The sequence below is a fragment of the Balaenoptera acutorostrata genome, chromosome 16 (genome assembly GCF_949987535.1).
Source record: "Balaenoptera acutorostrata chromosome 16, mBalAcu1.1, whole genome shotgun sequence".
Lineage (NCBI taxonomy): Eukaryota > Metazoa > Chordata > Mammalia > Artiodactyla > Balaenopteridae > Balaenoptera > Balaenoptera acutorostrata.
Genome location: NC_080079.1, coordinates 35,096,887 through 35,385,244, shown reverse-complemented (window position 1 = coordinate 35,385,244; position 288,358 = coordinate 35,096,887). Strand labels below are relative to the sequence as shown.

The window sequence follows — 288,358 nt, the reverse complement described above, 5'->3', positions numbered from 1 at the left end:
AACTATAATTCTCACCATAACTTAATAAGTGGGCATTCTAGGATCTGCCTCCTCGTGAAAGATTTTCAGTTAGTTGGTCTTCAAGGACAGAGGAGAGCAAGTGTTTGAGTCTTCAGAGCAGAAGAGGGACAATTTCAACTGGTTTTTATTTAGATGATTCACCTATGAGCCAATTCCTGATATACTTGTTTTCTATTTATCTACACTCTTTATTATACCCATTTAGCAGATGAGAACATGGAGGTTAAGTGCCCTAAATGCTCTCCTCTCCTTTCTCTGCCTATTCTATTTGCTCATTCTCCAAGACTGTGATGTCTCCCACATTTCAATGATTTTAAATGTGAGGTCTTTTTTTGTTGTTTTAATTTTATACAGTAAAATAAACAACTTTTAAAGGTAACAACTCAATGGATCTTTATACACATACATATTTTTATTGAAAAAAATCCACATATAAGTGGACCCACACAGTTCAAACCCGTGTTGTTCAAGGGTCAACTGTATACCCCTGTGTGACAACAATCTACACCATATAGAACATTTATTTCCATCTCCCTAGAAAATGCCCTCTTCCCAGTTAATACATCCCTCCCAAGACACAACTCTATTCTGACATCTATCAACAGTCTTTAATTTTAGCCATGCTGGTGGGTATATAGTAATAGTATCTCATTACCATGATGTAATTCTTAACAAAGATTGTTAAGGTTACAACCAATGTGCTACCTCAGCCCTCAGGCTGCTACAAAAGAGGGTTAGTAACTGGCAAGGGTTTGATGGCTTTGGCTGAATAATCAAGCAACCCCAATTTTTAGTTATTAGAATAGTGATAATTCAAATCATAACTCTATTTCCTCACGTATATATAGAAAGAAATCTATTGCTATGCATATGAATGAGACAAGACGTGAGTCCTGCCCTCGTGGAGCTTACAGTCTACTTTTATAAGAAAGCTCTTACTTCTAGTTCATACAGCCACTAACATAACATAATTTACCGATTTGACACAGATTTCTAAGAGGCTTTGAAGGCTTTGCTGTGCCCTGTTCTTCACTAACACTGCTTGTCCTGATTTGGTTGGTTGTTCACACCAGTGTAATTATATGTCAGTTAATGGTCCTTTCCTTCTTACAGTAATTAACCAAAACCATAAACTTGCTGCAAAATTTTATTTAACCAGTTCGACATCCCTCTTTTTCTGAGGTATTGATGATGATTATATTTCTTTTCAAAGCTTTTTACCAAACTACTCTCTAGAGCTCCAAAAAAAAGTCTTATTTTCTTATGTTCTTATGTTCTCCCTTTGATGATCCAACTGTTTTTCAAGAGTTACTTGACTTTAACTTCCAGCCCTTGTGTTGCAATTTTCATTTTGACTATCCTATTTTGAATTTCCAAGAGCTCTTAATTATTCTCTGAATTTTCCATCTTTTATTTTTCCATATAGCAATAGCACCCTGTCCTGGACCTTGGCTTGTGGATGTAATATCTTCTCTTATCTCCTCAGATTACTATTAGTTTTTAAAAAATGTTTTGTTTTACTCTCTGCATTGCCTGTTTCCTCTGAGCTCTTTTCCTTGAGAGCCTGGTGATCTTTGGTAATCCTTTCATATTTAAAAGTAATACACTAGGGACTTCCCCAGTGGTCCAGTGGCTAAGACTCTGCACTCCCAATGCAGGGGGCCTGGGTTCGATCCCTGGTCAGGGAACTAGATCCCACATGCTGCAACTAAGATCCCACATGCTGCAACTAAGATCCCGCATGCTGCAACAAAAGATCTTGTGTGCCGTGACTGAAGATCCAGCACAGCCAAATAAATAAATAAATGTTTTTTAAAAATAAAATAAAAGTTTTGCACTAAACAGCTGACTGGAAGCTCTGTAGGGATGCAAAATGCCTGTCAATTGGTGCCCTTCACTGTGTAGTGAAAAGGTAGAGAGCCAACTTTTCTTTTGGGGAAAACCTCCGTAAGTCAGCATCTATATTAGTCAGCTCCTTTCCCTTACAAACCAACACAAAATTTCAATGGCATACAGCACAAGCATTTATTTCTTCCTTCTCCCCTCTTCAGGTTGGCTCTGTTGGGCTTGGACCCAAGCCTCAAGTTGGGTTCAAGTCTGCTCCGCATGTCTCTTATCCTCCTATACCAGTGTCTACCCATGGAATATTGTTCTCATGGTGAAAAGCAGGAGAGCAAGACAGCAACCCAACCATGCAAGCTTATTTCAAGTCTCTGTTCATTTCACGTCTGCTAATGGGGCCAAGCAATTCACATGGCCAAAGCCAAAGTCAAGGGATGTGGCACTATACCCTACTTACTATGAGGCCCAGCAAGAATGAGGATGTGAACTTTATTACACTGAACTTTATTCAGTGTAATAGAGTTAGGGAGTTAAGAATTGGGACAGGGACTTCCTTGGTGGGCCAGAGGTTAAGACTTTGCCTTCTAATGCAGGGGGTGCAGGTTCGATCCCTGGTTGGGGAGCTAAGATCCCACATGCCTCATGGCCAAAAAAACAAAACATAAAAACAGAAGCAATATTGTAACACATTCAATAAAGACTTTTTTAAAAAAATGGTCCACATCAAAAAAAAAAAAACTTAAAAAAAAGAATTGGGACAAATAATCCAATCTAATATTCCACTCAGTGTTTTCAAGCCACTCATTGTTTTCCCCAAACAGCCCTCCCATCTACTGTCAGGGGTGAATAAACCAAGCTACAGGTGTTCTTGAGAACAGGTAGGGGGATTAGGGCTCTCCCTGACCAGTGACAGCAGTCTGTCCTTTATTCCTCTCGTTTTCAGTCTAGCCCTCAACTACTATTGACCCCACTTGCTGCTCTCCCTGTGCTTACTCTTCTTTTTTATGCGGGGACTGCACTGTGAAGCTTGTGGGATCTTAGTTCCCTGACCAGGGATTGAACCCGGGCCCTCGGCAGTGAGAGTGCTGAGTCCTAACCACTGGACTGCCAGGGAGTTCCCTGCTTAGTCTTCTTAAGTTCTGAACTTCTCAGGTTCAAGTTCTCCAAAGAATACACCTCTGGTATCCTGTGGGAGTGAAGGAGGTAGACTTGCTCGATTGCTGGAGCTTTGAAAAAACTCAAACTAAACTCCTGCTTTCACCCCTGCCTTCTGAGGTGTTATGATTCCTAGTCTCTCTCATTAGTTTTCCCTTCTTCAGGTGCTTGTATATTTACCTTTACTCGGCTACAGTTCCCACTCCATTATCTGCTTTTTGACAGCAGTATTTGGGATTTACAATTTCATCAAAGATACAGTTTGTGGTTTTTTCCTCGTTGGTTTGGTTTGGTTCTGGAGTGATTTCCAAGATTTGGAGAGGCTAAACGGGTCTTCTATTCTCATCCTTAAAACTAGAAATCTAAAGGAGAAAAATATTTTTTTTTTTTTTTTTTTTTAAGAATTTCACTTTATTTATTTTCTGGCTGTGTTGGGTTTTTCGTTTCTGTGCGAGGGCTTTCTCTAGTTGCGGCAAGCGGGGGCCACTCTTCATCGCGGTGCGCGAGCCTCTCACTATCGCAGCCTCTCGTTGCGGAGCACAGGCTCCAGACGCGCAAGCTCAGTAGTTGTGGCAAACGGGCTTAGTTGCTCCGCGGCATGTGGGATCTTCCCAGACCAGGGCTCGAACCCGTGTCCCCTGCATTGGCAGGCAGATTCTCAACCACTGCGCCACCAGGGAAGCCCGAGAAAAATAATTTTTAAGCTACCATTTGTTGATTGCTTACCATGTGCAAGGCACTTCTCTAAGCAATTTACACACAGTACATCATTAAATCTTTACAAAGTTCTGAGAACTAAGTATAATTATGATTATGCCCATTTTACAGGTGAGGAAATGGGGGCTGAGTGAGGTGAAGTAACTCAGCCAAGGCCAACAAACTGGTAAATGGTGGTATCAAGATTATAACTCACGTCTGTGAGTCTGCACTGTGAGTAGATTTTGTACATGGTGCCCATTTACCCTTCATCCTTTGCTAAGGACAAGCTCCAGGCCAGGCTCCATGCCTGGGGACTGGGGCTACACAGATCAATACAGGGGGCCCTGCTCTCAAAGAACTGACTATTCCTGAGGCTCCAGCTATAAGTGCTTACCCTGTCCTTTATGTGGTTACAATTCTGCCAAAAATGTCATTTAGAGAATGTACTCCTTAACATGTCATGTTTACCAGGCACTAGTATAGATTTCCTAAATTCTGAACATAGAGGTACCAGGAGGAAATTCTTTTGTATCTTACTCTCTCCGCCAGTGTTTGGCTGTCTTTGGATATTGACAAATCTGACACTTCCTGTAGAATGTAACCATTGTCTAAAAATGTGAAGGATTGTAGAAATTGCCAAGTTCCATGTAGTTTTTTTTTTTAATAAATTTATTTATTTGTTTGTTTATTTTTGGCTGCGTTGGGTCTTCATTGCTGCGAGCGGGCTTTCTCTAGTTGCAGCGGGCGGGGGCTACTCTTCATTGCAGTGTGAGGGCTTCTCATTGCAGTGGCTTCTCTTGTGGAGCACAGGCTCTAGGCACACAGGCTTCAGTAGTTGTGGCACACGGGCTCAGTAGTTGTGGCTCGCGGGCTCTAGAGCGCAGGCTCATTAGTTGTGGCGCACGGGCTTAGTTGCTCCGTGGCCTGTGGGATCTTCCTAGGCCAGGGCTCGAACCCATGTCCCCTGCATTGGCAGGCGGACTCTTAACCACTGCACCACGAGGGAAGTCCAAGTTCCATGTAGTTTTTATCAGAAAACACTTCACGTTGTCAGTTTAGAAATGGTCTAAGAAAATCCCCCAAATACTACACATTCAAAAAACACCACATTCACAATATAAATCTATCATCTCTCTTTTATAAAAATAAATTATTATAACAGTATTGTATGCTATAATTTATAGAGTCAAACATAAAAGTACAAAATAAGAAGTTAAAGTCTGCCCCGCCCCATTTCCTTCCTAATTTCCTAAATATCATGTGCTTGTTGTAAAAACTTCAATTGATACAGAATCTGTAAAAAAAAAAAAAAAAAAAAAATTAATAAACAGAAACCTCAAATAAAATAGAGTTGGGAGACCAGAAGGGTGAGCTCTCATGGTCTGGATGACAGCAGAGCCCAACAGGAAGAAGAAAGGCTCCTCTTGTTTCCTGGTAACAACTCAGCCAATAAAAAGCCATTCACTCTTTCTTTACTCTAACCCTCTGGACTTCCTTTCTTCTCTATAAAAGCTTCTGTTTCTCTTGCTGTGAGGGGACTTGCACTTGGCTCACCTTGGTTGCAGACCCCGAAATACAGTTCTGTCCTGATCTTGAATAAACCCATTTTTGCTGGAGAAATAACCTGCAGTCTATTTGTTTTAGGTCAACAAAGCATATCCTCAATCCCATTTCCCACATATAACTAGTGTCTATCCGTTTTTGATATTTCCATCATCTTTTTTTTTTTTTTTAAATATTTATTTATTTATTTATTTATGGCTGTGTTGGATCTTCGTTTCTGCGCGAGGGCCTTCTCCAGCTGCGGCAAGTGGGGGCCACTCTTCATCACGGTGCGCGGGCCTCTCACCATCGCGGCCTCTCTTGTTGCGGAGCACAGGCTCCAGATGCGCAGGCTCAGCAATTGTGGCTCACGGGCCTAGTTGCTCCGCGGCATGTGGGATCTTCCCAGAGCAGGGCTCGAACCCGTGTCCCCTGCACCGGCAGGCAGATTCTCAACCACTGCGCCACCAGGGAAGCCCTCCATCATCTTTTTTTTTTTTTTTTTTTTTTTTAATTAATTAATTTATTTATTTATTTTTGGCTGTGCTGGGTCTTCGGTTCGTGCGAGGGCTTTCTCTAGTTGCGGCAAGTGGGGGCCACTCTTCATCGCGGTGCGGGGACCGCTCTTCATCGCGGTGCGCGGGCCTTTCACTATCGCGGCCCCTCCCGTCGCGGGGCACAGGCTCCAGACGCGTAGGCTCAGCAGCTGTGGCTCACGGGCCCAGCCACTCCGTGGCATGTGGGATCTTCCCAGACCAGGGCTCGAACCCGTGTCTCCTGCATTAGCAGGCAGATTCTCAACCACTGCGCCACCAGGGAAGCCCCCATCATCTTTTTTAAAACTAACTCACAGAAGTCTTTGGGATTGATAACTATATTTTGCTGAGCATTCCTTGGGTACCACTAATTATGTATAAACTGGGAAAAAAACATATTTCAGCCTTAGGGGATTTTGTTTCCTTTTGTTTTGATTGTTGGGTTTTGAAGTCCAGGCCCCAGTGAAAGATTCCCATTGAAGAAGAAGCCAGTCCCCACAAACCCAGCACAATTCATCTCAACTGTAGGGTGGTTTTTAGCAAATGGAATATCACCTTTTAAATAACACTAATACTGGGAATAAGGAATTGTGTTACAGGGAAAAATGCAGTTAAGATTCTCAAGACGGAGGACATGGGGAGGGGAAAGGGTAAGCTGGGACGAAGTGAGAGAGTGGCATGGACTTATATGCACTACGAAATGTAAAATAGATAGCTAGTGGGAAGCAGCTGCATAGCACAGGGAGATCAGCTCCCTGCTTTGTGACCACCTAGAGGGGTGGGATAGGGAGGGTGGGAGGGAGATGCAAGAGGGAGGAGATATGGGGATGCATGTATATGTATAGCTGATTCACTTTGTTATAAAGCAGAAACTAACACACCATTGTAAAGCAATTATACTCCAATAAAGATGTTAAAAAAAAAAAAAGATTCTCAAGACGAGATGCTATGAATTTCTCGTCTCCTTACCAAGGCAAAATACCATTTGTAAAATGTACGTTTATTGTGGTTTTTGCCCTATAAAATTAATACATTCCCTTGTAAAAATGTTAACATTACAGATATACGTAACATAGCAAATAAAAGTAAACCTACTCCCTAGCTCCCAGAAATGAGAACAGTTTGGAATATATTCTTCAAAGGGTTTTTTTTTTTTTCCTATAGAGCAAAACTTTTCTGTTTTCTTAATTTCCTAAATATTATGTACCTGTTGTAAAAACTTCAATTGATAAAGATGCATATCAAAATTTAAAGTGAAAATTTTCTCCCTTCCACATCCTAATTCTTAGAATTAGTCTGGTGTATATCTTCCTTTACAGACTTTTTTCTACATAGATACTAAGACATCTATATGGCTTTTTTTTTTTTAACACAATAAACCTATTCTGTAACATACTATTTTTCACAAAAAATATATCTTGGGCTTTTTTCCATGTCTATTCACGTAGCTCTGTCTTGGCTGTTTAATAGTTGCATAGTGTTCAGTGGTATTGGATATATCAGTCCTATTTACCCAATCCATTTTGGTTGTTTCCTTTTTACACATTTGTACAAGCATTTCTCAAGTCTAGTATAGTGGTCACCAGGATGGACTCTGGAGTTAAACTGCCTGGATTGATACCAATTCCAATTCCACCACTTTGTAACTTGTGCAAGTTACCAGACTCTTTGTGCCTCAATTTCCCCAGCGTAAAATGAGAATTATAACACTCTATAATAGAGTATACTGCAAGAATTAAATGACACAGACTATATACAATGCTTATCTCATTGCTTGGTACACCTAAGTACTCATTAAATATTGGTTCTTAATGTTTACCATTAACAATAAGATTAATAAATGGTCCCTATTATTATAATTATCATCATTCTCAAGAAAGCAAAAAACAGAATTGAGAAAGTAGTAATTAGTAGTTAATTAGTAGTTAAGAAAAATTATATCATTACCACTTAAAGATACTTATTCTACCTGACAAGTCAGTTAATGAAAGTGTATTTTAGGATGTGAAGAATTTTACATTAAGCTAGTTACACGAGAAAATCTGAACGATTTGTATTTTAAATAAGAATGAACAGGCCTCTGAGGCCCAGAAGAGAAGACATTAACTGGTAATTAGAAAAATCAATCTCTTAGCTGAAAGTTTTAATAGCTTCCTTTGTTCTTTCATCCTAACTGCTACCTGGACCTAAGCAGTGGCTGGAGAGAGGGCAGAGCCGTGAGGGTTCCTAGCGGGGCTTCCTCTCAGGACCTCATGGGTACTAGCAGCATCTCAGGGTGTGTCCTACATCTTGGTCACCTTAATATCGTGAATACCTTCCCACTAGGGATTAGTGTCCCTCTTCTATAGCTTAGGAAACTGAGGCTCAGAGACCACGTCATTTAGGGTTTCTGGTTTGCATCTCTCAGAAACCAAGGCTGACCGAAGTGAAGGGGATTTTTAAGCAGGGATGCTGGGAACTCATAGGGTGGGAGGGGTGGCTGGAGAGCCTGAACAAGAAACAGGCAGGATCTCGCAGGTGACATGAGGCAGAGGCAGGAAGCAAGTCCAAGCTTTTCAACACTCAGATTTTGATTCCAGAATCTGGAAGCATCTGATGGCCAAATGCTTGAGAATGGGCGCACAGGCCAGCAGCTTTGGCATCACCCGGGAACTTGTTAGAAATGCAGAATTTCAGGCCCCACCCTGGACTTCCCAAATCCGGATCTACATTTCAAGAGATTCCCCATATCTGTGCATGCTACAATTTGGGAATCAGTGGGCAGAGCCCCTAAAAAACACCTAATCTCTGATCAACTTCCCCATGGGGAAGAGGTGATTCCTCAACAGGAAATCTGGGGAGCTGCTCAGAGAAGGAAGAGGAATGGACTCTAGGAGAGCCATAAAAGGCATCCCTGGGATTCCAGCACAGCCTGGTCTGCATCAGACTGCCTCCTCCTATCCATCCTCAGGACATGTGGACAGACAGTTCCTGTTGGCAGCAGCAGGACAGGGTTTTTCACTCTAGATCAGATTTCTTGGAGCTGATGACATCTGGGAGATCTGAGAGAGGGCTCTGCTGTAACATCACTGATCTTTTTAAGCCAATGAATGTTAAAAACCTTTTCCCTGCTCTTACATAACTTTTTGGACAAAGATGGAATGTTAAGACAGCAGCTGCACTCCTTCTTCTCAGTGGTGCCTCTTTCACAGGAACCCACTATAGATTTACTGCTATATTAAAGGGAATAATAAAGATTAAAGTTTTGTAAGGCCTTGGATCCAGGTGCCAAAGGACAAAGGAAGCATCTGGCTTTGCCAGCACAGAGGCTCTGGTACCAAAAAAGCAAGATGTGAGCACTGGAATGCCAAAGAAGGGCAGCTTCACATTCCTTCATCTGGCGTTGCCTTGACAAGGGGCTTCTATGTGAGAGGCCTCTTTGGAGACTTTCCCACACCCCTCCTGGAGCCCTGCCCCTCTTTCTGCCCAGGCCTGTCTTGCATGAGCATAGCAAGCCCACGAATGTCTGTGGTCAAAGCACGGCACATGGACCGCTATCCTTGGTCCTGAACCATAGCTACAAGTTGCGGCAGTAATTCACAACCTGGCTGCAAATCTGAGTCAATGGGGAAGGTAGATAAATGTACTGATTGCAAAGCCCCACCCCCAGATACTTTGACTCAGTAGGTCTCTGCATTTAACAACAACAACAACAACAATAACAACCAGAGACCAGATGAATCTGATAGTCATTCCACGGATGATAGCTTAGAAATCGCTCTGCTAAGATCTGCTTATTGCTCCTAAGCCTATGTAGTAGGCACCCTGTTGCTTTTTTTCCTGTTAGCCTTTATTCCCCAATCTTCTAGAAATTCACCCTGGTTCTTATAATGGAGCCAACTCAAAGGCAGGTAGAGCTGAGGGATGGAGACCAGGTCCAAATGACCTTGTTTGAGCCTCTGAATCAAGTGGCTCTGAAGTCTGAAATTCCCCTGGACTTTTCAGGGCTAATACATTCCCTTTATTGCTTAAGCCAGTTTGAATTGGGTTTCTGTTACTTGTAAGCAAATCTGACTAACATTTCTTAGGACTCTGGTGACTCCTACACATCTCCTAAGAATTCTCTCCTATGGATTCTGAACCAAACAAGAGAAGAGGCATTATGGAAGAGAAGAGCTGGGGCCAGAGTGAGAACAAGGAAAAGAAGCTGAAAAGTTGCCAGGGAGACATAAGAATGACTCCAATTTGGACAATGTGTCCAAATAATCAGTTACTAGGAATGGACTCTAGGAGAATTAAACTTCAAACAACCATGGCTTGAAAATCACTTGACTGAAGGAGAGTCAAAAGAATGGGTGGGCTCAGGGGACCAGAGGGGACCAATGTTGATACACCTCCAGAAGAGGTATCCTAGGTTGTGTCACCAAAGTGTTCACAGATTTTGTTTTCATTTTCTATCTCAAAAACCTTGTTATTTTTACTCTGTTCCCCATATCTTTGGTTTATGCTACATGGTTTCCATGGTTGATCTCACTCAGCTTTTTTTTTAAAATTTATTTATTTTATTTATTTATTTTTGGCTGTGTTGGGTCTTCGTTGCTGCGCGGGGGCTTTCTCTAGTTGTGGCGAGCGGGGGCTACTCTTCGTTGCGGTGTGCGTGCTTCTCAATGCAGTGGCTTCTCTTGTTGCGGAGCACGGGCTCTAGGCATGGGGGCTTCAGTAGTTGTGGCACGTGGGCTCAGTAGTTGTGGCTCGCAGGCTCTAGAGTGCAGGCTCAGTAGTTGTGGCACACGGGCTTAGTTGCTCCACGGCATGTGGGATCTTCCCGGACCAGGGATCGAACCCGTGTCCCCTGCATTGGCAAGTGGATTCTTAACCACTGCGCCACCAGGGAAGTCCCTCACTTGGCTTTTTGTCTGACATTTACAATGCTTGTCCTCTCTGAGGATCTGGGGCAGTATGAACCACTCCATCAGCACACTGAGCTCAATGTTTGCTCCCTCCAATGTCACTGTGGGGTGGGGGACATGTATGATGTTTACACCCCCAGGAATTTTAAACCCATAATAAAAAATACTGAAAGATCAAAAGGTTTTCAGGACTGAAGGGAATAACCCCCAACGGTATAACTCCAGAGCATCATTTCTCCAAGTAGGTGCTACATATGGGAGTAGGGAAGCATGACAAAAATGCCTGTATCCCTTCCATGTGGTTTTGAGAGTATTCTTGTCTGGCTGGGACAGGAAAAAAGGTCTAATTAGTGGACGTTGAAGTGAGTTAACGTTTGCATTACTGAAGAAGGGAGACTTGCTTGACAGAGATTCCAGGACACAGGTAATTAGACAGGAGGAGAGGATCTGATGAAAGACCACTGGGGAGATCTGAAAAACCAGGGTAAAACATAAAAGAAAACTATTTTTAGGGACAGAGATGCTAGATCAGATTGCAGGACAAGCAGATCTAGGCATCTGGGAATGGTCATTAGAAATGGCTTGAAAGTCAGTAACTCTGAGCAAAAGAATATTAGGGCAAAGCTGTGGTATTTAAATGACTGTCAAGAGATGTGCAATTTTTAACAAATTCTGGAGAGTCTGCTGCCTCTGAGCTATTTGCAAAGCCCAAGAAAAGGATCTGTCCCTTTTGGACAAAGGTTGCTCCTCTAATGTGGTGCAAAGTCATTAGATCATGAACATCATATTACACTGAACTTTTAAAATATTTTAGCTGAAAGTCTGGAGGAGGGAGGAAGCACAGAGTGGGCTCTGGGGACTGGTTTTCGTCTCTTGGTCTGGTAAGTAGTCATAAGGGAGCTCACCTTGGATTATTTGTGAAACTATGCACTGGTGTTATTTGAACTTTTCTATATATTTCACAATAAAACAGTGGAAAAAGTTATCCAAGTGCTAACAGAGAAATACTCTGAGTCATAGAGAAAGGATGTGAATCAAGGAGGAGAGAGCATCCTCTAGGGGGATGTTATGATATGGCCATTAGAAAGAGTGTTTATGAAAAGTTTTGATATGGGAAAATGTTAATGATATGGTGTTAAGTGCATAAGTAGGCTACAATATGTGCATGTACACGAATATCTATAAAAACTATGAAATAAGTATACGTATAGGAAAAAGATTGAAAAGAAAGTGCTATCACCACCCAGCTACCTAAATGAAGGGAGGTTGCTTTGGTAGCACCCTGGCTGCTTCCCATACAATAAATACAGGGTAACAGTTAAGGTCACGTTTAAGACTTTGGAGGTCCAATCCCAGCACCGCCACTTACTAGTTGGGTCCCTTGGACAAACTGCTTAACCTCTCTGGGGACATAACAGTGCCTCTGGGGAAATAGGTCCTGGGCAAAACCTGCCAGCATGGTTTAGGGAGGTCTGATTTATTAGGCCCATTCCAGCCCAAGATCAAGGAGATTTTCATAGTCTGAACTTTTTCCTTAGTATGGATGGAGCTGGTGATGATTGTTAAGGGTTCAGAACACCCTTGGGCCCATGACTTGCTACTGTCATCTCTTTTTTGCCTGTTTTGTTTTGTAATGATGCTCCTTGATCCTATGGGGGAAGTTGGGAAGGGTGAATTGGAGCTATGCCACACCCTGGGACATTTAAGATGTACTTTACTGCAGCCTGCCCCTGTCCCACAAGCATCAGGGCTGGCTGGCGGCGACCAAGTTCCATCGACTTTGATCCTATTTAGGGAGAAAAGCTTTGGAAATAATAAAAATCAAAATATTTCTCTGGCCAGATCACCAGTATAGAATTATTTTGGACCTATCAAATCTTTAAAGCCAACTTTTTCTCTCTGACCCTGGATAATCAACACTATCCTTGGTTGTCCTTTGGAAAAGAAGAACATTTATGATGAGACTTAGTCAAGGAAAATTCCTCAGGTGAGCATGGGCCAACATCCCTTTCATGTTTCCTCATTCCACTCTAGGTTAGAGGAACACAATCAGAACTTTAAAAGGATCCTCTAAAATACCTGCCTTGAGGTTTCGGAGATTTAGTGAGAACAGAGCAGCAGCCAGGGACTCAGTTTCTAGTTCTCTAGCCAACCAGCTACAGAATTAAGGACAAGATGCCTGGATTTCCACTTTAAAATCGGGTTTGTTCTAGTCCATGGTCTTCTGGGTACAAGAAATCAAAGTTGACTCAAGACAACCCAGGTGAAATATGTCTGTGCAGATACTGAGTGGGAAGAGAGAGAGGTGACTCAAAAGCCAAGCACAAGAAGCGAGGTACAGCAGGCAGGGCTTTTTTTTTTTAATAGAAAACTTTTATTATAAAAAACACATGTATATTATTTAACCATTTAGCTCAGGGTGTATCAAAGTATTACTTGCTTTATTCTTGCCTTTTCTTATTAAATCCAGTATGTGGTGAATGGGCTACTTCCTTTTTATTCTTAGGTTTTATGATAATATGTAAAGTTATTATTCCATTTTTCCTTTCTGCTCCATATACTACACAGGTCTGGAAGCAATCATTTCTTTTTAACTTTTAACCGATTTCATTTCTTTTTATGGTAAGGAGAGGTAATTAGGTTCCCTGATTTAAATTGTTCTAATTTATACTTAAATTATAATCCTTATACAAACAAACTCTTATTCATCAGGCAGGACTTTGTGGGAACATTTGCTGTCTGCCTCTCTTGGGGGCAGTGTGGGTGTGTCTCTTGGAGGGGTTCTGCTTCTCACTGCGTTCCCCCATTCTCCTTTCCACTTTGAGTGCCCAACAAATGAATATGACCCCTTCTATCTCTTAAAGTCCACTCCAAGAGACGACATTGGATTGATCATCTCACATCTGCCAGGGCAAGGATAAGTTGTAAACTATTAGCTGGCCTTTCAGTTGGCTCTTTGAGTAAAATATCCATCCCTGGCCCAGGACCATGGTTGGGAGTGGGTGGGTGCAGATCTCTCCTTGATGAGGCTTGGTCGGGCAAGCAATGAATTCCATCTTTTGCAGAAATAATAAAAGCCTCATCTGACAAGGATCATATGACATAATTGTGAAACTGCTTTAGGAAGAATCAAGGGTAAGTTAAAGTTATTCAAATTATTATTCAGAATTATTAGAACAAAGAATGAGAGTCAGGAGGCTACTTGAAGAAGTTCCCAATGGCCAAATCTGATATAGTTTGAGCAACAAAGTAATGATGATGGTGGATTATTGCCCTCAGTAAAATAAATATCTATAAGTCCTGATGATATAAATAGTTGAATAAACTTTAACATGTAGGAAAAGGAGGCTCCTCCTTAGAGGAGAATTCCAATTAAATAAAAATTCAAGGAAGGATTGAAATAGAAAACCACCACTTGGCAAATAACACAGTAATAATTATTGCAAGCGAGGATCATTGATGGATACCAAAATTCATGGGCAAATGTATGATAGAAACAGGGTGTTAACATAGTCTCAAAGCTCTCCCAAGATACTTATTAATTGCAAAGGGGAAAATAGTAACTTTACAGTGGAGAAATATGGCAGACACCTCCTTAACTAACTGTTCGAAGTTAACGTCACTAGTAATGCAACATATCAGCATCGTATGCCTCTTGATATGCTGCAAGGAGAAGGACACACATCACTTCCGCGGTGTTCTGTTAAAAATGCATAACCTGAATTTAACCATAATGAAACATCTTATAAACCCCAATTGAGAGACATTCTATAAATTACTGGACACTCTTCAAAAGTGTCAAGGTCATAAAAGACAAAACCAAAAAACAAAAACGAAACTGAGAAACTCTCCAAGACAGGAGCAAATTAAGGAGACATGAAAACTAAATACAGGGTCCTGGATTTGATCCTGGGCCAGAAAAAGATCATTAGTAAGACAATCGGAGACACTTGAATAAAGTAAGGAGATTACAAGTAGTATTACGTCAGTACTAATTTCCTGGTTTTGATAATTGTCTTGTGGTTATAGATGTTAACATTTGGGGAAGCTGTAGAAAGGTTATACAGGAATTCTTGTATTACTTATACAGTTTTATTTTTAAGCCTGAAATTATTTCAAAATTCAAAATTAACAAGCCTAAAAAATAAAACAGAGCTCATTAGTACTGATATGGAATAATCTCCAAAATATATTATTGAGTGAAAAAGAAGTTACCTTTTGTGTAAAAAGGAGTCTGTCACACATTCTCACATTCTCTCTCTCTCACACACACACAAACACTCTTGAATCTACATAGAATATGTCTTGAGGAAAATACAAACAATTGGTGATAGTGGTTGCCACTGGGTTGGGGAACTGGGAACCTGACAGTTGGGAGAAAGATTTTTGAGGATATAATTGTTTTTTATATTGTTTGAGGTTTAAAAAAAAGATCATGTCTTGCAATGTCTTATCTTTAAGATATCATTAAACTACCAAAATCTGTTTGTCTTGAGAAACCTGGATTCATTTCACCAAAGCTAACTAGGGCCAGATATCCCCTTTTCAAGATCATCAGTCCCGGGACTTGCTTGGTGGCGCAGTGGTTAAGAATCCACCTGCCAATGCAGGGGACACGGGTTCGAGCCCTGGTCCGGGAAGATCCCACAGGCCGCGGAGCAACTAAGCCCATGCGCCACAACTACTGAGCCTGTGCTCTAGAGCCCACGAGCCACAACTACTGAAGCCCGCGCGCCTAGAGCCCGTGCTCCGCAACAAGAGAAGCCACCACGAGAAGCCCGCGCACCGCAACGAAGAGTAGCCCCCGCTCCACGCAACTAGAGAAAGCCCACGCCCAGCAACGAAGACCCAATGCAGACAAAAATAAATAAATTTATTTAAAAAAAAAAAGATCCTCAGTCCTCTACCTAACTTCCCTATCTCTCTAAGCTAAGAACATAAACCGATGTGATTATATTTCTTCCCAAACATATATTCCCATGGAAACTGAAGGGCAACAGTCCAAGAAAGAGAAGCAAAGAAAGAAGCAAAGGATATTCATTTATTTATGATTATTTGAAATTCTTCAGCTCACTTCCCGATTTCCACTTATGTTCCATGAATGCTTTGAAAAACACCAAATGTATAAAAATTCTGCCATTAAGGAGCATGAGTTTTATTACTAAAACCAGGTAAGAAGCCCCCTTTAGTGTTAGGCAAGGTCTGGATAACTAGGACCAATATATAAAATGTACAGGTCTGTCTCCTTGTGCTTTTGAATCTAGCTGGTGCAAGTGAAGCCTTTTTTGAGAGAAGTTTGATCACAGGTATTAAAATTTTTAAAATGTGCAGAAATGAGACTTCCAGCTATGACAATATGAAGAGGTAGGCAAATATTCTCTCACCAAACACAAGGAAGAAATCGAACAAAATTATCAAAATCAAACCATTTCAAGGCTCTGTAGATCAATGAAATGCAAATAACAAATTGAGAGATGTTTATTTCTAACGAATTTGCTGGAACTTTGTGTAAGAATAGGAGTCTGCAGCCTTCTTGGCCAGGACAGCTTCCATCCCACCACCCAGGTTGGTAGGTGCAGCTGATTTACTAGAGCAGGACAAAAATTGAAAACCAGCTTGGCTGCAAGTTGGGGCAAACTTGATTTGGAATGGAGAGTGAAAAGTCCATGCTCAATAGCATTGTCAGGAAAGCAGCAAGCCCAGTAGAAAAGGAACATAGAAAGCCTGCAGCTTGGCTGACCTGGGGCTGTGGTCCCAGGTGGGATGGGTGGTGGATCAGTTCTATAGGAAGGCTCTTGGAGTGATAGGGCGATAGAAGGCCTAAGTAAGCTCTCCACATGTCTCCAGCTGACTGGAAAACTATACACACGTTCAGGGAGACATGAGAGGGCCCAGGGAAAAGTGAAAGCCACAGCAGACTTGGGAATGCCCTCCTCACCCCACACACAGACCCATCAGGGTAGGGTGAGAATGTTATGGGCTCGAGGTGTTTAAATACAACCTCTGCCCGAATCAATGGCTAACTACTAAGCTATGTTGACACATGGGTTCCCTTAGGAAGTCAGGCTAAAAATAAGCATGAAAATACTGAGCAGAGACATCAGCTGCTATACACTGTGGGGAAGACAGATTCTGCAGATTAAGTCCAGGCAAGTTACTAAAACCAAACCAAAACAGAACAAAGAAACAAACTAGAAGAAGCCCGCAGGAAAATAAATCAGAATCTCTAGGTGCTATAGAATATATTATATTGAATTTTCTTCAGCTTTTGACAAAAAACTATGAGACATACAAAGAAACAGGAAAGTGTGGTCCACACAAAGGAAAACTCTATTGAAACAGACTCTGAATGAGCCCAGATGTTGATTTCAGCAGAAAAAGATTTCAAAGCAACTGAGTTTTTTTGTTTGTTTTTGTTTTTGTTTTTTTTGAAGAAAGAAATGGAAAATTTTATTTGAGCCATCCTGAAGATTATAACCTGGGAGACAGTCTTTCAGAAAGCACTGAAGACTGTTCCCTTAAAGCAACTATTTTAAATATGCCCAAATAATTAAAGGAAACCTTTTAAAAAACTAAAGGAAAATATGACAATAATTCAGTAAATCGAGAACCTCAAAAGAAAATATCAACTAGACTAAAACAAAACAAATGGAAACTCCAGAGTTGAAAACAACCAAAATGAAAAATTTCATCCACTGGATAGGCTCAACAGTGGATTTGAGAGGGCAGAAGGAAGAATCAGTGAGCCTGAAGATAGACAGTTCAGTAAAAATTATCCAATCTGATGAACAAAGGGGGAAAAATTAAAAAGAATGAAGAAAAATGAATGGAGCCTCTAAGACCTGTGGAACAACACCAAGCAAACCAGCTTACATGTAATGAGAGTCCTAGAAGGAGATGAGAGAGAGATATAACAAACTGAAGAAATAATAGCCAAAAATGTTTCAAATTTCATGAAAAGCTCAACAAACCCCAAATAACACAAACACAAAGAATCCATACCTAGACACATCATAGTTGAATTGCTAAAAGCCAAAACAAAGAGAAAAGGTTGAAAGCAGCAAGAGAAAAATCTCTCATGTGTACAGAGAATCCACAGTACAATCAATGACTCATCATCAGAAACGAGTCCAAAAGGCAGTGAAGTGGCATAGAGAACTAAAAAAGAAGTCAACAAATAATTATAGAGTCAGCAAAACCATCCTTTAAAAATGAAGACAAAAGAAAGACGTTTCCAAATAGACAAAATCTGAGAGAATTTGTTGCTAGCAGACCTACCTTTTAAGAAATACTAAAGGAAATCCTTCAGGTGGACAGGAAATGACACAGATGGCAACTTGAATTCACAAGAAGAAATGAAGTGCACCCAAGATTTTAAATATATGGGCAAATTAAAAAGAGTACATAAATATAAAGGCTTCTCAGTTCTCTTAATTTCTTATAAAATATGACTGCAGAATAGAAACCACTGATTTGACACTTTGAACATGTGAACTTCATGGGACATAAATTCTATCTCAATAAAACTATTCAAGAAACACAAAAATGCATACAAATTCTAACACTGTATTGTTGGATTCCTAACATACATATATGGCAATAGCACAAAAGAGGGGGAGGAAATGGAGCTTTACTGGAACAAAGTTTCTGTGTTTTACCAGAATCAAGTCAGTATTAATCTGGAGTAGACTGTGACACATTAAGCTGTGTATTGCAGTCCTTGGCACTACTGATGCTTTGGGTCGGGAACTGCTGTGGTGGGCTGCCCTTTGCCTTCTAGGGTGTTCAGCAGCATCCCTGCCTCCTCCTAGTAGCACACCCCTACTTCCAGCTATGGCCAATAGAAAGGTCTCTAAATATACCCTATCCACATGGCTGGAGGCGGGGGGCATCGCCCCTAGCTGAGAACCACTGTCCTACAGCAACCACTGAGAAAGTAATCCGAAGAAGCAGAGTTTAAAATCAGTAGAAAAAAATCAGAAGAATTAGAATAATACAATAACAATGTTTGTTTAACACAAAAGAAGTCAGTAAATGAGCAAGGCATAATAGATACAGAAAATAAATAGTAAAGTGGCTGATTTTAAATCCAATCTTATTAATAATTACATTAAATACTAAATTCTCCAATCAAAAGGCAGAAATTGGGGCTTCCCTGGTGGCGCAGTGGTTAGGAATCCTCCTGCCAATGAAGGGGACACGGGTTCGTGCCCCGGTCCGGGAAGATCCCACATGCCGCGGAGCAACTAGGCCCGTGAGCCACAACTACTGAGCCTGCACGTCTGGAGCCTGTGCTCCGCAACGGGAGAGGCCACGACAGTGAGAGGCCCGCGCACCGCGATGAAGAGCGGCCCCCGCTCGCCGCAACTGGAGAAAGCCCTTGCACAGAAACGAAGACCCAACACAGCCATAAATAAATAAATAAATTTATATTAAAAAAAGGCAGAAATTGTCAGATTGGATAAAAAAAGCAAGTTCCAACTATATGCTGCATATAAGAGACACACTTCAGATTCAAAGACACAATTAATTGAAAGTTAAAGGATGGAAAGAGATACACTATGCAAACAGTATCCAAAAGAGAGCTGGAGTGGCTATATTAATATCAGACAAAATGGACTTTAAGACTAGAAATAATACTAGAAACAAACAGGGACATGTCATAATAATAAAACGGTCATGACATCAAGAAGATATAACGATTATAATTGTATGTGCACCTAATAATAGAGACTCAAACTATGTGAAGAAAAAGCTGACAGAATTGAAATGAGAACTAGAACAACCGGAGAGGAGCTCAGGAAGGATATACAGCACCTTCCAGTTAGATCTGACTGACAATTATAGAACACTCCACCCAGTGACAGCAGAATATACATTCTTTTCAAGCACACTTAGAACATTCTCCAGGATAAAAATAACAGGATGAAAAAGCAAGTCTCAATAAATAGGAAAGGACTGAAATCATATGAAGTACGTTTTCTGACCACAATGGAATTAAATCAGAAATAAAAGACAGTAGGAAATTTAGGAATTCCACAAATATTTGGAAATTAACACAGTTGTAAATAACTCATGGGTCAAAGCAGAAATGGCAAAGGAAAGGTTTTCTAAAGGGTCACTGTATCTGTAACAGGCCCCCTGGCTAATAAGCAGTTAAACCAGAATTTCCACAGAGGTCTGACCCAGCCCAGAAACCAGAGCCTTGAGTGCTTACTTCCCTACTGAGGATCAGGTCTTAATAAGTGAGTGAAAATCCTGAAACAAGATTCTGTTTCTCCTCCTGTTCCCAATAAGACGGGCTTATTAATGACACCAAAATATGCATGCAAGGGGCTCAGGAACCTCTGCTTTCCACAGAAATTCAGGTTTCCCCATCACCACCCCCTCCCCCGAAGGAGAAAGCTGGAGACGACAGAAAAGGATGCAATATCATATTTAATGGAATGTTCCAATTCACTAGTAATCACTAGTAATAATATTATCCCATTAGAGTCTATCAGTCAAAATGTCTCATATCAGAGAATGAATTATTATTTAACTAGGTGTTAAAACCGTACTTCAAAAGGATCCATTCATAATACATCACAATATCCTCAAGCTGAGAATGTGGGTCATCTTGGCACTTCCTGTGTCCTGCTTTCACTGCAGGCGATTCTCAAAACCAGGGCACTGAGTGTCAGCATTGAACGTCCCCAGTCAGACAGGGAAGCCCAGGCTCACATTAGGCACATTTACAGAATCAGGCCCAGCAAGGGGATATAGGTTTCAGGAGGCAGCTTCATGTCTGCTGGGAAGCACGGACTTCGGAGTTAGACACGCTGGGTTTGAGTCCTGGCTTTTCTGCACTGTGCCCCTGGGCAGCAAATCACTTAACCTCTCTGAGCCCATTTCCTGTCATCTGCAAAATAGGAATGATGAACTCTGCTGTGCGTTGGTGTGTATGTGTGTATGCATGTGTGTGTGTGTGTGTATATATATATAGTATCCTGAGCTCTTTACCTGCCCCCACTCATCCCAACCTCTGTTAATCTCTGCAATTCCAGTTGCTCAGCCCCAAAATCTTGAAGCCTTTTTTAAAAAATGAAATATAGTCAACTTACAATATTATATTAGTTTCAGGTGGTACAACATAGTGATTCAATATTTTTATGGATTACACACCATACCAAGTTATTATAAAATACTGACTATATACCCGGTGCTGTACATTACATGCCTGTGACTTATTTATTTTATAACCGGTAGTCTGAACCTCTTAATCCCCTTCACCTGTTTCACTCTTCTCCCCCACCCCCTCCCCTCCGGCAATCATCAGTTTGTTCTCTGTATCTCTGAGCCTGTTTCCGTTCTGTTTGTTCATTTCGGGGTTTTTTTGTTTTGTTTTGTTGTTTTGAATTCCACTCCTGGGTATTTATCTGAAGAAAATGAAAACACTATTTTGAAAAGATATATACACCCCAATGTTTGTTGCAGGATTATTTACAATAGCCAAGATATGGAAGCAACCTTAGTGCCCATCAGTAGATGAATGGATAAAGATGTGGTGTGTATGTTCAACAGAATATTACTCAGCCAAAAAAAAGAATGAAATTTTGCCATTTGTGGCAACATGGATGGATCTAGAGGATGTTATGCTTAGGAAAAGCCTTTTTCTTTCACTCCGCACGTATAATCCATCAACAAATCCTGCTGGCTCTACCCTTTAAATACATCCAGAATCCAACCACGTCTCACACCGCTGGCACCCACCCAGCTCAAGCCACAGTCTAAGTCTCCATCATTTTTTACCTCCTGACTGGTGTCACTGCTTCTGCCTTTTCTCCCTTGCAGACCAGCAACCAGAGAGATGCTATTAAAATGTGAGATACTTTCTGCTCCCGCTCAAAGCCCTCTGAAGAAAAGGGTTTGGCGATTCTTGAGCCTGTGGCCGGGGTGCACCCTGAGGCAATGGTGATTCCTTGACCCAGAAAGGATGGGAGAGACGGAAAGTACAGGGAGGAGCTGGATTTGGGAACTGAGCTTCCAGAAGCCTATGCCACCAGCTACTTTTAGGGCCCTCAGGGCTGCGCTTACCTCCAGCAGGTCTCCAGAAGCAGGATGTAGAAACAGAGCACAGGCTCGAGGGCCAAGAGTGACAGCAGGGCTTATCTTTCTTCCTTAGCTTCTGCTCCCCGAGCTCCAGTACTCTCTCCAGCAGCGCCCTTGTCCTCCGCGCCCCACCCCCACCACGATAAAGAAAAGAAAGCAAAACTGGCTTCACCAGTTTCCTCTGAACCAACAGGCCAATTTAATCAAAGCCCACAGCATACAGCTGTGCTGAAAAGGACTGGCTCCACCTGTACCACGAGCTGCTGATGCTTATTTTAAAAAACAGCTTTACTGAGGTGTATTTGATGTATGTAAAAATTGTGAATATGTAATATATACAATTTGATGAGTTTGAACACATACGTACACCTGCAAAACCATCACCAAAATTAAGGTAACATAGTCATCACCTCTGAAAGCTTCCTTATATTCCTTTGGTTGGGTTTGGTTTGGTTTGGTTTTTGTGGGATTACATGAGATTACCCTCTTAAGAAATGTTTAAGTGCATAATACAGGCTCTGTACCATACAGCAGATCTCCAGAACTAATGCATCTTGTGTAAGTGAAACTATACCGATTGAAAAACTCCCCATTTCCCCTCCCCCCAGCCCCTGGTAACCACTGTTCTAGTCTCTGCTTCTAGGAGCCTGACTATTTTAGGTCCCTTATGTAAGTGGAATCATTCAGTATCTGTCCTTCTGTGACTGGCTTATTTCACTTAGCATAATGTCCACAGGTTCATCTGTGGAATCTTAAAGAGATTTCTGCCCTCCTGTGTTCATTGCAGCACTCTTCACAATAGCCAGGGTATGGAGACATGTCCTAAATGTCAACTGACAGATGAATAAAGAAGGTGTGGTGTATACATACAGTGGAATATTATTCAGCCTTAAAAAGAAGGAAACACCATGAGCTCCTGAGAGGAGCTGCCTGTGGAGCAGGAAGGACATGCAGCTTGAGAAACAGTAGACAGAGGTCTAGAACATAAGGCCAGTGGGGACTGGGTTACTTTGGAGTTGAGGGAGAGATGCTGTAAAGTAATTCGAGGAAGGAGAGTATTAAGGGCCCAGTGAAGAAATCACAGGAACTAAGGACTTTAGAAGTTCTTTCTAATTGCTCTAAGGAACTGATGAACCTTGTGACCAGGTTTTCCTCATGTTTCATTTATTGCAGCATAACAAATCACCCCCAAACTCAAATTTAAACAATGAGAATTTATCACGTCCTACAAGTCTACAGGTGATTTCGGTGGTTCCTTGGGTCTTGACCACGTTCATTTACGCAGCTGCTATCAGCTGTGGGATCCATTGATCATCACTGGGTTATCTATCTCCCATGTTTGGGCAGGTCTGTAGGCTGGTCTAGGGTGGCCCAGAATGAGACACCTGGGCTGCCACCCATGTGCTCTGTTATCCTCTGGTAGGTGGTGGTAGAGGCCCCAGAGAGACAGGACATAAGTATGCAAAGCCTCTGAAGGCCTAGGCTTGGAATGGACATACCTGCCATTTCTGCCACACTCCACTGGCGAGAGCAAGTGGTGAGGTCAAACCCAGAGTCAGGATGGGAGGATATTATCAAATGTGTGGATCCAGGGAGGGGAGAAAAATTAGGACCACAATCAATCTACTGTACCATCCCAGCCCCAATTTCAAATCTGCCAGCCCACTGTCAGAGAGGCCCAGAGAATGACAGAATCATTAAGACTTTGGGATCTGCCAGACTTGGATTCAAACCTACTTGCTTCTCTGAGTGTGTTTGGGCAAGTTACTTAACCACTCTGGCCTTGGGCTCCTCATCTGGAAAAGGACAATAATAATCCCTCTCTCTCAGGGCTGTGAGGATGAAATGACATGCATTGTGAAGAGGCTCAAGTGCTCAAGGATTGATTATAACATGTGGGGCTTGGAGTAGTGGGGGAACCGCAGGGAAACCCTAGGTGCCCCTCTTCCCTCCAGTCTTTAAGTGGGACATGGAGGATGGGAAGGAGATAAGGAGGAAAGGATGAGAAGGATAAGGGGTGGGTGGAGAGGGTTGGTGTGGTGAGAGCCCCTGTGCAGGGCCTCAGGAGGAACTTGAAGAAAGCAGAGCGCCCTTCTGCGCAGTCACGATGGCCCTGCTGTCTGAGCATCTGCAGGCATTCGTCAACCCTGGAAGCAAACACGGCTGACTCTCTCCAGGGAACAGGGAAGAAAGAACAAGTCATGAATTCATCAAGTCAGCTCAACTACTCCAGGAAAGGGGTCTTTTTTTTTTGGCTGCACGGCAGGCAGGATCTTAGTTCCCCAACCAGGGATCAAACCCGTGTCCCCCGCAGTGGAAGCGCAGAGTCTTAACCACTGGACCACCAGGGAAGTCCTGGAAAGGGGTCTTTTGTCACCCTCACCTAACATGATGGGGTTGTGGCCTCTCCCTTGACTGGCTTCTGCACACATCTGTTTGTGTGTTTGCACGTGAGGAACAGGCAGAGACAAATGCTCCCTGAGAAGAAAAGAACTTCATTTTACAAAAAGGCTACAGGAGCCAAGAGACCATTTGGCTTATCCTCCTCGTTTCACAGATGAGCAAACTGAGGCAGTGAGGCCAAGTGCCTCTTGCCAGTTGACACAGCCAGCTACTGAGCCTGGACCAGAACACAGGGGTCCTGCCTCCCTTGCAAGTTCAGGTTTCCAAAACCACCCTTGGGTTGGACAGATTTGCTAAAAGGAATCACAGAACTCACTGAAAGCTGTTATACTCACAGTTACGGTTTATTTCAGGGAAAGGATACAGATCAAAATTAGCCAGAAGAAGAGATACAAAGGGTAGAGAATGGGAGGTTCCCAAATGCAAAGCTTTGATTGTCCTCAGAACGTATGACCCTCCAGATGTTGATATTGATGTATGGCAATAAGCATGGAGTGTGGTCAACCTGGGAAGTTCACCCAAGCTTCAGTGTCTAGAGGTTTTATGGGGGCTTCATTCCATAAGCATGAGTGATTGATTTATTGTCCATAGGATTGAACTTAGACTCCAGCCCCACTCCACCCCCTGGAGGTGAGGCTGATATCACCTGGCCTGAGCAGACCGAGTCACCTCATTAGCATAAACTGTCAGGTGTGAGCTAAGGGGCCCAACATGAATAACAAAGACACTCCCATCACCTGGGAAATTCCAGGGGTTTAAAGGATATCTCCCAGGAACCAGGGACAAAGGTCAGACCAATCTGGGCAGGGCCAAGTTCTTTACTACATACCTTCCATCTGCTTATGCCTTATAAAGGCAGTTACAATGATAAATAAAGATAGCTATACTGAGCATGTGCTAGATGTCAGACATTGTACACGTATTTTGTCTAATTCTCACAACAACCCTGGAAAATTGGTGTTATTTAGTCCTATTTTACTGATAAGAAAATTGAAGCTCAGAAAGTTACCTGAAGTTTTAGAGCTGGAAAATAAACAGATTTGACTATGTTGACATACTCCTTGGGCCATTAGATTCATGTTGCCAACTTCATTCTTTCATTCATTCATTCATTCATTCAACAAACATTTATTCAAGCCTACTACATGCCAGTAACAGTTTTAGGTGATGAAGTTACAGCAAAGAACAGACAAAAAACCCACTTGCACAGAGTTGATACGCAAATGGGAGAGACAGACAACAGGCACTAAATATGCAAAATAAATAATATTTTGAATAATTTAAAGCATTGTATGTACTTTGTATGGACCTCGATCTGCATGCTGGTTAGGTACGTGAATTCAATTTGCAAGCAGCCACCAAGCAGCACACTGATGATCTGTGCCCTTTTCAGTATCTACAGTATAGTTAATGAAACATCTATAAAAAGTCATGCAGGGGTGTCTTGGTTCCCTCCTCTTAACTATCGATGATGACACCCAGCCACCCCTACCCGCATCTCATGGTGAATAAGAAGGGAACAGAACACAGTGGATTGTTGGTTTAAAAAGAGTAGATGTCATGCTTTCTCAACTCACAACAGCAACCTCTACATTTAAAGCTGCTGAAACTGACACAGTGAGTTCTCTGGCTCGTGGAAGGGAGGAATCTACTAAGAACTGGGTGAAACTGTAAATAAAATCTGAGAACTGTCTTCCCGTAATAGATGTTAATAATGTACCTTATTCTGTCTTATGCAACAGAACATTTTCACACAGTATCATGATGCCAGTTAAGCTGTGGCATCATTTTGAGAGCAATCAATTTGAGTTTAAAGAAAAAGGAATTGAATATTTTAAGTGTAGACATTACGAGCTCTTAAAAAGCCAAAATTACAGCTTTTCAAACTAGAAATGAAAAGGCACTGAAGCATCCTACAGGTTTTAATTTCTAACAAGATATTGATAGGCATAACCCATATAAACAAAAAGCCCTTTGGGGTCCTCAATTTTTTTTTTTTTTTTTTTGGTTGCTCCACTCGCAGCATGTGGAACTTCCCTGACCAGGGATCGAACCTGTGTCCCATGCAGTGGAAGTGCAGAGTCTTAACCACTTGACCATCAGGGAAGTCCCTAACTTTTTTTAAAGAGTAATGGGTCTCACTTGAGATCAAAAAGTGAGAAAATCACTGTGGTTATCCCCAACTTTGTTGATAGGTCTGTTTCTTCCTATGACCTCATAAGGAGCTATTGTTTTAGAATTCCAAGAACCAAATAAGCTCCCGGTTAGGACTAGTTTATTAGTCCTTCTGGCTCAGTAAGCTGCTTTTCAGTGACCTGAGGGACTTTGACGAAAGTCAGCTTGTTTCCTCCTTGGCTTTTTGGTCTATTTTAGTTGTTGGGGCTTATTTTTTTCCCCCTATCTTATTTTTTCCTCACTTCTTTTCTTTATTCTTTAATTTTACTTTTATCATTTTTCTTTTCCCTCAATTTTTTCTTTTTAAATTTAGTTTGTTAGTATTTGCTTTTGTTTCTTTTTAGTTTTGTCTGGCATTGTGTTTTGATTCAGTCATAAAGACCAGTTCATGGGGTGAACTTTGAACTGATTTTCTTTTGATTTGGACCAAGCTTCTCACCAGCTCTTCCCAGATGTAAGCCGACCTTAGGACGCCTCGACTCCAAGCGCAGCAGTGAGTCCAGCGTGCTGCGGGGCCTCTGAACCGTCTCTGCTGAGGAGAGACCCAGATTCACATGGCCTCCTCCAGACCCTCGAGACCATCAGCAAGGGAGACTGGGCCACGGTGAAGCTGGCCGGCACATCCCGGCTGGGAAAGCGAGAGCCGTGAAGATCGTTGATGAGCCTCAGCGGAACTCCTCCAGCCTCCGGAGACTGTCCCGCAAAGCAGGAATCATGAAGGCTTGGATCATCCCAACATAGTGAAGTATTTGAAGTGATGGAGGCTGAGGAAACTTTCCGCCTTTGCGGAGAGGAGGACGCTCGTGGAGGAGAGGTGTCTGAGCACCTCGTGGCTCATGGCAGTAGGAACGCAAAGCAGCTGAAAGCAGAGTCCACCAGGAGGGTACTGTCCACAGAGACTTAAAGGCAGAAAACCTGCTCTTGCATGTGAACACGAACATCACACTTGGGCTTCAGCAACAAATGCACCTTTTACAACAAGCTGGACACCTTCTGGGGTGGTTCCCCTCATGCTGCCCGGAACTCTTCCAGGGAAGAACCACAGGAAGTCATCCTGTCTACACTGGCCGATGGATTCCTGCCTTTTGATGGACAAAACTTCAAGGAGCTGCCAGAGGGGTACTAGAACAGAATATATTATATGCTCTTCTGCATGTTTATGGAATGAAAATCTGTTGAAGAAATCTCTGATTCTCAGTAAGCAGTAAGAGCAAACTGTGAAGGGTCCGTGGATTACTGTGGGCCATGGCTATGAGGAACTAAAGCTCTACCTGGAGCCACTCGCTGACTTCCAGGACCCCGGGCAGACTGAATTCATGGCGCCCATGGTTACACGTGGAGACAGAGATCCAGGACTCACTGATAGGCCAGAAAGACAAGGTAATGTTCCAGTATCTGCTCCTGGGTTATAAGAGATCTGAGCCGGGTCACCCTGAAGCCTCAGCCTTCAGCGGATCTAACAGCAGCACTCCTTCCCCCGCCCCCAGGAACGGCACAGGGCCCCCGCCAGTTGCAAGCAGCACATTCCCACCTCTAACTGCTGCTCTGAGAACACTCCGAGGAGGAACGCAGATGTGGAGGAGGATCAGGGCACAGGGCGGAGGGCCACAGCGCAGCCAGCGAGCCGGCAGGGGAAGAAGACCGCCGCTGCCGCCCACCCCCCAGCGCCCTCTCCACCGGCACAAATCAGAGCAGGAATCCTGCGCGTTGGGAGAGAGCCAGCCTTGGCCAGGCCTCCGTGCAAAACGGCCAAGGCAGCCTAACCGTGAGGGTCCGGGGTCCCCTTGGCTGGTGCTTCTGCCACAGTGTAACCCGGCCCCGCCTGCACCAGGAATCCAAGTGCAGCCCACGCCAGCCTCCGGCCCCGCCCCACGGAGAGTACCTGTGAGGAGCCCAAGCCCAGCACAGCCCCCAGCCTGTGCCCGAGTCCACCCGTCTACCTGCAGGGTCAGTAGGGAGTGGAGCCCCGGGTCTGTCCAAAGGGAGCTCCGCCCACAGGGGCAGCCCGACAGGTGCCAGACCCAGACATTCTGCCCTGAGGTGAGACCCCAGCCTCTGCTAGTGGCAGAAGTCACAATCGGCTCCACTGGGAGCTTCTTCAGGGAGTTCAAGTCCAAATCGACAGGAAGAAATCGAGGTTTGCCAGAGGAACCTGAATGAACCTGAAAGCAAAGACAGAGGGAAGACACTCTTCCCTCACGTGGTGAGCAGACGAGGCAGTGATAAAACAGTGAGCCGCGCTCACTACACTTGAGATGGACGATGGAGACCACGAGCTCCCTGGAGCGGGAGGAGATGATGCGGAGACAGGAGAGGGTGCGGGGGCAGGAGAGGGTGCGGGGGCAGGAGAGGATGCAGGGGCAGGAGAGGATGCGGGGGCAGGAGAGGATGCGGGGACAGGAGAGGGTGCGGGGACAGGAGAGGGTGCGGGGGCAGGAGAGGATGCGGGGACAGGAGAGGATGCAGGGGCAGGAGAGGGTGTGGGGGCAGGAGAGGATGCGGGGGGCAGGAGAGGATGCGGGGGACAGGAGAGGATGCGGGGGACAGGAGAGGATGCGGGGGACAGGAGAGGGTACGGGGACAGGAGAGGATGCGGGGACAGGAGAGGATGCAGGGGCAGGAGAGGGTGTGGGGGCAGGAGAGGATGCGGGGGGCAGGAGAGGATGCAGGGGACAGGAGAGGATGCGGGGACAGGAGAGGATGCGGGGGACAGGAGAGGGTACGGGGACGAGAGAGGATGCGGGGGCGGGAGAGGGTGCGGGGGCAGGAGAGGATGCTGGGACAGGAGAAGATGCGGGGGCGGGAGAGGGGGCGGGGGCGGGAGAGGATGCGGTGACAGGAGAGGATGCGGTGACAGGAGAGGATGCGGGGCCAGGTGGTGCTCCACGCGAGCAGCTGCCGGTGCAGCAGAAGCAGGACCAGCCGCTGTGCGGGCAGCCGGGACTCGCGAGCAGGGAGGGCGGCCTTCCGACCCGGGGGATCGAAACGCGGACCCTCGTCCCCACGGCTTCCAGAAGCATCGCCTCTAGAACCACCGCCTGGGGACCAGAGGAGGCGCCGCCCCGAGCTGAGGCCGAGCTCGCCCACCTGGTCCAAATCGCAACCAGGCCGGGCGCCTCCCTGGAACCCTGCTCCCGCCGCGGCCTCCTCCTCTTCTCTTCCACCCACTGGGGAGGCGCGATGCCCTGTAAGATAAACACAGGCGACTCCAGTGAGAACACACAGCTGTTTACTCAGAGTCGGCGGAGTGGCCACCATCACTTGCGTCTGGCGGGGACCCCAGGCAGGCAGGCAGGGCGGTGGGAAGCTTCCAGGTGGAAAGGGAAGGCTTGGGGTGCGTTGATGGAAGCTGCTGGCCAGCAGCCCCCTCTCCTCCCCGCTCCACTGGGACACCGAGACTGGATCTCTGGAGTTCCCCGGGAGGGGCTCAGGCCCCTAGCAGGGCCCACTTCTACTCTACCCGCTCCGCCCCACTTTCCCCTCCAAGCAAACCACCAGCGCAGCCTGCCCTCACCTTGGCCCCTGGGCTGCAGAGGTGAAGGGGGGGGCCTCTGGTCTCCTTCCACCGTGAGCCCTGAGCCCTCCCTCCTTCTCCAGAGCTGGCGTTTCTCCACAGGGCGCTGTGCAAGGGGTGGCTGTCCTCCTTGCCAGCTCTGTGCCATCCCTCCCCCCACGCACTCTGGGGCTGGGAGTGTGGAGGGGCTGCAGGGACATTAGGCTCCCCCTGGGGCCCCTGGGTCGTTAGTCTCCCTGGTGACAGGCACACAGCATTCTCCGTTCTAGGAGAGCCTTTGTCTGAAAGCACCACTACACCACCACCCACCGTCCTCTTCCCCATCGCTACCCTGGATTGCACTGATCTGGGCCACATCTAGTTCCTCTGCAGTGAGCTCCTCCCACCGGACCCTGCTGCCTCATCTTTCTGTCTCCCAGCCGTCCCTTCCTGACAGTGTCGCCTGTCCGTGGGCTGGGGGACAGATTGGGCAGAGCGGCTCCTGCCTGCCAACCCCGCAGCTGGCGTGGAGACTGATGGTTATGGGCGCTGGCCGGCGATGGCGCTGCATCCCTCCCTTAGACCAAGGGCTCCCCTTCCCTCCACTCCCTATTCCTGCCCTGTGGAACAGCCTGGATGCTCTGAGGGGTCCAGGAAAACATGGCTTTGCTCCCAAATGGGGTGGGGGCCAGGGGGACCCCAGCAAGTGGCCCCTCCCCTCCCAGCATCCCCTCCTGCACTTAGTTTCTCCTGGGATCAAATGCAGAGTAATGAGAATGTTTTGAGGGGAAAAACTTTAGTCCTCTATAAAAGACTTTTAATCTGAGAGGAATGGGGAGACATTGGGGAGTTTTCACAGAGAACTGACATTGGCTGATGCTATGTTTTCTCAGGATCCCTGTGTTGGATAAAGCGTTTAGGGGGACAAGCAGATGGATGCCAGGAAACGGTGCCACATTCCAGACGAGTGGTGATGGCAGACTGGACCGGGTCATGGACGCAGAGGTGGGAAGAGGAGTGTGTCCCTGTGGCTGGCGGCTTGCACCTGCTGAATTAGCAATGATGGCCTCCAGCAGGGCTCGCTCCACCTCCCAGACCCAGTATGGCCTCCCATCCTCTTCTCCTGATCTCTTCTCCAAGACCCCCTCTTCCAGCTAATATCAGAAGATTCAAGTAGCATAGGCCAGGGGAGTGCTATAAGATGTAAGTAGAGAGTAAAGGAGTAAAGGAGAGATGACACAGAGAAAGACAAGGCTATCGGTTCATGGGTCTCAGCTGCAAGCAACGGAAACCAACTCAGGTTGAGTTTGACAAGAAAGGAATTTATAATGTTGGGTAGATCACGAAATTGCCAATATGGATGGAGAGCCAGGTTCTATGAAACACAGGATCAATGCCCACTACTACGTGGCACAACTCATCAAGTGTGGACATCCCTACCACCACCAGCAAGCAAAAGAGTCTACATCTTGCACCACCAACCCCTCTAGCACTGCACCCTGCATACCATTTGCTGCCACTGCTGCCCTAGGAACTCAATCCATGTGGAGGCTCCCAGTCCCTACCCCTTTGAGTCACTGGTTCCTACTTCCAAGTCACTGTAAGTCACTGGACCATGCCTTAGCTGCAAGGGAGTCTAGGAAAGCAAGAGTTTGGCATTTTCATCTCCCATTGAGTGAGGCAACCTCTGCATCCCACTATGGCTAATAAGGGTGGGAAAAGACCAAACATCCAAGGGATTGCAGATGCAATACACAAGTGTCCATAAGAGAAAGTATATCAGTTGGGGACCAGTGAATGAACTATGATTATAAAATTACCAGACCGATTTCACTCTGTGGCTCTAATCCACACTACCTGAAGGAAAACCCAAGAGAAAAATTACTCTCCTGAGGGAACCACCTGAAATGAAACACTTGTTTGGATATTTGTTTAAATATTATTGTCAACAGCCTGATAAAATTTTTATGAAACAACGTTTCTGATAGATAGATAAATAGACAGACACACATTACACTCAAATCCAGACAATATCATTTGACACCCCCTCTGATCCAGCTGTAACTAGAGCTGAATAAACCCTTGGAACTCCCAGGTATTCAAACAAATAAATTACCTTTTCAACCAGTTAGCTTGAGATGAGTTTCTGTCACTTGCACCCAAGAGAATCTGAAATATTTGAATAAAATTGGCACTTAACATTTGTTGATGCTATTTGTTTGTACTACAGACATAAATGGACTTATATGAGAGTACTTTTAATTCATATCAGAAGGAAATGGAAAATAAAAACAGAAATGATTGTAGATTTATTTTTATAACCCTTCATCTGTGAGAGCTGTGATAAATTTTATTTTCTTTACAATTTTTTCTTAGTTTTTAATGTTTAGTTTTTTTTAATATTTGTAAGTGGGACAAAAGCATGTTTAACAAAAAGATGAGGTCCTACTGTATTTTGAAAAATTTATACATTCCAGGCAAGGCAGGTTCTACTTGTTCCTGGAAAGGAACAAATATTGACATAGACTTAAGGCCAATTTGTGAAAGAATAGATGTTAAAACTTAAGCTATTTATAAAATATGAGGGGAAAGGAACAAAGAAGATTACATTTGTGATTAAATATAGTAATAGTATAAGATTAGGGTCAATTAAACATTTGAGTCTAGCACTGATGCCCCCTTATCCTCAATACACACACACACACAGAGCAGTTACTTTGCTCTAAGGGTTCTAGGATACTAGATTAAACTTAAATAGTACATAAAATGTGTATAAGAATTTTATGAGATAGTTCCCACTAATCATCAAAAAATGAACAAGGGCATTTACCTCCCCACCCCTCCTATAACTCCTAAAATGATAGTAAAGGGAATAATTTACAAGGTCAAACCACAAGGATAAGCAGAAGTGGCAGGAAGACAATAGCAATAAAAGTTTGGAAGCAAGAATGCGTGTGTACAAGTAGTAACTTTTCTGCAAACATGAGGAAGCCAAACCCTAACCAGCAGCAATAGAGTGTGAGCAAGCTCCTCCCTGCTGCGGCCCCTGGGAAGTTCTGGACCGGAGGCGTCAGGGACCCTGTGGAGGATCAGGTGGGTGAAAACTTGGGGGAGTCAATGCAAGTCTGAACACAGTGGCTGGAAGCCCATATCCACTCCACTGGTTGAAGACTGGAGGTTTACTCCCTGGAGATGCTCATTCAACAAAGTTCTGGACTCTAGGGCCCCAGCCTACCCGTAGGCAGTAAGGCTGTGCTGAAAACACGGGAACAAGTGAGAAGCTACACACCAAAAAGTGAGCCTCTTGTCTGCTAGGGTCCCCGAATATTGGGGGTTAATTTAGGGTGCAGCCTTCAGGCTACCTTTACTCTCTTCTGTTTATATTTATATGTTTTGAATTCTTTACAATAACGTGTATCATTTATGTATGTAAACAAAATTCAGGAGGTAAATTACTTCCAACTTAGACATACCAGGCGCCAAAGAATGTGTGGCTTTGCTCCAACACAGAAATGACATCTTGAAGAGTAGCTAAGTTGGAGTGACCATCCGAGTAAGTTGATAATTCACTGTTATTCACCAAGATCCACCTGCCCTTTGCATAGACATAATTGAGCAATCCTTTAAAGAGAAAGAAATTGGGGTTAAGATTGCACAACTGATAAGTGTCTGACCAGAATTCAAACCCATTTGTTCGGCTCCAAAGTCTAAGCAGACGTCCCACACCGTAAGACCTCAGAGGCTCTGTAATCACATCAAGTTGCCACCCACAAATCTGGACTTGCAGATCCATCACTAGGAATTAGTTAGTCTCACTTTTTGGTGAAGAATACATTTTTAAAAAAATCACCCTCTCCCAAACATTAAATAAATTGCAAGGTGGGTACCAAAGTAAGATCCAATCCTTCCACGGTAATTGAATGATCTCTGATGGAAGTTTAAATCATGGCTGGCTTTCTAGATGGTCGTTTGGTAACGAATCAACATCCTTAACGGCTGCGATGGGCGCGAGTGGAGGGACTGCCGGGAAACCGAGTTGTCCGTCGCCCTCCAGCCTCGCGCCCCTGTCCCCGCTTGGAGCCCCAGCTCCTGGGACTCGGGACGCCGAGTCCGCCAACGCTCCGGGAGGCGCTGAAGCGCGAGGCGAGGCTTTGACAACGACAAAGTCACTTGCAAGTTGCCCACCCAGGGTGAAAAGAGCTTCGACTCTGTGACCAAACTGCAGAACGTGAGGAGCTTGGAGGTAAAGCGAACAGTTTCAGCCCGTAGACCGTGCACCAAGGCGAAAAGCCACTGCGGGAGAGGATGTGGACCCGGCTAAGGCCCAGAATTCTGACAGTGATTCGCGACATTTTGGTTACTATTTTCATGGAATATCTTTTCCATCCTTTTACTTTTAATCTCTTTGTGTCTTTGTATCCAAAATAAGTCTCCTTTAAACCACATGTGGTTGTATTATACATATACAATATATATATATTATCTGCATGAGGAAAACTACAAAATTCTGATGAAAGAAATCAATAAAATCTAAATAAATGGAGAGATATTCCATATTCATGGACAGGAAGACTCATGTTAAGATATCAGTTCTTCCTAACTCGATCTATAGATTCAACACAATCCCAATCAAAATCCTACCAAGTTACTTTTCAAATACCAACAAACTGATTCTAAAGTTTATATCAAAGGCAAAAGACCCAGAATAGCCAAAACAATATTGAAGAACAAAGTTGGAGGACTGACACTACCGACTTCAAGACTTACTATAAAGCTACAGTAATGAAGATGGTGTGTATTAAAGAATAGACAAATAGATCAATGCAACAGAATACAGAGCCCAGAAATAGACCAATACAAATATAGCCAACCAATACTTGACAAAAAGGGAAAGGCAATTCAATGGAGAAAGGATAGTTTTTTCAACAAATGGTGCTGGAACTACTGGACATCCACATGCAAAAAAAAGAATCTAGACACAGACCTTATACTTTTCACAAAAATTAACTGAAAATGGATCTTATACCTAACAGTAAAATATAGAACTGTACTCCTAGATGATAATATAGGAGAAAACTGAGGTGACCTTGGGTTTGGCAATAGTTTTTATTTTTATTTATTTATTTATTTTTGGCTGCACCATGTGGGATGTGGGATCTTAGTTCCCTGACCAGGGATCAAACCCACGTCACCTGCATTGGAAGCACGGAGTCTTAACCACTGGACCGCCAGGGAAGTCCCTTGGCAATAGTTTTTAGATACAACACCAAAAGCACAATCCATGAAAGAAAAAAATTGATAAGCTGGACTTCATTAAAATGAAAAATTTCTGCTCTGTGAAAGACAACTTTAAGAGAATAAAACGACAAGCCACAGACTGGGAGAAAATAGTTGCAAAATACATTTCTAGTGAAGGACTTGTAACCAAAATATACAAAGAACCCTTAAAACTTAATAATAAGAAAACAACCCCATTAAAAAGTGAAACAAACATTTGAACAGACACCTTACCAAAGGTGGCAAATAGCAGATGAAAAGATGCTATTTCAATATCAAATGTCATCAGGGAATTGCAAATTAAACAATGAGGTACCACTATATAGCTACTAGGATGGCTAAAATCCCAAACACTGACAATGCCAAATACTGGCCTGGATATGGAGCCACAGGAACTCTCATTCACTGCTGGTGGGAATGCACAATAGTAGAGCCCTTTTGGAAGATAGTTTGCTAGTTTCTTACAAAGGTAAACATAGTTTCACCATACAACCCAGCAGTCATGCTCCTTGGTATTTACCCAAATGAGTTGAAAACTATGTCCACTCAAAAACCTGCACACAGATGTTTATAGCAGTCTTATTCACAATTCTCCAAATGTAGACGCAATCAAGATGTCCTTCAATAGGTGAATGGATAAACTGTGGTACATCCATACAGTGGAATATTATTCAGCAATAAAAAGAAATGAGCTATCAAAAAAAAGAACTTGGAAGAAACTTAAATGCATATTGTTAAACAAAAGAAGCCATGCTGAAAAGGCTACATACTGTATTATTCCAACTATGAAATTCTGGAAAAGGCAAAACTATAGAGACAGTAAAATGGTTGGTGGAAGTTCTAAGAGGAGAGATAGATGAATAGGTGGAGTACAGGGGATTTTTAGGGCAGAGAAACTATTCTGTCTGTACTGTAATAATGGTTGACATGACATTATGTATTTGTCAAACCCTTTGTACACAGAATGTACAACACAAAGAGTGAACCTTAATGTAAACTATAGACTTTAGTTAACAATAATATATCAGTATTGATTTGTCAATTGTAACAAATGTACCACACTAAAGTAAGAAGTTAATAATAAGGGAAATTGTGTTGGGGTGGTAAAGTGGGGGAGAATGGAGCATTTTGGAATCCGTACTTTCTGCTCAATTTTTCTATAAACCTAAAACTGTTCCCCCCCAAATAAAATTTATTAAGTTTTTAGGGGACTTCCCTGGTGATGCAGTGGTTGGGAATCCACCTGCCAATGCAGGGGACACGGGTTCGAGCCCTGGTCTGGGAAGATCCCACATGTCGCGGAGCAACTAAGCCTGTGCACCACAACTACTGAGCCTGCGCTCTAGAGTCTGCAAGCCACAACTACTAAGCCCACGTGCCACAACTACTGAAGCCCGAGCGCCTAGAGCCCGTGCTCTGCAACAAGAGAAGCCACCGCAATGAGAAGCCCGCGCACCGTAATGAAGAGTAGCTCCCACTCGCTGCAACTAGAGAAAGCCCGAGTGCAGCAGCAGAGACCCAGCGCAGCCAAAAATAAATAAATTAATTAATAAATTTTAAAAAAATCTATTAATTTTTTAAAAGTCAGTTGATTTTTTAAAAAATAAATTTATTTTATTTTATTTATTTATTTTTGGCTGCACTGGGTCTCCGTTGCTGCACGCGGGCTTTCTCTAGTTGCGTGGAGTGGGGGCTACTCTTCGTTGCGGTGCGCAGGATTCTCACTGCGGTGGCTTCTCTTGTTGCAGAGCACTGGCTCTAGGCGCACAGGCTTCAGTAGTTGTGGTACACGGGCTTAGCTGCTCTGCGGCATGTGGGATCTTCCTGGACCAGGGCTTGAACCCGTGTCCCCTGCATTGGTAGGCGGATTCGTAACCATTGCACCACCAGGGAAGACCAGTCAGTTGATTTTTAACATAAAATGGGAAAGCACTAGACTTTAGTCAGGAAAGCGACCTGGTCAGATTAGGTGCGGGGTAAAGCTGTCTCAAGGCAGTGTGGAAAGGAATGGGGGTAGAGTGAAGACAAAGAGGGAAATATACAAAGCCTGGCTTCAAGGAGTCATGCCCGGGGACTTCTTCAAGGCCCAGGTGAGAAAGAGATCCCCCTGAGTACTGGCTGAGAGCCTTCGGAGTTCTTTGAGACTAGAGGAATCCTGAAACCATGGATCACCTATATATGCTTTGAGACATGCTTTAGATGTTTTTTCTGAAAGCCCTGCAACTGCCTAAAAATTGAATGTATCATTGAAAAGACCTATGAATAAAACTGAGAGAAAATGAAGTGAAATTATCCCATCAGTCACCCAAACAGTATGCAACATAACTGCCAAGACTGGAAAAGATAATTAGTGTTGTCAGTGTTATGATCCTGGAATACTTTTAAAATATTTATTCATAGGACTTGATTTTTATCTTATTGTGTTTTTTGATTTAGTAGCTTTATATTTGAAAAAATAGATTATAAAACCTTAATCTTAATGTTTTTAAACTTAAAAATCTTAAATATAGGTGACTAAAGTATTTTTGAAATTATAAGAATAACTGAAATATAATCATCCATTATGCATAATATATTGGTTTACTTGTAGCCTCTGTTTATGTGTAGTACATTTTACTTTTCTCCATATGAGGTCTTTATCTAAAAAAAATAATAAAATATAATAAATTTATGTAGCGATCATTGGTCAAACCTACCTAGCAAATTTGTTATTCTTAATGAATTTTTTTTTAACTGGTTCCAAGCTATTGTATTCCACAATGTGTTTCTTCATTGGTTGTCACATTTAAAATGAATGAATGAGAAAGCTCAATAATATTTCTACTGAACTGCATTATGTTCGTTTATAAAGGACTTCTTTAGCCTTCTGTTTGTATTTTTACTATTTGAAAAGCTGTTTATGTAAAATTCTCTTACACTGAAAAGATCTATTCATGAAATAAGTGGACTAAAAGCTTTTTCTTATCCTCATAATTACTTGTATTTTAAATATACAATATTTGGTTTATGTGTAATTTCAAATTATTTTGTCAGGTAGTGTATTTCTCAGGGTAACTTTCTATGGTAGTTAATAGTATTATATAATTATTTCAAAAAAGTAGCTTTCCTTGCAAAATAAAATTTGAAAAAAAAAAAAACAAGGAGTCATGCCCGGTCCACATCGAAGATGGAGACAGTCTCAGCTAGGGTAATGAGGAAGGGAAAGAGGAGATGGGCTTGAGAAATGTTTAGGAAGTCAAATAGGCAAGATGTGGTGGTTGGTTGTATGTAAATGGTAAGAGAGGGAAAGGAGAGGATGACGCCCTGGTGACCAGGTGGGTAATATTCTACCTGATTAGACAGCAGTCCCCCTGTTGACTCTCAGATACCCTCTGGTGTCCATTCCTTTGTCATCACAGATTGAAATATGTACTCATTTGTGTGCTTATTTGCTTAGTAGCAGTCTGCCCCTCCAGACTGAAAACGCAGTGGGGTAGAATCATGTCTGGTTTTGCTCATCCTTGTACCACCAGCACTAGCAAAGTGAGTGGTACGTAGTCAGCACTGAATAAGAGCTGTCCAAAAAATATACAGAATGGGAAACGGAATATACAGGAAGAAAAGACACTTCAACGAGTTCCTTTTTGGACATGGTGAGTTTGAAATGACTGTGCAAAAATCCAGGTGGCAGTTGGAAATGAGCCTGAAAACTCACGGAGAGGTTAGGTTTGGAGATAAAGACTTGAGTGTTACCAGAGTGTAATAAAAGCCTGAAAGTGAGAAGCGCGTCAGGAGCAGACCTGATGAAGTTCAACAATTAAAGGGATTTACTTCCTCCTACTTCTTAGTCAATTACTTTTGCTTTCCAGAAGTACACCGTCACTATCCCCTGGGCAGCTCACAGAGCCGGCTTATGACAGCTCCAGGGTGCACAATTCTAGGTTGTGCTCCAGGGAGGACCCACCCAAACCTTTAGGACCTTTCCAAGGAGACCTCATATGCCTATAATATCTTCCCCCTATTTTGCCAACTCAATTCTCCCAAGTTCTTTAAACAACCCCTGATTTCCGAGAAATCCTATTCCATGAAATTCTCCTGCACTAGACCATAGAACAGCAATTATCCTGAATATCCTAGCCATCAAATAGCAAATTGCCCACTCTGCTTAATCAAAATGTAGAAATCTTACTCTTTCCCAGTTCATTTTCCAATTAGATACCTTTGTTTTTCGTCTGTCCACCCTAAAGACCAAATTAGGCCTGCGTTGATACAAATACCTGTTTTTTATTACTATTTGGTTTATTATTTCTATCCTGTTGACTGTGTGTTCAGTCACAGCAGGGGTCTGTGTACTTTAACCTGGCGCCGACCCTGAAGAAATCACAGGCTATATCAGGTAGGGTGACAGGACTTCCTGGCTTTTCTTAGTACCATTGTGTTGAAAATGTTCACCCTAACCAAGTGGTATGTCGAACTATGGATTTTGGCTCAGATAACGTTCATCAGGGAAGGATCCAGGCTCCTCTTGCCTGTCCTCTCTGACATCCTTAATTATACTGGCTTTTATCCTCACACTTGCCATCTCATGGACAGTGATGGTTATTCCACCTCCAAGTTTTGTGTCCCCAGGAATATGGGGCAGGAGGAGGGGGGAACAAGGGAGAAAAGGAATTTTTTTTGTACTAAGTCTTATCATTTCATTCTGGAAGGGAAGCCTCCCTAGTGTTTTTTACCTACATCTCATTGACCATCTGCAGCTAAAAGGGGACAGAGATTAAGACTGTAGCTTTTATAGCTTCTATGATAGAGCTTGGCAAGAGATGGGAGAAACTGAGAGTTGAGAATTGCCAATCAAGTATTTCAGATTTAGGAATAAACATAAAGGAGAATTCCCTGGTAGTCTAGTGGTTAGGACTCTGCGCTTTCTTTGCTGAGGGTGAGGGTCTGATTCCTGGTGAGGCAACTAAGATCCCACAAGCCGCATGGCCAAACATAAAAAAAATTTAAAAAAGAAATAAACGTAAGGTTCATTATTATGTCTGCATATTTCCTAAAATCCTGTGAGCATATCTTAAGCTAATCTACTCATGCTGATGTTGATTTCTATTTGCATAATTCTTAATTTTATTTCAAAAATTTCCACTCTATAATATATCAACAACGCTACCCATCCTTTTTTATTTTCAGTTTTTTTTTAAATTTTACTTTATTTATTTATTTATTTATTTATTTATGGCCGTGTTGGGTCTTCGTTTCTGTGCGAGGGCTTTCTCTAGTTGTGGCAAGCGGGGGCCACTCCTCATCGCGGTGTGCGGGCCTCTCACTATCGTGGCCTCTCTTGTTGGGAGCACAGGCTCCAGACGCGCAGCCTCAGTAGTTGTGGCTCACGGGCCTAGTTGCTCCACGGCATGTGGGATCTTCCCAGACCAGGGCTCGAACCCGTGTCCCCTGCATTGCCAGGCAGATTCTCAACCACTGCGCCACCAGGGAAGCCCTATTTTCAGTTTTGATGTCAGTTTATATGGTCTATTTTATCAAAGTGAGCTAGAAAAGGAATTGAAAATATTTCTAGATGCTAGTTCTGGGTGAATAAGATATATTTTTCTCCACATGTTATTCCTTAAGTTAGACCTGGAACTTTTGCCAGTGGTGGCAAGAACAGTACCAAAGATGATTTCACCTATCTTCTCACATTTGTGCTGCCTGGCACATTACATAAATTGGAGTTGACGCAGCAGTGACTTCGGAGAATGGGTTTTATGTGGGGTCTTTTTCATGGAGAAGTGCTTTGTCTCCCTCTGGTGGACACACTCATCTTTGCAACGTCAGTGGTAATTCTCAGGCCCGGGTGCACTTTAGGATCACCAGGGGTGCCACAATCCCAATATGTGCTAAGCAAACACACAGACACACACAAACAGACACACACACACAGACACACACACACACAATTAGACTGGTCCCTGGGCAAAACTGTCAAATAATTTCAACCCAATTTTGATACCCTATGTATTTATCAAAAACTTTCTCACGTATTTTCTCATTTAATCCTCTCAAGAACTTGTTAAAATAAGTTTTCCCTCTTCTCATGAGTACAGACACTCACCTAAGAACACAGAGCCCTTGCATATCTTAGGTGCACATTCAGACCCTGCTTTTCCCTGCATCTTTGTGCATTAAATCTTACAGTGCCAGAACTGGCTTCCTTCTCAGTTTGCTATCTTTTCAAAAAGCTTCTCAAATTAATTCCCACTGACAATGGATCAATTTTAGTTATTAAAAAGGAGATCAAGTTCTGCTTCTGGCAATGGTTGACCAGATGGTTCTGTGCCCTCTCACTGAAAACAACTAGGAAAGTACATACTATTAAAAGAGTGAAAAGGCAAGCCAGAGAGTGAGAAATAGTATTTGCAATGCGTAAAACTGACAAAAGAGCTCAGATCCAGAATACATACAACTCTTATGACTCACTAAGAAAGACTGGCAACACAATAAAAAAAAGGGGGGGGCATGAGACTTCACAAAAGGGAATATTCAAATAGTCAATAAAGACATGAAAAGGCTCTCATCTTCATTAGTATACAAAGAAAAACAAATTAAAACTACAAAGTATTCACCTACCACACCCATTAGAATGGTCAAAATTGAAAAGACTACAATACCAAGTGATGCAGAGCAACTGCAACTCTCATACCCTGCTGGTGAGGGTGTAAGTTGGTACAACCACTTTGGAAAATTGTTTGATGGCATCTCCTAAAGTTGAACATACATGGTTATCTATGACATAGCAATTTCACTCCTAGGTACACCCACAGAAATGCATGTAAGTGTGTACCCAAAGACATGTTTAAGAATGTTTATAGCATTATTTATAAATAACCAAAAACTGGAAACCTAAATGTCCTTTAATAGTATAATGGATAAATCGTGATATATTCATACAATGGAATTCTATAGAACAATAAAAGTGGAAAAAACTATAGCTACACACACAATAAATGGGTAATCTAACATGAAATTTTGTACAAAGTCAGGCACAGGCAATGCATATTTTAAAAATTTCATTTGTATAAAGTTCAAAGCAGGTAAAACTAATCTATGCTGTAAGAAGTCAAGATAGTGGTTACCTTTAGGTAAGAGGGAGAGGTAGAAAGTGTAAAGGGGAAAGGGATAATGATACAATTCTTCCCCTGAGTTGTCAGTACACAGATGTGTTCACTTTGGGATAATTCACTGAGCTGTAAACCATTTTGTGCACTTGAGTTAAAAGCAATTTCTAAAGCAAAACAGAATATTCAAAAACAGTTTTGTAAAACTAACTAAAAGTCTTCCTTGTGTTTTTCACCGTAAGTGAGGAGAGTTTTAATTGATGGGATGTTATCAACAGTGTTCCCCAAACTTTACTGTACATATGACTCATCTGAGAATCTTGTTAAAAGGCAGCTTTGATCCAGTATTCTGGTGTGGGGCTCACAATTCTTGCATTTCTAGTGTTAAAGAAAAATGCACAACATGAGAATTGTGGGTTTAAGTTTGACTCGGGGTCTTACTGAGGACTCCCGCCCGGGAGACAGCCACTCAGTAGCTCTGAGGAACTGCTCTGAAGAGGTGGGCGAGGAGCCAGGATACACATGACTTTTTGGGGCTGGGAAATACGTGTAGTCAGGCACGCATCTTGGTAAAAGATCACTGCTAATCACAAAGAACAGATGTCTCAAGTTAATGATTTTAGGTTTTTCTACATATGGGAAGATGCAAGAATCTGGGGTCATTGAAATTCTTTCTGAGACTTCCCTGGTGGCGCAGTGCCTAAGAATCTGCCTGCCAATGCAGGGGACACGGGTTCAAGCCCTGGTCCTGGAAGATACCATATGCCGCGGAGCAACTAAGCCCGTGTACCACAACTGAGCCTGTGCTCTAGAGCCAGCGAGCCACAACTACTGAGCCCATGTGTCACAACTACTGAAGCCCGCACGTCCTGGAGCCTGCATGCCGCAACAAGAGAAGCCACCGCAATGAGAAGCCCACAAACCGCAATGAAGAGTAGCCCCCGCTCGCCACAACTAGAGAAAGCCCGTGCGCAGCAACGAAGTACCAACGCAGCCAAAAAGAAAAAAAATAAAAATAAAAGAAATTCCTTCTGAGATATGCACCTAATTATCTGTGGGCCAAAGCACAGAATGCCTCATCCTGTTTTTTCATCCTGAATTCCCCTCAGGGTGCACTGTTGGTGGGTTGTGATTTAACCCACTTGTATAACTGGGTGATGAGTGACGCTGTTCATTCTTTTTTGTTCACAGTATCTCCCCTTTTGGTCATAAATTCGATTAAGGTTTGAGAGGCATTTTATGACAAATTTGTCCCATGGTGCTAGGAAGTCTCATTCCTAGGTTTAGTGAGGATTTCATTGAGAGGCCATTCAAGTGCTATATCTGGATTAGGTCCTGTTAATAACCTAAAAATTCTCTGGATCATCTGTTTTACTAGTCTATTATGATCCAGGAAATGTTTCTCCCTTGTTGCTTCTTCCTATATCTATAAAAATTAATTTTATACAGAGCTATATATGTGATCAATTGCCTCAAGATGTTTAGCTGTCATCAATTTTGTCAGAGAGCTGGTTACACAGCAGGTGATGCAAGAAACAACAATCATAAGATAACAGGATATCACTAGTAACATTAATAAGATTATAGTACAGCAGCAAGAGACACAAAGCATAAACAGTTTAAAAACTACAAAGAGAGATCAATTAGAACAATGATTAGTATAACTAGTTGCAACCTGGATCATAATAAACCACCAAGTCCAGAGGGGAGCCAGCCAAAGAAGCCAAATTCTGGATGGATCAGGTAGAGAGAAACAGATGTTAACTAACTATAACTTAAGAAGGCTTATCATCACTTATTTGACAATGCTTCCCATGTAATTTAACACACCAAATAAGTCTAATTAGTTTAATACCTCTCTTTGAGATGTTTCAGGGGCCCTCTGAAACATCCCAAAGTTAGCTAGAGGTTAAAAGAACTCTATTTAGAATCTGATTTGGGGAAGTTTGTCAAAAATATCAAAAGTTTTAAAAACACTTGATCAATTAGGATCCTAGCGTAGATCACTGTGAAACAGTACTTATTCATTTAACCAAAGTGATAACAAAAGATTTCAAAGGCAAATATAGAAAGTTACAACAGATTACTTAAGAGGTAAAGAAACTGTTATCAAAAGCAGATATTCCAAAAAAACTTTGTCCTCTTAACAGAAAGAATCAAATTCTAGTTTTGTACAATCTTACTTTTAAGATTCATTTATTTAATTTGTTCTAATCCTAGCCAGTCCTAACCATACATAAAACTCTTTTCTCAGGGTTCCTTTTCCATAACCTTTCTATAACTTCCTTTTTTTATCTTTAACCTTAGCCTCCATTAGGACCCCATCAACAAGTCTTGGTCTTATAAGGAGTTCCAGAAACTCTTCCTTCTTATCCGCCAGCTGTTTTATCCATTCCTGTATAAAAGGCTTTGGGGTCCCCAGTGAGGGGTCCAGCCAAGGAACCCAGGCCCTTTTGTCAATGTTTAACTTGATTAATTGGCCTAACTGTTGCTCCAAGCAATTGCTGATCGGGTCTCTCAGTGTAAATTTTCCCTTCCAGCCCCTTAATTTTTTCCAAACTGGGGTAAATAGAGCAAACTTGTTTGGGGCCCTTTAATATTGGGTGGACCCACAGAGGGTCCCTTTGGCTCATCCAAACTTAAGTAGTGCTGTTTCAAAGCCTTTGTTTTAATCCCATGAATATCCAAGCCACAGGGCTTTCCCCTTAATAACCCTTTCTATTCCCTTGTTAACCTAATTAACATTAATTAACCTAATGTTTTATTAGCATCTGCAAGACCCAGTGAGGGAAGCTGAGATCACAAATTCAAATAGACTTCCCGAACAGATGCTTTTTTGTTTTTTTTTTTAAACTAAGAGCGTTCTTAAGGTTAGTCATTACATTTCTTTGTGTCCACCTTTTAATTTGGTTTTTCCATAGCTACCAATAAAATAGCTGTTTACAAGGAGAGCTCTCTAAAAATTTACCAGAAGTTTTTCCAATTTAAAGGATCCATCATTTGGCCATTGATGAGTAGGATCTGAATAGGGATTCAAACGAGTAAGACACAAGAGGTGTCCCCATAGGATCGTGCAAAGGATGCAGCCCTCACAAGATCCAGAAAGTTTATTTGCAAAAATAGTCTAAGAAAGTAAGGGCCTTTATTGTACAGGTGGATCCAATGAAAGTTGACATGGTGAAGGCCCCTTATGGATTAGGAACCCTTATGACAAACTCTCCTGAGAGCTGGCAGGGCCAAAGGGATTGCTCGGAATCCTAGTCACTTCAACTGGCTTCCAAATGGACACTGTATGAGTACCTTCCAGATGGCAGAGGCCAGAAAGAGTTTTCTCACTGATCAACAAACCAAGCTCTCAAGACATAGAACAAGATGCCTAAGAAGATCAGGTACATTTACATCTCAAAGGCACAGGGAGATAATGCAAGTTCCTCCTAGAAGGGTGTCTGGGTTTCTCTCTCCAGCCAACCAAAACCACCATGGGTGCTCAAGCACTGGATGGCCAGTTCTAATGTGTACAACCCCAGATGAGCGTATCTTTAATTAACGAGTGGGTTTCTCTACGGGACCGCTGCATGGTATGAGGACTTGCCTCCACCAGTCCTGTAAATTTCTCAGTTGCCTGAGAAAGCTGTAACCAGCTGGGAGGAGCTTCTTTTCTCTTATTTTGGAGCTAAAAGCTCTCATATGGTGTCTTCATTTTTATTCCAACAAACTCTGTTAAAGTAGCCCATTCAAGGAAAGACACCAGCTTAGCCCTTACCTAATCACCCAGTCCAAACCTTTCCAGTGTCTTTCAGCTAGACAATTGTCTCAGTGCATTTGAACTGAGCAACCTTCCCAGTGTCTTTCAACTGAGAATTCAGGTACCTCTTCTTGAACTGCCTTAAGTTCAAGGAAAACCTACTCCTCATAACAAGTTTACCAACCACTGAATAAAACTCAGAATCATCAACCAAGACGGGAGATCCAAGACCAAGAGAGACTTACCCAGTCACTGAGGAGGTGGATGGGCCTTCTCTAAAAGTTTCCTTATGTCCTTTGATCCCATCTGCTGACCTCAGTCTCCAGGCAATCACCGATCTTCCTTCTCACTGTTGTTCTGCTCTCCTGTTGGCTTAAATTTGCATTTCCCCATGACTCATGATGTTATCTTTTCAGGTACATATTGACCATTACTTACATCTCCTTTGGTGAAGCATCTATTGAACTCTTTTCCAACATTTTTGTCTTATGAGTTTCTTGTATATTCTTATATATAAGTCCTTTGTCTGATTTACATATTGTAAATATTTCCTCCCAGTCAGCAGCTTGCCATTTTCTTTTCTTAATGGTGTCTTTTAAAGAGAAGACAATTTTAAACTTGAAAAACTTCAATATGTCCATTTTTTCTGTGATGGTTAGTGACTTTTGCATCCTAAGAAATTTTTGCCTAACAAACTTCAAAGAGATTTTCTCCTATGTTTCCCTGTAGAACTTTTACAGTTCTAGTTTTTATGTTTAAATCTGTAGGCCTTTTTGAGTTAATTCTGTATATACTGTGAGATAAGGGTTAAGGTTCTTTTTTTTTTTTTTTCCCATAAGGATATCCAGTTGTTCTTGAACCATTCATAGAAAAGACTACTTTTCCCCCATCAAATTACCATGACACTTTAGTCAAAAATTAATTGAAAGTAAGGTGGGGCTCCATTTCTGGACTCTATTCCCTTCCATTGATCCATATGTCAATCCTTATGCCAATACTCACTAGCTTGATTATAGTTTCATATAAGCCCTGCTATCAGGAAGGACAAATTTGTTCTTCTTCAGAATTATTTTAGCTGTTCAAGATTCTTTGCATGTTCATGTAAAATTTTAAATCAGCTTGTCTGATTTTAATGTCTGATTTTAATGTCTGCCCAAAAAGCCTGCAAGAATTCTGACAAGCATTGCTTTAGAATCCATAGCTCAGTGGGGAAAAACAGATATCTTAAAAGCACTGTCCTACAATCCATGAATATGGATTTTGTCCTTTTATTTGGGTCTTTAAAAACTTTCCTTCAGTAACGTTTTGAAGTTTTCAGTGTACGGGTTTTTCACATTTAAAAATATTTTGCCCCTAAATACTTAATTTTTTGGTGCTATTATAAATTATTTGAATTTTGTGGACAGTATAATTTTTTGACATAAAATTGATTTGTTAATGTTATTTCCTGCAATCTTGTTAATTCAATTATTATTAGTACTATTTTTGTAGTCCTTAGAGTTTTTTTGGTATGTGCTCATGCCATCTGTGAACAGTTTTACTTCATTCTTCCCAATCTTTATTGTACTGACCAGGACCTCATATACAAGTTTGAAAAAAGTAGTGAGAACATACATCCTCATCTTGGTGCATCTCTTAGCGTCAAAGTATTCAATATTTTATCCTTACTTATGATGTGACCAGTAGGTATTTTTTAAATTCCCTTTATTAGGTTGAGGAAGTTCCCTTCCATTTCTTGTTTGCTGAGAGCTGTTAGTATGAACTTTGTAAAATGCTCTTACTCCACCTATTGAAACGACTATGTGGTTTTTCCTCCTTAATTCTGTCACTATGGTAAACAATACTAATTGATTTTCAAATATTATACCAACCTTGCATTCCTCCCACTCTGTCTTCATGTAAAGTTGGTATAATATTTGAAAATCAACTGTATAAAAAAATTCCTTTTTTTACATCGTTGGATTCAAATTGCCAACATTTTGTTAAAGACTTTCAGGACTTTTAAAAGGGTAATTGATTTAGAGCTTTCTTTACTTGAAATACCTTTGAGTTTGGTATAAGGGTAATGCTGACCTCATAAAAGGGTTCCCTCCTGCTTTCTAAAATGTAAGATTGGTATAATTTCATCCTTAAATGTCTGATAGAATTCACCAATGAAGCCATCTGGGTTTGGGATTTTCTTTGTGGAAAGGGCATTAATTCAATTTCTTAAAACAGATTAAGGGAATATTCATATTTTCCATTTCCTTTCATGTCTGTTTCGGTAATTTGTGTCTTTCAGGAAATGTACCTCTTTCATCTAAGTTGTCAAAATTACTTGTCTATAATGTCTAAACAAAAACAAAGGGGACACAGGCCAGACCTACCTTTGGGTGAGACCCAATTCCTGACTACACATCGACCATGTTATTAGGAGATACTTGATGAAGTATTTAGGGGTGAGGAGCCATGACATCTACGGAGAGAGTGGGAGGGAGGGAGCAATGCGCAGCAAACATTATTAAACTGGTGAATACAGGGTGAAGGCTATATGGGCATTCACTGTACTATTTCTACAACTTCTGTAGGTTTAAAACTTTTCCAAAAAGAAGTTAAATGATATATTCATATTCTACAACCCAGTGATTTAAAGAAATAATCAGAAAACCACACACATACTCTGTCTGCACAAGGAGTTTTATCATGGATCAGAGTTTGAAAACACCCTAAATATCCCACTCTTAAGAGGACTGGATAAACAAACTACAGTATGACACCAAAAACTCAACAACAATGACAACAACAACAAATACCACAAATTTCCCAAGAGTATCCACATGGAAAATTCTCAATATAGATAGACTATGGAAGGAAAAAGTTGTAACACTGAATATATGGCCCCATTTCTACATACACGGGAAAAAGACTGCAAAATAACAATGCAAAAAATGTGGTTGTCTTGGAGTGGTGGGGTTACAGATGAACTTGACTCTTCTTCACACTCTTGTTCAGAATCACTTGAAGGATTCCAGATCATCTCATCACTCCAGGGGGGACAGCAAGGAGAGCTTGCATTGATTTAAGGGCCTAGCAGGCCAGGAGGCATGGCTCTGGATTGACTCCAAGAGGGAGGGAGATCCCAGTGGTGATAACTGTTCACAAGGGAGTCCAGCAGAGGGGAAACAACAGAGGACTGGAGGAGAGGCACATAGACTCTGAGACTTGGTCTCACTCCCTCCAAAATAGGCAAAGGTTGGGAGACTGAGTAAGGTGGTATCTGTGAAAAAAGTTAAGTTTCATACACATGTAAAAGCAACTGCCCTTCTACTTTGTTCCACAAGTACCTTTGTAGACTTGGTACCCATTATTATAGGAAATCCACATGGAACAATGAGAACTAGAGTTTAAAGATCTGAGTGGAGGTTTGAATCCGTGCTTCCTGCATGGTCTGGGGCAAACTGTTTAGCCTTTCTGAGCCTATTTTCACTTCCGAAAACCTGGGATGATGATGATTTTAATCATCGTCCTCCCATGTCAGAAGATTGGGTGAGAAAAGTAGCAATTCAGTACTACCAATAAGCTTTGCCACAAGAAACCATGGAATGGTCAACGTTCAGGTTGATAAGGACAGTGAATGAACTTCATTGTATGGGCAGCACAGAATACTAGGGATCTAGAAGCCTACTGGTCAGAGGCCCTTCCAGGGAAGGGTTAGGAGGGCAGGAACCATCCTTACAAAGGGAGATGAGTATGTGAGAATCCTTGGTTTTCACCATAAACATGCTGCGAATAAGAGAAGGGGACCAGATGATTCCCCTCACACACCATGAGAGAGGGGGAAACTGCACCAAGCCCTAAAACCTGGGGTGGCTGCAGGCCTCCGGATGGGGCAGCTGTGTCCTCCCTGAGCACAGAGCTGACCATGTGCCCTGCACTACTGTCCTAGGTTGGAAGCTGAAGAACAACCAGATTCCCTCTTGAAATGCTTGGTCAAACCAGCTGGTAACCACACGAGTAGAAAGATTATTTTGACAGGGAGTAAGAAGCCAGGGATCGGACAAGATATCTGCCTAACCTGCTGCTGGAGACATGCGAGGAAGATGAGGAGAGAAATATTTTTTCTACCTTCTGAATTCTCCTCCCTGTAACTCACAGGACAAACCTTTCTGGGTTTGGGGTCAGCAAGGAGTTCAGCCTCTCACACTGAGATTCCTGTTTTACAAAAGTGATCTACTCTTAAGACGTGAAATTGACCCATTTATTTGACTAAATCACTGTTACCCAGATTCACTTAAAAAAAAAAATCCACTGCTTTCTACATTAGGAACAATGAAAGCAAGAAAGATCGTCAAATCGGGATGTGGAGAGGTAGGTTGAGGACTGGCCACTGAAACTGTAAAAATAATACAAATGCAAACTCCAGAGGTGAAATTCAGGCAATTTATTGTAAACAGGATTACCCTAGCACTCTACCACATACTGGCTGTGTCACATGCTCTCTCTTCCACATCAAGTAGTGAAAAAGAAGACTTTTCAAAAAGTCACGGGTAACTAACACCTTAGTGTGTTTCACAAATCTCATTACTAAGCGCTGAGTGAAGAGCAGTATCCAGGTTGTCTGTTACTGCTCAGGGACTGCAGTTTGGACCCATGTAGCTGAATCCGTAAGTATGCCTGAGTGACCCCACAGTAGCTCTGGATCCAAAGCGGAAACCAGACAATGCTAGAGCACGCTCAGGAGCAACCACAGATTCCTGTAAGACTACATGAGATGCCTTTCAGATTTCTTCACGTGACTTTCTCATAAAAATGACACTGTTAAATTTCACCCCCTCCCTTTTTTTTAAAGAGCTAAATGTTACCCAGTAGCACATAATTTTCCACAGAAAAGATATAAGTGGATTATTTACTTTTCCAGTGGTGGATTTATGCACTCAGGACTAGTTTTTGATCCCTCTCGTATATATTTGCAGTTTGATGAAAAGCTGCATAGTCTACAAATGCATAAAACCAGAAGGAAGTGATGATGACTCACGTACCTTCTGATGGACAAAGACAGGCTTCATACAAGGAAGCTCTTGAAGGTAGGGATAAAAAGACGGTTACAGCACCACATATATCTGACAGTAGAAAGGGAGCCCTGCTTTCAAAAGCAGCCTCCACAGTTGTAATTATCATTCTTGCCCCAAATTCAGATTATTCAGAAAAATAGCAAATGTGAAAACTTAAGATGTGAAACGACATGACTCTACAGAAAGAAGTCCTGGCAAATCAAGTCATATGGAGGTAAAATGTCATTTCAAAATGCCATTCTTTACTTTGCCTGAGTTAGTGAACTACAGGGCCACTTACTGTTACTAGTGCCTGCAGGTTTCCAATTTCTCTTTAAGTTTTAGTAACAGGAAATATTTCAAAACAGCTGTTAAATCTACAGTAACAATTTCATCCAAAATTGTATCTCATGAAAAAAATATTTTTTAAAAGTTCACTCCAGTCATCATCTGTGTGTTTGTATGTTTGAATTTATATATTCAAAAAATAACTTTACACTTAAGGCAGTATTAGACTGGTAGCAAAACAGGATTTAGAGTCTCTATGGAGGGCACGCTATTTAAGAATCCAAGGTTTTCCTTTTTATACCTCCAAAAAGGTGTCTTTGCACGTGTTGCCTTTTGTATTCATAATGGGGCAAATATTTTGGTTCGTATACTGACTGCAATTTCGTGGTAGTAAAAAGTTACAGGTGTTTAGAATAGATGATGTTGGAAAAGCATGTCACACACTCAGTGGGATCTGAAGTTGACCCTGTTTGTTTTTGCTAAATAAATACAGCAACGTGTTGATGGGAAAAAGTGACACTGATGGAACACTGCAAACCAACTATGAACAACAAGAACGTCAATATAATTCAATCAGAAAAAAACAAATCACAGTAATCCTGAGAAATTCAGTTTGGGACAAAATTGATGTAAGGTAAGTCTGTATTTCTAGCACTGTAAATAAGTAGGGTGTTCTAGAGTTTTCCAGCATTTTACTAGTTTGAATAAAAAACATGTTCAAATTCTATAAAAAGATTAAAACCATGCCTTATATAATCAGCAATTTCACTAATAAAAGAAAACTACATTGCTTTGTTCATTATCTGCCAAATGTAATGTTCTCCATTATTTACATGAAACCATTAAGTAGAAAGCAAAATTGAGGATCCATTTTTAAAAAGGTATTATCTTTCTATATGTTTTGAAGTCTTTTCTGTCAACCTAGGAGGCTTTTAGAAAAAAGCTAACATATTTTTCTTCTGACAAGTGACTATTTTACAGAATAAGGAAGAAAGTTTCTATAGGAATATCATCCATCATTTTAAGTATTGTTATATAAGGGACATTTCTCTTAGTAATGAAAAGAAAACTTTTAAAATATTAAGAGGCATGTATTTTAAAAATATTCTACATCTATAAGATTTTGTAATTTAATTACTTTGGATTTTTAATATTTCTACATAATGACATTTGACAACTTTTTTTTTTCTGTTTGTCTAATAGTGAACCAGAAAATATTAAAGTGGCCAAGATTGTTTTCCTAGCCCTTGGAAGACTCAGGAATGCATCCACTTGCACTTTCCCGCCTGTGAGGAATCTTCAGAGTTTTGCAGCCATGAAGTTAATATGTGGTTTCACAAGGGGAAACAGTGGCAAACCACGCTTGAACTCAGTCATGTTCTGAATCACTTCAGGCTGCAAAGAAAAAAGTTTTAGTGTATTTAGCCTAAAAAGCAGACTGAACAGGACATAAACTTTATTTTTACATATACATACTAGTTTCTACACTATATATTACATATTATATCTACTGACCTCTCTTCCTGGATTAGTAAGGTCAGAGGGTCTATGCAAACCTACGGTGAATGTCCCCAGTGGGACTCTGGGCCAGAGGGAAGAATCTTGGCTTTCCTCCGGGCACTCAAGAGCAGGCCCACTGAGGGCTCAGGACCACCACTTTGGCGGAGTGGTAGAGGCCAGTGTGCCCACCCGGCAAGAGCCTGCTTACACTGCCAGCTTCCTCTTCTTGCAAGTAAATCCCAACCTTTCCAGATGATTAAAATGCACAAGCACCATGGAAAAGGCTGGGACAAATGTGGCTGGAGATGACTCATTGCAGAGTAACACAACTGTTCAAGCTAGAGGACAAGGCGGACAAGGGCAAAGGCTGAGTCTCTGCAGCTGAAAAAGGAAAGAATGGCAACCTGGTCTTCACGGGAGACCTAAAGTAGATGCCCGAATACCTCGTAACCTGAAATCTCTAGGTCTTATGTGTCCTGGTGAACTAGCTCCTTCTAAGTAGAAAGTCCTCTAACAGGGCAAGCTAACAAGAAATCTATATTTCTTACTTGTGGCAAGGCTGGTGCTTGTGACAAATTTATATCATTTTGACATGGGAACTCTCCAACCACAGGACCTATAAAAAACAAAAGGTTTAATGCTTTGCACTTATTGATACTTGTACACAAGAGCAAACAAACAAACAAACACAAACCAGACTCAGCTCACTAAAAATCTGCACCAGGCCCCGTTCATGTACCTTTCAGATCCTTTTAGGGTGTGTGCTCCCAAGGCCTTGTTCGCTTGTCCTACCTCCTATCCAGAGTGTCCCTAATGATGGTTCATGATGTTACTGTGCTTAAATAGCCTTGGCCGCAGCTGCTTTAGTGCCCAGCTCTGACCTCACTGGATCCTGAGGCTCTGGCCACCCGGAAGGACCCATTAAAACAACCTGGAAGGCTGGGGGAGTAAATGGTCATGGGGCAAACCCTGGCCAGTCAGAGACAGGCGATGGGAAGGACAGATAAACTGCTCACCCTTCCCCCGCCACATGCAGTTGTTCCATACAGATTCTTTGGAGATGTCCTACCAGCACCTGGCCTTGTTTTCTTATGGAGCTGTGGTCAGCTCGGCACTGTGTCATCTGCTGTTGGCTCCCTCCTTCACTGCCTCATTTCCTTTTTCCCCTTATTTTTGCTTTGACAGAGCAGACCTTGTCTCCAGTTAGTTCCCCTTCTGTGCCCCTTTACTTCCTGGTGCTCTATAAAGGATGTGGCTATGGCATGGTACAGCTATCGTGTGCCTAAAAACACACTTTTGAAAAAGTCAATACTCAATACTTACAAGAATCCATTTCTCTGGCAAGAACATGGACGGATACCTTATGTCTTCTCGGGGCATCTACCGCCAACATTTCCTGGGTGGAAAGAATAGCAAGGTCACCCTTTTGCCCCCACTAAGGAACTTAAAATGAGGTGCTCTCTTACGACCATGAACATCTCTTACGACCATGAACAATCAGCTCTCACGCAGTCAGAAACAGTAAAGACGCCTCCCTTTCTTTCCCTTTACCTACAGCATTTCATTTGAACTCCACAAAGATTAGGAGGGTAGGCAAGAATTATTCTTTTTTTTTTTTAAATTTATTTATTATTTATTTTTGGCTGCGTTGGGTCTTCATTGCTGTGCGCGGGCCCTCTATGGTTGCTGCGAGCGGGGGCTACTCTTCATTGCGGTGCGCTGGCTTCTCATTGTGGTGGCTTCTTGTTGCGCAGCACGGGCTCTAGGCGCGCGGGCTTCATTAGTTGTGGCATGCGGGCTCAGTAGTTGTAGCTCGTGGGCTCTAGAGCACAGGCTCAGCAGTTGTGGCGAACGGGCCCAGTTGCTCCACGGCATATGGGATCTTCCCGGACCAGGGCTCAAACCCACATCCACTGCATTGGCAGGCGGATTCTTAACCACTGCGCCACTAGGGAAGCCTGGCAAGAATTATTCTTAACCCCATCTTACGATGAGAAAACTGAGTCCAAGGAGATTAAGTGCTCAAGCTCCTACGGCTAGTAAGTACCTGGGCTGGGATTAAAACCTTAGCTTAGTTCTCACTGGGGTGTGACGCAGGGCTGCACCTAGTGATCTGCAGTGTCTGCAGAGACAATGGCCTGAGCTTAGTTAAGGGATGACCACAATGCTTGCCCCCCTAAGAAAAGAAGAAAACTAACATCTCTTGAGTGTCATCTTGTATCAGCCTCTCTCCTATGTTAGCTCACTTGATTCTCTGTAAGCTAAACATCATGATGATTCCTATTTTAGAGACTCTGACTCTAAAACAAAGAGTCACACAGCTGAAGTCACACAGCTTGGAAGGGATGGTGTCAGAAGTGAGGTTTGCTTGTTGTCTCCATTCCACCACGTTGCTTTGAGGGACTCCCCTTAGTTACTACCAAGAAAGCCAGGAGTGGTATGTTGGCAGAAGGATCCTGTGGGGAAGTGTCTCCTCACATTTTCCTTGATGCTGGACCTGTATCTGTCTTTTGCAAAGGGAAAACATGAGTTGCGATGAAGTTTCCCCTGATGCCTCAGCCAGCAGCAATGTTTTGTAACCTCAGAGGAAGAGATCATCAGCAAAGCCAGACTGACTCACGGTTATTTATGTAACAGTTATTGCAAGCCTGGCCCTGTGCAGCTGCAATGGAAGCCCTGCTGAGGTTGCACAGCAAGCTTGCCCACGGCTCTGCCAGCTGGCAGAACAGCCTCTTTCAGGAGCTCAGCCCAGGTCGGCCTCCAGTAACATGCAGTGCCTCATCTGAGAGCATCTTACTTACTGGAGTAAAACGTTTGCTTCCAAAGATCTATTCTTGATCCCTTTTCACCCAAACCTTCACTGCCCTCTTAACCTGTATCGGTTACAGCAGAACATCCTGTTCAATTTCCTGACTAACTTTGGATAATCCCCATTTTTCTAAAAACCAACCAATTGCATTTTCTTGCTAACTCTATTCTAAGGAACACTAGAGTCCTAAGAGATACTTATAGGTATTCTGTGCAAAAAAAAAAAAAAAAAGTGTCCATAGTGATAGCAGCTTAGGAAGTATTTTGTTAATCAAAACTAAACAAATGCTGGGCTAAAGAAATCTTAACTATGGGGTTCTTAGAACTTTTCAAAAGCTAACATGCTCTGTGATTCTCCAAGAATGAGAATAAAGGGTAGTCATTCCCAAACGTACATGGTCACGAAACCCTTCTTTCTAGGTACCCCCTATTAGTATCTTGTATCACGGAACATAGCTAGGGAAAGCCTGTTCTAGATCTAGCATAAGCTTGGTAATAAATACTCTCATTTTTTAAGACAAGAAAGTCAGTCTTATAACTGCTATTTTCACAAATTCAATAATCAGGTACCACCTGTAACTTCAAATAAATAACAGAATTTGTGGAAGGAAAGAGAAATCTTCATTTCTTCTGGAAACATCACAGTAAGTCATAGTAAGTCATCATTCTTTTTGAACACACATAACTAATAACGTCTTAAAATAAATGTCTTAGGAACCAAAAAGAGCTGAACACGAGCACCCTCTTTTGTAGGCAGTTGAGAACAAGTAACTAACCTCACAAAGTGTAACAGTCTTAAGCAGTAAATCAACACAACTAAAACCCACTTTATAACACCAAGGAGGAAAACATATTCCGATCTAAAACATTCTGATTAAAATATTTAAAAATCCTAAGATTGAGTATTACTAATAAAGAGATAACAATGGAGACTGTTTAATAAATGCTACTAAGTGCCAATCACTTTACATACCTCATTTCAATGAATACCCCATAACCTCTATTTTGTAAATAAGGAAGCTTAAGTAATTTGGCCAAGGTCACAGAGCTAGCTAGTTGGTGATACGGCTGAGCCCCGAGTCTGTGCTCAGGGGCCATATGTGCTCCTGCTGCTGCCCCACAGACCACTGAGGGAGGCCAGCAGCTCTGAGCAGGGCTCTGGACGGCTGAACAGCCTGGCAGCGGACACGTGTCCTGGAGCCCTGCTCTCACACCCAACTCTGCCCACCACGGTCCTACTGCAGCTCTCTCTCCACAGACACAAAGACTACCTGGGGTTATATTTCAGAACAGAATCTTATTTTATATATTGTTTTATTTAAAAAATATGTATGTGTTGGGAGTTCCCTGGTGGTCCAGTGGTTAGGACTCTGTGCTTCCACTGCAGGGGATATGGGTTCGATCCCTGGTCGGGGAGTTAAGATCCCACATGCTGCATGGTGCGGCCAAAAAATAAAAGAAAAAATTTTTTAAATTAAAAAAAAAAAAAGTATGTGTTTTCGTTACATACATACACACATTTTTTAAATATTATTTTAAATTTTAATTTTTAATATTTTAATTTTATTTTTTAAAGCAGTTTGGGTTCACAGCAAAATTGAGTGGAAGGTGCACAGATTTTCCATATACCCACTGCCCCTTCACAGGCCTAGCCTCCCCCTTGTGAAAATATATATTTTTTAAAAGACTATCACTGCAAAAAAGCACAATTCCTCTACACAATGCAAGGGAGCCATGAGGTAAAGAAAACGGTAAATTGCCCAGCCAGCCATGTCCATAGCCAAAATGGTTCAAATCCCATTGCTGAGAAAGGAACATTCAAAATACTGTCTTTTACTGTCAAATTTTGAACCTAAAATTGCTACTGTCTCTCTTTTCTTATTGCTAAAGTGTTACTGGCTATATGAATACATGTTTGCACATACAGAGACCAGAAACCTTGTCGTCCTGCAGAGGATCTGGGGGGAAGTGTAAGTAACTGGCAGACAGTGCTAAATCACCCTTTTCTTCTATGAAACTATCAGCACCTCCAACTCAGGGCTATTTCCTTTTCCTCACTCTCCCACACAGCACCAACTGTGGTGAATTAGATCTGATTAGCCTTCACTGTACAACTAATTTTACAAAATCATTCCAATGAGAACTGCAAGCACCACTCCTGTTACGGCAGTTACAACAGATCCCTGAAAAATGACCTTGAAAAGCAGATGACATCCCTCCCAGAGATGTTAGCATGAGGCAGGACCTGAGCTCCCAACGAAAAACCTGGTGTCTGATAAATCAGATATGAACCAGGGGAAGTGGCGAACGATACTAAATAGGGTATAATTCTAAGGTACTATGGTAATTATGGAGTAGAATTTTGTTCCTTCTCCTAAAAAACAGACATAAAAGTATTTTACACAAATTAGAGGTCCCAATACATTACAAAGAATATATATAGCACTTTAGGTACAACTCTATTGCAGCATAAATTTTTAATTTCTGCACTTAGCATGGTTACTACACATTATATGCCCACTTAAAATTTTTGCTACCCTTCTATGAATTCTGTTACAGGTGGGGAAAATTTAGATGGTGTAAACCTCTTCAAGCTGTACTGGGAAAACTTTAATGGTGGTGCCTCTCTTTTCTCTTGATGAATTTTCTCAGTGAGCTTAGGCATTTAAAGCTCACAAACCTGGGACTTCCCTGGTGGCGCAGTGGTTAAGAATCCGCCTGCCGATGCCGGGACACAGGTTCTAGTCCTGGCCTGGGAAGATTCCACAGGCCGCAGAGCAGCTAAGCCCGTACGCCACAACTGCTGAGTCTGCGCTCTAGAGTCCACGAGCCACAACTACTGAGCCCGCGTGCCACAACTACTGGAGTCTGTGCTCCGCAACAAAAGAAGCCACCGCAATGCGAAGCCCGCACACTGCAGCGAAGAGTAGCCCCCGCTCACCGCAACTAGAGAAAGCCTGCGCACAGCAACGAAGACCCAACACAGCCAAAAATAAATAAATAAATAAAAATAATAATTAGTATAAAAATTTAAAAAAAAGAAGTCTTTCATTCTACTTTAAAAAAATAAAAATAAAACTCACAAACCTCTAGTTTGGGATTAGCAGATATAAACTACTATATATAAAATAGACAAACAATAAGATCCTACTGTATAGCACAGGGAACTACATTCAATATCTTATAATAACCTATAATGGAAAAGAATATGAAAAAGAATATATATATATAAAAAACTGAATCACTTTGCTGTACACCTGAAACTAACACAACATCGTAAATCAACTATACTTCAATGAACACAATTTACAAAAAAAAAAACTCAGAAGATCTCTGAACACAGTTCAAAGGTGAGTAATCATTTATTTTTAAAAGGAGCCATAGTGGCACCTAAATTAGTGAAGATGATTTATAGTTGTCAGAGACTGGAAAATAATCTGATTCCCAAGTTCTATTTGTTTTCTTTGCTCTTTCTTCCCACCAAAAGCTCAGCGATGTTCTTTGTGGGCTGGGGCGAGGAACAGAGAGAAGAAACAAAAGGATAACCTAAACAGGTGGATCTGGAAGCCAGGAAGGGCCACCACGGTCTTCGGTCCAGAGGGAGAGAAAAACAGTACTGGGTTCAACAGGGACTATCTCTTCTTCCTAACAGTAATATGTGTCAAAAATACTTAGGTCCATAAAAATGCCTTCATAAATCCTGCCTGAATGGGTTCAAAGCAGCAACACACAACACAGTGCATACAATATTTCCTTATCAGTCAAAATCTAAACATGCAAATTGAACTTACCTTATAGAATTTGATAATATCTTCCTTGGTAAGTGTTTTTAAATAGGCAACTTCTATATTATCTGAAAAAGTAATCAAACAAGAATTTACAATATTTTCATTTTAAGTATCCCAGAATACTACACTAAATGACAATACACTTCACTCCAACACTCTTAAGAATCCATCTTTTTGAGTGATCATCTGCTCCTGCAAGTAGTAAGGGAATAAATTTCAAGTAAAAAGTAAGAGGATATCATATGTCTCTCTAGTCATGAGCTGTTGGGTCTTGGGCTAGTCACTTCAACTTTTCTGAGCCTCAGTTTCCTCATCTAGAAATTGGGGATAACAGCTACTTAACTGACAATAACACAATACCAGGGGCACAGGGCAAATGCTCAATAAGTGGTAGGTACTGGGTTGGCCAAGAAGTTCGCACAGGTTTTTCCGTAACATCTTACGGAAAAACCCGAACGAACTTCTTGGCCAATCCAGTACTATTAACGGTGAATCCAACTGCTAGAAAAATTACAGGTAAGGAAACAGAGGCCCAAAAAATGTGACTTGGCCGAGATCTTTGGCTTGTTGGTGTTACAATGAGAACACAACCCAACTCTTTCTGACTTCTAGTGTAGCTGAGCGCACTCCATTGTTAAGCTCTGTTCTAAGAAAGGCAAAAGGAAGCTGATAAGCAGGACCCTTTGGGGAGCACAGCTCTCCCAAATCTAAAAGCACTGACAAATTTTGGGAGATCCCTAAAGGAAAACATTTGAACCCCTGTGCCTCCAGGGCAGCACCTGTCTCAAGAGAGTTCAATTTGCACATCTTCCATTTAGAGTTATGAGAAATACCTACATATCTGTGCTCAGAGCCTCAGGGGCGTACTGAATGAACACAAAAAGTGAAATCAGATTTATTATTAGTGCATTATTATGAGATACAGATAGACCCAGCTCTAGTTCAGAGAAGGAAAAAAAAAAAGATAAAGTTTCTACTAGGAAATCGTTGTTACATTAAATAAAGGTTCTTTAGAAGTGGTATGCCTCCACCCCCATCCCAAATCGTACTGGAACATCACCTACAAAACAAATACCATTTTGTAGAATGGCATCAATGTCCTCAAATGTTTTACTTACATGCCATGAATGTTGGGGCCCTAATTTTGCCTTACCTCTGTCAAAATTGTATTGCTGGGAGATGATTTCCCCCCAGTATTTAGCACACTCTGCAGACAGTTTCTTTGGTTTGTCTAGTCGACGAATCGCTAACGCTTGGATGTGTTTTTGGAAGGCCTCTTCTGTCATGTCCTCTATGGACTTTTCCATGGTAATTAAGAAAGCTTCCACTCGGCTTTCTAGGTAGTGAGGTGGCTTTTCCGACTGGATGATGAACCGTAAGCCCTGTATGCCATTGGCTCGGCGTGGCCCGCTGAAGACAATATAGCCTGAAACGCAAACACCAGCCAGTGAGGATCTTGGCATTTGAGACATGGGTCACTTTTAATCTTTCAAAAATTATCCTGTCAGAGCAAATAAAATCTACTTTAGGGCTTCATATTATTCACCTCTGAAGAAATGAGCTATTAAAATATCTTCAGTTCCTAAGCACAGGGCAGAAGAGCTCTCTGAAGAATAGTTAGCAATTTGGAGAGAAAACCCTTGTTCATCTTTCAACCTCAATATTCCCAAGCTCCTCCCTGTCTGTTAGTTAATCCCCTTCAATCCATGTTAAAGTTATTCTCATCCCTATGAAATGCGGGACTCATTTTCATCCCCTAACCATTGTCCTAGCTCGGCTTCCTTTCACATCCAAGCTCCTTATGTGAACTTGCCTCCACTATTGCGTTTCTTGCTAGATAACCCATTCCTGGACCAACTCCATTCAGACTGCAAACCTTTAGACCAAGTAACTGAAGGTCATACTTCCATTGTCACCTTGTGAGCTCATACACTACCTACCGTCTACATCTTTCCTAAACAGCGTTCGTGGCTTGCCTTCTCCAGCTGCTCTGCCTCAAAGCACACCTCCCTACCTTCAGCATAGCCTTTAGAGTTTGAACACTCTTAGTAGCATTTGCCAAACTGTACTAAAATTATTCCTTGCAGGTCTGCATTCCTGACTAGATTGTGAGCTCCACGAAGGGAAAGACCATCCATAACTTATCCGTTTTTGCTGTCCAGCATCTACCACTGTGGTTATTTAAAAAAAGATTGTTACTTGGGGACACTCACCCAAATCCTTTTTCATTGGTTATTCAAAGTACATTACTGGGGCTTGTTTCTTTCCTTAATTGATCAAACCTGCCAGGATCTCCAAGGCTTTTAACAGTGCCTAGAACTCTGCTGAAACAATTCCTCAACAGACACTTACTGAGCACCTTTTATGTGCCCCAGGCTTGGGAAACAAAGATGAATAAAAGAAAATACCTGCCCCCTCAATGAACCCAAAATTCAGTAAATCTAAGCTTCTGTGGATGGCTTGCTTCCCACCTTGTCACCCATAACAGACTTCCCTTAGCATCCCACCCAAAATGACCTTTTTATAGACTCGTATGTAATGTAAACACAGTATCATCTCCTTAAGAACTGCTCTCATGTCCATGAGATGTTAACTGCTTATCTTCTAGAAGCGGATTCCCCACAAACAAGGCTTTCACAGTCTTTCTGAGTAGAGCATGCCTGAAGCATCATGCTAGGGGACTGTACATGTGGAGAATGCTCTCGAGGACAATGGCTGTTCCTCAAGGACTGAGGTATCCTGCCATCCCCTGCTCCCCCCTCACCCAGCTGTTCCTTGGTGCGCAGGGTGTTGAAGCACGGCTCGGAGATGATCTGACAGAAGAGCTCCAGAAACATGTTCTCCGAGGTGCTCTGCATGTCTGTTTGGTAGTATATCTCGATGCCACAGTTATTGTGAACTTCATTCCTCTGCTGATAGACAAACCATCCTCCTAGGAAGTTTCAAGAAGACAGCAACACGTTCAAAAATTTATTTAGGGTTTAATAAAGTTACTGTTTTGTTTGGCTGTTATGAAGTTGTTCAGTTTGGTTAGTGTCTTTTGGCAGTTCCAAACTATTACAATTAATTCATTACGAATGTGAAACTCAACTTACCCAAGGGAATCCTAATACAGTGATCTGTACTTGGTAGGCCCTCGATAAACACTCACTGACTTTAAAGGGCAAAACACTTATAAAAAACCCATTTTATGACTAAGTATTAATGCTAAATGAGATCCATAGTTAATGAAATCTACAATGTAGTGTACATACTAGATTAGAACTAGATAATATCTATAAGAACTTCAACAGAAATACTACCTACGTTTTAATAACCACACAAAACAATTTTTAAATTACTAGTTGTGCCATTATCTATTTAGCATTCTATTCCTAATATTGTTTACCAACACCCACAATGAAGGTCAATTCACAAATTTACACAAATGTGCACAATGCTTAGAGATGACTTAGCCTAACACCTTACTTTAGAGATGAGGAAACTAAGACCCTGAGAAGCAGGGTGACTTGTCCAAGGACACAAAGTTGGATGGTGGAGAGCTAAGACAAAAACTCAGATATGCTGATCAAGTATACATCAAAGTTATAAACAGATGGCCATGCTTTATGATCTGATAACTATTTCATGAGCAGTAAATGTGACTAAGCAAATACACAGTGTTTAGTCATTGCCTGATGACCATGTGCTATGGTTTTTGAATGGCAGTTTGTTCATTCATTCAATCATTTGTTCTTTCAGCTGTACCGAGCAGCTTGTGGGATATTAGTTTCCCAACCAGGAATCAAACCAGGGCCCTAGGCAGTGAAAGTGCAGAGTTCTAACCACTGGACCACCAGGGAATTCCCTTGAATGGCAGTTCCTGATTCTCCCTCTCTGCCATGCTGCGGTGACTGAGGAACAAACTAAGTGAAGTTTGAAAGTAACCATTACCAGGTCTGTAATGACTGGCATGCAGAATAGCAGTGCTGTGCTCAAAGTGTCTTTGAGCATTCAACAAAGAGATCCTGAGGTAATGCTTTAGTAGCTACTCAAGTGAGCCAGACACAGACCCCAGCCTTAAGAAATGTATAGCCTAACAGGGGAGATGGAGATGCACTTCAATCCCAATACAAGAGAAGAAGTGCTGAGTAGGTTAAACAAGGAAAGGTTCAGAAAACCTGTGCTGGGGGGTCAGAAGAGGAAGTGATTACTTTTAGAAAAAGGTTAAAGAAAAAAATCAATGCTTCTCATCCCTGGTCTAACATACTTCCCACCATACAATTCTGAACAATATTGAAAATAATGCTTAATGAGTTCTATATCAAAGGAAACCACTGTTAATGTAAAAGTAACCCAACATTGCAAACTCCAATATATTATTATCAATTCTTTATATTAATTCCTTATCAAATATGCATGCAATGAATACATGGTGTTATCTGCACCTGTGAGTCTTCTGCGAAAGACTCCTATGCACTCCTAATTCTGATTTACATTTTTTATAAATAAATTTTATTTCATGCTTTACAGTCAACATTTCTTTAGTTTTGTGATTTTTTTCCTAACTCCTCTACACTCAATTACCAGTCAATTCCAGTATCATTCTCTTCAAAATAATTGCCTACATCCAATTTTACCTCTCTGGCACTCCTACAGATAATTTTCCTGCAGAATTATCTACCTTTAGCTATAAATAGTAGAGGATCCCAGTAGATCTTTACCATAAAACTATATATTATCATCCAAGTGACTTCAACCCATCTGTAATCACACACAATATTATGTCAAAGTAGTCCATTACCAAAGATATAACATTTCCACTTACTGTCAGGGAGCTGAACTTCTCTATACCGAACCAGCTGACTTGGAAGGAGAGGTTTTGTATGAGCATGTTCAATAAGGGTGTCTTCAACCATCTGCATAATTCCTAATGCAGCCTGTGAAAGAAGATAGGTCATAGCACATTACAAATCACAAATGTATCTTGATTAGACAGTAGTCCATGCAATATGAAACAACATGCTTGTGAAACAAACTAACCTAGTTTATCATAAAAGTGGATTTTTAAATCTTAAATACATTTGATCCTGTTCAAGTGGATAAAAACTGAACTCATCAATTTGCAATAGAGTCAGTATGGTAGTAGTGAAGAGAAACAGAGACCCAGACAATCATCAGCACTGATCTCGATTCTGGGGAAAAGGCACTGCCAAAGCTGGAGAGGTTATTGCTGATGGAAAGGTGGTCCCAAGTCAGTGACCCACACCACAGACACCTGGGGTTATAGCAAAGCAAAGGAGGTAAGCATGAGGCTTTATTCTGAATAAAACTGACCTGGGGAAGAATACTGTCTCAGCCACTTATTAGCACCTGACCTTGGCATATTGTTTTGGAGGCAATATAACAGAGTGGTAGAGAGTGTGGGCTCTTAAGACAGACTACCAAGGGAATCTGGAATGCTTTCCACGTGCTAAACACTTGGAATGGACTATTTAATTTAATCCTTATAAGTAATTTTACCGATAAGGAAACTGAGCATAGAGAGATTAAGACGTTTTCAGAAGATTACATAACTTGTAAGCGGAAGAGTCAAGATTTGAATCCAGGCTGATTCTACACCATGTGCTCTTATCCACTACACAGTCCTGCTGTCTTACAGAGTAGGGATAATTATTCCCATTTCCTTCAATGATTGCACGAGGCAGGCAAAAACAGAGGAGACAGCTGTGAAAGTAGGTCCACAGTTAACCATGATCATTCTGCTCCCCCTATACCCTCCCCTACCTTCCTGCATAGGGCAGGGAAGCCTGAATCAACACTAATGTGCTTATACAGCCACACTGTGGTGGTTAGTTAGTAATCTTAGACCAACTAGGGTAAAATTTTCTCTTGCAATGATGCATAAAAGATTATTGCTAAAACCTCAATCCCCCACCTGCTTTGTTATGTTTCCATGGAGAAGGGCTTCAATGTGCAGCCGTGACAGGAGCTGAGGTATGAAGGCCTTAAGGCGAGGAAGGGTAACATCTGTAAACAAGTGTAAGAAATAGTAAGCTCTACCTATAAGGTTTTTTTAAAAAAAACTCTGAGATAATTTGAGACTTACATAAGAGTTGCAAAAATATTACAGGGAGTTCCTATATACCCTTCACCCAGTTTTCTCTTACGTTAACATCTTTAACAACCACAGGATGATGATCAAAACTAAGAAGTTAACACTGGGACAATACTATTAACTAAAATACAGACTTTATTTGGATTTCAGGTTTTCCACTAATATCCCTTTTCTGTTCCAGGATCTAATCCACAATCCCACCTTGCATTTAGTTGTCATGTGTCCTTAGTTTCCTCCAATCTGTAACAGTTCCTTGGTCTTTCCTTGCCTTTCTATGACCTTAAGATTTTTAAGCAGTACTGCTCAGTTATTTTATAGAATGCCCTTTATTTGGGCTTGTCTAGTGTTTTCTCATGCTTAAACTGAGCTTCTGTATTCTTAGAAAGAATACCCCAGAGGTAATATGTCTTTCTCAGGGCATCACATCGGGGGCACATGATGCTGTTACGCTGCAATACTGGTGATGTAAACACTGACCACGTGGTTATAGTGCTGTCTGCCAAGGGACTGTTTTAATCTTTTGGTTATAATTAAGTAACTCATGTATGCTCTACAAGCAATTAGGAAAAGCCACTCCACCAATGCCTTCTTTTCCCATTATAATTTTTAAATATTTACTTTGGAGGAAATACTTTGAGACTACACAAATATCTTGTCCTTACTTAACTTTTACCCACTAATTTAGCATCCAGCGGTGGATACTGCCTGTATCAATTATTATTATGGAATCCTAATAGTGAATTTTCTATTCCTCTCATTACTTTTACATGTACTGATTTAATTCTTCAGTAAAGAAGAGTTGTCCCTTCTCCATTAGGACACCATACTAATAAATGCTACAATGGATGCTAAAATTAGTGAATAAAATTTAAAGAGAGACATAGGAAGGGAATTAACAAGTGCTTACTATGCATCAGGCACTTTATAGATGTTATCTTATAAACTATAAATTATGTGCTATTATCCCCATTTTAAAGGTGAGAAAACTGAAGTTAAGAAAATTTAAGTTTCTTGTCCAAAGTCATCAAGCTAGTAAGTGGCAGAGCTGCATTTGAATCTGAGTCTAATTCCAAAATGCATACCCATCCCACTCCACTGCACTGCCCTAGAAGTCCCCTTCACTAGACCCCCTCAGCTCTCTCTGCAGACTTCTGTAACAATACTCAGTCTCTTTGCCTCTACAAAAAACAATCTGTTTTACATTTATGCTTTGCCACTAGACTGGAGCTCCTTGATCCAAGAAACCCCACCTAATTGATCATTTTTTAATCTCAAGCACCTGCAGTCTGGCGCCTGGTGCATAGCAGGCAGGCAGTAAATGCTGTTGGACCACACTGAAATTCTGAGGTTCTTGCTACCCTGGCACCTGGATAGCTGACAGACGTAGAGTCACGGGGGAGCCAGCCTCTCACATTGAGTTGTCTCCAGATTAAGCCATGTTGGCATTACCCGATTACTGATGAATATATATATCAAAACAGAATGATTATTAGAGCAGAAAATTTCAACCGAAAAAGTGCTAACTTTCTCTTTATAAAACACATTTTAGGAAGGCATCACATGCTTATGTGAAACTTTAGAACTAACCCTGCTTACAATTCATATACCATCTGACCCAGAAGCTAACAAAGGGGGTGGGAATCCCCAAATCTCTGCTCTTGGATCATGCTGAATGCAGGTTCGGTTTCTTGAAAATGTATTTAAAATCAATTTGTGGTATTTTTTTAAAAAGGTAAAATTCCTGCTGTTACAACCAGATGTGACTCATAATCATTTTGCAAAGAAAGGTGTATTAACTGTCCAGATTAAAAACATATCTGTTCTAGTTAATGAATTTTATAATCTATACGCCTACTCAACCAATAAAATAATGACCTTCAATACTTTGCTCTTGATTTGTCACTAAAGTCATCAAAGGCGTAGTGATACATAATAAGTAAGGACTTGTCATAAAAGATCATTAAAAATTCAACACTTCTTTTTTCTTATTGCTGAGCATGTAGGAAGAAAGATTAATTGGTAAAGTAATGCTGAGAAGTGGAAAGATAAAACAATAATAAAGGGTAATATTGGTCTATATTCTTTCCAATGAAACAACCCTGAAAGTAATTTCATTCCACTGAATAGACATTCATTAGACACACACTGAGGGCATAATATACTAGATACTAAATAAAGAGGATAAAAGGAAGGCATAATTCACTGCCCTTGAGGAATTTAGGACTTTAAAGCAAAAGCTCTGAAAACTAGATTTAAGATTTTAGGAAAAAAGCAACAAAAGATGACTCTTTAGGCTTTACATATTTTCCATTTTTTAACCAAACTGAATAGATCTAAAAATGCCTAAGCATTCTTTCTGTGTGATAAGACTTTCAAGCTCAGCCCTTTTTTCCTTTTCTGAAAACTTCAATATTAACAAGGTAAGTGCTTGGGTCAAAACACTGTCATCTGCAGAAATCTATGAACAGTAATAAGTGACTGTTGTGGGTCCAGGATGAAAACAGCAAATGTGGTTAAACTGCCTGAATACAAAAGCCACTTCAAAGGCCACCACTGCTTTTGTAAAACAAAAACAAAAACAAAAACAAAAAAAACCAAAAAACAGTATGCACAGCTGGCTTTAATGGAACTACAAGTTATTAGAAAGCATAAACACTAGGTAATAGGATAAACCAAAATGATTTTAGAAAAAAATGAAGAAAGCATTAGGCTATAAGTAGAAAGAGTCTCACCATCCAGGGCTTCTTTCAATTCATCTTTAGTCCAGGCCACTTCAGTCATCAGCAAGCGGAGGTAGTACATGGCGTGCTGGTGTGGCTGTTCAGCTCGGAAATTGTTAAGAGATCGCATATACTAGTGAAGGGAGACGTGGGTTTGTTAATTTTATCGATCTTTTTAAAATCATTTCAAAAGGTCAGCTATAATCAAACTTCATTTTGCATAAATGATGTGTTAAATGGGACGCAGGGATATCTGCTTCATCCTCCTTTTCGAAGTTATGTAATTTAGAATGGGACTTACTCTTCTATTCCTTCTGATACTTAAACTAAAGAGCATGCTTTTCCTTTTTTATTTCTTTTTTTTTGAAGTCTTATTTTTTTTTAAAGTAATTTTTTTGTTTTTTGGCCCCATAATTAAGAAATGTAAAGTTAAAGTTAAGAAATGTAAAATGTAAAATTCTGAGAACAGAACTTCAATTAAATTCAATTAACATATATGTTCCTTATAACACCAGAAATAGTATCAGGAGTGAGGTGTGTACACTGAGTCTTAAAAATGATTGCGGACTTCCCTGGTGGCGCAGTGGTTAAGAATCCGCCTGCCAATGCAGGGGACACGGGTTCAAGTCCTGGTCTGGGAAGATCCCACATGCTGCGGAGCAACTACGCCCGTGCGCCACAACTACTGAGCCTGCGCTCTAGAGCCCGTGAGCCACAACTACTGAGCCCGTGTGCCACAACTACTGAAGCCCACGTGCCTAGAGCCCATGCTCTGCAACAAGAGAAGCCACCACAATGAGAAGCCCACACACCGCAATGAAGAATAGCCCCCGTTCACCGCAACTAGAGAAAAGCCCGCGTGCAACAACGAAGACCCAACGCAGCCAAAAATAAATGAATTTAAAAAAAAACGATTGCATGCTGTATTTTCAAAAGGTTTTTTTTTTTTTTGCCATACTGCATGGCATGAAGGATCTTACTTCCCCGACCAGGGATCAAACCTGTGCCCTCTGCAGTGGAAGCTTGGAGTCTTAACCACTGGACCACCAGAGAAGTCCTGAGCATACTTTTTCTTTGTCCAGGCTGCTGCTTTACCCCCAGCATCTGACATATACTCTAAGTACCTTCACTACGGGATCTCTTTCATCCCTCAGAAAGTTATCCCCAGTTTTCAAGGCCTCCATCTCTTGGCATCCTTTAATTCTTCACCATAAGGTCATCCCAAAAGTCTCTCTAAGCAAGCAACATGGATATGTATATATATAAAATACTGAATCTTAATTTGAAAACTGTTGATAATTTCTTTGGGTGTACAATGAAGGTCATAGTTTGGCTTTTAAAGTAGGTATCCATCCCATATTTCCATTATTGGGCCAACCATGAGTTGAATTTAAGTGGAAGATACATCAAGCCTAAATAGTCTGCCCTAATGTGACCAAGGCTGTCATGGAAGGCTGAGGTCCCTGCCTGCAGAATAGAGTGTTCTTTTCTTCCCCTCCTTTTAAAAATTAATTAATTAATTAATTAATTAGTTAGTTAGTTAGTTTATGGCTGTGTTGGGTCTTCGTTGCTGCACGTGGGCTTTCTTTAGTTGCAGCGAGCGAGGGCTACTCTTCATCGCAGTTCACGGGCTTCTCACTGCGGTGGCTTCTCTTGTTGCAGAGCACAGGAGCTAGGCACGTGGGCTTCAGTAGTTGTGGCTCACGGGCTCTAGAGTGCAGGCTCAGTAGTTGTGGCGCATGGGCTTAGTTGCTCTGCGGCATGTGGGATCTTCCCAGACCAGGGCTCGAACCTGTGTCCCCTGCACTGGCAGGCGATTCTTAACCACTGAGCCACCAGGGAAGCCCTGGAGTTTTCTTCTTAAATGGAGACTGGATGAAACCTTCAAGGAGTCCCTGAAAGCCGCTAGGTCTACCTCAGGCTCCTCTCTGAAAGTCAGTGCTATCCTAGCTCTTAGGGCCTACAGAGAAGGGGGCCAGGTGTCCACCAGAGTCTCCCAGGCTTTCCTTCTGGACAGCGTATAGGATTTAGCAAAGACAGGATAAAATGACTGCCACAGGGTTATGAATGCTTCCTTTCCTCCTCGCCTCTTTTTCAAAAATGTTCATAATGTGGCAATATCACCTTATGAATAAAAAAAATAAATTATAAAAGTAAGTTGAGAAAACTTACTGCCTCCTTGATAATTTCAAATCTTTTTTCATCAATCTCAAAGGTAGCCATTTTCTCAATGATCTTCTTTAGCAAAATTGGCTGCTTGTCATTATAACCTTTCACCGAGAGCTACGGAAAGAGTTCAGGATATCAAGAGTCTAAAATTAACACGAAACACCTTCAATTTGACTTTAAAACATGTAGAAAATCCCCAAACCAGGTGTATCAAAATAAAAATAAAACAAGAAATTAAATGAATTTCATTTCTCATAAATATAGTTCAACACTTAGGAAGATAACATTGACCATCTTTATTTACTAATATCCTAAAGCATATGCTTTTCCTAAACAAAAACAATAGCAGGAAAACTCACCTGGTGCCAAACTATGGCAGTACACACTATATATCATCAAAATTCAAGTTCTCATTAAATCAAAATTAATTACAGAATGTGTTCTAAATTTAACCTTCAAAAAGAATTTCTAAAGAATGGCAGGCTTAAGATTTTTACAGTTGTGTTAAGAAGGTAAAAATCAGAGGGGAGGGTTACCTAGCCAACTACTGGATACGTCCCCAGATTGTTTATATTTAAATATTTTTAAAAAATCATCTTTTAAGAAATCGGGAAGCCCCAATTTTGTATTATATGGCATTTTGCCACTTTTCTTGTTCAATGTTGCCCAGTAATGGTCCATAGGTCTCACTACTTGCTTGTTTGATGAGTTCTGCTGATGTACCAGAAGCCAGTGGCAAAACAGATGTGAAGTAAGGATACACTCTATGTACTGTCTGGATTTTGCCTTAGGACAATTGACTTTAATAGTTTCTGAAAGCATAACATTTTGAAAAGCAGGGGAAGCCTATTATCACATTTCCTACTATTATGTTGCCACATGGCGGCACCCACAGAAGTAGAGGATACCCTCCAACTAGAATATCTCTGGACGCCTCTACCTTGTGAAAATTGATAGGCAAGAAGCTCAGCAGGAGTGAAGGTCACTGCCCATGGAAAGCACATCATGTACTGTGGGAACTAGACTGACAACCAGCAGAAAGCCCATTTTGTCACAAATTAAAAATTATTTATTTTAATGGTGATATGCTACCTAAAACTCAACAGCAAAAAATAAACCATAGATTATTACTTTTCTATTTGGATTTTATTTTGATCTCTGAGCTTCAAATTTCCCTGGACTCTGAGAATGGTTAGGTTATGTACATTCTTATACGTGAAACAAAAACTACCAGAAAAGTTACTTGTATGAAGAAAAAAAGTCACTGCAAAATCAATAAAATTTAAAAACCCTAAAACCTTTTGTATAGAAAGAGTACACAGTGCATGCTCTCATTTTAGTTGTTATGAAAACATACAATATATTTTTAAGAAAAGTGAAGATGAATTGTGCCAGAAGAGGGATGTTAATTTGGAAATGAGATATAAGTTTGGAAACATAACAGAAACGGTTTCAAGAGAAAGGATCTAGTTATTTCTTGGGATGCATTTAATAATGTTTATCTTAAAACACACTTAAAAGTAGTTAATGATACATGCTACAAAATCAATTAAATGAAAATGTCAGACGTGTTTGAACACAGGAACTTTCTACTACTGTCAGCAGAAATAAAGAAGCTCATAAGTAAAATTCAGCACCACAACAGTAACTATGGGTATCTTTCACTTACAAATGTTAATATATTCAAATACATGGAAAGAACAACATGCTTTCAGGATTAATATATTAAACATTTCATGCAAATGAACATGCAAATAAATGTAGCACAAATACATGTTCACAAGATGCACTAAACTCTACTAAATCATTTGTTAGTGGAACTAATACTAACTTGAGTTCTCCAATCATTAAAAAGGTGCAAGGAAAAAACCATCAATCTTCTTGTTTTAAAATGCAGAAGTTAATAGTTTTCCCAAGCTCAACATAATGCTTAAACGGTGTGACGCCTTTTCTTTCGTGTTCATTTTACTTACAAGTATTGCATTCATTCCTGATGCAATGCCATAGCTCAAACCTGAGAGGCGTGCTGCATATGTATACTCTTTTAAATCATCCTTCAATAACCTGATAAACAGGTATGTCATGTTGCAATGGAGAGGATCAGCATAAATGTAGCGACTAACAAAAAGAAAAACAAAAGAAATGCTTTGATACCTCAAGCAGTGGCATGGTAATGAAGAAACATGACCGAAGAGTATGAATATGCAGCCTCATGATCTGAATTTCTAGGGAAATAGTATAGGCCAACCTTCTGTTTTACAATGGCAGGAAGACTTCATTCTCTGTTGTCAAAGACCAAGACTTCAGATACAGAATGGGAGAGATCTAAACCTAAATCAGGGTCCAATTTTGTTTTGAGGAGAAAAATATGACAGTCTGATGAAAGATGTTTAAAAAAAAAAGAAATCAAGGAAAATTTGCATAATATGAATGGTATATTGCTGAATACTTAAGAGTAAGAGCTAACTTAAAAATTAAATGATGCGAAAATATGATTAGTCACAAAAAAAAGAAATTAAACTCACACCCTCAATCAAAAATGCTTCCAGCAAATCAATATAAAAAATGTTGATGAGTGGAAGGCTCTAAGACGTGGGTACTTACATACATCCCATAGATGGTATTTTGGAGGTCATAGCTCAAGCCTGCTAGCTCTGCTGCATATGCATACTCGTTGAGTGAGTCTTTGAGGAGCTCAAGGTACAAATAGGCCATGTTACAGTGCAAGGGGTCCACATAAGCAAATGGGCTGGAAGAAAATGTTGACAGTAAAATAGCTGATTTATTACTTCCCAATGTGATATGGCCTTTCGAGATGGATCAAGGAACTGAACAGGGGTTAAAATAACTTCCTGAAGATACACTTTTAATTCCTGAATCTGACTCTTCTCATGAGGAAAAAAAACAAGATGTTTAAAAAAGAAGCTTGAAATATGCCATGTGTGCTGGTAGTGGTGAAGAGGGAGAAGGAATTGCTTACCCCAGATGGCGTGGTAGAACTGACAAGTTGGAAACACTGGGTAGGTAAGGAGGAGGAACAGGCCAAAACGCATGCCTACATTTAGGCTAATAGGACAAGGCATGGCTGATAGAGCTGATACAGCACGTGCATGTCCTCTTTCCCCCTCTAAGCAAGCCATACCCTTGGGGGACAGGAGGATGAGATTGAGAAGTTTGTGTGCTATGATTATATAAACTTAAAAGGGAAAAACTGAGACTTGAAAGAGAAAAACTAAGACCTGTGAAAATGTTAGCTTATCTCTGAGTTTCCTCCCAAGCCAAGAGACTGGAACACCGTCAGTAAAGTAATTGATAATATCCATCATACAACTACAGCCAGAACTAGGAAAAAATTTTAAAACAGGAAAATTTTTAAGTGAGAAAGAGCAACAAAAGAGAGGAAATAATTACAGAGTGCAAGAGCTAAAGAGGACCACCGAGATGACCTAACTTAAATCTTCATTTCCCAAATAAGAAGCATCATTTTCCTCATGTCACCTGGGCTAGTAGCAGCAGAGTTAGAATTCAGATTTAAGTCAAATGACCTATTCATCTGACTATGTGACACTGCTTACCTTTATGAGAAGTAAAAGATTCCTTCATTCAACAAATATGTACTACATTCTCACTACAGTGCTAGGCACTTCTCTAGGTACTGGGAATAAAGAAGGAACAAATCAGGCAGAGTCCCTGACTTCACAGAGTTTAGAGCCTAGTTGGAAGAGACAAATAATAAATTTAAATATGATACATCAGGTGGTGATAGTGTTATGGAGAAAAATTATGCAGGGTAAGAGGAATAGGAGTGATGGGTAGTGGTGGTGGGACAGGAAGACTGCTAATTTACATAAAATTATTATTAATAAATTAAATTGTTATTATTAAAATTCTTACTAATTATTAATCAAGGCCACTCTGAAAGGTGACATCTGGGTCCAGACCTGAAGGAAGCAAAGGAGCAAGCCCTGGGGATATCTGGGTGGAGAACTTTCCAGGCTGAGGAAACAGCCAGTACAAAGGACCTGAGGTAGCCTCGTGGCTTGGTTTGTTTGGCAGCAAATTAAAAGTTTCACTCTATCTATAGCACAGTAAATATAACCAATGCACTGACATCAGAGCCAGAAATTTTATCAAAAACTGATAATTAAGTAAAAATAGGGGTAAAATGCTTAGCTACAGAGAATTAAAATCAAAGAGAAAATTCTAAAGCTACACATTCTCCACCTGGCAAATCTAAATAACACTCTGTCATTTAATTTTTTAAGTATTATACATGATGAAGACTTCCTTCTTTAGTCAAATAGAAGGAAGCAGTTCAGAAACTTACTAGCACAACTCACAAAAGCAGCAAAACAAAAGAGAGTCCTTGAAAGGGCTCATCCCCACAGGCACCCTTAGGTGGAAGTGAAAAGCTAGAAAAAAACAAATGCGGGAGTTCAAAGTCATATGGATCAAGCTCAGAACGCAATTCCAAGAAGTGTCCTAAAATGCTGCATCCACAGCAGCTATGCTGGTGAATTGGAGCGGGTCCTAAACCAACTTTTAAAAGAGAGCATGGTTCAAGTGGAATGCTTAAATCCTGGTTCACTTGTTAATTTAAAACATATTATTTTGTAACCAGATGTTATATGCTTAAATATGGATCACAGAGTTTTAAAAACTGTACATATGCATAATATTATCCTACTTCTGAAAAGATTAAAAGGATATACACAAACAGAAAATTTATTTAAGAACGTACAAGAAACCTAATAGTGTTTGCCTCTAGAGACCAGAACACGGAGAGGGATTGGTGGGAAGCAGACCTTTTAAATTCTGAGAACTATGCTAGGCAGTTTAGAGAACGCAAACATGTCAAATGGTCTCTCAAAAGGTATTCTGAAGCCAAATCATAGAAGCCAGATGGGAAAGTGTGACAAGCTGCTTAGAGTGTTAAAAATATCACCCTGAACTATCAAAAAATAAAACCAGCTTTGTAATGCTCTCTACCAACAGTAAGCCATAATCAGAAAGCCCATGTTTGATGTAAACAAACAAGCAAAAAACAACACCAACAATCTCAGTGCAGCTCTAGATAATTTATGAATCTCATGTTATAAATAATGTTTATATCTCTACAATCTCAACATACTTGTTCGTGAACTATTAACTTCCTACTTAAGAGATTCTTTTTCTCTTTTCTAAAACATTTAAAACACATCCAGCTTTAATTTCATGCCAAGCAAATCAAATAAAAATTAATGAAAAAGTTGATCATTATATTGAACATTATTAAAAAATGATAGGTTTATTTTATAAACACAGACCACTGAATTTTAGAAATATAAAATTATAGAGTGCAAACTCACAAAGTAAAATTTGAATTGAGTGATAACATTATCACACAAATAAAATGAGACAGAGATAAACTAAAGATTTATACTGAGAAATCATTGCAACAGTAGCATTATTCATAAATTTTATTAAACATCTTCTACCAAGCCAGGAATAGAGAAAGCAATATCTGAGGGCTCCAGACAATTAAAGGGCTGGAAGGGATTCAAGATCATTTATTAACTACTACCTCTTCTTCTGGGCAAGTTCCAGGAATACAAAACCAAAACCACAACAACAAAAAAAGCACCCCAAATTATTTAATCTTTCTTCAGTGAAACTTCTGGTGAGTCTACAGCCTTCCCTTAACAGGAAGGAGCAGCCTTCCTTTGTCTAGGCTAAAAAACTCTAATTCCTTTTATTTCCAGACATAGGTCCTTAAGGAAGCAAAGAAAACTTTCAGAAATGTAATTGTTGATTTTCATAGGAAGCTTTGTAGCTAGATTCATTTTACGTACCTGAAAAATTCAAAGTTGAGACAGGCCTTGGGCAAGAAAAACTTATCATCTTGTTTGAACCAGAGTTTGCTCATAGCTGTATCCTGTGATGGAGAAACAGTATGTTTAGGGAAATACAGGCACATTCGGCAAAAATCTTCAATCAAATCACTCTTCAAGAGGAGGAGGACAGAGGCAATAGCTGAGCTTTGTTCTGGAGAGACTGCTGACCCATGGCCTTGAAGCATACTCAGAGGGTCAGCTGGTGGGAAGCTGGAGAGGTGACTGGTGATTCCAGTAGTAGAGAGAAATCACCCTCTTAACAGCACCCTGGGTCAAAGAGATGGGGAGACAGTGGAGGAAGAGACAGACAGGTGAAGCCAATACCAACTGTCCTGTCCCTGTCTTTCTGGATGCAGGAGTCCTTGGGGGGTGGGTGTGTGGCAGCCAGCCACCAAAGTGGGCCACATGGATCCCTGCCTGCTGGAATTCACACCCTTGTGTGGTCCTCTCTCCTGCACTGGACCAGGGTTGGTCTCTGTCTGACCAACAGATTATGGCAGACGTGATGATACGACACTTCTGAGATTAGATTATAAAAGACACTGTGACGTCCACCTTGATCACTCATTTTCCCTCTTGGATCACTCACTTTGGGGTAAGCCAGCTGCCATGTCACGCTACTCTATGGAGAGGCCCATGTACCGAAGAACTAAGGTCTGCCCAAAGCCACACAACTGAACTTGGAATAGAATCCTCCAGCCTTAGTTGAGCCTTCAGATGACCAAAGTCCCAGCCCACAGCTTGACCATAACCTGAGAGACCCTGAGCCAGAACTACCCAACTAAGCTACTTCCACATTCCTGTCCCTTGGAAACTGCATGAGATAAAATAAGTGTTTGTGGTTTTAAACTGCTGAATTTTAGAGTAATTTGTTATACCGCAACGGATAACTAACACAGCCAAGGATGAACAAATAAGCCACTCCTTTGCCTCTCCACTCACTCATTCATACTATATTTTAAAAAGTCTTAGGGACTTCCCTGGTGGTCCAGTGGTTAAGAATTCGCCTTCCAATGCAGGGCATGCGGGTTCGATCCCTGGTTGGGGAACTAAGACCCCACATGCCGTGGGGCAATTAAGCCTGTGTGCCGCAACTACTGAGCCTGTGCGTCACAACTAGAGAGCCCGTGTGCCGCAACTACAGAGTCCATGCACTCTGGAGACCGCATGCCACAACTAGAGAGAAGCCCACGCGCTGCAACAAAGAGCCCACACACCGCAACAAAAGATCCCACACACCGCAACAAAAGATCCCGCATGCCGCAAAGAAGATCCCACATACCACAACTAAGACCTGACGCAGCCAAATAAATTAAAAAAAAAAAGTCTTAAAGTTCACTTGAAACTACCTTGAAACTCTGACAAGAGATATAAATGGTTTAATGTTCTCCTTAGTTTATGCTAAGATGGCTTATTTAAAACAAACAAAAAATAAAAATAGGAGAAGTAAATAAGCTTTCTCTTTGAATAACCTAACCTATAACTCATTAAAATGTCATTTTTAAAGAAAAATGATTGTCTCATTAATAATCTAGTTGCTTGAGATAAATTAAATTTCATAGTCCTAAACACTAATTCTCATCTCATTGAGTTAATCTGAATGTTAGGTCATCTGAAGAAAAGGGAAAGAAAGATGTCTGTCTATGGTGGTAAGCTTAGAAAGAGTTAGTTTTAAAGTTTAGAAAAAAGGATGTGCTGTAATAATTTGATCCATTTTTCTACACAATCTACCCAAGGTGTGAAATAATGACATGAAAAGAACATTCTGAAAAAGAAAACCCCCTTCTCAGTCATTCTTCCCACTGGCTTGTAACTCCATTAACTTCATATAGCGCTCTGTCAAAATGAGAAAGAATTGTTTTTAAGGGCAGGAAATCCAACAGCTTCCCCTGGATATGCTCTCTTCCAGGCTTTAGAGATTCTTTCTTATCTCTAACTTTCATGATGCAGCATAAATCTACTTCCTTACTGGGCCTTCAGTGAACATGGAAAAAAGTCCGCTTTCAATAGACTTGTAGTTACATTCCAGACTTACTATTTTATTGTCTGCAAAGAAAACAATTCCCTAGATTCTATGCTGTAGAGTAGTTTTGTTTGTTTTAAAATGTCTAGCCTTTTAATATTTCTTGTAGTTATTCTCTCTGCAACTTTTCTGTTATCTATAGGGTGTGAGCCCCGCAAATCAACATAGTACCAAATGCAAGAAACCATCTCTCTAGTCCCTTCTATGTAATAGGTCTGTCCCCTAAATTTAATATCAATGATTAACATATTACCTTAATAAGAGAAGGGTATGGTGTTGCTTCTTTTTCTAATGATAAAATCTCAAAATCTGTAGGAATAAATTCATTCTTCGTTGGAAGTTTAAATTTCCCATTCAGATCAGCATTTTGCCATTTCTGGATGAATAGTGAAAAAACACACACACACACACAAAAGCAATTAGAATCTGATTTAAGAGTTTAAAACAGTCACACTGCTTAATATCTAGGCAAATAATAAGAGAATAAATGTCACACAGCATTCTCTTCCATCATATATAAAAAGGCTACTCCCAAGATCTATCAATGACTTTTCATGAAACTTGAACTGGAGTCTCTGGAACTAATCAAGGTTTCACACTTATCTATCTTTCCTCTTTACACATGTCTAAAATGACCAGTTGAGGTGAAGGAACACTCTGAGACTGTGGAACTCAGGCTAACTGGTCCATATGAAGATCATGTTTGCTCCAGCTCTTTAAAGAATGGAGAATAATCTGCACAGAGATAAATACCCACAACTGCTAGACAACAGGTCATTTAAAAGAGTTAAACTTTCAGCTACACTAAATTACTTGCATGTATGGCTTGAAAACAAGGTTAAAGGGGGCTTCTTTGACTTCAGCACTTCTAAAGGCCTGGTCTACTTCTCTCCCAGACGACCACATGCATTTTCAAGTGGACCAATATTTCAAGCATAAGGTTAAGGACAAAGTTGAGATTTAAATCTGGATTGTGGAACAGGATTGACACAACCTGCAGGTTGGATCTGTTCCATGGGCTACTTCCAAAAGCTAAGTGAGGCAGATGAGACCACGATTGATGAACTCTGATTTATAAGACTTTTCATTATTTAAAAAAAAAAGCAACCAACTGCCAATGATTCTGGGTTCAGTAATTTGGTCTCTAGCTCATGTGGCACAGCCTTGCAGCTCTTGTAGTTCTATTTTGGTCCCTGCATTTGTGTCTTTTGGCACTGGGATGGTGGGGATGTTGGCCATATTATTTATATATAGCAACTTAAGTCCCCAGTATGGCTGAATTGTAGGGACTGGTAAACACTTAGCAAGTAATTTCACTGCTGAGCTTCCAGATCAATTTGTTTAAATTCCCATTTGGGGCAGGTTTGTCATGCTCAGAATTTGGTGAACAGGGGTTTTCTCTTGTTTGAGGGTTAGTTCACACCCAGCACTAATTCATGGGAGATCAGCTTTCCTCACAGTTTAGTAAGATGGACATTTTCATATACTAAAGGGCTTCAGTCATCTCCTTATGTGCTGTGAGTATGTCAGAAAAGTACCAGTAATAATTTTTCTTTCTTAAACTACTTTTTTCTGTATCGTCATTACCCTGGTACATTTAAGAAATATCCATTACCCAAGTTTAACTAGAATTTAGTCAGAGCAAGGCTTTCTGGTGTCTCCCCATGAATAAAGGACACAGTCTCAAAGCTACACAGCCAATGAGAACCAAAAAAGAAAAAGTACCAGACAAGTAGATAAGACTCACAAACAAAATCCTGACTCCTGATGAATGGGGTAACATACTATCTATACATACCTGTTTTGAAACAAATCATAATGACCCTATGTTGACAATAAGAGCAACGATACAATATGAGGCATAAAATATAGCCCCTCCTAAAGTGAAGATGGTATGAATCCCAGAAATTGCTCCCCACCTGTGTTCACAGCAAGATCGTGAGCTCTCAGCCCTTGCATCTGTCTTTCAGGTTCTCTATTTCCATCTCTTCCTGCCTGTCTTGGTGCCTTTGCAACCCTGTGTGCTTTGGACTTCATTGATCTTTGACAGCATGAGACTTGGAGTCTGCTTTACAGCCCTGCTGGTCTGACAGACAGACGAGAAGGTGGCTACAGTACCATTTCTTCACACAAAACCTAAGCTCCAGCTCTCCACCTCCCTGTTCACTCCTCTTGGGATGGTACAGGCAGTGCTGGGCCATCACTCTCCACACTTTGGGCCGTGAATTGGTTGATCTAGGGAGCTCATATTCTCATGTGTCCCTCACACATCAGCTTATTCACAGATGGGTTAACCCTACCTTAATGACTTCATCTGGTACAGCTTCTTGTTTGTACTGGGTTCCGTACCACTCTTCTGTGCGATCAGTTTTTCCTTCAAAAGATTTGGAAACTATTGCAACCCTAGAGACAGATGGAAAAAAAACCTATAAACTCATGTTGTATACATAAATTTATAGAATCTGACTCACGAAAATATAAATAATATCCAAGAATGTGTTGGGCCTCTACAACCCTGTAAGTCCTATGAGGCCTAGCTGAAATGGCAATGTATCTATAGAAGTCTTTGATCATACTCTCTTTTATCCTTTGGTTATAGCCCATCGTTTTTGGTATGAAAAGCTGCTTGCAAGAAAGATTCTTGTTATGAATGCTATTGACTAAAATCGTAAAAGAAGAGTAGCTAGGGAAAAAAGTGGAACCAGGTCAGTTGAAAAACTGTCCTTAAAAAAGCACAACAAAGTACTCCTTCCCAGGAACAGCTCAGGCCCCAGGGTTACAAGAATGGATAAGAAAATTTGTTGGCTCATTCAGAGATCCAAAAAAAATTAAAAACACACTTTCATTATAACTTGCTAAGTTTGTACTCTGTTATTTTTTTTTCCTGCCAGACACCACCATCAACTGTATGTACTACATGTACACTGGCCTTCCTGCTGCTAGGGGAGACAGGAACAAGACCAAGAAAACATCTCTATCTTTCTCTGCTGGGGTAGTAGAAAGAGCACGGAAGAGAAGTCAGAAGGAAAAAAAGTTCAGGGAGGGAAGGTAGAGGTAAAATAATGTCAAAAGATTACAAGTAGAGGAGTGAAAGGAGCTCTATACCAGTGGAGCTTCTGTTCCTGTGCGGATCGTTACGGACAGTTCTGCCTCTGCTGCCTTTTAAATATCGAAGTTGAAATCATTTCACTCTCACTAGCAGCCTCAACTCCAGGCTGGGACCAATCCTACTTTGAATCCTACAGATAGAGTGCTGGGCCAATAGCTTGGAAGGCTTGCCATGCAGTCAGTCCTGTTATTGGTTTCACTTCTTCTTTATGTCCCAATTCAAATAACTAGGTTCATGTTGTTCCTGCTTGTTCTCACTTGTCCTCCCAGAGGTTAGGTTCTAGCCTCTGAATGTCGGTCTCACGGCTGAAAGCCCACTACTTGCAGTCAAAACTCCCCTCTACTGAACACCCATTAATTTTCAGAATCCTGATCTCTGTGTTCCAAACACCTGCCCATCGTTGGACCTCCTCCATTTCAATGCCTGACTGTCTGAACCACCATCTATTCCTTATTCATTCTAGATAAAATACTCTACCTGGCTAGCTAGACTTGGCTTTCTCACTTGCTTCAGGGTAGATATCATAAGCAATCTGACTCACCTATCTGTTAGAATGACTGACTAATCTTCCAGTTTAAGGTGTTCCTGATCTGGCCTAGCTGCCACTGACCACTAGCAGTTCTAGAAAACATGCTAAATAAGAATATGTTCGACAGAAACATACAGAAGAATCATAGGGTTTAACAGATGAAAGAGTTCTGTTATTGTATCTAGAAGAAGTGATACATGTTGGCTATTTGAAAATCCCTTATGAGGGGTATGTGCAGTGTATACAGAACGCACATGGCCACATGAAGGGTATGTGATGTTTCTTAAGGGCATTCATTCAATACATGACAGAGCCAGCTAAGAGTCAGTCATAGAAATTGCTTCTATTCCTGTTGATTTTTCAAAGAATGAATGGATTGATTCTCAGGGAGACCTCTGAAAAACACGTTAGGAAGTAGAATTCCAGGGTAGAGAGGTGGTATTCCATCTTCTCTTCCATGAGATGCTTGATTTTGGAAGTTTATTACATAGATGGCTCTGGTTTCCCTGAATGACAGCCCATGAATCAGAATAATGAACAAGGGATTGATTACAACTTGTGAAGACTGGAGCATTCATTTGGCAGTGGACTTGCCCTCTGGAACAAGAAAACTTTAAACTCGGTTCTGAGAGAGAAAGTGAAAAAACTCGGGAAAAGCTATCAAATGCTCTGGAGGATGACTATATGACACAAAAGGAAGCAGACCCTGGAGGCTGTCCAGTAATGGTCAGGTTAAAAAAGGAGGAGAAGGGAGATTTATTAGTTACAATCCTAAGGGATCTAGATAGTTAGATACCAAAGTAAAGTCTATGGGGTAACAGTTGACATGTTACCATAAGAAGTAAATATGAAGTAGATAAGCGTAGCTCCTCAAACTAGGGAAATACCAAATATTGGCCTAACAAAAAGAGATACCTTTGCAGACCAAGAGTTAGTGTACCATCGAGGAATTCAAAACTGAAATACAATGGAAGAGTATATATTTTCAAATAAATTACGAAGGGCGAATAACAGAAGAGACAGAGTAGACACATGTCAAATGTATACAGAAATCTATGAACCAGAGTGTGGAACCGCGAGAGCACCTGAATTAGGAGAAAAGGAGAAAAGAGTCACAATAATTGAGGTACACCACAGACAGCTGCAGTATATTTAACTGCAGACAATTGAGAAAAACTGGCACAGACACTGCAGCATCTTAGACTACCTGCTGGAAACCTAATTATACTAAAAAATAGTCTCCATGAGTTTTTTTCTTAAATATGTGTGTGTGTTGTGGGGTGAGGGGGGAATGCTACTCTCCAATTCCACCCACAAAGAATTGGCTACTGACATGGTCCTTAGAAATGTGAGAAGAAATGGCCTCTTATTTTCATACTGAAGCTTACAACAGTAAGAAAAGGAAACAGTGGGCTAGAATGAATGCTGACTGTTGACTTCAAGTCAGCCATTTAGAAGTGTTCAGTGGGAATGAATAGCTGTTGCTGCTGATGGAATCCATTCAGAAATAATCCTGACTACAGACATTAAAAGGCAATATGGTTCCCCAGGAATGAATTCTCATGAGACCTTTGCAAATAATCCCGGAGAGAGAAAAGAGGGAAGACAGCCAAGAATGAGAAGAGGCTTCACAAGTAACCGTGATAAATTAAAAAAGAATTAGTAGAAAGTGCACAGACCTGGCCATGAGAAACTTGGATTCTGGTCAATACCGTGGCTCACTTTCTTTGAGATCTTGCCAAAATCACAGTTAAGATCTAAATTAAGCAAGTCTCTGGGCTTCGGTTTCATTACTTTTTAAACAGGGATTCAAACTAGATGAACTCTGTCCTTCTACTAGTAGATTTCCACAATATCATGATATCAAATCATATTTTTAAAAGATACACAACAGAGGAAGAAAGAAGGCACAAAAAAATCTACTAATGACAGACTCTAAATCAAACTTAAAAAACAGTGACAGGAAGGCTAAAGTGCTAAGAAATTGAAGTTCATGAAAAGTGCTCAAAAATTTTTTTTAAAAAGGGTTTCTTAAAGTAAGAAGGAATCAAGAAAGTTTAGGCTAAAAGTTTAGCGAATTCAATCAGCTTGAATTCTGGGCAAGATGTTTTAAAACATAGTTCCTACCTGGCAGGAACTCATAATCCAATGAGACACATGACCTAAAGCAAAATGTGATATGCTGGGACTTCCCTGGTGGTGCAGTGGTTAAGAACCCGCCTGCCAATGCAGGGGACACAGGAAGATCCCACATGCCTCAGAGCAACTAAGCCCATGTGCCACAACTACTGAAGCCGTGCGCTTAGAGCCAGTGCTCTGCCACAAGAGAAGCCACCGCAATGAGAAGCCTGTGCACTGCAACGAAGAGTCGCCCCTGCTCGCCACAACTAGAGAAAGCCTGCGCGCAGCAACGAAGACGCAACGCAGCCAAAAAATTAATTTATTAATAAAAAAAATGTGATATGCTGATCCCATGTTAGCAGATACAGGACTTCATGGATCTTTAAAGTGCAAAGGTGGACCAAACAACAGAAAAAAAGAGTTGAAGCTCAGGACAGGTGAGTGAGCCAGCCGGGTGACTCAAATGAACTCACACCTGCAACACAGATGAGTCACATTCTCTGATGCTTAGGCAACTAACAAATCCCAGCGGGATCATTGCCTATCACCTTTTATAATTAATGGATGACAGGAGAAGAGGCAGAAGACTGAAGATGGGAAAATGCTCTGATTTTCAGAAAGGAAAAGGAGTGTGGCCTAAAAACCATAAACCAGTGGATTAGGCACTGACCTCCTGACAAAATTCTACAGTCAACTGTCAGACTGTCAAACATCTGGACAAGAAGACAGTTATCACTGGGACCTACATGGATTTACCAAGAATAACTCCCCCCAAACGAATGGATTTATTTATGACCTAAGCAAGGCATGTGGCAAAAACTCTATAGCTGTATTTGTAGGTTTAAAATGGTAAAATGGGCACCAAATGATAGGATCAAAGAAGGTGGGTGATGATGATGATGAAATAGTAACAGGTAAACATCTTTGAAAAGGTAAATCAAGTCTCAACATTGAAAAGAACTCTCTAACAATTAGAACTGGCAAAAATGGAACTGGCTACCTTGGTATTTAATGAGTTCCCCATCCTTGAAGGAATTTAAGCTGAGGCTGGTAATTACTTGTTAGAGATATTGCAGAAGAGATATATACTTGACAGAGGTTGGATTAAATGACCTTTAAGGTTCCTTTCATTCTGAAGGATTTTCCTATTAATTTTCCTACCTGGTTGCAATGTTAAACTTGTCTCAGTGGGTATTAAACAAAATAATCTTACCCTCCAGCAACCCCAATCTGGCTTGGCAGTTGGCATTATTATCCCAGGCTGTTCTGCACTATGTCACTGACTGCAGTTATAATTATAACAGCCACAGAGATCAATCCTATAGAGAAAAAGTGCTTTCTCATTAAAGGTGAAGGTAGAGAGAAAAAGAGGTTCTCAACTCTAACTGTATAAGATATGGAATTTAGAAACAGGCAATTTAACAGAAGTAAAATGTATGCTCCGGCAAATTCACTCCTGTAAAATGTTTCGGGGTCTGGAAATTCCCTGGCAGTCCAGTGGGTAAGACTCCACACTTTCATTGCCGAGGGTGCAGGTTCCATCCCTGGTCAGGGAACTAAGATCCCACAAGCTGCGCAGTGAGGCCAAAACAAAAAAAAGAGAAAGAAAGTGTTGCAGGGTCAAATAACTGGATCTAGGGCTGCAAAAATTATACGAACATAATTAGATCATGATTTTTCTTGCCAAAAAATGCACATCTTTGTTATATGATATAATCTTAAATAGGATTACCTCGTATTTGTACAAGTTTTCAACTTTGCTAAATCATTTTGCATCACATAGAAAGATAAAGCACTACTTCATTTTTCAGGTGGGCAATTTTCCAGGAAATTAAATGAGAGTAAGTGTTCATGACATTATATAACTTTTCACATGTCCCCTTTGCAGAATAATGAACTCTGAGGTTTCACATTAGTTACTCAATAAACACTGGTTGAAGGAAAAAAGTGATCTCTCCAAGATAGCATGACTAGTAGGTGAAGAAACCTTAAAAAGTGTTGAGTTTTATGATTAAGTTTAAAGCTCTTTCTGCTCATTTTGATAGGAGGTTTTTTTTTTTAAACATCTTTATTGAAGTATAATTGCTTTACAATGGTGTGTTAGTTTCTGCTTTATAACAAAGTGAATCAGTTATACATATACATCTATCCCCATATCCCCTCCCTCTTGCGTCTCCCTCCCACCCTCCCTATCCCACCCCTCTAGGTGGTCACAAAGCACCGAGCTGATCTCCCTGTGCTATGTGGCTGCTTCCCACTAGCTATCTATTTTACATTTGGTAGTGTATATATGTCCATGACACTCTCTCACCCTGTCACATCTCACCCTGATAGGAGGTTTTGTTTTTAGAAGGTATATAATAAAATTCAACAGAATTTAGGTTTTTTTTTTTCAGAATGTATAAGCTACTTTGAGGAAAATAGAAATAGGTAAACTGTTTTACTTATTTAAAATGATTTAGCGTGTGTTCTGAGTATTTTTCTTCCTTGTATTTTAATCATCTAAGCAAATGCATAAATCACCTTAAGAACAGAAGTTCTTAATCTTGATGAAGTCCAATTTATCAATGTCTTTTCTTTAATGGTTACTGCTTTTTATGTTCTAAAAAATCTTTGCTTATCGCAAGGTTTTAAAGATATATTCAAACTGTACTTTCTCCTAGAAGATTTCTGGTTTCAGCTTTCATACTGAGGTCTATGATCTATCTCAAATTAATTTTTATGAGTGTTGTGAGGTAAAGGTCACATTTAACCTTTTTTCCATGTGGCTATGCAGCATGTGGAAGAGCACCATTTGTTAAAAAGACTTTCCTTTCCCATTTTAATTATGTCAGTGCTTTTGTCAAAAAAATCAACTGACCAATGACGACTGGATAAAGAAAATGTGGTGTATACATACTATGGAATACTATTTAGCATTAAAAAGGAAGGAAATCCTGTCACATGCTACAACATAGATGAACCTTAAGGATGTTATGCTAAGTGAAATAAAGACATGTTTCACGAGTCCATCTATATTAGGTATCTAAGTAGTCAAATTCACACAAAGAGAAAGTAGAACGGTTGTGAACAGGAGATGGTGGGGTCGGGAAGGGGTAAGAGGAGTTGTTGTTTAATGGGTATAGATTGAGTTTTGCAAGCTAAAAAAGTTCTGGAGACGTTTCACAACAATACAAATATACTTAACACTACTGAATTGTACACTTAAAAATAGTTAAGATGGGGACCTCCCTAGCGCACCAGTGGTTAAGACTCCGGGCTTACACTGCAGGGGGCACGGATTCAATCTCTGGTCTGGGAAGTAAGATCCCACATGCTGCGTGGCGTGGCCAAAAAAAGGTTAAGATGATAAATTTTATGTTATGTGGGGTTTTTTTTACCACAATAAAAAAGAAATCAATTGATCATATATGTGTGGGCTTATTTCTAGACTCTGTTCCGTACTAATGATTTCTTTGCCTATCTTTATGCCTATACTACAATGTCTTAAGTACTGTAGCTTTATAGTAAGATTTCAAATCTGGCAGTTTTAGTCCTCCAACTTTTGTTTTTTTGTGCAAGAGTGTTATGGGTAATCAAGGTCTTTTGTAGATCCTCATGAATTTTGGAATCAGCTTACCAATTTCTAAAAGAAAAAAAGCCTACTAGGATTTTGATTGTGATTATACTGAGTCTGTGAATCAAATGTGAGAGAATGGACATTTTAATAAAATCAAGTCTCCTAATCTACAAACAAGGTCTTTAATATCTCTGGGCACTGTTTTGTAGTTTTTTGTGTAGAGGTCTTGTTTATCTTTGGTTAAATTCATTCCTAAATATTTTGTTTTTGTTGTTATTGTAAATAATTTTTTTAACTTAAAAAGTTTTTGTTTTGATATAATAATAAATTCGTACAGTTAGGAAGTTGCAAAAATAGTACAGGGCGGAAAGTTTAGTTTATTCAACAACTCAGCATATAATCAAGATCATCATGTGATCATGATGTTTTTTGATGGCCAGGGCACTATCGGTCCTGAGGCAATTGTAATAAAATAAAGATTGCACTGGCTTGCAGAAGTTTTGGAAATTTCATTGTTGCTGTGATGTTTGGCTGGAGTCCTTGGAACTAGGGTGTGGCTGTCTCCACTTCCAACTCCAAAGTAGAGTTCTGGATAAGAAAGGAATCCCCTTCCCTTCCCAGTGCAATATTTTGCAATCTCTTCAATAATTCAGCTCCACCCCCACCTCTACCTCTGATACCTACAAATTCACACCAAATGGCTGGGTTTAGGAGTAATCATCCTGGGAGACATAGGAAAAATCAGTCTGCTCTTCCAAAATTTACAAATAGTTGAATATACTGAGAGTTCTTCTTCTACCTCCTCTTTGGAGGAGTTTTAACATTTTTCCCATCTTTGTCTGCAAGGATGAGGATGCTGTCTTCATCCATCATCTTGACTAAAGTGGCATTGCTTGTTTTCTCCACATCATGAATAGATTTTACATTGGTAAAAATGTCATATGTAAGCATATAAACTAGGAGCATAGTGAAGAGAAAACATATGTATGTTGTCATGTGGCTGGTTCTGTATTAGATTAAGAAATGTAAAATAGACAGCTATAATGTTCCTTTATTGTAGAGCAGTTTTTACTTTTGCCACCATTGTTTCAAGCAGGAGTTATACTATTGGTCCCAAGGTTCTAAATGAAGCTTCCCTTAACACATGGAAATAGATAATCTAGACGAGACGAAATTAAAGCACACACACACACACAAAAACCAAGTCAAAATAAAAATAACAAAAATGTGTACACTCTCCAAAGAAGACATACAGATGGCCAAGAGTCACATGAAAAGCTGCTCAACATCACTAATTATTAGAGAAATGCAAATCAAAACTACAGTGAGGTATCACCTCACACTGGTTAGAATGGGCATCATCAGAAAATCTACAAACAACAAATGCTGGAAAGGGTGTGGAGAAAAGGGAACCCTCTTGCGTTGTTGGTGGGAATGTAAATTGATACAGCTACTATGGAGAACAGTATGGAGGTTCCTTAAAAAACTAAAAATAGAATTACCATATGACCCAGCAATCCCACTACTGGGCATATACCCAGAGAAAACCATAATTCAAAAAGACACATGCACTCCAATGTTCACTGCAGCACTATTTACAATAGCCAGGTCATGGAAGCAACCTAAATGCCCATCGACAGATGAATGGATAAAGAAGATGTGGTACATATATACAATGAAATATTACTCAGCCATAAAAAGGAATGAAATTGGGTCATTTGTAGAGACATGGATGGACTTAGAGACTGTCATAAGTCAGTCAGAAAGAGAAAAACGAATATCATATATTAACACATATATGTGGAATCTAGAAAAATGGTACAGATGAACCGGTTTGCAAGGCAGAAATAGAGACACAGATGGATAGAACAAATGTACGAACACCAAGGGGGGAAAGTGGCAGGGGGTGGTGGTGGTGGGATGAACTGGGAGATTGGGATTGACATATATACACTAATATGTATAAAATAGATAACTAATAAGAACCTGATGTATAAAAAAATAAATAAATAAATAATGTGTACACTATGGGAGAAAAAAAAAAAAAGTACAGGGTGGTCCTGCGTACTCTTCACCTAGCTTCCCTCAATGGTTACATTTTACATAATTATAATACAGTACAATATCAAAAGTATTATAAGTTGGATTATAAATTGGTGTTGGTGTTGGTACAATGTTGGTACAATGTGTACAAACAAAATTGGTGCTGGTACAATGTGTGTGTATAGTTCTATGTCATTTTATCACATATACAGATTTGTGTAACCAGCAATAATATTCCTTTTAACTTAATTTTCCTACCGTTTGTTGCTAGGGTATATCTGAAAAAGTTCAAACAATGGTAACTAGGAAAACGACTTTGATAGAACAGTTCTGTCAGAGGATTTTTTTCTTCAAAAAGTTCTACCAGATTGTTGATTTTATTCATAAAATGACTATTCCAAAAAACATATTTACACAGAAACAAAGACCCAACACAGCCAAAATTAAATAAATAAATAAAAAAGCTTCTTTCCTTCTGCCCCATTTAAAAAAAAAAAAATGCTATCCTATTTAAAAAAAAAAAAAAAATTTACTCAATCACTAAGTTCCCAGGAGAATTTTGGAAATATGTGCTCAAAAGAGGAGAAAAAGAAAAAATGCAAAGTCTGTGCCAGCCAAGTGTATTCCTTTTATTCTTGACTTCAGAAAATATAGATGAAATTAAATTTTAAGGCAGAAATATCATGTGGTAGTTCATAAGCTCTTTAGGGCTGACCCTCCTCTAACAGGAATACTTCTGTTACTCTAAGAGCTTCTCCAACTTTTGATCTCCTGGTTAACCACTGGTCAGTCAGAAGCATTCTGAGATTGTAATCCTTACTTCTACTTAAAAAAAAGAGGGTGTCCTCACTTGCTTTTTAAACCAGATAAGTGAGCTGACACTTCCGGTATCTGAGTAAGGATGAAGGCTGGTTAAGACGATCTATTACTATATTTTATTCATAATGAAATTATGATTATGTTAAAAAAAAAAAGAATCTTCATGTGTTCGAGATATTGATTTAAAATAATCTAGAGTGGAGGGAGGGGTCTTCCCTGGTGGCACAGTGGTTAAGAATCCGCCTGCCAACGCAGGGGACACGGGTTTGATCCCTGGTCCAGGAAGATCCCACATGCCGCGGAGCAACTAAGCCCGTGTGCCACAACTACCGAGCCTGTGCTCTAGAGCCTGCAAGCAACAACTACTGAGCCCACGTGCCACAACTACTGAAGCCCGTGCACCTAGAGCCTGTGCTCCACAACAAAAGAAGCCATTGCAATGAGAAGCCCGCGCACCACAACGAAGAGTAGCCCCCATTCACCGCAACTAGAGAAAGCCCGGGCGCAGTAACAAAGACCCAACGCAGCCAAAAATAAATAAATAAATAAATAAATTGAAATACATAGAGTGGAGGGAGGATGAGTGAACAAGTGTGGGTAAAGATAAAAAAGACCGGCCGTGTATTGACTGTTGAAGTTTGGTACTGTTTCATTCTACTTATTCTCTCTACTTTTGTAATCATGCTTGATAAAAACTTTAAAAGCACTTTATTCACAATTTCAAATTTTCAGATTCCAATCATAATTGAAAATTTAGTATGTAACAGTAAAATCTGTAGAGCAACTCACCGGACATTTTCTGGTCTAAGTTTATCGAGAACCATCTCTATTAAATCGGGTCTAAATTCTTCCAGTAAATATTCAGCTGTGAGCACTTCTTCTAGGGGATAATACTTTTTAAAAGGAAAATAAATAAATAAAATTTGCAAGGCTACAATAGAGTCTAACTTATTAAAGCAAACAGATCTCTAACATGTTAAATCCTCTATTTTACACCCCCCTCTTCCCTTCAATTAAATTTTACTCCACTGGAAAAATTTCTGAATCTTTTCTCTTTCTTACCACACTTTAAGCAATTTCATATTGTGGAATGATTCTGCAGTTAATCCCTAAACACATTTACATTATAGAGAACAAAATCACATTTTTTCAGGGAAAAATGTGAGTAATACCTCTAGCTAAAACTGAGTACTTGTTAATAAAGAAAATTTGATGATTAAATGCTGACACCTGTAGGATTCTTAATATAAAGTACATACATTTTAATAAACAGAATTTCTACTCAAATTTCTATGAATGAAATCAGACAAGCATTTAGAAAGGTGTTGTGTAGGAAAAATGGCTTATATTTTCAGTTAGTAAAGAAAAATAATGTAGAAGATGCTTTTTAGTATGAGCAACTTACTGAGATAGACTGATTCATTCACTCAACAAGTATGTAATGAACACCTACTCTGTGCCAGGCACTGTTCTAGGTGCTGCTGTGGATACAATGGTCGATAAGACAGATGATATCCCTGCTCTCTAAGGAGCTTATATTCTAATTGGGAGGGAGGCTGACAACAAACAAACAAATACTGTCATTATAGTGATAGGTGCTATGAGGAAAATTTTAAAAGGGGCAGGGTCATGATGGGGAGGTCAGGGAAGGTCTCTCTGAGGGAGAGACATCTGAGTGGAGACCCAAATGATAAGAAGAACCTAGTCATAGAAAAACCAGAAGTGTTCCAGGCAGAGAAAACAGCAAATGTCAGGGCCCTGAGAGGGAGGAGTAAACTTAATGCTTGAAGATTAGGCACATAGCCAGTGTAGCTGGAGTGGAATGCGAGTGGTATGGAATTCAGTCAGAGAGAGGCTGGGACCAGATGGCCATGTAGGTCAAGGTAAAAATTTAGATCTGTTCCAACTCTGATGGGAAACTTACTTGACACAGAGGAGTGGAACAACCTGATTTGGGTCTTCAAAAGATCACTGAGGCTGGAAAAATAAACTAAGGTGGGGCAGAAGAAGGCAAACAGGGAACCCAGGTAAGAGACTATGATGGTAGTCCAGGCAAGAAATGCTGGTAGCTCATATGAGGGTGGTAGCAATGGAAATGGAGAAAAGTGGATGATTTATAGCTTTCACGTAAGTAGCACCTGACACATTGCAGAATTGAAAAATATTTAAAGCCAACAAGCAAAATGTCTATGAAATGAAAATATTACAGATGATGATTCTTAGGATGATGAAAATTAAGATTTAAAGAATGTCTTCACAACAAATTTTACCTGGTTGCTACGAAGTCTAAAGTTTTAGACTATACCTTCAATTTTTATCATTTGTGTAGTAATGAAAGTAATATTATTTATACAAGATCACTGAAATACTCTACATGCCAATGTATAGAGTAAAATAACAATAAACTTACATGCAATATTCCTGCAATCTTAGAGGTATAACCCCGTGGCCTCTCTTTATCTTTAAACCTAAAAGCAACAGCATTCAAGTCCTAAATGAAAAATTAAATCAATTAGACATAAGTCACCTATTATTTAGAAATACTTTTTTTGGGGGGGGGGATTGGTTTGCACTATAGACTTTCTACTCCATATTTAACTATCACACTTTCTGGAAAAATGGCTATGCTTGATTTAGGAATGTACAGAACATGAATGAAAATAACAAACACAGAATATGATTCTGTTGAAACTATTAGTCAAAGAATTAGGAAAACTGTGGAGGAAGCTTGTGAGATCCAACAGTTGCATACATGATGATTTTGCTGACCCTTTCAGAGAACTGCAGCCTGATTAGAAGTTATTGTCATAAGTTTCACAAGCAGAAATTATACCTTTAAACTTTTATCTATGTAAAGAGGTTATCTCTTATCCTAAAATACATTTCAGAGTCTTGATAGTCCTTAATTATATAGTAGATATTTTAAAAAACTCTTAAAAGAAGGCTTTAAACATTTAAAAGACAAATACCTTCTGTTTTATGCAAAAAAAAAAAAAAAGGCCAGGCTTTTCCATACAAACGACAATAAAATCACTTTTAAGAACACAATCATATATATAACAATTCACTGTTTCTTTGAGAGTATGCTACAAATTTTTACCACGAGATCTGAAAATGACACAGCTCATGCAACTTCAGGCCGGCAGAGAATAGAGTAAGCCCTGATAGATAAAACCTCAAGAAACTGCTGACTTTCTTCTGAGGGAAAGAAAAGCAATCTGATTTCTTTCCTCTTCCTTATATTTAAATTAATTCACATATATTTGTTTCTTGAAAAATTTCCTTAAGAAAAATTTTGGTGAAACTAAAGTACCTTGCACTCTTGGAAAACCCATTCTTGAGGTCCTTCCGCACGTAACTTCTGAATGTATTGAAACATGTGCAAAATTATATCTTCAACATGTACTGGAAAAAAAGGGGCACACTTAAAAACCATTCAGGGCTTCCCTGGTGGCGCAGTGGTTGAGAATCTGCCTGCCAATGCAGGGGACACGGGTTCGAGCCCTGGTCTGGGAGGATCCCACATGCCACGGAGCAGCTGGGCCCGTGAGCCACAATTGCTGAGCCTGCGCGTCTGGAGCCTGTGCTCCGCAACAGGAGGGGCCGTGATGGTGAGAGGCCCGCGCACCGCGATGAAGAGATGGCCCCCACTTGCCACAACTGGAGGGAGCCCTCGCACAGAAACGAAGACCCAACACAGTCATAAATAAATAAATAAATAAATAAATAAAGACTTTATAAAAAAAAACAAAAAAAAAAACCATTCAGTCCTCGAATCCTTCCAAGCAATGAGCTCACTCCTAAGGTAAAGTCAGGTCCCTGACTTCAAGTAGAAGACGGTCCCTCTTAGAGATGGGAGTTCTCACCTCCCTGAGACTGGTTTTAGGGTCCCACATACATGGCCCTCCAGGATTTGGTATATGTGACTGAAGGGGCTTTGGGGTAGTAAATGAGCAAATAAAAAGTCAAGTACACATTTTACAAGTGCAACATAATGATCAGTTGTTAAGGAGGGAAAATCATCCATGAAATGAAGTTACACATGAAAAATACAACGGATAAAATGGTATGAATTAAAGTGTTTATAGCTTTACAGCAAAAAACAGATCCACGGCATAAGTTAATAAAAGTAAATCATAAGAAATCAATTTTCATTCAAAAACAAAAAGGTCAATACTTACATAATCCTTCCTCAGTCAAGTCCACATTAATGATAAAAAACATAAAACCTCGGGCTCCTTCCTTTTGCCCACCAACAAGAGTATTTACCCAGCCTGTAACATTCAAAGGAAATCAACATGATTGCATGTGTGTCTTCTTTTAAGACAAGAATTTTTTAAACAAAATTCATTCTGTATGTGCCCAATGGAACACATAGAATGGCCCTCTTGCAGAAAAGATTGGAAAAAAAATCAGTTCAGAAAAGCACTGAAAAGCAGTTCAGACAATGCAAAAGATTCAAATGATTTTTTTAGTTTGGGAGCTTTCCTTGGGACACTTCAAATCATTTCCCAAATCAAGAGTAGACGACTGTGCTTAAGTGTTATATAAAAAGAGTCTGAGTGGAGAGGAACCTTGGAAATCTATTGACTGATCCTAGTATACCCTTTGGTTTGATGGATAAGAGCAGGCAAATAAATATTTCAGCACATTTCATAGAGATGGTAAAGAATACCCAATGTGAGCTTTTACTTTTTTTAACCTCTATCTTATTTAAAACATGCACTACAATACCTTTTGAAATATGTAAACTTCACAGCTCAATACTGAAGGATAAAACAAACTATGGAAAAAGACAAAAACAAAAATCCCAAAGCAAAAAACAAGTGTACAACAACCAACACCTCACTCTCATCAACCCTAAACGGTATCATCTGAAAATGTTCCTTCACAGGAAAATATTTAGGAGAAATGAGAGTCAGAGTAAAAAAATATGGTGGAGGTGGGGTACTACCCTCAGAAGCTGGTGTCCAAGAGACTCACCCTTTGATTTAAGTTCTGATAACAGACTCCCAGGACCTTCATGCCCAATGAGATGACCAAGATAATGACCAGGATTTGATTTGTAGTATTTCTGAAGGTCAGGTATGGGAAATGTCACGTAAAGATTCCTAATGTCCTTAATGGGTACTATTTTGTAAAGTTGCTGGGGAAAAAATAAAACAAACAAATCACGAAAAGTTAGCTATGTACAACTCCTACTGAATAAAATACTTACAAACTATGAAGAATAGTGATTTTCAAAAAAAACAAAATACCAATTTTCATGGAAAAATCCCAAATTCAGGAGAGAATCAACTGCCAGAGAAAACCATACTGACCACACAGAAATAAACGACCTGGGCTCTTTCTTAGTGGGATTTCATTACAGTTGGTATGCAGTCCATGTTTGGTCCCCTTGACCATGCAGCTCAATATTTTGGATACTTGCCTTCTGGCACTGGATAACAGCTTCTACAGTCTGCCAAGGTTATAGCTACCAAAACTACTTTTAACATGCAAAGATCAGAACATATTGTTATCTTTTTGGTGATACACGTCCCTAATAAATGTGAAATTGATTTGATTTGATTTTAATATAAACCAGACAAATATTAAAAACTATATAAATAATGGAACCTCCAAAAATGTTCATGTACTCTTTGGTAAACCAGGCATATATTATGTCCATAAATTTAAAAAAGAAAAAAATACTAGAAATACATGCACTTACTTTAAGATGTTCTTCTTGGAAAGGATGTTCAGGAAATTCTGGCAATGGGACATTTTTGTTCTCCACTTCAGAAAATAACTTCACCACCAGATCAGTCAAGTCATCTAAAGATTCTACAAGAAAACAGACAATGGAAACAGAACTTAAACTAATCATAACACATGAAGGGTAGTATTTAAAAATCTTAGGATTATATACACATATATAAAATCACTATGTTGCACACCTTAAGTTTTTTTTTTTTAATAAATTTATTTATTTTTGGCTGCGCTGGGTCTTCATTACTGCGCACGGGCTTTCTCTACTTGAGGCGAGCGGGGGCTACTCTTCATTGCGGTGGCTTCTTTTTGTTGCGGAGCATGGGCTCTAGGTGTTCGGGCTTCAGCAGTTGTGGCACACGGGCTCAGTAGTTGTGGCTTGCAGGCTCTAGAGCGCAGGTTCAGTAGTTGTGGTGCATGGGCTTAGCTGCTCCGCGGCATGTGGGATCTTCCCGGAGCAGGGATCGAACCCGTGCCCCCTGCATTGGCAGGCGGATTCTTAACCACTGCGCCACCAGGGAAGTCCCTGTATACCTTAAATTTATACGATGTTATATTTTAATTATATCTCAGTAAAGCTGGGGGGGGAAGAAAACACCTTACGATTGCCTGAAAAATCTCAGGACTATTAAAAGGAAAACCTAGGAATTTTTTAAAAACTCCATCTGATAAAGTTGAAGCGTTCAGTAAAATCCCACCAGTGCCTATATAACTTCTGAAGCTATGCAGTATTGATATTGATTATACCTCACACATATCTGCCTCTTTATAGTTTAAAAAACTGTTTTACAAATATTATCTTGCAATAAGTTTCAAACAAATATTGGAAACAATAATAGAATAATGAGTGGCATTTGGAAACTATTTTATCTACGATTCCCAAAAGGCACATACGAAACCACTGACAGATTATAACATTAACTTTATAAATAGACACAGTCTAAACCCATTGCTAAAAGTCAAATATTAGAGTTTGTAAGTAATTGATTTTGTGGGGGAATAGTATAAAATGGTGAGAAGAATCCTGGGTCTTCAATCCTAACCCCAACTTCACCAACCAATTATGTCAAGAGACTATTTGGACAAACTGTTTAACCACTCCAGGTTCTATAAAACATGAAAGCTGGGTAGGATGATCACAAGTTTCTTCAAGGTCTAACACTATATGATTCTGTACCATACTGTGTCAAACTCATGCAAAGATTTGTAATTGTTGATAAGATTATACAGCCACTTATGTGAAGTTCTTCTATGTTATCATCTATCTATATTTTTAATAGAGAGGTGTATTTGCAAAAGTATGAGATGTTCACTGCAACACCATTTATAACAACAATAAAAACTGGAAATGACCTAAACATCTATCAACGTGTGCATGTTACAAAAAGTCTGTATATTGGAATATTATATAGCCATTAATGAGGGAGAGGTCTGTATGTGCTGATATGAAAATATCTCAAAGCTCTATTAAGTGAAAACCACAGACTTCAGTGCCATGTAGCATAATCTCATTTAATTTCTTAACAGACACACATAAATCCAAGTATATTAACAAAATTCTACTTTTGCAAGTATAACAAAAAATGATATAAAGTGACTATCTTTGAGGAGAGGGCATAGTGGTCATAAGGTGGGATAAGGAAGAAGAACGTGATTTCCATTTTATATCTTTCTGTATGGGATAAATTTTTTTCTGTGCACACATATTACTATTACTCCAAAAAGAAAAAAGTGGAAAAGGTTATCTTTTTATAAAGAAGATAACCACTCACCTTGATTCTGCCTCCTCAGAAATAGGTTATTTATAAATGGTATAAACATTCATTTCTTGTCACTATCAGGAAGCACTTGAATCGAATAAGAAATTTCCCTTGATATTCTGGGACCCATTTTGAACTTTTCCATGAACTCTCTAAAAAGCACTTACTCACTATATGAGAATTGCCTATAGACAGTATGAAGTTCTCTTTTAGGCCTATGAATGTGGGCACGTGCACTTTATTTATAAAACATATGTATTTTTACTTTGATTTTTTTGACATGTATGAAGGACCCTAAAATGTCCAGAGCCAAATAAAAGGCCAACCCGTGGCTGTTTGTTATATGACAAGTGAACTCGGGAATGAATCGGGTGTATTTGGAGCAAGAGATGTCAGAGACACCTGACATAAAGACATAAAGAGACACACAGAAGGGACACGTAACTGGAAACAAGATGGGCAGTCAACAATGATTTGTCACCCTGAAGTGCTGACGACAGCGAGGCCCTTTAGAGCAAGGTTCTACTAGGGAATGCCTTTCCTTTTAGAAGCACAAATTCACCATGTAGCTTTTTAAAGGTAAGGCAGCTGTACAATAATGCACCATCTGTCTTCACTGTGAGCTACCAGAGATCAGGGAACTGAGTCCCATTCATCTTTACATTACCAGGACTTGGCAATCCTAGGGTCTCTACTTGACAGTTACCTATCTGTCAAGTGTCCAGGTAATTGGTGCTGCCACAACTAGAGGGAGGACCCCGTGGGAGAAGAGAGAAAAACTTTTTTGTCCCTTTGTGACAGAGATCCTTCCACATGGTTACTCTTCCTCTCCCCTCCTCCTAGAAGAAGGAGCGGATTATCTATTAATCCTTTAAGAGATCCTGTTTCCTCCACACACCACTGTACTGTAAGGACACTTCTCCCAGACATGTCATCAAATCCACTGAGCTGAGCACAGGAGGTCAGTCACACTGGGAGAGGGAACTGGAACAAAGAAACTCTTTGTCTCTTTCAGATGCTTATTCTGTCATTTCCACTAAACCAAGAACACTGAGGGCAGGGCTTATGTATGCGTCATCTGTTGTCATTATTACTTGCCTAATAAGTGCGTAATGAAATAATGTGTTTTATCTCAAGATGACATGGACAAAAATACAGCTTAGAAACCTACTCCCAGGACTAGGCTCTAAATACCAAGTGATATTTTTTAACACTCTACAGATCTACCTACCTTTAGAAAGCACACAGGATTATAATATACATTTTTTATTAGCCTTACTCCTTGGACCCATTTTATATCCTTGTTCCTATTACCAAGTTAAAATATATATAGTTGTTTATTTTCTACCCACAAAAGTAACATTTGTCAATAGCAGAATACTTTGAAAAACAAAAGCAGAAAAACAAAAGCAAAAATACAAAACCAAAAACAAAAGAAGAAAACAAAAGTCGCCCATAAGCTCAGGATTATGGAATGCTGAAAGTAGCTACCATTTATGGAGCATTTTACTGTGTTGCCAGGCACGATGCACTTTTTCTGCATTATCTCTATTAAACCTCACAACAGGTATGAGGTACCACCTCCATTTTACAAATGCAAAAACTGAAGTGCAGAGAACTGAAGTAACTTTGTTAGCTCATAGCCACTATATACTGAGTAGGTGGTGTATTAGGAATTCAAACCCAAGCTCTCAGACTCTAGAGCATGAGTTCTTAACTACTATACCACATTATTAAATTTCTGGTATGTTTTTCTACTTTGTCTTATGTCTCCCATTTATGTCTATTAGAATTTTTTAGAAATCCCCAAATGGGATCAGATAGCACACAGTGCATTTATAGAGTGCTTTTGTTTTCTACCTAATACAATAAGAATATTTTCCCAAGTTATGAAAACACTGTCATGAAACTATTTATTCATTCAATATTTACTTACTGAGTACTTATGATGTGTCAAGCACTAACCCAGACAAAGCAGTGAACAAACAGCTTCTATTCTCAAGTAACTTACATTCTGGTACAGCAGACAACAATAAAGAATATTTAATATTTCAGGTGATGATAAATGTTTTAAAGAAAAATAAAGCAGGTGAGAGGAGAGGAAGTGGGAGAAGGGATGCTATTTTCTATAAGATGCTCTATTATATACCTATAACATCACTATTTAACCAATCTTCTGTTAATGAACATTTAGCTTGCATCTAACTTTTCACTAATAAATACTATACTGAAACATCCTCGTACATCACCTGTTTGAACAACTCTGATTATTTCCTTAGATTGCACTTCTAGAAGTGAAAATGTACTTTATAGGGTGATGCATCTTGTTAAACTGTCCTCCAGAAAGTGTGGAGGAATTGCATAAATTGTATACACCACAAATACAAAAGAGCACCTCTCCTCATAATGGGTATTAGTTAAAACAAAATCCAAATCAAAATTATGGTAATTTAATAGGGGAAACAATATCAAACTTTGTTGCTTTCTAATAGTTTTCCTAGTTTATAATCATCTGTCTTTTAATTTTTTTAGTTTTTTTTGAATTTTATAAGGTCAAATCTCTCAATCTTGTCCTTTATACTTCCTTTCCTTGCTATTAATTTATAAATTCTTCAGGTCTCCATTTAAAATCACCTAAGCTTCTTTCTAGAACACAGTGAGTTAAAAACAAAATTCCCCTCCACATATTCTCCAGCAAGATCATTTTCAAAAGCCTCTGAACAGATAAAAGGAAGTGTCTTATATCCTTCTTCCAATACTTTGAAAAAGCCAAAGTGGAAAACTAAGATTATCCAACACCATGAAAAAATTTTAACGATTCTTACCTCGACCTAAAACACAAATAGCCATTAAGTTGGATGAATAATAAGTAGAATGGAATTTCAGTAGCTCTTGTCTTACATCAATGCCTTCTTGGTTTGGTCTAGTCTCTAGAGTATATTTGTTACCTGAAAGGAAGGAAAAACATTTCTAAGAAAAAGCAAAATATGCAAATTTTAAGGCCTTATAATTATTACTGACATTGTTATAAGGTAAACTTAAAAAATAGAGTCCAAACAAACACATATAATGATTAGTCAAATATGTTTGACCATAACCTGGATAAACAGGATAGTACAGTACAAACTAGTAACATTTTAATCTATAGAGAGTCTTCCCTCAAGACCTTAAAGTACTTTATAAAAATTATACTTCTTAAAATTCCTAAGAGATAGTAGGTATTATGAGCACTTATAAGACAAAATGAGATCCACATGGCCTCCATTCACACTTACTTTAACTTCCAATTCCCTAGGTGCTCCGTAATTAATTGAACATAGTCACTGAGGGATCTTTTTGGAACTTGCCAAGTTACTTGTGGAAAGAAATGTACTATTCTTGGCTGAAGCATTAAATTTGTGATGTGAATTCTCATGAATTTGACCTACACTGGTAAAAATAGGATGCAACGCTATTTTTGTAAGTCTCAAGCGATGTACACAGCGTACCACTATGAGATCTCTTATGAAATTTAATAACTAATTCAATTAGGATAAAATATGCATGTCAAAAGCAAATAGTCAAACTCTCTAAGTAGTACATGTCTAATAAAGATCTTGCCATTTAAAGGCTGGGAGGCGGAATTTCAATGATTGGTATCTTTCTAAAAATGGCATCTTGACTAGAAATACCCTAAGATCTAGTATAATAACTTTTATTATTGTTCCTGCTTATACTATTAAATGGGCTACTCTTTTTCACCTGCATAGATGAAACTATGGCAGAACATATTCTTGATGTGTTTTTTCCCCTTGGGTTATTATAATGGCTGATGAACTGGCATTGGGAGAGTGCCCTTCACTAAACTGGATATCTAGAGAGAGCCATCAGATGGCGTTCTCAGACCCAGTCTTTAGCCACGTAGAACTGAAGATTCTGAGCCAAGATTCATGCCCCAGAATGCTTCAATCAACAGATCTAGTAGAGTGTGCAAGAAACAGCCCAGCAAGTACTCGTTAACCTTTCTCTAGTCAGAAAGCAATCAAATGTACTCATATTCACTAGCATAGCCTGCTAATCAAGTCTCCAGGTTCTTTATCAGTCTTCTCAGTTTCACTAAAGATCCAGTTCAACTCCAGATCTGCTCTGCTAGGGGTCCTAAAATACCCCCTCATTCTACCTGAGGAATCCAGGTGATCTAAAAAGTATCCAGGGTCCTAACTCCTCAGAAAAAAAAAAAGGAAAAGAAAAAAAAAATGCTTTTTGTTGGGTAATGGTTTGAAGTTCTCTCATATTAAGGTAAAGCTTGAGTATTGATGGTACCTCCCTTTTCTACTAAATGAAGGTTATAAAAGCCTCAGTTCCAGAGAGACTAGTCCTTAGAGCTTCCTTACTCATTTATACTGCCAAGCTCAGAGTCCCACAATATATGCATCAAGATCCACACACTGGGACACCCAAGTTTGGAGAAATTACGTTTTATTTCAACAGACTATAAATGTGATAGTGTTAGATAGAAATCAGATTTTCAGTCTAAGTGTGATATGCCTATTCACAATCTGGTCAATGTTCTGGTTAAAAAAAAATCTCAAATCAGAGTATACAAAAACCAAGATCATGGCCTCCATCTAGAACTTAAAATTCTTTCAGTTTGACTAGTTCTAGCTCATTCTGCTTTGATTTTAATGTACCTGAATATCTTACCATTCTAATCCTTACCCTTTATCTTTAGGTTCATTTAAAAACACAGAGATAAAGCAAGAACATACCCCAAATACACTAAGACATGTATCACTGGCAAAATACTGACAATGCTAGAGTGAAAAGATCCAGAGGACCACAACAGAATAGTATACCACAAAAAAAACGAAGAATCCACTGTTCATATGCAACAGCATGGAGGAATTTCACAACTTTAAGGTTGAACAAGAGAAGCCAGACAGACACAGAGGAGTATACACTGTATCATTTCATTTATATAAAGCATAAAAACAGGCTAAACTAATCTGAGTCATGAAAAGTCAGAACAGAGGTTATCCTGCTGGTAATCTGCTTCTTGACTGGGTGCTGGGTCCATGGTGTACTGAGGTTTTGAAAATTCAGTGAGTTGTACATAAATAATAGCAGTATATTCATTCATCTGATTCTTCAAATAGCAGCAGAGTAAAAACAACAACAACAATTTATCAGAGACACACACTTTTCAGTACATTTATTATATTTCAACAAAAAGTTAAAAGTAAAACGAGCCAAAGGAGCCACTCTGTCAACAGCAACCTGACCTACCTAAGGTACAAAAATCTAGTTGATTCTGTATCTCTGGCCAAACTTCTAAACAGAGGTCCAATCACGTTTGTTCTGAAAAGTGGCTTTTAGCCACAAATAGATGCCATTCTGTGAATCTACATATTAATTTATTTGCTACCTAGATGCTTTTAGGCTTTCTAATATATGATGACACAAGGAAACTGTGGTCTGTTTGGGAACACAGCCCAGAATGGCAGTGCTGTATCCTTAGAAGCTCCTGAATCAGAAAGAGGAAAAAGTTCTCCACTATTACTCTCTTGGGGTCAGGATAGTCAGCTCTTAATACACTGACAGAAAAACATGAATATTAGGTAAAAATGGGCCAAAGAGTCAGGCTTGTTATTAAGTTTATTAGCCCTTTTATAACAATTTTTTAAAAAAAGTTTTTTAAAAACAAGAAGGCTAGCTATAGTGGAAGTTCTCAAGAAAGTTAGTCGAGGAAATGGAAGGAAAAGCAGGACATAATGCACAGAATTCCATAATTAGTCCTTAAATTACTGAGTAGACTCTGCTACTATCAGTGCCATCATCCCCAGGTAGGGAGGTGCAGAGGAACAAGCACTGGCTTTGGTGTTGGCAGAGATATCATCAAATCCAGGGTCAAATGTCTTCTGGCTGCATGACCTTGAACAAGTCACCCTACTTCTCTTAAGCTCAATCTGCTGTCCTGACATTGGTAGACTTATATAACACCAAATTAAAAAAAGAAAAAAGATGTAAAAAAGCATAAGACTAATATTTAACAACCAATAAATAGAATAGAAAGTCTGATGACACCAAGTGTTGTGGTGATGGTGAAATGAGAACTCAGACGCTGCATGAGGGAGTGCAAACTGGATCAACCACTATAGGAAACAACTTGGCAATATCTGTTTAATCTAAAAGATGTACATATCCTAATATACAGTAATTCCACTCCCAGAATTCCACTCCCAGAACCCTAGAGAACTGTGTACAAGGAAACATGTATAAGAATGCTTATAGCATCAATGTTTCATCAACAGGAAAATGGATAAAGAATAGTATATGCATTTTATAAATTTTTCAGATAGCAGCAAAAAATAAAAATAAGAAACTTATCAGAGGGGGCTTCCCTGGTGGTGCAGTGGTTAAGAATCCACCTGCCAATGCAGGGGACACGGGTTCGAGCCCTGGTCCGGGAAGATCCCACATGCCACGGAGCAACTAAGCCCGTGAGCCACCACTACTGAGCCTGCGCTAGAGCCTGCGTGCCACAACTACTGAGCCCGCATGCCACAACTACTGAAGCCCACATGCCTGGAGCCTGTGCTCCGCAACGAGAAGACACCGCAATGAGAAGCCTACACACCACAACGAAGAGTAGCCTCCGCTCGACACAACTAAAGAAAGCCTGCGTGAAGCAACGAAGACCCAACGCAGCCATAAATTAATTAATTAATTAATTAATATATTTTAAAAACTTATCAGAGGCACACTCTCTAATATGGATAATCCTTACAAATATACCACTGAATGAAAAAATACAAGTGGTAGAGATTACTCACAATAAAATACCATTTTTATAAAACTAAAAAAACTATACAACATATTGCTTAGGAATAAATGCATGACAGCAATGTTTTATTAAAAAAAAAGCATGGGAGTGACAATCACTAAACTTAAGATAGTGGTTATCTCTCGGGAGCAGGGAGAAAAATGCAATTGGAGAAGTGTACAACAGATGCTCAAACTGTATTAGTAAGGTTCTGTTTCTTTAAGTAGTGTGTAAAGAATGATCTGGCAAATGCTTTTATACTGATCTCTTTTATGACAAATAATAAATCTGTAAAAATGTTACAGAATTTAATATAATACTTGAAGTACAGCAGAAAATAGGCAATAAACAGTATCTACTTCTGTTACGATTTGAATTGTAGGAGGGATTCCTGGCTTCTGAGTACAGCACAGAAACCGTTCCACCAAAGTAGGGAAGAAAGCTCAGTAAATGGTCCAGATGACTTTCCTCTACCTAAGAATCCATATGTGGAGAACAATGTGAATATGGCTGGGATAACAAATACCAGTTCAGTCTCTAGACATATACTGTCCTAATTTAACACTAATTCAGCTGGGTCATTTATATCAAATTAAAATGCTGCTACAAAAATCCTGAATCCTACCTTTCTGGCTCTCTCACCGTTAAGAGTGAGCTCCAGCAGAGGCTTGAGGATGTCAGGATTGCTGACCCACTGGGACCTTCCGCTCTGGGCCTGCCAGGAGACAGCACTGGCTTGGCAGTTGGGAGATTCAGGGTTTCCCATCCTGACTCCATCCTTGACTAATTAAGCAACCTTGGAAAAGTCTACAAATATCTCCAAGGGGTCATTTATTTTATCTGTAAAATGGGGGTAATATGGGTACATGCCCAACTGTTAAAAGCAAGGGTCAATCCCTGACCCCTTCATTTACTAGCTGTGAGACAAGTTTCTTAACTTCTCTAAGCCCCAGTTTCCTTATTGGTAAATACGAATAGTAAGAGAACCAGCCTCACAGGATTGCCATGAGGATTAAATGAATAATCTGTGTTAAGGCTCAGCATAGCATCTGTCAGACAATAATTACTTAATAGGAACTTGGGCTGCTGTGAAGTTTATGGGAAGTGATAACGGATATGAAGACGGTTTTGTAAACTGTAAGCTCAGCAAATTTTATTTTATATTTTCATTATAAGAACTATAAATTCTATTTTAAAAAAAGCTTACAAACTCAGTACTAATGTATATGAGTGCTGATTTTCAAGTAAATAGAATGTATTTTCCTCGAAAATTCTAAAGCCAGCCAAATATTTCTTATACTCTGTGGGAAGGACTGAGTTTGAAGTTTTAGAAATGTGTTTTAGAAATCAAAGCTGGCTCCAACTGTATGTCTCATAAGGTTCTCAGGGAAAAGTCATTTGATAGTTATAACCATGAAACTCTTAATTGTTCTCTGAAAATCCGAGATTCTGAAGGTTAGGTTAATATATCTACAGTTAGTTACTTGGAATTATTATAACCTCTTTTTTCTTTTTAAGCTCTTTCTTCTTGCTATAGCAATCTTCTAAAAATCCTGGAAGAGACCAAAGCCTTTGGAGATACATAAATTTTCCTAAAAAATTAAGAAGGACAATTCTCCTGCAGCTGGGTAAGTACATGTAAGTACAAGATGTGAGTTACAAAAGAAAAGGGGACTTGAAGTGAAAGCCTCTTAAGTGCCATAATAAAGCACCTGTACACTTGTCTTCAGTTTTCAATTTCTAGTTTTCCATAGACACATTTCCTAGCAAGGAAAAAAAAAAAAAGATACTAACAAAAGCCAGGGGAAAATTTGGAGAATAATACATGACTAAGCGGGTTGAAACATATCAAATATTTTTATATCTATGAGTTTATCATGATACTAAAAAAAACAAATTAGTCATCATTCAAGGATGCTAGGGAACCAACTCAATATTTTGAAAACTGGTAAATAAAGGGAATGAATCAAACATTTGTCTTGCCTTTCCTATAATAATTGTACCACTGGGTAGGCAAAAGTAGAAAAAGAGATCTTCTTTTTATAGTAGTATTCAAGCAAATCAATATGAGAAAAAAACAACAGAATTAGAATTAGAGAGATGACGCATTGAGGATGGTTGCAACATCATAAACAGAAAACTAGACATTATACGCCCCTGATGAAAGAACACATCACCACCTATGAAGCCCTCCCACAAAAAAGACAAAAATGAATCTGACCAAGCCTCTATATCCAACTGCCAATTTGTGGAAATACAGAAGACAGAGGAATATGTTAAACTACACTGTTGGGAATGCAATCAGCAAAAGCTAGGCTATGAAAAGTTCTACACAATAAATATCCTGATTCTTCAATAAATAAATTCCAGGGGGTCAAAGGGAGGGAGCAGAGGAGAGAGATGAAGAATGGACCTATAGACTAAAAATTTAAAAGACACATTAATCACTAACAATTGACACTTAAGTAGATTTTTATTCAGATAAACCTTTAAAAATTATGACTTTTATGAGACAACAAGAAATTTGAACACTACCTGCATAGTTGATGATATTAATGATAATGGTACTTTTACCTTGTTTTTTAAAAGTTATTATCTTTAGAGACATATATTGAAATATATGTGAGTGAAATGATATGATGTCTCGGATCTTTTCAAAATAATACAAGGGGGTGACTGGGAATGCAGATCAGACAGGACTGGCCAGGGGCAAAGTGATGTATACACAGGGTTCGTTACAGTATTTTGTCTACTTTCGTACATTTTAAATTCTTCAGTTAAGAAGAGGAAGGGATGGAGGGAGGAAAGGGAGAAAAAAGTAAATGATTAACTTTTATTGGGGTCTAATTTTTTTGTGTCATTATCATCATCCCAGGGTCAAGAGATGTTCAACTACCTTCTGGTTCATATTTCACAATATTTTTTTTGGTCCTAATCCATTTTCCTACTCCTTCCTACAAAAGCATCCTTTATTATGGCCAATAACAGCCAAGGGCTCACTCCTTGGTCTTTGCTTCTTGTCATGGTTTTGGGGGTCAACCTAACATTATCACAAAGAACACAGGCTTAAGAGTTCAGACTGATTTGATACTGAATCCCATAACCTACACAGACACTTCTGCTACCGCCCTCCCTTTCTCCCTCCTCCCTGTATTCCCCACAAGGCTATGAAACTTTGGTCTAATTATTCTGTCAGTATTAGTTTTGGCATCTGTCAAATGAGATGATGAAAATTTCAGTATTGTGGTTAAAGTTAAGTGAAATCATATTAGGTAAAACACCTACCCAGTGTGTGGCACTTAATACTCATACAATAAATATTGTTCCTTTTCTTCTTGAGTGGCTCTTCCTCTACTTAAGAAAATCCTACCCAACCTTCAGGAAAATTCAATTTGCGTCTCCTCTGAGATCCTGGAGAATTTAATTCTAGGCAAACCTAAAGCAGGTAGAATAGTAGTTAAAAGCACCACACCTGGCTCCAGCATTCAAAAAGCTGAATGACCCTAAGCAATTTAATTACCTTCTCTGAAGTCTTAGTTCACTCATCTATAAGACAGAAATAATAAGAGCACGTACCTACTGGGGATATTGTGAGAACTGAGTTAAATAATCCAGGCAAAGTGCTTAGTACAGCACTCAGTAAAAATTAGCAAGGAGGAAAAAAGAGAGAAGAGATTATGTTCCTGGAAAATCAAATCTGAGATTATACTCCAGTGAAATCCTGGGTTTGACTTGCTCTCCAACTAAACCAGAAACATCTTGAGTGCAAAGACACTGATTATACGTCTTTGCATTTTCTAATACACTTTACATGTAGAGGACCTTTAAAAAATTACTTGTCAACTGAGAGAGAAAGAGAGATAATATGAGCACACTTATAACACCCTATTCAGATTCTTATGATCCTGTGGTACGTGCTACAAAACATAATTGCCACATAACAATTAAGAAAGAAAAACATCACCCATATCTAAATACAGCTCCACCCTCTATTTCCAGGCACTCTCCCACTTTGCCTTTCATTCTATCAAGGAGTGCCTGTTTTGTTTCCCTCACCCACATCCTGACTTCCTTCTTTTATTTCCTTCTCAGCTGACTAAACCCAGTTGCTCCCACAGTGTCTGTGGGGTTATGATTAGAGAAACAGATCACTAAAGAATAACCAGAACTAAGTTTTCCCTTTCCTGTTCCAAACTACTTTTAAAAATTCAAGTGCTTCTGCTTTTATTCCATGGAGACGCAGAGAAAAAACATTTTAAAGGCAACAGGGCAGAGAAAAGACATATAATTTATCAGGAACTATGGAACTAAAACTAAAGGCATATGTGAGTGATAAATGAAGGGGCAAAGGGAATGTGGTCACCAACCACTGGTTCAGCCTAAAAAGAGAACAGGAGAACAACACTTCTCTAATAACACTGCCCAACAGTCAGTTCATCAAACCCACTGACTCTTCAAGCAGCCCTGGCTGCCCCTCACGACTTCATGGCAGAGACCTTTTCAAAGTTTTGCTGTCTTTCACAGCTACTGATCCTCTATGACATTGTTATTATGGAGGCTACTATCATTTACTGAGCACCTTTATGGCCAGACTTTTGGCTAACCACTTCACATGCACAACCTCTTTTTTTAAAATTTATTTTATTTATTTATTTTTGGCTGCATTGGGTCTTCGTTGTTGTGTGTGGGCTTTTCTCTATTTGTGGCGAGCGGGGGTAACTCTTCGTTGTGGTGTGCGGGCTTCTCATTGCAGTGGCTTCTCTTGTTGTGGAGCACGGGCTCTAGGCACGCAGGCTTCAGCTGTTGTGGCACGTGGGCTCAGTAGCTGTGGCTCACGGGCTATAGAGTGCAGGCTCAGTAGTTGTGGCACACGGGCTTAGTTGCTCCACGGCATGTGGGATGCTCCTGGATGAGGGCTCAAACCTGTGTCCCCTGCATTGGCAGGCGGATTCTTAACCACTGCACCACCAGGGAAGCCCTACTCAGGCATTCTTTTATATCCATTATATATTTCTTGCTCTTCTGTTAGAGCTATTTCTAAATACCTTATAGCTATTTTTATATTGTAAATGAAATAATTTTTCCTGTAGCATTTTTCTAATTGATTACTATTGATACAAAAATGCAATGTTAGTGTTTCTCTTCTTTTGGCAATGCTGGTGAATAATCTTATTTTTAATGACTGATCTGAAGAGTTCTTGAATTTTTTATGTAATCACATCATATGGAAATAAGGAAAGTTTTCTTTTGCTTCCTTTCAACCTCTTACTTATCACGTTTTTTTCCCTTAACTTCCTGCAATGACTAGTACCTACGGCACAACTGAACAAAAAAGTGATTAGAGGGTATTCTTGTTTTGTTTTTGCCTTTCAACAGAAATCCCTTTGAAACTTCAGAATTAATCATGATGTCTGGCATAGGTTGTTATCAACTCAAGAGTTTTTTGTTGTTTTGTTCATGAATGAGTGCTTTTTTGTTGTTTTGTTCATGAAGGAGTTTTATCAAATGCTTTTCCTGGGTCTACTGAAATGACTGCCTTTCACTCTGAATTACTTAAACTGTAGGTTGGGACCCACTCGATTGTGATGAAATAAATTTAATGTATTGGCAGACCAGAATTTTTTTTAAAAGAAACAGAATATAACAGAGGGTACCAGACTACATCTGAAAATATAAGAAAGATATTGTTTGGTAAAACTTTTGTTTCAGTTGCTTACACAAACATGCATACATGTGCTCTGAGTAAAATATGCTTCTTACTGTGGGTTGCATAAAGAAAAAGTACCGTTAAGGACAAACATTTTATTGTAAGGTTTTCTTAAAAATATAGAACACAATGCTTGGTTTTTGTTCATTTAAAAATACCCAGCTTTTCCTGATATTAAATAATAATAATATTATTAAAATAATATTTTAATATTTTAAATATTAATGTTAAAACAATAAATCATAATCCCTTGATGGACAAAATGGCCCGCACTCACAGAAACATCTGAAGTTACTAAAAAATAACAGAAGTAAATTAAGTATGAATTTCTGACAAGGATTCTTCTGCAAGAATAACTTTTGCAAAATTTTATACGTGTGTAATTTCTAAGGTAAGGGTATACAGCTTTCATCATCCTTTCAAACTTGTCTGTGACCTTAACAATCGACAGAACCTCTACTCCAAAAAGTTCAATGTTAGTTTATATTTCTAAAATCAGTAGGTAACTTGGTATTTGCATTACTTATATCACATTTTCTGTACTTTTGTACTGAGTCTGGCTAACTCACCTCTTAGCTGTTTATATTACCTCATATTTTGCTAACTGCCCAGCCTTGTCAGTGGTTAAAAAACAAATATGCTCTTAAACTCCACCTCCACGTAACTGACCATTCAATGTTTTTCTTTGCCCATAACTCCTGAAACCTTCTTCTAGGACATTTTAAGATTGTTTCTTGTTTGTGACCAGAGGTAATACTGCTCACCTTACTCACTGGATTTATTTCTGGAAGATTTGTGGCTGCTTCCTGATTATGGTGATTGTGATTTATCACCAGTGAGACTATTTAAAAGAAGGCAACTCCCAAAGAGGAGCTCTAACATGTTCTGCACAATAGCAGCATTGTTGGTGGAGGTATCTAACCTGCCAAAGGGACTATTTAAAGGACAACACTCATTTGAATGTAGTGATTTTGAAATTTGGTTTTCAAAACTCAGTCCCTCTTGATATACCATGTATGTTGATGTCCTCTACGAAAGCCAGTTTTCAGATAATCATTACATAGACATTTTAGAGACCACAATATTCACCTTAGCAATGATGCTGTCACAGGGTGCCAAATATTATAAGTCTAAAGAATACAGTATCACTGCTTCTAATTACAATTTTTAAAAATTCCTATTTCTATAAAGCTATGCTAATTCCCTGGCTGCTGCTAGATATATTAGAATGGTATCCAAACTGAAAGAAAGCTGTCTTTATAGTCTTTTTTTAAAGTCCCCCAAATTAACTTATGTAATAAGCATAAATTTTAAGTACACTAAACAATCTATTATTTTTATGCTATTTCATAATCCCCAAAGCAGTATTTTAAAATCACAGCAACCTTTAACAATGATTACATCTGGTGAAGTGGTAATGGCAAGAGTAGATGAAGAAAAGGGCAACTTTTTGCTTCTGCTTTTTAAAAAAAATATTTTTGTATCATTTAAATATTTAAATTAAATGTACTTTCTAATGAAAAACTGAATAAAGAAAAAGGGTACAATCGTAAAATCAAGAATCTCTACATTTATTTTATTCTACTCCCTGTTATCCCCACCTCTAATCTCCTACCAGCATGTTGTAGCACTTTGAGAGCAGGGACCTTGTGTGTCTTCTATAGTCATGCCCGGAGCAGATGCTATGCATCTACCTGTAGATAGTAGAGGTGGAGGTGATGGGAGCAGGGGGGTTCAACAAGCCTTGAAGTGAGCATTCTATTTATTCAGAATAAAGAGATCTATTATCTCCTCCCTTTGAAATGCTGGTTAATATCTACTCACAGGGACTTCCCTGGTGGTCCAGTGGCTAAGACTCCAAGCTCCCAATGCAGGGGGCCCAGGTTCAATCCCTGGTCAGTGAACTAGATCCCACATGCCGCAACTAAGAGTTTGCATGCTGCAACTAAAAGATCCTGCATGCCACAACTAAAGATCCCACATGCCACAACTAAAAGATCCCACGTGCTACAACTAAGACCCGATGCAGCCAAATAAATAAATAAATATTTTTAAAAAATATTTATTCACAACTCTAACTGCTCTGTTCCTTAAACAGTCAGACCCCTATTTGTATGGGATGGCCAGAGTAACCTCTAGAGGGCTAAATAACTGCTTAGGTTACTGTTACTGCAATTTTGAGAATATCATTCCACGTATTACGTACAAAGTCCAATGCCAGAATCACTCTGTTGTACACCTGAAAATTACACAATATTGTTCATCAACTACACCTCAATTAAAAAAAATATCCAATGCCAAGGGCCCAACTCCTGTTGACATCCTCCTTTTTGAACTACTAGCCAAAATGTTACTCATCTGTTAAAGGGATTATTACCACTTCATTCTTACTATTTCTAAAATCTAAATTCAATTCTATCACCTTGTTATCCAACAAACTTACTTCATATTTGGTCACCCTTCTTCTCAATAAATTATCCCCTTCTCCATGAAGCTCACATACCTAAGCTTTAACCTCTTTTTAGGTCACGAATGACAAATATAGGTGTCTACATAGGGACCTGCCAGATAACATATGTGTAGGGGCATGGTTTAAGAAATACCAAGGAGTAACAATGATATAACAACCATTTATCAGCTCCAGACTCTGAGTTTATGAACAACAGGGTAGGTAGGAACAAGGAGTTCTGCAGTCTTCTATCCTGAACTGTAAAATACAATACTGGGCAAAGGGGCCATGGTTTAAATGAGGTCAAGGAGAACAGATGCATTAGAGCCGCAGCTGACAAACCTGTTCCAAATTTGCTGAAGGGGTGTTTGGGATTCCCTGTAGCTTTTTCCAACTGAAAGAGTCTCCAAGCATCATTCATCACATTCTTCTCATGTTCTGAATCAACTGCATTTACCTCTCTGTCTTTGCAACTCTCATCAAACAAGGGGCACAGGAAAAACTGTGCAAACCTAAGGGTATGAAACATAATTAACAATTTGAAAGCTGTTATTTTAAGTGGCCTTTTAAAAATATGTTTAAAAAAATATGTTTGAAACTTAGATAGGAAATATGAATTCTACAGAATAAGAAAAAACTACCATTGCTACTAAGAAAAAAGGAATATAAGTTCTAAGTAACAGAAGAAAAATATAATATCATACATATGTAAATTCAGAGAACTCTGCCCCAGATATGTTAAATAATTAGTGAAAATATAAAAAGATTAACAACTCTGATTCTGACAATTCCCATGTGTTGTTACCACACCACCAATCAATTCTCCGACACGAGCTGGGTGGCCTAAAATTCAACTCAATACTGATATCATCAGATCTCACAGGTCCTACAAGACTGCCCCCAACTTCAAACACCAATTGCAAGTCCAGGTTGTCACCTGGGCTTCTGACCAACTGGCTGTAGATCAGAGGTTCCCACGACCTCCTCCTCGGGTTCGATTAATTTCCTAGATCAGCTTACAGGACTCAGAGAAATGTTTTACTTACTAAATTATTGGATTTATTATAGGATATGGATATGGATATGATTTATATATTTATATAAATATTATATATTTACATTATAGGATATGGATAAGGATATGATTCAGGAACAGCCAGATGAAAGAGATGCATAAGGCAAGGTATGTGGGAAGGGCATGGAGCTTCCATGCCCTCTAGGCAGGCCACCCTCCCCAAATCTCCATGTGTTCACCAACCTGTAAGTTCTCCACACTTCGTCAGGATTGGGTAAATCACTGACCACTGGTGACTGAAGTCAATCTCCAGCCCCTGGACTGAAAGTTCCAACCCTTAATCACAGGGCTGGCTCCCCAGGCAACCAGCCCCCAAACTCAGATTATCAAGGGACTTCCCCAACGTCACTGCATTAAAATAACAAAAAGCAACCTTTGGCTCTCATCACTTAGGAAATTCCAAGGGTTTTAGGAGCTATGGGCCAGGACCAGGGACAAAGACCAAATATATATTTCTTATTATAAACCACAATACAACAACAACAAAAAGTCAGGGCAGACTTATGAGACAGCAGCAATGTACTTAAGATTTACAATTCGGCATGTCTATGAAAATCCCTGTTGTATATGGCTAATTCTCCAAGAAAGGAAAAGGCAGGTGATGGTTCTTAGGCAATAAATCTTACATTTACAGTTTTAAGTGCAATTTCACTAAGACTCAGGCATTTTAGGACAAACTAAGTGACCTATTTTTAAAAGGCTCTATCTGAATATTTTTCCTTCTTATAAAGAAAAGGAAACAAACTTTAATTAGTGGAAAAAATAATGGAGTGAAAAACCTATGACAAAGTAGTTTGACTAAGACATAATTATGGGCTTTTATGAAATATTAAGAGAATTTTAAAAATTTAATAAGCAGTGGTTCAACAAATAACATGGCATGTAACTTTAATATAAGTAACCAATATGCTTTTCTTGAGGCTATTCTTTAATAGTAGTACCAAAGCTGAACTAAGATTCCTTTAGTTAATAAATTAACTCTCCTATATCAGGTTGCAATTTAAATCATGATTTCATATAGTAATAAGTCTTCTTAAGAAACTTTAGACCCCATCTTATAAAAAACAATGTCCAGAATTCAGATGAAGCCAAGAGAAGAGGCTCTGTCTGAATGCGACTACTATTCAGTGGGCCTAAGAGACTCCTGGGTTTATAAACATCTCAGCAAGTGCACCTCAGTCCAGCTGTCAAAAAGACTGTTATCATTACTTGATATTATTTTAAGCACATAGTGAATACAATCCTGTGCTAAGTACTTTACGCATACCAATCCAAAGGGAAACTCCATCTATCTGGAGCCTATATTCAAAGATATATGGAAACATAATTCTAGACATATAACCACTTTTATCTACCTCAATTCAGGCTGGGAAAAGTGCCTAATAGCTACATACCATAGCTGGACAAGTTCACATAAAGGGTCATGATTCTGACACAGTATAATCAATATTTTTGAAAGATGCTCTATATAAGTGGTTTTTTTACTCTGATCCAAGTAACAGACATCCGCCATCAAACAGAGATCTATTATATGAACATCTGCTGAGGCATTTGTAAAGCAGGAAATTAAATTCAGTGTATGATCCCAGGGAACTCATTAATGGAAGTCTTCTGGGAATACATATAAAAGATGATTACACCTCCAAGCTGCTGCCTGAAGACTGAAACCTAAGCTAGAATAAATAAGAAACAGGCTACTCCGACCCAGTCCTGTATCCTGAACCCATGACCTTGTTCTGTTAATGTTCTTTGTGCTACAGAATAAATTCAAACTATTAGGTTTGAAAAAAAAATGACTATTAATATAAGTAAGCAATTAAAGCTGAGAATTACTAAAACTGTGAAATCAAACTTCATTATAGACCCATCAAAAGGCTGCAGAATTACACCTTCTTGGTAACACAGAAAACTGTAAAAATTCACCACGGGAAAAATTACACTTTGAACAATGAATCAAATCACTGATATGATAAAAAATTATATATTGTTAGCTGTATAGAAAATTGACCAAGAAATTAAAATAGCCTAATGGAGTTTGCTCCAGAAAATACTTTCACAAAATGTCCCCAGGGTTGAAACAGCAGGTCAAAACATTCTGTGTTCACTAAGTATCCTTGAGGATTGAGGAACTAAAGGAGAACAGAATATTTAAGTTCTAGCATTCTGGAACAGGAGTATGGTTGAAAGGAGATCCATGACACTATTACAGTTTATTCTTCATCACATGCTTCATATGTAATACCAGTTACAATGGGAAGGCCTGGTGAGAATTTTATAAGTCAATAAAATATTTTGTAGGCTTAAAGGCTGGTGTAAAGTCATGCCATTATTTTTCCTCTACCACAAAGTAAATATATGACATCATTCATTATTTTCTTTGTTATAAAATCCAGAGTGGGAAAATACTGGTTAAAATATCTTTTGTTAAGCTATAAAGCTGTGAAGACATCTTTGTAAAAATATTAATTATTATTATTAACATGATAAGTGAACAAAGGTGGATAATTCATAGGGTATTTTCAGCATTACCTGTCTAGGGCACCTTCTAGGTGTTCATGAGAAACATCAAAATAGTAATTGGTATGCTCTCCACTAGTAAAGGCATTTGAACTTCCTGCATGCTCACTGAGAAACTGGCTGTATTCATTTTCTTTAGGGTATTTCTTTGTTCCTAAAAATAGCATATGTTCACAAAAATGACTTAAGCCAGCAATATTTGCAGGATCTGACAAGGAACCTGAAAGAGAAGAGAAAATATACATATATAATAAATCATTTTTTTAAATGTTGAAAGCTATGGAGTACAGATGAATCACAGATGATTTGGAACTTCTGTTAGCATGATAACTCCAACCACAGTCAGAGAAAGTTAAGCATAGGCTACTCTAAATGGTGCAGTTTAGATTCAAGCCCCAGCTTTTGACATCAGTTAGTTGGTGGCCTTGGGCAGATACTTATCTCCTCTGGACATTAGTTTCCTCACATATCACACTAAGAGGAAGAGTTGAATTCACTGTTTTATAAGAGCTAGAAACTTTCTAGCTCTTATATTTTATTGCAGGAGACAATATAGCATAGTGCTAAGAGCATAAGTTTGGGGGTTAGCAGCTCTACTAGCTGTAAAACTTTGAGCAAAATATTTTGCTTCAGTCACTTTTTTTTTAAACATTTTATTTATTTATTTATTTTATTTATTTTTGGTTGCACTGGGTCTTCGTTGCTGCGCCCAGGCTTTCTCTAGTTGCGGTGAGTGGGGGCTACTCTTTGTTGTGGTGCATGGGCTTCTCATTGCGGTGGCTTCTCTTGTTGCAGAGCACGGGCTCTAGGCACGTGGGCTTCAGTAGTTGTGGCACACGGGCTCAGTAGTTGGGGCTCGTGGGCTCTACAGTGCAGGCTCAGTAGCTGTGGCGCAAGGGCTTTGCTGCTCCGCGTCATGTGGGATCTTCCTGGACCAGGTCTTAAACCCATGTCCTCTGCACTGGCAGGCATATTCTTAACCACTGCACCAACAGGGAAGCCCTCAGTCACTTTTTGTATACATACCTTACTTAGAGAGTTGTGCAATACAAATTAGATGATAATTTGCAAAGCACACTGAGCTGTGCTTGGCAATAATTATTTGTTCAACTTATGATGGTTATTATCTTATTTTCCCAATTCTAAAATGCCATTGAGTTAAATAAAAGCTTTTCAGAGAGGAAAAAAAAGAAACTAAATGTACATATAAATAAGAAATAACTTGATTAAAGCAGCATTAAATGTGGAAGAAATGTGCACACAAGAATTTAGGAAATATGGTATTCCCTTGTATATCAAAAGTTTATAAAAGTAAAGGCATTAGAACTGTTACTGTCTTAAAGGATGGGAATGAATTTCCTTGTTTCTAGGTCACCTTAGCTGGGAACCTAACAAGATACTTTTGGTAAATGTAAGGTGATTTAACTTAGACAACTGTAGATTACCTATAGCTGTACAGGGCTACTGTACAAAGTAAGGTACATCAAACTGGTAACTACCAGGTCTCCATTTGCACAAATATGGAGAGTTCTAAGAATTGTCAACATTAGGTCAATGAAACTGAACAAAGCTTAACTCATAATTTTAAACTGTACCTATGTGTACATCAAGTGCTGCTGATGATTTATCTGTTGTGGGATCACTGATGAGAAGTACTTTGATCCCATTGGCCAGCTCTAGTCCACGGTATTCTCGCTTGTCTTCAGGAGATTTGATGATATGATTTCCTATTCTCTTGATAGCTGGATTATTCATTTTGCTGTAAGTCTTTTTTTGGAAACTGAAAAGAAAAAAATTATTAATTGTTGGATTGTGCTTTTTTCTTTTAATGAACAAAGAGTAACAAGCAAACCCATATAATATATCATCAGATTAAAAAATGTGTACAATGAAGTACAACTAACATACAATATTAGTTTCAGGTGTACAACATAGTGATTCATCACAAACTGATCACCACAATAAGTCTAGTAACCATCTGTCACCATACAAAGTTCTTAAAATATTATTGACTATATTCCCTACATCCCCATTGACTTATTTATTTTATAACTGGAAATTTATACCTCTTAATCACCTTCACCTATTTTGCCCAAACCCCCCTCCATCCTCCCCTCTAGCAACCAAGAATTTTTCCTCTGTATCTATGAGTCTGTTTCTGTTTTGTTTGTTCACTTATTTTGTTTTTTAGATTCCACATATAAGTGAAATCATACGGTATTTGTCTTTCTCTGTCTGACTTATTTCACTTAGCATAATACCCCTCTAGGTCCATCCGTGCTGTTGCAAATGGCAAGATTTCATTATTTTCATGGCTGAGTAATATTCCTGTGTGTGTATATGTGTGTGTGTGTGTGTGTGTGTGAGGTATGGTACACAGACACACACACAAACACACACAGACTGGAATATTACTCAGCCATGAGAAATAATGAAATTTTGCTATTTGCCATTTATCCATATCTTAGCTACTATAAATAATGCTGCAATGAACATAGGTCTGCCTATATTTTTCAAATTAGTGTTCTCATACTTTCTGGATAAATACCCAGAAGTGGAATTGCTGGATTGTATGGTAGTTCTATTTTTAATTTTTTGAGGAAACTTCATACAATTGGGGCATTGCATGAAGTCCACCAATAGTGCGCAAGGGTTCCTTTTTCTCCATGTCCTTGCCAACACTTAATTTGTTGTCTTTTTTTTTCCTTCACATTTCTTTGTACCTGTCTTGTGATGATTGGCAATTGGCACTTCTTCCTTACATTGATTTGTTAATATTTCTGATTTCACGGCTTCACATCTCAATATTCAATTATAAATTCATATTCCAAAAGTTACACTAAGAAAAGATTCAGAAGGATCCAAATATAAAACAAGTAATTCAAGCTTTCAATACAGAAAAAATCATGTTCAAATTGTTTTGTTTTTTTTTAATTTAAAGTAACAATGGTTCTTAATTGTTGTCTTTTTGATGACAGCCATCCTGACAGGTGTGAGGTGGTTTTGATTTGCATTTCCCTGATGTAGTGATGTTGAGCATCTGTTCATGTGTCTGCTGGCCACGTGTATGTCTTCCATGGATAAATGTATATTCAGTTTTTAAATGCCCATTTTTTAAATCAGATTTTTTTGATATTGAGTTGTGTGAGTTCTCTATATATTTTGGATATTAACCCTTTATCAAATATGTCATTTGCAAATATCTTCTACCATTCAGTAGATTGTCTTTTCATTTTGTTGATGGTTTCCTTAGCTGTGCAACAGCTTTTTAGTTTGATGTAGTCCCATTTGTTTATTTTTGCCTGAGGAGATACATCCAAAAAAATATTGCTAAGAACGATGTCAAAGAGCATACTGCCTATGTTTTCTTCTAGGAGTTTTATGGTTTCAGGCCTTACATTTAAGTCTTTAATCCATTTTGAGTTTATTTTTGTATATGGGATAGGAAAGTGATTCAGTTTTCCCAGCATCACTTGCTGATGAGAATGTCTTTTCCCCAATGTATGGTCTTGGCTCCTGTGTTGTAAATTAACTGACCCACATGTGAGTGGGTTTATTTCTAGGCTGTCTATTCTGTCCAATTGATCTATGCATCTGTTTTTGTGCCATATAATTTTGATTATTATAGCTTTCTAGCATAGTTTGAAATCAGGAAGCATGATAGCTCCAACTTTGTTTTTCTTTCTTAAGACTACTTTGGTTATTAAGGGCCTTTTGCAGTTCCATATGAATTTTAGGATTATCTGTCCCATTCTCTGAAAAATGTCGTTAGTATTTTCATAGGGATTGCACTGAATCTGTAGATTGTTTTGGGTAATGTGTACATTTTACCAATATTAATTCTCCTATCCATGAGCATAATATAATCTTTCCATTTATTTGTGTCATCTTCAATTTCTTTCATCAATGTTTTATAGTTTTCAGAGTTCAGGTCTTTCACCTCCTTGATTAAATTTATTCCTAGGTATTTTATTCTCTTTAATGCAAATGTAAATGGGATTATTTCCTTCATTTCTCCTTCTGAAAGTTTGTTATTACTATACAGAAACACAACAGATTTCTGTATACTGATTTTGAATCCCGCAGATTCACTGAATTCATTTATTAGTTCTAACAGTTATTTTGGTGGAGTCTTTAAGGTTTTCTATATACAGTAGCATGTCATCTGAAAACAGTAATCCATTACTATGTTGAATGAAAGTGGTGAGAGTGGGCATTCCTGTCCTGTTCCTGATCTTAGAGGAATAGTGTTCAGCTTTTCACCATTGAGTATTATGTTAGTTGTGGGTCTGTCATATATGGCCTTTATTATGTTGAGGTTATATTCCCTCTATACTCACTTTGTTGACAGTTTTTCTCATAAATGGATGTTGAATTTTGTCAAATGTTATTTCTGCATCTGTTGGGATGATCATATGATTTTTATTCTTCGTTTTGTTAATATGATGTTTCATGTTGACTGATTTGCAGATGTGGAACCATCCTTGAATTGCTGGAACAAATCCCACTTCATTGTGGTATATGACCCTTTTAATGTATTGTTAAATTTGGTTTCCTAATATTTTGCTGAGGATTTTTGCATCTTTGTTCATCAGGAACACTGTCATGTGATTTTCTTTTTTTTTATAGTGTCTTTATCTGGTTTTGGTATCAGGGTAACACTGCCTTTGTAGAATGATTTTTGAAATGTTCCTTTTCCTCTTTTTTAGAATAGTTTGAGAAAGACAGATTGATATTAAGTCTTTTTTAAATGTTTGGTAGAGTTCACCTGTGAAGCTGTGTGGTTCTGGACTTTTGTTTGGAACTTTTTGATTACTGATTCAACTTCATTTCTAGTGATCTGTCTGTTCAGATTTTCTAGTTCTTCGTGATTCAGTCTCAGAAGATTGTATGTTTCTAGGAATTTATCCATTTCTTCTAGGTTGTCCAATTTGTTGGCAAGTAATTGTTCATCACAGACTCTTATGGTCCTTTGCATTTCTGTGGTATCAGTTATAACTTCTCTTTCATTTGTTTTTATTTATTTGGGTCCTCTCTTTATGAGTTTGGCTAAAGGTTTATCAATTTTGTTTATCTCTTCAAGGAATCAGCTTTTAGTCTCATCGTATTTTCTATTTTTTTTTAGTCTCTATTTCATTTATTTCTGCCCTGATTTTTTTTTTTAATTTTTATTTATTTATTTATTTTTATTTATGACTGTGTTGGGTCTTCGCTTCTCTGCGAGGGCTTTCTCTAGTTGCGGCAAGTGGGGGCCACTCTTCATCGCGGTGAGCGGGCCTCTCACTATCGCGGCCTCTCTTGTTGCGGAGCACAGGCTGCAGACGCGCAGGCTCAGTAATTGTGGCTCACGGGCCTAGTTGCTCTGCGGCATGTGGGATCTTCCCAGACCAGGGCTCAAACCCGTGTCCCCTGCATTGGCAGGCAGATTCTCAACTACTGCACCACCAGGTAAGCCCTGCTCTGATATTTTTTATTTCCTTCCTTCTACTAACTTTGGGCTCTATTTGTTCTTCTTTTTCTAGTTCCTTTAGGTGTAAGGTTAGATTATTTATTTGAGTTTTTTGTTTCCTGAGGTAGGCCTGGATTGCTATAAACTTCTTTCTTAAAACTGCTTTTGGGGCTTCCCTGGTGGCGCAGTGGTTGAGAATCTGCCTGCCAATGCAGGGGACACGGGTTCGAGCCCTGGTCTGGGAAGATCCCACATGCCGCGGAGCAGCTAGGCCCGTGAGCCACAACTACTGAGCCTGCGCGTCTGGAGCCTGTGCTCTGCAACAAGAGAGGCCGCGACAGTGAGAGGCCCGCGCACCGCGATGAAGAGTGGCCCCCGCTCGCCACAACTAGAGAAAGCCCTCGCACAGAAACGAAGACCCAACACAGCCAAAAATAAAAATAAATAAAATAAATAAATAAATTAAAAAAAAAAAAAACTGCTTTTGTTCTGTTTCACTGATTTTGGAACATTGTATTTCCATTTTCATTTGTCTCATGGTATTTTGTGATTTCCTCTTTGCTTTCTTCACTGGCCCACTGGTTGCTTAGCATCATGTTGTTTAGCCTCCATGTGTTTGCGTTTTTTCCATTTTTCTTGTAACTGATTTCTATTTTCATACCATTGTGGTCCAAAAAGACGCTTATTTAATATAATTTCAGTGTTCTTAAATTTTCTGAGACTTGTTTTGTGGCCCAGATGTGATCTATCTGGGAGAATGTTCCATGTGCACTGGAAAAGAAGGTATATTCTGCTAGTTTTGGGTGAAATGTTCTGTAGATATCTATTGAGTCCATTTGATATAATGTGTCATTTAAGGTTAATGTTTCCTTATTGATTTTCTCTCTGAGTGATCTATCCATTGATGTAAGTGAGGCTTTAAAGTCCCCTACTATTATTGTATTACTGTCAATATCTCACTTTACATCTATTAATATTTGGTTTATGTATTTAGGTGCTCCTGAGTTGGATGCACATTTACAAGTGTTATATCTTCTTGTTGGATTGATACCTTTATCATTATGTAATGCCTTTTTTTTTGTCTTCTCTGACAGTCTTTGTTTCAAAGTCTATTTTGTCTGATGTAAATATTGCTAACCCAGCTTTCCTTTCATTTCTATTGCATAAAATATCTTTTTCCATCCCTTCACTTTCAGTCTGTGTGCATCTTTAAATCTGAAGTGAGTCTCTTACAGGCAGCATATAAATGGGTCTTTTTTTAATCCATTCAGCCACCCTATGTCTTTTGATTGGAGCACTTAGTTCATTTACATTTAATTACTTACAGGGATATACTTATTGCTATTTTGTTAATTGTTTTATGGTTGTTTTTACAATTCTTCTCTGTTCCTTTCTTATTCTCTTGTTCCTTCCCCTGTGCTCTGATGACTTTCTTTAGTGTTATGTTTGTATTCCTTTCTCTTTATTTTTTGTGTATCTGTTATAGGTTTTTGTTTGTGGTTACCATGAGGTTCATATACAACAAATCTGAAAATCTGTTTTGCTAGTCCTCAGGTCATTCTCAGAGATAGTTGTCTATAGGTAGTTGTAGATTTGGTGTGTCCAGGGGAGGAGGTGAGCTCAGGATCTTCCTAATCCACCATTTTGATCCAGACTCTAGAGGAAACTTTTTATAGCCTATCTATAGGGTATAATCATTCCTCTCCTCCCTCTTAACCATCATTCTTTCACAGAATGATAACAATATTGTTTCTGAGGAGCCATATTTGTACCTAGGAGAACACATCGATGGGGATTTGCAACAGGACTGGTTGTGCCATGAGTTGGTCAGTGTGCTGACCTAGAAGAGTTTTCAATTACCAATAACTGCTTTCCCACATATTTCAGAGGTATCTACTAGAGTAAGTGAGGTGAGAAGTTGTGAAAGTATTATTATTGGGTTAACCAAAACACTGCTCCAACTTATGATATTCAGAGATAGGGCAGATCTGGAACTGATGGGTTTGATATTCACATGCTCAAAACCTAGGAAACAACACCATTGAGGAAAAATCCTGTGAAGTCCTAATAAAAATAAGAGACCTGGGTTGTCCTATGAAGGCAGCAAAAGCAAACACATAAAAACAAACAAACAAAAAGTTGGAAGGACCCCAAGAAACTTTTGTAATCTGGTGAAGACTTGAATGTCAGAGTAGGAACAGTCCAATGATCTTAACAGAGATGTTTGATAATTTCTCTTACAAAGGACTTCACTTCCTCTGACAATCCTCTCCTTTCTTCTCTAGGAAGGCTGGAGTTACACTGATGGGAAGGGACCTATCCCTTCACTGCGCCCGTAAGTTGGTATGAGTGCAGTGAAGGGATTTTCCAGATCTGCAGCATGTATGTTTTTGAGACTAAGAGTGAACGCTATTTTTGTCTATGTTGGGGACTGCTTAAGAGACAAAAACTGAACCTGGTCAATATACTAATCAGGTAAAGCCAAAAACTTATCCAAAACTACAGAGAAAAAAAATGATCCTGTGCTAACACATATCCTTTTTACCTGGAACACAAAAGAAGTGGATCTAACTGCTCTTTAAAGACTGACAGACATCCAGATTTAATGGTAAATCAGAGGTGACATAAATAGGCACGCAATTAATTTTGGATAAAATTTTTTTCTGTGTTAAAATCACTGGAGATTGGGACTTCCCTGGTGGCGCAGTGGTTAAGAATCGGCCTGCCAAAGCAGAGGACACGAGTTCATGCCCTGGTCTGGGAAGATCCCACATGCCAAGGAGCAACTAAGCCCATGCACCACAACTACTGAGCCTGCACCCTAGAGCCCACGAGCCACAACTACTGAGCCTACACACCTAGAGCCCGCGCTCCACAACAAGAGAAGACACCGCAATGAGAAGCCTGCACACCGCAATGAAGAGTAGCCCCTGCTCGCTGCAACTAAAGAAAGTCCACGCACAGCAACGAAGACCCAACGCAGCCAAAAATTAATTAATTAATTAATTTTAAAAATTGGTACTGGAATGTGCCTGTGTTTAAAAAAAAAAAGTCTCTGGAGATTAAGAGAGGGAAAAATCCAGTTTGCTTCTATCAGAATATCTTTCTCTATGAAATCATCTGTAACTAGTCTTCTGGGTAACAACTGAACAACTGATTAAATAAAGAGGTTCACTCTTATTAAGAATGTCCCCTAAAAAAAAAAAAAAAATGTCCCCTAACCTACTGTATAGCACAGGGACCTATACTCAGTGTTTTGTAATAACCTATATGGGAAAAGAATCTGAAAAAGAATAGATATATGTATATGTATAACTGAATCACTTTGCTGTATACCTGAAACTAACACAACATTGTAAATCAACTATACTCCAATATAAGATAAAAATTATAAAAATAAAAATGTCCCCTAGATCTTCTTTTGAGGAGAGTATTTGGAATTCTGGAGATCAACACTATAGGTCATACTAAATGTGTAATACTGATTTTTTAAAAAAACACATAGTACTTTATAGTATTAATAATCTTGCCCTCTTTATAGTAAAAACTAATTTCTTTAAAAATAAAGCATAAAATATAATACTAACATTTTGGAGCTATAAGGCCACCATGGACAATTCAAAAGCAATCTGAAAGTGAAAAGGCATTATTATTATTAAGAACTCCTTTCTATTTCATTAGCTATAAGCTACTTAAGTTCAATATCGAAGACAAATTAAAATGTCTAAGTGGAAAGTCTTCAAATAGTGTTCTGTTGTTAAAAAAAAATTCTCAGGGTAATAAAAAATGGTCTATCTACGCCTCCAAAGAGGATCACAACAATAATAATCCTGGTTAAGGTATTTCCCAAAAGACAACCTGTTTGGACTGCAGCAAATGCCTTTGATACACAGCTGGCTTCAAAAACTTTAATTTGGGTTCAACATACATTACTATTTTAAAAATGAGTTCCAACCTAGCAGCAAGATTAAGATTAAATAAGCCACTAGGTAGCCTCCATTAAGACCCCCCAGCAAGAAGGACAGCATTAAAAGGCAACATTAGGGACTTCCCTGGTGGCACAGTGGTTAACAATCTGCCTCCCAGTACAGGGGACACGGGTTTGAGCCCTAGTCCAGGAAGACCCCACATGCCTTGGAGCAACTAAGCCCACGCGCCACAACTACTGAGCCTGTGCTCTAGAGCCTGCGAGCCACAACTGCTAAGCCCACAGGACACAGCTACTGAAGCCCGCGTGTCTAGAGCCCATGCTCTGCAACGAGAAGCCACCGCAATGAGAAGCCCATGCACCACAACGAAGAGTAACTCCTGCTCGCCGCAACTAGAGAAAGCCCGCGCGCAGCAACAAAGACCCAACACAGCCAAAAATAAATAAATAAATTTATTAAAAAAAAAAAAAAAAGGCAACAGTAAAAAAAAGCTCCATGTGCACCACAGAGGATGCCTAAGCTCCCTCCTGTAAGGCTCTACCAGGAGGGAGGGAGAAGGTTGGAATTCTAGTGATGGATTCCACTAAGTGGGAGCAAAAACCAAAGGCTATTTATTTTGGTTCCATTGCCATTGCTTATACCCAACTCCCTCTACTGTGTTTGTCCCAGCTAGTTTGATCTAGGGGAACCAAGGGTTACAAATGATTAAAATGCAATGATGATGATGATGATGATGAAGCAAGCTCTAAAACTTCTGTTCAATCCACAACCATAGTCAGGACATGAAATACAGCTCACTTTGGTAGGACAAACTGTCTTATTCTGTGGGAGGTGAAAATTTCATTATAATTAAGATAACCACCCTCAACTATATCCTACATTCTGTACTTTTTTCATGGTTTAATTTCCCTTGTCCAGATTTTCATTTTCTTAGAGGAAAAAAAAATGATCAGAGTCCATCACAGGCATGTATATAACTCATTTGGACATTGAAGCTATGTCCGTTTAATATTCCTGGTGTGGTTAAGAGTAAAGAGATGGATTTTTTTTTTCTATGAATCAAACATAAAAATTAACCCAGGGCTTCCCTGGTGGCGCAGTGGTTGAGAATCTGCCTGCCAATGCAGGGGACACGGGTTCGAGCCCTGGTCTGGGAAGATCCCACATGCCACGGAGCAACTGGGCCCGTGAGCCACAATTACTGAGCCTGCGCGTCTGGAGCCTGTGCTCCGCAGCAAGAGAGGCCGCGATGGTGAGAGGCCCGCGCACCGCGATGAAGAGTGGTCCCCACTTGCTGCAACTAGAGAAAGCCCTCGCACAGAAACGAAGACTCAACACAGTCATAAATAAATAAATAAAAGAACGTGAATTTCTTAAAAAAAATACTTTAAAAAAAAAAAATTAACCCAACTACTTTTAGACATCTGTACACCAGATCAAGGACAACTATAAATTTCTAAGCTGGCAATGCTCCCAAATCAAATATCGTGACTTCTTGAGGAAGTAAAAGCTAAAAGAAACAGTAGCGACGTTTTCTAACAAGACCCATCCCCAGCAATCCATATTCAATAGGTACAGTCTGCCTTTACCTACAGCATATCTATCAATATGTCATATGACAATTTGATTCTCACCTTCTGGAGAACTGAAAGAAATGATCGGGAACTCCTCTGATGATGATGAATTTCTCAACAGCTTGCCTGTTTGTATTTATACTGATGAGATCACATGTCCACCCATCTCAACTCCCTCATTAGCACTTTATTTATTGCAAATGTTCTCTAACATGCACCAAAGAGCAAGCAAGCAAGTACTGACTTTTAGATGACAAGCTAGTGCTAACTCAAATGCTTTTCTGGACATCTATTTGATATTTTTAACCTGTCGAAGTCAAAATCTTGGAAGTAATACAGGGACATTATCATACAACTTCACAATAAGGCACAGAATTGTCAGTGTTTCACATTCTGATAAACTGGAGAGATGTTTAGCAATTACAGCATATCTTGTAATTTTGTTCAGCATTTAAAACAGTGACTAAAATCACAGAGGGTAAAAGCTGGAAAAGCCATTAGATGTTATCTAGTCCTTTGTAGTTCTTGAACCAGCAGCAGTAGCTCTTCTTGTAAGCTTGTTAAAAATGCAAAATATCAGAAACCACTAGAGACCTACTAAGCCAGAATCTGCATTTTTAACAAGATCCCCAGGTGAGCCAGTCCCCTCATCTTACTTTTAAGAAAACTGAAGATCACTTGTCCAAGATGATACAGCAAAAAGTTACAATTAGGACTTAGCTCTTAACTCCCAGTCCTTGTCTACCTCAGCACCCTGATAGCCAAACAGTTAAGGTCCAGACACCACACCATACACGCTGGCTACAAAGATGAATACACCAGAGCCCTTGCTCTGAAGGAACCCAGACTTATGACAGAGATGAAAACAAGACATTATTTTTTAAGTGTGGTGACAAAGTTATCCCCAGGGAACTATGGGAGTAATAAAAGGGGCATCTAACTCAGTCCAGGAGGGGAGACAGGAAAGAGAGCAGGTGAGTAGAAGCATGCCAAATAAAAGGAAGGGGAGACCTGAGCAAATGAATGGTGGTGAAGAAAAAAATGTGAGGCATTCAGCAGAAGACCAAGAGCTTGATGTTAACAGAACTACAACCAGAACTTCCACTGAAAGATCATGGACTTTTATCTAGGCTAGGCCTAAATTGCAGGTCTGCAAAAACAAATTCCCAAACAGATCAATTATAACTTCCTGTACCAAGAGGAAAACTTTTACACAAATAATCTTTTATTCAGATGACCCTTTACAGTCTTTTTTTCTCATGTCTCTAAGTGTTTCACAGCTGATTTAATAGAAGATTGAGCAAGTTTACTCTGCCGTTTGCTCCCTACCCACCCCATAGCCTGAGACATATTTAAAGTTAGACCTGATCCATTTCTAATTTCTAAATGGATGACCTATAAACCTGAACACATAAATGACTGGGCTAATAGTCAAATTATAAATCAAAACCTCCCTTCTGTGGAATCCATCCATCCACTCCCAAAACCATAGGTGGAAGTGAAGCTTACCTATGGCACTCCTGAATGTGGAGGAGGTACCCAGAGAGAAAATGCCTTGAATCAGAACCACTCCACAAACACCCTTTCTTCCCTGTACAAGGCAGAGGTTAGTAAAACAGAATATCAAGGCAGTGGTGATACGAGCCCTCGGATGTCTCACTATAAGACCACATATTCCCCAATACTATCCATGTTACTTGACCTAAAAAATGACATGTCTCAGGCAACCATCTACCCCAGCGGTCCCCAACCTTTTTGGCACCAGGGACCAGTTTCGTGGAAGACAATTTTCTACAGATGGGGGTGGGGGTTGTGGGGGTGGGAATGGTTCAGGTGGTAATTCGAGCGATGGGGAGCGCTGGGGAGCACTGGGGAACGCTGGGAGCAATGCGGAGCGATGGGGAGAGATGGGGAGCAATGGGGAGCAATGCGGAGTGATGGGGAGAGACGGGGAGCGATGGGGAGCGATGCGGAGTGATGGGGAGCGGCAGATGAAGCTTCACTTGCTGGCCCGCTGCTCATCTCCTGCTGTGCGGCCCAGGTCCTAACAGGCCTCGGACTGGTACCAGTCCCCTGATCTACCCCATGGCTCTTCAGTTACAGGACCAGTGTATCTCACTTCATGCGCCAGATAGATCATAAAGGTGGGTATAAACTAAAATCCTGTCAATTAAGTCTTACTTTCCCACAATGTGATGCTCTGCCTTTGTGCCAGGCAGCATGTCAGCTGTTCTAACTCTGTGCCCTCTGGAAAGGAGTTTACAATGAAAAAACAAACCCTTAAATGAACAAGGGTTATTTTAATTTAAAGGAATCCTGCAGCAGTATCATTTTAGAGAAAAGAGCTTTTGCAAATTTTGTTTTAGCTTTGGTACATACATATCAATGGTTGTTCATTCCAAAAGTGACAAGCTTAGCTATGAACAATTTATAGGGACTTTATGAAGGTTTAAACAAATTAACAAAACCTCCATTTTATACCTCTTGCCACAGTTAACTACAGGTTTCTTACAGTCGTAGTTTGCGGGCCGAGGGTGTTTCACAAGCATCCTTCTTCCACAGGTAACTTTCAGGCTGTTAGAAAATGTGAGATAGATGCCACTGTAGAAAACTAATCCTAACAACCACTCGTGGAGGGGATATGGGGATATGTGTGTACAGCAGAAACTAACACAACATTGTAAAGCAATTATATTCCAATAAAGATATTTTTTAAAAAATCGTTCGCATTTTAGAAGCGTCATATGCTTTATAAACTGCTCGTTGAATCTTTCCATTTTCTGTAAGTGGCAGGTCACAGCAGCTGTTCATGGCCATTCTCCTCAATCTCAGATGAGGAAACAAAAGCTCAGTGTTAAGTGACTTGTCCAAGGTCCTTTACACAATTGATTTGTGGCAAAGCTGGAACTATAAAGAGGAAGCGTGGGAAGGGGAGGAGCAGAAGGTGAGGCTTAAGGAAATCACAAATGGCTTTCTTCCCCAGCTCCCCGTCATCACCCCCTCAGCCCTTCCCTGACCCCATTCTCCTCCCTTACAATCCCAAATAACAAAAACAAGGAAATAAAAATTAAAATAGGTCAAAATCATGCTCTAAGGAGATTTTTCAGTTTTTCACTCATTCCTCCCTATATAAAATAGAGAGAGGTAGTGGTAGGAGCCTGGAAGAATGTTTCCAATCTGCCAAAGTAGTCTCTGGGCTGAGAACTATATTATCTACTTTGCTGATAAAAAATAAAAAGGAAAATGTATGGTAGGTTTAAATGTACAGCAGGTTTAAAGAGAGAATTGTCTCTCTGTACAGAATTGTCTCATGGATGAAAGGGAATATGAAAATAATATTACAGCAGACATGGTAAGATTATACGTGATTTTTCAGAAGCATACATTAAGCCATAGGAATAGGGGAAAAAAAGAGAAAGTCATATAATCATCTTGGTACGTGCAGAAAAAGTATTTAAATTCAATAACCATTCATGTCTTTAAAAAAATGTCAGCAAACTAGAAATAGAAGAGAATTCCTTCATCTAAAAAAAACTACGAAAACCACAGCAATTGTCATACACAATGATAAAATAATGCATTCATTCTCCATCCCTACAAAAAAGATGCCACTATCACCTCTTCTATTAAACACTGTACTGGTAATTATGACCAGTCTGATAATGCAGGAAAAAAAAAAAGATGAGAAAGGAAGGGGAAAAAAAACTAACATTACTCACAGGTGACATCGCTGGGCACATAAAAAATCCCAAGAATCTACTGATAACTTCCACTTTTGCATAGGATATAATAGGTCGTGGCAACCTGATTCAGCTTCAATAACTAGAAAAAGCCACAAAAAATTTAAAAATCACATTTTCATAGATGTTGGAGAGTTGTGGAAGCAATGAGGATTGGATAAACTGGAATTCCAGAGGGGAGAGCCCTCTGAGGTGAGTGGATGATCATCACCTATTCTCTTCTCTGGAGGTATCTGCCAATTCTGGGTGCAGACGAAAGATCATACTTGACCCAAGAAGAAGGACTCTACTAAGGCAAGAGAAACAAATGAGGCTCTGGTGGGTGCATGAGCTTGGTTTGACAGATTAAAGCTCTAAGATGCCCCAAATTCACAGCTGATTTCTGCCACAGGAGGTTTTCTGAGATACCACTACATACCAACCAGAATGGCTAAAATGAAAAGAATAAAAAACACCAGTGATAGAGAAGTCAGAGGGCAACCCAAACTCTCATACACTGCCGATGGGGATGCGCACTGCCACAACTATTTTCAAAAACTGGCAGTATATACTAAAGCTGACAATATGACCTAACAGTTCATGTATTAGCTATATACCCCAAATAAATGCATTTATATGTTCATAGCAATACTATTCATAATAGCCAAAACTAGAAAAGATCAAATGTCCATCAGCAATGAAAAGGTAAATACACTGTGATATATTCACACAATGGAATAGTATACAGCAATGAAAATGAATAATCTAGAACAAAGGACAAAAATAAGGATGAATCTCACTAATGTAAGGTTGAGCGAAAGAAGTTAGATGCTAAAGAGCAAATGTTTTTTTCTCCCATTTAAATAAAGTGCAAGAATAAGTAAAATCAAGCTATGCTTTATGTCAGGATGGTGGTTACCCTTGGGGGTAGTGGGTAGTGAACAGAAGAAAACATGAGGGGGGGCTTCTAAGATGCTGACCATGTGCTGGTTATACAGGTATGTTCACAGAGGTATGGTCAGTTTGTGAAAATTCATCAAGCTGAACACTTATGATATATTTCGATTAAAAGTTTTTTAAAATAGAATTTTTGAAAATATAAAACATAGTAAAATAAAAGAGGAGGGAGATAAATGAATTACTCAAAGCTGTAAAGATCATCCATCAAAGGTCATCCTGGAGGGACTTCCCTGGTGGCGCAGTGGTTAAGAATCCACCTGCCGGGCTTCCCTGGTGGCGCAGTGGTTGAGAATCTGCCTGCCAATGCAGGGGACACGGGTTCGAGCCCTGGTCTGGGAAGATCCCACATGCCGCGGAGCAACTAGGCCCGTGAGCCACAACTACTGAGCCTGCGCATCTGGAGCCTGTGTTCCACAACAAGAGAAGCCACGATAGTGAGAGGCCCGCGCACCGCGATGAAGAGTGGCCCCCACTTGCCACAACTAGAGAAAGCCCTCACACAGAAACGAAGACCCAACACAGCCAAAAATAAAATAAATAAATAAATTAATTAAAATACTTCTTAAAAAAAAAAAAAGAATCCACCTGCCAATGCAGGGGACACGGGTTCGAGCCCTGGTCCGGGAAGATCCCACATGCTGCGGGAGCAACTAAGCCCGTGCTCCACAACTACTGAGCCTGCTCTCTAGAGCCTGCGAGCCACAACTACTGAGCCTGCGCGCCTAGAGCCCGTGCTCCGCAACAAGAGAAGCCACCGCAATGAGAAGCCCGAGCACCACAAGGAAGAGTAGCCTGTTCGCCGCAACTAAAGAAAAGGCCACGCGCAGCAATGAAGACCCAACACAGCCAAAAATAAATAAATAAAATAAATAATTTACTTTTAAAAAAAAGTCATCCTGGAAATAGTACCACTTAGATGTTGAGAAGTAGCTATCCATATCAAACAGGTGCTAAACTAAGAAGGCTCAGAAGAAATAATAGTCCAATTAACATAATAATTATCTAAACCTTCTCAGGTGTGTCCTGAGACAATTATTTCTGTTGATGTCCTCTTGGCCACAACAATAAGGAGGGCTTCCCTGGTGGCGCAGTGGTTGAGAATCTGCCTGCCAATGCAGGGGACATGGGTTCGAGCCCTGGTCTGGGAAGATCCCACATGCCGCGGAGCAACTAGGCCTGTGAGCCACAATTACTGAGCCTACGCGTCTGGAGCCTGTGCTCCGCAGCAAGAGAGGCCGCGATGGTGAGAGGCCCGCGCACCGCGATGAAGAGTGGTCCCCACTTGCCGCAACTAGAGAAAGCCCTCGCACAGAAACGAAGACTCAACACAGTCATAAATAAATAAAAGAACGTGAATTTCTAAAAAAAAAAAAAAAACAATAAGGAGACCCATGTAATAAGCACAGCATGAGTCAACTGAGTCAATAATATGTTAAATCATTTAACAAGTCTTTACTCATTATGTATGATTTGAAGGCTAGCTTTTAGTAATTACTTTAGACCCCAGTCAAGATATAAAGATAAAACTTGACACTCCCAGCAACCAATTAAGAGTGACAAGCAATAAATGTGATCCAAATAAAAGCAAAATAATTAAACTTAAAATAAATAAATTCTCCCATCAATTTTCAACATTTACATTAAACAACAACTTCTAACCCAGGATTTTTTTTTTAACATCTTTATTGGAGTATAATTGCTTTACAATGGTGTGTTAGTTTCTGCTGTATAAGAAAGTGAATCAGCTATATGTATACATATATCCCCATATCCCCTCCCTCTTGTGTCTCCCTCCCACCCTCCCTATCCCACCCCTCTAGGTGGTCACAAAGCACCGAGTTGATCTCCCTGTGCTATGCAGCTGCTTCCCACTAGCTATCTATTTTACATTTGGTAGTATATATATGTCCATGCCACTCTCTCACTTCGTCCCAGCTTACCCTTCCCCCTCCCGTGTCCTCAAGTCCATTCTCTACGTGCGTCTTTATTCCTGTCCTGCCCCTAGGTTCTTCAGAACCTTTTTTTTTTTTAGATTCCATGTATATGTGTTAGCATATGGTATTTGTTTTTCTCTTTTTGACTTACTTCACTCTGTATGACAGACTCTAGGTCCATCCACCTCACTACAAATAACTCAATTTTGTTTCTTTTTATAGCTGAGTAATATTCCATTGTATATATGAGCCACATCTTCTTTATCCATTCATCAGTCATTGGACACTTAGGTTGCTTCCATGTCCTGGCTATTGTAAATAGTGCTGCAATGAACATTGTGGTACATGACTCTTTTTGAATTATGGTTTTCTCAGGGTATATGTCCAGTAATGGGATTGCTGGGTTGTATGGTAGTTCTATTTTTAGTTTTTTAAGGACCCTCCATACTGTTCTCCATAGTGGCTGTATCAATTTACATTCCCACCACTAACCCAGGATTTGAATTAGACAGGTTCTTTTCTTTTTTTAAAACAAAAAAAGAATACTATATAAAGTGAACATTTCTTCAAACTCAGAATTAATTTTACACATGGGTCATCTTCCTCATAGATTCTCCATGACCTCAGAAGAGCAAGGACAGCTCAAAGATCCCTATCATGGTCTCTAAAGATTAATTCAAATCACAGTCTAGGAAGAGTTACCAATCTGTAAATAATTCTCTCAAGACAGCCCTCCAAGGAAAGCAAACCGCAAACACTCATATTCTGTACCGAGTGGTGAATCTCCATGTGAAGGCTCAGTTCCACTGACATGTACACCCTGGTTCTGACAGAAAGAGAACCCTGCCCTCTTCAGATAACGCTGGTTCAGAAAGCTTGACCTGTACTCTGCCTCAGTATGATTCTCCATGCCAGTACTGACTCAATGACCACTTCCAGACAATGTTCAGTAATTATATACCTTCACCTTTACCAAATGACCCCTATGTTGCTCAGATCCTGGATCCTATTGAACTCTTGGTCAAATGGCTTTGGGGCCTCATCTGGTACTGCCAATCAAGAGTCACATGAAGTGTTCATATGGGTGCACTAAACTGACAGAGGTACCTAAAGTTGCATCAGACTTGGACAGCCTTTACAGCTTTTCTCCTGTACAATAGGTATAAATAAACCTCACCCAGGCAGTGTCTGGTACATAGTAGGCACCCACTAATGGTAACCTTATAATCATCACCATTATTATATTCCTAGGGTGGTGAGAAGCAAATGGACCACCTCAACAGCCACCATGTTACTACTGGCATTCTTAACATATACTCATGCAAATTCCAGCTGTATATTGTCATCTCCAGGACAGCCTGGTAATAGGATGGTACTTTATAACACTATCAGAAAAACAGGCAAATAATTATCCCTTTATAATCGCTATAGGCAAGCCACTGTTTATAGTCAGTGGTTCTCAACAGAACCACTCGCTTCCCAAGGGGACATTTGGCAATGTGTCACAAATGAATTGTCACAACTGAAAGGTACAACTGGCAACTAGCGAGTGGAAGCCAGGGATGCTGCTAAGCATCCTACAATGCACAGGATAACGTTCATGACAAAATCATCCAGCCTGAAATGTCAACAGTGCTCAGGCTGAAAGACCCTAGTTTATAGTTCTGACTTCATCATCCAAAAATAATGGATAACTGCAACCAATTTAACCCACTTAAAATAAAACCAGGAGATAGACTCATCAAAACACAGAAAGCTGTTATCTATTAAACGCCCACCTATTTATTTTTATTTTTTAAAATTTATTTATTTTTGGCTGCATTGTGTCTTTGTTGCTGTGCGCGGGCTTTCTCTAGTTGCGGTGAGCGGGGGCTACTCTTCCTTGCGGTGCGCATGCTTCTCATTTGGTGGCTTCCCTTGTTGCAGAGCATGGGCTCTAGGCGCGGGCCTCAGTAGTTGTGGCATGAGGGCTCAGTAGCTGTGGCTCACGGGCTCTGGAGCGCAGGCTCAGTAGTTGTGGCGCACGGGCTTAGTTGCTCCGCGGCATGTGGGATCTTCCCGGACCAGGGCTCGAACCCGTGTCCCCTGCATTGGCAGGCGGATTCTTAACCGCTGCGCCACCAGGGAAGTCCTACCTATTTATTTTTAAAAATCTGAACCAGAAAAGGCTTAAATGAAGAGAGGGGGAAAACTGATAATGAAGGAGAAAGAGAGAGGTTTGTAGAAACCTTGTCCTTGAGTAAGCAATCTAGTACACAAGTAAAGGGATCTGCCTTAGAAGGAGCACAGCCAGGGTACTGGGACAGACTCTTACTGAATGCTCAGTCAGTATTTTACACAGCATAAACTCTTCGTAGGGATTATACCTTCAACAAACCCCTTAGGTAGATCCTATTATTCCTGTTTTTCCTGGATGGGGAAATTAAACCTCATAAAGTTATTTGGCTAGGGCCACACAAGCATTAAATAAAAGGACTAAGATTTAAACCCAAGTCTTTAGACACCAAAGCACCATGTTCTTCTTAATCACTCCATCAAGTTAAAAAGCTTATCTTATGTACAGAGACTAAATCCCTGGAAGGATACTCGCAGAAATGTTCAGTATGGTTATCTATGGATAGTAAACTATTAGGTGGTCTTTATTCTTTGTACTTTTCAGGTCAGTACAGAAAGAATCTTTTAAAAGATAAAAGTTAATGGACTTGAACTTGAACATGCTAGTCTCTGCTTAGTAAATTTATAAGCCCAAAGTGAATTTTTTGTTACTGTTGTTAACTTGCATCAGCAACATCACAATACATCAAGCTGATTAATAAAGAAAAAACCTGAGCTCCATTTCCATTCACTGTTGCTGCTGACAACTTGGTTCCCTTAAGAAACTAGTTTGTTGGCTCACAACTTGGGCAATTTCCAAACAAATTTTTTTGAACCGTTTGTGATGTGAGGTAAAAGCTTTAAGCAGACAATGGAACAGAACCCACAGCCTAATTCTGGAACCTACTTTCTCAATTGCTGACCTAATGTGGTTTGGCCCAATGTTGCTGTCAATTTTAGGATTCATTTTGTTACTTTCTACAAATAGGATAAGAATTTTAAGTAGTTTTGTAGGTAAGAGCCTAGATTCTGACCACTTTTTTTTTTTTTAATTGCAGATGCTATTCTATTTAGATAGACTTTAAAAAAACTCACCCCTCAAGCCCCATCTAGGTGGCTGCCTACAACTTTGAAATTACACCCCTGTTGTTGCATCCAAAAATAAAATACATAACACTTTCTTCTCCTCTTCATAGCAATGGTTGGCATTGTTACTGTTATTAGTCCACATTTATTGAACACTTAACTATATGATGGAGACATACACATTACGTGCATTTCCTCATTTCATTCTCACCACAAGCTTGTAAGGTAGATACTATTATTGTCCCCATTTTGCTGACGAGGGAAAAGGCTTGAACAGGGCAGTAACGATTACCAGGCCACACGAGGTGAATGGCAGAGTCCAGGCGTTGTGGTTCCAATGCGAGCCAAAGAATAATTATCTACATTCTCGTCTAGTCCCAAAAGGATCCGTGTCAGGATGGACCCTTCCACAATACTACGACCAATCCATAAAAGCAACGTTCAAATATCCAAGACTATTAGGTAAAAGAGCAAACCCACTTTGTGTTGCCTCAGCAGGCAAAACTAAGTTTAATGGTGGAAGGTGGAAGGAGAGCTACTGATGCTTATGTAACCGACGAACAGTTAGAATAGTCTTCACTGACTAAGTCGTGTCAGAAGCACCTGACCACCTAGTATTAAAGTAGAGGCTTGAATACTATTCATAATGTGATTCCCAAACTATTTTTTTAAAAAAGAAAATATGCTTCCCTCTACTGAAATCTCATAGAAGTGCAAATCATAAAACTCAACTACTCTGGTTCAAGAGGAGCAGAGGAAGTCAGAGTCCCCACCTCACCATCTCAGGGCCCCTCAGGGGCAGTGATACTGTCAAGCATTCCCAAGACTCTGACAGTACAGTTCAAAAGTTAATACAGAATCCCAACATGGATGAATCTTGAAGACGTTATGTTAAGTGAAGTAAATTAGTCACAAAAGGACAAAGACTGTTTGATTCCACTTATATGTGATATCTAGAGTAGTCAAATTCAGAGACAGAAAGTAGAATGGTAGTTGCCAGGGGCTGAGGGGAACGGGGAATAGGAAGTTACTGTTTGCCGGATACAGAGTTTCAGTTTGGGAAAATGAAAAAGTTCTGGAGATGGATGGTGGTGATGGTTGCGCAACAATGTAATTACACTGATGTGATACAGTTAGTGCCACTGAACTGTACACTTAAAAATGGCTAAAATGGTAAACCTTATGTATATTTCACAATTAAAAACAATAAAAAACCATTAAAATCAGTCAGGATGTTAGTGTGCAAAATAAAATAAAAATACTAACAAAAGAAACGAACTGTATTAGAAATGAACATAATCATACTGAAGAGGGTGGGAAAGAAATGAACTAACTTGAGACTTCCCTGGTGTCGCAGTGGTTAAGAATCCGCCTGCCAATGCAGGGGACACGGATTCGAGCCCTAGTCCAGGAAGATCCCACATGCTGCGGAGCAACAGCCCGTGCGCCACAACTACTGAGCCTGCGCTCTAGAGCTCGCGAGCCATAACTACTGAGCCCGCGTGATGCAACTACTGAGGCCCGCACGCCTAGAGCCTGTGCTCTGCAACAAGAGAAGCCACCACAATGAGAAGCCCGCGCACTGCAATGAAGAGTAGCCCACGCTCGCTGCAGCTAGAGAAAGCCTGCATGCAGCAACGAAGACCCACTGCAGCCAAAAATAAAGTAATTTAAAAAAAAGACAGAAATGAACTAACTGGAAAATAGTATTTTGACTGGACACAATAAAGACAGAAAGAACTGTACATAAATGTTATGATATAGTTATCAAAAGTGTTTCTTACAGAGGTGTGGGCTAGCAATTATGAAAGCACTTTATATGTATACCAGAACTGATCAAATAAGTAAATAAACTGTAGATAATGAAATCCAGTGTACTTGTTGTTAGAGGAAGAAACTATAAATAGGGAAAAGGAAAAGACTAAAATAAGCTTTGTAATACTAAATTGGAATCAGAGATATCAATACAAACTCATGATTTGGAATATATCTATCCAGATTTAGAAACATAAATATGTTTATGTGTGGGGGTAGCTAGACTATCCACTAAACGCAATGACACCTCAGTGACAGTAAGTACATCTAGTGTCCAGACTGTGATCCCTAAACATCATTTTCCAATAAAAAGAACCAAGCAGTTGATTTCAGGGCTAGGGCAAAGAAAATACGAAATGAGTCTGAAACACCTTATAGTGCCAGAAGTAAAGAAGTTCTCTAAAAAAGATGGGGGCTTATTGAAAGTACACAGGAGCCAACCCAAATGCGTTCCTAATGGCCAAAGCTAGAACAATTTGTTCAACACATAAATAATGATAGCAATGAATTTTAACCCATAGAGTAAAATACATATCTGTGAATCCATACGGAAAGAAATAAGTAAATAAGTAAACAAATGAGGGAGAAAAACAGTTCTCCCTCACAGAATTTCAATTAATAAATAAAGAGGGAAATAATCATCATTTAGTGCAGTACTAACTGTTGCAGAGATCTACTGGTGGATGCTAAAAAGTAAGGTAAAAAAGGATTTGCACAGTCGCCAAGTATCTCCTACAAGATATCTAGCAACTACAAAGGTAAAGATATTAATTTCTTGTTCTTGATAATTACAATGATTAAGTATAGGGGAAGTGTATTATTTCTGCAACTTTTCTGTAAGTCTAAAATTAGTTCAAAATAAAAAGCTTTTTAAAAAATTAAAAATACATCTGTATCCAGACCCTCTGTCCCCAACAACAACAACAACAAAAAGTTCGACTTCCCTGGTGGCGCAGTGGTTGAGAGTCTGCCTGCCAATGCAGGGGACACGGGTTCGAGCCCTGGTCTGGGAAGATCCCACATGCTGCGGAGCAATTAGGCCCGTGAGCCACAACTACTGAGCCTGCGCGTCTGGAGCTTGTGCTCCGCAACAAGAGAGGCCGTGACAGTGAGAGGCCCGCGCACCGTGATGAAGAGTAGCCCCCGCTCGCCGCAACTGGAGAAAGCCCTCGCACAGAAACAAAAACCCAACACAGCCAAAAAATAAATTAAAAAAAAAAAAAAAAGTTAATGCATTGGGATGTCTACACTACATTACAGAAGATGTTAAGAGCCAGGATTCTATGCTACTAGAAGGCCAAAGGTAGAAAAAAACAAAACTAAATTAAACCAAATGTTTATCAAAGGTTTTCCTAAGAATATGGGCACATACGTTTTTCGTTTTTCTTCTCCCGTATCCCAGGACCATCAAGCAAAAATTCTCAGTAGTGGGCATTTAAAGCACTTGTTTTATTTTTATTTCTTTTATTTTATAATTACTCATATAATAAAAGAAACAAAGTTATCCATGCTACTTGTATATAGTTTTTTTTAAGTATGAGGAAATACAAATTACCTAGATTCCACCATCTAAAGATAAACACATTTTTAATGTGTCTCCTTCTAGAAAATGTGCTTATATACTTTTCCCATATAAATGGTTACAAATATAAGTCCAACAACCCACTCTGCACCTACGACTTCCTATTCAAACACCACCTGTTTTACAGCCACCAACCAGAAAACCCCTAGGAAAAAAGACAAGACAGTGTTGTTTTTGAGTACGTGGTTACCCAAACCCTTTTCCATCACTTTCTCGTCCCTGAATTTTATAGACAACATACAAAGTTAGGCCTTGTACTCGGCTCTATTTATAAACTTTAGGGTATTTAAAATAAAGGCTAATGCAAATTTCAAAATATCCCCATTCCTGAGTGGGGTGAGGAGAGAAGAATTGCTCTTGGTGGCCCAGCATGGTAGTTGAGGCCCAAGCAGGGTTAAGGAGGCATGCATACTTTTGAGAAAACAGCCTCAAGCGGGGTGTCAAAGCTCTCACAGAATAAAAAGGGCAACCACTCCTGGGGCAGCCCAACACAGGGCGACAGTGCCCAGGAAGCACCTCAAAGGGAAGGGGGCAGCGGCAATGATGAGATGTTGGTTACATCTAGCGGGATGGATTAAATAAGTGTATTTAATAAGAATAATAAGAACCAGGGTCCTCACTATCAGGGCAAAGCATTACAAACACGGAAAGGAAAAAAGCTAAAATGAACTTTGTAGTCTTTGATTGGAATTGGAGGTTATCTGTATGGCTCATGGTTTTCAATATACACATATAGACAGACAGGAAATAAATACAGATGTTAACATGGGTCTGTGTACAGAATATCTGTCTATATCTATGTATCTGTATCTATATCAAATACCTATTTATGTATATACATGTATCTCTGGCTCTGTCTAATAAGAGGGCCTGGAAGTAGCTATCTTCCTCCTCTTCCTCCCCAAACAGCAGATGAGTACATTTAGCACCTAGAACTTGGTTTCTAAATTTTATTCTCCACTAAAAGGAACCAGGGTTCCTTGGAGAAATGGTTGATTCCAGGACTGGGACAGGGAAATGAGACAATGAGCCTGGTATATCTCATTGTGCCAAAAAATACAAAAATACCAAAAGAAAGATGGATGTTAAATGGATACAGAAGCCAGCTTGAAAGGGTCCCCACTGCCCATGTGTGGGACAATCTGAGCATCAGATTAAATCACAACAGTAGCAGAGTAAAACTCTTTAAGTAAAACAGGACAACACAAGTCTATACTGATATAAATGAATAAAATGAATAAGTTGAAAGTTTGATAAGGAACATTATAGTTACATAGTTTTAAAGTATCTCCCCTGAAGATATTTATAGCAAAGGGAAAAGAGTAATTTTACAGTGGAGAAGCCTGGGAGGAACTATCTTAAAGTGATCAAAGTAAATATAGCCAATAAAGGACAAAACTGAGTGTCAACTGATAGGATGCAATGAAAACATACACTGCATCAATTTTGTGATATTTCTGCCAAAGCTGGGTAACCTGAATTCGATCATGAGGAATAATCAGAAAAACCCAAATTAGGGACATTCTAAAAGTAACCGGTCTGTAAATTCTAAAAGAGTCAAGGTCATGAAATGCTTTGGCTGTGGAACTTCCCTTCTGAAGAGACTAAAGAGACACGACAACTAAAGACGACGTTAATTCTGAAATGAATCCTTTCATTAAGGTATCCTTCAGTAAAGGATAAAACTGGACAACTGGTGACATCTAAATGGGATCTGAGATTTAAATGGCAGTAATGAATCGATGTTAATTTTCTGATTTTAACGATCATATTGCGGTTATATAGGAGAATGTCCTTGTTTACAGGAAATCACAGTAAAGAATTAGGTGGTGACAGGGCATCAAATTGGCAGCTTACTGTCAAATGGTTCAGGAAAAAACTTTGTTTAATATATTTGCAATATTTTCAATGCCAAGTATGAGGCTGTTTTTAAAATACATCTCTTTTTTTAAATTAATTAATTTATTTTTAGCTGCATTGGGTCTTCGTTGCTGTGAGCGGGCTTTCTCTCTAGTTGTGGTGAGCGGGGGCTACTCTTCCTTGTGGCGCGTGGGCTTCTCATTGCAGTGGCTTCTCTTGTTGCAGCGCACGTGCTCTAGGTGCGTGGGCTTCAGTAGCTGTGGCATGTGAGCTCTAGAACGCAGGCTCAGTAGTTGTGGCTCATGGGCTTAGCTGCTCCACGGCATGTGGGATCTTCTCAGACCAGGGCTCGAACCCGTGTCCCCTGCATTGGCAGGCGGATTCTTAACCACTGTGCCACTAGGGAAGCCCAAAATACATCTCTTCATACCTATTCATAATGAAGTCAAAAAACTAGGAACAGAAGGGAACTTCCTCAACCTGATAAAGGGTGTCTATGGAAGAGCCACAGCTGGCAACATAATTAAAGGTGAAAGACTGTTTTCACCCTAAGATCAAGAACAAGACAAGGATGTCCACTCTTGCCATTTCTATTCAACACTGTACTTGAAGGTTCTAGCCAGGCCAATTCGGCAAGAAAATGAAATAAAAGGAATCCAAATTGGAAAGGAAGAAGTAAAGCTAGCTCTTTTCACAGAAGACATAATCTTGTATATAGAAAACAAAAAATCAACAGTACTTCTCTATAATAGCAATGAACAAACTAAAATTGAAATAAGAAAACAAGTCCATTTACAATAGCATCAAAAAATGAGACAAATAAATTTAACAAGGAAGTAGAAAACGTATACAGTGAAAACTGCAAAACTCTGTTGTAAGTAATTAAAGAAGATCTAAATAAATGGAAAGAACTCCATATTCATGGATTAGAAGATTTAATATCTTTAAGATAGCAATACTCCCCACATAGATCAAAATCCCATCTGGTTGCTTCTTTGCAGATATTGACAAGCTCATCCTAAAATTTGTATGGAAATGCAAGGGACCCGGGATAGTCAAAACAATCTTGAAAAATAAGAACGAAGATGGAGGACTCACACTTCCTGACTTCAAAACTTACAATAAAGCTATAGTAATCAAAGTAGTGTGGTCTGGATAAGGACAGACTTACATATTAATAGAATAGATTGAAACCCTCACCCTTACAATCAACTGATTTCTGACACGGATACCAAAACAATTCAATGGGGGAAAGAATAGTCTTTCCAACAAATGGTGCTGGGACAATCAGACATCCACATGCAAAAAGATGAAGCTGGACGCCTACCTTACACCATATACAAAAATTAACTCAAAACAGATCAAAGACTTAAATGTAAAAACTAAAACAATAAAACTCTTAGAAGGAAACATAAGGGTAAATCTTTATGACCTTGGATTAGGCAGTGGTTTCTTAGGTATGACCTCAAAAGCGTAAGCAGTTTAAAAAATGATAAATTAAACTTGATCCAAATTTAAAACTTTGTGTTTCACGGACTTCCCTGGTGGTCCAGTGTTAAAGAATCTGCATTCCAATGCAGGGGACGAGGGTTCGATCCCTGGTCAGGGCACTAAGATCCCCCATGCCATGGGGCAACGAAGCCCGCGTGCCACATCTACTAAGCCTGCGCACCTCAACTAGAGAGCCCATGTGCTGCAAACTATAGAGCCCACATGCTCTGGAGCCCGCACGCCACAACTAGAGAGAGAAAACCCACACACCACAACTAGAGAGAAGTCTGCGTGCCGCAACAAAGATCCTGCATGCCACAACTAAGACCCGACGCAGCCAAAACTAAAAAATATATAAGTAAAACTTTGATTCTTCAGTATACGCAAATCAATCAATGTGTGATACATCATATTAACAAACTGAAGAATAAAAAACCATGTGATCATCTCAATAGATGCAGAAAAAGCTGTTGACAAAATTCAACACCCATTTATGATAAAACTCTCCAGAAAGTGGGCATAGAGGGAACCTACCTCAACATAATAAAGGCCATATACAACAAACCCACAGCAAACATCATTCTCAATGGTGAAAAACTGAAAGCATTTCCTCTAAGATCAGGAACAAGACAAGGATATCCACTCTCACCATTATTATTCAACATAGTTTTGGAAGTCCTAGCCACGGCAATCAGAGAAGAAAAAGAAATAAAAGAAATCCAAATTGGAAAAGAAGAAGTAACACTGTCACTGTTTGCAGATGACATGATACTATACATAGAGAATTCTAAAGATGCCAGCAGGAAACTACTAGAGCTAATCAATCAATTTGGTAAAGTTGCAGGATACAAAATTAATGCACAGAAATCTCTTGCATTCCTATAAAAATGAAAGATCAGAAAGAGAAATTATGGAAACATTCACCACTGCAACAAAAAGAATAAAACACCTAGGAATAAAACCTACCCAAGGAGGTAAAAGACCTGTACTCAGAAAACTATAAGACACTGATGAAAGAAATCAAAGATGACACAAACAGATGGGAGATATACCATGTCCTTGGACTGGATATTGTGAAAATGACTATACTACCCAAAGCCATTTACAGATGCAATGCAATCCCTATCAAATTACCAATGGCATTTTTTATAGAACTAGAACCAAAAATCTTAAAATTTGTATGGAGACACAAAAGACCCCGAATAGCCAAAGCAATCTTGAAGGAAAAAAACGGAGCTGAAGGAATCAGACTCCCTGACTTCAGACTATACTACAAAGCTACAGTAATCAAGACAATATGGTACTGGCTTAAAAACAGAAATATAGATCAATGGAACAGGATAGAAAGCCCAGAGATAAACCCACGCACCTATGGTCAACTAATCTATGACGAAGGAGGCAAGGATATACTGTGGAGAAAAGACAGTCTCTTCAATAAGTGGTGCTGGGAAAACTGGACAGCTACATGTAAAAGAATGAAATTAGAACACTTCCTAACACCATACACAAAAAAAAACTCCAAATGGATTAAAGACCTAAATGTAAGACCAGACACTATAAAACTCTTAGCGGAAAACATAGAAAGAGCACCCTTTGACATAAATCACAGCAAGATCTTTTTTGACCCACCTCCTAGAGTAATGGAAATAAGAACAAAAATAAACAAATGGGACCTAATGAAACTTAAAAGCTTTTGCACAGCAAAGGAAACTATAAACAAGACGAAAAGACAACCCTCAGAATGGGAGAAAATATTTGCAAATGAATCGACAGAGAAAGGATTAATCTCCAAAGTGTATAAACAGCTCATGCAGCTCAATATTAAAAAAAAAAAAAACCCGGGGCTTCCCTGGTGGCGCAGTGGTTGAGAATCTGCCTGCTAATGCAGGGGACACGGGTTCGAGCCCTGGCCTGGGAAGATCCCACATGCCGCAGAGCGGCTGGGCCCGTGAGCCACAACTGCTGAGCCTGCGCGTCTGGAGCCTGTGCTCCGCAACGAGAGAGGCCCGCGCATCGCGATGAAGAGTGGCCCCCGCTTGCCACAACTGGAGAAAGCCCTCGCACAGAAACGAAGACCCAACACAGCCAAAATCAATCAATCAATCAATCAAACATACGCATCTGATTCAAGATCCTCATTAAAAAAAAAAAAAAAAAAAAAAAAAAAAAACCCAATCAAAAAATGGTCAGAAGACCTAAATAGACATTTCTCCAAAGTAGACATAAGACGGCCAAGAGGCACATGAAAAGCTGCTCAACATCACTAATTATTAGAGAAATGCAAATCAAAAGTACAATGAGGTATCACTTCACACCGGTTAGAATGGGCATCATCAGAAGATCTACAAACAACAAATGCTGGAGAGAGTGTGGAGAAAAGGGAACCCTCTTGCACTGTCAGTGAGAATGTAAATTGATACAGCCTCTATGGAGAACAGTATGCAGGTTCCTTAAAAAACTAAAAATAGAATTACCATATGACCCAGCAATCCCACTACTGGGCATATACCCAGAGAAAAACCATAATTCAAAAAGACACATGCACCCCAATGTTCACTGCAGCACTTTACAATAGCCAGGACATGGAAGCTACCTAAATGCCCATCGACAGACAGAATGGATAAAGAAGATGTGGTACATATATAGAATGGAATATTACTCAGCCATAAGAAGGAACTAAATTGAGTCATTTGTAGAGACGTGGATGGACCTAGAGACTGTCATACAGAGTGAAGTAAGTCAGAAAGAGAAAAACAAATATCGCATATTAACGCATATATGTGGAATCTAGAAAAATGGTACAGATGAACCAGTTTGCAAGGCAGAAATAGAGACACAGATGCACAGAACAAACGTATGAACACCAACGGGGGAAAGCGGTGGGTGGTGGGGTGGTGGTGGGATGAATTGAGAGATTGGGATTGACATGTATACACTGATGTGTATAAAATGGATGACTAATAAGAACCTGCTATATAAAAAATAAATAAATAAAATTCAAAAAAAAAAAAAAAGACCTCCCCCTACTCGACCCCAGACAAATGGGAAGGATGGATTTCTCATGTTCATAGTGCTGAGGGGACTCAAAGGGTCACACTGTGCGGCTCTTGATCTCAAGGAGCGTACAATCCACTATGTGCCAGGCACAGTGCCAGGCACTATGGATAGATACAGTAAGGCAGGGAGGGGGCTCATGGTCCAGATGGTAACATAAATATCAATTCAAGAGATATCACTAAAAATAACAAACTAAAAAAGTCTAAAAAAAAAAAAAAAAAAAAAAAAAGAGATATCACTAGGTAGTGAATAATGGCGGCCAAAAGAATGATAGAGATTGAGTTTTCAATCCATGGTCCTTGACTCATTGGTGGATCATGAAAGCAAACTTAGTGAGTGGTGGATGTGATCAGCATCTTTTTTTTAAACAGTAGAATAGAAGGAAAAATAATGAAGCTTATGGCACATATTTCAAATACTGCTTTGTGAAACTTTTCTTTTTCAGTTATATATCAAGCTGCATGTGTTTCAGTCATGATATAAAATATGTTTATTACTGTGGATTACAGACATAAAGTTGAAAACAACTGACTTCACAGGAAAGAGTGATCAATGTACTTATGAGTAGCCAGGGAAAAATACCCCAGAAATACAGGACCCGCCACTGAGTAGGTGCTCCAAAAATGTTTATTGGCTGTGCATGCTATAGGACTTTAAGGGAAGGCAAATAAAGCAAACTCAAAGGCCCTAACAAGCGAGGGGAAATTCATGGGATCAAATGTGGAGGCCGCTCAGGCAATGTATCTTGTATCTGGGATCCGTCCACTTTGCTCCAAGGCCATTGCTGCCATTCTAATGCAGGTCCCTGTCATCTCTGGTCTGGACTCTGACAAAGGCCTCTAAACTGGTATTCCTTCTCCTCTAGCCCTCTGTACCAGGAAGTAGTGTGTTCAGCTGTAACAGGAATCCCTACCTCAGTGGTTTAAATAAGTAGGGATTTATTATTCACATGTAACAAAAAGTCTGGATGTAGACTGACCAGAGCTTATATAGCAGCTCAAGGGTGTGATCTGAAAACCAAGCTCTTCCTATCTGCCTGCTCTATATCCTTAGCATGAAACCTTCATCCTCATGGTTTCAAGATGACTGCTGTACCTCCAAGCATTGTATCCTTTTCCCAGATAGGAAGAAGAAAGAGTGTAGGATAAAGGAACATACCTTTTTTCAGTAAAACAACAGCCTCCCCTGAGACTATTGAAGTCCACTCAGTAGACTTCCAAATTATATCTCATTAGCCACTTATACTGTCACATGGCCTCCCAAGAGGTTCCTTGTGCCAAGGGAACCAGTTTGCATTTTTGACTGAACACACTGAAGCCTTGACCAAAAAACAGGGTTTTGTTAGTAAAAAGAAATGATGTCTAGGAGCATCGGCTACATCCCCTTTAACACAGCCCTTGCTTCTAATCTTTCGATGGTTTTCCATTGCTCTTAAGAGCAAATCTGAAATCCTTAATGTTGCTGTTATGGACTGAATTGTGCTCCTCCCCCCCCCCCAATTCATAAGTTCATATGACTAAAAGGTAAACTAAGGCATATTAAAGATTTTAAGAGTTTATGTGAGCAAAAATCAATTAGAACTGGGCAGCAGCCAATGCAGCAGATAGAAAGGAGCTCCAATTATACAAGGAAAAAAAGCAGGTTGGTTATTGTAAGGTCACTTTCCTTTAGGGGATGACAGAGGTCTCTCGGGCAGATTATCTAACTAGTGCAGATCAGACAACTCCTGATTGACTGGTTTAAGATTCCATTTCTGGGAGAGCCAAAACTGTAATTAAGTCTCAGTTTGATGACATGGGGCTTATAAGCAACTCCAAGTTGTATAAGCAACTCCATTTTGGGCCTGTTGTCTTGTTTTTTAACATCCCACTACTTCAGAATGTAACTGTATTTGGAGATAGGGCCTTTAAAGAGGTAATTAGGTTAAAATGCCTTTAGGGTGGGCCATAATCAAATCTGACTAGTGTCCTTATAAGAAGAGATTAGGACATACAGAGACACCAGGGATGCATGGGCACAGAGGAAAAGCCATGTGAGGACACAGAAAAGGCAGCCACCTGCAAACCAAGGAGAGAGGCCTCAGGAGAAAGCAAACTGCCAACACCTCAATCTCAGTCTTCCAGCCTCCATTTCTCCACTGTGAGAAAATAAATTTCTGTTGTTTAAGCCAAAAAACCCCCACAAAACTTTGTGCTTCAAAGAACACCATTAAGACAACCTACAGAATAGGACAAAATACTTGCAGATCATATATCTGATAAGAGACATATCTAGAATATATAAAGAACACTTACAACTCAATAACAAGACAACCCAGTTGAAAAAAATAGGCAAAGGATCTGAATACACATTTCTCCAAAGAAGATATATAATAATGGATAATAAGCACATGAAAAGATACTCAAAATCATTAGCCAGCAGGGAAATGCAAATCAAAACTGCAATGAAATACCATCACACACAGCAGGACGGCTATAACAAAACACATATATAATAACAAGTGTCAGCAAGGATGTGAAGAAATTGGAACTCTCGTACAGTGTTGGTAAGAATGTAAAGTGGTACAACTGCTTTAAAAAAGTCTGGCAGTCCCTGAAAAGGTTAAACACAGTTTACATATGACCTAGCATTTCCATTCCTAGGTACACACCAAGAGAAATGAGAACATATATCCACACAGAACTTGTACCTGAATGTTCATAGCTGTCTTATTCATAATATTTCAAGACTGTAAACAACCCAGATGTCCATCAACTGATTAATGGATAAAATGTGGCATATCCATATAATGGAATATTAATCAGCAATAAAAAGGCATGAAGCACTGACACATGCTACAACATGGATAAACTTTGAAAACATTATGCTAAGTGAAAGAAGCCAAACACAAAAGACCACATATTGCATGATTCCATTTATATGAAATATTCAGAATAGGCAAATCCTTAGAGAAAGAAAGCAAATTAATTGTTGCCGGGGGCTAGAGGAAGAGGGAAATGAGAAGTCAATGCTAAAGGGTAAGGGATTTCTTTTTGAGTGGGTAAAGATGTTTAAAATTGCCTGTGGTCATGGCTGCAAAACTCTGTGAATATACTAAAAGCCACTTAATGGCATACTTTAAATGAGTGAATTGGATGGTATCAATAAAGCTATTATAAATATATACAGCATTTATATTATTACAACCCGTAATTTGTCCATTACTCTAATATTTGTGAAAAGATGCTTTGTATTTTGCTGAGTCATGATAACATTAGTACCAGTTTGGCTGGTCGATTTATAAGTTTAAGTACAAACAAATACCCATTTTACCTTAAGAAAAAAAAAGTCTATTTTTTTTTTGAAGAGCTCCTGACTTATTTATTTATTTATTTATTTAATTTTTTGGGCTGTGTTGGGTCTTCATTTCTATGCAAGGGCTTTCTCTAGTTGTGGCAAGCGGGGGCCACTCTTCATCGCAGTGCGTGGGCCTTTCACTGTCGCGGCCTCTCTTGTTGCGGGGCACAGGCTCCAGATGCGCAGGCTCAGTAGTTGTGGCTCATGGGCCTAGTTGCTCCGTGGCATGTGGGATCTTCCCAGACCAGGGCTCGAACCCGTGTCCCCTGCACTGGCAGGCAGATTCTCAACCACTGCGCCACCAGGGAAGCCCAAAAAGTCTATTGTTTTAACCATGTATCCAACTGACCAGACAGCCTTGTCTACTCAGCTTCTAGGAATGGTATCTTCCCAGTGTCAGTGTGCACATCTGCCTTATTTATCTGACCTGATCTACCAGAGACCCTAATGTAGTCATCTTGTTTCTCTTGGCCTTCCCCACTCTGTTACATTATACTTATCATCTTCTTGACATGCTGTACACTAATTTTTTCACTTTTCCCGCTCTCTTCTTGTTGGGCATCTCTAGAGATGCCTCACAGATTGGAAGAGACTTGCTACTCCTTTTATGTTTGCCCATCTAGCCCAGGTTGATGGCTCTACCTACTTTCCTAGAAACAAGCTTAATGCCCTTCTACACCCACCCACTCTCACTCCTTCAGCCTTGCCCAGGTTCTAGACTATAAGGTGAATTCAGAGGCAGCAGAGCTACCTGAACTGAATTCAACTTCTTAAGAGATGTAGGATTCTTTTATTTCTCTGTCAACTACATTCAGTTGCCATAAGGATCAAATAACATGATGTGATAATTCTTTGTAAACCATAAACAAAGCAGGGGGTAGTCCTGATTACACAATCATTTCTGTAGCTTCAGAGCAATTTATATGTGTATTTTGCTCCATTTTTACTATTACCAAAAACTATGACTAAAAACTAGTAAGACTGATTTCTTCTAATCACTTCATAGCAAGGCTCATGAATCTACATGCTTACAAGGCCAAACAGGTAACATAAATGAGCAAACTGTGGTGAGAAGGAATACATGTCCCGCATGAAAGGGAGGTAAATCTCAGCTCAGGCCAACTGCTGCCAGAGAGCAATGTGGGCCCAGTATCACACATCATGCCACTTTCCCTAAAGGGACTGAACTCTTGGGATTTTTAAGTGTTTATACACATTTAAAAAATAACAACTGCAGAGACTTCCCTGGTGGCACAGTGGTTAAGAATCCGCCTGTCAATGCAGGGGACACAGGTTCGATCCCTGGTCCGGGAAGATCCCACATGCCGCAGAGCAGCTAAGCCTGTGTGCCACAACTACTGAGACTGCGCTCTAGAGCCCACGAGCGACAACTACTTAGCCTATGTGCCACAACTACTGAAGCCCACACGCCTAGAGCCCACGTTCCTCACCAAGAGAAGCCACTGCAATGAGAAGCCCATGCACCACAATGGAGACCCAACGCAGCCTAAAATAAATTCAAATAAATAAATAATAGAATAAAAAATAACAACTGCAAAACATATTTGCATGCCACATCCCAGCCTACTGGTCCACAGCCATATACTTTATAGTTGGCCAGAATAACTCTCTAAAATAAAAACAACACCAAGTGAGGAGACAGCAACATTTTAGCACAAGAAAACAGAAGAGACTATACATCAGTAGAAGCCAATGCTGTTCAGAAATCAAAACTTATTGGACTCAGGGATTTTGAAGCTACTTAGTCCAATGCCTAGTAAAAAAAAAAAAAAAAAAAGGCCCATGCAAAGTAACCCGTTCAAGATAACAAAACCAACCCACACCAAAGAGGGCTTTAACTCAGGTCTGACTACTAGACAGTGACTTTTCCACTGTATCACACTGGCTCCCAAGGGAACAGACTTATAGAAAGAATAAGACATTTTGTCACGGGATGGCAGTTTGGAGTACAAACTCAGAACCAGGAGTCCAGTTCACTGATATCTTCTTGGAACAGACTCTGAGCTCAAGAATATTTTACCCTAAATTAAATGGTGCCCAATACCTAGCCCCTTCAGATAGTGGCTAATGATGTGTACATGGTGACTTGTATTAGCCATCAGCAGAGCACACAAAAACCACCAAGTAGCCCTAGGGAAGAAGGGAAGGTGGGAAAACTTTCACCAACCAAATAAAGAAGGAAAAAAGAAAGCTAATGTTTGTTTTCATTTCTTCTTGTTTGAAAAGCAAATCTCAAATGCACTTGCTCCATAAAAACAAATCTTTTAAGTTCAATTAAAAACAAAGGATTTCATTCTTTTTTATGGCTGAGTAATACTACATTTTGTGTGTGTGCATGTGTGTGTGTGTGTGTGTGTGTGTGTACACCACATCATCTTTATCCACTCATCTACTGATGGCCACTTAGATTACTTCCACATCTTGGCTATTGTAAATAATGCTGCAATGATCACAGGACTCCATATATCTTTTTGAATTAATGTTTTCATTTTCTTCAGATACATACCCAGGAGTGGAATTGCTGGTAGTTCTATTTTCAATATTTTGAGGAACCTCCATACTGTTTTCCACAGTGGCTGCACCAATTTACATTCCCACCAGCAGTGCACAAGGGTTCTCTTTTCTCCACATCCTCACTAACACTTCTTGTTGTCTTTTTGATAATAGCCATCCTGACAGATGTGAGGTGAGATCTCTTTGTGGTTTTGATTTATTTCCCTGATGATTAGTGATGAGCATCTTCTCATGTGCCTGTTGGCCATCTTTATGTCTTCTTTGGAAAAATATCTATTAGATTCTCTGCCCATTTTTTTTCTTTTAGATTTTTTTTTTTTTGATGTGGACCATTTTAAAACTCTTTATTGAATTTGTTACAATATTGCTTCTCTTTTATGTTTTGGTTTTTTGGCCCCGAGGCATGTGGGATCTTAGCTCCCCGACCAGGGATCGAACCCACACCCCCTGCACTGGACAGCGAAGTCTTAACCACTGGACTACCAGGGAAGTCCCTCTCTGCCCATTTTTTGATTGGGTTGTTTATTTTGATGTTGAGTTGTATGAGTTCTTTGAATATTTTGGTTATTAACCCCTTATTGGATATATCATTTCATTGTAGCATGACTTACAATAGCCAAATTATAAAATAATCCAAGTGCACATCAATAGATGAATAAAGATGGGAGAGATACATGTGTGTATATGTGTGTGTGTGTGTGTGTGTGTGTGTATCTCAAACAATGGAATATTACTCAACCATAAAAAAGAATGGAATCTTGTCATTTGCAACAACACGGATGGACCTAGAGGGTATTATGTTAAGTGAAATAAGTCAGAGAGACAAATACTGTATGATTTCACTTGTATGTGGAATCTACAAAACAGAACAAATGAACAAACAAACAGAATCACAGATACAGAGAACAAACAGGTGGTTGCCAGAGGGGAGGGGGCTAGGGGTGGAGAGAAATAGGTGAGGGAGATTAAGTACAACCTTCCAGTTACAAAATAAATGAGTGATGGGTATAAAATGTACAGTGTGGGAATATATTCAATAATTATGTAATATCTTTGTATGATGAGAAATGGTAACTAAACTTATCATGGTGATCATTCTGAAATGTACAGAAATATCAAATTGCTATATTGTGTAACAGGAACTAACATAGTGTTGTAGGTCAATTATACTTCAAGAACAAACAGGGACTTCCCTGGTGGTCCAGTGGTTAAGACTCCGCACTCCCAACACAGGGGGCCCAGGTTCGATCCCTGGTTAGGGAACTAGATCCTGCATGCCACAACCAAAGATTCCACATACTGCAACTAAAGATCCCGCACGCGGCAACAAGGATCCCGCATGCTGCAACTAAAGACCCGGCACAGCCAAATAAATAAATAAAATATTAAAAAAAAAAAAAAAACTCCTAGAAAAAGAGGTCAGATTTGTGGTTACCAGAGGTGGAGGGATAGGGGAAGGGGGAACTGGATGAAGGCAGTCAAAAGGTACAAACTTCCAGTTATGAGATAAATAAGTACCGGGAATGTAATGTACAACATGATAAATATAATTAACACTGTTCTATGCTATATATGAAAGTTGTTAAGAGAGTAAATCCAAGAGTTCACATCATGAGGAAAAATATTTTTTTCTATTTCTTTAATTTTGTATCTATATAGATGATGGATGTTCAGTAAACTTACTGTAGTAATCATTTCAGGATGTATGTAAGTCAAATCATTATGTTGTACACCTAAGACTTACACCATACTGTATGCCAATTAGATCTCAATAAAACTGCAAGAAAAGAATAAATAAAATGGAAATACGCAAAGAACAATCAAAAGAAAGGGGAGCAAAAGAAAAGTTATATGTCTTTTTTTTGTCAAAGTTCTGCAAAGGGCCTCTTCAAAAGTTTGTTGCTTTAACCATTTGCTAAATAATCTGTAAAATCATTTAATTCTCAAGTATTTAGAATCCTACAACTCTAGAGCTGGATGGAAGAGTGGAGGCCATTCAGATCATCTTTCTCAATTTTGTAGATTTATTCTACAAATATGTAGATTCATACGAAAACCCAAATCTACACTTTTCTGTTTAGGAAATCATTAGAAGATTTTTAAAAAGTTATCTCCCATGTGCTCTCTTTCTCAAGAAGTTACTGGAATACATGTTTCAAATATACCACGTATCTTTTGAATGAAGGAGCAAACCAAGATAGAACAAAATATGAGATTCAGGAAATTCATTATTAGAGAGAAACAAAGGGAAATTCCAGGCAACCACTTCACAGCAGGCCTGGAGCAAAACTAGTCCAGACTGCAGCTCAGGGGAAAGTGTCTGGAGGGAAAGTCTCCAAGGAAAAAATATGGAATCAGTACATCATTTAATAAGTTTGGTCATGTGAGAAATTGTACTAAGCGGCTGTGGAAGCAACTGGGAAGAAGCAGAAATAAGTAAACAGAAAATGACAAAAGGCAAAAACAAAAATATGAACAAGAAAAAGAATGTAATCAGATTACACTACTTAGCCTGGCAGTGAATAATATTTGCAAAGGCATAATAATATAAATACTGAAGACTGCTATATCCAAAATCTGTGATATAACTAGTTTGGTAAGATGGAGCAAGAAGGAAGGATAAGGGAAGAGAATTAAATCTTTATCTACCGTAAAAACAAATCAACAGATAATTCCTAAAATTAAGAAATCAAGGAATAACAGTATTAGCATATTATTTGGAAATATTAAAATAAATTTCAAAATAAATAGCTTAAAAAGTTGAATGTGGGGACTGCCCTGGCGGTCCAGTGGTTAAGACTCTGCCCTTCCACTGAAGGGGACGCAGGTTTCATCCCTGGTTGGGGAACTAAGATCCCTGCATACAGCGCAGTGCAGCCCAAAAAAAAAAAAAGTTGAATGTGGTTGCCTCTGGGAGCAGGGAACTGCTGTTTTTGCTGTAAACCTTTTAGTACTATTTAACTCTTAAAACTCTGCCTGTATTACTTTGGTAAATATAACAATTAATTTTTAAAATCAGCCATGTATTAAATAGATTCATTTAAGTTTTCCCTTAAAAGGCAGACTGTTTGATTTTTAGCATATATGTAGTAGGTCATGTGTTCTTCAGAAAAAAATCACCAGTGCAAGTACTGAATTCAGACTCTCATTCCTTAAGAGAGTCAATTACGCATTAGGTTTGCCCCACAAGGCATTTTTTTTGTATTTAATAGACAGAAGAAAACAAAAACAAAAACAAATGAGTTGCAGGGCCCATTATGCTAGTCACTGAATTGCTGGATATTTTTTATCCAGTTACTATTGCAAGTGAACTTGGATCCTTTGTGACAAAAAGCTCCATAATAAGCAGTATTATCTTCCTCATAAACTGATCTTGAGTGAGACTTTGTTGCTATACTACAAAGGCAACTATACAGCTATTTAAAAAATTAAAACTATTAAGAGCACCGATTACAAACATTGATATGTATCAGATGAGCTGTCAAAGGAATATTCTTTATTATTATAATGGTTAGAGTGGCAAGTGCAGAAGCGAGGAAACTGGTTAAGAGGCTATTATAGTAATCTGGGTAAAAGGGTGATCAGAACCAGGGTGGTGGCAGTGAGAAGAGTCTGAATCTGGATGTATATGCTGACTGGATGAGGGCTATGAGAACAATAAAGGAGTTAAGGATGACTCCAAGTTGTTAGCCTAAACAAGTGGAAGAGCAGAGGTGTCATTACCTGAGATAAAGGAGAAGTTGGTGGCAGGAGTAGGTTTTGACGTAGACGATTTGGTGACAGGTTTTGGACATGATCAGTTTAAAATGTATATCAGGGGCTTCCCTGGTGGCGCAGTGGTTGAGAATCCACCTGCCAATGAAGGGGACACGGGTTCGAGCCCTGGTCCGGGAAGATCCCACATGCCATGGAGCAACTAAGCCCGTGTGCCACAACTACTGAAGCCCGTGTGCCACAACTATTGAAGTCCGCCCACCTAGAGCCTGTGCTCCGCAACAAAGGGGAGCCCCCACTTGCCGCTAAAGAAAGCTCGTGCCCAGCAACGAAGACCCAAAACAGGCGCAAAAAAAAAAAAAAAAAAAAAAAAAGGATGTATATCAGACATACAAAGGAAAATGTTGAGTAGGAAGTTTATTACCTAAATCTGAAATTCAGGGGAGAGGTTCTGGCTAGCGATACACATTTGGGAATTGCCCAAATACAGATCAAGCCAGTTTCATAAAACTTCTGTGATGATGGATATATTCTATATCTGCACTGCCCCATTTCGCAGCCACAAGCCACATATGACTTGAAATGTGGACAGGGTGACTGAGGAACTGAATTGTTAATTTTAGTTAATTTACATTTAAATAAGCACATGTGGTAAGTGGCTACAAATTGGACGAAACACGTATATGTGATTGGATGAGAACCCTGGTGAGTGTAGGTAGAGAAGATTGGGCACTGGGCAAGCCTACCACATGGATTATTTGTGATAGAAAAAAAAAAAGAAACAACTCAAATCTCCATCAACAACAGAATAAAAAAATAATTAGTGACATTTTCACATAAGATTGTCTTTCAACAGTGAACACATACATCTATGTGAATGAATCTCAAAAATACTGTTAAATGAAAAAAAGTAACTCAGAGAAGAAAATTTTCCATAAAGGTCAACAACAGACAAAACTAAACAATGTACTGTTTAGGAATATATTAAGATTGATAAAGCAATAAAGAAATATCAAGGGAATTAATATCCAAATTCAGGATAACATCACCTCTCCAGGGGAGGTGAGCACAAAGGGCTTCAAAGTTACCAGAAATTTCCTAAACTGGATGGTGGGTACACAGGTGTTCATTTTGTTATTCTTCTTTGTCCTATACACCCTGGCATGTATAATATTAAATAATTAAAAGAGTCAAAAATTATGAGGCAGTATATGGTTAAATGTAAAATGGGTATTTCAAAATATCTTAAAATCATTAAGTTCAGAAAAAGGAAAGATAACTGTGTGACCTGTATAAGGTCTAAAAAGGACAGGTTGAGTCATATAAAGAAAAGAGGGAAGGGCATTCTAGAATGGGAATCAACAGGTCATGTACAAGAATCAGTAAATTAGTGAGTCTGACTGGAGAAGAGTGAAGTTAGGTTGAAAAGTTGGGCTAAGACCAGGTTATGAGATGCTTAAATGCTAGGTCAAGAAGTTTGGACTTGATCTTGAAATAGTGCATAACCACTGGTGGTGTCTAAACAAGACAACAGCAATGATAAGCATCAACTAATAGGAAAATAGGAGGCTGGAAAAATCAGTTATAAAACTTGAAGATGTGAGATGTCAGGGAAGATTTATTATGGCCTGAACTAGGATCCTGATGGATAATCAAGTTTACTCCAAGAAACTTTAAGATGAAAGATTGAAGAGAGTTTGGTCTTGGGACTAGGCAGTGAAGGGAAAAGAGAGATTCATAGATTACTCCAATTTTCAAGCTAAACTGAGAAAATGATAACACCAACATATGCAAAACTAGGAAAATCAACAGAGAAAACCAGTGTTGAAGGAAGACCATTAATTCATTCATGGGATAAATATGTCAAGCAGTGTGATATCTTCCCCTCGGGGAACAGCCTGTGAGTCCTACTTTTTTCTTTCTTTCTTTTTTTTTTAGTTACATACTTTTAATAGGCAAAGAGAAAGTATACAGTCCTCTGGGAAGAATAAAAGCTTTTATAGCTTTTAACTCTATAAGAATTTTATAAGTACCATTTTATTTTATTTATTTATTTTAAAATTTATTTGTTTGTTTTTGGCTGCGTCGGGTCTTCATTGCTGTGCGTGGGCTTTCTCTAATTGCGGCGAGCAGGGGCTACTCTTCATTGCGGTGTGCGGGCTTCTCATTGTGGTGGCTTCTCTTGTCGCGGAGCACGGGCTCTAGGCGTGCGGGCTTCATTAGTTGTGGCACGCGGGCTCAGTAGTTGTGGCTCACGGGCTCTAGAGCGCAGGCTCAGTAGTTGTGGCGCATGGGCTTAGTTGCTCCGTGGCATGTGGGATCTTCCCGGACCAGGGCTCGAACCCGTGTCCACTGCATTAGCAGGCGGATTCTTAACCACTGCGCCACCAGGGAGGCCCAGTACCATTTTAAAAGAAGAGTACTGTGGGGACTTCCCTGGTGGTCCAGTGGCTAAGACTCCATGGTCCCAATGCAGGGGGCCTGGGTTCCATCCCTGGTCAGGGAACTAGATCCCACACGCGTGCCGCAACTGAAGATCCCGCGTGCCTCAACGAAGACCTGGCACAGCCAAATAAATAAATAAATAAAATTTTTTTTTTTTTTAAATAGAGGAAAACATGATCTACTAATTTAAAAAAAAAGAGTACTGTGATAATAATACTGAGTTGCTTTTCAAAATAAATTGAAAGAAGGAACAGAACACAAAAATGGAGATGCTCAGTGAAAGGTCAGAGGTGAAGGAATGGACGAGTCACTACATGACTGAACACTACTTGAGGACAGAATTTATAACTGACTGTCTTTGCATCCCCCACAGCACTGAGCACAGTGAGTGATCACTACAGGACAGACATTCAAGTAAGGCTGAATGAACAGACAGAAGAGTGAGGGCAGACTGAAGACAAGCCAGTTAGGAAGACACTACCCAAGCCTTCAGAGCCCAACATACCTTAGAGGATCTAACCCTATGGAAAGAGAGTTTAGCCTTATCACCCTGGCTGAAAGGTAGGCTGAGCCTCTGGTACCTGTTTAGGAGATATAAAATACCAACAGGAAAACGGAAAGGAAACCCATTCTCAAGGAAACATATACTGAACTTCCGCTCCCCACATTACTCTCTAATGAGACCGTGCCCAGCTCTAACCTTTAAGGCAGATAGGCAGAATGTAACTTTTTATGTGTGCGGCTAATGCTAAAGATATTCAAGGGCATCCGGTCCTTTTAAATTGTTAAAAGACATTGTTCTGGTTAAAAGTGGTTTAAAAGCCGGAATCTTAATAGGTAGCCCCACCTGGCAAACCACTGTTTCTTAAGCCTGTAGAACAGAGAAAGGCAAAGTAGAGCTACCTGCAAAGTGAGATGACTGGTGCTCAAGTGCTTCAAGTGGTTGCCAGGAACTGGGCTATTACCTCCAGGTTCCCCTAGGTTCAGATGATTCTGCAGAGCTCCCGTTTATCCAATATGGCTGAACAGAGAACAATGAGGCTGCTTTTTAAATGAATTGATCTTATACAAATGCTGTAAGACCACTTCTTTCTCAAGAGGTTAGAACAGGAAACGAATGCCGAAACACTGGCAAAGGCAGTATAAAATAACAGTTAAGAGCTCAGGCTCTGGCACCAGACAGACACTGGTTAAATTCCAGCTCTTCTGGTAAATAGCTACGTAACCATCTCTGTTAACGCATTCTTCCTACTATGTAGAGTAGGATTGAGTGCCTTCCTTAAGATCGGAATATATGGTAACTTCCGGTGTTAGTATGTTCCTTCCTAAAACTACACCCTGATCCCTTTGATTGGACCTGCATTTTCCTTACTAGCTTCAGACACTAATTTTTAGTGTAGAGCTTTCTAAATGGTTGATCTCATTTATTACGCTTTGAATCTCGAATTTCCCTCTCTGAGAACCACCATATTTTGAAGCTCTGGTTGTTCAACCCATGCCCTGGACTTCATCAATGAAAGTGAAGAACAGTGGCAGAAAACCATAGAGAAAAGTGAATTGCAAGTAGAACATATAAACCTTTTAGTTGTATAAAACTTAAAATTGATGCTTTCTGTAAAGTCACAAATTCTGTACACTGGAGATAAGGTGGAGCGAAACACAGCCTATTAGCAACAATTTTAAAAAGTGTTCTGACGTGAAGGAGGCCCAGGAAGGTACCCCACCTATGCTCAGCACCTCCACTTCCCTTTCTAAACTCAGGGATCTTTTTGCATGTTGTAGTGGATTCTGGGATGTAGAATCACAAGAGGGAAAACAAGTTCCACAGATTCTTCATTTGCATTAGGCCTCCTTTAGTACCATTACTACTATCCTAGTTCAGGCAGTAAAGACTAAGGCCCAACCAGTTTCTCTGCCTCAGGCCTCTCCACTCCCTTACAATCCTGCACACAGCTACCAAACTAATTTCCTAAACAACCAGTTTCATTAGATCACTTCCCACCTCAAAAACTCCTAATGGCTCCCTACCTATTATTCACCAGAAAAAGCCCAACTAAAATCCAAAGGTCAAGCTGGCATTATCCTACTTTTATAACACAGGACTTGTTTCCTCCTAATTCCCCCAAGGAAATTCTCTAAGGCTCCGACTAATCTGCTCACCGTCCTCCCAACACAGACAGGCTAACCTGCACACCTAGGTAGGATTACACCCACCTTCTGCCTTTCCTTCAAAGGCTAGCCCAGACCCCCTCCTCTGTCTTTGTCCCGCACCATTCTCCTAAAACACATCCTGCCCAGCTTCTGACCCTCTCAGCTGGCTATGCTCTCGTGGCATCTCAATCCGCTCCAGCAATTATGAAGGCAGACCATATTACACAGAGGGTCATCACTGTACCCTGCACTTATTAGGTCCCAGATACTTGTTAAACCAGACGAAGAGTTCAAATAATGTACCTAAGTAGGGCAAGACAATACTGCCCATCTTTGCCAATTCCTCTTTATTCACAGTAAAGGGTATTCAGCGTTCGCTACAACGCTGACAATTTCTACCACACACAGAGCAGCCAAGTGGAGAGAGCACGCCACCGGATGGCAAAAACCTGCGTCCCAATCCTGGTTTCTGCCACAATCTCTCCTGGACCTCGGTTGTCCCAGGTGTAAAACAAGGGAGCTGCGATGAAGGATCCCAGGGTATCTTTCGGCTCCCAAATTCCCTCCCACAGTAAAGCCAACATTCGGCTACTCGCTAAGGCGGAGGCCGGCAAACTTTTACACTTCCCAAGGCTGGCATTACCATAGAGGAGTGGAAACTCAGTCCGCAGAGGAAAAAGCGGAGCTGAGAGGAAGGTGAGAAGCGGTCTCCCTGGACTCAGATCCTTTACCCCATGGCAAGGTACAGTCCGCCTCGGCTTCCCAGTCCCTCACAGGAAGACTCTCCCGAGAGTGGCGCGGCCCGGCGCGGCTCCTGGGAGCGGGCCTGGGTGACTGTCCGCGCCCGCGCCCCGCGCCCCCCGCACTTGTGACACACGCCCGCTGACCCCGGGTCACAGCCTCCGTCCGCCCTCACCGCCCGAGGGACACCTTCCTCTCCGGGCAAGGGCCCTAGCTCCCGCCCCGCGAGCAGCCCTTCCGGGCCCCGGGCGGCCTCAGTGCGGCCGTCCGGGCCCCAGGCCGGCGGGACAGGCGGCGTGAGGGGCGGCGGCGGCGGCTTTAAGTGCTGAATCACCACTTTGCAACCCGAGCTCCAAACCACCGTGACCCAAGGGCCCCGAGGGCCCAGGCGCTCCGCTCGGCTTACCCACAGAGGCGCTCCGGACGGGGCAGGCGGGCGCCGAGGACCGAGCGGAAGGTGCTGGACAGCGCGGGGTGCAGCAGCCACGTTAGCCGGTACTGCATACCCCAGCGCAGCCGCCGGGACCACAACGAACGCTTCCTTCTTGCGCCGGAGCCGGCCTTGCTCACTGCGCATGCTCAATCCGCCGCGCCGCGCCGCGCCGCGCCGCCTCCCGGGAGTCTCCGAGCGGCCGCCTCCCCGGGTTTTGCCTGGAGCCAGACAGGGCGGGGACGGAGGGCGGCCAGGGCCGGAGCTAGCGGGCGGGCCGGAGTCTGGCCGGGGAGCTGTGGGAACCCAGCCACCAGGCTTCCCGGAGCGGGGAGGGGCCCGGCCGGCTCACGCCAGGCGCACGCGTGAGGGCGGCGATGTGTATCTGGCTCTGTGTTAGCAGGGGTCAGGGGGCTCACGAATACTGTGAGGACCCAAGGGACCACGTTTGCGGAGGCGCCCTCGTTGGTTGTCGGCCCCGGCAGTGCAGGTGTTGGAACAAGGTCCGCGGACTAGGCGGCCTCGCATAAAACCAGTCGGCGGCGGGCGCGCGGCCCGCGGGCTCCCTCTAGAGCGCGGTGGGGACGTGGACCGCGGGGTAGGGGACCGGGGAGAAGTTAGACTCGAGGGCCCCCCCAGATGGAGGCCGGGACCCTGGGAGGAGTTTCCATCCTGCGAAACTAGCAACCCTTCAAAGAGCAAGGTGGAGATGGGACAGGCCACAGCAAAACAAGGCTTTCGGGGGTTTACAAATCTAGAATAGAAACTACCACTCTGTACTACTACTACTATATTTTTTTAAAAAACATTTATATGTAGTACTACTACTATTGTCAGTGTACTTCAGTCACTATTTGTAAGACAAGACTTTTTTCCTCCCGATGGCTTTCTGCTGTTTTGCATCCGAAAATAATTTAATAGTTGTTATGAATCTGACTTTCCGTTACATTATTTTACAGGGGTCTTTAAAGAAAAGCGAAATTAGGGTCAGCAACTCTCTAGCTTAAGTGCTTTTAGGTTCTTGATGTGGCATACCGGAGACTACAGCCAAAGACAGTGCTCTGAATCCTGTTATAACTTCAAATGGGAATTCAGGAGGATTCCTTAATCAACTGGTTGCTTCATCAAAGAGGTACTCGGGGATCTTTTTTACCAGTTTTTGCTAAAGGCAAACCTTTTATGGATGAAAACTGAGATAGCAGAGAGAAGGAAGCATTCCTAGTACAGTGTAAGGTAAAATTTCACAATGTTACTTTCTAGTTCCAGCCCATCTGTATTAGTTTCCTGTGGCTGCCATAACAAATTACCACAAACTTAGTGGCTTAAAACAAAAGAAATTTATTCTCTCACAGTCTGGATGCCAGAAGTCCAAATCAAGATGTTGGAAGGGCTGCACTCCCTGCAGAAGGTCTTAGGGGAGAATCCCTTCTTTGCCTCTTTCAGCTTCCGTGGCTTGAGGCCATATCACTCCAATGTCTGCCTCCGTCTTTACATTGCCTTCTCTTCTCTGTCTTTCTTCTTTTGTCTCTTATTAGGACATTTGTCATTGGATTTAGGGCACAATCAGGTAATCCAGGATGATCTCATCTCATCCTTAACTTAATTACATCTGCAAAGACACTTTTTCCAAATAATGTAACACAGGCTACTGGGTTTAGGACGTAGACATATCTTTTGGGGGGCCTTTACTCACCCCACCTTTCTAGCCTCTACACCTGCCATCCACCAACTCCAATTCACACAGCTGTCACAGCTAAATTGATGCTTACAACAATACTAACTTGTCAGTGCTCTTTCAAGCCCTGTTGAAAAGGCATTGCCTTTACAAAACTTTCCTTCAATTCCATTCCTCACATACCCCATTGGAAGTAACACTCTCTGATCTGAGCCGCCACTCTCTAAAGGCATTTATTTGACTCTTAACCTTCCATATGGGTAAGAAGCAGTAGATTAGGAATGATGTCTTTATCATTTTTGTATATCATCTGGCAGCAAGCACAATGCTTAGGCAATGCTTGTCAAGTGCATGTTTGCTGAATCTTATTAAGCCTCTAGAAGTAACTACCATTTATAGGAAATACAGGGGACAAATGTGTTAACTTACACCATAAGGATACAATCAGCAAAGTTTAGAATGTTTGGAACATTACACAACAAATGACTCTATTACTTTGACAAATAAATTGCAAAATAAAAAAGAGGAAGGAGAAGCCTATGGATTAAAAGGGACTTAAAATTGTCAGGCTATGACAAGCTGTTATCAAATTTGAATGAAAATGCAAAGGGCCAGGAAGACCCAAGCCAATCTTGAAGCAGAATCTGAAACACTTAACACTACCAAATTTTTTTCTTTTTTCTTCTTTCTTTTTTTGCCACACCACGAGGCTTGTGGGATCTTAGTTCCCTGACCAGGGATTGAACCCATGCCCTCAGCAGTGAGAGCACAGAGTCCTAACCACTGGACTGCCAGGAAATTCCCACCACCAAATATTAAAAGTTACTATTAAGCTATAGTAATTGAGATAATATGTTAATGGCATGAGGGCAAATAGGCCATGGAAAACTATTTAGTAGTATCTACTAAAGCTGCACACATGCGTATGTTATGACCCAGCAATTCCACCTTTAGCTGTATACTCAGAAATGTAAACATACATCTACAAAAATACATGTACTAGAATGTTCATAGCAGCATAATTATTAATAGTCCCAAACTGGAAACAGTTCAAATGCCATCAAGAGTAAAATGCACAGGAAAAGTAAACTGGGGAATAGTCACACAGTGGAATACTATACAGTGATGAAAATGAACATACACAAATTACACTGGACAATATGAATGAATCTCACAAACATGATGAAAGAAGCCAGACCCAAAAGAGTATATGCTATATGAGTCCATGCTCTTTCAAGCCCTATTGAAACCAGACCAAACTAATCTATAGTATTAGAAGTCAGGTTAATGAGTACTCTGGGGTCTGCAGTGACTGAAAGAGAATGCAGGGAGCTTGTTTTACATGGGTGTGTTCAGTTTTTGAAAATTAATTGAGCTTATGATTTATATACTTTGCTTTTTGCAATACTTCAATAAAATCTTCAAAAACAGATCATCTTCAAAAATGTAAAGCAAGAAAAGAGACATTAACCAAATGAAATGCTTGGTTCTTGTTTAAATCCTGATTTGAACAAACCCATTGTGGAAAAGAAATGTTTATGAGACAATTAGAAAAATAAGAACACTGACTAGAATTTTGATGATATTAAATAATCAATTTGTGGGTTATGTTAGTGGCTGTTCACAGCAGCTTTTTTTTTAATAGAGTCCTTTGAAATAATATGATGCCTAGGATTTGGTTCAGAATAATTCCATCTTCGGTGGAAGATGAGGTAAGAGGGGGAATATTGGTCATGAACCGATAATTACTGAAACTGGATAATGGATGTCTGGGGGATTTATAATACTATTCCCTTTGATTTTGTATATGTTTGAAATTTTCCATGATAAAAAGTTTTATAATGTATATTAGTTTTAAGTACAGTACTATGGTAATAAAATACCTAAAAGCAACTTTAATTTTTTCAAATGTTTATAGATAAGTGATTTATTAATTATAAATTTATTAAAAGTTTTCGTAAATGACTCCTACTTGCTAGTCCTTAATGGTGAATTTGAGTTACTTTATGGGCAGTTCTTGAAATATTAATGTAAAAATTTATAATTCATATTTTCCACAGCTAAGACTACTCTTGATTTATCCATTCAACAAATATGAGCCCAGGCCTTGCTTTAGATGTTGAGGATACCTCAGAGAAAAGAGCAACCGGGTTTCTATTCTTGTGGGGTTGATACTATAGTGAGAGAGAGTAACAAATTAATACGTATATAAAGTAATTATATAATTTGATTAAAATAATGTTAGAGGGGACTTCCCTGGTGGCGCAGTGGTTAAGAATCCGCCTGCCAATGCAGGGGACACGGATTCGAGCCCTGGTCCGGGAAGATCCCACATGCTGCGGAGCAGCTAAGCCCGTGCACCACAACTACTGAGCCTGTGCTCTAGAGCCCGCGAGCCGCAACTACTGAAGCCCACACGCCTAGAGCGCATGCTCCACAACAAGAGAAGCCGCCACAGCGAGAAACCCGCACACCGAAACGAAAAGTAAATAAATAAATAAATAAATAAATAAATAAATAAATAAAATAAATTAGAGTAACCGCGGTGGATTTTCCTGCTGTCAGCGTCACCCAATTAACAGTTCTGGGACTTCCCCTCCATCAACTCTACTGCCCCTCTGGGTAGAGGGAGGTGGCAAAGATCTCACCATCTATGCTGAGGGGCCTTATGCATGTCCTGGGCTGTTGACAACAGGAGTGTGCACATGGGACAGTTTAGGTGGATGCGCAGCAAAAGTTCAGAGCATAGGGTTCAGGGTTTGGGCTGCATAGGCAGCTGCCAATGGAGAGCCAGCTTCCATGGCCCTTCTCATTTGCTAACTCTCCACCAGTTCCTCTCCTGGGATTTATGTATGTGTGTGTGTGTGTGTGTGTGTGTGTGTGTGTGTGTGTGTTTTAACAGCCCCTAACCTCCATTAGCTTCTTCCTCCTACATCCCTTTCTCTCCATCTGAGGTACCACCCAGGAGTTTCTCAACTAGAATTTGAAAGTTGTGGAGGGCAGTCATCTGCTTCTCTCTCTGTCACTGCCTTGCTCAGGGTTCTTCTCAGGGCCTTCCCTTAAGAGCCTAGTTTGAAAATTACACACATTGAATATTGTTTTTTCTCTTTGCATTCCTGCTATAAGAACACTAATTCTCCTGGACACCCTCCGTCTCTAGAGAAAAAGTCCTGAGGTACGGCAGATAAAGGAAAACAGAGAGAGTAAAATTTCAGCATCTTCTTTTGCTATGTGGAGAAAGAAAGAAATGGGGTTTCGGGCTTCCCTGGTGGTGCAGTGGTTGAGAATCTGCCTGCCAATGCAGGGGACACGGGTTCGAGCCCTGGTCTGGGAAGATCCCACATGCCGCAGAGCAGCTGGGCCCGTGAGCCACAGTTACTGAGCCTGCACGTCTGGAGCCTGTGCTCCGCAACAAGAGAGGCCGCGACAGTGAGAGGCCCGCGCACCGCAATGAAGAGTGGCCCCCACTTGCCACAACTAGAGAAAGCCCTCGCACAGAAACGAAGACCCAACACAGCCATAAATAAATAAATTAAAAAAAAAAAAAAGAATGCAGGATCTAGCTATTAAAAAAAAAAAAGGGGGTTTCATGAGAGAGATTGGGGGTCTCCTTTAGACAGAGTAGTTGGGGAAGGACTCTCCGAGGAAGTGACATTTAAGTTGTGACTTGAAAGGTAAGAGGGAACCAATTACAAGAACAGGTGAGGGAAAGACTCTAGACAGCAGAAACATCAATCACAAAGGTTAAGGACAAGAGAGAGTCTGGCATGTTCTGGAACTTGACAGAAGTTCAGAGTACTGGAAACCTCTTCTTTCCCTTTCTCTCCCAATGAATCTTTGCTACTGAGATGCTACTATTAGAACACTAAATAGTAACAAAAATTTGCATTTGGGGAAACTCAATACTTAAGCATTTCAGGATTTTTTTTTTAACACATTTATGTACAGTTCATGAACTGATTTTTCCTCGGTTTATAAGCACAAGCAGACATGCTTACTATTTTTTCTCTTTGGCATTCATATCCATAGACATACAATAATTAAACCTAACATGATTCTGGCAACTATGGAAAATGATAGCTAAAGTCTATTACTCCTTGACTAGTCACTAAAGAATTGCATAGATGTTGCTCAAGAGCCTTAAAAGGTCATACAAGTAAAAATATTCATGAACACTTTTTTAGTGCTTGGAAGAATGTTTAAGTTATGTTAAATAAAAATTCAGGTTGTGAAACTACATATTTAACTATGATTTCAATTATTAAAAATATAAATACAGACATTGGAAAGAAATACATCAAAATATTAATAGTAATCACTACGTAGTGGCAATCTATTTTATATATATATATAGGAGTTTAAGAAAGAAAGAACAGAAAAAAAAAAAAAGAAAACCAGTAGAAACATTCAATGGATACTTCAAAATTATTTTCCAGAACTGAAGGAAATGAGTTGCCAGAGTGAAAGGATTCACCAAATGTCAGCTCAGTGGGTGAAAATAGATGCACACCAAGTCAGATTATTGCAGAGTTTCAGCACGTTGAAGGGAGAGAGAAGATTATTTAAGGTTCCAGAGAGAGAGAAAAAAAAAAAGAGGCCACAAACAAATGACTGGGAGTCAGAATGACTATGGACTTCTCAGCAGGAGCAGAACCTAGAATACACTGTCTTCAAAGTTCTGGGGCAGCAATGCCCTTGTCCTAATGGTGGCACAAAAGCAGCAGAGTTCCCACTCTTCAGGAGCTATATGCAGTTGCACAATAGGCATATCAGAAGTAACTCACATAAATCAAAGCCTGGAGGGCTCTTCCCACGTGTTTTTCTCTGTGTGAAACCCCTGGACCTTTGCACATCCCAGAGTGTGAGTTGTGGGGGGGATCTACAATAGTAATCAAGGTTGAAGTTTCCAGGTGGAAGAGGAACTCAGGGTCACCTTTAATATCATTTAAATAAAATAAAGTAATGTGATATTTCTTACACCACCCAAGATTGTGGTTGCAAAATCATATCTGCTATAATAGTTATTAGGGTAAAATTTAAGAACATAAAAATTATGGTAATAATCATAGGTATAAACTAATTACTATGGAAAATCAAATGTCGGTGAGTTGGTGGTTTATATAAAACACTAAGTTCTCCAGATTACTAATAACTTCCAACAGGTTTCACATAGAAGTTCCAAGATAGTAGCAAACGCCTGCCATCCTTAAATTATTCTTCGAAAAGACCTAGCTTCCTGCTTGGAAGGAAATACAGTGAGAACAAAACACAGATTTATATTTCAATAAAATATAATTCTGCACTAGGATAGTAGGATGCCTATTTAAAATGCTTTTCTTTATTGTGAAGGTAAAAATAAAGCTCTGTGAAATGAACAGAAGCACTTTTTTTTTTCAAGGTTTTAAAGACTATTTTTTTTAAGACCAGTTTTAGGTTCACAGGAAAAGCGAGAGAAAGTTTCCGAGATAGCCCATACACTCCCCGACCCCGCACTTGCATGGCCTGCCCTACTATCAACATCCTCCACAAGAGAGGTATATTTCCTACAATTGATGAACCCACACTGAAACATCACTACTACCCAAAGTGCATAGTTTACATTAGAGTTCACTCTTGATGTTGTACATTCTACGGGTTTGGACAAATATATAATGACATGTATCCATCATTATAGTATAATACAAAGTATTTTCACTGCCCTAAAAATCCTCTGTGCTCTGCCTATTCATCCCTACTTCCCCTCTAACTCCTGGCAACCACTGCTCTTTTTACTGTCTCCATAGTTTTGCCTTTTCCAGAATGTCATATGGTTGGAATTATTCAGTATGTAGCTTTTTCAGATTGGCTTCTTTCTTTTAGTAATACACATTTAAATTTCCTCCATGTGTTTTCATGGCTTGATAGCTCATTGCTTTTCATGGCTGAACAATATTCAATTCTTTGGATATATCACTTACTAAAAGGATATCTTGGCAGCTTTTAAGTTTTGGCAATTATGAATAAAGCTGCTATAAACATCCACAGGCAGGTTTTTGTGTGGACATAAGTTTTCAACCTCTTTGGGTATATACAGTGGTCCGTCAGTACCCACAGGCATTGGTTCCAGGACTCTCGTGGATACCAAAATCTGCGGATGCTCAAGTCCCTTATATAACTTGGTACAGTGTAGGTGGTCCTCCATATTAGCAGGTTCCACATCCTTGGATTCAACCAACCACAGATCAAAAATCGATCTACAGGGCTTCCCTGGTGGCCCAGTGGTGAAGAATCCGCCTGCCAATGACGGGGACACGGGTTCAAGCCCTGGTCTGGGAAGATCCCACGTGCTGCAGAGCAACTAAGCTGTGCGCCACAATTATTGAGACTGCACTCTAGAGCTCGTGAGCCACAACTACTGAAGCCCAGGCACCTAGAGCCCGTGCTCCGCAACAAGAGAGGCCACCGCAATGAGAGGCCCGCGCACCACAACGAGGAGTAGCCCCCGCTCGCCGCAACTAGAGAAAAACCTGCACGTAGCAACGAAGACCCAACGCAGCCAAAAATTTAAAAAATAAATTAAAAAAAAAAGATTAAAAAAAAAATCGATCGACAGGGAATTCCCTGGCAGTCCAGTGGTTAAGACTCCCACTTTCACTGCCAGGGGCCCAGGTTCGATCCCTGGTTGGGGAACTAGGATTCCACAAGCAGCATGGTGTGGCCAAAAAAACAAAAAATGAAACAAAAACAAACAAACAAAAATCGATCTACATCTGTGATCCACTACGAGTTAATTTTTGTGACGGGTGTAAGGTCTGTGTCTAGAGTCATATTTTTTGCCAGAAACACTTTCTGTGTTTAAAAATTAATCACTGCAGAGAGAAGATGCAGAAGTACTTCTGTTTCAAATACCAAAAATCACACTGAAGAATATTTTTACTGAGATATAATGCACTTACCATAACATTTGCCATTTAAAAGTGTACAATTTAGTGGTTTCTAGTATATTAACAAGGTTGTGCAACCATCACCACTAATTTCAGAATATTTTAATCACCCCTAAAAGAAACACAATCAGCAATCACCACCACCCCAATGCCCCCCTCCCCCAGACCCTGGTAACCACTAATCTACTTTCTGTCTTTACGGATTTTCTTATTCTGAACATTTAAATTTTTTTTATTAAAATTATTTATTTATTTGGCCATGTCAGGTCTTAGCTGCCGCATGCGGGGTCTAATTCCCTGACCAAGGATTGAACCCAAGCCCTCTGCACTGGGAACGTGGAGTCTTAGCCACTAGACCACCAGGGAAGTCCTCTGAACATTTTATACAAATGGAATCATACAATATGTGGTCTTTTGTGTCTGGCTTCTTTCACTTAGCATAATCTTTTCAAGTTTTATCCATGTTGTAACATGTATCAATACTTTATTCCTTTTTATTGTAGGATAGTAAGTAGTCCATTGCTTAGATGTACCACATTTTTAAAACATCCATTCATCAGTTGATGGACATGTGGGTTGTTTCCACTTTTTTTCCTATTATGAATAACGCTGCAATTGAATATTTGTGTACAGTTTTTATGTGGACATTTGTTTTCATTTCTACTGAGTATATACCTAGAAGTGGATTTCCTGGGTCATGTGGTAACTCTCTGTTTAAACTTTTGAGGAACTGCAAGACTGTTTTGCAAAGAGGCTGCACCATTTTGCATTCCCACCAGCAATGTGTGTGGATTCCAATTTCTCCACATCTTTACACTTGTTATTACCCACTTCTAAAAAAATATAGCCATCCTAGTGTATGTGAGGTGGTACCTCCACACTGAGATTTTAAAAGTATTTGTGGAACAATTACTGATTGTAGACTAAATACTGATTGTAGAACAAATATTGATTATTTTGATCAGTGAGTTTTTCAAAGCCCAAAGTTCAGTTATTTCTGAAGTGATTAATGAGAGTGTAATTAATGAATAATCACTATCTCCTACTCTAGCCATGTTTTATGACTTCCCACAAGTATCTATATCAAGTTACACAACCCAGACAATTATACAAATATTGAGTGATTGTGTTTGTGATGGATATAAATGGGCTATACAATAAAACCACTGACAGCTAGAGGGTCCCGTATAACAGCTCACAGAAAGAGAAATCTACTTTTGATAGAGAACAGAGTATAGCTACATTAAAAAAATTTTTGTTTTTGGCTGCACGGCACGGCATGCGGGATCTTAGTTCCCTGACCAGGGATCAAACCGGTGGAAGTGGAAGTGCAGAGTCTTAATCACTGGACTGCCAGGGTAGTCCCTAGCTACATTTAATATTTTTTTTAATACATTTATTTATGGCTGTGTTGGGTCTTCCTTGCTGCTCGCGGGCTTTCTCTAGTTGCGGTGAGCGGGGACTACTCATCATTGCAGTGCGTGTGCTTCTCATTGTGGTGGCTTCTCTTGTTGAGGAGCACCGGCTCTAGGCGTAAGGACTTCAGTAGTTGCAGCGCGCGGGCTCAGTAGTTGTGGCTCGCAGGCTCTAGAACGCAGGCTCAGTAGTTGTGGCGCACGGGCTTAGTCGCTCCACGGCATGTGGGATCTTCCCGGACCAGGGCTCGCACCCATGTCCCCTGCATTGGCAGGCGGATTCTTAACCACTGTGCCACCAGGGAAGTCCGCTACATTTAATCTTATTTGGGATATTTGTATTGGCTTGTTTAATCAGCTAACCAAAGCTCTTAAAAAAAAAAAAATCCATGAGAGTATAAATTCAGGTTCCTTATCAGCATTAAGGCATTTAACAGAACAGCATCAAAATAAATAAGGTATTTTTATGATATCCTTCCCGTGGTAGGCTGAATAACAGTCCCCCCAAAGATATTTATATCCTAAGCCTTTTTTTTTTTTTTTTTTTTTTTTTAAATTTATTTATTTATTTATTTATGGCTGTGTTGGGTCTTCGTTTCTGGGCGAGGGCTTCCTCCCGTTGCGGCAAGCGGGGGCCACTCTTCATCGCGGTGCGCGGGCCTCTCACTATCGCGGCCTCTCTTGTTGTGGAGCACAAGCTCCAGATGCGCAGGCTCAGTAATTGTGGCTCACGGGCCTAGTTGCTCCGCGGCATGTGGGATCTTCCCAGACCAGGGCTCGAACCCGTGTGCCCTGCATTGGCAGGCAGATTCTCAACCACTGCGCCACCAGGGAAGCCCCTATATCCTAAGCCTTTTGAATGTTACCTTATGAAACCAAAAAGGACTTTGCAGATGTGATTAAATTAAGGACCTTGAGATGGGGGTGAGTATTCTGGATGACCTAGGTAGGCCCTAAATGTCATCACATGTATCCTTATAAGAGAGAGACGGAAGGAGATCTGACACAGAAGTGAAAGCATGGAGGTAGATTGGAGTGATGTGCCACAAGCAAAGGAATGCTAGCAGCCGCCAGAAGGCTGGAAGGCACATGGAACCGGTTCTCCCCTGGAGCCTCCAGAGCGAGCCTGGCCCTGCTGACACCTTGAGTTTTTGTTTTTTAAGGATGTTCTTTTTTTCTTAATTAATTAATTTATTTATTTTTGGCTGTGTTGGGTCTTTTTTTTTTTTTTTTTTAAAGTTTTACTTGATTTTATTTATTTATTTATTTATTTATTTATTTCTGGCTGTGTTGGGTCTTCGGTTCGTGCGAGGGCTTTCTCCAGTTGCGGCAAGCGGGGGCCACTCCTCATCGCGGTGCGGGGACCGCTCTTCATCGCGGTGCGCGGGCCCCTCTCCATCGCGGCCCCTCCCGTCGCGGGGCACAGGCTCCAGACGCGCAGGCTCAGCAATTGTGGCTCACGGGCCCAGCTGCTCCGCGGCATGTGGGATCCTCCCAGACCAGGGCTCGAACCCGTGTCCCCTGCATTAGCAGGCAGATTCTCAACCACTGCGCCACCAGGGAAGCCATGTGTTGGGTCTTTGTTGCTGCCCGCGGGCTTTCTCTGGTTGTGGCGAGAGGGGGCTACTCTTCGTTGCGGTGCGCAGGCTTCTCATTGCGGTGGTTTCTCTTGTTGCGGAGCACGGGCTCTAGGCGCGCTGGAGCTTCAGTAGTTGTGGCGTGCGGGCTCAGTAGTTGTGGCTCACGGGCTTAGTTGCTCCACGGCATGTGGGATCTTCCCAGACCAGGGCTCGAATCTGTGTCCCCTGCATTGGCAGGAGGATTCTTAACCACTGCACCACCAGGGAGGTCCCTGACACCTTGATTTTGATCCAGTGAAATCGATTTCAGACTTCTAGCCTCCAGAACTGTGAAAGAATAAATTTCTTTTGTTCTAAACCGCCAAGTTTGCTGTGATTTGTTACAGCAGTCATAGGAAACTGATAAACCTCTCAAAAAAAAAAATCTGAAGTAAAAATACTTAGAATCTGGAACTCTATGTATAACCTACCTAGCAATCAAGAGTCAGAGTAGAATAAAAACATTTTCAGAGAAGCAAGTTCTCAAGAAATTTATCTCCTCTGCACTGTTTCTCAGGAAGCTACATGAGTAAATAAGGGAGTAAAGCAAGAAAGAGTACACAGATGAGATCCAGAAAACATGATCTCCAACCCAGGAAACTGGCAAAGGGAATTCCAAGATCCTGCATGCCACACAGCATGGCCAATAAATAAATAAATAGGAAAAAAACAAAAACAAGCCAAGGGAAACCCTAGGATGGCAGCTGGTACAGGCCTAGAGAGTAAGCAGTTCAATTACAAACAACTTGAAACTGATAGATTTCTGTTGTGATTGAATTGGTGGAAAGTTTTACTGAGGGGCTATAGGAAGAATTAGGAAAATAAGGAAAACTAATCAAACAAAACTGGGCAGTTATTAACTTTAGAATAGACAAGAAGTAAAGGAAACAATCTCACTAGATTGAAATGCTCAGCTATGAGTAGGCATATAACCTAAATACAGGTCTTTGATTTAACAAAAATTGTGATATTGTGGGTATGGGGAAGGGAAAGCAGAGGGGATAGTAAAGTTTGAGAACTAAATCCTCATCTTCCATAAGAGGAAGTCAATAAATGAAGTGTAAAATTGATTAATCAAAAGGTAACAGCACATACAAATTCTTTACAAAAATGAAAATGTGTAAATGCTAGAAAAGTAGCTAAGTTGAAAGTAGTTGTTTCTGGAGTGGAGGTCTGGAGGGATTGGGGTGAGATAAAGCAGGGAAATAGCTTTTTTGTTGTTGTTTTTATAAGCCCTTTAGAAACTATTTAACTTTCAAAATGATGTCCACGTTTTAAGAAAAATAAAATTCAATTAAAAATAATTTATACAAGAAATATACATACTCTTGAAAGAGAGAATGCCAGGTCAAACACATGGCCAATGATATTGCACTGGTAGAATTTAGGTTAACTATTCCTAGAGTATTAAAAATAATTTCTAAACATGGGCAAACTTTCAAGAGAGAAGTGTTGACTCGCTTGAGTAGTTTGAGCTCTACAGGGACAGTGTAAAATAACTTATCAATGACAGCCACCTGCCTAGTGGAACAAAACTCTTACAAATTTCCATAAGACCCCGGCCATCTCCGTTAGATTTAGTCTAGTCTTGAGGGCAGGAACTATAATTCAGCCTATTTCTACAATGCCTGGCTTGTAATAAGCAACTCAATAAGGGTATGATGAAAATGGGATGCAGGTACACTGACCACATGAAAAAATTAGGTGAATTAGGTGAGGGAGATAGCAGTTAACAATCTGGGATTTGGGATCAGAAAGAATTCTGAGTTCCTTCTCTGTTATTTATTAGCTGTAGACTACAGACAATATACTTAGTTGGACTGTTTATTCATAAAAGAGTGAGAAATACTAGTTTCTGTTTCAAAGAGTTGTTCTGAAGATAAATAAGATGGTGCACACCAAGTCTTTCATAAAGTCTGACACATGGTGGCCCTAGATAAATGGCAGCTATAACTATTAACAAATGGAAACTCTTGAATTTCTTGCATCAACCCAAATGACTGCTAATGTAAATATTGTTTTTTGTTTTTTTATTTTTTTGGCCATGCCACGCGTCTTGTGGAACCTTAGTTCCTGGACAGGGATCTAACCTGGGCCCCAGCAGTGTAAGTGCTTAGTCCTAACCACTAGACTGCCAGGGAATTCCCTAAATATAGTTTAGATATTTACTAATGAGAAAGAAAAGGAGAAGAAATTAACATTTTTTGACCTATTATGTGCCAGGTACTTTACACATGTTATTATTTTAATTCTTACAATAATAGTAATAATTATTATCTCCATTTTACAGATAGGGAAACCAAGGTTGAGAGAGGTTAAGTAATTTCCTACAGGTACTCATATATTTTTTTAGTGACTACTTTGTGTAAGGCTCCATTCAAGACACTGGGAGGGACTTCCCTGGCAGTTAAGATTCCACTGCAGGGGTCACAGGTTCCATCCCTGGTCGGGGAATATTGAGCAAAACAATCACAGTCCCTGAAGAAACTTTCATTCTAGCAAGGTAGACAGACAATACAGTGACAATGTAATTATAGATTATAGTAAGTGTTATTTAGGAAATAATCAGCATCTTGAGACAGAAAATTAAAGGAGGAGGAATATGCTTTAGATAGAATGGTCAAGAAAGGCGTTTTTAAAGAGAAAGTTGAGTTGAGATCTGAAGGATGAGAATGGGTAAGCCATGCAAGGAGCCAAACTAGAGAGTTGTAGGGAGATGGTACAGCAAATACAAGGTCTGGCTGCAGGAAAGAGCTTAGAAGTTCTAGAGTATGGTAGTAAGCTGTGTGGATAGAGGCTGGAGTTGTTTGTATTGGCCAAGGCCAGACCATGAGGGTGTTGGTGCCCATGACAGGCTGCCCCAAAAATGTACCTCAGTGGCATATTGATGATTTGGAATTAAAGTTACTTAAGAAAGGGTCACTGCCACAGGGACACTTTGACCCTTCTGTCTCCCTGCGAGCAGGAAATAAACCTCTCATGTGAAAGGTGCACTCCCTGCATCTAGAGGTAAAAGGACACCCTTATTGCCAGAGACAGGGAATTCAGGCAAGAAGCCTATATAAACAGATCTTGTTACTTCTTTAATTTGCTACCCCAAGCCTAAACTCTGTTTAGATTATTCACTAATTGAGCACCCCAACTAAGTTTCTCTGTCCTGTCAATTTTTCATAAATTTATCGTTTCTTTGTCTAAAAATTACAAGCTGCCTGCTTTGGCCACTTTCTAGGTCCCATTTCTATGAGACCTCCTTGTGCTCCAATTAAAATTAGTTTTTTCTGCCTGTTAATCTGTCTTGTGTCAATTTCATTATTAGTCCAGCAACAAGAACTCAGCATGGGTAAAGGGAGAAATTTTTCCCTTCCTGACAAGGGCCTTACAGAACATGGTAAAGAGTTTGGATTTTATTCTAGGTATACAATGAGAAGCTAATGTAAGGTTATAAAGTACATGAAGGGCATAATCTGTTCGTTTTTAAAAATAGCCTTCCTTTTGCTGAATGGATGCAGTGGGAATGGAAAAGAGCAGAAGTAGCGAGACCTGTTAAAGAGGTTGTTAAGGACAGTTATTCAGGGAAGAGATAAAAGAGACTTGGAATAGAGTGGAGGACAGAGGTGATAAAAGCAACAGGACTGCACTGGACAGGGAGAAGAAAGGAATCAAAGGTCTGGTTAGCACCACGTGTCTAAATGAGAAAGATGAGGGTGGCAGTAAGGGGGGTAAAGAGTTCTGTTTTGGACAGGTCCATTGTGAGATGCTGGTGAGCCATCTAAGAGGAGATATCAGTAGACACCTGGCTATGCAGGATGGAGAGGACCATCCATCTAAGCTGTAGATGTAGATGTTTCCTTGGGGGAATGTAGGAGGTTAATAAGCAGAGGAACACTTAAAGGGGCCTGAGAGCTTTCCACCCCACCTGGCTGTCACTTAAGAAACTACAACGTATCTTGGGACTTCCCTGGTGGCACAGTGGTTAAGAATCCGCCTGCCAATGCAGGGGACACGGGTTCCAGCCCTGGTCTGGGAAAATCCCACATGCCACAGAGCAACTAAGCCCATGCGCCACAACTACTGAACCTGCGCTCTAGAGCCCGTAAGCCACAACTACTGAGTCCGCACGCCACGCCACAACTACTGAAGCCCACGAACCCGTGCTCCGCAACAAGAGAAGCCACTTCAATGAGAAGCCCGCGCACCACAACGAATAGTAGCCCCCGCTCGCCGCAACTAGAGAAAACCCGCACGCAGCAACGAAGACCCAACGCAGCCAAAAATAAAATTAATTAATTAAAAAAAAAAAGAAACTAGGATATCTAGGTTCCCGTGGGCTAAATGTGGCCCAGAGGCGCAGTTCCCAGAGCCGACTACGGCACAGGCCCATGATTCATTATTTCCTGGGTCCAGAACCCACATCTAAGCACGTCGAGTCACCCCAAGCACTGCCCAAACGCCCAGAGTACCCTTACGGAAGCCAGCGGTCACTGAGGGCGAGCCGGGCCAGGGTGCGCGGGCTGCCGGGATTTGTAGGCTGACTGGGGCGGGCGTTTGCGCAACCTCCTTGAGACTCTGCCGGACGCTGCGCCACGTAGACAGAGGGAAGTGCTCCCCGAACCTGCAGCAGTTACTGCAGGACGGCTGTCGGAAAGCGCAAAGCTGATCTTGCTTTCTTTCTTGGAATCATTTGGGGATGACGATTTCTCATCAGTTAAGGGATAAATTCCTAGTCCTAAAGTGACATTCAGTGTCCTTTTCATCACGATTTCGTACCCGTGGTAGCCTTAACACTTCCTAATTATTCTTCAAGACTAGTCTGGACGTTTCCTCCGAGAAAGGGGCTTGCTTTGCACCTCTCTTCTGTGCTTCCACAGCACTCTCTTACAATTCTCTAATAACAATTATAATCACGGCCAGTCTTCCTGAGCGCTTCCATGCTCTAGTCTAAGCTATTTACCCGCACCACCTCATTAATTCTCACACAGCTCTCTGAGACGGTTGCTATTATTCCCATTTTGCAGATGAGAAAATTTTGGTTTAGAGACGCGATGTAATTTGACCAAGTTGAGCAAGTTGAAGTGTAACACTACTAAGCCCGGCGTCTCTCCCTCTAGACTACGAGTTCCGGGTGCGCATGGTCGGATCTGCTATTTACTTTCCCGCGGGCCACGCCCCGGGGGCGGGATCTTGTGACGACACCGCGTCCCATGGTGCCTTGCGCGCCTGCGCTGCAATTGGCCCGGAGACTCGGCTCCTTTTTCAAATTGAGGCGCCGAGTCGTTGCTTGGTTTCCTGGGCTTCGGGCGGAGACTAGGTTGGTGATTCGAAGGCTCGGGCGGGTGCAGGACACACGCCGGGGCCAGTCACAGTCCCTGGTGGAGAGCGATTTCCCCGGCCACGCCAGCACCCGACAGGGGAGGAGGGCACCCGGGTCCGCGCCGGCCGCCGAGCCGCTCCACGCCCCCACGGCGCCCAAGTCCGCGACCAGGCCTTGATTTTTCGGCGGGGACCGTCATGGCGTCTCAGCCGAATTCATCTGCGAAGAAGAAAGATGAGAAGGGGAAGAACATCCAAGTGGTGGTGAGATGCAGGTAGGCCGAGCTTGGCAGGATTCCGAGCCCCGGGCTTTGCTGCAGGGCTCCTTCCTGCGAGGTCCGAGGAGAGGGCTTTTGTTTGCAATTTCTGAAGGGACCAGACCTTCCTGTTTCATAGTTATCTGCGTTCTGTTTGATAAAATGACACCAGGTTGCTGTGAGGAGTAAATTAGTATTTTTTCTTTTTTTTTCAGAAGAAAGGACATTTATATCTGAGTTTATAGTTTAAACTGCTATTGAGAAGGAGAATTTGGTCGCCGTTCTTTAGTGAAATGTGTTCTTTTCTAAAAAACTACTGTCGACAAAGATTTAGGTGTCACTCCTTGCAGTTGGTCCGTTTGGAGATGACTGCACACCTACTTTACAGATGTTTTAGCACTTATGTTGGGATTACCATCCTCTCCATCACCTCTAAAAACGTAATCAGTCCCCTCTTCTCTTTATTCTAGATGCAATATTTCCTTAATCCCTACTAAACAAGTAAACATCACTGTATTTAAAATTTAAAAATTAAGTTGTAGAGTGAGTTTATGTTTTTAAGATCAAGGAGAAAACTTAAGTTCTGCTACATTTCCCAGTGGGTGGGTGAAGGGGTTGGTTCAACTCTTCCCTGACTGGTTTCCATATCACTTCCCAATTTTAAAATGAGCTAGGAGAGGAAGAACTTACTTGAACATACTTGAGGCACTCTACAGTTACTGGTATTTGTGTGTTTTGTATGTCTGTTTTTGCTGCTGTTGTTTTAAAAACTACCAACTATCAGAAACTTTTCTGTAAATCCAAACGTATTCTAAAATTAAAAGGTTATTTAAAAAGTGTATTAACAAACTTTCTTAGGTTATTGTGTACACAGCTTTGGTGACTTGAGTTGTAGATATCAAAGGTAATAGCTAACTTTCTAAAGTAGATGCCAGAGAAGACATTTGGTGGTATAACCTTAAGTCTAGACAATTACATTCTAGTTGCACTCAAGGGCTTCTGCTAGTAGTTACTTGTTTTGAAGATTAAAAAAAACAGCCTATATTCAAATGCAAATTTTTAGATGATTTTGATTGTTTAGTAAAGTCAAGTGGTATTACCTTTTCTGTGTGGCTTTATTTTCTTTAATTTCATTTTTATTGTTAGTTACAGAATATGTCAGACCTTTAAAAAGTTATAGAGAACAATGAAACAGACATCTGCGTATCCATCACCCAGATTAGAAACAGAACAATCATTACATCTAGAGTCCCAGAGTATCCCTCCGCATCCCTTTTCTCTACCCCAAGAGTTAAACATTATCCTGAACTTCATGTTTATTATCTCCATACATTTCAAGGCTTAACTTAAAAAAGATTTCTTTTACTTTATCACTAATGAAAATTGCTTAGGTTGTGTCTAATGTTTACAATAATTTCAGTATAAAGAGATGTTTTTCTTTTCAAGTTAGCCTTTTCTTTTTCAAATAGCCTTCCTAATGCAAATATGTCCTTAAACTTTACTAAATAAACAACTTATGAGGCCCTCGGAGGTTGTCAAATCTTTTCTGTAAAGGGCCCAGATAGTAAATATTTTAGGCTTTGCAGGCCATATGTGGTTTCTGTCACATACTCTTATCTGATTTTTTCCCCCGGTTTTTTTTTTTAATTTATTAAATTTATTTATTTTTGGCTGCATTGGGTCTTCGCTGCCGCGCCCACGGGCTTTCTCTAGTTGCAGTGAAGGGGGGCTATACTTCATTGCAGTGTGTGGGCTTCTTATTGCGGTGGCTTCTCTTGTTGTGGAGCACGGACTGTAGGTGCGCAGGCTTCAGTAGTTGTGGCTCACGGGCTCAGTAGTTGTGGCTCGCGGGCTTAGTTGCTCCGTGTCATGTGGGATCTTCCTGGACCAGGGTTCGAACCTGTGTCTCTTACATTGGGAGGCAGATTCTTAACCACTGTGCCACCAGGGAAGCCCTTTTCCCCCAGTTTTAAACTTTTAATTGGCACAGTTTTTTGTAGCCTAAGAGATCAGCAAAATTTGAAGAAATGACTTCATTACTTGATTACAATGAATACAGTCTTTACGACGTTCTTTACTTGTACAACAGCTATATGAATATTTATGGAATGAATGAATCGATTTAGCACTTCATTCAAAAAGTCCGCTGGGCACGACTTTTTTTTTTAAATCCTCAGTCTTTCTTTACCATTTTGGTTGTTTGAATTTTAATATACTGTAGTGAGGCCAACTAAAATTGATGGGTTTGCTAGTGTCATCAGCAGAAACCTTGCAATATCTAATTAAAGAAGTCTGGATAGGAAAATAGTTGCTTAGCAGCACTCTTTATTGTAGTGCAAACAGTCCCTTAAGCTTCTCTCTGGGAGCTTTGATAACTCTTAGGAATGTGTGATTTGTGTGAATTTCTACTACTCTGCCCTGACAGCTTGAATGGTATTCATTTGGTAACTTAATCACACATCCAGGCAAGAGATTAGACCAATTGGAAAAGGTTTAACCACATGAGAGGAATTCATTCCATTTGATACTTTTGTCCTACCTCAGTACAAGTTGGTATTGACTTAATATTGTTGAACTTGTAATAATACTGCATACTGTGGCTTATGTGCATTGTGTAGGTTTCAGTACATTTGACAAATGACAGCATGACCAAATATTACTTGGAAGTTACTGAGTTAAATTTCCCAGGATCACAAATTTGGTCTTCTGACCAGTCAAACATGCTAGGGGGTGGGGCATGCCAGAGGACATTGAGGTATCCTTCTTAAAATAAATAGCACCTAGGTTCGCCTAGTAATGAGGGGAAAGATAATTTCCTATTTGGTGTTTCCTGTCACAGTATGTGATAATGAATGGGAAAAATGAACTCAGGTCAAGAGTACACCTTTCCCTTTGGCCCAGACGTGCGTTAAGTATATCAATATCTTACAGATGCTATTCTGTGGACTATGGTTCTTTTTAGCTTTCCGATCATTCCCCTTAGGATGACATTTATTAAGCAGTGTAGTATAACAGATATTTGAGTGCCTACTGTGTGCTAAGCATAGTAGACACTGGGGAAACAATAAATCAAACAGGATTTCTTTCCCTACACTGTGAGGTTGGTACTATTACCAACCTTAATTTTCAAATGAGGAGACAGGCACAAAGGGCTACATTGCCCAAGCAGACTGGATGGAGAGTCCTCACTCTACTGAAATGCCTAAGGAGGCATTTATTATCTTAGATTACTTCACAGGGAGTCTTTCCCGTCACCCATGCCTCTCCCCTCTCCCACCCTGTCCCAATTAAGGCCACATTAAACTTTTGCTGTATGTTCCTACCTTTTACGTACCCTTTCTAAACATCACCTCTCTTATAATCACTTGTTTTATGTCACTGTTCCCCACTAGACCTCACAGTGCTGTGAGGACAAACTGAGTTAATACATGTGAAGCACTTGGAACAGTGAGTACCTGACACCTAGTAAGCACTCAACGTATTAGTCATTATTTTAATCTGTTTTTTATTTTGTGCCATTTATCCACTGGCAGGTTAATATTTTGAACGCAAATCTGGCATGTTATTTCTACTACATCATAACCTAACTTGACCGGATTCTAAGAACAGTGGAAATAGAATTCTAAAAAATAAGTTTGGCATTTTTTACAAGTTAATTCTGTTAGCATCTACTCCAAGAAACTGTCAAAGTTGTACATGTCTTTCAAAACTTTTTAAGAAACTAATTTTATTTCTGGGAATTGAAACCCTTAAAATTCTGCTGTCTGCCTTAGCAGTGTCATTTACTCCTCATTTAATCTCTATCACCAACAATGTAGTTAAAACTTCACATTGTTCTTGTCTGAGGTATTAACAAAAATGTCATCAGTAACCAGATAACTAAGAGTTCTTGAATAACCTTGTGTGTTTCTTTTTACAGACCATTTAATTTGGCAGAGCGGAAAGCTAATGCCCATTCTGTAGTAGAATGTGATCACATACGGAAAGAAGTTAGTGTACGAACTGGAGGATTGGCCGACAAAAGCTCAAGGAAAACATATACTTTTGATATGGTACTTACTTCCTAAAATGCTTCTGCTTCTTTATTATTCACTAATGTAAAGTTATCCTAGTACACATATTTTCTGTAGGTTCTAGTGTACAGTTACAAATTTCAGTTAATCCTTTAAGTTGTCAAATGGTTTCTAGTGGGCTGAATAAGTTAATATATTAAAAACAAAATTATTAAAGTTATTCTGAAGTTTTTTTTTTTTTTTAAGAAATGCCTTTTTTTTTTTTGGATAGGTTTTTGGAGCATCTACTAAACAAATTGACGTTTATCGAAGTGTCGTTTGTCCAATTCTGGATGAAGTTATTATGGGCTATAACTGCACTATTTTTGCGTGAGTGAAACACTATTTTTCAAATTGATGAAAAGGTTTAGATGAGTGTATTCATTTTTTTGTTTAACACTTTTGTTAATTTTGACAGATATGGCCAAACTGGCACTGGAAAAACCTTTACAATGGAAGGTGAAAGGTCCCCTAATGAAGAATATACTTGGGAGGAGGTATTTATTGTTTATAACAGACTTCTGTCTCTAAAGTGGCTGAAGAATAGCCAAATAAAACTTGGTTGAAGGCCTGTCTTGAAATGGAAAAGATCACAGTACCCATGTCAAACATGAATTTAGGATAAACTACTACTACAGTAAAATTAAAGTATATGGTATGGCTTTTGTTTAAGAAACATACATTCTTATTGGGAGAGAGAGGAGCAGTACATATGGCACAGTTACGTGATAAGAGAAGGGTCTGTTTCGGAGAGAATAGTTGGAGCAGACTATTGTGGGAAAGTGGAATGTGAGTAGGGCTTGAAGGGGAAAACCTTGCAGTGCGGGAGTTAGTATCATAAAGTTAGCATACGGGGGAAGCGGTATGGTACTTTATTAATGATGGCTTTGGGTGTTCAAGAAATTAAGATAGCTGTATTGTTGGATATTATAGAAAGCACATAGTACATTTCACAAAGATTTCTATCAAATGTGTTTAAATGAGTTTAATGACTAAGTTAATTTTCCGTATTATCAACATTTAGGTAGATCCTTTTTTCTAGTGGTTACATACCTGAGGTATTAACTTACTTTATGCATGGATAATAAAGTTATGGAATTGTAATCATAGGAGATATGGAACAGGATTAAAGCACAGTTTCAAAATTTAGAGCGTCGTAACGGTTTTATTAAGGATGCTTAGACATTTGAGAAACAACTTTGTTTTATGTCAGAATTAGAGAATATACTATTAGATGAACCACTTCTGATTAAAATGATGGTGTTATGTTCTCATGAGAAAACTTGGAAAGGATTATTGAAATTGGCTTTATAAGTAGCTTGGTTCAATTGGTTTCTGTGTAATGCTCAGGCATAAAGTGGCTGACAGGAATGACAGATTTGTGGAAGGTATAAGGAAGAATAATTACTATTAAACAGACTGTTGTAAATGGCTTGGCTTCTCCAACAGGTTAGTTTTTGTTTTGTTTTTAAACCTGTTTTGACATACTTATGTTTAAATATACTATAAAGGAGGCCTTTGTTATATGTGTTTTAACTATTGCAGTAAATGGCATTCTTTAAAGTCTTTATTAACATTACAATTTCAGGATCCTTTGGCTGGTATAATTCCACGTACTCTTCATCAAATTTTTGAGAAACTTACTGATAATGGTACTGAATTTTCAGTCAAAGTGTCACTGTTGGAAATCTATAACGAAGAGCTTTTTGATCTCCTTAATCCATCTTCTGATGTTTCTGAGAGACTACAGATGTTTGATGATCCCCGTAACAAGGTAACTTCAGTCTTTGAGAATGAAATGTCTCCAAATGTTAATGTGTGATACTTTGGGAAGTCCATATATGTATATATATATATATATATATATATATATATTTTAAACCAATCTAATGGATGCTTTTTTGATATTTTGTCAGAGGGGAGTGATAATCAAAGGTTTAGAAGAAATTACAGTACACAACAAAGATGAAGTCTATCAAATTTTGGAGAAGGGGGCAGCAAAAAGGACAACTGCAGCAACTTTGATGAATGCCTACTCTAGGTGAGAAAGCCATTGTTTCCCCCACCGCTCCATTTCCTTTTTAAGAAGAATTATGAACTTGGGGACTCAAAGTGGGGTGAATCAAGGTATGTGAGTCACACGTCTAGATTGTATGCTAGATTGCATGCCTTAGTAATTGGCTTGAGATTTATAGGGAGAGCACCAATGTTGGGAGAATGTTGAAAGGGGAACAAAGACAAGTTGAACTTGAGCAGAAGTATTAAGTCTTTTTAAGGAGAAGATTTCTTTTCCCAAATGAAATTATACATGGGAGCCCAGATTAAAATGTGGCTGCTGTAGTTGATTTGGCAGTGGGATGCTCAGAGGCTAACCTCCTCAGCCTTAGGAAGGTTTGCCCTGAGCACTTTTCTGGAACCTCTCAGTGTACTGAGAACACAGTTTGAAAACCCCTGATTTGAGTAAGGATTAGAAGAAAATCAGATGACTTTATTTTATTTTTTTCCAGCTTTATTGAGGTATAAATGACAAAAATTGTATATATTTAGGTTGTGCAACGTGATTTTTTTTTTTTTCCCCAAATGGCTTCATTTTAATGTAGGAAGACAAATGGTCACTAACACTGGCTTTCAAGAGGAGAAAGGGGTATATTTGATAGTACCCCTTATAGGATGCATCCCAAACTCTCCAAATGCAGTTCACCAAGTCAGAGGTGATTTTTTTTCTGCTAGTCTTTGAAGGAAACATCAGAATGTAATTGAAAGAGCTATGGATTAGGAGTTAGATATTTGTGTTTAGTTCTAGTTCTGCAGTTAACTAAATATGTTACTTCAGGTAGTTAAACTTATCTGAATATCATTTTCCCTGAGCTACAAAATGACTTAGGGCTAACTCTCATTTCTTTGCTCTCTTATAGTTGGACATTTCTACAATATGCTATAACGATTATAATTGCAACTCTGTAAAAATATGTATGCATTTAAAGAAAGAAGAAAAATAGCATAACATGAAAGTAATTAAGATCATGGAATTATGGGTGCTTTTACAATTTTAATTAAATTTTCCTATAATAGCTTTCCATTTAAAAAATTAAGTTATAAACCAATCATAGAATGAAATTTCCATTTTCATTAAATGATTGGTTCATAACTTTATTTAGAATTTGAGGAATGAACTTAAGAAAATTTCTTTTCTCTAAATACTTTTCTCTGAAATACGAAATTCTTATTCTGTAAATTTGAATAATTAGGGATTCCCTTTTTTGTACATAGACTGGAATAAAGATCTCTTCTTATGAATGTATGTGATAAAGAGAAGGAAAACGTAATTCACTTTTCCAAAATCAGAGTTAACTTTTGTCCTTAATTACATTAATTCCATAATCTTCAATTAAGAATGGATAAATTATGGTAGGAAAACATGAGATGCATGTTATAATTCAAATCTATAGTTTATATTTTTCCATGTGCCCTTCCTCTTTTGTTATATAAAATAATTCAAATAATTTTGTAAAAATGATACTTATTGTAAAATTTTCCAAGTAACGTGAAAAGTACAAATGAGGAAATTAAAAATTACCATATGCCAACCATCAATGACATTAACAAACATTATGTCATTTACCAAATGTCATTGATGCAGAAAGGAATGATGTCTTTGGTTGTCTATATGATTTTGATATCTCTCAGATAAAAGTTGAATGTCAGTATACAGCATAAGACAGACTTTGGAAAACTTTATAGTCTAGCAGTGATTATCTTGTAGTGTTTTGGTAAACACTGCTGTTTACTAATTTCTGCTGTTCAGTGGAAGGAGCTACCTATCTCTGATGACATTCTCAAAGCAGAGCAATGTACTTTTAGAACAATTGACTTTGAAGGGGAGTAATCAGATGGCTTGCCTGGTGCTGTTTGAATTTATGGTAATGACATATTTCAAGTGGTTCTTTTTTTTTTAATTTTTTAATTTTTGGCTGTGTTGGGTCTTCATTGCTGTGCACGGGCTTTTCTCTAGTTGGGGGCGGGCTGCTCTTCGTTGCGGTGTGCGGGCTTCTCATTGCGGTGGCTTCTCTTGTTGCAGAGCATGGGCCCTAGGCATGCAGGCTTCAGTAGTTGTGGCTCGTGGGCTCTAGAGCGCAGGCTCAGTAGTTGTGGTGCACGGGCTTAGTTGCTCTGCGGCATGTGGGATCTTCCTGGACCAGGGCTTGAACCCATGTCCCCTGCACTGGCAGGCGGATTCTTAACCACTGCGCCACCATGGAAGCCCCTCAAGTGGTTCTTATAAGTAGAAAGATCGATCGCAAGTCTTCCCTTTTGGGATCTCCCCTGCGGGCAGCAGGTACAAAAAACCAAAAACCTAGCATTCTATTCATCCACTGTCCTCCAAAATCTTTTTAGTATCTTCTCTGATACTATCTTTTTCTACCCTGGTGGATTTAGATCTTTCTTTGCTGTTTTCAATATTTTATAGAAAGCAAATAATGTTTTGTATGATAATGACTGGGCAACTTTGTCTTGTTTTCTAGTCGTTCCCACTCAGTTTTCTCTGTTACCATACATATGAAAGAAACTACAATTGATGGAGAGGAGCTTGTTAAAATTGGAAAGTTGAACTTGGTAAGCATCAACCTTAATACCACTGTTTCATTCTTTCTGGGTTTTTCTCTGGTTTTATTGAGGCATAATTGCCAAATAAAATTATGTATTTAAAATGTACAGTGTGGCAGGATATCCTTTCTCATGGCTGAATAATATTCAAGTGTGTATGTGTGTATCACATCACATCTTCTTTATCTGTTCATTCATCAATGGGTACTTAGGCTGTTTCATACCTTGGTTATTGTGAATAATGCAATGAATGTGGGAGTGCAGATATTTCTTTGAGATAGTGATTTCATTTCCTTTGGATACATACCCAGAAGTGGGATTGCTAGGTCAGATGGTAGTTCTATTCCAATGTTTAATTCTTTATCACCTCATAAAGCAGCTTGAAGGTTTGTATTTATAGACAATATTTTTGTAGTCACTGGGTTATTAGGTTTGTAGTGGATTATTAATTATAGAAAAATTACTGGCTATTTAATATATTTATGTACAATACGAGAATGAAAGTCTTCTATTCCAAATCCAATAGACTGAGAACTTACTTTTATTTTTAAAATTTAAGGTTGATCTTGCAGGAAGTGAAAACATTGGACGTTCTGGAGCAGTTGACAAGAGAGCTCGGGAAGCTGGAAATATCAATCAATCCCTGTTGACTTTGGGAAGGGTTATTACTGCTCTTGTAGAAAGAACACCTCATGTTCCTTATCGAGAATCTAAACTAACTAGAATCCTCCAGGACTCTCTTGGGGGGCGTACAAGAACATCTATAATAGCAACAATTTCTCCTGCATCTCTCAATCTTGAGGTAAGCTCTTTGAAAGGTATCCGGAAGTGTAGTAGCTATAATTCTTATTTAATATCACGTATTTTTAAAGTTCATCAATTGGCTACATTCATTCTATACTACAGTAAAAAGAATCTGGACATTGCATGTGGACATGTAGAGGAGGACACCACTGAAAAAATTGTCTTTCTCCTTTCTGGCAGTTTTTAATCTTAAAAAACTACTTACTGGGACTTCCTGGGCACGGTGGTTAAGAATCCGCCTGCCAATACAGGGGACATGGGTTCGAGCCCTGTCCGGGAAGATCCCACATGTCGCGGAGCAACTAAGCCTATGCACCACAACTACTGAACCTGTGCTCTACAGCCTGCGAGCCACAACTACTGAGCCTGCGTGCCACAATTAATGAAGCCTATGCACCCTAGAGCCCATGCTCCGCAACAAGGGAAGCCACCGCAATGAGAAGCTCACACACTGCAACGAAGAGTAGCCCCCACTCGCCGCAACTAGAGAAAGCCAGTGTGCAGCAACGAAGACCCAATGCAGCCAAAAATTAAAAAATAAATAAATAAATAAATAGTTACTTAAGGGGGGTGGGATGAATTGGGAGATTGGGAATGACATATATACACTACTGTGTATAAAATAGATAACTAATGAGAACCTACTGTATAGCACAGGGAACTCCACTCAGTGCTCTCTGGTGACCTAAATGGGAAGGAAATCCAAAAAAGAGGGGATATATGTATACATATAGCTGATTCACTTTGCTGTACAGCAGAAACTAACACAACTTTGTAAAGCAATTATACCCCAATTAAAAAAAAAACAAACTAGTTACTTAATTGCATTTTTCCACACAGTCTTCAAAGAAAATTGCTGTGGTCATTAGCAGTGGATGGTCTGATTGAGGACTTAGAAGTGGGTTAAGTGAATGCTACTGTTTTAGAGGCTGCTTAGAGAGCACTGAAGATGGGGTTGGATGTGTGGGAACAGGTAGGAAAACCAAGAGAAACAACAAAGATGGTAAAATCTTTTATTGGGTTATGTGCTTTAACTGGAATTAGAAAAAGCTTTTATAAGGTCTCTAACTCCCCTTTCATTTAAAAAAATATCTTTATTGGGATATAATTCACATACCGTAAAATTCACCCATTAAAAGTATATAATTCAGTGATTTTACTGTATTCACAGAGCTGTGCAACTATCACCAAAATCTAAGTCTATACATTTTTTTTAAATTAATTAATTAATTAATTTTATTTATTTATTTTTGGCTGGGTTGGGTCTTTGTTGCTGCACGCAGGCTTTCTCTAGTTGCGGCGAGCCAGGGCTACTCTTTGTTGGCGGTGCGTGGGCTTCTCATTGCGGTGGCTTCTCTTGTTGAAAATTAATATTTGAAGTAATTGGCCTTTTCTTTTCATCACAGGAAACTCTGAGTACATTGGAATATGCTCACAGAGCAAAGAACATACTCAATAAGCCTGAAGTTAACCAGAAACTCACCAAAAAAGCTCTGATTAAGGTATTTGTGAATTTTTGTGGAGTAATGTAATCTTGTTTGACAAATGTGAAAATGAGGAACTGAAATAGATAATTGTTAAAAAAATTTATTAAATTGCCTATGGTAAGGCTTTTCATCTAATGATTTGAACTAAATACCCTTACCCTATGTGTTAAAATGTTTTTCCTAATGCTAATATGTTGACTTTACCAGCTCTATCAAGTCAGCAAAATTTAAGTGTATAATGGTGCTTCAAGGAAGTTTTAATTAGTAGTTTCCTAATGAATAATGATATTGAGCATCTTTTCACATGTTTATTATCCATTTGTATATCTTTTTTTGTGAAATATCTACTAAATCCTTTGCCCAATTTTTAATTGGGTTGTCTTTTTATTAAGTTGTAAAGAGTTGTTCATATCTTATTGATACAAGCCCTTTATGAGATTGTTTGTAATTATTTCCTCCCAGTCTGGCTTGTCTTTTCCTTTTCTTGGTATTGGTTTTTTTTTTTTTTAATTGAAGATTTTATTGAGGTAACTGTAGATTCACATGCAGTTGAAAGAAATAATACAGAGAGATCCTTTGTACATTTTATCAAACAAAATAGTAAAAAATCACCACAGGGATATTGACATTAATAACACCTCACTGATCTTATTCCCCAGTTTTCCTTGTATTTGCGTGTGTGTGTTTAGTTAATGCTCTACAGTTTTGTCACACGTGTAGGTTCATGGAGCCACCACCAGTCAAGATACTGAACACTTCCATCATAATAAGGATTCCTCGTTGCCCTTTTATAATCTTTTCCTTCCCGCTTTCACCTCCCCTCCCTAGTCTCTGCTATCCACTATCTGTACTCTATTTCTAAACCTTTGCCATTTCAAAAGTGTTATTGAGTGGAATCATATAGTATGCAAACTTTTGGAATTGCCTTTTTTTCACTCAGCATAATTCCCTGGAGGTTCACCTGACTTGTGCATATCAATAGATTTTCCTTTTTAGTGCTGAGGAATATTCCATGGTATGTGTATACCATACATAGAGTTTGTTGTCACATTCACCTGTTGAAAGACATATGGGCTGATTTCAATTTTTCACAATTATAAATAAAACTGCTTTGATCATTTGTTTACAGTAATTTGTGTACACATAAATTTTCATTTTTCTGGGATGATTGCCCAAGAGTGTAATTGTTGTATGGTAATTGAATGATAAGTTTTTAAGGAACTGCCAAGCTGTTTTCCAGAGCGGCTGTACCATTTTACATTCCCACTAGCAATGTATGAGTCATCTAGTTTCTCCACATCCTTACCAGCATTTGGTGTTGTAACTATTTTTTATTTTAATCATTCTGATGAGTATGATAGGTAATAAATAATATCTCACTGTGGTTTTAACTTACATTTCTGTACTGGCTAATGATGTTGAACGTCTTTTCATGTTCTTATTTGCTGTTTGTTACCCTCTTTGGTGAAATGCCTGTTCATGTTTTTAGGCCCATTTTCTAATTGGATTATTTGTTGTGGTGGTGGTGGTTTGAAAGTTTTGAATATATTCTACATACTAGTCCTTTGTCACAAACATGGTTTGCAATTATTATCCCCCAGGCTGTACTTGTCTTCTCATCCTCTTCTTATGGGCTTTTGCAGAGCAAGTGTTTATGATTTTGATGTGGTCTAATTTGTCAATTTTTTTCTTTTATGCATTGTGTTTTTGGTGTCAATTGCAAGAACTCTTTGCCTACCTCTAGATCCTGAAGATTTTTTCCTTTTTTTTTTTTAAATGAAGGTTTTGTATTTCTACATCTCACATTTAATTTCATGATCCATTTTGAGTAGATTTTTGTATAAGGCGTAAGACTTAGATCAAGGTACATTTTTTTCACCTATGGGGTGTCTGGATGGCTTTAGCATTCTTTGTTGAAAAAGCTGTGTTTTCTCCATTAAACTGATTTTGCACCATTGTGAAAAATCAGTTGGGTATATTTGTGTGGGCACATGTCTGGGCTTTCTATTCTGTTCCATTGATTTATGTCTGTCCCTCCACTAATATACAGTTTTAATTACTGTAGCTTTTTAAAAAAATTTTTTATTGGAGTATAGTTGATTTACAATGTGTTAATTTCAGGTGTACAGCGAAGTGTAATACCTCTTGGAATCAGGTAGACAGTTTAAAGGAAGTTTATTTGAGAAAACCTCTTTTTTCATAAAGAGCCTCAAAATTGTCAGGACCTGAGGAAAACTACAGTGATTTTATATTCATTGTTTTAAAAATGCCAGGCTCCTTTATAAGCATTAATTTTATTTAGACACTTGAATTTTTGAACCCTAATGTTATTATTAAATCTAAAATATTTAACAGTAATTCTTTAAGATGATAAAATATTCGGTCATTTTAAAAATTTCAGTTGTTTCAGTGTATATTTTTAATAGTTTGTTTTAGGATCCAATTAAGGTTTACCCTTTGCAACTTTTGGATCTATCTTTAGGTTTCAATACATTGATTCTTCTTCCATCTACTTTCCCTCTTATAATGTATTTGTGGAAGTATCTGTATTATTGTCCTGTAGAAGTTTCCTATACTATCTTGACATGTTCTATTCTTCGTATTTTCTATAAATTGGTAGTTGGATTTTGAGGCTTGATAGATGCAGGTTTTATTTATTTATATATTTTTGGCCAAACTACTTCATAGGTGGTGGTATATTCTCCCACTAGGAAGCACATAATGTGTGGTTCTTTCTCTTTTTGAGGGGAATTGATTATATTCAAGTGACTTGATCCATTAGTTCTTTAACGATCACAAAATGATAATTTTCTAATTCAATTATTCTTTCTTAGTTGATTGCTGGACTACCTCTATAAAGAGGAACTTTCCCTCAGCTACCCAAGGGTATAATTCTTATAGGAAAGGCAGGACAAATGCTTGATTCATTTCCTTTGACAGTTTTGAGAATAATGAGTTGGTTTCCCAGCTTTCTTAATATCATTATAAACTCATGGACTTAAAACATTTGTGCTTACCAATTGTAGTTAATATCCTCACTGATGTTCAAACTGTCCCATCTTTGATCAGTGGGTACCTCTTAAGTGGGTTCTTGAGTCCTTTTCACTAGCCTAGGCTTCTTTGGCTTTCTTCCTATTTTCTTTGACAAGATGTTGCAGGTTCATCCTGAATGTTTCTTTTTTTTTTTTATTTTTATTCTTGTCTGCTTACATTCTTTTTATTTTATGTATGTATGTATGGCTGTGTTGGGTCTTCGTTTCTGTGCGAGGGCCTTTCTCCAGTTGCGGCAAGTGGGGGCCACTCTTCATCGCGGTGCACGGGCCTCTCACCATTGCGGCCTCTCGTTGCCGAGCACAGGCTCCAGACGCGCAGGCTCAGTAATTGTGCCTCACGGGCCTAGTTGCTCCGCGGCATGTGGGATCTTCCCAGACCAGGGCCCGAACCCGTGTCCCCTGCATTGGCAGGCAGACTCTCAACCACTGCGCCACCAGGGAAGCCCAATGTTTCTTGCTCCAGTCCTAGAGTCAGACACTTCTCTAAGAAATCCTGGTTCCTTTTTTTTTTTTTTAATTTTATTTATTTAATTAATTATTTATTTATTTATTTATTTATTTATTTATTTATTTATTTATGGCTGTGTTGGGTCTTCGTTTCTGTGCGAGGGCTTTCTCCAGTTGCGGCAAGCGGGGGCCACTCTTCATCGCGGTGCGCGGGCCTCTCACTATCGTGGCCTCTCTTGTTGCGGAGCACAGGCTCCAGACGCGCGGGCTCAGTAATTGTGGCTCACGGGCCTAGTCGCTCCGCGGCATGTGGGATCTTCCCAGACCAGGGCTCGAACCCGTGTCCCCTGCATTGGCAGGCAGACTCTCAACCACTGCACCACCAGGGAAGCCCCTGGTTCCTTTTAATGTGAGATGCTATTTAGAGACCAACCTGGGTACTGGAGGTTGTGTTTTTTCTTCAGAAGCCTGTATTTTTATAATGAGTGCCTTTAAAGGAGTTTTGGAAGCTGTTGAAACACTTTATTCTAAACAGAGTAATATTGAGTGAAAAGTATGGTTATGACTTTTTACCATACATTTTTATGCTTTAAAAAACATAGGAGGGCTAACTTTGTTTTATTTATTGCATATCCTCCCCAAACTGAAGTGCTAAATTGACATGACATTCCTCTTGCATAGGAGTATACAGAAGAGATAGAGCGTCTGAAACGAGATCTTGCTGCAGCCCGTGAAAAAAATGGAGTGTACATTTCTGAAGAAAATTTCAGGTAAGCCCTTGGCTATGGAAAGTAATTTCTAAGAATAAGCATTTTCTGGTAATAGGCTATTTGAAGTGCCTCCTATAGATGCTTCTTTTCGTTTTGACATTAGCAAGTAGTTATGAAACAGTTTAAAACTCTTTATGTAACTTTATTTTTAGATAATGATAGATTCATATGAAGTTGCAAGAAGAGTCCAGAGGTCCTATGTATTTTTCACCCAGTTTCCCACATCTTAAGTCACTGTTTGTACAGTATCAAAACTGGGAAATTGACACTAGTACAATGTGTGTGTATAATTCTACCTCATTTTATCACATTTGTAGATTTGCTATAGTTCTACAGTTAAGATGCAGATTTATCCTTACAGACATCTTGCTCCTGCTACCCCTCTGTAGTCATATTCATTCACCCTTCTTCCCCAATGATCCCTAACCCCTGGCAACCACTAATCTGTTCACTTTTTTTTTTTTTTTAATATTTATTTATTTATTTATTTATTTGGCTGTGTCGGGTCTTTGTTGCGGCATGCAGGATCTTAGTTGCGGCACATGGGCTTCTCTCTAATTGTGGCATGCAGGCTCAGTAGTTGTGGCATGCGAGCTTAGTTGCCCCGCAGCATGTGGGATCTTACTTCCCCAACCAGGGATCGAACCCGCATCCCCTGCATTGGAAGGCGGATTCTTAACCACTGGACGACCAGGGAATTCCCTCTGTTCACTTTTTAACCCTGGAGTAGTTTGTTTTAAGGAAAGCTTCTACTGAAGCTTCATGTAGAAACAACAATAGTAACAGAGGCAGAAGGCAAGTGGGATGCTAAGGATTATAACTTGAAAATTCCTGAATGCGTTTATCCTTGAAGATACTAAGGAGGGTGACTTTCACAGGGCATTTCTGATAATAACCAAAAGCATTTTCTGATAATAACCAAAAGCATTTTAATATAACCTTTTACTCTTTTATAGATGTTACATTACATGATCATTCTAATGGTGTATAAATCATTTAATAAACTCATTTTTTCCATTTATTTTCAATTACCATAATGTGCTATATCCTCCTGATCGTTGTTCATATGTTAGTTTTACAAATGCTCCAATTTATATTGTGTATTTATATTGTGTAGGGTATTAAACAATAATTCTCCTTTTATTCTGCCTATGTGACTTTAGTTTTGTTTGTTCCTTTCATGGCCCATACCCAGTTGGCAAAAACATTTTTACAAAAATCTTTTGTAAATTTGTACTTAATTCTTAAACTTGATATTTTAAAATGTTTTCTTTTTTCTGTTTCTCTGGTTTTCAGATATCCTCCTCTACCATACACACTAGTGCTGCATTATTTTTTTTCAAGTGTTCACTTTACAGGTGTCCCTATTTCTATCATTTTAATATTTTTTATATGTTATATCTTACTCAATAAAAACATTTTATATTTTAAGTTTGGTATCAGAATGCTAGAAAACCCAACTTAAACTGACTTAAAACAGCAAGGATATTTAGTCCAGTAACTGAAGGATCCTGTTTCCTGTCCTGAGTGGTAACTTTCTTCTAGGGCTAGCTGTTCATCAAGGAAGATGGTCAGCAGCAGAACAGCTACCTTCTCTCGTTCATGTCTCATGTGGATGAGAGGCTGCCTGTCCTTTAACCATCAAAACTGGCCAGGGGAACATCACTTGTTGATTAGTTTAGTCCTCAGTTATGTCCTTGTATGAACCAATACAAAGGCAAAGGAGTTGAATTTCCCTGATTGTCTTGAGCCAGTCAGGCTTATTCCCTGGATTTAGGGATGGATTTAGCTCCCCCTCCACCCCGGCCCCCATACAGGTTGGCTGCTGTACAGTCAGGGGAGAGTAATTCCCCAGAGGAAATCTGGATGCTGGAAATAGGTGCTTAGTAGGCAACCAGTGGATATCTACAAGTGGTTTTGTCTCTTGATTTGCTAATATAGTATCTTCTGCTGTTAATAGTCAAACGTTGGACACTGCAGACTAATTCTCTTATCTTCTGTTCATCTCTTTGATGTAGTTTAGATTAAGAAATAACTTTAGTTTGTCCATCCCATTATTTTAAGGACAGTGTGTACTCATAATAGGCATGAGGCATGATCTGAAATAAAGTTCATTCTGAAAAAGCTCTTAGAATTATTATACTATAAGTTAGAGAAGGATCACAAAAGCTGCAGCCAGCATTTAAACATTTATCTCAAGTTTAATAGACCTTTTAAAACTATATTAAAACTATATCATTCCCTCCAGCCTCTGCCTACTCCAGCTGGCCTGCCATAGCCACCCAGCACATGCTGTCTGCACAGGGGATGTGTCTATACAAGGACATCCATGCCTTTAAGACTGGGAGAGGTAGTATACTAATTGGAAAAGATATATGTTCCCATATGTTCATTGCAGCACCATTTATAATAGTTAAGATGTGGAACCAACCTAAGTGTCCATTGACAGATGAATAAAGAAGATGTGATACATAAATAATGAAATACTACACAACATGAAAAAGAATGAAATCTTGTCATTAATGACAACATGGATAGATCTAGAGTGTATTATGCTAAGTGAAATGAGTCAGATAAAAACAAATTTATGATTTCACTTGTATGTCGAATCTAAAAAACCAAACAAATGAACAAACATAATAAAACAGAAACAGACTCATAGATACAGAGGACAAATTGGTGGTTCCCAGTGAGGAGGGTGGTGAGGGAGTGGGCAAAAGAGGTGAAGGGGATTAAGGGGTACAAAATTCCAGTTATATAAGTAAGTCACAGGGATGTAATGTAAAGCATAGGGAATATAGTCAATAATATTGTAATAACTTTATATGATGACGGATGGTAACTAGACTTATTGTGGTGACCATTTTGTGATGTATAAAAATATCAAATCACTATGTTGTACACCTGAAACTAATATAATATTGTAAGTCAATTATACTTCAATTAAAAATTATTTATCAAAACTATATCATTCAGTAAATAACAATGTTGCATCCCTCTTGTATATTCAGTATAGGAAAAGCATTTCAAATATCCCATTCTACTTTAAAGAGCTATTTCCAATAAAGAACTAATATAGTTATCAAAAGACTGTTAGAATTAACTCTCCTCTTATACTTCAGTTCTGTCTTTTCCTTTAATTAACAATATCTCTAGCTAATAATTTGAGGAAATCTACATTCTTAAAATTCTTTGCCATTTAAGCACAGTGTGGAATAGAAAATGATTGGTAGTTATGAGGGAACTAGAAGAATACAAAAGATAGCACTGACTTCTGAAACTTTCTAATGCTCAAAAAATCAGAGAGCCCCGTTAAAGCAGACCAGAATTATCTGGTCCAAAATGTCAGTAGTGCTAAGGCTGAGGAAATGTGCTTTAGAGAAGAATCGTTTATCTCATGAGGATTTTTGCGGTGGTGTGACAGTGGTGTGTGTGTGTACGGGGGTATGGGTGCCGGGGGCAGGGGGTGTAATTGCTCTGTATACATACTTTAGTTTCCCAGGTTTTAGCCCCTTACCTCAACCCTTCCTCCTGTGACACCTCATGCCTTCACATCACAAGCCTCTCCTGGATTCTTTGTGTCTGGTTTATACTTCATATTCCTGATTCCTGATAGACACCTAGCTGTATGTCCCACCTCTACTTTTTTTATGTGGGTTATAATCTTCTGTCATCTTTGTAGCTTCTCAAATTATATATACACACATGTTTTTTCCCCCTCATAGGTAGGGATTCTCAGTTTCAAAATGGAGAAAACAAGAAAAAGTCTATTTATAAACCAAGGACAAAGAATACATTTGTTTTCTGCACTTAGTATCTATCGCTTGACACTTAGGCATCATTGTCAAGATAGTGATAAATGGTAGAGATTATAGGTAACTGCCTCAATTGTGTTAGAATAAATTTTATAAGAATTATGAAAAAATATTAACTGTCAAACTCCTTTTAAATTTTATTTTAGAGCCATGAGTGGAAAACTAACTGTTCAAGAAGAACAAATTGTAGAATTGCTTGAAAAAATTGCTGCTGTTGAGGAAGAGCTAAGTAGGGTAAGCATTCAAAACTGTATTGAATATCATGCAAAAAGCAAATATTAAAAGACAATTTCAGAAGGTGAGGAACCTGATATTTTTTCTTTAAGATTTTTTTTTCTTGCTGACCTTTAAACTAAAAGTAAGTTGTATCACAATTTTTTTACTATCATCAATGATAATGAAGAAGCTATTTTGACACTTATATTAATGCAACATTTTAAGAAATTAACTGAATTGTACAATTTAATGTTAAAGCTAAATAGTGAATGCTGAGACATTTTCATCAACATGTTTATCAGCTGAGGAAATGCAGATGTTGGGAGAAACCAGATGTTAAATAACTAAGGTAGAAGGACCTGACCCTTCAGTGCCACCCTCACACTGGCAGTGTTGGAAGGAATCTGAAGAATTAACACCACTCCATTAGACCTATTACTTGTTTTTTGTTTGTTTGTTTGTTGCATGGCTTGTGGGATCTTAGTTCCCTAACCAGGGATCGAACCTGTGCCCCCTGCACTGGAAGTGCAGAGTCCTAACCACTGGACTGCCAGGGAGCTACCCTGTTACTTGTTTTTAATGAATTTATAGGAAGAAACCAGATGCCGTATAAAATGTTCTAACCTACCTGGTAACTTGTTACAACTTTTACATGGAAATAATTTGTTTGGTTCTTCTGATATTATATTATGAACTAGCCAGGTATCTCAACAACCAGTTCAGCATTTTTTAATTCTTAAAAAAAAATGTTTAATGTGTTATATATAGGTTACAGAATTGTTTATGGATAATAAAAATGAACTTGACCAGTGTAAATCTGACCTGCAAAGTAAGACACAGGAACTTGAAACCACTCAAAGACATTTACAAGAAACTAAATTACAGCTTGTTGAAGAAGAATATTTCACATCAGCTTTGGAAAGTACTGAGGAGAAACTTCATGATACTGCCAGCAGGGTTTGTCCTTTGTTTTAATTTGTACTTGCATTAAAGAAATTAAAGAATGGGTAGAAGTAACTCTTAGCTTAAGCGTTAATTGTGAAATTCTATTTATTCACCCCAAATGATACTTCCATCCATTTAAGAAACATTATTTTACTATTTCGTATAAATTTTCTTCACTGGAGATGCTAATTTAAGAAAAAACTATTCCTAAAGTTTTGAAAGTAGAACATGACTTTAATATACTTTGTGGATGTTTAGAATAATGGTGTTGTAATGCTTTACCTGTGGTCATGGTTGAGATTAATCAGTCTTCAAGAATTTAGTATCTTCTAATGAGTATTCAATTTTTTATTAGGTGTACTTTTCCTAGGAATTAGTAACACATAATGGGGAAAAAAATTTGTGAGGGAGCATAATTACTAAAATAGATTGGCAAAATCAGTTTTCCTTGTCTAGATGGCTAGGGGAGGGGAAATAAACATTCCTGGATAAATTAGCATAAGTTTAAAATTTTCTTCTGATACAATATATAAAATTTACTAGTTCTTATCAGGAGAAATCCTTATGAAGCACAGATATTTTCATTAGACTGCTTTTGTCATATCCATCTTATCAACACTTATTTTTAAAAATCATATATAGTTGCTTAACACAGTTGAAGAAACTACAAAAGATGTATCTGGTCTCCATTCTAAACTGGATCGTAAGAAGGCAGTTGATCAGCACAATGCAGAAGCTCAGGATATTTTTGGCAAAAACCTGAATAGTCTGTTTAATAGTATGGAAGAATTAATTAAGGATGGCAGCACAAAACAAAAGGCCATGCTAGAAGTTCATAAAACCTTGTTTGGTAAGTTCAGGCATTTCTAATTCTAATCTTTGTGTGTTTAGTGTGAGACTAATTTAAAAACTGATAACTAAATATCATAAAAACTCAGGTGACAGTGTCACTAGTCCCCTCCAATGCACACACTATTCAGACTAGGGATTAATGCCTTTGAATTAAAACAAATGTTAGTTGAGTTTTTTCTATAAAACTCATATTACATATCTTGTTACATATCTTGTGTTTCCTTATTGAAATTTTCTGTGCATAAACATTCTCCAACTTTTTTTTCTTTTGAGAATGTGTATTTTGAATGTTTGCTGTATTGTCAGAATATGTGGGTATTATTTTTAACCATAACCATTGTTGTTATCTTCATTTAGGAAAGTAAGTATCCATTCATTTATTATTATTTTAAATTTATTTATGTATGTATGTATGTATGTATGGCTACGTTGGGTCTTCATTGCTGCGCGTGGGCTTTCTCTAGTTGCGGCGAGCCGGGGCTACTCTTCATTGCTGTGTGTGGGCCTCTCATTGCGGTGGCTTTTCTTATTGCGGAGCATGGGCTCTAGGCTCCTGGGCTTCAGTAGTTGTGGCACACGGGCTCAGTAGTTGTGGCTCGCGGGCTCTAGAGCGCAGGCTCAGTAGTTGTGGTGCACAGGCTGAGTTGCTCCCTGGCATGTGGGATCTTCCCGACCAGGGCTCAAACCTGTGTCCCCTGCATTGGCAGGTGGATTCTTAACCACTGCGCCACCAGGGAAGTCCCCCATTTGTTTATTATTAAAGTATTGTCTTCACTATAGAAAAGTTGGAAGATGCAGAAATGTAAAAAATTGTAAAAATCACCTAGAGTCTAGTCACTCTAAGCTAACCACTAAAAATTTTGTTTATTGATTTCTAGTTTCTCTTCTTTAACCTCTTTTATCTACAGTAATACTGTGTATTACCTTCAGTTAGAGATTAGTTTTTAGAATATTCTAACTCTTGATTTACACTGAGTTACAGTTTTGGGTCTGATACATCTACAGATGTGCCAAGTGCTTACTGAGTACCGCAGGAACGTATTTAATTTATATTTACAATAATTCCATGCTTATGTAGTGAGCCAATTATTTTAAGCTTATTTGTTATTACAAATTTCCACAACAAGGATATAATTTTGCCAACCTCTTTGAAGGTTGTATTTGTATTTAAATATATTTATTGCCGAGTTTAAATCTTTTTTCTTTTTTCTTTTTGGTATAGGTAACCTGCTGTCTTCCAGTGTCTCTGCACTAGACACGATTACTACAACAGCACTTGGATCTCTCACATCTATTCCAGAAAATGTGTCTACACTTGTTTCTCAGATTTCTAATATGATATTAAAAGAACAGTCATTAGCAGCAGAAAGTAAAACTGTACTTCAGAAACTGATTGTTAGTAAATCTCTTATTTTTGAAGGGTTACATTTAAGTCTTCAAAAACAATGTTAACTGCTATTCTTTCATCTTAAGCTTTACTAGACACAATGGTAAACATATCACTTTAAGAGAGTAGGTTTATATTTTTAAAGGCAAATCTCTTCATTGTTTTTTTCTCCCAAAATGATTAATTTCCAAATGCATATATACAACTTTTGAAACTTTTTTCACTTAAATCCTGTAACATAAAGAGTAGGAGTTAGTAAGCCTTTTAATAACTAGAAAGAGTAGGTTTAGCTCCACATGAATTCAAGGGACCCATGACTTGTTAGCTGGCTCAAAAATTGGTCATTCGTCTTTTCCTCAAGGGTCCTGGAATAGTCATGCTAATGTTACACTGACCCAACCAGGAGATATTAGGTAGTTAATTTTAAAACTACAGAAATACAGAAAAATATACAAGAAAAATGTGCTTACCCTTCCCCCTTCCCGTGTCCTCAAGTCCATTCTCTATAGAATTTGGGGAATGTATATAATAATTTGTGGTGTCAGGTATGTGTGGTCAAGCCCTTCTGGACTTTAACTGTGAGGCTGTTTTTCATCATTCTGTAGAAGCCAGCCATCTAATTACACAGTGTTGTTTACCTTTTCCATACTTGATTTGTATATACCCTTTATTTTGTAATTGTATCATTTGTCTAGGAAGTTCTTGGTCATCTCACTTTTTTTTCTTTGTACAGGCTCTCTGCCTCCCTTTTTGAGTTTAACAATATTTGTTGAACATTTTCCAAGTGAATACTGCCATTGTTCACTGACACTGCCTAAATTCAGTGCTGTATGACATTATTTGGTAGATTTCTTCAGTCACCCAAATTTAACAAAGTTAAAAGATACTCTGTTGGTACTAACTTTTTGGAAATTGATTCATTCACTAAATGGTAGTCTGTATTTATTGATGTCTTTCTATCAAGCTATAAGCAAGCTTGAGTCTGAGGAGATGATTGCTGCTCCCACAGAATGAGTTGAAATTAGTATGCTCGCTCTTCTTTCAAAAGAAAACCAGTACCCTTTTAAGTATTTACTAATTATTTCTGTTATAGTTCCTCATGCTTGCCCTAGTAAAAGGAGCTTGGTTCAGAATTGTTTTCTTCTTATTATAAAAATTCCCAATCTACAGTACTTTCTCAACTTTTCTATGTAACTTGACAAGAACAAGAACCTTGACAAGTTCTTCTGATACAATAGGATATAAGTTGCCAGGTCTTCAAATTTAAATACCTCCAGCCCAAGGCCTACTCTTGAAGACTATTTGGTTTCAGCCTTTTTGACTTAGTAACCTAAACTTGTTTGAAATTTATTTCGTTAAAATATAGTTGTAGGTGTTTTTTTTTTCTTCCTTTGTTTGCAATGCTGAAATCTTATCAAATGACTGTCATTTTCCTCTCATCTGAATTCTTCTGACTTCTGTTGCATTAGACTGTTAAAAATCTATTGTACATGAAGCAACCATTTTCATAATTACTGTATGCAGGATTAAGTAATTTATGATGAATATAAACTCTAGTAATAAATAGGCTCTGTAGGGTATACAGAATAGAGAATGGATACGTAGGATTTTAATATGCATGTGTTCAGTTAACACAGTATTTAAGATATTATCATTTATTTAACCAGCCGGATTTATGGAAGTGAAAATATTCTTTTTAAAGAGTTGTTTGTTTATTTTCAAAACCAGAATGTACTTAAGAGTGACCTCCTCAGTTCACTGGAAACAGTTTTATCCCCCACTGTGGTATCTATACTGGAAATCAATAGTCAACTAAAGCATATTTTCAAGACTTCATTGATACTGGCTAATAAGGTAACAAATATTCTTATTATCTCAAATTGTTGTTTAAGAAAGAAACTCTGTCTGTGGCCACATCTAGAGAGATGTCTACGTGCAAAACCCATGGGTTGTGAGAAGGAATCTGGAAGAGGGAGGAGATAGGATGCTCTCTGCCATTGATGTGGTCAGCAGAATCATGGTGAAGAAAAATAAGAGGGAATGATCTTCAAGATAAATATTTAACTTCACATAGTAGCATATATAGCGGTCTATCATATGGTGGGTGAGGAAGATATACATATGAACGTATACCCATATATGTATGCATAAATGCCTCAACATGGATAATAAAAAATCTCTGAAAGTGTTTAGAAATAGTAACAATCATCTCTCAGAGGTGGGAGTGGGACTGGGTGAGGTTCTAGGGGCTGAAAGGGAAAGGACTTTTCTCTGCATACTGTTTTCTACCTTTTCTATTTTGTATGTATTCAAAAAAATAAAAATAAATAAATAAACTTAAGACCTTTTAAAAAATTTTTTATTTATTTATTTATTTATTTTTGGCTGTGTTGGGTCTTCGTTTCTGTGCGAGGGCTTTCTCCAGTTGCGGCAAGCGGGGGCCACTCTTCATCGTGGTGCGCGGGACTCTCACTGTCGCGGCCTCTCTTGTTGCGGAGCACAGGCTCCAGACGCGCAGGCTCAGTAGTTGTGGCTCACGGGCCTAGTTGCTCCGCGGCATGTGGGATCCTCCCAGACCAGGGCTCGAACCCGTGTCCCCTGCATTGGCAGGCAGATTCTCAACCACTGTGCCACCAGGGAAGCCCAAAATATTTTTAATTTAAGAAAAGAAATTAATTTTTTTTAACATCTTTATTGGAGTATAATTGCTTTGTTAGTTTCTGCTGTATAACAAAGTGAATCTGCTATACATAAACATATATCCCCACATACCTCCTCCCTCTTGCATCTCCCTCCCACCCTCCCTAACCCACCCCTCTAGGTGGACACAAAGCACCAAGCTGATTTCCCTGTGCTATGTGGTTGCTTCCTGCTAGCTATCTCTTTACATTTGGTAGTGTATATATGTTCATACCACTCTCTTACTTTGTCCCAGCTTACCCTTCCCCCTTCCCGTGTCCTCAAGTCCATTCTCTATGTCTGTGTCTTTATTCCTGTCCTGCCCCTAGGTTCTTCAGAACCATTTTTTTTTTTTTTAGATTCCATATATATGTGTTAGCATATGGTATTTGTTTTTCTCTTTCTGACTTACTTTGCTCTGTATGACAGACTCTAGGTCCATCCACCTCACTACAAATAACTCAATTTCATTTCTTTTTATGTCTGAGTAATATTCCATTGTATATATGTGCCACATCTTCTTTATCCACTCATCTGTTGATGGACACTTAGGTTGCTTCCATGTCCTGGCTATTGTAAATAGAGCTGCAGTGAACATTGTGGTACATGTATCTTTTTGAATTATGGTTATCTCAGGTTATATGCCCAGTAGTGGGATTGCTGGGTCATATGGTAGTTCTATTTTTACTTTTTTAAGGAACCTCCATACCGTTCTCCATAGTGGCTGTATCAATTTACATTCCCACCAACAGTGCAAGAGGCTTCCCTTTTCTCTACACCCTCTCCAGCATTTGTTGTCTGTAGATTTTTGATGATGGCCATTCTGACTGGGGTGAGGTGATACCTCATTGTAGTTTTGATTTGCATTTCTCTAATGATTAGTGATGTTGAGCATCCTTTCATGTGTTTATTGACAATCTGTATATCTTCTTTGGAGAAATGTCTATTTAGGTCCTCTGCACATTTTTGGATTGGGTTGTTTGTTTTTTTCATATTGAGCTGCATGAGCTGCTTGTAAATTTTGGAGATTAATCCTTTGTCAGTTGCTTCGTTTGCAAATATTTTCTCCCATTCTGAGGGTTGTCTTTTCGTCTTGTTTATGGTTTCCTTTGCTGTGCAAAAGCTTTGAAGTTTCATTAGGTCCCATTTGTTTATTTTTGTTTTTATTTCCATTTCTCTAGGAGGTGGGTCAAAAAGGATCTTGCTGTGATTTATATCATAGGGTGTTCTTCCTATATTTTCCTCTAACAGTTTTATAGTGTCCAGTCTTACAGTTAGATCTTTGATCCATTTTGAGTTTATTTTTGTGTATGGTGTTAGGGAGTGTTCTAATTTCATTCTTTTACATGTAGCTGTCCAGTTTTCCCAGCACCACTTAGTGAAGAGGCTGTCTTTTCTCCATTGTATACTCTTGCCTCCTTTATCAAAGATAAGGTGACCATATGTGTGTGGCTTTATCTCTGGGCTTTCTATCCTGTTCCATTGATCTATATTTCTGTTTTTAAGCCAGTGCCATATTGTCTTGATTGCTGTAGCTTTGTAGTATAGTCTGAAGTCTGGGAGCCTGATTCCTCCAGCTCCGTTTTTCGTTCTCAAGATTGTTTTGGCTATTCGGGGTCTTTTGTGTTTCCATACGAACTGTGAAATTTTTTGTTCTAGTTCTGTGAAAAATGCCATTGGTAGTTTGATAGGGATTGCATTGAATCTGTAGATTGCTTTGGGCAGTTGAGTCATTTTCACAATGTTGATTCTTCCAATCCAAGAACATGGTATATCTCTCCATCTATTTGTATCATCTTTAATTTCTTTCATCAGTGTCAAAAAACCTGTATGTAGAAAACTGTAAGACACTGAACCTCCTTGGGTAGGTTTTATTCCTAGGTATTTTATTCTTTTTGTTGCAGTGGTGAATGTTTCCTTAATTTCTCTTTCTGATCTTTCATTTTTATAGGAATGCCAGAGATTTCTGTGCATTAATTTTGTATCCTGCAACTTTACCAGATTCATTGATTAGCTCTAGTAGTTTTCTGGTAGCATCTTTAGGATTCTTTATGTAGTGTCATGTCTCTGCAAAGAGTGACAGCTTTACTTCTTCTTTTCCGATATGGATTCCTTTTATTTCTTTTTCTTCTCTGATTGCTGTGGCTAAAACTTCCAAAACTATGTTGAATAATAGTGGTGAGAGTGGACAACCTTGTCTTGTTCCTGATCTTAGAGGAAGTGGTTTCAGTTTTTCACCATTGAGAATGATGTTTGCTGTGGGTTTGCCATATATGGCCTTTAGTATGTTGAAGTAATTCCCTTTAGGCCACCTTCTAGAGGGTTTTTATCATAAATGGGTGTTGAATTTTGTCAAAAGCTTTTTCTGCATCTATTGAGATGATCATATGGTCTTTCTCCTTCAATATGTTAATATGGTTTATCACATTGATTGATTTGCGTATACTGAAGAATCCTTGCATTCCTGGGATAAAGCCCACTTGATCATGGTGTATGATCCTTTTAATGTGCTGCTGGATTCTGTTTGCTAATATTTTGCTAAAGATTTTTGTATCTATGTTCATGAGTGATATTGGCTTGTAGTTTTCTTTCTTTGTGACATCTTTGTCTGGTTTTGGTATCAGGGTGATGGTGGCCTCGTAGAATGTGTTTGGGAGTGTTCCTCCCTCTGCTATATTTTGGAAGAGTTTGAGAAGGATAGGTGTTAGCTCTTCTCTAAATGTTTGATAGAATTCGCCTGTGAGGCTATCTTACCCTGGGCTTTTCTTTGTTGGAAGATTTTTTTTTTTTTAACATCTTTATTGGAGTTTTGGAAGATTTTTAATCACAGTCTCAATATCAGTGCTTGTGATTGGTCTGTTTATATTTTCTATTTCTTCCTGGTTCAGTCTCGGAAGGTTGTGCTTTTCTAAGAATTTGTCCATTTCTTCCAGGTTGTCCATTTTATTGGCATAGAGTTGCTCGTAGCAATCTCACATGATCCTTTGTATTTCTGCAGTGTCAGTTGTTACTTCTACGTTTTCATTTCTAATTCTATTGATTTGACTCTTCTCCCTTTTTTTCTTGATGAGTCTGGCTAATGGTTTATCAATTTTGTTTATCTTCTCAACCAGCTTTTAGTTTTATTGATCTTTGTTATTGTTTCCTTAATTTCTTTTTCATTTATTTCTGATCTGATCTTTATGATTTCTTTCCTTCTGCTAACTTTGGGTTTTTTTTGTTCTTCTTTCTCTAATTGCTTTAGGTGTAACGTAAGGTTGTTTATCTGAGATGTTTCTTGTTTCATGAGGTAGGATTATATTGCTATAAACTGCCCTCTTAGAACTGCTTCTGCTGCATCCCATAAGTTTTGGGTCATTGTATTTTCATTGTTGTTTGTTTCTAGGTATTTTTTGATTTCCTCTTTGATTTCTTCAGTGATCTCTTGGTTATTTAGTAGTGTATTGTTTAGCCTCCACATGTTTGTATTTTTTACAGATTTTTTCCTGTAATTGATATCTAGTCTCATAGCATTGTGGTCGGAAAAGATACCTGATACGATTTCGATTTTCTTAAATTTACCAAGGCTTGATTTGTGACCCAAGATATGATCTATCCTGGAGAATGTTCCATGAGCACTTGAGAAGAAAGTGTATTCTGTTGTTCTTGGATGGAATGTCCTATAAATATCAATTAAGTCCATCTTGTTTAATGTATCATTTTAAGCTTGTGTTTCCTTATTTATTTTCATTTTGGATGATCTGTCCATTGGTGAAAGTGGGGTGTTAAAGTCCCCTACTATGATTGTGTTACTGTTGATTTCCCCTTTTATGACTGTTAGCATTTGTCTTATGTATTGAGGTGCTCCTATTTGGGGTGCATAAATATTTACAATTGTTATATCTTCTTCTTGGATTGATCCCTTGATCATTATGTAGTGTCCTTCTTTGTCTCTTGTAATAGTCTTTATTTTAAAGTCTATTTTGTCTGTTATGAGAATTGCTACTCCAGCTTTCATTTGATTTCCATATGCATGGAATATCTTTTTTCCATCCCCTCACTTTCTGTATGTGTCCCTAGATCTGAAGTGGGTCTCCTGTAGACAGCATATATACAGGTCTTGTTTTTGTATCCATTCAGCCAGTCTGTGCCTTTTGGTTGGAGTATTTAATCCATTTACATTTAAGGTAGTTATGGATATGTATGTTCCTATTATCATTTTCTTAATTGTTCTGGGTTTGTTATTGTAGGTCTTTTCCTTCTCTTGTGTTTCCTGCCTAGGGAAGTTCCTTTAACATTTTTTGTAAAACTGGTTTGGTGGTGCTGAATTCTCTTAGCTTTTGCTTGTCTGAAAAGGTTTTAATTTCTCCGTTGAATCTGAATGAGATCCTTGCTGGGTAGAGTATTCTTGGTTGTAGGTTTTTCCCTTTCATCACTTTAAATATGTCCTGTACTCCCTTCTGGCTTGCAGAGTTTCTGCTGAAAGATCAGCTGTTAACCTTATGGGAGTTCCCTTGTATGTTATTTGTTGTTTTTCCCTTGCTGCTTTTAATATTTTTTCTTTGTATTTAATTTTTGATCATTTGATTAATATGTGTCTTGGCATGTTTCTCCTTGGATTTATTCTGTATGGGACTCTCTGTGCTTCCTGGACTTGATTGACTGTTTCCTTCCCATATTAGGGAAGTTTTCAACTATAACCTCTTCAAATATTTTCTCAGTCCCTTTCTTTTTCTCTTCTTCTTCTGGGACCCCTATGATTCAAATGTTGGTGTGTTTAGTGTTGTCCCAGAGGTCTCTGAGACTGTCCTCAATTCTTTTCATTCTTTTTCCTTTATTCTGCTCTGCAGTAGTTATTTCCGCTATTTTATCTTCCGGGTTACTTATCTGTTCTTCTGTCTCAGTTATTCTGCTACTGATTCCTTCTAGAGAATTTTTAATTTCACTTATTGTGAAATTTCATTTATTGTATTGTTTATCATTGTTTGCTCTTTAGTTCTTCTAGGTCCTTGTTAAACATTTCTTGTATTTTCTCCATTTATTTCCAAGATTTTGGATCTTCTTTACTATCATTACTCTGAATTCTTTTTCAGGTAGATTGGCTACTTCCTCTTCATTTTTTTGGTCTGGTGGGTTTTTACCTTGCTCCTTCATCTGCTGTGTTTCTCTGTCTTCTCATTTTGCTTAACTTACTGTGTTTGGGGTCTGCTTTTCGCAGGCTGCAAGTTCGTAGTTCCCGTTGTTTTTGGTGTCCGCCCCCAGTGGCTAAGATTGGTTCAGTGGGTTGTGTAGGCTTCCTGGTGGAGGGGACTGGTGCCTGTGTTCTGGTGGATGAGGCTGGATCTTGTCTTTCTGGTGGGTAGGACCACGTCTGGTGGTGTGTTTTGGGGTGTCTGTGACCTTATTATGATTTTAGGCAGCCTCTCTGCTAATGGGTGGGGTTGTGTTCCTGTCTTGCTAGTTGTTTGGCATAGGGAGTCCAGCACTGTAGCTTGCTTGTCGTTGAGTGGAGCTGGGTCTTAGCGTTGAGATGGAGATCTCTGGGAGAACTTTAGCCATTTGGTATTATGTGGAGCTGGGAGGTCTCTGGTGGACCAATGTCCTGAACTCGGCTCTCTTACCTCAGAGGCACAGGCCTGACACCCGGCCGGAGCACCAAGACCCTGTCAGCCACACGGCTTTTGGGAAGTCTGAGGTCTTCTGCCAGCGTTGAGTAGGTGTTCTGTAGGAGTTGTTCCACATGTAGATATATTTCTGATGTATTTGTTGGGAGGAAGGTGATCTCCACATCTTACTCCTCCGCCATCTGGAAGGTCTCCTCGAAATTAATTTTTTTTTTTCTTCAAAGATAGAAGATCAGAAGAAGGAAATGGATGGATTTCTCAGTACACTGTGTAACAATCTACATGAACTAAAAGAAGATACAATTTCTTCCTTGGCTGAAACACAGAAGCTATGTGAAAACTTAACTGAAGACCTGAAGACAATAAAGAAAATCCATTCACAGGTATCTTATTTAGGTGATTTAAGGAGTGTAAAAAGAAAGTATTATGATCTTTAACTTGATAATCCCTGTTACAGACTGAAAGCTATATAACTAAATTAGAATCCTGAAAATACCGAAGCCACTTTTGCTTATGACAGTAATTAATGTGACATAATTGAGAGTACTTCTCTTGATCAGTTAATATTTGATGATTTGCTACACGTAGAGCCCTATGCTAAAGCACGATAAGACATACAGTCCTTTCCTCACATCAAGAAGAAAGATGAACTGCAGAAATATACCATCAGGAGTACAATTAGAAGAAAATGGTCGTAGCATTTAAAATGAACATGTATCTACATTTTAACTTGATGATTTTTGTTGTTGTTGTTTTTGTTTTTAATGTAACATGGATAGTTATTCTCTTTCACAGACTATTCCCTGCTTTCTTTTACTATTTTTGTCTCATCAGTATCAGGCACTTACTTTGTAGTAAATTGATACAATTCTTAATTTTTTTTTTTTAAAGGATTTTCTTATTTATTTATTTATTTATTTATTTATTTATTTATTATTTTTGGCTGTGTTGGGTCTTCGGTTCGTGCGAGGGCTTTCTCCAGTTGCGGCAAGCGGGGGCCACTCTTCATCGCGGTGCGGGGACCGCTCTTCATCGCGGTGCGCGGGCCTCTCTCCATCGCGGCCCCTCCCGTCGCGGGGCACAGGCTCCAGACGCGCAGGCTCAGCAATTGTGGCTCACGGGCCCAGCCGCTCCGCGGCATGTGGGATCCTCCCAGACCAGGGCTCGAACCCGCGTCCCCTGCATTAGCAGGCAGATTCTCAACCACTGCGCCACCAGGGAAGCCCCACAATTCTTAATTTTTATTGATAAATGTAATTTATGACTTGCTCCATGTAAACTATCCCTCAGTATATGACGCTTTAAATCAAAACCAAACCTTCAAGCCAGGCAAGTCATAATCTATAAATATCAGATATATGGAAAATAATTTCTGGTATTCTTAAGCCCTTAGTAATGAATTCTGAAGTTCTGTTAAATGAGGCTATTACTACATGACAGAACTTTTTGGTCAGTGAAACTGTTGACATGGTTTAGTGACCAGTAAAGAATTCTTTGTTTTGGGAAGTGAGGGAAAGGGAATTCATATCCATGTCACCTGAAATGAGAAGGGAAACACATCTAAGGTTTTTAGATAAGAATTAAAGCAACTTTAGCTTTCTGCCCATGGACACCTCCGAGCAAGCACTGTTAAAGTCTCCCCCCCTCCAGGGCCCTCATGTCTAAGTCAGAGTCTCCCAAAGAGCCCGAACAGCTGCGGAAGCTCTTCATCGGAGGTTTGAGCTTTGAAACAACTGATGAGAGTCTGAGGAGCCATTGTGAGCAATGGGGAGCACTCACAGACTGTGGTAATGAGGGATCCAAACACCAAGCGCTCCAGAGGCTTCTGGTTTGTTGCGTATGCCACTGTGGAGGAGGTGGATGCAGCCTTGAAGGCAAGGCCACACGAGGTGGATGGAAGAGTTGGGAAACCAAAGAGGGCCGTCTCAAGAGAAGATTCTCAAAGACCTGGTGCCCACTTAACTGTGAAAAAGAGTTTTGTTGGTGGCATTAAAGAAGACACTGAAGAGTATCACCTGAGAGATTATTTTGAACAGTATGGAAGTGATTGAAATCACGACTGACCAAGGCAGTGGCAAAAAGGGAGGCTTTGCTTTTGTAACCTTTGATGACCATGACTCCGTAGACAGGATTGTCATTCAGAAATACCACACTGTGAATGGCCACAACTGTGAAGTAAGGAAAGCGCTATCTCAGCAAGAGATGGCTAGTGCTTCATCCAGCCAAAGAGGTCAGACTGGTTCTGGAAACTTTGGTGGTGGTCGTGGAGGTGGTTTTGGTGGGAATGACAACTTTGGTCGTGGAGGAAGCTTCCGTGGTCGAGCTGGCTTTGGTGACAGCCAGGGTGGTGGTGGCTGTGGTGGCAGTGGGGATGGCTATAATGGATTTGGTAATGATGGAAGCACTTTTGGAGGTGGCAGAGGCTACAATGATTTTGGCAGTTACAACAATCAGTCTTCAAATTTTGAACCCATAAAAGAAGGAAACTTTGGAGGCAGAAGTGCTGGCCCCTTTGGTGGTGGTGGTCAGTACTTTGCCAAACCATGAAACCAAGGTGGCTATGGTGGTTCCAGCAGCAGCAGGAGCTATGGCAGTGGCGGAGGTTTTGATTACTGCCAGGAAACAAAGCTTAGCAGGAGAGGAGAGCCAGGGAAGTGACAGGGAAGCTACAGGGTCAGCAGATTTGTGAACTCAGCCAAACAGTGGTGGCAGGTCCTAGCTGCTATAAAGAAGACATGTTTTAGACAATACTCGTATATGGGCAAAAAAAACTCAAGGACTGCATCTGAGACTAATTGTATAACAGGCTGTTTTAGTTTCTGTTCTGTGGAAAGTGTAAAGCATTCCAACAGAGGGTTTTAATGTAGATTTTTTTTTTTGCACCCATGCTGTTGGTTGCTAAATGTAATAGTCTGATCATGACACTGAATAAACATGTCTTTTTTAAAATGTACTGTGTGAAGTTAGAATTTCTTCATGGTGATGCCAGGTTCCAAATTTATTTACAACCTGCTTGGGTGGAGAAGACATTGTCTTCAGAAACCTTGGTGTAGCTGAACTGACAGTTACTGCGTTGTGACCTGGAGTTCACCGTGAAAAGGGTCACCCAAGCAAAGGCATGGAGGTTTTTGGTCATTAATATGATTGTTGGCACATCCTATGCAATATATCTAAGTTGAATTATGGTACCAGATAAAGTTCTAGATGGGAATGAAGCTTGTGTATCATCCATTATCATGTGTAATCAATAAATGATGTAATACCCTCTTGAGGGAATTCCCTGGCATTCCAGTGGTTAGGACTCGGTGCTTTCACTGCCGTGGCCCAGTTCAGTCCCTGGTGGGGAAACTAAGATCCCGCAAGCTGCACAGCACGGCCAAAAAAACAACAAAACAAAACCCTTTTGAATGGAATGAAAAAAAAAAAAAAAGAAAGCAACTTTAAAATAAGATTATTTGTTTCCCTAATTGATAAGCATGAAACTTTTCAGACAAAAGGTTAATATTGGAAATTAGTACAAATGATAGTTAACATTTATTGAGCACCTCACTATGTGTTTATTCCTCCTACCAATATAGATACAGGTTCTATTACTAGCCTAGTTTTCTAATGAGGGATCTGAGGCCTCAAGTGCGTCTAACAATAGTTAGATCCCCTTATAGCCGTGGTGGTGATTATACTGCCTGAAAGCATCCATTTATGAGGGGCTCTTCTATATGTTTCTAGAACATATTCTTGCTGTTTGAAATTGCAACAAATTTACCTTAAACCTGCCTAGATCTTTTTAGGTATGTAGATCAGCTTTTTATTAATTAGCTGTTTTGAAATGTTTAAAATTGGCAAGCAACTGTTTAAAAACAAACAAAACGGGACTTCCCTGGTGGTCCAGTGGTAAAGAATCCACCTTACAATGAGGGGGACGCCGGTTCAATCCCTGGTCAGGGACCTGGGATCCTGCATGCCACGGGGCAACTAAGCCCGTGCACCGCAGCTACTGAGCTCATGCAACTTAACTAGAGAGCCTGCGTGCCGCAAACTACAGAGCCCACATGCCCTGGAACCGTCGCACCACAACTAGAGAGAAGCCTGCACGCTGCAAGGAAGAGTCCACACGCCGCAATGAAAGATCCCGCATACCTCAGTGAAGATTCTACATGCTGCAACTAAGACCTGACACAGCCAAAAAAAAAAAAAAAAGGTGCTCTTAAAAACATCCTAATATTTTAAAAAAAACCCACCTATGCCATGAAAAGTATTTTAGCATGAGTGGTTTGACTTCCCTGGCTTAAAGGAAGCAAGTTTACTAACTGAGCTATTTCTGAGATATTCTAGAACTTGAGGTTAGTGCTGACAAACCAATGATGTAAACTCTGAACACCTGGTTACATGTAGATAAATCTGAAAATACCTGCATTTCCCTCTACTTTGAGATTAGTAAAAATACTGACACTCTATTCATAATCAAAGTGTTAGATGTTTATTGTCAGCTTATGTGTTGTTCAGAAATGTGTTTAAAGATCCCAAGTATGAGAAAAGGTTAAGCTCTATTTATTTATTTATTTGGCCACACCTTGAGGCTTGCGGGATCTTAGTTCCCCAACCAGGGATTGAACCCGCACCCTTGGCAGTGAAAGCACAGAGTCCCAAGCACTGAACTGTCAGGGAATTCCCTCTATTTACATTTTATTAATATGATCCAACTAAGTTCTGTAAAATGTTTCAGCTCTATTAACTGATAATATTTTTGGACTTCTTGACCCACTAGATTTTCAGCATTATTTTGTCTTCTAGTAGTGTTATCAGTTAAGAAGCAACTATGTATATCTGTCAAAGTGGTTCTCAAACACAATGTGACATTTTGGTGTATTTGGTTAGTTTTGAGGTACATGGAAAGTAACTTGTTACTTATAGTTAAAATAAGAAAGTTTGCTAATTATTTACTTTTAAAAAAAATGCCTGTAATATTATTATCCTTTTAATATCACTTCCACGAATCTCCTGTATGTGAGAGAGATGGAGTTAAAGATCTCTTGTCAGGAATTTTTATAATTCTCACCTATGGGAAAATACTTTATATCAGTATAGAAAAAAAGTTTAACTGTTATAATTTCAGTCTTTTCCTTCCCCACACCTTTCTTACAGGAACTTTGCCAGTTAATCAATCTTTGGAAGGAGAGATTCTGTGCTTTGGAGGAAAAGTGTGAAAACATGTGGAAACCACTTAGCAGTGTTCAAGAAAATACAGAGCAGTAAGATGTTTTAAAATTCTTTTTAATATATCTTTTCTGAATAAGTTACAGTCTTTATAATCTCCACTTTCCCCCAAATACTTCAGTGTGTATCCTAAAAACATAAGCTACTGTCTTATATAATAATTATTTTATTTAAAAAAAATTTTTTTTTTAAATTTATTTATTTATTTATTTATTTATTTATTTATGGCTGTGTTGGGTCCTCGCGAGGGCTTCCTCCAGTTGCGGCAAGCGGGGGCCACTCTTCATCGCGGTGCGCGGGCCTCTCACTATCGCGGCCTCTCTTGTTGCGGAGCACAAGCTCCATATGCGCAGGCTCAGTAATTGTGGCTCACGGGCCTAGTTGCTCCGCGGCATGTGGGATCTTCCCAGACCAGGGCTCGAACCTGTGTGCCCTGCATTGGCAGGCAGATTCTCAACCACTGCGCCACCAGGGAAGCCCTTTTTTATTTTTTAACTTTTTTGGAGTATAGTTGATTTACAATGTTGTGTTAGCTTCAGGTGTACAGCAAAGTGAATCACTTATATATATGCATGTATCTATTCTTTTTTAGATTCTTTTCCCATGCAGATTATTACAGAATATTGAGTAGAGTTCCCTGTACTATATAGTAGGTCCTTATTAGTTATCTATTACAACAGTTATTTTAAATTAGAAAATTAATATTGAGAACTACTATTATCTAATATACAGACCTAATTCAAATTTTGCCAATTCTCTCACTAATGTTCTTTATAAGAAAAGAAAAAGATTTTCCTCCTGGTCCAGGATTTAATTCAGGATCACACACTGCATTTAATTGTCATGTCTCTTGAGTCTCCTTTAATCTGGAGCAGTTCCTTAGTTTTTGTCTTTTATAGCCTTTTCTTTTTCGAAGAGCATAGAATATTTATTTAGTACAATGTCCCTCAGTTGGGGTTGGCTTTCATGATTAGTTGCAGTTGTCAAGAAAACCACAAAGGTGGTATGTTCTTAGTGCATCTCAGATATCAAGAGGTTTAACTTTGATAATTTGGTTGTAATGTTGTCCTCTAGATTTCCTTTGCAATTGATAAAGAACATAAGGGGAGATACTTTGAAACTGTATAAGTATCCCGTTCCTCTTAGAATCTATTGATATGTATTTCTGAAACGATTATGATAGTGGTTGTCAAATGATCTTTTTTTCTAATCCCATCATTCCTTCAACATTTGTTAGTTGGCATTCTACTGAGAGGAAGAATTTTCCCTTTGTCCTGCCATTTATTCTTTTTTTTAAAAATAAATTTATTTATTTTTGACAGCGTTGGGTCTTTGTTGCTGCATGCAGGCTTTCTCTAGTTGCAGCAAGAGGGGGCTACTCTTCCTTGCAGTGCGTGGGCTTCTCATCGTGGTGGCTTCTCTTGTTGCGGAGCACAGGCTCCAGGTGCGCTCGCTTCAGTAGTTGTGGCACACGGGCTCAGTAGCTACAGCTCGCGGGCTCTAGAGCGCAGGCTCAGTAGCTGTGGTGCATGGGCTTAGTTGCTCCACGGCATGTGGGATCTTCCCAGATCAGGGCTCGAACTGTGTCCCCTGCATTGGCAGGCGGATTCTCAACAACTGCACCAGCAGAGAAGTCCCCTGCCATTTATTCTTATTCATTTATTTATGTTAGCATGTACTCATGGATTCTTTTATCCTCTGGGTATAGTCCACTATTATTTATTCTGATGTTCAAATTATCCCAGTTTTGACTAGTAAGAGCCTCTTCAACTTGTCTCCTGTGTCCTTTTGATATGATCTGTCCTTTTTGAGCATTTTCTTACTTTCTGATATAGCAAGATATTCCAGGTATCTTGTACTTTCTCAGCCCTAGCTCTGAAATCATATTAATATAAACCAAGATCTGGGCACTAGATATTCTTTTTTTTTAATTTGTGTCATGCTTTATTTATTTATTTATTTATTTTATTTATTTATGGCTGTGTTGGGTCTTCGTTTTTGTGCGAGGGCTTTCTCTAGTTGTGGCAAGTGGGGGCCACTCTTCATCGCGGTGCGTGGGCCTCTCACTATCGCGGCCTCTCTTGTTGCAGAGCACAGGCTCCAGACGCGCAGGCTCAGTAATTGTGGCTCACGGGCCCAGCTGCTCCACGGCATGTGGGATCTTCCCAGACTAGGGCTCGAACTCGTGTCCCCTGCACTGGCAGGCAGATTCTCAACCACTGCGCCACCAGGGAAGCCCACTAGGTGTTCTTATTGCTACTGGGGTGTCATTTCTTCTAAGGCTCCCCAGGTGGACATAGCTAGAAATACATGTGTGAATGTGTATATATATGTGCACTTAAATATCTTTCTATTCTGTATTTGTACTCCCTTTTCAGACAGAAACCTTGCTCTCATCCACAATATATCTACCTATTTGCTCAATTTTAGAATACACATTAAGTAATTTCACAATTTCTAACCCATATCCATGATGAAATATATACTTACTAATTAGAGTAGGGTTTGGCAAACTATGGCTGCTGGGCCGGATGCCTGCTACTTCAAGTAATTTTATTGGACACAGTCATGTTGTTTTACTCAGTCTGCCTATTTGTTTATGTGTTGCCTTTAGCTATCTTTGACTGCCTTTGCACTGCAAAGGTTACATCAAAGACTATATACCTGTAAACCTAAAATATTTGCTATCTGGATTTCTAAGAAAAAGTTTTTAAGAAAAGCTGATTCCTGCACTAGTGTTTAGTGTTGCTTTATAGCCTCATTGCTTGCCAGTCTCACATCCTTATCATATATTCCAATCAGCTTTATGTTTTCTTTTAGAAGTTTTATAGTTTTATGTAAGATTTAAATCCATGATCTATTTTTAATTTTTTGTATAAGGTATGGGGTTTGTCAAGATTCAGTTTTTTGCCTATAGATATTCTAAACTCATGAGGATCAGGGTATTCTGATATTTACCCCTATTTTTGCCCATTAAATTGTTCCTTCCTGAAGTTCCAAACAGGTCTGCTGGCCACAAATGCTATTTTCCTTTGTCTGAGAATATCTTGATTTTCCTTTCATTCCTGAAAAATATTTTCACTGGCTATAGAATTCCGGGTTGACAGGTCTTTTCTTTCAGCACCTGGAATATGTTATTTCATTTCCTTTTGGTCTCCATGAGATGAGAAATACATCATTTGAATCCATGTATTCAAATGATTGTTCACCTATAGGCAATTTCTCTGTAGCTGCCTTCAAGATTTTTTCTTTGTCCTTAGTTTTTAGAAGTTTGATTATATTGTGTCTTCTTATGTATTTCTTTGAGTTAATCCAATTTGGGTTTGCTCAGCTTCTTGAATCTGTAGACTTATGCCTTTCACCAAACTTGGAAATTTTCATCCATTCTTTCTTTTCTTTTTTTTTTTTTAAACCAAGAATTGTTTGTCTGTTTGTTTGTTTTTTGGTGGCACTGCTTGGCTTCTGGGTTCTTAGTTCCCTAACCAGGGATTTAACCCAGGCCACAGCGGTGAAAGCACTGAGTCCTAACCACTGGACTACCAGGGAATTCCCTTCATTATTTCTTTGAACATTTTTTCAGCCTTATATTTTTCTCCTCTGCTTCTAGAACTATGATGACACAAATGTTAGATCTTTTATTATGGTCCCATAGGTCTCTTAGGCTATAGATACTAGTCTATTTTCTCTTCGTTGATTGATTGAATAAATCCTGTAATCTGTCTTTGTCTTTATGTCCACTGACCCTTCCTTTGTCATCTCTAACCTACTGTTGAACCCATTCAGTGAAGTGTTTTATTTCAGTTACCACGTTTTTCAGTTTTATAATTTTCATTTGCTTCTTTTTTTTAAATTCTCTTCTATTTCTTTGTTAAGATTCTCTCTTTTTTTTTTTCTAGATGTGTTTTCTTTTTTTTTTGGCTGCACCTCGCAGCCTGTGGGATCTTAGTTCCCCAACCACGGATTGAACCCAGGCCCTTGGCAGTGAGAGCATGGAGTCTTAACTGCTGGACCACCAGGGAATTTCCTTTAGATGTGGTGTGTTTTTTTTTTGAATTTTTATTTTATTTATTTTTTCATACAGCAGGTTCTTATTAGTCATCAGTTTTATACACATCAGTGTATACATGTCAATCCCAATCGCCCAATTCATCACACCACCATCCCCAACCCCCCACGGCTTTCCCCCCTTGGTGTCCATACGTTTGTTCTCTACATCTGTGTCTCAACTTCTGCCCTGCAAACCGGTTCATCTGTACCATTTTTCTAGCTTCCACATACATGCATTAATATACGGTATTTGTTTTTCTCTTTCTGACTTACTACACTCTGTATGACAGTCTCTAGATCCATCCACATCTCAACAAATGACCCAATTTCGTTCCTTTCTATGGCTGAGTAATATTCCATTGTATATATGTACCACAACTTCTTTATCCATTCGTCTGTCGATGGGCATTTAGGTTACTTCCATGAACTGGCTATTGTAAATAGTGCTGCAATGAACATTGGGGTGCATGTGTCTTTTTGAATTATGGTTTCCTCTGGGTATATGCCCAGTAGTTGGATTGCTGGGTCATATGGTAATTCTATTTTTAGTTTTTTAAGGAACCTCCATACTGTTCTCCATAGTGGCTGTATCCATTTACATTCCCACCAACAGTGCAAGAGGCTTCCCTTTTCTCCACACCCTCTCCAGCATTTGTTGTTTGTAGATTTTCTGATGATGCCCATTCTAACTGGGGTGAGGTGATACCTCATTGTAGTTTTGATTTGCATTTCTCTAATAATTAGTGATGTTGAGCAGCTTTTCATGTGCTTCTTGGCCATCTGTATGTCTTCTTTGGAGAAATGTCTATTTAGGTCTTCTGCCCATTTTTGGATTGGGTTGTTTGTTTCTTTAATATTGAGCTGCATGAGCTGTTTATATATTTTGGAGATTAATCCTTTGTCCGTTGATTTGTTTGCAAATATTTTCTCCCATTCTGAGGGTTGTCTTTTCATCTTGTTTATGGTTTCCTTTGCTGTGCAAAAGCTTTGAAGTTTTATTAGGTCTCATTTGTTTATTTTTGTTTTTATTTCCATTACTCTAGGAGGTGGATCAAAAAAGATCTTGCTGTGATTTATGTCAAAGAGTGTTCTTCCTATGTTTTCCTCTAAGAGTTTTATGGTGTCCAGTCTTACATTTAGGTCTTTAATCCATTTTGAGTTTATTTTTGTGTATGGTGTTAGGGAGTGTTCTAATTTCATTCTTTTACATGTAGCTGTCTAGTTTTCCCAGCACCACTTATTGAAGTGGCTGTCTTTTCTCCATTGCGTATTCTTGCCTACTTTATCAAAGATAAGGTGACCATATGTGCGTGGGTTTATCTCTGGGATTTCTATCCTGTTCCATTGGTCTATATTTCTGTTTTTGTGCCAGTACCACACTGTCTTCATTACTGTAGCTTTGTAATATAGTCAGAAGTCAGGGAGCCTGATTCCTCCAGCTCCGTTTTTCTTTCTGAAGATTGCTTTGGGTATTTGGGGTCTTTTGTGTTTCCATACAAATTGTGAAATTTTTTGTTCTAGTTCTGTGAAAAATGCCAGTGGTAGTTTGATAGGGATTGCATTGACTCTGTAGATTGCTTTGGGTAGTAGAGTCATTTTCACAATGTTGATTCTTCCAATCCAAGAACATGGTATATCTCTCCATCTGTTGGTATCATCTTTAATTTCTTTCATCAGTGTCTTACAGTTTTCTACATACAGGTTTTTTTGTCTCCTTAGGTAGGTTTATTCCTAGGTATTTTATTCTTTTTGTTGCAGTGGTAAATGGGAGTGTTTCCTTAATTTCTCTTTCATATTTTTCATCATTAGTGTATAGGAATGCAAGAGATTTCTGTGCATTAATTTTGTATCCTGGAACTTTACCAGATTCATTGATTAGCTCTACTAGTGTTCTGGTGGCATCTGTAGGATTCTCTATGTATAGTATCATGTCATCTGCAAACAGTGACAGTTTTACTTCTTCTTTTCCAATTTGTATTCCTTTTATTTCTTTTTCTTCTCTGATTGCCGTGGCTAGGGCTTCCAAAACTATGTTAAGTGAGAGTGGACATCCTTGCCTTGTTCCTGATCTTAGAGGAAATGCTTTCAGTTTTTCACCATTGAGAATGATGTTTGCTGTGGTTTTGTTGTATATGACCTTTATTATGTTGAGGTAGGTTCCCTGTATGCCCACTTTCTGGAGAGTTTTTATCATAAATGGGTGTTGAATTTTGTCAAAAGCTTTTTTTGCATCTATCAAGATGATCATATGGTTTTTATTCTTCAATTAATATGGTGTACCACATTGATTGGTTTGTGTATATTGAAGAATCCTTGCATCCCTGGGATAAATCCCACTTGATCATGGTGTATGATCCTTTTAATGTGTTGTTGGATTCTGTTTGCTAGGATTTTGTTGAGGATTTTTGCATCTATATTCATCAGTAATATTGGTCTGTAATTTTCTTTTTCTGTAGTATATTTGTCTGGTTTTGGTATCAGGGTGATGGTGGCCTCATAGAATGAGTTTGGGAGTGTTCCTTCCCCTGCAATTTTTTGGAAGAGTTTGAGAAGGATGGGTGTTATCTCTTCTCTAAGTGTTTGATAGAATTCACCTGTGAAGCCATCTGGTCCTGGACTTTTCTTTGTTGGAAGATTTTTAATCACAGTTTCAATTTCATTTCTTGTGATTTGTCTGTTCCTATTATCTATTTCTTCCTGGTTCAGTCTTGGAAGGTTATACCTTTCTAAGAATTTGTCCATTTCTTCCAGGTTGTCCATTTTATTGGCATAGAGTTGCTTGTAGTAGTCTCTTAGGATGCTTTGTATTTCTGTGGTGTCTGTTGTAACTTCTCCTTTTTCATTTCTAATTTTATTGATTTGAGTCCTCTCCCTCTTTTTCTTGATGAGTCTGGCTAATGGTTTATCAATTTTGTTTATCTTCTCAAAGAACCAGCTTTTAGTTTTATTGATCTTTGCTATTGTTTTCTTTGTTTCTATTTCATTTATTTCTGCTCTGATCTTTATGATTTCTTTCCTTCTGCTAACTTTGGGTTTTGTTTGTTCTTCTTTCTCTAGTTCTGGTCTATTGTGTCATTTAAAGCTTCTGTTTCCTTATTTATTTTCATTTTGGATGATCCGTCCATTGGTGTAAGTGAGGTGTTAAAGTCCCCCACTATTATTGTGTTACTGTCGATTTCCTCTTTTAGAGCTGTTACCAGTTGCCTTATGTATTGAGGTGCTCCTATGTTGGGTGCATTTATAATTATAATTGTTATATCTTCTTCTTGGATTGATCCCTTGATCATTATGTAGTGTCCTTCCTTGTCTCCTGTAACATTCTTTATTTTAAAGTCTATTTTATCTGATATGAGTATTGCTACTCCAGCTTTCTTTGATTTCTATTTGCATGGAATATCTTTTTCCATCCCCTCACTTTCAGTCTGTATGTGTCCCAAGGTCTGAAGTGGGTCTCTTGTAGACAGCATATATGTGGGTCTTGTTTTTATATCCATTCAGCCAGTCTGTGTGTTTTGGTTGGAGCATTTAATCCATTCACATTTAAGGTAATTATAGATATGTATGTTCCTATGACCATTTTCTTAATTGTTTTGGGTTTGTTTTTGTAGGTCCTTTTCTTCTCTTGTGTGTCCCACTTAGAGAAGTTCCTTTAGCACTTGTTGTAGAGCTGGTTTGGTGGTGCTGAATTCTCTTAGCTTTTCCTTGTCTGTAAAGCTTTTGATTTCTCCATCGAATCTGAATGAGATCCTTGCTAGGTAGAGTAATCTTGGTTGTAGGTTCTTCCCTTTCATCACTTTAACTATATCATGCCACTCCCTTCTGGCTTGTAGAGTTTCTGCTGAGAAATCAGCTGTTAACCTTATGGGAGTTCCCTTGTATGTTATTTGTCGTTTTTCCCTTGCTGCTTTCAATAATTTTTCTTTGTCTTTAATTTTTGCCACTTTGATTACTATGTGCCTCGGTGTGTTTCTCCTTGGGTTTATCCTGTATGGGACTCTCTGCGCTTCCTGGACTTGGGTGGCTATTTCCTTTCCCATGTTAGGGAAGTTTTCGACTATAATCTCTTCAAATATTTTCTCTGGTCCTTTCTCTCTCTCTTCTCCTTCTGGGACCCCTATAATGCGAATGTTGTTGCATTTAATGTTGTCCCAGAGGTCTCTTAGGCTGTCTTCATTTCTTTTCATTAGTTTTTCTTTATTCTGTTCCTCAGCAGCGAATTCCACCATTCTGTCTTCCAGGTCACTTATCCGTTCTTCTGCCTCAGTTATTCTGCTATTGATTCCTTCTAGTGTAGTTTTCATTTCAGTTATTGTATTGTTTATCTCAGTTTGTTTAATTCTTTAGGTCTTTAATTCTTCTAGGTCTTTGTTAAACATTTCTTTCATCTTCTCCATCTTTGCCTCCATTCTTTTTCTGAGGTCCTGGATCATCTTTACTATCATTATTCTGAATTCTTTTTCTGGAAGGTTGCTTATCTCCACTTCATTTAGTTGTTTTTCTGGGGTTTTATCTTGTTCCTTCATCTGGTACATAGCCCTCTGCCTTTTCATCTTGTCTATGTTTCTGTGAATGTGGTTTTTGTTCCACAGGCTGCAGGATTGTAGTTCTTCTTGCTTCTGCTGTCTGCCCTCTGGTTGATGAGGCTATCTAAGAGGCTTGTGCAAGTTTGCTGATGGGAGGGACTGGTGGTGGGTAGAGCTGACTGTTGCTCTGGTGGGCAGAGCTCAGTAAAACTTTAATCCGCTTGACTGTTGATGGGTGGGGCTGGGTTCCCTGCCTGTTGGTTGTTTGGCCTGAGGCAACCCAGCACTGGAGCCTACCTGGGCTCTTTGGTGGGGCTAATGACAGACTCTGGGAGGGCTCACGCCAAGGAGTGCTTCCCAGAACTTCCACTGTTAGTGTCCTTGTCCCGACTGTGAGCCACAGCCACCCCCTGCCTCTGCAGGAGACCCTCCAACACTAGCAGGTGGGTCTGGTTCAATCTCCGCTGGAGTCACTGCTCCTTCCCCTGGGTCCCAATGCGCACACTACTTTGTGTGTGCCCTCCAAGAGTGGAGTCTCCGTTTCCCCCAGTTCTGTCGAAGTCCTGCAATCAAATCCCACTAGCCTTCAAAGTCTGATTCTCTAGGTATTCCTCCTCCCGTTGCTGGAACCCCAGGTTGGGAAGCCTGACGTGGGGCTCACAACCTTCGTTCCAGTGGGTGGACTTCTGTGGTATAAGTGTTCTCCAGTCTGTGAGTCACCCACCCAGCAGTTATGGGATTTGATTTTACTGTGATTGCACCCCTCCTACCGTCTCATTGTGGCTTCTCCTTTGTCTTTGGATGTGGGGTATCTTTTTTGGTGAGTTCCAGTGTCTTCCTGTCGATGATTGTCCAGCAGCTAGCTGTGATTTTGGTGTTCTCACAAGAGGGAGTGAAAGCATGTCCTTCTACTCTGCCATCTTGGTTCCTCCCCTTTAGATGTGTTTTAGTTGCTCATTGAAACATTTTTATGATGGCTACTTAAAATCCTTGCCAAATTGTTCCAACATTTGAAGTATCTCAGTGTTGGTACCTGTTATCTTTTATTCATTCAAGTTGTGATTTTCCAGAGTGGTTTTTAATTGTATCTTGAACATTTTGACTATTATGTTAGGAGGTTCAGAATCCTATTTAAGTCTTCTTTTTTAAGTAGGCAGGTCCTGGGCCACTTTTTTGGGCTGTGGTTCCAATAACAATTTAATTTTCAGAACATTCGTAGTTTTATTCTGGCATGCTTCGTTCCTATGCTACACATATGTGAAAAATCTGTATTCTGCTTTTGATGGATGAAGTGTTCTAAACACATCAGTTAGGTCAAGTTAATTGGTAGTGCTGTTCATGTCACCTGTATCCTTACTGAGTTTCTGTTTACTTATTCTATCAATTACTAATAGAGGGGTGTTGAGATCTCCAGCTATAATTGTAGATTTCTCTATTTTTCTTCTCAGTTCTGTCAGTTTTTGCCTCATATAAGTGATGCTCTGTTGTTAGATGTATACACATTAGGGTTGATACATCTCTGATAATTGACCCTTTTATCATTATGTAATGTCCCTTTTTATCCTTGATAATTTTCCTTATTCTGAAGTCTACTTTGTCTGAAATTAATACAAAAACTTCAGTTTTCGGGCTTCCCAGGTGGCGCAGTGGTTGAGAATCTGCCTGCTAATGCAGGGGACACGGGTTCGAGCCCTGGCCTGGGAAGATCCCACATGCCGCAGAGCGGCTGGGCCCGTGAGCCACAACTGCTGAGCCTGCGCGTCTGGAGCCTGTGCTCCGCAACGAGAGAGGCCGCGACGGTGAGAGGCCCGCGCATCGCGATGAAGAGTGGCCCCCGCTTGCCACAACTGGAGAAAGCCCTCGCACAGAAACGAAGACCCAACACAGCCAAAATCAATCAATCAATCAATCAATCAAACATACGCATCTGATTCAAGATCGTCAATTAAAAAAAAAAAAAAAAAAAAAACTTCAGTTTTCCTTTGATTGCTATTTTCATAATATAGCTTTCTCCATTCCTTTACTTTTGGCATGAGTCTTTCTTTTTTTTTTTTTTTTTGGCTGTGTTGCTTCTTTGTTGCTGCACGCAGGCTTTCTCTAGTTGTGGTGCGCGGGCTTCTCATTGCGGTGGCTTCTCTTGTTGCGGAGCAGGGGCTCTAGGTGCAAGGGCTTCAGTAGTTTTGGCTTGTTGGATCTAGAGCACAGGCTCAGTAGTTGTGGTGCATGGGTTTAGTTGCTCTGTGGCATGTGGGATCTTCCCAGACCAGGGCTCAAACCCATGTCTCCTGCATTGGCAGGCCGATTCTTAACCACTGTGCCACCAGGGAAGTCCCTTGGTGTAAGTCTTTATATTTAAAGTGGATTTCTTGTAGACAACATATAATTGGGTCTTGATCTTTTATCAAATTTCACGATGTATGGCTTTTATTTGGTGTGTTTAGACCATTCTCATTTAAAGTATTGATATAGTTGGGTTAAAGTCTACCATTTTGTTTTCTGTTTGTTGCATCGTTTGTGCTTTGTTTCCTTTTTTCCTTTCCTAATTTAAGTTGAGCATTTTTATGTTTTCATTTTATCTCTCCCATTGACTTATCATTTATACTTTTAGAATTACTCTTTTAAACTGTTTTTTCTAGGATTAATAATATATATTTTAAAATAATTTTAATCTACCTTCAAGTAATTTGCTGTTTCATGTGTAATGAAAGGACCTTAACAGTATATTCCCAATTCCTCCTTCCTGTCTCTTATGCATTGTTTTCATGTATTTTACTTCTACATATGCTATATTTACCCAATACAGTGTTACTCTAATTATCTATTTTCTTTTTCAGTATGACTTCTAGAAATTTTTAAATTACATATGTGGCTCACATTATATTTCTACTGAATCATTCTGCTCTAGAATTCTGGCTATCGCCTATCCTACTACCTAACTCCTATCATCTGTTTTTCAATCCTGTTGTTGGTCTATTCATTATGTCATGTTTCCACTCTGAATTCTTCTTTCTAGATTCTGAATCTAGAAAGTGTTTCCCCACTTTTTATTCCTAGTGGGTTTTGATTCCTTGAGGGGATAGATTTGTGTTGATAGCCTCCAAGCTTACCACTTAATTTTCTTTTCCTTTTTCAATTATTTTCACTTAATTTTTAGTTGAACTTCGGTTTTCAGCACATTTGCTTCCTCATGTGATTTGCTCACATGGTATACCATCTAGTGGTAGTAGAGGGTAACCTTCATTCCCCAGAGTTTAACTCTGCTCCTGTGAGATGACTTTGAATGCTATTATAGGGAACTTTACTGAGAGAAGGAAGCCATCAATGAATTTTAAATGTATATTTTGATATTAGTTTTATATCAGGGTTATGTTACATTGTACTATGTGTGCTATATGTATAGTTTGTCTCACCCCAATATAATTTTCTTTTAATTGTTAGATAGCTTTATAGTTGACTTTGTTTTATAACATTTATAATTTTTTTAAAAAAATTATTTGTTTATATAACATTTTATTTATTTATTTATTTATTTATGGCTGTGTTGGGTCTTAATTTCTGTGCGAGGGCTTTCTCTAGTTGTGGCAAGTGGGGGCCACTCTTCATCGTGGTGAGCGGGCCTCTCATTATCGCGGCCTCTCTTGTTGCGGAGCACAGGCTCCAGACGTGCGGGCTCAGTAATTGTGGCTCACGGGCCCAGCTGCTCCGCGGCATGTGGGATCTTCCCAGACCAGGGCCCGAACCCGTGTCCCCTGCATTGGCAGGCAGATTCTCAACCACTGTGCCACCAGGGAAGCCCAACATTTATAATTTTTATGATTTATTTTGTATCATAGGCAAGGCAAAACTGCTTAAGAACAGAATAACTAACTGATTGTGGACAGTTTAGGGACTAAACTAGAGGCTAGAGGCTGTAGGAGGTGTCCTTAAGTAACATAATCTAGTAGGAGGAGTAAAACACATGGGCAGAGTTCATTTTAATAACCATATAGTTAATATTCTAAGAGGTGCAAAGTAAAGTGTCATATCTGGAAAAGGTTTTATAAGAAAAGAGATATTTTCAAAGGTCATTTAGTCGTAGATGTGATGCCAGTCTGCTGTGAAAAGACAATTAAGGGCTTGTGCTCTGGAATTAGACTGCTTAGGTTTGAATGTGCCATTTTTGAGCTGTGTGATCTTGGGCAAGTTATGTATCCTTTGAGTCTTAGTTTTTCAAGTTAACAGTGTTATTCTCTTTTCCTATAGGAAATCTAAAGATATAATCAGCAAAACAACTTCTCACAATGAAAAATTTGGTGCTGATTTTGATGACTTGTCAGCGGAACTCAGACATTTTAACCAGGAAGGTACAAAACTGGTTGAAGAGTCTGAGAAACACTGTGATAAACTCAGTAGCAACCTTGAAGTAATATCTCAAGGGACTGAACAGAGATGTGAGGCTCTGAACACAAGCACACTTTGTTTTTCTGAACAGTGGGTATCTTGCTTAAATAAAAGGGAAGAGGAACTTCAGAATTTATTGAAGGTAATAACTTTGTAACTGGAACCTCCTTTGAGGAGAATAGTGATAATCAGAAAATTAAATATTCTTGGCTAAGAATTGGTTTCAAAACACATGATATTTTAAAGTATAATTTTTTTTTTTTTTTTGGGCTGCATTGGGTCTTCGATGCTGCGCGCGGGCTTTCTCTAGTTGCAGCGAGCAGGGGCTACTCTTCATTGTGTTGCGCAGGCTTCTCATTGTGGTGGCATCTCTTGTTGCAGGGCGCGGGCTTCAGTAGTTGTGGCTCGCGGGTTCTAGAGCGCAGGCTCAGTAGTTGTGGCGCAAGGGCTTAGTTGCTCCACGACATGTGGGATCTTCCCGGCCCAGGGCTCAAACCCGTGTCCCCCGCATTGGCAGGCGGATTCTTAACCACTGCGCCACCAGGGAAGCCCTTAAAATATAATTAATGACTTACAATTTTAAGTGTAACAGTTGGTATGCTTATATATGATCTTGTTTCACATATATGTTTCCTAGATCTTCAAATTATTTAACATTTATCTGATCTGTCCTATATCTATCTGTGGTTTTTGACTTGTTAGTTCCTTCAGTTAAGAGCACACTGTCTTTTGATATATAATACTTTTCACTTATGTATGCTTTTTACTTTTCTCCAGGTACATTCAAACCTGTTATTGCTTTAATTATTTAGGATATTGTTCTGGTTACTCAGAAGATATCTGATAGATTTGTGAGTTTGCTTGAACTTAACACTTGCATGAGCCCTTTGTGGCTTGGTTTTTCTTCTGTGCAATAAAAGGATTTTACTAATATTCTCAGGAATTAGGTAAAAGAACTTAAGTACTTTAAGCTATATAAGCTATTTTCACTAAAAGGAACCATGACTAGTAGAGAAATAGGTAATTTCAGGTTTGGCGCAGGAAGTGTACCAGATGAGCCTACAGATCTTGTCATACCAGAATGTAAGGAAGCTGTTAAGGATTAGTGGGGCTGTGTCAAAAAGACTTAGGAGCCAACTTGATGACACTTCCCTGTTTAAAGGTGGTACAATTTGAGCATCAGAAAGAGTAATTGCTACAATAGATTAAGATACGTCAAATATGTTAAAATTGATGAATTCATAAAAATTTCATTAGTCTCCTTTGGATCACGCTAGGGAAGCAAGAAATGATTCTGAGAAGTGGTAAATAAAGGGAAACAGTTGAGCATCCATCTGTCTTTCCTGAAAGAACTCTATTTTGGTTCAGCAGGGTAATGGATGAAGAAAACTGTTTCAAAGAAGAATCCCAGCTAATAAAATGCAGAAGAAATGACAGAATTAGGATATCACAATTTTGTAACCCTTAGTGAAATAATCCTTGTGGACATTAATGACTGCTTACACCATTTGATTAAAAGCTGAAGGAGATCTTTATAATTAAGAGGGTGACCACACTCTAACACACGGATTAATCTTTTTTTTTGGCTGTGCCATGTGGCTTGTGGGATTTTAGTTCCCCGATCAGGGATTGAACCCAGGGCCTCGGTAGTGAAAGCGTGGAGTCCTATAACCACTGGACCACCAGGGAGTTCCCCACACTGATTAATCCTAACGTGAGAGACACGACCAGGCATTATGTGCTTTCAGTACCACCTATGAAATATGCTTGCCAAAAAGTTAAAACCTGATTTAGATCAAGGCTTTAGGTTTAACTAATTTGTAGAAAATACAGAGGACAGATGAACATGTAAAAATAACAGCTTAGAGGTGCAATCGAAAAAATCCAGAAATTGAGATATTCAGTAGAGCACAAAAACCTGGTTTCTTCAATGAAAATTTTTTTCAAGGAGAAAAGTATGAGGAAGGATAACTTATATCAAGAGAGAGTTAAGACTAGAGGGCCTTAAGACCCGGTTTTCCTGGGATAGTCCTTGTTTATATCTATTGCACTGGGGTTATTATTATTAATGGCCCTTTTTACTCTGAGAATATCTCAGTTTGGATGATAAATTATGTAGTCAGTTAAGACATATCAGCCAAATATAATGATGAATTCTGATTCAAACAAAACAAGTCTGAAAAACAGACAATTGGTGAAATTTGAACACTGACTAGACATTTGATATAAAGAAATCAATGTTAAATTTTTTAGACGTGAGAGTGGTCTTAAGAAGCTCTTAACTCTTAGAGAAGTATGCTGAAGTAAATGGATGAAATGATATAGGATTTGCTTCAAAATAATCCTGGTGGAGAGCAGGAGTAAGTGGCCAATCTTGTTTGATCTATATCCCATGTAGTAATAAATGTTGAGGCTGGGAGTGAATATAAGGGGGTTATTATTATTATTTCTACTTTTGCAGTTTCTAAAACTTTTATTATGGAAAATTTCAAGGTAAGGAGAAGTTAAATATTGCATAAAGCACCGACAACTTTGATTTTAATAATGAAGTCTCATTTGCATCATTTACAGGTTGTACAACAAGGTTGTGAGGCTTCAAGTTCAGAGATTACTGAAAAATTAATTGGACATAAAGCAGCTAATGAGAACCAGCATAACATTCTTCTTGGTCAGATAACTGTTGATGAAGAAGAATTAATGACACAAAGTCAAGAACTTAATAAAACTGTAAAAATTGGTTTGACTAAGCTTAATTGCTTTCTGCAACAGGATCTGAAACTGGATATCCCAACAGGTACTTTAAAAGGGAAATGGAATTGTTAAATTTTTTGAAGTTGAATTCAACTGTATACAGTGCTAGATGTTCAGAAAAACCAGGTCCTGCCATTGCCTGATAGGAATTTACCATCTCACTCTGATCAACTCAAATATGGAAAAATTAGAACACCAAAATAGCTTTGATCAAGCATTAAATGATGCACATGACATATACTCCTAGACACTTGGGCATCATAATTCAGTAAAAGTATACAAACATTCAGGGAACTGGCTTTGGTTAAGAGAGCACATTTTAAAAGCAAATAAAAAGAAAACCAACCATCTATCTAGCACTGTTTATAAAAGGACATTTTAATACCAAAAATAGTGGAGGAATGTAATTAAATAAATCTAGTTTAATGCAGAGCTTACCACATTGCGCATTTTCTTATGTGTACCTCTCATTTTGTCATGACTGTTAGATTGGCATTTAGGAATTACCGTTTTGGGAGGTCAGAGATGGCAAGGATCAGTGTAGGCTATAATGATTCAGTTACGCCTTCATGAAAGAAGGTGTAACAAACTGTTTCACACAGGATGCGTAATTGAGTTATTCATTAGATTGTGGTAGGGGTTGCACACCCTGTAAGTTTAGTAAAAATTACTGAGTGAATTTTGTGGTGTGTAAATTACACTTTAAAGCTTTTTTTTTTTTTTTAGCAATTATAAAAGAGGATGGCACTAAAGGATATCAATTTATTTTTTCCCCAAGATTCTTGATATTTATTGTCCACTTTTCAATGAAATAAGGAATATAAACATTAAGTGAAAAAGCAAGTGCCTGTGTAAATTATGAGAGCATGAGTTATTATAAAGAAAGGTAACTGGTTAATATTTAGCTGCCACCAAATGTAGTGAAATGATTATCCCCGTCAAACTGATCATGCTGCCATTCCTCAGAACACTCTGAATCCTTTCAGAGCCTACAATACATCTTCTATACATGCTCAGAGATGGAAAATTTCATGTTTTGGTGTAGGTGGAATCTTGAAAATGGTTGAGTCTATTTAAGATCAGTTGTCAAGTTAGGAAATATTTTAAGCAACATATGCCTGACAGATAGCAAGACTGATTCTCATATGTGGCAATGGTTCTATTTTTGGAAGACAAAGACTTATTGAGAGGTATAAGTTCTAGCATTAAAAAAAATACCTCACTCATATCCCACACTTCAATTTTTACCACTTATATTATGTCCACTAAAGGTACGACACCACAGAGGAAAAATTATTTATACCCATCAACACTGGTGAGAACCCAGCCACGTGAACAGCTCCTTGATCAGTTGAAAAGGAAACAGCCTGAGCTGTTAATGACGCTAAACTGTTCAGAAAACAACAAAGAAGAGACCAGTCAGGTAAAATTTATTTTAGGCATCATAATTTTAGAACTCTCCCATGAACTCTTTTTTTAAAAAAAAAAAAAAGTTATTTATTTATTTAGGTTGTGCCAGGTCTTAGCTGCAGCAGGCAGCCTCCTTAGTTGCGGCTCATGGGCTCCTTAGTTGCGGCATGCATGTGGGATCTAGTTCCCTGACCAGGGGTTAAACCCGGGCCCCCTGTATTGGGAGCGTGGAGTCTTATCCACTGCACCACTAGGGAAGTCCCTCCCATAAACTCTTGATGTCATCATCTTCACGAGAAGAATTTTATTCTTTGCCCTTCAGTCCTACCCAGTCTCATTAAGGATAGTTGACTGCTAAGCCTGTTTGTTTTAATTGGGCCATTTTTTATGATTAGACTCATAGATAATTATAATAGACAATGTTTATGTTGTGTTTATTATGTGCCCGACGCTGTTCTAAACACTTTACATATATATTTACTCAGTTAATTGTCTCAATAACTCTATAAGGTGAATGCTAGTACTATCCCCATTTTAACAGGTGAGGAAACTAAGAATTACCTTGTCCTAAGTCACAAGGATGGAGCTGGAATTAGAACCTAGCTCCACAACATGTGCCCTTAACTATAGTAATTATAGAAAAGTTGGGAAATTGGAAAGTAACAAAGAAGATAAAAAATAAACTGTAATCTCTTTATTCTGAGATTACCATATTTAACATTTTATTATAAGTACTTCTCTATATGAAAACATAATAGGAATTATTTTCATTACTTTGTAGACTTCCTACTGATTTTGTTGAGGTTTAACTTTTATGTAATGGACATTGTGTTATTTTCAAAGAAGAAAACTGCCTTTACTTGTGTGAAGGTTTTTAAGCCCTGGGACTTAATCACTTATCAGCTTCTTATTTTAGGACTTGGATGAAGAAAAGGCGGTTCTGGTGCACACTGTTGAAGAACCTCTAAGTCAAGAGCCATCTGTAGACACTAGTTTGGATTGTTCATCAAGTGGTGGGGTTCCATTTTTCCAGGTACCTCATTATATCCTATCAGATAACCCTTCCACATCTGATGTAAGTCAGTCATTTGCGATTCAGTATAAAGGCATTACTCTTGGTGGGTGGAATAGAAAAAATATTTTAGTCATTCCTTTGGGATGGCTTGTTAACTTTTCTGATTTAAATTATTTACACAAGTATGATAATCGATTAGGGATTTTTTGGTAGGATAAATAAAGGCAAAATATGACTTAATCCCATCCTTAGCTGGTAATCTTCTGCTGTTATATTTATCCCTTTTCTGCTTCCTACATACTCAGAGTGATACTAAAAACAGTCATTTCTCTCTTCCCTTCACCTTTGACATGGAAGTCCTGGAGCCTGTCTCTGTCTATGATCAGACTTTGAAGGCTAAGAAGTTTAAAAGATTGAGAGACCGAATGCCTCTCTGTTAAATGACTGATTCTCCAACTTGAGGCTTTTCTCCTATTCACTATTCCCCCACGTAGCCTCCTGCCTTGATCTTGTGTGTTTAAATCCCATGCCCTCTCCTATCACTTTTTCCATCACTGCTGGGAGTATGGCACTGTAAACTATCTACATCTTTCCCTCTAATTTGAAGTCATGAGCCTAGACAGTCTGTGAGGTAAGGATTTCCTTACTTACATAGGACATTGATGTCTACATTTTATAGTTGAAGTGCTGCTTCTGATATGTATATGCTTGTACCTGTCTTTAATAGACCTGCAGGTCTTTCCACCAAGATCTAAAGATTCTCCATCCCTGATTTAAGCTGTTAAAACTTCTAGCTCAGATTTTATTAAATTCCTCTCTGTCTGCATCAAGGCAGTTTTATCTCCAAAGTCTTCCTACCTTTTGCTTCATTCTTTACTATTAGAAAACTCTAGATATATTTCTTTCTATTTATCGACCCTCTCTTCTATCTTATAAAGTTAAGAAAAGGGGGAAAGTTAAGAGAAGAGAACGTTAGTGACTACTTAATCCCTGTTTGGAAATCCTTTTGTTATTAAAGTTTATGATGTTTTGAAGGCCAGGCTTAGTGGTTCAGCTATGGCAAAGAAGTTCCTATAGTACCAGAAAAGACTTGGGATTGGATTTTAGACCTTTAGCTGAAGTACAGAAATTATTTTTACTCTGATAGCAGTCTGATATGGGGAAATTTTCTGGGTTAAAAACTTTAAAGTTGGTTTATGATTTGTCTAAGAATTGTTGAGTGGGTCTACAATGAAAGTCGTCAGTTACTTAAAGCCTCTCTAAAGGCAAGTACAAGGATTCCAATGAAATATTTCCAAATGAGAAATATAAGTTTTTTAAAAGATAAGATACAATTTAAATAAAAAGTGTCTTGAGGTAGCCTGTATATCAGATTCTGTGCTTAAAATAGCCTGTATATCAGATTCTGTGCTTAAAATAGAATTGCCTTTTTTTTTTTTTTTTGCCCGCACTGCACCTCTTGTAGGATCTTAGTTCCCTGACCAGGGATTGAACCCAGGCCCTCAAGAGTGAAAGCACAGACTCCTAACCACTGGACCACCAGAGAATTCCCAGAATTGCCATTTTTGTACAATAACAAATCTTTGTTTCCCTAGAGCAAGATTTCTAGCAGCCACACTATTGACATTTTGAGCTGGATAATTCTTTGTTGTGGTGACCTGTCCTATGTGTTATGTTTAGCAGCTTCCCTGGCTTTTGTCCACTAGAAGCCAGTAGCAACCCCCTAGTTTTAACAACCAAAAATGTCTCCAGACAGTACCACATGTCCCCTTGAGTGCAAAATCTCCCTACTGAGAACCATTGCCCTACAGTAAAATCTGTAATTATTCCTTGGAAAATCATACAGAAAATTAATATTTCTTTCACCCCCCTCTTGGTGATAAAATGAAGAAGGCATTCATTTCTACTTGCCAGATTGTTGGCTCAAATTTGTGCTGAGTGTTTTCTAAAGTTTTCCACACCTAATTTCTTGCCTATAAATCAGAGAACTGTGAAAATAGAATATGATTAATATGTATCAGATGTTACTTTATATTGACTTAATTTTCCCCCTTAAATCCACAGCATAAAAAATCACATGGAAAAGATAAAGAAAACAGAGGCATTAATCCGCTGGAGAGGTCTAAAGTAGAAGAAACTACAGAGCAATCTGTTATGAAGAGCAGATTACCTCTACGAGCCCAGAACAATTTTTAGTTAACTTGAGGACAGGTAATTTTACTTTCTAAGAAAAATGAAAAATAAAACCTGTAACCCCAGAACTTGAGCCTTGTGTATAGATTAAAAACGAGTAGAAAATATCAAGGCAGTACTGTAAATTAGTTGAATTTATTATCTACCCATTTTTTCTGTCATTGCTGTAGTTTACTGTATATTAAGTTGGGTTTCATTTGGGATTTGCATTGAGTAAATATGCATTTCTAGCTTTTGATATAAAATAGCTCTTTCATAACAAATGAAAAATATTTTTCTAGTATATTACTAAATAGCAGATATATAGAAGCTGCAGTGTTCTTTTAGGCTTGAACTTATATACGTAAATATCACCAGCGCATGGTTTTAGGAAGGACCATATCCTTTCTTTTCTTGGTATGATTGAATTATGTTTATATTTGCTTGCCTCCTTCCCTAGACTTTTTTGTTCTGCCTTCTCAGCAAACTTTCTCCCTTTTTTTGTCACCAAACCATTTGTAGAGCTACAAAATGGTATCCATTATTATTATGAGATAGCCAGAATTTTACCTAGAAATCTTTTACACTTTTCTGTGGTTATCTCTAAAATTGCTGTCAACAATAAACACAACCCAAGAAGTATCCCTTCCTTCAATATTTTAATTTGTTTCCCCCTAGATATGAAAGCATTTCATTCCTTTATGAGGCCTAACACATTAGTCCCCACAGAGTTCATAAAAAGCCATCTTCTCCAGAATATAGATTGCTATTATGAGAGAACTACCTGGAGTTCTGATTAATGGCTATGTGACCCTATTTTGAAGCCTGTATCTTGTGCAAAAGCTCAAAGTGTTTAAGCGCTTTTTGAAGCTATTAATTATGACTATCATTTATATTCTTTTGTTTACCTGGTGAAACTTGTTGTTCTTTGTATATAATAAAATATGTGTGTATATATTTTTCGCTATTGAAATCTTAACCCTTATTAGAAGGGCCCTGACAATTTTAATCTGGCAGCCAAATTTCTGGAAGTTGGGATGTTTGAGCATGAAGAACCAGAGCACTTAGAAGGAATATATGTGAAGAATAAATTTTGTGCACACATCAAGTTTAAGTGTATAAATTCAGATTTGATTCTGATAGCTAAGTAAAACCAAACCCTGTTGGAGAATTAGAAAATGTGCTACTTCAAGGAACTAAGTTTGCCTTGCAGAGTGCTAATTATCTTAATAAAAATGATCATATAATTTCTCTGCAAAATCAGATGTCAACATAAGCTATGGATAATATCTAAAAAAATAAGCTACCCTCAGTAAATCCATGATTAATAAATTTGGTTTCTACATTAACTTATTTGTCTCATTATTTCTTATTTGGCAATGGGTATGTTTACAGAGTTAAGCCAGTTATATTAAAATTCCTAAAATAAAACTTCTACAGAAGTACCAGCAAGGAAGAAGGGCCTTGATAAACATCCCGGCTTTCAGTTGCACTTGAAGGGGCTATGATTTAGTGTAAGATTAATGAGAAACAGATTGGGCCTCACAGGGCCTGAAGTCCAGCTTTAAGTCATCTCATTCCCTAAATTTTAAAGTTATCTAGGAATGCTAATGCAACTGGTTGAAGTGCCTGACAGAAGCAAAAATAAATCTGGAGAATTTTAACATCCAGAGCCTTAAATTAGCTCTGTAAATTTTAATATACAATGTCAAGGACTCAAAAAATAACCCTCAGCAAAAACAGAGTAGGTAGCTTCAATGACCCATTCCTCCTCAGAGGCAAAAACATTCAGAAGCAATTTTGTCAGAACTTGGAAGCAAATGTTGAATCAAGAACAAAGTGACTTAAAAACTAGGAAAGCTTTTTGGTGTTTTACTTGCCCTTGTTCCATTCCCCTTCCCAGCTATGTGGTGGTCTTGAAGACATGCAGAAGCCCATCGTTCTCAGAGTGAGACCCTGTTCCCTGGTCCTGAAGGAGCAGAGGAGATCTTAATCTCAGAAAGTTGTTTGTTGAAACCTGTCTAAGCCAACCTGAAGGACTGAAGCAAGGCACTTGCCTTTGTTTCATCTAACTCAGAACTCAGGGTGGAAAAATGGCAGGTATTTCTCAAAAATATTGTAAGGCAAATGAACAACCTGCTGCCACCTTTGGCAAAGGATTACAGTTGAGGTAAATAAAGGAGTGCCTAAAGCCTGAGAGGAAAAAATGGGAGAGAATTTCCTAGGGAAATTAGGCTACTCAGAAACAACAATGTATACTAGGGAACTGAGAAAGCCATCAGTTAGGCCAAGTTGCATGCTTAGAAAAGACCTGAGAAGACCTGAGTGTTCACTGCTGGCTGAACTCTAGGCTCAGCACAAGCAGGAAGTGAAGGCTAAGCAGATTTAAAATGACCTAGCTAAGCACTTAAAGGAGTGCTCCAACACAGCCAACCTACAAAGACTGGGAGGATTTTTTTTTTCCTTTTTTTTTCTTTTAATTCTTGTTTTATGTATTTATTTTTTGGCTACTAGCATTCAAGGAAATCTGTCAACACACTAGCTGAACACAAGCAAAAATATAGTCTTTAGAGACTACGTAAGTCAAAGAATTGAGACTTTACAAAAGAATAGTTTAGAAAAGTCACTAAATAAATTGCTACAGCCCACAGCAAGGAACAAAAACAAACCCCAAAGCATGAAGAATCTGATTTCCAAAGTTACCCTATTATAATATTCAAATGTTCAATTTTCAACAAAAACTAGGAATTATGCAAAGAAAGTATGGCTCATTCACAGAAGAAATGAACATAAACCATCCCTGAGGGAGCAGAAACTTTGGACTTTAAATCAACTGTCTCATATATGCTCAAAGAGCTAAAGGAATCCAGTATGAAAATGTCTCAACAAATAGAGGATATCCGTGAAGAAACCATAAAAAGGAACCATACAAATTTGGAGCTGAAAAGTAAGATAACTGAAATGAAAAAAATCACTAGAGGCTTCCAATAGTAGATATGATCAGGCAATAGAAAGCCAGTGAACTTGAAGCTAGATCAATTGAAATTGTCCAATTGAAGAAGCAAAAAGGTAAAAGAATGAAGGAAAAAGTAGAACTTACGAGACATGTGGAACACAATGAAGCATACCAATATTTACAAAAAAGAGAGTACCAGAAGAATAGGAGAGAAAGAAAGAGGCAGACAATACTTGAAGAAATAATGGCTGAAAACTTCTTAGATTTGTTAAAACACTCAAATCTACACATCCAAGATGCTCAATAAATCCAAACAGGATAAACTCAAAGAGATCCACAACAAGACAATCAAACTGTTAAAACTGAAGACAGAATCTAGAAAGCAGCAAGAGTGTAGTCTTCAGGAAAATGCAGATCAAAACCACAATGAGATACCACTACATCCACAAGGATAGCTATAGTAAAAACAGAAAATAACAAGTCCTGGTGAAGATGTTCAATGGGAACTCTCATATATTGCTTGTGGGAATGTAAAGTGGTTCAGCCACTGTTTAAAAGTTTGGTGGTTCATAAACAAGTTAAATGTAGAATTACCATTTCACCCAGCAGCTCTACTCCTAGGTATCTACCCAAGAGAAAAGAAAAAATTTATCCACACAAATTTGTACACAAATGTTCATGTTAGCACTATGAGCTAAATGGTATAAACAATCCAAGTGTCCATCAACATATGAATGGATAAACGATATGTGTTATATACATATAATGGATTATTACTCAGCCATAAAAAAGAATGAAGCACTGATACATGCTACTGTGTGGATAAATCTTGAAAATATAATGCTATGTGTAAAAAGTCAGATGTAAAAATTCATATATTGTATGTTTACATTTTTATGAAATCTCCAGAATAGGTAAATTCATAGAAACAGATTGGTGGTTGCCAAGGCTGTTTTGAGTTGAGGGAAAGGGCATGATTGCTTAATGAATATCGAGTTCTCTTTTGGGATGTTAGAAATGTGTTGGAACTAGGTAGACGTGGTGGTTGTACAACATTGTGAGTATACAAAGTGCCACAGAATTATGTACTTTAAAATGATTTATTTTAGGGACTTCCCTGGTGGCACAGTGGTTAAGAATTCGCCTGCCAATGCAGGGGACACGCGTTCGATCCCTGCTCCAGGAAGATTCCACATGCTGTGGAGCAACTAAGCCTGCGTGCCACAAATACTGAGCCCGTGTGCCACAACTACTGAAGCCCAAGCGCCTAGAGCCCATGCTCTGCAACAAGAGAAGCCACCGCAATGAGAAGCCCACGCACCGCAATGAAGAGTAGCCCCCACTCACTGCAACTAGAGAAAGCGCGTGCGGCAATGAAGACCCAATGCAGCCATAAATAAATTAATTAAAAAAAAATAACCTACTATACCAAGAGACAGACCAAAAACCCACAGAAAACAACAGAAACAAATTACAGAAATTACAGCTAACTGAGTTGCCAAACAAGATCTTTTATTTATTTATTTTTGGCCACACCATGCAACTTGCAGGATCTTAGTTCCCCGACCAGGGATTGAACCCAGGCCGTGGCAGTGAAAGTGCTGAGTCTTAACCACTGGACTGCCAGGGAATTACCCAAATTCTTTAAATGTTTACTTTTATGGAATTCCCAAACAAGATCTTTTAAAATTAAAAAAAAAAGAATCAGATGGAAATTCTAGAACTGAAAAATACAATAAATTATGAATACAGCGGCTGGGTTTAGTTGCTGAATAGACAGTTAAAAAGAGTTTCAAAAAGTGGATGGTAGGTTAGAAGAAAATTGTTACACTGAAGCATAGCAAGACAAAAGGATGAGAAATATGAAAGAAACAGGATGTGGTGAAGATATCTAACATCCATATAATTAGTGCCTCATAAGGAAAAAGAGAGAATGGGACTGAAGCCCTATAATTCCTGAGCAGGATAAATGCAAAATCACACCTAGGTACACCATAGGCAAACTGCTAAAAGCTTAAATGAAATAAGAAAGTAAAAACAATAGAGATACTTAAACTGCTGAAACAAAATAACTGATTGCCATCACAGAACTCTATACCTAATGAAAATATTTTTCAGGAATGATGGTTCATTAAAGGCATCTTATGTGTCTAAGAAATGAAAATTGATTTTTGTCATCACCAAACTGGCACTAAAGGAAACACTAAAGAGTGTTCTTTAAGTGAAAAGAAAATGATACCAAATGGCATCTCAGAGATGCAGGAAAGAATAAAGAACAATGGAAAATATAAATGCATCAGAAAGGTAAATAATCACTACAAAACAATAACAATGTTTTATAGGGTCTAAAATATATATGGAATTAAAACCCTCAAGAATAGCACATAAAATGGAAGAAGGATGGGACTTCCCTGGTGGTCCAGTGGGTAAGACTCCATGCTCCCAATGCAGGGGGCTGGGGTTTGATCCCTGGTTGGGGAACTATATCCCATATTATGCTGCAACTAAGAGTTCACGTGCCTCAACTAAGAAGCCTGCATGCCACAACTAAGAAATCTGTATGCCACAACGAAGATCCCACGTACCGCAACTAAGACCCAGAGCAGCCAAAAAAAAAAAATATATGGAAGAAGGTTAAGAGGAGCTAAAGGATTCAAAGATTCTTTGATTATCTGGGAGGTAGTAAAGGTTCTAATTAATATTAGACTGATAAGCAAAGTCTAAGTAAAATATTAAACTTGAAAAGAATGTATTTTATCATTGGATGGATTTTTCTGTAAATGTCAGACCAAGTTGATTGATAAGGTGGTCAGGTCTTCTGTAACCTTACTGATTTTTCTGTGTAGTTGTTCTATTAATTAAAATGTTGAAGTCTTGAGAATTCCCTGGTAGTCCGGTGGTTAAGACTCCATACTTCCATTGCCAAGGGCCCGCGTTTGATCCCTGGTTGGGGAACTAAGATCCCACAAGCCATGCGGTGTGGCAAAAAAAAAAAAAAAAAAAAAAAATTGAAGACTCTAACTACAACTGTGAATTTTTAAATTTCTCCTTTCAGTTCTTTCCATTTCTAGCACCTGTGTTGTGACGTACATACATCCTTAGAATTGTTATACTTCTTGATGAATCGACCCCTTTATCAGTATTGTCCCTTTTTATCCTTTGTGACATTCCTTATTCTAATGTTAACTGTTATATTAATGTAGATACCCCAGCTTTCTCTTTTTTTTTAAATTTGTTTTTAAAAAATTAATTTTAAAATTGAGGTATAGTTGATTTACAACTCCAGCTTTCTCTTTCTTAGTGTTTGCATGATACAGGCATACCTTGGAAAGCCTGCGGAATCAGTTCCAGACCACCACAACAAAGTGAATATAATAAAGCAAGTCACACAAATATTTTGGTTTCCCAGTGCATATAAAAGTTATGATTACACTATAGACTGTAGTCAGTTAAGTGTGTAATAGCATATGTCTAAAAAAATAGGGATTTCCCTGGTGGCGCAGTGGTTAAGAATCCGCCTGCCAGTGCAGGGGACATGGGTTCGATCCCTGATCCAGGAAGATCCCACATGCCGTGGAGCAGCTAAGCCCGTGTGCCACAACTACTGAAGCCCCCGTGCCCTAGAGCCTGCATTCCGCAACTACTGAGCCCGTGTGCTGCAACTACTGAAGCCCGCACACCTAGAGCTCATGCTTCGCAACAAGAGAAGCCACCGCAAATGAGAAGGCCCCGCACCGCAGTGAAGAGCAGCCTCCCCTCGCCGCAACTAGAGATAGCCAGCATGCAGCAACGAAGACCCTATGCAGCCAAAAAATAAATAAATAAATAAAATAATAATAATAATGTACAACCTTAATTTAAAAATACTTTGTTGCTAAAAAATGCTAATCATTATCTGGGCCTTCAGAGAGTCATAATCTTTGCTGGTAGAGGGCATTGCCTCAATGTTGATGGATGCTGACTGTTCAGGGTGGTCTTTGCTGAAGGCTGGGGTGGCTGTCGCAATTTCTTAAAATAAGACAACAGTGAAGTTTGCCACATCTATTGACTCAGGAACGAGTTCTCTGTAGCATGCAATGCTGTTTGATAGCATTTTACCCACAGAAGTACTTCTTTCAAAATTGAAGTCAATTCTCTCAAACCTCTCAAACAGTAGGCTTAAAATATTTAGTAAATCATGCTGTAAAACGACATGCTGTCATCCAGCCTTTGTTGTTTCATTTGTAGAGCACAGGCAGAATAGATTTAGCATAATTCTTAAAAGCCCTAGGGATTTTGGAATAGTAAATGAGCATTGGCTTCACGTCTTCACCAGCTGCATTAGCCCTAAACAAGAGAATCAGCCTGTCTTTTGAAGCTTTGAAACCAGGCATTGACTTCTCCTCTCTAGCTATGAAAGTCCTAGCTGGCTTCTTCTTCCAACAGAAGGCTGTTTCATCTACATTGAATCTGTTTAGTGTCGCCACCTTCATTCATTATCTTAGCTCAATCTTCTGGATAACTTGCAGCAGCTTCTTCATCAGCACTTGCTATTTCACCATGCATGTTTATGTTGTAGAGACAGCTTCTTTTCTTAAACCTCATGAACCAAACTCTGCTAGCTTCAAACTTTTCATCTGCAGCTTCCTCACCTCTCTCAACCTTCATAGAATTGAAAAGAATTAGGCCCTTGCTCTGAATTAAGTTTGGCTGAAGTGACTGTTGTGGCTGGTTTGATCGTCTATCCAGGTCACTAAAACTTTCTCCATATCAGCAATAAGGCTGTTTCTCTTTCTTATCATTTGTGTGTTCACTGGAGTAGCACTTTCAATTTCCTTCAAGAACTTTTACTTTGCACCCACAACTTGGCTATTTGGCCGTTTGGTGCAAGAGGCCCAGCTTTTGGCCTCTCTCAGCTTTCGACATGCCTTCCTCACTAGGCTTAATCATTTCTAGCTTTTGATTTAAAGTGAGAGATGTGCAACCCTTTTATTCACTTGAATACTTAGAGGTCATTGTAGGATTATTAATCAGCCTAACAATTTCAATATTGTTGTGTCTCAGGGAACAGGGGAGCCCAAGGAGAGGGAGAGAGATGAGGGAATGGCTGGTGGGTGGAGCAGTCAGAACACAGGCAACATTTATCAATTAATTTTGCCATCTTACACGGGCATGTTTTGTGGCACTGCAAAACAATTACAATAGCAACTTCAAAGATCACTGATCACAGATCACCATAACAAATATAACAATAATAATGAAAAAGCTTAAAATACTGAGAGAATTACCGAAATGTGACAGAGACATGAAGTGAGCAAATGCTGTTGGAAAAAGGATGCCAATAGATTTGCTCGATGTGGGGTTTACCACAAACTTTCAATTTGGAAAAAATGCAGTATCTGTGAAGTGTAATAAAACGAGGTATGCCTATATATCTTTTTCCATTCTTTTCCTTTTAATTGTCTATCTTTTCTATTTGAAGTGAGCTTTTTATAGATGACAATTGCTCTTTATACAGTCTGACAATCTTTTAATTCATTTATTTGGACTACTTATATTTAATGTGATTATTGGGTTTAAATATATAATCTTGCTAGTTGTTTTCTATTTGTTCCCTCTGTTCTTTGTTTCTTCTTTTTGTTTTTTAGCAGTACAAATTAACTTTTTTTATTTCTTATCTTTTTTTAAGGTTTCTTTTTTTTAAAGATTGAAGTATAGTTGACTTACAATGTTGTGTTAGTTTCAAGTGTACAGCAAAGTGATTCAGTTATACATACATATATATTTTTTTCAGATTCATTTTCCTTACAGCTTATTACAAAATATTGAGTATAGTTCCCTGAGTTATACAGTAGGTCCTTGTTCATTATCTATTTTATATATAGTAGTGTGTATATGTTAATCCCAAACTCCTAATTTATTCCTCCCCACTTTCCCCTTTGGTAACCATAAGTTTGTTTTCTATGTCTGTGGGTCTATTTCTGTTTTGTATATAAGTTCATTTTTATCTTTTTTTTTTTTAGATTCCACATATAAGCAATATCATGTGATATTTGTCTTTGTCTGGCTTACTTCACTTAGTATGATAATCTCTAGGTCCATCCATGTTGCTGCAAATGGCATTATATCATTCTTTTTTAGGGCTGAGTAATATTCCACTGTATAAATATACCACATCTTTATTCATTCATCTGTTGATAAACATTTAGGTTGCTTCCATGTTCTGGCTATCGTAAATAGTGCTGCAGTGAACATTGGGGTGCATGTATCTTTTCAAATTATGGTTTTCTCTGGATATATGCCCAGGAGTGGGATTGCAGGATCATATGGTAGCTCTATATTTAGTCTTTAAAGGAACCTCCATACTGTTCTCCATAGTGACTCTACCAATTTACATTCCCACCAACAGTGTAGGAAGGTTCCTTTTTCTCCACATCCTCTCCAGCATTTATTATTTGTAGACTTTTTACGATGGCCATTCTGACCACTCTGAGGTGATACCTCATTGTAGTTTTGATTTGCATTTCTTTTGTTCTTTGTTTCTTTTTTTCTCTTTTTCTTCCTCCTTTAGAATTAATTGAATGTTTTTATGAATCCATTTTATCTCCATTAAAAATTTTGTTTAGGGACTTCTCTGGTGGTCCAGCATTTAAGACTCTGTGCTCCCAGTGCAGGGGGCCCAGGTTCAATCCCTGGTCAGGGAATTAGATCCCGCATGCTGCAACCAAAGATCCCACATGCTGCAGCTAAAGACCCAGTGCAGCCAAATAAAAAAATGTTTTTTGTTTAGTTTTTGTCCAAAGGCTTACAATATATATATTGAATTAATCACAGTCTGCCTTCAAAAAAAAATTATACTGAGTCATATATAGCTTCAGAACCTAACAAAGCACACTTCTAATTATTCTCTCTCATCTTCTCTGTGGTTTTCATTTTACTTTCATATTTGCAATAAAACCACAATACACCAGTACTATATTTCTTTTTGAAAGACAATGATCTTTTGGAGAGATTAAAAATAAGAGAAAGAATGTCTTTCTATTATTTTTATTTTAACCATTTCCAGAGATCTTCATTTATTTTTGTAGATCTATTTCTTTGTGTATGATACCAGATTCTCTGATATACTCCTCTTGCTTGTAGAGCTTCCTTTAATATTTCTTATAGTACAGTACTACTGGTAATGAATTCTGTCATTTTTGTTTTCTAAACAATTCTTTATTTTGTCTTCATTTTTGAAAGATATTTCATCGGGTGTTGACAGTTATTTTCTTTCAGTACTTTAAAAATGTCACTCCATTGTCCTCTGGTTTGCACTGTGTCTAATAAGAAGCCTGGTGTGTAATTCTTATCTTTGTTCTTCTGCATTTAATGTCTTCTTTCTCTGGCTGCCTTCTAATTTTTCTTTTGGTTTTCAGTAGTTGGATTAGGGTAGGAGCTAGGTTGCTAGAGGGCTTTTTCAGTGTTCCTACTCCATCCTCAGCTTTCAGCCTTCCCTGTGTGCCTGAACTGGGGAAGGGTCTCTGAGCACACTTTTGCCCTTCCGCCATGGGAAGGCTGCTGTTCCCTTCCCTCATTCGTGGGTCTTGCTGGCCTGGAGCTGGGGATTGGGGAGGGTTTTCTGCTGCCCAGGTCCAGCTTTAGTCCTAGCAGGCCCTGTGTCCTGGGTCTCAGGGGATTTGGGCTTTCTCAGTGATCCTGTCCCTCCCTGGGGTAGCAAAACTCTGCCAGTAATTTTGGCAGGTTCTTTGCAGGAGAGAGTTTCCTGCTCCTCCCCTACAAGTAGAGGGTTTTTGTTAGTTTTTTTACCTTGATCTCAGTCACAGTGGTTTTCACCTGTTCCCTGGGAGCCACAAGTTTTTCTACCCTTCTCCCTATGGCTTTGGTCTGTAAGGAAGAAGGGTCTGGGCAGAGCTTCATGCCTTTTTTTGTAGTGGTGGCTGCTCTCTTTTCCAAGCATGCATCACAAATGGCGGCTTTCTCTGGTCTCCTGCCTGGGCTTCTGTTTTTCTTGAGCACCTGGTAAAGTCTGTGAAGAGCCTGTTAGTGTGTGCCAATTCCCACTGTGTCTGCAGCTCCCAGGGGTTCTATACATTCGTGCTAGCTCACATTAAACCTTTGGCAATTTGTTAAATATTTTAGCTGAATTCTTACCTGCTTGCATGATATCTGGTGTCTCCTCCTCCAGGTCAGCTACTGCTCATCCCTGTCTCTCTCTGGGAAGTCTTCTCTTTCCCAGATTGCTTGGCTGTCCTAAGACAGCTCTCTGATTGGTTCAGAAAAGCTATGATTGTGTGGTTTGTCTAGTTTTTTCTTGTTAGAATGGCAACAATGGTCTTTTCAGCTTTCTACATCCTAGGTGGGAGCAGAATCAGTGTACTTTCCTGCTAACAACTTCTAACTTGTTAGATAAATAGTGGGACTGATTTCAAGAGAGGTTTCCTTTTAGATGTGTGCCTGTTTTGTTCCCATTTCACTCTTCTTAAACAAAATTGTTATATGTTTACTTATTGTTTCTTCCGGCCCCTTAGCAGCCAAGTCTTTCTCAGTTTTTATGGTCACCACCTATGCCTTCAAAGATACTTCCCCAATGTGTACTTGAAAAGTCCTGAGCATGTAAGAATTTGATCTGGGACTTCCCTGGTTAAGAATTTGCCTGCCAATGCAGGGGACACGGGTTTGATCCATGGTCCAGGAAGTTCCCACATGCCACGGAGCAACTAAGCCTGTGAGCCACAACTACTTAGCCTGTGCTCTAGAGCCCGTGAGCCACAACTACTGAGCCCGTGTACCACAACTACTGAAGCCTGCACGCCTAGAGCCTGTGCTGTGCAACAAGAGAAGCCACTGCAATGAGAAGTCTGCGCACTGCAACGAAGAGTAGCCCCCGCTCACCACAACTAGAGAAAGCCCACGTGCAGAAACGAAGACCCAAAGCAGCCAAAAAAAAAAAAGAATGTGATCTGATATCCTGTTAGGTTTAACCTAATCTCCATACTTAAAAGCTTTTGTTTTGAAGGAAATTGAAAACCTTGCTACTGTACCTTGCATGGCAAATTATCTGCTGCAGCAAGTGGCTTTGGTTCAACAGAAGCATCAGTGGCGGATCTCACTTGGTACTTTTTCCCCCAAAGAGGAAGAGAAAGAAGAGAAACCGGTAAAAAACATTTTGTAGATATTTTATTAAAAATATTATTTTAGGGCTTCCCTGGTGGCGCAGTGGTTGAGAGTCTGCCTGCTAATGCGGGGGACACGGGTTCGAGCCCTGGTCTGGGAGGATCCCACGTGCCGCGGAGCAGCTGGGCCCGTGAGCCACAGTTGCTGAGCCTGCGCGTCTGGAGCCTGTGCCCCGTGACGGGAGGGGCCGCGATGGAGAAAGGCCCGCGCACCGCGATGAAGAGCGGTCCCCGCGCCGCGATGAAGAGTGGCCCCCGCTTGCCGCAACTGGAGAAAGCCCTCGCACGAACCGAAGACCCAACACAGCCAAAGATAAATAAATAAATAAATAAATAAATAAGAAAATCCTTAAAAAAAAAAAAATATTATTTTAAATGGCTGTTGTTACTTTCTCACTGAATTATAGATCACTTGGTTGGATAACGCAGAATTAGAAGAGCAAAAACAAAATCAGGCTACACTTTTAGAATCACTCTGATTTTTCTTTTTATCAATGGGGATAGACCATGAATTGATGAACCTAATAATACTTGCTTGAAGTTTCTATAAAGATAAATAATGGGCTTATTGTCTATCCTTTGTATGAAAAAGTGTCTTAGACTTATTTAAAATACAATATTGGATGATTAAAATGTAATCAAAACAGTTTTAATTTATGGAGTTTGAAATAACGTAGTGCAAAATTGGAGAAGTTCCTGGGCAGCTGCAACACCAGAAGCAGATATTCTCGCCCTGGCTACAGGCTCCAGCACGGGATCTGGCTCCTGCTCCTGCTGCAACTCCAGCTCCAGCTCCTGCTCAGCCCAAAGAGCCTCCACCAGCCTGTGCTTTAGGAAATTCAGCCCCTCCTTATGCTTCAGACTGCAAGGCCCTGAACCAAGATGGCAGAGTAGAAGGATGCGCTCTCACTCCCTCTTGCGAGAACACCAGAATCACAACTAGCTGCTGGACAATCATTGACAGGAAGACACTGGAACTCACCAAAAAAGATACCCCACATCCAAAGACAAAGGAGAAGCCACAGTGAGACGGTAGGAGGGGCGCAATCACAGTAAAATCAAATCCCATAACTGCTGGGTGGGTGACTCACAGACTGGAGAACACTTATACCACATAAGTCCACCCACTGGAGTGAAGGTTGTGAGCCCCATGTCAGGCTCCCCAACCTGGGGGTCTGGCAACAGGAGGAGGAATTCCTAGAGAATCAGACTTTGAAGGCTAGTGGGATTTGATTGCAGGACTTCGACAGGACTGGGGGAAACAGGGAATCCACACTTGGAGGGCACACACAAAGTAGTGTGTGCATCGGGATCCAGGGGAAGGAGCAGTGACCCCAGGGGAGACTGAACCAGACCTACCTGCTAGTGTTGGAGGGTCTCCTGCAGAGGTGGGGTGTGGCTGTGGCTCACCGTGGGGACAAGGACACTGGCAGCAGAAGTTCTGGGAAGCACTTCTTGGTGGGAGCTCCCAAACTCATTCTATGAGGCCACCATCACCCTGATACCAAAACCAGACAAAGATACAGACTGAAAGTGAAGGGATGGAAAAAGATATTCCATGCAAATGGAAATCAAAAGAAAGCTGGAGTAGCAATACTCATATCAGATAAAATAGACTTTAAAATAAAGAATGTTACAGGAGACAAGGAAGGACACTACATAATGATCAAGGCATCAATCCAAGAAGAAGATATAACAATTATAATTATATATGCACCCAACATAGGAGCACCTCAATACATTAGGCAACTGCTAACAGCTATAAAAGAGGAAATTGACAGTAACACAATAATAGTGGGGTACTTTAACACCTCACTTACACCAATGGATGGATCATCCAAAATGAAAATAAATAAGGAAACAGAAGCTTTAAATGACACAACAGACCAGATAGATTTAATTGATACTTATAGGACATTCCATCCAAAGACAGCAGATTACACTTTCTTCTCAAGTGTGCACAGAACGTTCTCCAGGATAGGTCACATCTTGGGTCACAAATCAAGCCTCAGTAAATATAAGAAAATTGAAATCATATCAAGCATCTTTTCTGACCACAACGCTATGAGATTAGAAATGAATTACAGGGAAAAATACGTAAAAAACACAAACACAGGGAGGCTAAACAATACGTTACTAAATAACCAAGAGATCACTGAAGAAATCAAAGAGGAAATCAAAAAATACCTAGAGACAAATGACAATGAAAACACGACGATCCAAAACCTATGGGATGCAGCAAAAGCAGTTCTAAGGGGGAAGTTTATAGGTATACAAGCCTACCTCAAGAAACAAGAAAAATCTCAAATAAACAATCTAACCTTACACCTAAAGGAACTAGAGAAAGAAGAACAAGGAAAGCCCAAAGTTAGCAGAAGGAAAGAAATCATAAAGAGCAGAGCAGAAATAAATGCAATAGAAACAAAGAAAACAATAGCAAAGATCAATAAAACTAAAAGCTGGTTCTTTGAGAAGATAAACAAAATTGATAAACTACTAGCCAGACTCATCAAGAAAAAGAGGGAGAGGACTCAAATCAATAAAATTAGAAATGAAAAAGGAGAAGTTACAACAGACACCACAGAAATACAAAGCATCCTAAGAGACTACTACAAGCAACTCTATGCCAATAAAATGGACAACCTGGAAGAAATGGACAAATTCTTAGAAAGGTATAACCTTCCAAGACTGAACCAGGAAGAAATAGAAAATATGAACAGACCAATCACAAGTAATGAAATTGAAACTGTGATTAAAAATCTTCCAACAAAGAAAAGTCCAGGACCAGATGGCTTCACAGGTGAATTCTATCAAACATTTAGAGAAGAGCTAACACCCATCCTTCTCAAAGTCTTCCAAAAAATTGCAGAGGAAGGAACATTCCCAAACTCATTCTATGAGGCCCCCATCATCCTTATACCAAAACCAGACAAAGATACTACAAAAAAAGAAAATTACAGACCAATATCACTGATGAATATAGATGCAAAAATCCTCAACAAAATCCTAGCAAACAGAATCCAACAACACATTAAAAGGATCATACACCATGATCAAGTGGGATTTATCCCAGGGATGCAAGGATTCTTCAATATACGCAAATCAATCAATGTGATACACCATATTAACAAACTGAAGAATAAAAACCATATGGTCATCTCGATAGATGCAGAAAAAGCTTTTGACAAAACTCAACACCCGTTTATGATAAAAACTCTCCAGAAAGTGGGCATAGAGGGAACCTACCTCAACATAATAAAGGCCATATACGACAAACCCACAGCAAACATCATTCTCAATGGTGAAAAACTGAAAGCATTTCCTCTAAGATCAGGAACAAGGCAAGGATGTCCACTCTCACCACTATTATTCAACATAGTTTTGGAAGTCCTAGCCACAGCAATCAGAGAAGAAAAAGAAATAAAAGGAATACAAATTGGAAAAGAAGAAGTAAAACTGTCACTGTTTGCAGATGACATGGTACTATACATAGAGAATCCTAAAGATGCCACCAGAAAACTACTAGAGCTAATCAATGAATTTGGTAAAGTTGCAGGATACAAAATTAATGCACAGAAATCTCTTGCATTCCTATACACCAATGATGAAAAATCTGAAAGAGAAATTAAGGAAACACTCCCATTTACCACTGCAACAAAACGAATAAAATACCTATGAATAAACCTACCTAGGGAGACAAAAGAGTTGTATGCAGAAAACTATAAGACACTGATGAAAGAAATTAAAGATGATACCAACAGATGGAGAGATATACCATGTTCTTGGATTGGAAGAATCAATATTGTGAAAATGACTCTACTACCCAAAGCAATCTACAGATTCAATGCAATCCCTATCAAATTACCAATGGCATTTCTTACGGACCTAGAACAAAAAATCTTAAAATGTGTATGGAGACACAAAACGCCCCGAATAGCCAAAGCAGTCTTGAGGGAAAAAAATGGAGTGGGTGGAATCAGACTCCCTGACTTCAGACTATACTACAAAGCTACAGTAATCAAGACAATATGGTACTGGCACAAAAACAGAAACATAGATCAATGGAACAAGATAGAAAGCCCAGAGATAAACCCATGCACCTATGGTCAACTAATCTATGACAAAGGAGGCAAAGATATACAATGGAGAAAAGACAGTCTCTTCAATAAGTGGTGCTGGGAAAACTGGACAGCTACATGTAAAAGAATGAAATTAGAACACTCCCTAACACCATACACAAAAATAAACTCAAAATGGATTCGAGACCTAAATGTAAGACCAGACACTATAAAACTCTTAGAGGAAAACATAGGAAGAACACTCTTTGACATAAATCACAGCAAGATCTTTTTTGATCCACCTCCTAGAGTAATGGAAATAAAAACAAAAATAAACAAATGGGACCTAATGAAACTTCAAAGCTTTTGCACAGCAAAGGAAACCATAAACAAGACCAAAAGACAACCCTCAGAATGGGAGAAAATATATGCAAACGAATCAACGGACAAAGGATTAATCTCCAAAATATATAAACAGCTCATGCAGCTCAATATTAAAGAAACAAACAACCCAATCCAAAAATGGGCAGAAGACCTAAATAGACATTTCTCCAAAGAAGACATACAGATGGCCAAGAAGCACATGAAAAGCTGCTCAACATCACTAATTATTAGAGAAATGCAAATCAAAACTACAATGAGGTATCACATCACACCAGTGACAATGGGCATCATCAGAAAATCTACAAACAACAAATGCTGGAGAGGGTGTGGAGAAAAGGGAACCCTCTTACACTGTTGGTGGGAATGTAAATTGACACAGCCACTATGGAGAACAGTATGGAAGTTCCTTAAAAAACTAAAAATAGAATTACCATATGATCCAGCAATCCAACTACTGGGCATATACCCAGAGAAAACCATAATTCAAAAAGACACATGCACCCCAATGTTCATTGCAGCACTATTTACAATAGCCAGGTCATGGAAGCAACCTAAATGCCCATCAACAGACGAATGGATAAAGAAGTTGTGGTACATATATACAAGGGAATATTACTCAGCCATAAAAAGGAACGAAATTGGGTCGTTTGTGGAGACGTGGATGGATCTAGAGACTGTCATACAGAGTGTAGTAAGTCAGAAAGAGAAAAACAAATATCGTATATTAACACATATATGTGGAACCTAGAAAAATGGTACAGATGAACCGGTTTGCAGGGCAGAAATTGCGACACAGATGTAGAGAACAAACGTATGGACAGCAAGCAGGGAAAGCGGCCGGTGGGTGGGGATGGTGGTGTGCTGAACTGGGCGATTGGGATTGACATGTATACACTGATGTGTATAAAATTGATGACTAATAAGAACCTGCTGTATAAAAAAATAAAATTCAAAAATTAAAAAGAAAAAAGCAATAACCTAGTGCAATTTTTATAATTTTAAAAATAAAAGGTGGTAGAAATCTAATTTATTTTGAGCATGGTGCTGATTAATAATTTTGTATACACTATCTATATATGTATGTACTTATGTACCTGATCATAATAGACAATATATGCTTGCTTATACATTTAGATTAATAAAGAGACTTCCCTGGCAGTCCAGGGGCTAAGACCCCACGCTTCCACTGCAGAGGGCACGGGTTCGATCCCTGGTCACGGAACTAAGATCCTACGTGCTACACAGCATGGCCAAAAAAAACCTTTGCTCTCCTTTTGTTTTCTTTCGTGGAGACTTCCTGTTTTTCACTTTAATGTCCCAGAATACCCAGGAATGGGTGCATATGCAGGGAATAAAGTGATAGGTATGGCCTTCTTGTTTAAAAATAGTACTTGCACCTCTTACAATTGTTTAACCAATCGCAACGGCTTTATGGCACCACAGAAAGCTCTTGTTCAAGAATCATATCCAAGATTAAATCCTTGCTTTGCTATTTATTCGCTCTGTGCCTTTGGACAAGTTGTTTAACTTCTCTGGGCGTGTTTCCTCATTTATAACATGGAGTTGTTACCTATCTGCTGGATTACAAAAAGGGAGCAAAAGTTTCTTGGGTTTCCAGCCTTAGAGGGTTAATAAGGTGGAAAATAATGAGCCTACAGTCATTTTGTGGCTAGTGTTCCATCAACTCGAAGGCTGGAACTCCATGTGTAACATCCTCCTGCTCTACTTCCACAATCATTGCTCCTGATGATCAAGAAAGAGAAAGGCGGGGCTTCCCTGGTGGCGCAGTGGTTGAGAGTCTGCCTGCTAATGCAGGGGACACGGGTTCGAGCCCTGGTCTGGGAAGATCCCACGTGCCGCGGAGCAGCTGGGCCCGTGAGCCACAACTACTGAGCCTGTGCATCTGGAGCCTGTGCCCCGCAACGGGAGGGGCCGCGATAGTGAAAGGCCCGCGCACCGCGATGAAGAGCGGTCCCCGCACCGCGATGAAGAGTGGCCCCCGCTTGCCGCAACTGGAGAAAGCCCTCGCACGAACCGAAGGCCCAACACAGCCAAAAATAAATAAATAAATAAAATAAATAAAGTAGCTATAAAAAAAAATTAAAAAAAAAAAGAAAGAGAAAGGCCTCACAAACTGTGGCTCAGTGCCATGAGCCACCCAGTTTAGGAGCTGCTGTCACCACAGCAACTGCCCCTGTGACTGCTGCTCTTGTCCATATTCCTTGTCCTCATTCCCTCTGAGACTTCTTAAATATTCTGCTCCATCCAGATGTTCACCTTCTGATTCAGAAAAACAGAATGGCTCGTTCTCCCTAGAAACCCAGCAAGCCCCTTTTGTACTCAGGGTTGGGCTTTCAGCCTATATAATCCTGCTCTTTCTCCGAGAAGTGCTGGGGTGATACTCAGTGACCCACATTTGATGATGCCATCTTGATGCCAGGGACAGTGCTGGGTACTGGTGGAGGACAGGGATGACTAAGACACAGCTCCTGCTCTTCAGGAACCATTAGGCCTCTCCAGTCCTGGGGACTATATGCTCTTAAGTTCAGTCCCCCAAATCAACCTGGGCAGTCATCTTCTCTTTTCCTCTTTTCCACTACTCCCACTTCAACTATTCAATCCCTCTTCTCTCTGCTTCCCTCTTCCCCATCTCAAACACGGCTCTTCTCTTTTTAGCTTCAGTGGCTGAGTGGCTGGAGGGACTAATAATCAAGATCATGAACTCAGAAGGAGAAACAAATCAGAACCATCTTCCCTAAACTAGCAAAGATTTAGGAAATGTACAGCCCCGCTCCTTTTATCAATTTTGTTTTCCTTCAACATAAGCCATGCAAATAGTATTTTGTATAATTTATGAGGTTAAAAAATCAAACAACCAAAAATTGTTTGCCTTTCAACTTGGGAGAAGGAAAGACGGGCTAAACTAATTTCTTTATAGGTTATTGCTTGCTGCCAGGCAAAATTTATTCTACTCCTTTCAAACAGAAGGAAGTTGAGAAATGACCGGGTCAGGTACAGTGCTAAAAATTTTAAAGGCAGTGGTACATTTAATCCTCACAACTGTATGATATAGGTGTGATTATTAGCTTTTTTTTTTTTTTTTAGGCTAAAATAAAAAACATAGGCTGAGAAAAAGTAAATGCTTTGCCAAGGTCATAGAGTTAGGAAATGTCAGAGAAAGGTCCATGTTTTTAACCAGTGGGTAAAAACCTTTCATATCTATGCATATATAAAAACAGTATACAAAAAGCCCAGATGCTAAGCAAAGAAGAGGGAAGAAGATTAGAATGTCGTCCATGTGATATCTGGTTCATTGCTACACTAAGAACTGTAATAACTGCAGAATCTTGAGTATTAGCTTCATTGAACTTTCCAGCTCTTGAATCTTCATGCAGTGTGTTCATTTTAATTAATTCACTACAACAACAGCAATCAGATAGTCTAGAGTTTGTTTTTAAGACATTCATTCACCCATATTATTATAACAAAGCTCCTTGAGGGCAGGGACCTTTTCTTATTAATCTTTATATCCTCTACAGTATAATAGACCTCAAGTACATTTCTAATTGAAAAACCTCCCTGTAATAAAAGATTCCTGGGCTTCCCTGGTGGCGCAGTGGTTGAGAATCTGCCTGCTAATGCGGGGGACACTGGTTCAAGCCCTGGTCTGGGAAGATCCCACATGCCGCGGAGCAACTAGGCCCGTGAGCCACAACTACTGAGCCTGCGCATCTGGAGCCTGTGCTCCACAACAAGAGAGGCCGCGATAGTGAGAGGCCCGCGCACCGCGATGAAGAGTGGCCCCCGCTTGCCGCAACTGGAGAAAGCCCTCGCACAGAGACGAAGACCCAACACAGCCAAAAATAAATTAAAAAAAAAAAAAAGTTAAAAAAAAATAAAAATAGAAATAAAAGATACCCAAATCCAGATGATGCACATTTATTTCAAGCAATATTTACTAGAGCAATGCTCTATTTTCATAGAGGAATTAGTAGATCCCTCTGGTCTGCTTCTCTTCCACCATCATTGTTGTAGTTGTCATCATCATCATCATCATCGTGATCATCATCACAGCAACTACTGTTTATCGACTGTTTAGTGTATGCCAGTGATTTACATGCAATAACTCATTTAATCCTCATAACAGTATTATGAGAGAGACATTATCACAATCCCTATACTGCTTTTGAGGAAACTGGAGCTCAAAATGGTTAAGAAACTAATCAAAGCTCGCAATAAAAATGGTGGAGCTAGTATTAAAAAATCACGTTGTTTTTTTTTAATTGAAGTAGAGTTGATTTACAATGTTGTGCCAATCTCTGCTCTACGGCAAAAAATCACATTTGTTTGACTCCATTCACCCTTTCAAAAATATCTATTGAGCACCTACTACATGCCAGACACTGTTTCAGGAACGGTGTTCAAAATTCAAAAAGTACAAAAGGGTATACAGCATAAAGCCACTTCCCATCTCATTCACACTCCCCTCCCCTACATCTGTGCCACCATGCCATTCCCTTCTAAGCAACTGATGTTATCAGTTTCTTGGGACCTATAACTTCAGGTAGGAATTTCCCTTTTGGGTCAAACATTGGCATGATCAATATTTCCAACCCCTCCTGATAGTCTCAGACATCTTTGATGAGTTATCTGAAACAATTCAGTATTTCAGACCCATTTCACAGCTGGGGGAAAAATGTGTCCTCGGGAAGCCAGATTATGTTTTATCTGAGGTCATTGCCAAGCAAGAGAGTGGGTTCCTGTAGGCAGCTCACAGTGTCTTTACCATGAAGCACTTTACTCAGTTTTCTAGGAGGTGATCATCTCCAGCTCTTATTGATTCCCACACTTAGGATTTCCAGAATGTTTCCCCTCTACCTCTCTGAACTGAAGATTTCTTTATGACCCCCACAGTCCTGCTGAATAAGACCTGCGACTTCTTTGTGGTCGGGGCATCATGACATTTGTTGCCTTTTCCTTTTCTCAGAATAGAATGTTGTTTTTTCCAGCTAAACTATTTTTTAAACATTTTTATTGGAGTAGAGTTGCTTTAAAATGTTGTTAGTTTCTGCTGTATTGTAAAGTGAATCAGTTATACATATACATATATCCACTTTTTTAAGATTCTTTTCCCATATAGGTCATTACAGAGTATTGAGTAGAGTTCCCTGTGCTATAAAGTAGGTTCCTATTAGTTATCTATTTTATATATAGTAGTGTGTATATGTCAATCCCAGTTCATCCCTCCCCCCTTTCCCCCTTGGTAACCATGTTTGTTTTCAGAATAGAATCTTTAGAGTGCTCCTTAGAGTTAAGGACAGGGGAATTTTATGCCCATAAGATCTCAAATGATTTCATGAAAATTAAAAAATCAGGACCAGAATCTAAACTGGCTTTAAATTTTTCTTCCGACATTTGGTTCCTTGGTAATAAACTTCTTCTTCCTCTCCTTTCTAGGGGGTGATTAGAAAGAAGGACACCTGCCTGGTGAAAAAATGCAAATGAGGGAACACAGGCTCCAGGGAAGTAGGTTGGTGTGCTGAATAGAAAGGGCCCATGGTCCACACAGCAAGAGTCCTGGTTCATCATTTCTGGTTCTTTCTCAAGGATTGTTGCCTGGGAGCTTAGATGAATATCCACAGATTTGGATTACATGTCAAAATATCACTTCTGACATTGTAGCCTTTGTTAAAATTATTATTCATGTGACGTCCTTTCATCATTAAAAAATAACATAACAGCTCTACTTAGATATAATTCACACCATATAATTCACCCATTAAACATTTTTCTTTTCTGGATACTCTCAAAGTTGTGTAACCATCACTACAATAACTTCTAGAACATTTTCATTACCTCAGAAAGAAACTCTGTACCCATTAGCAGTCCACCCTTCATTTATCCCCAACTTCCTTAGCCCTAGGCAACCACTAATCTACTTTCTGTCTCTATAGATTTGCCTTTTCTGGACATTTCACATAAATGGAATCATCTAATATGTGGCCTTTTGTGTCTGGCTTCTTTCACTTAGCAAAATGTTTAAGTTCACCTATGTTGTAGCACGTGTCAGTACTTCATACCTTTTTATTACTGAATAATATTCCATTGCTTGGATGTACATTTTATTTATTCATTTATCAGTGGATGGACATTTGAACTGTTACCTCTTTTTGGCTATCATGAATACTTCTACTATGAACATCTGTGTACAAGTTTTTGTATGGATAAATGTTTTCATTTCTTGGGTATACACCTAGGAGTGGAATTACTGGGTCATATGGTAACTCTATGTTTAACCTTTTTAGGAACTGCCAGAATGTTTTCCAAAGCAGCTGCTTCATTTTACATTGCCACCAGCAATGTACAAGGGTTCTAAATCTACACATTCTTACCAACATTCATTATTTTGTTTTTTTATTTATTGTTCGCTGTGGAGTCCTCACCACTGGACCGCCAGGGAATTCCCGTTTAGAGTCATTCTTTTCTTTTTTTTGTTTTCTTTTTGGCCACACTGCACAGCATGCGGGATCTTAGTTTACCGACCAAGGATCAAACCTGTCCCCCCTGCAGTGGAAGTGCAGAGACCCAACCACTGGGCCACCATGGAAGTCCCTATTTTGTTTTTTTAAAAAGAAATTATTATAGCTATCCTAGGAGGTATAAAGTGGTATCTGCTTATGGTTTTGATTTTTGTTTCCCTGATGTCTAATGGTATTGAACAGTTTTTCACATGCTTATTGACCATTTGTGTATCTTCTCTGGAGAAATGTCTATTCAGATCTTTTGCTCATTTAAAAAATAGGGTTCTCTTTTTGTTATTGAGTTCTTCATCACTTTTTTAAATTGAGCAAATAAATATCATAAGCTCCACCCAAAGCTCAGTGGTTGCTAAAATTTACCCACATTACAGTGTTATGTAAAGTACATTACAGTATGTGAAATGTGAACACCACTGAATCAACATCGTGATGACTACTGCCTGTGTTTTCCAGAGCTCTGATCCCATTCATGACATGGACAAGATATTTCTTTTGATCGCAGTAGCATCTTTTAAGTTAGTAAAACCCTAAAACACTAATTAATTAGATTTTGTCAAATTTTAAATAAAATACAATACAGTGAAATAGAATTAAATGTTATAATAAAATCAATTCATGCTCTCAAGCTATAGCTCATTTGAAGTTTTACTTCTATGTACATTTAATTACTGAAAATAAGTTGCAAAAAATTTACCTAAACTCCTACTAGATAAACTAGAGGTGAGAACCACATTCTCTTCTTACAAAGTTTGGTATCTTGCACAATAGTAGTGACTAAAATAAATGGTGCCAAATTTTTAAAGTCTTAATTCAGAATATAATTAAAATCTCATGTAGCTTTATTGGTTTTAGTATCCAGCAGAGAAAAAATATTGAAACTCCAAGAGATTCTGAATTAAATAGCTACAACAGTTTTGTTTTATTAGTTCTGACTGGGTGAAAAAAAATTTTAAGGACAACTTTGGGAAAATCTAGTTCTTTTAGAGCCCCAGATGACTTTTAAAACAATAAAACAAACTATAAAACCTACACAAGTGATATTAAAAATTATGTAGTTCAATGAATGTGACATTCACAAATGTGGTTGTAATTTTTTTTAACTATAGCGAAATGAACACGGATCTGACGATTGGATTTAGAAGACATGGTGTTATACAGCTTAACAGAATTAAGTGCTTCAATTTGCTGGTTAGGATTATGTAGCTGAGTTGGAATGTTATACCAATGCCTTATTAGATCCCCATCACCTCACAGGGTCTGTGCCTAAATCAAAGAAAGGAATGATGCTTCCTTTTCCTATATTGATTATTTCCCTAGTATTTTAATATATACTTTTGGAATGTTTGTAGACTTAGATCTTTTTGGCTGGTGGCCGAGTCATGCACAGAATAAACTATAAACTCATACTATTTATAAAGATGGAGAATGAAGGCTGGCCAGTGATTTACTGTAAGGGCATTAAATGAGTTGGAGTAATCATCTCAATTACTTGCTAGGTAGAAGGGGCAGGAAAAAGGAGAAAAAGATGAGGGAGAAACATTTTGTGAGAAAATAATAATCACAGTAACCTGCTTAGTTGAAAACAGACATAACTTCTGAAGTCCTTTAACATAACAACTGTCCTTTCTTTGTCCCCAAATCCCATCTCTGTCCTTGATACACAGAAGAATACACTTCACTTTCAGTCTCCCAGCACCTTCCTGAATTCTCCATCAGGCCATGTGAGGAGAATTATGGCTGGTGGAGGGGGCATGACATCAGACCAGACCCCAGAGAGACCGATGATTCGCAAATGGCCCTCCACAGATGGTTTCCAGGAGGAATGCACTACCTGAACTTGTATGCAGACTTAACAAATAATTCAAATAATTTTTAGCTTTAAAAAAAACCGAAAGTGTTTTTATTTCTTAACATATAGATTCATACTTATTTTTAAAGTTTTTATATTAAAAAATTTCAAACCTACAGAGAAGCTGAAACTAGTACAATGAACATCTGTATACTCTTCACTTAAATTCACAAATAAATGAATTTTCTAATTTGGTTTATCTCCCTCTTTGTGTATATACATATACACATATGTATATATTTGTGTATGTGTATCAATTGGAAAGTAAGTTGCAGATTTCATGACCCTTCACACCCAAATACCTTAGCTTGTACCTCCCAGAATAAGGACACTTCACCCACAATACCAATATCACACCTAAAACAATGAACATTAATATAATAATGTCATCTAACATAAAATCCCTATTCAATTTTCCCCTATTATCCCCCTAAATGTCTTTTAGAGCTTAAAAAAAATCCAGAATCCAATCAATTGTGGTGATACTATGAGATCTTGTGAAAATCCTCATCCTCAACGATGTTTCACTTGATGGTTTTGGATGATTCTTGAATGAATTAATACATTTTTCTGATTTTATCAATGTTTCCACATTTGTTAGCTAGCATTCTTCCAGCTTTACCATCTACCATCCCTTTCTCTCTCTGAGTATCACTATGAACAGTAATACTATGAACTCTTATAATCCATAGTTTTGATGCTTAAATTACCCCAAATTTGGCCAATGGAAAACCCTTCAAGCCGGTTCCTGTTTTCTGTCTGTGGTTTCTGGCACAAGATACCTGGAGCTCACCTTGTACGTTTCCTGCCCCAGACCTAGAATCAGCCATGGCTTCAAGGACCTACTTATACGATGAATAGGTCACACATCCACACAGTTCAATTCTCAAAAGAGTCACAAAGTGTACAGTACATTCTCCCTCCATCTCCACCTCTCTCTTCACAGACAGCCAATGTTATTAGGTTTTTGTGTATCCTTCCAGAGATAGTTTGCATAATAAAGGCACAAATATTCTTACCTTCTCCCAACGTTTTAACTGAAATGATAGCATATTACACTTGCTGTGTTTGTCTGTAGCTCTTGTCTGTCGTCAGATTTTGAAAGACGCCTATGACCCCAACCCAAAAAGATCAGAAACCTTTAGGTTAAGCCCTAATTGTTTCAGATGAGAAAAGCTCCGGGAGGGTGACTTGAAAAGTTGTATTGAGGACACTCACATGGTATTCCCTGGACTTGAAATGTTAGTTCCTCTCTAGGCTCCTAGACACCTACTCATTTTTCAAACATCACTTCCTTGGGGAACACTTTCTCTTCCTTAACACATCTCCCTCACCCAGCTAGGTGGTGTCCGCTTGTTATAAGGTTTCGGGTTATCACGTACTTCTCCTTCCTAGCACATATATAAGTCACTGTATTAAAATTTGTTTCCTGCCACTGCGAGGACAGGAACTACATCTGTTCTGTTCACTGCTGGCACACAGTAGTTGCTCAACAAAAAAAGTGCGGACTGAAACTTGAACTCAGGCCATCCGGCTTCCAGCCCACTCTTCCTACCGCCTTCCCACTGCAGTCAGAGAAATAATCCCAAGATGTAAACAAAAACTCTCAATAGAAAAAGCCGGGAAGTTTTTTCATTTCCACGATTAATGGAGGACCTTGGCAGAAACCGCTCACCGCGAGGTGTGACAGCCGCAGGAGGGCGTCAATCAAGAAAACGCCCCCTTGCCCCGTAGGCGAGTGGAGCCGCACAGAGCTGAGGCCACACCGGGTAGCGTCACAGCTTCAATAGCAAACACGTGCAAAAAGGGAAAGCGGGGCTGCGCGCAGCTGCGATCCCCCAGGACCCGGGGATAGGGGACAGGGAGCAGACCCCACTGGGTCAGAGAAGACTGCACAGCTTCTGCCTGGCGCCGTAGGATGCAGGCCTTCCCTTGATTTCTGCCAGCGTCCCCGGGGAAGTGGCTGAGTCCCGGGGCCCACAGATGAAACGGGCTAGAGAGCAAGAGTCCGCAGCACCTAAAGTCTAATCGTCCTTACCACGCTGGGACGCAGGCAAGGGCCGTAGATCTCTCTCCTTGGAGTTGCCCCAGGAACCCAGGGCACTCTCTCCCGCTACGAGCACTCCCGAGACGCCCGGGGCAACAGCCAATGCTACCGTTACTCCAGGGAGCGCGCTGACCACGGAGAGTGCTCTCAGGCCTGCGAAGGCGCGGCCCGACCAGGGGCCTCTACGCCTGCGGGGCCCGAGTCCAGTCGCCCCTTGCCTGGGCCGGCTACTGCCTCCCCGGTCCCGGGCCTGGACCAGTGCCCCCGAGTTTCGGCGGAGATGCCTCGCCGCCGGGGCTAAGGCCGCTTGAGGCCGCCTTCCAGGCAGCTGCTTGCCTCGCGCCTCGCCTGACGGACGCGGCCCTGGGCTTCCTTCGAGGGCGTCCCGGGGCAGGGTGCCTGGAGCCCCGAGCGCCGGCGGCGAGGGTACAGCTGGGCGCAGGGTCCTAAGAACCTGTGAGCAAGCGCGTCCCAGGGGCGGGGACCTCGGCCGGCGGGGGCGGGCCAAGGGTGGGGGCGGGAGACGGCTCCGGGGGCTCCGCGCCATTGGCCGCAGGGCCCAGCGGCAGGAAGGGGCCAGAGAGCGCGGCCCCACCCCGCGGCCGGCAGAGCCTATAGCCGGGAGCGCGGAGCGCGGATAAATGTAGCGCCGCGGCGCGGGCCGGCAGCTCTCCGAGGGCCCGGAGCGCGGCGGAGCCATGCAGTACCCGCACCCCGGACCGGCGGCAGCGGGCGCCTTGGGGGTGCCGCTGTACGCGCCCACGCCGCTGCTGCAGCCAGCGCACCCGACGCCGTTCTACATCGAGGACATCCTGGGTCGCGGGCCCGCCGCGCCCACCCCCACGCCCACGCTGCCGTCCCCCAACTCCTCCTTCACCAGCCTCGTGTCCTCCTACCGGACCCCGGTATACGAGCCCACGCCGATCCACCCCGCCTTCTCGCACCACTCCGCCGCCGCGCTGGCCGCCGCCTACGGACCCGGCGGCTTCGGGGGCCCTCTGTACCCCTTCCCGCGGTCGGTGAACGACTACACGCACGCCCTGCTCCGCCACGACCCCCTGGGTAAGGCGGCCGGGGTCATGGCGGGGCCGAGCCCGGGCGGCGGCGAGAAAGGCGCCACCCGGCAGGTGGCAGCGCCCAGGAGGCGGCGGGGGCGGAGGGGAGGCAACAGAAAGTTGTGGCAAAAGAGATTGAAAAGCGGCTGTCGGGCGCGCGCGGGGGACGGCAGGCGCGGGCCCCGGCGGCGGGCAGCCCAGTCTGCCCGCACCATGACTCAGATTGGTTTTCCTGCACCTTGCAGGCGTCGGGGCGCGCGGGCCCGGGCCGGACCTCGGGCGCTGCCGCTGGGGCCCGCGGCTGGAGGAATCCTGGGGGCGCGTGTCGCCCGGGTGGGGCTCCCTTAGCTGGAGGGACTGGGAAGGGAGAGCCAAAGCGCCCCGGGCCGCCCCTGCGGGGCAGGGATAGCTGCCGGGCCGGGGTGGTTACGGGGCTGGACCTGGTTCAACAAGCTTGTGCAGTGAAAGAGCCTGACCCTTTCCGTTCATACAGGAAATCTTGAGTTCTCGATAGGAGTAAATCTGGTTTCAGAAGCTGTTAAGTGTTTTCCTGGCTGCATGAAGCAGACCCTTCCCCCGGAGTAGTGCACGCTGCTGATTATTTTATCGACATCCTCAATACAGACAAATTCAGGAAACACTCGACTTCTGATAGCCGGGATCCGTTTTTCTGATATTGTTCATTTCCTCTGTGTGGGATGTGACTTTATGGCAGCTAAAATAACCAGTTGCTTCCCTTTTTTTTTTTTTGAGGCTGTTTTGCCCCAGTCTGAATCCTGACGTAAGCAAAATCTCGAAAAAACAACATTGCCAACTTTCAAAGCATTTAACGCAGGCCTGCAGACCCACGGACGGACGGACGGACTGACCCACACGTCTTTGGAATAGGAAGGGCAGCGCGGACACGTCGGCCGCATAGAGTTTGCGGGACTTGTCCCCTCAGTGCGTGGCCTAAGAAATAAGCCACCCGTGATCTGCGCTCCGGGTGGCCCTTGGTGCCCCCGGGTAAATAAAACGAGGCTCCTTGCCTTGGGCCGCCAGGGTTTTAAATCTACTCTGTTATTGGCAGCTTCTGCAGGCACCCTGGAGACAACTAACATACTAATTAATTGACATTTTAATGTCATCAGTATTATGGTGTGGCCCCTCACTCAGTTCTCCACCTTCCTTTCTCGTCGCTAGAGATTTGGGGGGGATTATATTTTAGTTCTTTTTTTTTAAGTTATTATATTGTGTTTTTGATTCCATTCTTGAGGGTTTGATGGCGCAGGCCCGGTGCGGCTCTGTTTGCCTTCTGGGCCCCGAGGGGGACCCTCAGCCAGGCCGGGCCTGGGGGCAAACGTTTTCGCAGAGCGCGCCCTGGGTTTCCTTGGGTTACTGCTGGGACTGCGCAGGAGGAAGCAAAGGGTTTTTCGAGATAGACCAACAGGAAACACATTGACGGAAATGTTGCCATAGCCCACGGGGTGGCTCTAACTGGCCGCCCCCACCGGCCGGGTGTGAAATCAGAGGAGGCCCGGCGCCCTCCAGCCAGGATTGGAAGCTCCACGCGCCCTGAAGCTTGCTCTCGGGCCGGAGGGCTTCCGTTGTAGCCAGGCCGCCGGCCCCTGGCAGCAACGCCTTGGCTAGTGTGACAGACCCACTCTTCCCCAACCTAACGGGTGTTTGGAAAGTGCGGTTCACCAAGGGAGAGGACCTCTCTGCAGGTCCTCTAGACTAAAAAAGTTGTGTATAAATTTTGAGAGCGACTGATTAAAGAGGGTCATGGTATTTTAAGCTCAACCTAGAGTCGGTGTTCTTTTGGGGATCAAAATAATTGTACTTAGCCATGGGTGTGATGGTGGTGTGTGTCTGTGAGCATACACGTGTGATCTTTGTGCACATGCCGTGTAGGTGTGTGACTTTGGATGTTCCTGTGCCTCTGGGTATGATGTGTATTGGTGGGAGCGTGTTGGGTCCACGTCTCAGGGGGTATACGTGAATTTGTCTGCTTGAGTGTCCCGTAGCCTCCCCTCGCCTTCTTTGTCATCCCCAGTGCAGACAGGTCCGGGTGGGCCAAGCCGCTTCAGGGCCCTCACTAACTGTCTCTTTTGCCCGCAGGCAAACCCCTGCTCTGGAGCCCTTTCCTGCAGAGGCCTCTGCATAAAAGGAAAGGCGGCCAGGTGAGGTTCTCCAACGACCAGACCATCGAGCTGGAGAAGAAGTTTGAGACCCAGAAATACCTCTCCCCGCCCGAGAGGAAGCGTCTGGCCAAGATGCTGCAGCTTAGTGAGAGGCAGGTGAGCTCGCTCGCGGGGCGCAGGCAGGCTCCTGGGGCGGGGGTCGCGGGGCAGAAGGGAGACAGTGGAGCCACCGGGAGCTCTGGCGCGCCTGGAGCGCTGGTTGGCTCAGCAGCTCCTGAACGGCTTCTCCCCTCCTCCCCAGGTCCCTCGGGATTCTGGGCTCCTGGCAAGTTTTCTTTCTGTCTTTCCTGTAGGTCAAAACCTGGTTTCAGAATCGACGCGCTAAATGGAGAAGACTAAAACAGGTATTGACATGGTTCTGTTTCTATGGAAATAAATATTTTTATCATGTTATCTCAATGCGAGGCCTGTTACAGGTTGTATGCAAAAGTCATCTGAGGGACTATTTAACCTCTTCACCTTGATTAAAAAGGCAAATAGTCCTGCTGAAATTCAGGATGAGTTGTTCAGGCGGCAGTAATGCTAAAAGCACCTAATGCGGTTCCTATATCAATTATGCTTGGGTTTTCACACACTGGCTAGTAAAACTCCCAGCTAATTGTTTTATAAACCCCATATGTTGTTTATCTAATTAACGCAGGAAAGATAAAGTAATTGACAGTAAATGACTTAAGCAGTTATCTTTGGGAGAAAATTGTTTCTTTTATTTACACAGCCACAATAAAACTAGGCAGAGCTCAAGGGTAAATATAAGGAAATAAACACTTTTAAGTCTTGTTTGCACTGTTTTTTAGAAGAATTAAATATCAAAGTGTTTAAAAATTATTTTCCCTCTAATTCTAGCTCTTAAAATGAATATAAAAACAGTAAGAGAATATCCAAGCCTGTTTGAAAGGCAGCTTAAACTTTCTAACAGTCTTTCTTCCAATGACCTTGTTACGCAATATGTGATAAAAAGTAAAGGCTAATTCAGTTTTTAAAGAAGCTCTGTTGACTTAAAGCTAAAGATTTGTTTTTGATGTCCTAATCTGGATGTCTTCTCCAAAGTTATCTGACAAATGCTTAATTTTTCATTTGCCAGTCTATATACGGTTTATAATAAATGAAATAGTTTTGAAACAATAATGAGTGGGGAAATTGAAAGCAGCAGTGCATTTTAAAATTTAGCGATAAATTTCACATTCCCTCTCAATATCTGAACTTGTGAATTGTTACATAGTTGTAAGCTTGGTAAATCTATTATTCTATAGTCTTGCTTTAGAAAAAAAAACCTTAGCAGTATATCATAATATTTCCTCATAGTGTCTATGTGCATTTTAGACAAAAACAGGATTAAAAATTTACTAACTTATTTGGTTCTTGGTCAAAGGTAGTTTACCAGGGACTTTAAAAACAGTGGTTCCTATGTAATATGGGAATATTTTCCAGAAATTTCCTCCAGATTTTTTAAGTAAATGATATTTGTCTCCCTTTCCAGTTAGCAACATTCTTCCAGTTCTGCATTTTTTTCTTTGCCATGATTGTGTAACTTGCTACACATATTTATGTGTGTATATGTTTGTGAACTTACTCCAGAAAATGCATAAAAAAAGGATTCAATCTAATAATTTTGAAACTTTATCCTTAATTCACTATTTAGCATTCATATTTTTTAAATGTCGGAAGACTTTGTTAATTGGCAAGGTTTAAATATTTGAAGAATATAGATAGTGTGTATCTGTAGTGATCTAGTTTCTTTTTCTCCCTAAACTTTTAAGAACCTTGAGACCATGGGTCTGGGCTGGAGTTAAGCCTTCATTTGACATAACACATTTACATTTATATTTGTGATTGGTTGTTCTTATCTGGCAAGAGTATAATCTTTCTCTGGATATGACAGGAACTTTATTTCTTCCAAAGTGAGAAAGAAGCACAAGTATGTATTTTCTGAATAAAAATATTATACCTGAAAGCAGTTGATAAACTAAAAATTAAAAAGATGATAGAAGATGAAAAGACATTTGATTTATGTCTCTCACTTCTTCATATCTCATGATCCCACCAATCTCCATTTTCATCCTCTTCATTCAGGAGAACCCTCAAAGCAATAAAAAAGAAGAACTGGAAAGTTTGGACAATTCCTGTGACCAGAGGCAAGACAGTGAACAGAATAAAGGTGCTTTGGATAGCTCTCAATGTTCGCCCTCCCCTGTCTCCCAGGAAGACCTTGAATCAGAGATTTCAGAGGATTCTGATCAGGAAGTGGACATCGAGGGTGATAAAGGCTATTTTAATGCTGGATGATGACCACTGGCATTGGCATGTTCAGAAAACTGGGCTTTGGAATAACATTTGCTACAGGAAATCTCCATAGATGAACTGGAAAACTATATGAGAAAGGGAATCAATTTTGGGTATTCTGGAAACCTAAAATGTTTGGTGCACTGGCTAAATAACAAACACATTGAAACCTTAATTTTGACTTAAATAGTTTATGAACTGATTTTAGAGTGTATGATAAAAGGACTCTTCACTGATTAAATTCACCCCCTTTTTAAAAAGTAACTTGTTTTTTCTATTTATAAAAAGTAATTTTGAACTTTTTTGTTAAATTTTTAAGTTATAACTTTAAAGATTTTAATAGGAATTTCTTGAATGATTTTTCTATAACCTGTTTCTACATCCCACTTAATGGAAAAGTAAAGGGACATCCCAAATCCAGAGGTATGCCTTGGAAAGGGGGCCCACAATTCAGGCAGCCTTGTAATATTTTAAAGGAAACATTCCTTACTTTTTTGTTACATTCTTACACTGCTGCCTTAAATCCAAAACCATCTCAGAGCTTTTGTCTCGGGGATGCATGTGTTCTTTTTGTCAGAGAGATATATAATCAATATAAGTTGATAATCTTAAATGCTTGTTTTGCACTGTCACTTAGAACCTGTTTGACCAAGGTGTTAAGGGGATAGTACAGTCCAGTTCAAGCAGAGAAACTGACTCTGATTCAGTGACTAAAATTAATCACAGATGAACTAGAAGTAGCAGATTAATTAAATGTAAGTAGATTGTAGATATTGTGTTTTATATTAAACAGTGTTTATAACGTGTGTATATATAATTGTTCACTGTAAAAAAGACATGGCCAAAATGGTTTGTTTTTTTTAAATGAGTAACTTGTATATAAAATAAATCCGTCGGTGGGATGACTGACCTCTTTGGACCTCTCATTCTTCGATTAAAACAAACCCACACCTTTTCTTCCAGCGCCTGAGGTGACTGGCGCGGTGCTGGGCGCTGGGGCCGGGGCTGGGGCGTGGGGTCCTGCGCAGGAGCGTCTGGCGGTGCGTCTCGCCGGCGCTCCTGCGGCTCGTGGCTCCTGGCGTCCTGGGGGCGCGGTTCTGGGGCTGGCACCTGAAAGGTAGATGTGAGCCTTTTCCCGGGCGTTTGCTGGGGGTTGGCGGGTGGGGGGCGGGGAGTGGTGTGTGTGTCTGGAGTAGCGGAGGAGGCCAGCAGACCCCGAGCCCCGGGCGCGCCAGGCGGCGGGAAGGGAAGAGCAGCTGCGCCGCGGCGGAGCGCGGGGGCCGCTGAACGCCATCGATTCACCTTGGCTGGCCGGGCAGCCCGGGCCGCCGTCCTTGACCCGCGTGAGTCAACACTGCGTCATCCTTGAGCTGCCGAGCCCGGGTTGGGGGTCCGCTTAGGGGGAGGGGAGTACTTTGTGCCAGGACAGCGGTTCTCCTTCTCCAGCGAGCTTCAGAATCACCTGCAGAGCTTTTTGGAACTCATTGCCCAACCCATCCCCAGAGTTTCTGATTTGGGTAGGTCTGGGGTGGGCCAGGGAATTTACACTTCTGACAAGTGCCCAGGTGTTGTCCAAGCTGCTGGTCTGGGGCTCTAAGGTGCTCCTTATGTGGAAAAAGCAGGTGGGACCCGCGTTCACCCCTCACTCCCTCAGCTGCTCCCCTCCTCCCGACAATTCCTGCCAGTGTGGGAACAGGAGGCTGGCAGCTTTGAGAAGGAGGACGAGGGGAGGTGGGAGCAGGGTTCCTGGTTGAGGGGAGGGAGCAGGGTTGAGGAAGAGGTATTGTGAGCTGGGGAGGAATGAAGTGCTGAGCTGGGAGTGCGTGTGGAGCTGCGAGGAAGGGTGGGCTGAGGTTTCTGGCTGGGCCGGGTATTGCCAGCCCAGCTGCTTGCCTACTTGGGCCGTCAGGTTCCTGACATTCCAGGAAAATGATGAGCGAGATCTGTGAGGGGAGAGTCCAGAAATCTCTTCCTCAGATTGGGATTGACATATACACGCTACTATATATAAAATAGGTAACTAGGGCTTCCCTGGTGGCGCAGTGGTTGAGAATCTGCCTGCCAATGCAGGGGACACGGGTTCGAGCCCTGGTCTGGGAAGATCCCACATGCCGCGGAGCGACCAGGCCCGTGAGCCACAGCTACTGAGCCTGCGCGTTTGGAGCCTGTGCTCCGAAACAAGAGAGGCCATGATAGTGAGAGGCCCGCGCACCGCGATGAAGAGTGGCCCCCACTTGCCACAACTAGAGAAAGCCCGCGCGCAGCAACGAAGACCCAGCACAGCCATAAATAAATAAATAAAAATTAAACTTAAAAGACACAAGTCAGAAACTGTATACTATTACAAGAAAATTTTCACAAGAAAAATAAATATTATTCATAAAATTAAAAAAAAAATAGGTAACTAATAAGGACCCTGTGTAGTACAGGGAACTCTACTCAATACTCTGTAATGGCATATATGGGAAAGAATCTAAAAAAGAATGGATATATGTATAACTGATTCACTTTGCTGTACACCTGAAACTAACAGCATCGTAAATCACCTACACTCCAATAAAAATGAAAAAAAAAAAAAAAAAAAGAAATCCCTTCCTCTAGCCTGGGCCTCCATGGAGGCCTCTAGTTATTGTGGAGTTGGGTGCCTCTGGGCTGAGGTCCTGTGAAGGAATGCCTCTGCCCCTGGCCTGGCTTGACCAGGGCTGTGGCTTCCCAGACATGAGCACTCAGATGAAGAGAGTGAAAAAGTCGTTGCACTTAGGGGGTTGTCACACCCTGCCTCCTTAGATTCCAAGAAGGCCCCTGGAATTACCTGTGAATTTTATTTATTTATTATTTATTTATTTTAATAATTTTTTCCATCAAACTTGCTATATCGCTACTTTCAGATAATTTTTTTTTAATCAACAGGGGACTCCTTTTTAAAAAACATTTATTTATTTATTATTTATTTTATTTATTTATTTTGGCTGCACTGGGTCTTAGTTGCGGCACGTGGGATCTTCCTTGCGGCATGCAGGATCATTTTTTAGCTGCGGCAAGTGGGCTTCTTAGTTGCGGCATGCATGTGGGATCTAGTTTCCCAACGAGGGATCGAACCCAGGCCGCCTGCATTGGGAGCGCAGAGTCTTAAACACTGGACCACCAGGGAAATCCCTACCTGTAAATTTTAATTTCTGAGAAAACTTGTACTGGGTCCTGAAGCAGAGAGGTGTGCATTGGCCTGGAAGTTTAAAGATTTGGGTTGGAGTTTAAGTTCTTTGCCTCAGTTCTTTCATCTGTTGAATGAAGATGGTCTAGTTGATCTACATGACCCTTACCAGCACCCCAATTCCCAACTCAGTTCTCCTCAATGTCGGAGCCCAAAGTAGACATCCAGTGGGAGGGTCTCCTTTCCCCTCAACTGTAGGTTCCAGGCTCCCTGTCCCTGCCTGACAGGTTTCATCAAGGTTTCAAAGGTCATAGTCAGTCTCATTTGAAAAGAGGACTGTCTGTATCAGAGTTTGGGGAGAACAGGAGGCTTATGGGCCTAATATTGAATTAAAGCAATCCTGAAATCAGTGTGTGTGTGTGTGTGTGTGTGTGTGTGTGTGTTCACTCCTGGAGATAACCTCTGGTTAATGTTTATTCTTGAGAATAACTGTATCATGACTATCAAGCAGTGGAATACAGGTTTATGTATTGATTGGCACTAGAAAAATTGAGGAGTGAAATCCTGTTTTAAAGTAGACAATCCCTGAAACCAGGCCGTTTTCCAATTTAAAGCTATTCCCAATTCTCTTCAAGTTGATCATGTTCTGAATCTAAACATGTCCTTAAGAATCCACAGCATGTTACCTGGAGGAAGTACAGTATTTTCAGGACACAGGTTGGCATTAACTGTTTTCTAAAGTGCCCCATTGCAGATTGCCAATGAATATTTACAAATTCTTCCTACAATCCAGGCATTTTTCATTTGTTTGTCTTTTGGCTATTTCATGTTGAAGCAGCATGTATGACCTTTACAGCACAACTCCTGTCTTGTTTTTAACTCTTTTTATCAGGAGATTCAACTTGAAAACGGTTATCATTTAGCAGAAAGACAAACAGAAAAGCACATTTTTGTAAGCAAAACGTTAATGATTGGAAGAATTGCCCTAATTTCACCATGACAGTGTGTGATTAATCCCCTGGGTCATGTACTTATACTTTAAGTTATTCAGTTCGTCAGTCTTTGATATTCAGAACCCTTTCTAACTTAATAGGATATTGATTTTGTTGGATGATGTACTTTGACTCTTTAAACAACATCACTTTTAGGAATGACTAGGCCGCTGTGTAGTATTTTATTTAGAGAACTGTTGCATAAGGTTTCTTTTTCTTACTTTTTATGGTTTTCTCAGGGTGAAGGCTGATAAGACATCTTGTGGGAAAAGAGGAAACCATCTCTGATAGTGAAAGTACCTATTCTCTTTCAACATTTCTGACAACCTTTTTTCTGTGTGTGGTTTCATTGTTGTGAATATTCATTTTAGTTAATGGGGGCAGGGCAGGGATTTAAGAAAATGTATCTAGACTTGGGGGAAATGCATTTAGCTGGGGACAGAACACACTTACCAAAAACCCCCATTCCAGTTATACTGCCTTGTGGAAGACAACGGGAACTCAAAATCTCACGCTTTTGATTCTTCTTTAAAATCTAATGATTTAAAAATCTAATGCTCCTCTAAATCTGTGATTGGAGGTGATATTTATGTGAATACTGACAGCATGGGACAAATGTGGAAAACTAAACAATCACTCACTATGCCTCTAATTAGGAGTTTGGTATCTCGTAGTAAAAATAATCAGATGTTGTACTAACATTTACTTTTCATCCCTTTGGGTTTCATGAAATTCCAGCTGGAATCTCTATCTAATCTGATTTTATCCCTTGATACTTTTTGTGTGTGTGTGTGTGTTGTTGTTGAATCCGAATGAGAAGCCCTTTGGAGATTCCTCCCACCCACCAGTATACCTGAGGTCCAAGGTCTACAGAACATTAGCTACCCCTTCAGATATGGCTGTGGGGAACCCTACTCGGGAATCTTACCGTTGTGGATAAGAGCAGGGCTGGAAGTAAGGCAGACGAGTCCCCTCCACCTCCCTTGCTGGTTGGGGGCCTTGGGCTCAATTCTCAGCCTCAATTCCTCGAGAGGTGGGCGGCTCACCTGAGAGGAGGCATCAATACCTGGCACACAGTGGGCGCCAAGTGTCAGCCAGAAAAGCTAGAAAGCCCCCACTGAGTCCCTTCTTTTGAAGCAGCTCTTTGATTCGCAGTTGCAGGCGGGAAACCTCTTCAGTCGGATGTACACAAATCTCTCCAGACAATAGAGAGGGCCGCGGGGAGGAGACCTTGGGGCTGGAAAAGGCATTTCCTGTCTGCGGAGGATCTTGACTTTGGAGCATCCGGCGGTAGCCGCGAGGTTTTCGAGGCGGCCGAAAACTTTCTCGTGTGGCTGCTTAAAAAAGTCACTGCCAATTTCAGGCGATTTTCTCGATGAAAGCTAAGGAGATAACTTCTCACTTAAAAAATTTTTTTAAGCGTTAGAATTTTTTTTTTTTCTAATTTGGAAGGGGAGTTTGGTATCATTCAAAATCTTAAAAATTCAAAAATCTCATCACCCATCTCATCACTCCATAACACTACGACAAGAAAGGGTTAACGTAACCTCATCCCTGCCCGACCCCCAATTCATAGAGACTGGCAGGAAGAGAAATACCTATTCAGTTTGTCTCCATTCAACTTGTTTATATTTTTCTTTTGTAGTTTATGTCCTTTATCCCTCCTCACCTCTCCACGTTTTAAAAATTTATTCCCTTTTTACAACCTTCCCCCCTTTCCTGCATCTCAAGATTCCTGTTCCTCATTCAGTTTATTTCCCCATTAAGAAGAGAAAATGACTAGTTTCAATTCTTTAGACGTCACAATGAGGGCTAAGATTTTCTTCAAATATATAGAAATTTTCAGCTTTCAGGTGAAAATTCTAAAGTTTGAGGGCGATGTTGCTGGAGTCCTAATAACACTGCCCCCATCCCTCCAAGGACAGTTCTTTTAGTTTAGCTTTTTATTTATTTATTTATTTTCTTTTTGAACCAGGATAAGCAATAATAGTGATAATAATAATCAAAAAGTAATAATACTTGTGTCCCCAGGGGTCAAGCACTTGTGCACTGGGGGGTAGTGGAGCTGCCCAAGGGATTGTGCAAGGGGTAGGCTCAGGATGCCCTGGCAGAGCCTTCCAGAGGTCCTAACGCAGAGGAAAGTAAATGGAGTGCTGTTCTAGAGAGAGAGATAATCATGTTCACAGACCTGGAAGGGAAGGAGGGCAGGGAATAAGTATGACTAGAATCTTCAGAGGTGTTTGGGTTCCAGCATTTTGGAAAAAGGGATTATGGACTGCATCCTCCCCTTCCAGTCACACACACTCTTTGCTTTTACTTTTGCACTTTCCTCCATCTGGAACTCTCCTTCCCCAGACAGTCTTCTGGCTGACTCCCTTGCCTCCCTCAGGCTTGGCCTTCCCTAGCCGTCCTGTTTAAGATCACAACTCCCTCTTCCCTATTGCCCTCCCACAATTTAATGTTCTCTATTTCCCTTATTACAATTGGATATCATATTTCAGCTTATTTATTTATTACTTATTTGTCTCTCCATGAAATGTTATTGCCGCAGCATAGGAATTTTTATCTGTTTTGTCTACTGCTATGTATCTCCAGCCTGACACATAATAGGTGCTCCATAGTATGTGTTCAATGAATGAATGAATGAATGAACATATATTGAGCACTTACTATGCATTAAATATTATATGAGTCCTTCACATAGTTTATATCATTTAATTCTCACAAAAATCTTCTGAGGTGGCTACTGTTATCACTCTGTTTTCCTGATAAGGAAACTGTCACCAAGAAGTTAAGCCCAAGACCTCAATTACTGTACCAGTCAATGTTGTAATGTGAAGTTCCTCATTTAATCTTTTGTACCCTTGAGAAGGTATCAAGCCAAGTCTAATTCTAGCTGTAAGAAGAGAGTTGAGGGTTTTTGTTCATTTTATGTAATCTTTTTGTTTTAATACAAGTCCGGCATTAAATCTGGAAGGGATTACCACACAGTATAGGGGTTGTGCAGCTTCTGTGTGTATAACACATTATTCTGTTACACAAGAAACTAATAAGCTGACTGGAGCACCATTTCCAGTTTTCTGGGGAAATGAGTGTTATAAAATACACTTTAGGATATTCCCTGGCAGTCCAGTGGTTAGGACCATGTCCACTGCAGGGTGCCCGAGTTCGATCCCTGGTCGGGGAACTAAGATCCCGCAAGCTGTGAGGTGCAGCCAAAAAAAAAAAACAAACCACTTTATATCTGTTAAAGTGTTTAAAAAAATATCTGTCCCTGGCTTATGTTATTTGGTGTTCCCATTATATAAACTGTCTAGTATCATTACATTTCTTCTTCATCTGATCCACTGATGCATGTTCCACAAGGGCCTCTGAACACAGAGCAGCTCAGTGGCTTACTATGGGGTCCCCAGCATCTAGCACTGGATTTGGCATGCAGTAAGCTTTTTTTTTTTTTTTTTTGATGTGGACCATTTTTAAAGTCTTTATTGAATTTGTTACAATATTGCTTCTGTTGTTTATGTTTTTTGGGTTTTTGGCCAGGAGGCATGTGAGATCTTAGCTCCGTGACCAGGGATTGAACCCACACCCCCTGCATTGGAAGGTGAAGTCTTAACCACTGCACCGCCAGGGAAGTCCCATGCAGTAAGCTTTTAATAAATATTGTACTGCAGAATGAAAATGAAAACCACGTGCCCTCCCCAACGGAAAGGAGAGACATTTCCCCTCCTCTCCAAGCCTTTCACTCTCATTATGTTTCCTCTTCTTTGACCATCAGAAATATAGCTTCTCTGGATGGTTCCCACAGCACAGTAGAAAGCGTAGTAAGGGCTCCAAGTACAGGAGAGTCTATGCCAGGCTTGGTCATGGGTGGGAGGAGGAAAGGTTTAGGTCTGTTTAGTGCTTTAAACAAGCGCTAAAAGATGTTCTCCCCCCTCTTTTTATGGACATGAATTAAAAAAAAATTTTTTTAACATCTTTATTAGAGTATAATTGCTTTACAATGGTGTGTCAGCTTCTGCTCTATAACAAAGTTAATCAGCCATACATACACACATGTCCCCACATCTCCCCCCCACATCTCCTCCCCCCTGCATCTCCCTCCCAACCACCCTCCCTATCCCACCCCTCTAGGTGGTCACAAAGCACCAAGCTGATCTCCCTGTGCTATGTGGCTGCTTCCCACTAGCTATCTATTTTACGTTTGGTAGTGTATATATGTCCATGCCACTCTCTCACTTTGACGGACATGAATTTTAAGAGGAAGTCCTTCTGTGGGTTTATATTGGCCATCTTGCCCTTAGATTTGGCAATTTCATTCAATTTCCAATTCACACTTCTCAGTTTCAATCAAGAGTTTCATTTAAAATATACCTGGTTTACTGAAAAATGACACCATTTGGAGTAGCCTGTTACTACTATTTTTATCAGCATGATCCATTTAGCAAATGGAAGCAGGAAATCCAAATGTTTTTAAATGATTTCTTAAAGTACATGAATTGCAAAGAAATAAATGTAGAAGGAACATTAAATGTGTTTGCTTCACACCCTGGTTCAATGTTTTAGCTTTCCTCAGCAGCTTATGGAGTCTCTATTACTACAGACTTTCCATTAATTTTAAATTAGGCAGACTAATTCAATAAATGTTTAAAAAATGGCCCCTGAGCGCAGGTTCAGATGTCCAGAGGAAGTGGTTTCTTAGACACCTGCCTCCCATGTATTGAGTTGATGGTATGTAGGTGGAAGGGAGTGAGATAGTTATGATGATGTATGGTGCTGTTGATTAGTTAATTGAAGGTAAAATTTTTAGCTTTACCAAGCAATTACCTGATCTCATTAAGGTCTTTAAAATCACCAAATATGATTTTGCCTGAAGCAGCTGCCCCTTGTTTAGATGTTATTTCAGGCATTAAGAAAAACACAATACTAATGGTAACCAGGGAATTTAAGCCTGCAATTTCTGGAATATATTGTTCTGAATCTTAGCCATTATTGAGTACTATCTGAACATGGGACGCTAAAATATATTTACATTTGTATGGTGTTTTATTTTTCAAAAACTTTTTAAAGTATATGTTTATAAAATATATATTTTTAAACAAATGAAATTTTTAATGTTGATTTTATTTTAATTTTTAAGAAAATGTCTTAGTAAACTATAATTTACATACAAAAAAGTTCACAAATCATAGGTGTATGGCTCACAAAATGTAGACACCAGGTAACTGGAATCCTTATGATGACATAAAACTACTAGATCCCTAGAAGCTCCTTTTATAGCAACTCTGGGTCACTGTGCCCACTTCTGCCCCAAAGGAAGCCACTATCCTGAGTCCGAACAGTGTAGACTCATTTGTTGATTTTTGAACTTTATATAAATAGAATCATACAGTCCTCTTTTGTCTCTGGCTTCTTTAGTTCACTTTTTTATTTGTAAAATTCACCCACATTATTGTGTGATGTTGTTTGTTTATTCCAACTGCTGTGTAGTAGTTCATTGTATGAATTTTCACGCTACTTTAAATAATCCATCTGAAATTAAAAACTGTACCACAAAGTTTACAAATATTTAAAAACAATAACACTTCACATATTATAACTAGACACTTATTTTTCAAATGACATGATCCATTTGTAATTCCAAGACTCCTAGGTGCTTGGAAGGAAAGAAAGCAGGAAGACCACAAGCATCATCAAGAAGCAAATGACAGGGCTTCCCTGGTGGCGCAGTGGTTAAGAATCCACCTGCCAATGCAGGGAGCACGGGTTCGAGCCCTTGTCTGGGAAGATCCCACATGCCATGGAGAAACTAAGCCTGTGTGCCACAACTACTGAGCCTGTGCTCTAGAGCCCGTGAGCCACAACTACTGAAGCCTGCGCGCCTAGAGGCCGTGCTCTGCAACAAGAGAAGCCACCGCAATGAGAAGCCTGAGCATAGCAATGAGGAGTAGCCCCCGCTCACTGCAACTACAGAAAGCCCACTCACAGCGACGGAGACCCAATGCAGCCAAAAATAAATAAAATAAAATAAATAAATAAATTTATTTTTTTAAAAAAGAAACAAATGACAGCAACCCTTTGCATACCAGGAGGGTTGGGAATATTAGTAACTAAGCTACTGCCTATTTTTTTCCACTCAGGAAAGTTAAATTTAAAACAATTTTTTTCTAAAAACAACTTTCCAAGGTTAATTTATGTTACACATGGTTGTTCATGGTAAGAAAGCTAAGTAATAACAAGTCAAATGAGCAAAGAAGAATCTCAAATTTATTTTAATTCTGGACATAGGGTCTCCTAGTAGTTATAGTATTTTTATGCAGTAATTTTAGGAATTTTGTTTGCATCCTACTCTACTTTTATGTTCCTTTTACTTTGCAGTTAATGATTATGAAGGTACCATGAAAAGGTGGCCTGGCTTTGACTCCTGGATTTGCTGTTAAGTAGTGATGTGACTTTGGACATATCCCTTACCCTCTCTGAGTCTGTTTCTTCATAATAAAATGAGGGTCTTGGACTGGGTCTTTTTTTTTTTTTTAGAAAAATTTAAAATTTTATTATTTTTGTTGTTGGTCGTGCTGTGTAACTTGTGGGATCTCAGTTCCCCGACCAGGGATTGAACCTGGGCCATAGCAGTGAAAGCCCGGAATCCAAACCACTAGGCCACCAGAGAACTCCCTGGGTCATTTTTAATGTTGCATTTAACACTAAGATGCTACGTTTTTCTATTCTGTATCTTTCTAAAGAACACGTTAATCTGTATTTCACTGGTTATACATTTGAGGTGTTGAGTGGGTGGAGGAATCTCTCATTTTACTGGCTCTCTGGTGTTATGTTCCTGTGCTGGGCTGCTGCTTTTACTTGCACTCAGTAAGGTTGAATCAAGGCTCAGTCTCTTTCAAGGCCTATGACAGCTCACCATAGGGAAGTGTTCTAAGCAAAAATCTTTCTAGTAATTCCCAGACTGGCCATAAAATAATAGAGTATTTAAGTATGCTAATGTTGATTACAATTCTTCCATCAAATTATTAAATTAATTCAGCCATTCATTCAGCAAGCATTTATTGAGCACCTGCTATGTGCCAGTGGCTATGAGAAGCACTGGGGATATAAACCTGAATAAGACAAAGTAGTGTGACTCTGAAGACCAGAGAAAACATCCTTTGAATTTCCGATAAAGACAAATATATTTCTATTCCAAGCATAATAATAATTTGCTTGCTATATAACAATTCCAGACTATTTCAGTTCTTGAGTTTGCCATTACAAAAGCTCTTAACCAAACAATCCATAGCGAAACATTTAATGACACATGGGCGGTCCAGAGTTCTAAATAACCAACTGAAGCAGTCCTGTTTATAGAATTGCCCCACCAATGTCCTCTTCTCTCCTCATTTTCATCCTGGGCCTCATGTGCCCACTTCTTCCCCCAACATAGTGTGATCAAACGACAATCAAAGCATCCCTAACAAATGACATCATCTGGATCCTACACCCAGAACTGTGGTCTCTTTGTCACCATTTCCTTTCCATCTTCCCTGGCTTCATCCAGGTGACTCCCACTCGGGCAGGTCCACGGTTGGCCAGCTCTCTTCCTTCCTCCTCCTTCCCCTCTGATCCTGCCCTTCCTTCCTTTTCTCACCCTTCTCTTTCTTTTGCTTTACTTGGAACCAAAAAATCCTTCAGGTAAATTTGAGGAGAGTTGATGTACAATTATATTGTTTGAAGCCTTTTGCTATTACATGCAATGCTACAATAAATATCTTGCATACGTGTCATTTCTGCTGTAGAATACCTAGGACAAATTCCTAGAATTGCATTTGCTGGGTCAAGTGATATGTGCATTTTTAATCTGGATAGATACTGCCAATTCACTCCCTATGTTTTACCATAATTGAGATTATACTGAATGTGCAATTTTATTTCCTGTGTTTAAAATATTTTATGTAAATATGAATATTTTCTTTTTTTAAAATATATTTTTCTTAACCATATTTGCTTATTTATTTATTTATTTTTATTTTATGGCTGTGTTGGGTCTTTGTTTCTGTGCGAGGGCTTTCTCTAGTTGCGGCAAGTGGGGGCCACTCTTCATCGCAGTCCGCGGGCCTCTCACTATCGTGGCCTCTCTTGTTGCGGAGCACAGGGTCCAGATGCGCAGGCTCAGTAACTGTGGCTCACGGGCCTAGTTGCTCTGCGGCATGTGGGATCTTCCCAGACCAGGGCTCGAACCCGTGTCCCCTGCATTGGCAGGCAGATTCTCAACCACTGCGCCACCAGGGAAGCCCTGAATATTTTCTTTTATAGATGTCATTTTAATGATTGCATAATACAGTATATGTTTATGTAGCAATGCCATATTTCTTAATTCCTAATTGTTGGGTTGTGTAACATTGTTTATTGCTATAACATTTTCTAAATTGAGCTCAATTTACCTCCATTTCAGTTTAATTCATTCTAGAGCACAGTCATAGTGAGTCAGAGGGATGAATATTTGATAAATATTGTGAAATTATTTCCTGGGAAAGTTCTATTAATTTACATCAGTGGAGAACAAGGCTCACTTCACCACACCTTCACCAGTGGGGAGTGCTATTTTTCTAATCTTTCTTAATTATACAGGAGGAGAATGATATATTAATTTTATGTTTATTTATTATTATTAAAAATTGAATTATTTTATATGCTCTTTATTTCTTTTTCTTCTTTAGCATATTGTCTTTTGTGGTTTAGTCCTTTCCTTATGGATTTACTTGAACTCTTTATGTTGGAGAATGTGACTTTTTGTCTCATTTATTATAGAAATATTTCTCAGTTTCTAAAATACATGCTTGTAATTTTGACGTGAAAAATTCTGTGTAGTCAAATGTAGCAGTATATTCTTTATGATTTCTTTTATTTCACTTAAGTTTAGAAAGTCTTTCCTCATTTAGAGAGCTAATAAGCATCCATGTACATTAAAAAAATTCCCCCTAAGGCTCTCCCTTCCATTCTCCCCCCAGCCCCTTCCCTTTATCTCTATATTTAATTCTGAATCTATCTGGAATTTATTTTGCCCTACAGTATGAGGTGAGGAACCAAATGAAAAGTTTCCCTCAGATATCTAACCAATATTCAATAGTCATTCGTTCAATAATCCTTGCTTTTTGGCCCTTTTCCTATATTAAATATCTAAAAACATGTTGGTTTCTGGACTAATTACAATGTTCTTACAATTTGGTTTCTGTACTTCCTATATTTGTGGCTGGGCTTAAGGACCAGAACTTGTGTTTTGCAGCAGAAGGAAGAGATCTCCTACTCATCCTTAGATATAACCAGCTTTCTCCTTCTTGCAAGGTGTGGACCAGCTTTTTGAATAGACAACATCTAGCATCCAGTTCTACCATACCTAGGTCTTCCTGCTCATTATTCTTACACCATTATTCAGCTGAAGGGACTGTCAGATGTACAAAGCACCAGACTGAAGAAGCCCAGAACTTAGGAAGCTTTATATGTCTCACTGTCTGAATCATCTGACGTGGAGGAGCAGATGCCCTGCTGTCCAGTCCACTCATATTTTAAATTATACTATTTCAGTGTTGTATTAGGCAAAACCTTAGATTAAAAAAAAATAGCTAACACTTACTGGAGGGTTATATTTTTTTCCATTTCTTCAAATCTTCATTAATGTTCTCAGTAAAGTTAAATATTTTCTAGATATAACTGATACTCAAATTTTGAATTTATTGAGGCAAAATACACATGACATGAAGTTAACCTTTGTAAAGTGAACATTCACTTAGTACATTCACAATGTTATGCAACCACCATCTTTATTCTGTTCCAAAACATTTCCATTACTGCAAAATAAAACCCTGTACCCATTAAGCAAGCACTTGTCATTCTCCCTTGCCCCCAGCCCCTGGTACCCACTAATCTGCTTTCTGTCTCTATGGGTTTACCGATTGTAGATATTTCATATAAATAGAATAATACAATACGTAGTCTTTTTGTCTAGCTTGTAAAACATTAGCATAATGTTTTTGAGGTTCATCCATGTTGTAGCATGTATCAGTACTTCATTCCTTTTTGTGGCTAAATAATGTTCCATTGTATGTATATACTACAATTTGTTTATCTGTTTGTCAGTTAGTAGATATTTGGGTTGTTTCCACCTGTTGTCTATTGTGAATAGTGCTACTATGAACGTGTGTGTTCACATATTTATTTGAGTACCTGCTTTTAATTCTTTTGGGTATATACCTAGGAGTGGAATTTCTAGGCCATATGGTAATTCTATAACTATTTGAGGAACTGCCAAAACGTTTACTGTAGTGGCTGTACCATTTTACATTCCCACCAGCAATGTATGAGGAGTCCAATTTCTCCATCTTCACTGATACCTGTTATTTTCCTTTTTTTTTTGATTATAGCCATCATTGTGGTGTGAAGTTGTATCTTGTGGTTTTGATTTGCATTTCTCTAATGACTGATGATGCTGAGCATCTTTTCATATGCTTATTTGCAATTTATATATTTTCTTTGGAGAAAATGTCTATTCAAGTAATTTTCCCATAAATTGGGTTGCTTGTCTTTTTGTTGTTGAGTTGTAAGAGTTCTTTACATATTCTGGATAAACTAATTATACAATTTACTACAGCCTTATCAGATATATAATTTGCAGATATTTCCTCCCATTCTCTAGGTTGTCTTTTCATTTTCTTGATAATGTCCTTGGACACACAAAAGTTTTAAATTTTGATGAAGTCAAATCTATCTATTTTTTTCTTTTGTTGCTCATGCTTTTGATGTCATATCTAAAAAATCCATTGCCAAATCCAAGGTTATAAAGATTTACCTCTATGTTTTCTTCTAAGAGTTTTATGTATTTTGCTCTAATATCTCAGTCACTGGTACATTTTGAGTTAATTTTTGTATATTGTGGGAGGTAGGGGTTCAACTTCATTCTTCTACAGGCAGATATCCAGTTTTCCTGGCACCACTTGTTGAACAGATCATTCTTTCCCCATTGAATGATCTTGGCACCCCTATGGAAGAGCAACTGGCCATAAATGTATGGATATATTTCTGGGCTCTCAATTCTATTCCATTGGTCTATGTGTCTAACCTTGTGCTAGTACCACACTGTGTTGGTTACTGTAGCTTTGTGGTAAGTTTTGAAATTGGGAAATGTGACCTTTCCAACTTGTTTTTTCAAGACTGTTTTGGCTGAGAGTTTATTATATGCCAGATACTACTATGAACCTTAGCACACATTATGTTATATAATTTGTGTGACAACTTTGTAATGTAACTATTAATATCCACATTTTTCAGGTTAAGTGGTTTGGCCAAGGTTACAGACTTGGTAGTAGATATAGGATTAAAACTAAGATTATCCAACTCCAGAGCCTGCTTTCTTAAGAATTACACATACTGTCTCTGTCAAAGATGAAAGATCACTGGAGCTTAGTAACATTGTTTTCTTTAGGTAAAAGGCTAGAAATCTGTTTGTAATAGTGAACATTTCTTACTTGGTAAGAAATGACCTGGTTACACTGAATAGATATACTGAAATGCACTTTTTTTTGCATTTAATACTTAATTTTTAAGGTTTGTGACTGCTCAGACAGTTTTGCATCTTCTTCTGCCTTCCTCTTTTTTGTGATCTTATTTTTTTCAGATGGATGTTATTTTCTATTTTGAGAAAATTACACAAATCTGATTTATTATCACAACAGTTCAAAAGTGGTTCCTGTTGAAACCCTCCCCATTGTCAATATTGTATGCTTCTGTCATTCTCCTTCACAGGACAGGAAACTACTGAGTATGGGTGATGCTCAATAATGTGTTTTGAACTAAATTGTTGTTGAAAGAAATCTTAACCTCCTTAGATGTGTCAAAGCAAATACACAAATGAAGATTTTGCCATCATTTGTGTGTATGACATTGAAAGCAAATACACAGTGCTTATTATATTGGCAAGCTGTTTCTACAGCTTTGATGTAGTATTTATTTATTTATTATTTACATTCAGTAAAATTCACTCTTTGCTGTATACTTCTGTGAGTTTTGACAATGCACCATTGTATAACCACTACCATATTCATGATAGAGAATGGTTCCATCACCCCAAGAAATTTCCTCCTCATCCTGCCCCTCTTCTCACTCCCAATCCCTGGTATCCACTAATTTTCTCTCTGTCTCTGTAGCGTTTCCTTTTCTAGAATGTCATACAAATGGAATCATACAGTGTGTTGCCTTTTGAGTGTGGCTTCTTTCACTTAGCATAGTGCATTTTCTATTCATCTATGTTCTTACTTTTAGCAATAGTTAGTTCTCTTACTGCTGAGTAGTGTTCCATAGTATGGATGTGCCACAGTTTGTTTATCCATTCACCACTTGAAGGACATTTGGATTGTTTCCAGTTTTTGGAGATTGCAAGTAAAGCTTCATAAACAGTTCGTGTAAGGGTTTTTGTGTGAATTTCTCTTGGGTAGGTACCTGAAAATGGGATTCCTGAGTTACATAATAAATGCAGGTTTCACTTAATGAGAAACTGCCAAACTGTTTTTCACTTTCTTAGAGCTGCTGTAACAAATTACCGCAAACTTGATGGCTTAAAACAACAGAAGTCTATTCTTTCACAGTTCTGGGGCCTAGAAGTCTGAAATCAAGGGGTTGGCAGGGCCATACTCCATTTGAAGGCTCTAGGGGAGAATCCTTCTTTGCCTCTTCCTAGCTTTGATGGCTCCTGGCAATCCTGGGAATTCCCTGGCTTTCAGCTGTGTCACTTCAATCTCTGTCTCAGCCTTCACATGATCTTCTTCTCTCATGTGTCTTTCTGTGTCCTCTCCTCTTTTTTCAAGGACACCAGTCATAGAATTTAGGGCCCACCCTAATCAATTCTGACCTCATCTTAGCTAATTATATCTGCAAAGACCTTACTCAAATAAGGTAATACTCTGAGGTTCAGAGTGGACATGAATTTTGGGGGGGACACTTATTCAATCTGCCACAGTGGAGTCCCACCTGCAGTATATGAGCATTCCAGTTTCTCCCAATCCTTACCAGCAGTTAGTACTGTCAAAAAAATTTTGAGAGCCATTCTAATAGGTCTTATAGTGTTGTCTCATTGAGGTTTGAATATGTATTTCTGTAGTGACTAATAATGTTGAGCATCTTTTCATGTACTTATTTTCCATTGTATGTCTTCTTTGGTGAAGTGTCTGTTCAAGTCTTTTCCCCATTTTAAATAATTTGTTTTTTCTTTATTGAGTTTTGAAAGTTCTTTATATATTCTGGATATAAACACTTCATCAGATATGTGATTTGCAAATATTTTCTCCCAGTCTGTGGCTTGTCCTTTCATTCTCTTAACAGTGCTTTTCATAGAACAGAATTTGAAAATTTTGATGAAGTCCAATTTATCAATTTTTTCTTTTATGGCTCATGCTTTGGATGTTGTGTCTAAGAACTCTGCCTAATTTGGGGTCACAAAGCTTTTCTCTTGATGTATTTTTGAAACAATAAAGATTTTAAAAAATTTTATTGAAGTATAGTTGATCCAAAACACTGTGCTAATTTCTGCTGCACAGCAAAGTCACTCAGCTATACACACATACACATTCCTTTTCATACTCCTCTCCATTGTGGTTTATCACAGGATATTGAATATAGTTCCCTGTGCTACACAGTAGGACCTTGGTGTTATCCATCCCATACATAGCAGTTTGCATCTGCTAATCCCAAACTCCCAAATCCTCCTTTTCCCCACCCAACCTCCCGCTTGGCAACCACAAGTCTGTTCTCTATGTCTGTGAGTCTGTTTCCACTTTGTAGATATGTTCATTTGTGTTGTTTTTTTTTATTTTTATTTTTATTTATTTATTTTTTGATCATGCCATGTGGCATGCGGGATGTAAGTTCCCCGACCAGGGATCGAACCCGTGCCCCCTGCAGTAGAAGCTTGGAGTCTTAACCACTGGACCGCCAGGGAAGTCCCTGTGTTGTATTTCAGATTCCACATATAAGTGATATCATATGGTATTTGTCTTTCTGTTTCTGACTTACTTAGCCTAGCATGACAATCTCTAGGTCCATCCATGTTGCTGCAACTGGCACCATTTCATTCTTTTTTTTATGGCTGAGTAATATCCCATTGTATATATGTACCACATCCTCTTTATCCATTCATCTGTTGATTGACATTTAGGTAGTGAAACAGCAAAGATTTAATTTGGTCAAATATCAAATTGATTTGAGAGAAAATGCTTGGGTTCACTCAATATTAGAAGGAGATTAATTCAGTTAAATTAATTGATGGTTTAGCATTCAATGTCTTCAGGACTCCATCATTATTTTTCAACTCTTCTTTCCTCTTAAACACAGAGGCTTCCATCTCAGGCAGGGTCTCTCTTTATGGTCAGTGACTCCAGGTTTAGTGACTTCAGGAGAGAGAAGTAGTTCTCTTCCCCAACATTTCCATCAAAAGTCCCAGGACTTTCTCTCATTGGACTGCCTTGGTGAACATGCATTTATCTCTGAACTGATTACTATAGCCTGGAGATGGAATATGACTGTTGGCCATGTCTTGGTCTTGTCCTCACCCCTAAAGGGAGGGATGGTGAGGGGTCAGACCCACCTGAATCCCATGAATTAGGAGTGGGTAAGTGAATTCATAGTAGAAAACTAGGCATATGTTAACAGAAAAGGGGGAACCAAATAATTGTCAGGTAAAAACAACAATTTTCCACTACAATTGGGCAAGTGCCCTTTGTAACTTGCTAGGGACTGAATTTCTATATCCCCAAATTTCTATATTGAAGCCCTAACCCCTAATGTGATAGTATTTGAAGATGGGGCCTTTGGGAGGTAAATAGGTTTAGATGAGGGAGTAGGGCCCTTGTGATGGGATTACTGACCTTGTAAGAAGAGACATCAGAGAGCTAGCTATCTCTGTCTCCCTCTGCTCTCTCTGCCATGTGAGGACACAGCAAGAAGTGGCCATCTGCAAATCAGGAAGAGGGCTCTCACCAGAGCCTGACCATGCCAGCACCCTGATCTCACACTTCCGGCTTCCAGAATTGTGAGAAAATAGTATCTGTTGTTTAAGCCACCCAGTCTATGGTATTTTATTATGGCAGCCCTAGCAGACTATTACTCAACTGTTCTTTATCAGTTTCCAACACCTGCTGTAATCAAAGCAACAGCTACCCTTCATTGATTGCTTTCTGTGTGCCAGGCACTGTGCCCTGTTTTCCCAACAATTCTCTGAGGAAGATACTATTACTCTCATCCTGATATTACATAAGGAAACTAAAGTTCAGTGACATTGGGTAACGTGCCCAAGGTCACATAGCTATTCGGTGGTAGCCCATGGGCCCCAAGCCAGGTTTGTCTGACCTCAGTGCCCACCCTAGTAACCACTATGATATCCTGTTATCTCTCCCCAGCCTCCCAACCAGCCAGCCTTCCCTCTTCCACCTTGACTTGACCCTTTCATTGACATGAATAAATTCGCCAGGGTGGTGATTTTTCAGTATTTCAGCCCTTCCCCCCGCCGCAGTGACAGGCAAACTCTGCCTCTTACTAAGTTCTGGATTCAGAGCACAGGCAGGTTTCCTGCCCTTTCCCCCATAGCAACTAAATTCTGCTTTGTATTAGTAGGGGATCTTGGGCCCAAGAGGGTTTCCTGTCCCTCACCCAGCTGTTGCAGACCTCTGCTTTGTATCAGAGCTGAATCCTGGGCACAAGAGTATCCCTTGCCCCTCCTCCCGGGGCAGACAAGCATCACCTTGTCCTCCAGGCTAGGGCTCGCAGTATGCATGGGCTTCTCCAGGTCCTCCTGCTCCACCCTCAGACCTTGGCAGACACTGTAGGACTGTAGCACCAAGAGAAAGGATCTCTCAG

General features: G+C 39.7%; 3 protein-coding genes and 1 pseudogene across 7 annotated transcripts; 3 read left to right on the top strand and 1 right to left on the bottom strand.

Moving 5' to 3' along the window:
- Window positions 1-50,361: 50,361 nt before the first annotated feature.
- Window positions 50,362-162,667, bottom strand: IDE (insulin degrading enzyme). 2 transcript variants are annotated; one of them, XM_007187493.3, is made up of 25 exons: window positions 162,372-162,667; window positions 118,089-118,273; window positions 116,506-116,713; window positions 113,244-113,413; window positions 100,769-100,891; window positions 96,146-96,258; window positions 95,416-95,578; window positions 94,614-94,706; window positions 93,746-93,837; window positions 92,843-92,923; window positions 91,222-91,325; window positions 80,553-80,655; window positions 78,506-78,628; window positions 76,188-76,270; window positions 72,330-72,474; window positions 70,360-70,470; window positions 68,200-68,320; window positions 65,288-65,379; window positions 64,178-64,289; window positions 62,135-62,302; window positions 60,524-60,796; window positions 59,374-59,435; window positions 54,098-54,170; window positions 53,323-53,390; window positions 50,362-52,669 (listed from the first exon to the last, which is right to left on the bottom strand). In XM_007187493.3, the coding sequence occupies exons 1-25, from the start codon at window positions 162,467-162,469 to the stop codon at window positions 52,574-52,576; spliced, it is 3,060 nt and encodes a 1,019-aa protein (XP_007187555.1). In that variant the 5' UTR covers window positions 162,470-162,667; the 3' UTR covers window positions 50,362-52,573. The 2 variants fall into 2 exon arrangements, with proteins under 2 accessions (XP_007187555.1, XP_007187554.1); XM_007187492.3 differs by lacking the exon at window positions 72,330-72,474 and adding an exon at window positions 72,961-73,105 and having other exon boundaries at window positions 162,372-162,660.
- A 16,613-nt stretch (window positions 162,668-179,280) lies between these two features.
- KIF11 (kinesin family member 11) lies at window positions 179,281-258,170 on the top strand. Of its 4 annotated transcripts, none has more exons than XM_057531340.1 (23): window positions 179,281-179,612; window positions 183,514-183,646; window positions 183,879-183,976; window positions 184,065-184,143; window positions 185,235-185,420; window positions 185,563-185,687; window positions 188,170-188,260; window positions 188,811-189,053; window positions 190,462-190,557; window positions 194,724-194,812; window positions 198,774-198,861; window positions 199,612-199,800; window positions 200,431-200,638; window positions 201,863-202,035; window positions 203,756-203,881; window positions 210,534-210,692; window positions 215,452-215,558; window positions 228,336-228,615; window positions 231,045-231,267; window positions 232,496-232,647; window positions 233,551-233,667; window positions 235,714-235,860; window positions 257,832-258,170. In XM_057531340.1, exons 1-22 carry the CDS (start codon window positions 179,536-179,538, stop codon window positions 235,843-235,845), a joined length of 3,171 nt encoding a protein of 1,056 aa, XP_057387323.1. In that variant the 5' UTR covers window positions 179,281-179,535; the 3' UTR covers window positions 235,846-235,860; window positions 257,832-258,170. The 4 variants fall into 4 exon arrangements, with proteins under 4 accessions (XP_057387323.1, XP_057387324.1, XP_057387325.1 ...); XM_057531341.1 differs by lacking the exon at window positions 257,832-258,170 and adding an exon at window positions 242,079-242,097; XM_057531342.1 differs by lacking the exon at window positions 257,832-258,170 and adding an exon at window positions 239,887-241,743.
- LOC103000210 (heterogeneous nuclear ribonucleoprotein A1-like) lies at window positions 211,783-213,109 on the top strand (annotated as a pseudogene).
- Window positions 258,171-263,411: 5,241 nt separating the features above from the next.
- On the top strand, window positions 263,412-269,237 carry HHEX (hematopoietically expressed homeobox). The gene is made up of 4 exons (XM_057530342.1): window positions 263,412-263,871; window positions 265,965-266,143; window positions 266,341-266,391; window positions 268,118-269,237. Exons 1-4 carry the CDS (start codon window positions 263,508-263,510, stop codon window positions 268,328-268,330), a joined length of 807 nt encoding a protein of 268 aa, XP_057386325.1. The 5' UTR covers window positions 263,412-263,507; the 3' UTR covers window positions 268,331-269,237.
- Window positions 269,238-288,358: the final 19,121 nt, after the last annotated feature.

Excerpts from the sequence above, each read along its gene's own strand:
- IDE (XM_007187493.3), bottom strand. The coding sequence starts at position 162,469 with ATGCAGTACCGGCTAACGTGGCTGCTGCACCCCGCGCTGTCCAGCACC. Across the intron at positions 92,924-93,745 it reads GGGTTTTCCAAGAGTGCAAG|GACTTGAATGCTGTTGCTTT; the intron begins GTACTTTAGTTT and ends TTTTTCATTTAG. Across the intron at positions 65,380-68,199 it reads ATTGAAAGAAGCCCTGGATG|ATGTTACCCTTCCTCGCCTT; the intron begins GTGAGACTCTTT and ends ACTTGTTTACAG.
- KIF11 (XM_057531340.1), top strand. The coding sequence starts at position 179,536 with ATGGCGTCTCAGCCGAATTCATCTGCGAAGAAGAAAGATGAGAAGGGG. Across the intron at positions 183,977-184,064 it reads TATAACTGCACTATTTTTGC|ATATGGCCAAACTGGCACTG; the intron begins GTGAGTGAAACA and ends TAATTTTGACAG. Across the intron at positions 233,668-235,713 it reads GTGGGGTTCCATTTTTCCAG|CATAAAAAATCACATGGAAA; the intron begins GTACCTCATTAT and ends TTAAATCCACAG.
- HHEX (XM_057530342.1), top strand. The coding sequence starts at position 263,508 with ATGCAGTACCCGCACCCCGGACCGGCGGCAGCGGGCGCCTTGGGGGTG. Across the intron at positions 263,872-265,964 it reads GCTCCGCCACGACCCCCTGG|GCAAACCCCTGCTCTGGAGC; the intron begins GTAAGGCGGCCG and ends TTTTGCCCGCAG. Across the intron at positions 266,144-266,340 it reads TGCAGCTTAGTGAGAGGCAG|GTCAAAACCTGGTTTCAGAA; the intron begins GTGAGCTCGCTC and ends TCTTTCCTGTAG.